General features: G+C 44.7%; 2 protein-coding genes across 2 annotated transcripts; both read right to left on the bottom strand.

Moving 5' to 3' along the window:
- Positions 1 to 117,649: 117,649 nt before the first annotated feature.
- LOC144783925 (vomeronasal type-2 receptor 26-like) lies at positions 117,650 to 121,049 on the bottom strand. Its single transcript, XM_078662660.1, has 2 exons — positions 120,999 to 121,049; positions 117,650 to 118,600 (listed from the first exon to the last, which is right to left on the bottom strand). The coding sequence occupies exons 1-2, from the start codon at positions 121,047 to 121,049 to the stop codon at positions 117,650 to 117,652; spliced, it is 1,002 nt and encodes a 333-aa protein (XP_078518786.1).
- Positions 121,050 to 121,557: 508 nt separating this feature from the next.
- Positions 121,558 to 257,530, bottom strand: LOC144783924 (extracellular calcium-sensing receptor-like). Its single transcript, XM_078662659.1, has 5 exons — positions 257,273 to 257,530; positions 227,846 to 228,673; positions 160,793 to 161,020; positions 128,491 to 128,614; positions 121,558 to 122,480 (listed from the first exon to the last, which is right to left on the bottom strand). Exons 1-5 carry the CDS (start codon positions 257,528 to 257,530, stop codon positions 121,558 to 121,560), a joined length of 2,361 nt encoding a protein of 786 aa, XP_078518785.1.
- Positions 257,531 to 288,358: the final 30,828 nt, after the last annotated feature.

Genomic DNA, 288,358 nt, shown 5'->3' with positions numbered 1-288,358 from the left:
GCTGGAATCATAGTCAATAGGGCAGTAATGTCAGGAACAACTGGAAATTGTGGCACAACGATCTTATTGACCTCTCTAAGATCAATCACAAATCTGTACACAGGTGGCTGAGAAGGGTCAGTTCGCTTCAAAACAGGCAGAACAGGGCTATTGCAAACGTTGCCTCTTGTCTCTTCAATTACATCTTTTTCAATCAAATCGTAAATGATTGCTAACAACGCTTTTTCACCTTCACTAGAAGTTTTGTATTGGGGAATGTGTGGCATTTTAACATTGGCTTTCAATGTCACAACATATGGCGGTATTTCCAAAAGACCCACATCATTAGGACCAGTAGCCCAAAGAATATTAGGTAGAAACGACAATTCTGTCGGAAGTTTATCCCTTGACAAATACATTGGAGAAACCACTTTCTTACCCAGTGTAAGTTGTACTCCTGAAGGAGAACAGTACAAAGTCGCATACAATCTTTTCAACAGATCCAATCCTAGCAAGTTTTCACCACAACCTGTTGTTAAAATAAGGGGTGCTTCGAATTCGCAAGGTCCAACAGAAAGGGACAAAGGGTCAGAAATTGGGTTTCTAACTGGGGCGCCAGAAAAACCTACTGATACATTCGTTTCGCCAGACAAAGGTGCGCCAGGGAGTTTTGAGTGCATAATAGAACTCTTTGTAGCACCAGTATCCAACAGAAAAGGTTCTGACACACCTGATGTAATCACCTCAATGTGAGGTCCGCTCTGATCTACTGGAACTGAAAGAACTCCCTCTCTTTGTCTATGGCTGTCCAAGCAATCATTACCTTCCACATGCTCATCTTCTGCATAGTAATCATCAGCATAGTACTGAGCCGTCCTATGGAATTTGGAATTTAAAACATTTGTGGAGCGCAGCGTTCACCATACGGTTTCTTGGCGCTATAGTAGTGGGACCAGCAGCTGAGGGTAGAGTAACCAGGCGCAAAAGAGAATGGACAGTATACAAGGGAAAAGCCTGTCGAAACAGGAACGTTTTTAAATCTTTGCGGAAAGATGAATATTGTGTGGCCAAGCGCAGGTGATCAGGGAGGGAGTTCCAGAAAGTGGGAGCCAAGGTTGAAAATTTGGTTCCACCCCACTTTTTACGCTTGAAGCGTGGAATTTGCAGGAGGGACTTAGAGGAGGAGCGGAGCTCTCTGATCGGGACATAATCGTGGATCAGAGAGGAAATAAAAGCGGGGGCAGTGCCCTGGCGAGCCTGAAATATCATGCGCTATCAGACGCGTTATTCTGCTGATCAAAACTATTCATAGAATTTTGAGCGGAAAGGAATGTGCGTTCTGGGGGACATTTCCACGTCCTCTACCTCTAGGAGCTTGTTGAACACCTCAACCTCGTGCACCTGAAGCACCATTCATATGCTGTAACAGAATAGGGCAACTATATTTAAAATGACCCTCTTCCTTACAATACGAACACTGATTGGGACCTACAGGGACACGTGGTTGAGTATACTCGACTCTTTGCCTTTGAAACTGTTGAGGTTGCTGATAATTATTCTGATAGTTACTCTGAGCACCACTATTCTGACCACCACGTGGCGGATATGCTTGCTGTAACAAAACCTTCGTTTTCAACTCTTTAGTTTTCTTCTCTGCTCTATCTTTCTCATCCTTATCTCGATTTTCGTAGTACTGCGCAGTAGCCAATATCTGTGCTGAAGAGGAAACTGCCCAAGAACTTTCTGAATCTTTTAACTTTTTACACAACTCGGGAAGCAAATTATGCACAAATTTATCGACGAACAATCGCTGGCCACCTTCTGTGCTCATATCTTGACCACTGTGGTCGACAAACGTTTCTTTAAACCTGGTGAAGAAATCTGACACGTTTCATCTTTCTTCTGCTTACACGCAGACAATTTATCCCAATTCACACGCATTGCAGGCATTAAAGTTTTCATGTAATTAATGATCCTACCAGGGAGATCTGCTACTAAAGGCTCGGGTTTAGCACCACCAACTTGTCGGGCATCTACAGCAGTAATATTAGCCCATGAGTCACCTAACTCCTGATCATGATCTGCATGGCGAATCTTTCCCCATAAAGGCTGTGGAACAACATTCCCAAACAACATGTCTATGTCGGCTAAATTCATGATGCATGAACCAGCAGTCTGTGACAATTCCTTGTAATACTCTGCAGGATTCTTACGGGGATCAGGCAATGTCTGCTTAAGGGCCAATACTTCAGCTCGCTTCCATGGAACATGTACCCACACACGCTGAAAGTGTGCTGGAACAGCGTCAACTTGATTAGCTACATCAGCCGCAACGGCGTCCTTCCATACTGGAGGAACTTCTCTCATGGGATATTGTCTTCCCTTCTTTTTAACAGAGGAATCAGACTCAAACAACGTTTTAGAAACACCTTCAGTCCTAAGCGACAACAATGTTGCAACTGCTTTCTTAACATCTGAACCCACAATTGCGCCTTTTGAAAACTCGAACCATATACGGCACAACTCATACGGATTGGGCTCCATATAATTTTCCTCTAAATCCTCAAAAAGGAAAGTACACATTTTCTCAAAAAGTATCTCTGCTTTGATGCTTCCCACTGATGGAAGACATCCATGATAGATTCTAGGTCATATTTTGTCCGGTCAGTCACCCATCTATGTGCCAAGTAATTTAACGTTTCCTTCTCCCTAGAATCAGGCAGTTGGCTACGCAACTGTTTACGCTCTGTGTCAGGAGTTACACTTGTTGCACCAAAGAAAGGATACAGAATACTAGTAACAGTACTAGCCACTCTCTGACGAACAGAAGGAGAAGTTGATGAAAAGACAAGCGGAAAAGCAGGCAAGGCAGACGCAGAGGCAGTGTCAGGAGGAGTACCAGGAGTGGTAGTCGTTATAGTAGTCAAAGTTGTAGGAAGTAAAGGAAGAGCAGATGTAAAAGCCGGTGGCCCTTGAGGAGGCGGCCCCGGAGGAATAGGAACCAACTGAAGAGCAGCTGGTAGTTGTGGAGGAGCAGGAGGCAATACAACCAAAAGTTGCGCAGCTAAAGGTTGCGGAGGTGCCGTAGCAGTCTGCGCATAAGGGGGTGGCGAACTCCATAAATGCGACATTAGGGGATCTTTTTCAAGGTCTTTTGCTGCATCTTGCTGAAGAGGCGGCAAAACTGGATAGCATTTATCGATTACCATTTTACGTTGCCTGTGCAACTGCTCACTCATCTGTTCTTCTTCGTTATCTTTGAACTGCATAGCAGCTTGCATTATCGAGATACCCCTTTCTCTCTTATTTTTCTTCGCTAATTTAATTTCCTTCTGTTTGGCTTCCTTACGCCATAGGGGGAAAGAGTCAAACATCGCCGGCCGGGCTTTCTTCTTGCAAAGTTTAACTTCGAGGTTATCTAAGATTTCCGTGTCAAAGCTACCATATTGGGGCCATTTTAAAATACCATCTTTTCTGGTGTATTTGATCCACACTTCATTATATGTGATGGGGCCTACTCCATGTTTCACATATAATTTATAAGTTGGAGTTCCAATCGGAGGAACCGGACACAAATCCTCCAATCGGGAATCCCTATTACTACAACCAAGACAAAACAAATTTCCAAGTCTGCTAAGACCAGGCATCTTCGCTCTCTAGTCTAGCTTCAAACTTCAAAGGATTATCGAATACGATATTCTCGTGAATACACGAGTCCTTCGGCTTTGGTACTTGCAAGTTCCAAATCAAAGATCCCGAAGGGATACCCAAACTAAGAACCAACTAAGGACTGGGAGACGCTCCACTTATACTTAACTGAGATATCGATGATGTCACCAGAAGACTCGTCTATCGTTTCGTTCTACCAAACATCAAGGGTCCAAATCAGGGCGATAACCAGGGCAGCAGTCCTTCGTAGCCGTCGGGAAGTGGGGAACCTCGCAGCAAAGACTTTCGGACCACGTCGACATGGAGGGGTCGATGAAGTGGCGGCCTTCCTCCAGAATTTTCACACGAAGCTCCTCATGAACCTCTGGCTTGGACCGGTACCGTTGGTATCCCCCTCGTTGGGCGCCAGCTGAGGTACTGGGTTTTTCAGAACCGGTACCGAACCGGTAACCCAGTGGTGTCAGGGTACACCCTAAGACCTCGAGTACTTTCCTGATTCAGACACAGAAACTCAGAGTCTTCTAGGTGAAGTCAAAGATCGAATTTATTGGCTGCAACCAAGTAACAGGCGTCCTAGCAATACAACAACACGGTGTGTATATTCTCAGGAGACTGCTCAAACTTACAAAGTCAGGCTTCTCTCTTTATACGAAATATTGTGCTTTAGGCAAACATTCTTCACATTTTAGTATACAATTCACATGTTTTCACTACAAAGGAAAAGCAGAGTCATGATGACAAGCCCACATTACAGTTCGTCCAGCCCATAACAAATCACCCGGCAAGGGCCCCCAGAGTGAAGCAGAATAGGGGTATGCACACAGAGGGGGTGCCTGTGGTACCCCCCCACATTTGCATTAACAAAGCCGCAGGCACCGCGCGGTGCCTGCCGCTTTGTTAATGTAAATGCTGTGAATCATTTTTAGTATTGTGGCGGGCGGTGCACATCCTAATACCCCCCACGGGACCCCCACCCTTATGGTGGGTGGTCCCGTTTGCCGCTAGACTGCTTCTGATGTCACTAGCCCGCCCGCTATCCTAATGGACCCCAAAAACTCCCCTTCCCGATATTTTCAACAACCAGCCAAATCTGCGATGCGATCCAAAAACAGGTGATAAGCTACGTTAGCAGTAAAGATTTAACATCTGCCTTTTACTGGTGTAAAGCAGAAAGACTCCCTACAGTAGGAAAGGGAGCCCAGCCCAGAGCGACATCTGAAGACCAACATGTCATAAAGCTACTGATCATGCAGCTCTGACACCCAAGAAGGCCACCCCCAGGACCTCCCCCATGGATCACACCCCCTACTACCACTGAGGCAGAAGTGGAGAAGTGTGGCTCACTGGTTAGAGGAGGCAGATCCGGACGCTGAGATCAGACCCGGGACCAGGGTTCAATTCCCGATGCGGCAGGGTCTTGAGCCCAAAATGTCCACGGACTCGGTAATTCTCGCTTCGGTGCCTACTCGAATCACAGGTTCACACTCTGCAACTCTGGGCAATAGCTTGCTTAATCTTCACTACGGCCCCCTGCGGCGGGATGCCTGGCTTTCACCTTGGGGATACCCAGTAGGGGCTATTTCACAGGGAAAAATCAGGACGGGTTCCCAATGCAAAGCGCTTTGAGACCTGGCGGTGATATTGCGCTATATAAAAATCCATCCCAGGCAGCGCAGAACAGGACAGCGGACCTTCCGAAAACGGCATGGCCCCTCACCCACACAATAGCTGAATGTTGGATGAGGTGGGAACTATGTATATGTGAAGAAGGCAAGTCATCCATGAATAAGAATGCACATAATTCCAAGTGTAGCAGTGATGTGCTGGACAGACCTCACTATGCAGAGCCCAGACCTCTCCATGTGGACATATACTGCTCATGCTTGTAGTGTTGTGGACAGTGGACGCAACCATGTTACCTCAGGCTGTGGGGAAGATATTGGTTATGTAGCTGTGTCGTCCCCCCCTCTAAGCGGAAGTAGAAGCGGGGTAAGCTGGTCCAATGTACTCCACTCCAGCTTAGGAGTGTGAATAAATAGGCCGGGGCTTTGGGCGTGGTTCACTTCTGGGAAGGTCAATGCATCTGCCAGAGCAGCGGCCCTCACCCTGCCATGAGGCCGACGCTGTGACCGCCGACCTCCTAGACACAGGCCCCCTGCGAACCCAGAGGCACAGCACCGCAGAGATATGTCTGTACAGACTACTACCTTTGATGCACACTGCAGACAGCAGGGCTCACAATTCAGATCAAGTCGCAATTGCAGATGACGCAGTCATGTAGGCAGCAGACATTGCTCCCAGTGTGGCCCGGCTGGACCACGCATCATTGCTGGCTGTGCACATACTGAGTGCTTCAGGTGCCACTAGCTCTGTGCAGCTCAAGCCAATGCCACGTAGCTGTGGGCCCTTGCTGACCACTGCCTCCGGCCTACACTGCGGACAGCAGGGCGCACAATTCAGATCGAGTGACGATTGCAGATGACGCAGTCCAGTAGGCAACAGACATTGCCTACCATTGCGGCCCTCCCGGACCATGCATCATCGCAGGCTGCGCACACGCTGAATGCTTCTGGTGCCACTAAATCAGTGCACCACAAGTCACCTTCAAGTGGCCTTATTAAGGCAGAATTTAATAGGCAAAGAAAAGACATTGCTCCCAGTGTGGCCCACCCGAACCATGTATCATCGCTGACTGTACACACGCTGAATGCTTCTGGTGCTACTAACTGTGCAGCTCAACTCAACACCAAGTGGCTGTGGGCTCTTGCTGACTGCTGCCTCCGGCCTACACTACGGACAGCAGGGCTCACAATTCTGATCGAGTCGTGATTGCAGATGACACAGTCCAGTAAGCAACAGACATTGCTCCCAGTGCGACCCTCCTGCACCACGCATCAACTCTGGCTGCCCACACGCTGAATGCTTCTGATGTCACTAACTCAGTGCACCACAAGTCACCTTCACATGCCCTTATTAAGGCAGACTTCATTAGACAAAAGACATTGCTCCCAGTGTGGCCTGCCCGAACCACGTATCATCGCTGGCTGCGCATACGCTGAGCGACACTCTTTCCACTAACTCAGTGCAGCACACATCAACACCACATGGTTTTGGGCCCTTGCTTAACGCTGCCACTGGCCTACACTGTGGACAGCAGGGTTCACAATTCGGATCGCGTCGCAATTGCAGATGACGCAGTCCAGTAGGCAACAGACATTGCTACCAGTGCGGTCCACCCAGACCACGCATCATTGTTGGCTGTACACACGCTGAGGGCTTCAGGTGCCAATAACTCAGTGCACCACAAGGCACATTCATGTGGCCTTATTGAGGCAGAATTCATTAGGCAAAAGACATTGCTCCCAGTGCGCCCCAGCTGAACCACGTATCATCGCTGGCTGCGCACATGCTGAGCGCCACTAACTCAGTGCACCCCAAGTCAACACCACGTGGTTGTGGGCCCTTGCTAACCGCTGCCTCCGGCTTACACTGCAGTCAGCAGGTCTCCCACGTATCCATTCCAATCCTGCTCTTTAAGGACACGCCATCGGGTAGCTACGCGCTTTAGAAATCCGACTCATATCATCATCGCTGGCTGCGCACATGCTGAACTCTTCAGGTGCCACTAACTCTGTGCATAACAATTCATGGGCGCTTTATGATTAGTGTTGTAGACACCGGGCGCAACAATGTCACCTCAGACAGCAGGAATATTCAGAAGGGACATAAACAATTTCTACACATGAGCATGCTCATCTCTGGTGTCGCTACCTCAGTGCACCACAACTCATGGACGCCTTATGATAGAATCTTTAGTGTACGATTTCAGATCTGCTGCCCCTACCTCAGCACACCACAAGTCATGGACCCTTTATGTTAGAATCTTTTGTGTGTTATTTCAGATCTGGTGCCCCTACCTTAGTGCACCACAAGTCATGGAATCTTTATGATTGAATCTCTGTGTGTGTGTGTGTGTGATCCGATGATCACTGTTATAGTTGTTTCCAGCACCAACCATTCCCTGAGGGCTTGCTTACACTCACCACACACGCATCCAGCACAGACGTCACTGCACATGTGAACCTGGCAATAAAAAGGGGCCGAGCGCCCATGCCTGTAGCCAGTTCCACTATCTATCTGTGTCTGTGTGTTCATTTGTATGCATGATGGCCCTGGGCACTACCACATTACATTATATGGTACTTTGTCTGGGTCATTCTATGAGTACATGGGTACAGACTGGATGATTAGAGTACTGCAAGGAGATGGTATGGTAAATTTATAAGTGCTTTTTTGGGATCAAGTAAGAAAATTGCTGCTTATTTATTTTATATTGAAAACATCTAAAGCTTCGATTAGATAGTTTGTATTGATAAGTAGTTGAGGCCACAGGATACATCCATTTTGATCTTCATTTAAAAGTTTTGTAATTACCATATTACACCTAATGGCTAAAACACCATGAGAACTTTACATTTGGTATTGAGGAAGGTAATCGGACAATATCCCCATGTTAAAATAATGGAGGAATTGCACTCTCAGTGAAAATAATGTCGCTAATAGTAAAAGATGTGGACTTAGGGATATATTATTAAGGCGGGCGATAAGAGAATATCGCCGCTTTAGCGGATGTTTTCGGCCATTAAGCGGCGATAATTTTATCGCCTCATTAGCAAGCTGTCGCTATCAGCAGTTAGCGACAGCTTGTAGGTGATAGCGAGTGGTTTGGGGCCCGCTTTGCATGTCAGCGATATTTATCACTAATGATATGCAAAGTGGACATACTCAACCTGTTAGCGACTGAAAGCAGTCACTAACATCGCTATCGCCTATTATCAACGCAGGCGTGGCGATGGAAATATTCACGCTAAGCGCGAATATCTCCAAAACCTAACGTCTGCTCAGACCAGTTCTTACCTTGTATATCCAATGGGAGGTGGATATTCAAGCTAAGTCCCTATTAGCGATAATGCCTGAATATCGCTGGATTTCCAGGGATATTCACGCATTTCGCCGCTATCGCTGGAAATTTTATCACTTCAGAGATAAACGTTGCTAATAGCACGTTATCTCTGCGATAAAATCCGGTGATGCGTGGCGATAAAAAAAAAGTTGCTAAGATCATTTAGCGATAAATATCGCTAGTTGTTGATAATATGCCCCTTAGTTCTTCAATAAAAACTGTAAAACTTTAAAAAAAAACTAGTGAAAGCCAGAGTCTATTGCTCCTGCCTACTATGTGGAATGGGGAACATATCTAAAATTGCATTTAATGTATTCAACTCTATCTTTTGTGCGTGCTTATACATAGATTTAAAGTGTTCTAAAATTATGGTATTAATCCTTTCTGCAAAGGAGTAGAAATCTCCACTAGTGTGGCACTTCCAGAAAGTATTCTTGCTATTTTTTTTGCATGTCTTCTAAGTCATAAACAGCCCTTAGTAATTGATGTTGAAATACTGATTTGCTTGAGCTTTGTTAACATTCTCAAAACTCTATCTGTTCTCATTAATAATATATAGAAGCAAAGTGTCATATGTAGTTCTATTTGATTTTCCAAACTGAGCCTTTCTGTCCTATAACCCTTTTCCCCAAAAATATCCATTAAAATTAAAAATGACCAAAGCGCGGACCTAAAAGTATCCCAGAATATACCAAGCAACGAAGAATTCTGATTTATTTAAAAAAGATCATTTACTGCTCTTCTCTTATTTCCACTATCGAAACTCATGACTTTAAATATGTTTTTATTAAAAATCCCCCTTTTTAGTATACAAGTCCTATGAAAACCGTGTGCTGAGTGAATGAAAACCACATAATTGAAATACCATTTATCATTCTAAATATCATGAAATCAATTTTAATAGATAGTAGTCATAGATTTGGTAGACAAGAAGAAATCTATACGAGTTGCTGATCTGAACCTCAATATGAAACAATATATATATTCATATTCTCTTTTTTCAGGGAAATTGCTCTCTTTACGGATCAATACCCATATCATTGTATTTCTATTAATGCTAAGTTTGTTAAAGTCTGAAATTTAACTTGTTTCTTTTGTGGAGTAGTAATATCTATCACACAGTTTTGAAATACAATAAAATCTCTCCCCCATTATAACTTAGTTCCATAAGATATTAAAAATACAAGATCATGGATGTGGTTTAACTTCTTTTGGAGCATAATAAGTGACCAATGTAGTTCGTATGGCGGCGATAGTACAGTTAACCCAGCACCATTTTCCTCCTCTATCGCTTTCTCATCTGAGATGATAAATGGTTGGTTCTAAGGATGAGAATCACTTGAAACCTGCCCAGGCCATAAATATCTGCAATTTGATTAGCTTGATGGTTTGTCTGTGGGTCTCTTAAAAAAGGATTATAGAGAGATAATATATCATAATCCAATCCTAAATGACCCTGCCATTTTTCTAAATATTTAACCCATTTGTATTGAAGGACAAAATCTTTACTATACATGATTATTATAATATTAAAAAACCAAATGATTTTGGGGAGAAGATGTGGCCTAACGGCTCGGGTGGCCAACCTCGCAGTGAGGAACCAGGTTCCAGTCTCAGCAGGGACGCCAACAACCTGAAATTTCTGGGAAATTAACTTAATCTCCCTGTGACTCACAAAGAATTCTAAACACCTTTCAATGGAAACTCTTGATTTCTAGCCTCCAAAAGTGCATTGAGAAATGTAAACAAGAGGAAGTTCATAAAAGTGCATGCTAATAAAGTGCTAAGTGCAGGTACAGCCAGTCTGAATACCCCTAAGAACAGTGAATGCAGAATATATAGCAGCTTCGTTTTGCTTTTGCTTATTTTTCCCTAATGCGAATTTACAGTGACCTCCTCCATGACCCCAGGTATGGACAGGGCTCTGCCTAAGCACCCACTCATACCCCAACCTGCTCTATCTCTGAACCAATTGGTTACTTGCATCATGACAAGGGCCTGGTTTTCCAGCCCCATGAATGACTTCCCTCCAAAACTCCAAGTAGCATTTTTTCTTCTCTCTGTCTCTTTTGCAACTATCAACTTTCTCATGATTAGGTAACCTCGTAGAGCATTTACTAGAGAAGTTACTAATACTTACAACATCAAGCCCCATGTCTTTCAAATATAACTAACTGATTAGATCAGTTATGAGAAATCAGAAAGATGAAGCATGCTGTTTCTAATCCCAAAGAAAGAAGGAGAAGGGGACTCTAAGTGATGTTCCTCTGAACGCAGGTCACTCACACTTAAGAGATTTAAGAGAACATCCACAAACTACCATTATGTAATACCGTAAGCTTATATGCCTGAATATTAGAGGGTGGTGCTTCCACGGATGCAGCCGCAGAATCACATTCCTAAACTACCTATGTCTGCACCCATGTTCATTCATCATGTCCGAGTATATACAAACTCCCCTTGTTGTATGGCTTTAGCAAGAACCATTCCTTAATGTGCATGGATATTTAACAGGTGCTCGAAGGTGCACTAGAATTCTTTGCGCCTGCAGGATAGTCAAGTCATCAGAGGTATTTGGACAAAATATTGAGTCAAAATATCAAGTTACACATATAACGAGTTTTTAATATCGTGATACACAAATATCGCAATGCAGAAATATAGTTTCCAAAAATATTGATTTTTTAAAAGTAAATAATATGGTTGTCAAAAATATTGATGTTGTTAATATCGTTTACAAAACTTTATAATTGTTATATATTGTATAATTGTTGTTAATGTTCTTAAATATATTCTTTTAGTTATTTTTATATTTAATGTAATGGTCAATTGTAATTTACATTGTTGTAGTGGGTTGTGAGGTTGTAAGGGTATTATGTGGGAAGTTCATTAATTACAATTAATTAAGATTACATTTTTGATTGATAATACTCATTTAATTGATTATTAATTATGTCAATTGTGTAATTATATATTTGAAAGCTATATTTTAGGTGTGTGTTGCTGGGCCTGTAGGGGTAAAGTCTGGAAAGTTAATTGATTATTATTAATTAATGATAACTGTACTTAATTATTTTGAAATATTTAATTGATAATTATTTATGTAAATTGTTTATTTTAAATATTTTGAATGTTATATTGTTATATTTTAGATGCCGGTTGTTGGAGTTGTAGAGGTAAATGGTGGGAAGATAATTAAATCAATTAAACAATTAATAAGTATTAATTAATTAATAATTAATTATTATTATTTTATTATTAATTGTTAATTACATGTCCCCATTTCCTATTTCTATTTTTCAAGGTATATTTTAGGAATGGGATGATGGGTTTGTAGGGGTCAAGGGTGGGAAGTTAATTAAGAAATAATTCATTGATAATAATTATTAATGTATTAATAATTAGTTAATTGATATTCAATTATGTAAATTGTGTTATTATCATATTTTTTAATTTACATTTTAAGTGTGGGTTTAGTTTATAGAGGAATAGGGTGGGACGTTAATTAAGTAATAATTAATTACACATTCATTATCAGTTTTTATTGAAATAATTAATGTATTAATAATTTTGGAAACTATTTAATAATGTATTTTTCTCTGTTATAAATTGGTTGTGTCTTGTTGTCTTTATAGGAGAATAAGGTGGGACGTTATTGAAGTAATCAATAAAAAAAATGTGTACATTTATTATTTTTTAATGTATTACTTAATATGAAACTATGATTTATTTATTTCAATTATCTTTTGAGTATTATTAATTAAATTAATACTATTTGTTTTAATTGATAATCATTTTGTAAAATTGTAATAATTATGTAATTTGATTAATTGTTTTATTAATTTGTTATGTGTTTGAAGTGAACTACCCCTTTCTACTGTTGCACTGAGTGGAGTGGGTGTTCTAAATTTTACCCCTCGAGAGTCCAATGCTTTCCTTACTGTTGCACAAACTGGACTGGTAACAGTACATTTTGCCTCTCTGGTGTCCGATGTTTTCCCTAATATTGCATAGACAGCAGTGGTAATAGTACGTTTTACCCCTCCAGTGCCCAAAGCCTGTTTTACTGTTGCACAGACTGGAATGGGAATAGAAAATGTTACCCCTCCTTTTTCAAACCTTTCCCTTCTTTTGCACAGACTGTAGTGGAAATGATAAATTTTACCCCAATGAAGTCCAATGGTTTCTCTACTGTTAGACCGATTGAAGCAGAAATTGTATATTTCACTCATCTGGTGTCCAACGCTTTCCCTACTGTGGCACATACTGGAGTGGGAATAGCACATTTGACCCCTCAGGTGTTCAATGCTTTCCCTACTGTTGCATAGATTGGAGTGGGAATAGTATATTTTACCTGTTTGAAGTCCAACACTTTCCCTATTGTTGCACTGATTGGAGTGAGAATACATTATAGTTTTTTTATATTTGAAAATATGTAATATTTTCTATTTAACCTATACATTTCAAATATAAATTGGTAGTTTAGTCTTTTTTAATGATATTAGTGTGAGACTATAGCTTATTTCCGATACTTTTGACCTTGCCTTTATACGTATAGGAAAACAATATTTGTGACATGAAATGTATCTATCTTGATATTTATGTTTTCGATATCATGTAAGTGAATAATTGTAGGAATGGTCTGGAAGGGAATGAGTTCAAATTATGGAATCAAATAATGTAATAGATCCAGTCTCTCTCCCTCTTTTCTATCAGAGATTTCAGTAATTTACAGATTTGAGAGCAGGAATTGGTTTTCCAACTGCTCTTGTTTATCCAGCAAGACCATGATCAACGTCTCAAACTTGGTGGATTGCTTGTCCATGCTAATGAGCTTGGTATCACAGTGGGACAGCCTCTCCTCCATCTGTTCAATCCTGTCTGTTTAAATGGACATCTAAGACTTTATTTTAGAGAGACACTCCTTGATCTCAGTTGCCATTTCCATTTGTTGCTGCTTCATTGCTCTTATTTCTGTCCAGATTTCTGGTGTTGAGGAGCTCATGGTTTCTAAGACCAAGACAGAAGAGCGGAGGACTGACAATTGTTTTGCTGAGCTGAGACCTAACACAGAGACTGTGCTTCTTGCTCTATAATAGTCTCAAATTAGGTATTTAACTGTACGTAATCCTAACACCCAGGCTGTGCAGAAGCTGGTTGCCCTTTTGTAATATCTCCATGGAAAAGTGAACATCTTATCAAAGTTCTTAGTTCCTGCAACATTTGAATAAGCAGAGGCTAAGTCTTTGTATTCCCTTATTTCTTTCTGATTTATTGCCTGGTTACAGTCTTTGTTGGTCTAAGTTCTGTGCACACATTGATGTGCTGGAGCGATTTTGTGAGGGCTAGAAAGTCCAAACTGAATTGGAAGGTCCATTGAGGTGCAGGGTGCCACCCTCAGTTAAAACAACTTCCTCCAAAGTGTTACATATTCTGGTCCCAGAAAGTACCACTCTTCCAAAATTGCGAAACTCTCTCCTAGAGGTTAGGCTCTGGCTATGCCATTCCACTTGTGTGGTTAAGTTTCCCTAACACTATGCTAATCTTATTACTGGTGCTCCTGGCTAGGTATGGTGGCAGGATGTGGCGGTGCGCCTGTGTCATGTTTCAACTGTCATTCCCTCTTTGAAGACTAGTTTGGCTACCCAGCCCCCTTCCTGCCTTTTACAGATCTCCTTTTTCACTGCTCGGCCACTTCACACCTCACTACTACAGCTTTGCTCAGCCTGGCAGAGGCTGGTCAGATAATGGTTTCTTGATGGCTGGAATCTAGCTCATCAGAAAAACAAGTTCTATAACTTATTTTCTGTGAAAGGTATATTCAATCTAACAGTGGCAAGTTCCTGGATTTTTTCTAGCCATCATTTTGATACTTTAAAGTATATTTCTTAGCTCCTTTCTTTCAATAGTTTTACTTTAATAAGGTATTCCCATGTTAGCCTATTGAGATAAACAAAATTGGCAGTTTTTTCTCAATTCTGCATATAAGACATCTTTTGTACAGTTCCTGCTTACAATTACAAGGCACCCTAACCCTGGGGCACCTAGGTGAGACCTTAGTGGGACTTATATGCACAGATGAGGTAGTTTGAGGATTTGGAATTACCTTTAACATGAAATTCCCATTTGTATATAATTTTATATTAAACTAGCAGCCCGTCCCGACGTTGTCCGGGTATGAATTGCTGCCGGCCAGTACTATATTGTTTTGTAGGATTTCGTTTTGATAGCATTTCTTATCTGGGACAGGCCTGTGAAACGCTCCGATTTACAGTGCACTGCTGATGCGCGTTCAGTAGTGTGTGAACTCGAGTTTCCCTACTTTATTTTTCCTTGCAATATTATATAGCGCGAACTCGACAACATGGCATGAGCACAATTTACATTACAGAAGAACACATTCATTTGTGGTAGGCACGGGGAGACAAAGCGATTTGCCTGGAATCACAGGATGTTGAGCTGATGCCGAGATTCGAACGTAGCTCCCCAGCTCTAAAGTTCGCAATTCTAGAACTTGTGGCGGGAGGTGTGTCTAAAAGTGTATGTCGGTGCTGGCCATCAATGAGAGAGACCTGTGCATTTTTCAAATCGGTGGTGAAAAAATATAAGTATGTTGCTGGAGAAGTGGGTCACCGTGCCACCAATGTACTTACCGGGGGAGGGTAAACACCCATTATTCCGCAACTTACTTTCCGCATACCATCGAAAGTACCATGACTCCGTAATGCCATTATAACGCATGGCATTACATTTTATATGCTTTACCACGCATACATTTACAACAAAATTCGTTGTAAATGCATGAATGGTAAAAGCATGTTTTTTTTAAATATTTGGATAAGGTAAGTATGGGTATAGGGGTATATATTTTGGGGTACTGAGGTATATGTTTTGGGGTGTTTGGGTATTTTAAGGATTCAGATATAGTTTTGGGTTATGGGGTACAGGGGTAGTTTTAGTGTTTAGCGATAGGTATGGGTTTTGGGGTACAGGGGTATTTTTAGGGTTCATGGCTAGGTTTGGGTTTTGGGGTATAGGGGTATTTTTAGGGTTCAGGGGTAGGTTTGGGTTTTGGGGTACAGGGGTATTTTAAGGGTTCAGGGCTAGGTTTGTGTTTTGGGGTACAAGGGTAATTTTAGGGTTCAGGGCTAGGTTTGGGTTTTGAGGTACAGGGGTATTTTTAGGGTTCAGGGGTAGGTTTGGGTTTTGAGGTACAGGGGTATTTATAGGGTTCAGGGCAAGGTTTGGGTTTTGGGGAACAGGGGTATTTTTAGGGTTTAGGGATAAGTTTGGGTTTTGGGGTACAGGGTATATTTATAGGGTTAAGATGGGTTAGTGTTTAAGGGCGTTGGGGTATTTTAAGGAGTAAGGGTGGGTTATGAATATGGGGTGCGGGGGTATTTAAAGGGAGCAGGGTGGACACCCGGAGCTAGAATGTACAGAACCTGGGAAGAAAAAATAATGAAATATTGGGCACAACGCTCGCTTTTTTTTCCGTAATCCCGTGCCCTGCACACACCCACGCCCCCAGCACACACCCACAGCACACGATATGAGACATGGCGTGAAGGGCGAAACGTACCACACGCCCCCAGCATTTGTCACGCCCACAGCACACGCCCACAGCACAACGCGGACATGCCCACAAGGGACTACTTTGCTGGCACGGTTCTTTTACCTTTTAAATGTATATGGTGGGCGTCTGCATAGCCTATGTCCTTCTGCTGCAACTGCCCTTTCCAACGCTGTATTGGGTGTTGTGATTGGTGCTGTGGTTCCTGAGATTACCCGCCTCAAAGGTTTGTGCTCTCTCTTTATTATATTAGTATAGAAGCAGCCTGCATTTTTTAAGGCTGGCTATTAAAATGGCAGCTGACATCAGAGTAGTGTACAATTAAGTGCATTAAATCTACTTTGACTCTAATCCTACATACCCTACCATATACTAGGGGCCTACAGGTGCGTTGTTATTGCAATTGTAATTACACCTAATTTCCATATACCTTCTAAACTGAGCACTTGGCCTGGGTCTGGTTAGAAGAGCCCAGGACATGATCAGAGTCAGAAATCTCCAGTATCAGTAAAAAAAAGGGGGTTAATCAGGGCAAAAAAGATGACTTTCTCAATGTTATATATTAAAATATTTAAAAATCACTTTTTTAAACTAGATGTGTATATATATAAAAAATATTATAGGGGTCATTCTGATGGCGGTCAGACCGCATCCAATGGCTCATCGGATGCAGTCTGATCAGCATCTGCAGCTGCTGCGGTTCAACCAACGCATTACAATGCAAGTGGTCTAAGGAAGCAGGCAGAAAGACAGTCTGCCACTTTTCAACGGACTGTTGGAAGGTCAGTAATCTCTACAATAGAGGTGCTGCCTTCTCAGGCACTGCCATAGGGATTACAATGTCCCTGTCCGTCTGCTCTTTCATGGCGGTTCGTCCGCCATGAAAAGGCAGTTGGAAAGTAACTTTGTGGGCCTCTAGTGAGACCCCTTTCCCCCTGACCCTCCACTATGTGGCTTGGGCGCCCCCCTACACACCCCTTCAATGTGCAGCAGGCACCACATGCTACCTGCCACACGGTGCAGGAATGTTTTTAAAGAGTACTTTTTCTACTGCCGCTTTTGCTGCAGCCCACAGGACTAGCCACAGTAGATAATATACACTTTGCGACCACAGTGAAGGAGGTTGTATTTTAATAAGGGTAGGGGGACCGCCGACTCCTTGTTAGGTGGTTCCTCTTCCGCTACGGTGCTGGTCGGACGAGAGTTCGACAGCATCGTAATGATGCCCTATATTTTCTGTATGTTTTTTAAACAATATTAGTGTAAAAAACGTATCTTCATTTTATGTTCTTATCTTTATAAGTATAGGTAAACAATATTTTTGTAATATATATATTTGACTCTACATTTCTGTATAAAAATATGTGATCGATATTTTGTCAATAATCCATCTAAATATGGCAGTGGCCATTGGCCTGTCAGGAGTGGTTCTGAACTGAATGAAGCATTGAGGCATCTTGATTTTCGGTCTTATTGAAATTTGTACAGTGAATCCAAGAGGAATTGCTGTCAAAGGAGTAGGGCAGAAGGTGAGAAATTAAAAAGGAGGGTGGGGATTTCTGATCACTGACTAATGCTCAGCATCAATCAATTGCTGCTTTATTTGACAATTAAAGTCATACAAGCATACAACAAATACAACATATTCATAAACTGCAATCAATATAAAACATGAAAAACCTGTATGAGAAATTATAAAAGCAATACATTACAGAATATCATATAATTAAAATTATTTCAAAGAGAGCGTTAAAACAGCTGCATCCTCTATTAACTCAAGAAAAACAAGACAATGGAGTGGATAATAGCAAATACCTTTAAGATCCAGGAGCTCTACATACAGATATAAAGATGATCACCACACATATATTCACCATAAGTACACATGGACAATTGTTGCAATAACTGTTTAAACAGTTCAAAAGATGTCAGTGAGATCAAGCAATGCTTGTTATTTTCTTTAGCACATATGAATGCCTGATTTAGATCCAATCTAAGTATTCTGAGGCTGGTTAGACTGCTGTGAGTCCCCATCAGCCTGCATATGAATCCATATCCAGTTGCAATCCCATTTTAAGTGTAGCTGAAACGTAAATTACGCTAGTGTAAATTAGGTAATTTTGCAATACGCTTATCTGAAATTCCTGAATTTACACCATTATACTGCTTTATGTAATTAATTATTCATTACTCTTGATTAAAGTTTACAATGAAAGTGACACTCACAGTAAAAAATGTACTGCAAATGTACAGCAACAACTGAACATAAATGTCTTCTGGTACATGTTTTCTTTTCTTTTTAATGCAAAAAGTCTCCATGTCAAAAATTGATCAAATGATGTGTTTTGCTTTAAGATATAGAAGAAAATGTTAGGTCTACATTTTCCATGGCTACACATAATGTCATACAATTCTGACAAAAGTTTCCATAATTAAGGGGAGGAAATTATGTGAATTTCACACATACCAAATTAGGAGTCAGTAAATCTTTTCCCATTCCTAAAATGGAATTAGTACATTGGAAAATACATTTTTGACGTTGCAACTCTGATTCAGTGTGTTTAGTACAATAATAAAAACGATACAACATCTTGCTGAAAGTAGCCTTATTTAGAACTTTGCAAGTGGGATAGTCTGTCACAAATGAGGTGAATGCCCTGCCTACTTAATTAAAATGCCATTACAGCCTAGGCTACTTTTAATATATCGGTTCGGCTATCTGTCTGGATATCTGCCACGCATTGACCACATATCCTGTATGAAAAACAGAACAGAACTTGAAAGGTCTACCAGCCAAATAGGTTTGGCCAAACTGACATTAAGTATACTATGTCAGTAAGTGCTATGGTCACCTTCTTAATAGAGTGAGAGAGTGTGAGTCATATGTGCGAGAAGAACAGAATACAATCACGAACTGGTCACCAAAGTCCAGAACATCTTATTATCGATAACCATCAAACGAACCAAGTGATCAGTCATATCATTTGGTCGTCCACACTGTGACCAGGCCGGTCTTTAGATCATCTAGACCCCATGCCGCACAGTAAGTTGTTAGTATTGGATCAGGTCCACAGTGTGTTGTGAACCATGTTCTTCTCGCACATATGACTCACACTCTCTCACTCTCTGACTATAGCACTTACTGACATAGTATACTTCATGTCAGTTTGGCCAAACATATTTGGCTGGTAGACCTTACAAGTTTTGTTCTGTTTTTCATAGTATGTAGCTGGGGAAGTGAACTTGCAATAGGTCTCAAATATTTTCTTCCCTCTGACCCCCCTCTCCCTGTTTTGTGTAAAACACATATTCTGTATGCCAAACCCCAACTAAAGCCCTATATTCTAAATTAAAAACGTTGACCCAGATGGACTGCTTTCTATACATGACCTCTTCTTCATTATGGTCAGCCTGAATTTATGGTTATGTTTCCTTCAACCAATGACTGTAAAGACTCTGCAGTAAAATAAATGAATAGTTTGTAAATATTAAACAAATAGTAATCGTACACCAAAGTATAAGTTCACCTTTGTGAAACAGGCTCAATTGTGTCTTTCTGCTCACTAAATATTGTTCTATGAAATTATGTTAATTTTTTTCATTAAGCTTTTTTATATTGCTCAAATGTAACATACACTGCCCCGGGAAACTATTTGCTGCTTGTGCCGTAACTACGATGTATTTGAGACTGATGCTAAAACCTAACCAAGCGTTGTTTATTAAATTGTTAAGCGTCCTGCCTTCCCAAATTAATAGCCAATTTTCACACATGTACTCACCTGCCATGGTTGGAAGTTTTGAGAATCTGCACATGAGCGGATATTGAAAGGTCCTTCATTTGGCTTGCAGGACATCAGATCATCTAAGGCTTGCGCCATGGCGTATATAGCATTGAAAGCAGAATATGTAAATCTTGAATTAAACACTGAGGCATCAAGGTCTTCTAGATGTTCAGTCCCAGTGCAGGGTCTTTTGCCAACCTCTTGTTTAGTGTTTCTGTTCCATTCATCTCCCTGATCCATGTACAACTGAAGATGTGCTCCCAGAAATGTGTCATGAAAATATCCTCAGTATTATTAAATGGATGTATTTCATAGAAGAATTGTTTAAATCCCTGAATGTCTCTGTTGTACACTGCTATGCCCAGTGTGCCATTCAGAATTTCCCAAAAAGATCTCAAGGAAAACACTGAAGAAGGCACCATGCTTGTAGTACCAATCCATATTTTGCCCGAGATCCCCCTAATAGATATTTCCTTCAGTATTGGAATAGCATGAGCTTCAAAGGTATACCAAACAATCACTTTGGCTGTGGATCTGTGCAGTATGCCTATGATGTGGTCAACAGAAGCTTTGTGGGCATCTGTCGGCAGGATCTCAAAGAACTCAACACAGATCCCATTTTTTTCTGCCTCTTGCTTTAGCCTCTGACTTCCATATAGAGAAAGATCATTATTGGAAATCAGGACTCCTATCCATGACCATCCAAAGTAGAGGAAAAGCTGCACGAGTGCCAGAGGCTGAGCATCAATGCTAGTCACTGTCCGAAGGAAAGATGGAAATTGGATTTTGTCACTCAGGATGGGATGTGCTGCTGCATAGCTAATCTGTTCAAGAGAGAAAAAGTTCTGCAATAATTATAAAATTATTAAAACTGGGACCAAATTCCATAATGTGTGCACAGCTGCAACATATCCAACAAATGCTTTTGTATTGTTTTTGCTGTTTTTCCCAATAGTAAACGGATCACAAATGGTGTATGCCTACCACATACATTATCTTAAGTGCAATCTTTGTGCACAAAACATAGAAAATTGTAAATGAGGATTCACATCTGAAAACAATACCTCTACTGGTTTTGTGCCAATTAACACAGGTAACTACCATTAGGTGATAAATGCCTGCACAAAACCTGGAACCAGGAAGAATGTAATGGAAAAAATGTAAACTCATTTTATTTGCATCTATTTTTTGTTGTACTTGTATATTAAGGGATTGTATAGATTAATGATTTCCTGTATCTAATAGTTAAATAAAGAATATACGTTTGACATAAATACCAGATTGCTCTACGTCATATTATAGAATCAGCATGAAAAATTCCAAAAGAATAAGCTGTATTTTTTAATAATATGTAATGACATATGCCTCTTTATTCTGCTTGCCGTCCCCCGCATGTTGTTACAAAGCGGTTGTTACAACCCCCCTCATTGTAACAACGCATATCATTACTCCACAAGTCTGTAACAATGACTTGCGGATGGGGGTGCTGGATGCTGGAATAGTATAATTTACTACTCCAAATCCAGTCTGTGTGGACAGTAGGGAAGGTATTGGATTTTAAATCCAGAACCTTCTCCCCCCTTCGCAAGTGTTTGTTACGACTTGCGGGATAATGGTATTCATTGTTACAACGCGGTTGTTGTAACAACTGTCCTAAAAAATGTTCTACAGATTTGTAAAATTCCATTTTCATCGGTCAAACAGTGCAAAGGTCGATTTAGGTCTGACCAATCTTGAGCAATTCCATTAAACACAAAATATGCAAACAGAGATGGGATCTGGAGTAACCCCATGCAGCCTTTAGGTTATTCAATCAGTCCCTTTTTTGTTGCACAAGAGGGTGAACATTTATCCTTTCACGCCTCATTCACATTTTGGATCAACACATGAGACAGCATAGAAATAAACATGTACAGGATAGGTTTTGACAGGACTGGGAGTAAGAAACTAGCTCTACTGCCGAGAGGTACAGGAATAGCTTACCGCTCATCACTGAACTGTCCGACCTGATGAATCCCATTGATTAGTAATGTCAGTCAACTTTGTCATCAAGGAGATCAGAAGTCATTACATTTTGTAAGTATATTGGGAGTACCTTAACATACCTATTGTTTACATAAGGAATGCCTTACTTTAAAGTGTGCAATGTAAGCATCTAATGTATGTGTGTGTACATATGTGATATGGGCACATACATCTATAGGGGTACCAGAGATAGGAATACTTTTTGTATTGGATGTTGTAGCAAAACACCTCAACCGCTTATACTGAAATTTCACAGCAATCTACATTAGATTATGAAGATGATCCTTCTTGCTATTGCAAGTTAAGTTATAAAGTGGTTATGAAGTTATAAAATCCAGAACCTTAGTGATATATGCAGCACAATACTACTAAAAGTAGCAAGGACACCCCCAAAATAAACTAAATTGCATATGTAAAATCTCAGATTTACTACATGAACAACTTTAAGACCCATTGACGTAACATGCTAATGAAAACCAATAATGAAGTACATAACATATAGAATATAACTTGATCACCATAAGTTTCCTTTCCATGAGCTCTGACTCACAAACTAAAACGGTGCCCAGCAAAACACACATAAACCATCTTCCTTAACCATTCCTGTGCAACAAAATGGAAAGGACATAGAAGTGAGCTACACAAACTACTATATAGAGGACATGATAATTGATCACTAAGAAAAGTATAACAAGAACAACAATGATTGAGTTTCATTTCCTGGGCTTTCTATGCAGCAAAATACTACTAAAAGTAGAAATTAAGCCAAATAAATGAACTAGACTGCATATGTAAAGTTTCAGAATAACTATATGAATTACAAAAAGACACATTTATGGTCACATGGTTATGTAAACTAATAAACAAATACATAACACAATCAATAGATAAAAAGAAAGAAGTCACAATAAATCTCATTGTCACTCTGTAGTTATAGTTACGATTCCCAGAGATATGAATTCCTCAGATTTCTGATCACTAAAACTTTTCACCTGTTTGATGAATCACCAAGTAACTTAACAGACCTATTGCCCTTTTTACATGTTGTGAAAAATGTACATTTTTGTGGTCAGTTGTTAAGGGAGTACAAAGATAAAACAGGGGGTACCAATACACTTTTTTCTCCCAAAGTATTTTCCATAGACCATTGTATTCAACAAAGAACAAAAATGGCTGAACATATTTGCATTCATTTTTTATGTTATAAGACATTTAAACTTAGGGGTTGATTTCAATACCTTACGGAAAAGCTCCGAATCGGATTCGCAAGCATTGTTTCAGACCGATTTGGAAACCTTTCCGAAGGACCGATTACGATGATTGGACATTTTCAATTGGTTCAGAATACGAACCAGACAGCATTCGAAAAGTCAGAGTCATTCAGAGTGGAATCGTGTGTGTCTATGGGCTGTGTTTCCTAACGACTCGGAAGCTTTCTGACCCAGCTATTATGATGACTGATTTAGACAGCCTTTACGAATCGGTTGTTCTGACTTAAATCGGCTGTCGGAATCTTTGGGGCCCGTAGCAGCCCCCCCTTCACCCGGGGCCTTCTGAATTGGTCCCGTGGGGGTACCCAAGAGATACCCCTTTCCAATCATGCACAGTGTGCACGATTTTACTCACCCACCCCTTTCTTCAATGGCAGCCTGTGTTTTCGGTCGGAACACAGGCTCCCATTGAAGCCCCCATATACGATTTGGTCGGAAACCCGGGCTTGGAGGCCAACTAGGGAAACCTACCAAACCCACACATTTCTGAAAACTAGTGACCATGGGGAGTCCAGTGAGGTATGACTTGCATGGACCCCCCAAAGTTTCCCTCCCCAGAATCCCCTGCAAACCTCAAATTTTAATGAAAAAATCAAACTTTTCCCAAATTTCTGTGTGGGAAAGTAGTAGGATCATTGGGCTGACACACATTTCCTACCACCCAGCGTTCCCCCAGGTCTTCCTATAAAAGCGGTACCTCACTCTTGTGGGTGGGTCAATTACCCGCGACAGGCAAGGGCCCAAAACGTATTGAGGAAATATCAAAATTACCTATAACAAAACAACCTGGTTTTGCAAGGGAGGTCACCTGGGTTTTGGGCCCCGGGCTCGGCAGCCATCTTGGGAAACCTACCATACCCATACATTTCTGAAAACTAGACATGCAGGGAAATCCAGAGAGGTATGACTGGCGTGGGCCCCCAACGCTTTCCTACCCAGAATCCCCTGCAAACCTCAAATTTAGCTGAGAAAAACACATTTTCCTCATACTTCTGTGTGGAATCACTGTGCCTGCACCAATGTCCTAACCCACAGTGTTCCCCTTATTCCCCGAGTAAAATGATACCTCACTTGTGTGGGTGGGGCAAGGGCCTGTGACTGGGAAGAGCCAAAAACATAGGGATTAAAAGGAGAGCACCGAGAATTCTGAGCGCTACATTTTTCTTAAAATACTTTTTTAGCCAATTCTGCATTAGACATCAAGACAAGTGAGGTATCCACAGGTAGGCACATTGCTAAAAATAAGTCTGTGCCCAGTCGGCTTTCTGCCGCCTTCAGGGGAATCAGGAGGGTTTTGCCCTGATATGCCCCCAAGGGGGGCAGAAAGACTGTGGCTATTATTTTGGGGGTGGGGGTATTGGCATGCCCATTCTGGGCAGTCTCCACTCCCAGGCATAAAAAAAGCCTGCGCAATTGCTGCTGCCAAGTGGGTGTTCTGCCCCCGGGGGACAGATCAGGGGCCACTGCCCCCATCCGCCCCCCGGGGGAGAAGAAAGACTGTCACATTTTTTTAAGGGAGGTGTGTGCATTGGCATGCCCAATCTGGGCTGACCTCACCCCTGACTTAAAAAATTATATTTCCTGAGTCCTAGTGGGCGTTTGCCTAGTAAACCCTGGGGGGGGGGGCAGAAAGACTGTGGTAATTGTTTTTTTGGGGGGCATTGACATGCCCATTCTGGGCAGACTCCACCCCTACATCATTAAAAAAATATCCCTGGTGTCTAGTGGGCTTTCTGCGCCCCGCAGGGCAGATGAGGGGCTAATGCAATGCCCATATCTGCCCCTGGGGGGGGCAGAAATATTGTTGCATTTTTGGGGGACAGACGCCACCCCAAAATCAAGTGTAAAAATTATCTCTGGCTTCTAGTGGTCTTTCTGCCAGATTGGGGGCTACCGCTGCCCTCTGCCCCTCTCTGTTGTGTGTGTGTGTGTGGGGGGTATTGGCATGCCCATTTTGGGCAGCCCCCATCCCTACATTACAACAAAAAATCCCTGGTTTCTAGTGGGCGTTCTGCCCCCCCGGGGCAGAAAGACTGTAGTGGCCAAAACGAATTGGGGGAGCAAAGGCCCTTGCCCAAGGGGCTGCTCCCACCTCCCTGGTGTCTAGTGGGTGGATCCCTGCTTGGGGATCGCCCTCCTGGGGATTTCCGGTGCCATATGCGAGGATGGCCGGGAGGCGTCCTTCGCGCATGAACACCGATGCGCACTATGTTACCCAGCCGTCGTGCGCATGGAAGGGGTTAACTTATCTAGAAAATATGTAAACAAATATAAATAGATGCCTCTACCTATTATCACGTAAATAAAGTAGAAATATTTAAGGAACTACAATAAAAACCTACTATTTACTTACATCTATGGCTCTAACTTGGAACACAGCCAAAGTGTAGTAAAAACAATATGGCTGCCTTTTCATTTTATAAAAACAGCCATTACCCAGTTAAATGCATACTTGTCATTGCCATATACCACAAAGTTTATGTGGTATACCATGGACCAAAATATAAATATGGCCAAGCTGTATTATTGTACTGCAGTAACGTGGAGTCACACATGGTTCAGCATGGGCAACAAAATCATTAAGTAGGATTTACAAAGCAATACAAGGCCACTATAGGTGGTCCATGTTGACTGGTAAATCTGGAGAAATGTAAGGTAGCACAATTTGCTGTTTTGCGTTCATCTGCACACCATAAACTACTTTGCTGTTAAATTTTACCCACATTCATGCACCACGCCACTGCACCATATTAATTTATTTTAATTTGCAGTATTTGTAGAGCATGAAGACTCCTACCCAAAGGGAAATCACAGCACTAAGACTGCCATACATTCACTCAGCAAGAATACTGATGAAGGAGCAGTTAGTAGATAAGGTATATTAATCTGGGAAAAACATGTTTCCTGTTTTTTTTCCTGAAGCTAGAATGGTCCCCAGTGAGGTAAATATCCAAGAGAAGTAAATTCCACTGGGCTGCAGCCAGAATGCCAGATAGATATTAGAATGACCTCCAGCTCTAACTTTCCTGATACATTTTGTTTTTGCCACAGCTAGATTTGTAGATCTGAGATTTCTGGTGGATTGATAGAATTTCGGCTTTGATCTGCGAATCAGAGGACAGGGGTAATGAAGAGCTCTCTGAACATGGCAGAGATTCCTGAATTTTGCTCTGTTTCATATGGGCAGCCAATGCAGGGATTTTTGACAGGTGGAGGCAGAGCTGTGTCTGTATTTGGTGCAGATGAGGTTCGCTGCAGCATTTTGAGTCACCTGCAGATGGGTAAACAGATAATCCACCATCCCCACATAAAGAGCATTTCTGTAATCTACTCTACTGTCAATTAAATCCTGGATCACAGTTCTTCTCCAATCGTTTGGAACCCAATGGAAACGTTTCCTGAGAGGTTTAAGCAGGCAAAACCATTTGCCACTTGTGGTATTGACCTGGTTCTGTATGGATAATGACCAATCAATGAGCACTCCTACATTTTTTGCAGCTTTTTTGGGTTCTGGTGCAGTGCCCAGGGTTGTAGGTCACTATGATGCATCCCCAATGTGGTCGGCTCCACCAAATAAAGAAATCTTTGATTTTCTTTGGCATTTAGATTCAAATATTATACATCATCCACCTGGCCACCTCGGAGACACAGCCAGCAAGATTGTTCTTAGTATTTACATGCTTCTCTGCTATCAAGATAACCAGTTGGGCATCATCTGCCTAAGAGCATATGTCAAATCCCCATTTTTGTACCAGCATAGCAAGAGATGCGATGTATACGTTAAATAGTGTCAGCCTCAGCAAGGAGCCTTTTAGTACGCTGCACTTTGAGCTGTGGGGGGACACTCTGACAGTGTTTAGCTGAATATACTGAGTTCTCTTGCCCAACAAAGATCCAAACCATTGAAGAAGAGGGGAATAAATTCCCATCTCATGGCATTTTTATTGAATTGGCTGTTTGAGACTATGTCATATGCCATAGAGAGATCTATTAAAATCAGGTAAAGGCTGCAATCTACTTCTTATCTGATTTGTTCTTGGCTCTGAATCCCACCTGGAAAGGATCCAACAAAATATTGTCCTTCAAGAAGGCTGTCAGTTGGAAATTGACAAGTCTTCCAAGGACTTTGGACATGCATGGAAGCAAGGACAAAGGTTTCTGGGCACACAGAATTCATCAGTGAAAAGTTAAACATTTGAATCTGATGGTGGCTCAGGATGGATTTTAGATTAGAAAAAATAAATTGAGGGCAGAGGTACAGTGGAAAACCTGACTTAACTTACTTCTTGCATTATTTTCTCAAACTGTTCCCTAGATACACTTGCAAAATTGCCTTACACCACTCCGGTGTACACCACTCCACTCTACGCCAGTCTATTCAATGCCACTCTATGCCTCTCCATGATACACCTCCCCACTGTATGAGACTTCACTGTACACCACTTAACTTTAAGTTATTACACTGCACGTATCGCCACTGTATGCCACTACACTATACGCTCTTACACTGCACACACCTCCAATTTATGCCACTCCACAGTACACCACTTCACTGGATGCAGCTCCACTATGGTGAACTCCACTCTGCAATATTCCTCTGTATGCCACACCACTCAACGATACTCCATGTATGTCACTCCACTCTATAATACTCCACTGTATGCTATTCCATTGTATGCCACTACTCAGTGTGCTACTCCACTCTATTCTACTCCATTGCATGGTACTCCACTCTACACCACTTAATTCTACATTATTTAATTGGACGCCACTCCAATGTATGGCACTCACTGTATGCTATAACACTCTACTCCACTACAGTCTTCACCACTCCACTGTACATCACTCCACTGTACGCTACTCCACTATATGCTAACACACTCTGAGGCACTCCACTGTACAACACTCCACTCTATGACACTCCACTCTACTCTATTACACTGTACATAACTTCAATCTACACCAGTCCAATCTACACTATTACACTAAGTGCAACTCCACTCTATGCCACTTCAGTGTACACCACTTCACTGTATGCCACTCCACTATAGGCCACTCCAGTTTATACGATTCCACTGTATGCCACCTCACTTTACAACACTCCACTGTATACTATTTCACTGTATACCACTCCACTGTATGCTATTACACTCTACTCCACTCTAGTCTATACCACTGAAGCCTACACCTCTCCACTGTATGCCCCTTCACTATTCCACTATATGCTATTACACTCTATGCCACTTTAATGTATGCCATTCCACTCTACGCTTTATCACTGTATGTCACTGCACTATATGCTGCTCTAGTCTATGCCACTCCAGTATATGCCACAGTACTCTATGTCACTCCATTGTTCGCCTACTCATTAAAAGCATCTCCATTCAATGCAACCTCATTGTATGCTATTCTACTCTTCAGAACTTCCCTGTGAGCCACTCTACTGTAAGCTATTTCACTCCATGCTAATCCACCATACTCCACTCCATTGTACTCCACTCTAAGCTATTCAATTGTGCACCACTCAACTACATGCCACTCCACGCTACACTATTACACTATTACACTGAATGCAAATTCAATCTTTGGTACTCTACTATATGTTATTCATCTCCACCCCACTCTACTGTATGCCAATCCATTATTTGCTATTCCTTTAAATGCCACTCCACTGTATGCTATTACACTTTACCACAATCTTGTGTACTCAGCTCCAGTCCACACCACTGTCCATTACTACACTATATGCTATTTCACTCTCGGCCACTCCACTAACCAACACTCCACTCTGTTGCACTCCAATGTACGCAACTGCAGTCCATGTTACTCTACTGTATGCCACTCCACTATAAACTATTTCACTCTATGCCAGTCCACCCCACTGTACTCTTACCACTCTATGCCCTGTAATACATTCTTCTCCTTTCTATCCCCATACACTCCACTGTTCAAACTTGAACTCAACTTCATATCCGTACACTCTATTGTACAACACTCTGCTCCACTTTATATCAGTTTCCAACACTGTGCAACACAGCAATCCACTCTATTGTATGAGACACCACTCCAATTTATAACAGTTTCCTCATTTATATGCTAAGCCACTCCATGCTGCGCTAATCCACTATTCCCTATTCCACTCTATGCTTCTCCCTTGAACACCATTCCACTCTATGCTGTTCCATTCTATGCAACTTCACTCTGCTACACTTCATTGTACGGTATTCCATTGTATACTGTTCCATTTTGTGCTACTCCACTGGACGCTAATCCAATCTACGCCACTACAGTGTATATCGGTTCACTCTATGCCACTCCACTGTATGACACTCTCTTCCATTCTATATAATTCCACTCGCTAAACTTCTACTACACTTTATGGCACTCTACAACACTGTATTCCACTCTATCTCCATTGTCCAACTCTATACTCCACTCTGTGCTCTGTACACTCCATTTTACAATACTTTATTTGACTGCAGACCACGTTTCTACATCCTACAACACAGAACTCCCCTCTAGTGTACGAGACGCCACTTTAATTTATAACAGTTTACTAGCTATGCTACAAAACTACACTGCACTCCATGCCCCAATTTCTCCTCCCTTAGGAATGCAGATTGGAACTAAACATTTGTTTCTGCTACATTTTCCATTCTTTTTGTTCTTTCTTATTCATTTAGTGGGTTGGGAGTGATCATTATGTGATATACCAATCAATTACAAAAAACTAAAAGCTTGGCATACAAGGACACTTTAAGAAATTATGGGCCAGATGTAGGTAAGCTCCATTTACCGATTCTAAAATACCGAATTTTACTGATTCGGTATTTCAGAATCGGTAAATGGTATGTATTCAGTGAAGTTTACCGAATCGGTAATATTCAGTAATTACCAATTCGGTAAATACCAAATCGGTAATTGCCATTCATTCCTATGGGCCTGGAGGTCCATAGGAATGAATGGGAATTCCTGAATCGGTATTTACCGATTTGGTATTGGGGGAACACATTCAAGGGCGGCAGGGTGTCACATTGACACCCTGTTAAACCCCTGAATAGTGCATGGGTGCACATGTGGCACAAATACATGCCCTAAGGGCATGTATGTCTGCCACATTGCACTTTTGAAAAAGCAAAAATTTGCTTTTTCAAAGGTTTTCGATATTTACCACCAACTTTTATTTGGTGGTAAATACCGAATCCTTAACCATGCAATGCACTCATTTGAGTGCTCCTACATTTCAGATTCAGTAATTTACCTATTCGGTATTTTAAGGAATCTGTAATTTACCTATTCCTTAAATTACCAATTCGGTAAATTACAGAATCTGAAATGTAACCACCTACATCTCAATAGCCTAATACCGGTCGGTAACGGCCGAAATTCGGTCATTTCGGCCTTTGGTGGTCACATGGGGTATGACATTTGAAAGTACTGCAATCAAATGAGTCCCCAGCTTCCATAATTTACATTGGAAACACATGGCAGACAGTGATACAGTAAGCTTTCAAAGAAATACCAATGTAAAAAAAAAAGATTCTATGATTTAACATTATTTCCTATGGGGCTTTAAGTCCCAGTCACAACTATGTTCTATGGTAGATTGTTACAGTATCACCGTTTGGCCATATGTGATGCTACACTTACTACTGTTTCTCTTTGAGAGCAAGTAACGTACACTTGTACATTTAACTCCACTCCTTTTTTCAGGCAGTGGAGATGTGTAGTCCTACACTTTTTGTAACTTTACACTAGGATTTTATAAACAAGCAAAAATAGTTGTTACTCAAAAAAAGAGTAAATTACACAGTGCAGGTTACCTCTGTGAATAGCTCCACACATGTTAACAGGTGATTTTCACTGTGGCCATTGCTTGGGAGAAACAGAGAACTTTGGATCTTTTTTTCCTCAAAGAAAAGGATTTCAAGGGTGAGAGATCCTCCATTAACTACAAATTCGTATTGAAATTTGATTGTATTTTCAGGCTGATTATTGTCATATTACTGTATCTGTGGATTTCACACGGATTTAGTTTATTTTATTTAGTAGAATATTCCTTTAGTTTTTTTCTGCTGGAGGTACAGTATGTCGACCACTGCCACAACATCAATATGCTACAATTTGTTCCATTAAAAATCCAATTGTAAAGGCAGAAATATAATTTCCACCATGGTAACCTTCTGTAGCCTATTGCATTTCTAGAAATTAATGAAGTAAAGAAGGGTTGCATACCTGAGCAATCCTGTTGACCCCAAGGACTCTGGCCATGGACACAGTTCCAGCTGAAGGAGCATCTCCAATTATTCCAGCCAGCTTGGAGCTTGAACGGCAATTATATTTCGGGGTGGTCCTGTTTTGGCCTGAGAGCAGCCATAGTGTTCCTTCTGTAGCTCCTGCCTCTGAGTAGCAAGAGTCAAAAATCTGAAATCCCAAGGAAGTGTTTGGCAATAATTTTTCATTTTCATTGATTTCTTTAGTGGCAAATACCATTGCCAAAATACTTTGATAGACATCTGTTGAAATTCTGAAAGTGTAGTAGAGAAATACATCCATTATAACACACTGCATTTAAGAATAAAATGTTACTTTAAGCATCCACCAAATATTCAATAGATCCTTTTAAGCGCACCTAGGGAAACCTGTGGTGTGAATCGAACTAAGATTGGGCATCAAGGGCTTTACAATCATGGAATAAGAGCACTGACCAACTGGCTACAGCCCTGTTAGCCTGAAGGGAACAATGCATGCTAGAAATCTGCATCCCACCAGCATAATTGATGAAGCAAAGCTTCGCATATTTTGCGGCTTGCCGAAGTCAAGAACCTCGTTTATGTGTAATAAGGTAACAAAAAGTATGTTTTACTAACATTTATTTTGTTTAAGCAAAGTTCCCGAAGCTTGCCTATGTGTATTTCTAATGAATTTAATCCGTGTCCTCTAATATGGCCGCCGCTTGTATTTTAGTTACTGCGCATGCGTCAGCCACACTCACGTGTCCTGACGCGTCTGCAGAAGTGGAGGGAAAGTTATGCGCATGCGTAATTCATAGCTGTGCTTATCATGTGGTACTGCTCGTGCCACTGCTCTTGTGCCCGTATCAATGTAGCTAACATTTAGATGCAATAAGTTTATTTCTTGATGATGAGTTAAAAGTACAAACCCTGTGATGTGTTTTCATAATGACATTATTATGTATTAATTTGTTTTCGCTTACTTTTCATGTACCGCGGGGAATGGGGGTCCAAACTGATTGGGAGCCATATTGACGGTCTCTTCTGCGCATGACCAGGGAGCATTGAAAGGTGGCCACTTTGGACAGTGGAACTCAGCCAGCTGGCAGCCACAGTCAAGATGCGCCTGGGAAAGCCACCTCTGCGCTACGAGAACGGCGAATGTTGCTCCTCATGTGTTACAATGTTAATTTCCTGCACAGTTCTCATGAGAACCCCAAACCTGCTAGGCGGTACCCAAATATGTTAATGAAGGCTTCAAATCGTGTATTGTGATTGGTGTGTTACCCAAATCCTACCTTAGGACCAATCGAAATTGAGGGATTCTGACACTTTGCAACATTGGGGGGTGGTACACTGTCCCCAAACTGTATATCTACCCTGGGTTCACCTAGTGAACCGTCCGACTTGTCTGGTTTAGCTGACCTGTCACTGACCCAACGCACTCAATAGGTGACTGAAGATACAGAGCGCTGCGAAGCACTCTGTCCGAATTTGACCATAGACTGAGGTTCTACTGAACCTTAAAGTGCTGGCAAAGCACTTAGCTGGGAGTTCGCTGACCCAATCGGGGTCTTGATCGATAGCTGCAGAGCGGGTGGAGCGCAGGCGTTGCTTCCGAACTGTGGGTTCCGGTCCTGTCCTGAAGAGGGTCCTGTCCTGAGGGTTTGCTGTCCTGTCCTGAGGGTCCTGTCCTGATTCCTATTCCGAGGGTATCCTGTCCTGTCCTGGGTGTCCATTCTGCACCTGCTGTCCTTTGAGGGGTATCCTTCCTTGAGGGTTTCCTGTCCTTAACTTACCCGTGGCCAGGGTTTGGTTTCCACACCTTTCTAGGTAAATATTGCTCTGAACCTCTTGAAATTCTTGCACCTTCTGAATTTCTAACTTTTGCTTTAATAAAGTTCATCATTGCATATGTGATATTTTCCATGCCTTTCTGCAACTATTGAAAGTCATTTATAATTTTCATAAGTTTATTCCTATGTCTTCTCATTTGTTAGAAATTATATTTTGCATAGCAGTGTGTCATTTCCTGATATGGTCTAGAACTTCGTTGCCTAGATTGTTCAAAGGCCCCTTCACCTTAAGTGAAGCGTGTTATTCATTATAAGCTCTCCTATAGTCACTCACACTTAGGCTATCCCTGTTTAGATAATACTGACTTGCATAGTATCCTTTCTCGTTACATTTTATTAGTACTTTGATGATTACTCTGTCATTATTTCTTTATGCATATATAATTTACGTTATCTTGGTTATTGAATGCCTTGTTTTATTGTACCTCATGCAAGAAAATAATGAACTTTAGATAAACATTTTAAAACTTCCAGTTGTCCGTGGTCATTTAAATAGTATTTGAATGTTATTGGTTGGGTTTGTATTTTGCTGCCTTTCCTTTACAGCTAGCTCCCTGATTCATTGTGGTCATTAGGCACCCGCATCGGTGGATGGTAAGTCGGGTGCACCGAAAATTGGTAGCAGGGAACACACACACACCAACCTGGTAGAGCTCGTGAAGTCACCTGATCGATGTATATGGTGATTTGAAAAGTATATGGGCCCTGAAGCCGGAAACGGCGAAAACTATTGGTCGGGTGGCCTCGCGCGCTCTATCAGTTTTCTGGTAGCTAGAGGATGGTTAGGGACTAGTTGAGAGTAAGGCAGGGATTAGTTGGACTAGTTAAGTCGGAAGCTGCTATTATATTAATGCTGCTATAAGAGCGGCTGTTCTGAGGGAACTGATCACTCTCTTGTGAATACGCTGCTGAAATTCATGAATTGCTGTATTGTTATTATTCTTGTTCTTATATTGTTATATGTACTAATCCATGCATTTGTAAACCGAATTGTTTCGTGTTGTCCGAACTCCCCGGGGAATTGAAAGGGCAAGTGGTGAATAGAGTCCATTGTCCTGAGGTCACAGGTTCGAGGAAAGTTAGGTGCAGGTTAGGATAACCGGGAAGCACTAACTAGGGTTTTCTGAATACATGTGTGAATAAATGACAGTAACGGGGTTCATTGGCAAAATTCCCATAGTGGCGTAACCTAGTAAGGGTCACATCGGAAGAGTAGCAGGTTCCTCGGAGCTAGCGTGAAAGCAGAGGGGTCCGCTGAGAAACCTTAAACTCGGAATATATCCCGGAAAGAAGTGGATGAGTTTAGGGGAATAACAGGTTCACCGATGCTAGAGTGAAGGGTAGGCGGAAGAGATCTGCCCGCAGCGAGTGAAAAGTAAATGGAAGTAGTTTACTTGCAGTAAAACAATTCTTTCTCTTGTGGTAAATAAATAAATAATACCCTATTTTTGACTAGACTTATAGCATAACAGATAGCTCAATAAAATAAGAGTCAAGATTCGAGGTAGTAGGAGTTTCTGCAGGTTTATTACAGCATAAGGACAGGATCAGGACAACCTGCATAGGAACAGAATGACAGGGCCCAGCAGGACAACTGGGGCCCAACAGGGGAAAAGAGGCCCAGCAGCTGCTGGGGCTAGGTCTGGGATGAGCGCGCTGACATTCAATAACAAAACACAGGCATATATACATAGCGCGAACACATAGTATTACATTGCAGTAGGCGTAGCAGTGGGTGGAGCAGAAAGGCATGACGCGTAGCAGTCGCGAAAGATAACAGTAAAAAGAGGTGTAACTGGGCGTATACATAGACATGTGGTGCAAACGTAACAGAATATGTCATGAATGGGCGGAAACATAGGAGGGGGCTACCTAAGGAGCCGGGACCTCTAACCTAATGGTGCGCGAAAACTAGCAATGACGTGTTACTAGGAGAAGCTGGGGGCTATGAACTCTGTGTTAGGAGCAGAGACTAGAGTCTGGAGGGTCGGAGCGACATGTACCTAAACCCTATCTGGTATCTAATGTTTAGGGAACATGTTGATATAAACTAGAAGTCATGAGGGGAAAAGCTAACTTGATTCTAAGACTGGACCATGCATTATTCTACATGTAGTGCGTGATGAAGAATACTAAATGACCATTAAATACAGTATTTCTCTAACGTGGAGCCGAGTAGGCTAGACAATGACGGAAACTATTGATGCAGTTCAGTAGCTTAGGAATGCAGAGGAGGAGGACTGAACTGATAACTGGAACTATAACATACTTTTGGCAGACTCAGAGGCAGAGCCAAGCTGCACCGGGCACTGCGAGGCAGGAAGTAAGTGAAGGGTCGAGGATACAGGTGGGGGCTGTATCGCTCCTCTGCGAGGCTTTCAGGAGACAGGAGCTGAATCTGATGTCCGGGCCCTTTTGAGGCCTGGAAACGGGGACTTTATAATGGAATAACGTGCACACTGGGAAACGTGGCAACATTACTTTACATAGGCCTGATATTCGTAGTATTCACGAGGACTGGAAAATGACATACCAGAGGTGGACACAACTGGAATTGCGTCTTTAATCGGACATGGGGAATAACATATGCATATTGGTCATGCACACATAACATATGATGGATGAGGCGTAGGGACACAGAACATGGCAAAATTTACTTTTCCACATTCCCTCCTTGTCACTACGTTTCCATCAGGAAACATCAATATTCATGATACCATCTATCATTTCATACAGTACCATTTGCTCGTCTCGAATTGTCTTGGAACGGGATTTAGAACGGGGCTTGGGACTAGGAATACAAGAGGTAGCACACATGCTGCAAATCGCAGGGCCACATTGTATACAGAGGCAGCAGCTAAATATGATCGCTACTGCTATACTTAGAAAGGACAGGACTTTCCATCCCCATGCGGAAATTATATTCCAGAACCAACCGGACCATGTCCAGGTGCCTGGATCTTGGTGTAACAGATGGGCAATTTTATGGAGTCTGGTTATAGCTGAATAAACAGACGGCGCGTTATTTGGAATGAAAATGCAGCAACTAGATCCGATGACTCTACAGGCCCCGCCCCTATCGGCCAGTATGACGTCAAGGACGAGACGATTTTGCAAAACGACAAATCTCATAGCAGATTGTTCTTCGGTTAGGTTACCTAGAGCAGAAGCAGTCTCATTAACTACAGCTTCAAGGGTTCTTGTTAACCTACGGATCAGTTTACTATTCTGGACAGGTCCTACAAAGAAGAAGAAACCTTTATTGAAATATGTATACTGTTCTAGAGTAGTTTCAGTATAATCGACAATTGGGGACTCCCTTCTATGTCTAATGTGTACTAGATGTGTGTTTCTGTGATAATCAGATGGGGCTAGGAAAACAGGTGGCAGTAGGAAGGCAATGTAACAGGTTCCCTCCCAATCGAGGGGCAGACGGACATATGCAGTTTGACCACAAATAAAATAAGAATGACGTGAAGCTTTGAAAATAGATTTCCCACTGTCACTATACTTGATAACAGTAGTACATTCACTATGACCTATGTGTACAGAACCATAACTACGGACACATAATTCGCCTTTGACTGGTAGTACTGAAATAGCAGGTAAGTCTGGAGTAGTATCAGACTGAACATTCAGGACCATGAAATTCGACGAATAATTACCTAAATTATATACTTCGTTTTCTAGATCTAAACCTGTTCTGTGGGGGAAACCTTGCTTGTCTGGAAAACATGTATTGTTAAGAAAAGACATATCTGTTGAGGATGACGTTAACGTGGACCATGCTCCACACGAACCATTATGTGAAAATGGATAAGGAAAAAGTGGCAGAACTCCCTTTGATGTCTGGAAAGGGGGGAGTCGACCACACACCCAACAATTAGTGGCATTGCTGGTCTGGTGTGAATAATGTAACATGCGGATAAATGTGTTGTTGCGCATAGCGAGGCGGTAAGAATATTCGTGAGGAGGCAGATCACTAAACGTGTGCTCTACTGTAGCATTAGTAGACATATTTACATGAGGAACTGGTAAATACAGGAAAAATGCGTAGCTGGTGCAGGAAATCATTATGCTGAGAAACAATATGAAACTTAGAAAAACGATACATTGAAGTGAACTTCGACTGACTCTCTCACTATGGGGGTCTATTTTATACATGTCAGAAACAATCTAACCGTTTCACCTAGGGGAGGACTTATACAATCAAACTGACTGACTTATTTTACTAGACCTTAATTTGAGCTTATACTCCTGCTGCGGAGTTTTCTCTAACAAGGGAGGGGTTGTAATAATGTCTTGTGCGGGACAGTCCTTTAAAACAATGTTCTGGCAATCTTTCGAATCCTGGAAATCCTTGGAAATGTTTTTAGAAATTGGTTTCAATCCTTTGAAAAGTTTTACATGAGAAAGGTGGACCCATCCTTTCCTGCCTTCCAACTTGACGGCAGTACGGGTGGTCAAGAGGACCTGGCGTGGCTCCTTCCAACGTGGTTCCAGCGGACTTGATCTGTCGAAATTCCGGACCATCACAAGGGAGCCTGGAACGATCTCGTGCGGTGCCACCTCGGTATTGTCTGGAAATGCGGCGGCAACCTGTGAACGACATGAGTTGAGGGCAGACATCAAGGAAGCTAGGTAATCTGTCAGCATATTACATGAAACATCGGTAATACTTCGGGGTCTAGGAGTACCCCACATGTTAGGGGGGCGGCCGAATACGACCTCATACGGGGACAGACCTGATCTGGAATGTGCGACCATGCGCATATAAAATAAAGCGACTGGCAGAGCTATTAACCAGTCCACACCTTTGTCTTTACAGACTTTTGCAATGCGGATTTTCAGAGTCTGATTATGTCTCTCTACGAGACCGGCTGCTTCAGGATGGCGTACACAATGGAACTTCCACTGGTACCCTAACAAAAGGGAAACGTGCTTCATTAACTCTGAGGAGAATGGCTGACCGTTATCAGAATATACGACTCTAGGGAGTCCATACCTAGGGAAAAATTCACGAACCAACTGCTTGGCAGTGGTCGCGGCTGTGTAATCTGGGACTGGATATGCTTCTGTCCACCTGGACAAAGCGCATACGACTACAAGGACATACTTGAAACCTCGACATCGCTCCATTTGAATATAATCCATCTGGAGGACCTCAAAAGGGTGGTCAGGGGGCTGGAAACCACCTTGTTCCACCGGGACACTTTTACCTGGATTAAACTGACAACATATCATACAGGTACGGACTTTCTGCTTGGCTGCAGCTCGTAAATGCTTGTTGAACCAAATGTTCTGGATACTGTCTAACATAGCTTTTTCTCCTAAATGTGCTGGACTATGTGCGGTATTGATAATGACTTGAACCATAGAATCGGGGAGAAACCATGTGGCTCTACCCTTCGTTAACCATCCTTGATCTGTCTGGACCCCTCCTTGTTCAGACCATTTCTTGATTTCATCGGGAGTAGCATGTAACTGGATATCTATGACATCTTGTGTAGGGTCCTTAACTGTCATGCATGTAATCGGATCTGGAGTACGTGTCTGATTAACTGGAATGTCTGGAATCTGTGCTGTAAGCTTGGCTGTACGGTCTGCTAGATCATTACCTTGAGAAATAATGTCGGTGACTTTCGTATGTGCTTTGCATTTCATGATAGCAATAGATGTCGGTAAATGTATGGCATCTAACAGGGCTTGAATAAGGAGACCATGCTGAATCTTGGTTCCATGAGAAGTCATGAAACCTCTCTCCTGCCAGAGTACTCCGAAGTCGTGTACAACTCCGAATGCGTAACGTGAATCTGTGTAAACATTAACTTTCAGGTTCTTGGCGTGTATACAGGCTTGTGTCAGAGCGACTAGCTCTGCTGCTTGAGCGGACAAGGTATCAATACGGTGTGTTTCAATAACTTCAGTGTCAGTAGTCACTGCATACGCGGCGACTAGTTCTCCTGTATTAGTTCTCATACATGAACCATCCACATAAAGTGTCAGGTCAGGATCTGGTAACGGAATGTCTGTCAGGTCTTGTCTTGGCTTCGTCGTAATGTTAACTACTTCCACACAGTCATGTGGGTCTGGATTTTCATTAACTGCTGGTAACAGTGTAGCAGGATTCAGGGCGTTGCAGCGTCTAATTTCTATGTGTGGCTGGAACAGTGTCAATTCATAACCTGTTAAACGTGCAATTGTCAAGTGCTGAGTTTGTGTTCGGTTTAAAAGAACTTCTACTGAATGTGGGACTTGTACTGTCAGGGAATGTCCTAAAACTATGGAATCACTTTGTCTGATAGCTAGTGCTGTGGCTGCAACTGACTTGAGGCACGCAGGCAACGCCTGGGCGACTGGATCTAATGTGCTCGAAAAATAAGCACAGGGCTTGTATTGACCTGCTTGATCTTGTGTGAGAACAGATAATGCTGTACCTTCCCGTTCAGTAACGAAAAGTGTAAAAGGCTTACTGTAGTTCGGTGTAGCTAGAACTGGAGCTTGACATAGGGCTTTCTTTAACTCGTTGAAACTAAGTGTATGGTCAGATGTCCAAGGGAGGACAGTCGCTACGGCTGCCTCCTGTGTCGTTAACTGTATCAGTGGCTTGGCTAGAAATGCATACTGGGGAATCCATTGTCTACAATAAGAAGTAAGGCCGATAAAGGCACGTACCTCCTTCTGGGTTCTGGGCTGGGGAAGACTCGCTATTAACTGGATACGGTCTGGTGTCAACTGCCTACCCCTCTTGGACAGCAAGTGTCCTAAGTATACCACTTGCTGGACACAGAATTGAAGCTTCGAAGGTGACACCTTGTGCCCCATCTCGGCGAGAAAATACAGAACTGTAAGGGATGCTCGCTCGCAAGCACGTTCAGAACGGGCTGTGATCAGTAGATCATCGACATACTGGAGCAGGGCAGTGTCAGTTGGCATGTGAATATTGTCTAGTTGTCTCTTGAGTGCTTGACTGTAAATACTAGGACTTTCCGTGAAACCTTGAGGAGCGCGTGTAAACATATAGCTCCTTCCATTTAAACAAAATCCGAAAAGAAACTGGCTGTCTGGATGAATAGGAACACTGAAAAATGCATTCTTGAGGTCGATAACAGTGAAAAACGTGGCTTCGGAATCAATGGCTGTTAACAGGGAAGAAATATCTGGGACAACTGGGTACTGAGGAATAATACATTTATTAAGCTCTCGTAAATCAATCACTAATCGATATACTGGGGGTGCATTTGGATCAGTACGTTTCATGACTGGAATGATCGGAGAATTACATACATTGGAGTCAGTTTCTACAACTACTCCTTGAGCCATGAGCTCGTCAATAATTTTGGATAAGGCTGCTACAGCCTCAGGTGGCAATCTGTACTGTCTGATTCGTGGTAACACTACACCTGGCTTGAGAGTCACACGATGGGGTGTGATTTGCATGTAACCTACATCAGTCGGACCTTGCGCCCATAAGTGCTGCGGAACATTAGACAATCTCGAATCAAAATCTCGTAATACATAGTGACCCTTAAAGTCACGTAGGAACAGACGTATTCCCTCTGGGGAACAGCAAATAACTGCACCTAATTCTTTCAGTGTCTTAATGCCTAATAGATTTTCTGGACATGACTTAGTAAGTAACAGATCAGTAGTACGGGACAATGGACCTACTTCTAGAGTGACTGGCTGTGATATCTCGTTAACTATTGGTTTTCCTGAAAATCCAAGGGAAACATTTCTTGAGCCTGAGAGTGGAGCCCCTGGAACTTCGGCATGACTAATTGTGGTCCTACTTGCCCCTGTATCAATCAAAAACTTTCTGTCTTTCCCTAATACTTGACTGTGAACATAGGGACCTTCTTGATCTACAGGTATCTCGATGAGAGGCAAGCCTACCTCCCTCTCTAGGCTGTTTCATGAATATGACTGGTACTCTGGATACTCGGACTGTGCATACTGGTACATCTGTGACGTAACATGCTGTGTTGCAGCAATAGGCTGCGGTGCGGAAACTGTCTGTTGTGCATTCTGTGGCTGAGGAATCTGTGAAACTTGCTCTTGTCTAGGCGGACGTGGTCTTTCTTTAGTCTTACCAGTGGCTATGTTGTGTTTCAGAACTGCACACTCATTTATAAAATGACCTGGCTGTTTACAATAATTGCAGTTCCCTTTAACGGGAGCTGCAGGATGACTGGCTTGATTCGGACCCCTCTTCTGACTGTCTTGAGGAACAGATTGTGCAACTAGCACTTTCATTTTTGTGTCTTTCATACGTTTTCTCTCGTGTTCTTGCTCCTCTCTGATTCTATTCTGGTGGTACTGAAGCATCTGGAGCATCTGGGACGGGGTATTTGCTTGCCAGGTGCTTTCGACTTTCAAAACTCGATTTTTAATTTGTGGACTTGAATTCTCGACTAATTTGGTAACGAAAAGATGAGGGTATGACTCACTACTTGTCTTGAGACCACTGTTGATACTGAAACATTTCTCAAATCTAGAATAAAAATCACTAATATCTTCATCTTGTTTCTGTTTACAGGCTGAGATTGCATCCCAGTCTTCTTTTCTCGTTGTTAATAATCTGGGTAAAACTTGAATCAATAATTCTGGTAATTCTTTACATTTATCTCCAAGACCGGTACCTGGTACTCGTGCCTTGTCTTCAGCTTCTAGAGCTGCCCAATCGATCTTTTTCTCTCCCACCTCCCATTCTTTTTCCTTTAACTTTTCATACACCCCTGCGGGTAACAGGACCTTTAACATTTTAATGATATCTGGGTAAGTGTATTCTCCCATACGGAGCATGTCTTTTAATTCTCTATGGAACCCTGCTGGATCTTTGTCATGACAGGGGATTAATTTCTTCATTTCAAGAAGTTCCATCTTTGAAATTGGAGTGTATACAAACACTCGTTGCATTACGCCACCCGCCCCTTGGACTGGGTGGACTTCTCGTAGCGGATTCTGTCTGTCTATGTAAAACGATTTACTTTCTGGGGGTGAGACATGAACAAAATGCGGGTTCAGGAACGTTCTATATTTGTGGCGCTGTTCTAGAATGACACTAATTAAATCGGTACCTAGACCTCTCCATCTATACTGGAGTAACTCGTTCAGGATATCGTGCAACGGACCTGGATCAGAATGTTGACCCTCATACAGAGTAATGAGGTGCTGGATCATATACATACCCACCAGTCGTTGCTCGGCTGGGGGCAATTTCAGAAACATTTGTGCCACTATTTCGTCTGGAAAAGTGGTAGAATCAGTAATCCATCGGACTGCTGATCGGGCTAGTTCTTGTTCATGCATGGTACTTAATTCACTGTAACCGATTCGTGATTTCAGAATGTGATCGGTAGCTTGAAATACTTGTTCTAGAGAACCTTGTTCTGGTGCTGGATGATGAGAAATAGGCTTGTGTTCTAGGCGTAAATGGCGGTCTGGAAATCTGGATTTTCCTACATACGCTATTCTGGCGGGATTCTCGTCTTCCTCTTCAGGATCAGAGATACTTTCTTTCTCACTTACTTGTGCTGCTTTACGCTGGTCGTGTAACCTTATTATTTCTTTACGAATTTTCTTGTACATACTCTCCATGGCACTGACGGTCTTGTGCTTACCCTCGGCTATATTATCACTCCACCTTGTCAGGATTCTCATTTCGGCGGGATCTTTAGACGGGTAATCTTGTTCTCTTATTAGACAATTGATCAGGAACTTTAATATCATGAGCTGAATCTCGGCTTTCCTTTGAGACATAATCTCGCCAATACTTTCTGGATCCTCCCCTGTACGGATGAAACGATATATTCTGTCTAGATCTTCTTTCATATTCGGTAAGGTGACTAGATACTCGGTCACTCTCCTTACACGTAAGGAATATAAAACCATAGTATATTCGCCTGGAACTGGATCATAGACACATTCGTTAAGGGCTTGTCTGATTTCTGTAACAGACTTATTACTTTTAGGAGTACGCTGTGATGCTTGAGCATGTAATTCGAGTGCCGATAAACGTTTGTGTGGCGGCGGGGTTTGAGGAGTAGCTCCTCCTGCGGCCCCTAAACTGGAGTCGTCTACTGAGGCTCTATGTCCTGGCAGAGTGGGAAATGGAACTGTAGGCTGGACCGGGGGTACCGTAACAGGTACTCCGGTGTCTGGAGGAGCGGGAAGTGCCTGATTTACAGGGACTAGCGGAGCGCGAACAGGATTTGCATATTCTGGGACTGTGTCGTCCAGATAGGACGAAATAAAAAATATCAGCTGCGGTCGGTTTGTGACGTAGCTTGGTCGGAATTAATGGTGGCGGGAAATTACTGGATGCCTCTGGGGTCGCTTTTGGCAAACCTTCGGCAAGGAGAGGATACATACCCTTAATAAGGGCATGCCTCTGTCTGTCTGACTGTTCGGCTTTGACTTGTTCACCTATCTCGATTAATTCTCTCTCTTGGGCTCGTTCCTGGGATTCTCTACTTAACTCTGATTTTCTGACTTCCTTTTCCGTTCTTCTATGAGCTTCCTTACGCCATAACTCGATGGCATCTTTCTGTGACTGTCTGGCTTTCTTTTTCCATAATGCTTCTTCTACTCGCATGATACATTCGGCATCCCATGTACCCGATACGGGCCATCTATACTTTTCTTCTAACTGTTCGGTATACTCTACCCATAAATCTAGATACATTATGGCGCTTATGCCATGTTTCTGATACATAAAATGACCTGGACTGTCCCTAGGCGGGACAGGAACTGCTTCCTCTAACAGACCCTTTCTAGTTTTTAACTGTCGTAATCTTGAAAAGAGCGGCATTGTAAACTTAAATCGGAACACAATACAATACACGAAGAACAATAACAAGTGGGGAAAACAATTCAGGCATACCACGACATTGGAATTATATTAAACAATATCATAACATAACAGTTCGAACAGAATATTACCTGAAAATACTGAGAACAGAAATAGAACAGATTTTCTCGAGAACGGAACAGACTAGAGTTACTGGATGCACTGCTGTAACAGTACGGAACATACCGGTCCCATAAAGGGACACATCAAGACCCGTATCCACCTAGGTGAACACTTCGTTTGTGAGTCTGGGCACCACCAACCCACGGACCAGGAGTCAATTTAAATTGGTCCTGTCTAGATACTACCCCAGCAATGGTACTCACCGGGCAGCACGGAACGGAAGGCCTCGGACTGGACTGGACGACGGACGACGAACTTCGGACTTCAGTTACAGGTGGGCCTCCGGATACCTCGGACCTTGGACTCTCGGCTTGGGCTCTGGTCGGGACTCGCCGCGTTCCTCCACCGTCTCGTTCGGATGCTGGACCGCCTCCTCCGTCTCCTCCGTGGGCCTGAGGGATACTTGAGCAGAAATATCTGCCACTGCGCAGAAGAGTTCCGTCACGACTGCAGAGGGTCAGGGGGTCGGCGTGGCTTCACCGACGCGTGGGGAAAGGGCAAGTCCCTGTTCGGGCGCCATTATGTGGTAAATAAATAAATAATACCCTATTTTTGACTAGACTTATAGCATAACAGATAGCTCAATAAAATAAGAGTCAAGATTCGAGGTAGTAGGAGTTTCTGCAGGTTTATTACAGCATAAGGACAGGATCAGGACAACCTGCATAGGAACAGAATGACAGGGCCCAGCAGGACAACTGGGGCCCAACAGGGGAAAAGAGGCCCAGCAGCTGCTGGGGCTAGGTCTGGGATGAGCGCGCTGACATTCAATAACAAAACACAGGCATATATACATAGCGCGAACACATAGTATTACATTGCAGTAGGCGTAGCAGTGGGTGGAGCAGAAAGGCATGACGCGTAGCAGTCGCGAAAGATAACAGTAAAAAGAGGTGTAACTGGGCGTATACATAGACATGTGGTGCAAACGTAACAGAATATGTCATGAATGGGCGGAAACATAGGAGGGGGCTACCTAAGGAGCCGGGACCTCTAACCTAATGGTGCGCGAAAACTAGCAATGACGTGTTACTAGGAGAAGCTGGGGGCTATGAACTCTGTGTTAGGAGCAGAGACTAGAGTCTGGAGGGTCGGAGCGACATGTACCTAAACCCTATCTGGTATCTAATGTTTAGGGAACATGTTGATATAAACTAGAAGTCATGAGGGGAAAAGCTAACTTGATTCTAAGACTGGACCATGCATTATTCTACATGTAGTGCGTGATGAAGAATACTAAATGACCATTAAATACAGTATTTCTCTAACGTGGAGCCGAGTAGGCTAGACAATGACGGAAACTATTGATGCAGTTCAGTAGCTTAGGAATGCAGAGGAGGAGGACTGAACTGATAACTGGAACTATAACATACTTTTGGCAGACTCAGAGGCAGAGCCAAGCTGCACCGGGCACTGCGAGGCAGGAAGTAAGTGAAGGGTCGAGGATACAGGTGGGGGCTGTATCGCTCCTCTGCGAGGCTTTCAGGAGACAGGAGCTGAATCTGATGTCCGGGCCCTTTTGAGGCCTGGAAACGGGGACTTTATAATGGAATAACGTGCACACTGGGAAACGTGGCAACATTACTTTACATAGGCCTGATATTCGTAGTATTCACGAGGACTGGAAAATGACATACCAGAGGTGGACACAACTGGAATTGCGTCTTTAATCGGACATGGGGAATAACATATGCATATTGGTCATGCACACATAACATATGATGGATGAGGCGTAGGGACACAGAACATGGCAAAATTTACTTTTCCACACTCTGTCTAGACACTTGAGCACTGTGGCGAATGTGTATTTGTTGTAAAATAACCAAGCACTGAGCACTTTAAAAGAAAGAAAGTTTCCGTTACCTTGTGAAGGGAGGGAGTCAGTCGCGAAGCGCCTCTGACGTCACTCTGTGCCGCGCTAGGATTGGTAGAAGCAGCGGGCGGGTAGCGGAGCTGGAATTGTAAAGGAGGGGTGAGCGCCGGAGCGTGGGAACTGTCTCACGAAGGGGCCGCGCACCCATTTGCGGAGCTTATTTAGTGTCGCGCACCCATTGGTTGCACGAATTTCTGAAGCGCGTTCTGATTGGAGGTAGTTTGTAAACAAAGTTAGCGCAGAAGTCGTATGTGGCACTCGCAGACTACAGGAACTCGACCTGATCCAAGGCACCTAGGGTTTGAAAGGGATCAGTGGAAGACTAATAGATACGATATTATGTACGGAACCAAGAGAAAAATGTCCCTTGTAAGTAAGGTGAAAAATTATTTTAAAACGGACAAACCGATTAAATCTAGGGAAGGTGTTCTTGTCCCAGCACCCAATACTCCCGCCTCATTCATGATGTTTGACCGAGGGTACAATACCTGTGTGTGGCTGGAGAATTGGGTGAAGTACACAAAAGATGACGGAGTATTGGCTTTTCCGTTAGATGGTACTTTCAATGGTAGGATCTTATTTAATTTAAGAACCCGAATGAATGAACTGCATCCCAGACCGAGACTAACGCAGTATGAGGCATTAGAGGAATGGGAGATTGAGGCTTTTGAAAGAGAAAGACCCCGAATGGACAAGGGTTTGACCAAGTGGTACCCCAGGCAGAAACAGGAGTCCAGGGATAAAAGGATGAAACAGTGGAGGCAGAGCATGATTGTTGAGGGTCTGTTTCCCATGATGCCGGCATGTCATAACATTGGAGCGGGTGAGAAAAGTACTGAAAAATGTAAGCATTGGGGGGCCCTGGGGGATTCAGATGATGAACTAATAGATGACATCTGTACCAGAAGTCCGCCACCTTACAATGAGGGAACCCGACCTTCCAGTGTAGGAGATGTTCCCCGACGCCACTTCCTAAAGGAAGAAGACCGGTCCCTGGGACTGGGAGGGGGTGGTCAAGTATTGCCCTATCCTGAAAAACCCGAACCGACGGAAACAAGGGATATATATCCCAAAGTGCCCGCAAGCCAGGAAGAAAAATATTCACGTACGAAAATCTTTTTTCCCAGACCCTTGTATGAAAGCGAAGAGAAACCATCGAATTCAGGACTGCCTTTTGTTCAACCTCCATATGGGGAAGAGCGCAGGTCCTTTAATACTGGAACTTTATTCCCGAAACCAAATTATGGGGGAGGACCAAGTGAAACGCATCCTACTGCCCCGAGTTTTACTCCTCCGTTGACCCCACAGATATTACATGACACAACTTTAAGAAGGGTACTAGTGGAAAAGGAGCAAGAGGCTCTAGCTAGACAAAGAACAGAAATAATTCAGAAAATTTCCCAGTTAAATACCAGTCCTGAGGCATTGACTATTCCAGTAACTATTGGACCGGTGGTCCCGTTATACGGAAATGGTCAGGGAATCCGATTACTCCAGTTATGAACCCAGTCATGGCAACCCCGAGACAGGAACCGATCATCATAGATGATCAGTCCAGTGAGTGCGAGTCTGAAGTTGCGTTTTTGGAATTGCCAAACAAACAGACTGGAAAGGGAATACAGCAGAGGCATAACCCTTTTAATACAAAAGAAATTAAATTAGAGACAGCAACAGGTACTAGGAATGTCTCTCTGGTAACTCCGGATGAAATTGAGAGTTGGAGTCGTGAATTAGAGAAGCAGACTCCGCAAACAAAACCCTTAGACCTCTACAAGCTGAGGGTCGAAATAGAAGAATTAATGGCAGGAAATGTGGGGTTGGATCGATTGAATACCTACTCTGAAGAAGAATTGTCGTTCATATGTAAAAGCTTTACAAGGAACACCAGAGTGCTCCACGAAAAACTGACCGAAACAGCAGTTAGTATGGGGGTAGATATCTCAAAATCCAAGCCCTTACAGAAACCGTACAGAGCAGACTTCTCAGACAAAGATATAGAACACCTGAATGTGGCAGGGAAGAAGTTGCAGATTAAAGAATTAATGGGGGTACTGCAGAAATGGGGAGATGTGGAAAGATGGAGAAGCAGGTGGGCGAAGAAGAGGGAAGAGGTTCGCTCCCGACAAGTGACTCCCGAGTTTGCTTTAAGAGAGGTAGAAAAACCTGAGCAGTTATGCCCCATGCGCGAAGTTCCAGGAGGGAAATATGTGCATGTCCCCTGGTCTAGGCAGGATATTGTGTCCTTCACGAACGATTTTCCAAAATTACGAGAGAAACCAGTTGACTGGTACAGGCAGGTGGAAAGGTTCGTGAAGGTACAGAAATGTCTGTGGAAAGACCTGGATGGGTTTTTCGACATTGTGGTTCCAGTAGATTTATGGACCCAGTGTAAAATAAACATAGACTGGCCGAGTGAAGAGTACCCCAGAAACAAGGAAACTGGAGAGCCATCAAAGGATGTCATGCGAAAATATGAGCAGGTAATTCAGCATTTGAAAGAAAAGGTGCCCGCAAAGGAAACTGATTGGACAAAAATAGATAGAACAACACAGGAAAGGGACGAGACAGTGCACTCCTTCTATGAGAGGTTATTGCAGGTATTTAAAACATACAGCGGTATTGATAACATCGACCTGAAGGATATGACGCACTTTATTTACAGGTTTGTAAATGGTTTAAGACCTGAAATTTGTCAGTGGATAAAAGATAATAAAATCTGTTGGCATACAAAAAAAATGGATGAGGTCCTGCGGTACGCTAAGTACTGCGAGGACGAGATGGCAGAGAAGAAAAAGGCCCTTAAGGAAAAAGTGATGTGGGCTCAGGTGAAGCTCGCAGAACAGCAGGAAAAACAATTGAGTAACATGGTTAAAAATGCTGAGAACAAAGGTCCTGGGGGAGGGGGTGGAGGAAAGCCCCGGCCCAAATTTAGCAGGGAAGAGGCTATGAAGAAATTTCCCTGCCATCAGTGCGGCGAAATTGGACACTGGCGAAACGAGTGTCCTCAATTAGTCGATGTTAATGAAAAAACTCCTGATTTAACTCCACAGACGCAGAAAGAAAGACCAAGAAAGACTCAACCCCAGGTAAAAACAGTTCAGGTGCCTCGAGCACCCAAGCAGGTATACAGGGGAAGACAGGCAGAAGATGAAGAGATAGAGGTTTGGGAAAGCGGGTAGAACAGAAATACAGCAACTTCGCAGTATCTGCTGAATGATACCTTCCTTTGTAATGATCAGGACTGACGGGGCCTGAGAGGGGAGGACGAGGAGTGCGTACTTGGCGCTTCCTTGCCGGTAGACCAGTCTGGACCATATATTGAAGGAAAGGTTGACGGAAATGATGTCACCTTTCTGTTGGACACTGGCGCTACCCGTTCTACTGTAAGAACAGTGGACGTTCCAAACCTACCCCTCTCGGGAGAAAATATCCAAGTAGTGGGTGTATCTAATCAATTGATTAGTACTCCTGTTACCGAACCAATGGAGATTTCAATTGGAAATTTTAAACAGATGCATAGATTTGTCGTCTGTGACACCAGTCCAGTGAATCTACTGGGTCGTGATTTGCTGTGCAAAATGAACTGTACCATCTTTTGCACACCAAAGGGTGTTGAAATACAGACCCCAGATGAAGACGGCATTTATAAATTATTGTTGCTTAGACCTGACTCAGAAATTAAAAGATTGACCATGCAGGACTTGCCCCAAGAACTCCAGGAAGCAGTAAAGCCAGAGGTGTGGGATTTCACTGGAAAAGATGTGGGGTTGATGAAAGATGTGGACCCCATACAGATAGCCATCAAGGACAATGCAGTATATCCTAACACTAGGCCCTACCGAATGAATGCTGAAGTGAAAGCAGGTGTCACTCTGGAAATACAAAAATTATTAGAAGGAGACATCATACAGGAAGTGATGAGCAGCCCATGCAACTCACCGATTATGGGCATCAAAAAGCCTAGTGGCAAGTATAGGGTAGTGCAGGACCTGAGAAAGGTTAACAAAATTGTAGTTCCTTGCTGCCCTATTGTCCCAAACCCTGCAGTGATATTGTACCAGATTCCTTGGGATGCTGAATGGTTCACTGTGATTGATTTATGTCATGCATTCTTTTCGATACCCCTGCACCCCGACAGCAAATTTCTTTTCTCATTTGCCTTCGAGGGTCACGTGTATTGTTGGAACCGGGTCCCTCAAGGGTATACAGAGAGCCCCTCTATCTTTAATCAGATCTTGAAAAAATGTCTAGAGACTTTGATCTTACCTGGGAACTCTGTGTTAGTACAGTACATAGACGACCTTCTACTGGCGTCTAAAAGTCACAGGGACTGTGTAGTTGACACCATTGCCCTCCTAAATCATCTGTGTGAGAAAGGGCATAAAGTGGCCCCTGACAAACTACAGTTCTGTGCGAAATCAGTGAAATATCTAGGACACCAGATAGAAAAGGGTGTCAGAAAAGTCACATCAGAAAGAGTGAGAATAATTCAAAAGATGCAGTTGCCCCGTACTCAAAAAGATGTCAGAATGTTCCTGGGGGTATTAGGGTACTGCAGACAGTGGATTCTGGGATTTGCAGCCTTAGCCAGGCCCTTGATAAAAATGACCACGAGAGGAATGCCAGATGTTGTAGAGTGGGACGATGAAAGTCTAATGGCTTTCACAAGACTGAAAAACTGTCTGTGTACAGCCCCTGCGTTGGGAATGCCAGATTATTCCAAAGAGTTTGCCCTTTTCTGTGACACTCGCGATAATTGCGCATTGTCAGTCCTGACTCAAGAACATGGCACGACCAGAAGGCCTGTGGCTTATTTCTCTGCCACATTGGACCCAGTAGCTGCTGGGTTACCAGGCTGTCTGAAAGCAGTAGCTGCTACCTGTGCAAGTTTGGAACAGAGTGAGTCCATTGTCATGGGACATCCTGTGACCGTGTATGTTTCACATGGAGTGGTAATTCTATTGACCAGAACTAAAACACAGTATCTCACCCCTAGTCGGCTGACTAAATACGAGAGGATTCTTGTGGGTGCAGCAAATGTAAGCATTGTTAGGTGCGGTATTCTGAACCCTGCCACCTTACTCCCCGACCCCTTGGAAATAGAAGGTGGGGATGATGATGAACATGATTGTATTGACCTGACAGAGTTCAGTACTAAGCCACGCCCAGACATAAAAGAAGTACCATTGCCTGAGCATGATAAAGAACTATTTGTGGATGGTTCCTGTCTAAGACATGAACTAGGAGGCTTGAGTGCTGCTTATGCAGTAGTGTCTTTCACAAAAATTGAAGAAGCAGGTTACCTATATAACATCAAGTCTGCACAAGTAGCCGAATTGATAGCCATGATAAAGGCTTGCAAAATTGGGAAGGACTTACGCATAACAGTGTATACTGACAGTCAGTACTGTTATGGAGTTGTGCATGACTTTGGCCAATTATGGCTACAAAGGGAATTCATGACTTCCTCAGGTACTCCCATTCGGAATGCAAAGGTTGTTCATGACCTTTTAGAGGCCATCCAGTTGCCCAAAGAACTGGCAGTGGTAAAATGTGCTGCTCATCAAAGGAGCATGGACAGAGTATCACTGGGAAACGATTATGCTGATCGAGTGGCCCAATGGTGTGCCAAAGATCGGTATATTGTAAATCCAAAACGAGGGGGGCCAGGAACCAGCTGCCAGCTTCAGGTGTTTGAAGAAGTGCCTACGTGGGAGGAAGTGAGAGAGTGGCAGGAATCGGCTCCTTGGCAAGAAAGAGAGAAATGGAAGGAGGATGGGTGTAGACCGAGACGTGTGGATGGTGTGATTTTGGGCCCAACTGGTATGCCTGTGTTACCCCGACACTTGCTTGGCACAATGGCAAGATTAATACATGAAGGATCACACATTGGTAGGGATGCCATGATTCTGGTATTTCAACAGACTTGGTACAGTAAAAAGTTCAGGAAAGTAGCAGAGTCCCTCTGCCAGAGGTGCCTGTCATGTCAACAGATGAACCCAGGCAAGAGGACAATGGTTGAACTGAGCAGGATTGGGAGATCAGGGGGTCCCTTTATAAGGATACAGGTTGATTTCATCACCATGCCCCGTTGTGAAGGGAAACGATATGTCCTTGTCATTGTTTGCGTATTTTCAAAATGGGTAGAAGCTTACCCTACTCCTCAAAGTGACGCACTGACAGTAGCGAAGTGTTTACTAAAAGAACTGATACCTAGATTCGGAATACCATACATTATTGAATCAGATAAGGGTGGACATTTCCAGAATGACATAATGGCTGAACTCTGTAAGGCCTTTGGAATAAGGCAGAAACTGCACTGTGCATACCACCCAGAGGCTTCTGGAATAGTGGAACAAGTAAATGGAACTATCAAAAACAGACTAGCAAAGCTGACAGATGCTACTGGCATGACCTGGGTGAAGGCCCTGCCCCTGGTCCTGATGGGACTGAGAAGTGTTCCTGACCGCAAGACAGGCCTAAGTCCCCATGAAATCATTATGGGAAGAGTGATGAGACAAGCATGGGTGCCAGGAAGCAAACTGTTGAGTATTACTGATGATTTGGTGCTTGAATACTGCAGAAGATTGGGTGACCAAGTGCGTTCTATCTCTCGCCAGATTGGAGACGACGGCATCCTCAATCCAACGACTCCTCTCCACAGCTTGGTTCCAGGAGACTGGGTCAAAATAAAGAAGCACACTCGATCAAGCTGTCTGGCACCAAGGTGGGGAAAGAAACGCCAAGTAATCCTGGTAACAACCACTGCAGTGAAAGTTGCAGGTGTTCCCCAGTGGATCCATGCTGGACACACCCAGAAGGTATTACCAGACAGAGGATTTGAAGAAGAAGGGCAACCAGCAGAGGACCCTGAAGGAGCCAGACCAGAAGCAACTGACAACGAGCAGCCCAGCACTAGTCAGGTTGCAGGAACAGCAGACGTTGGCCCAGGAGTAGTTGACTACGAACTGCCAAGAATCCAGCCTGCTGAAGAGGTCCAGGAAACTGAGCCAGGAGTAGCTGAAGACGAGCTGCCAAGCATATGGCCAGAAGAATGGATACCGATGATTGATCTGACCGAAGATCCTATCAGAACAAGAGAACGACTTAGTGAAGGTAGAGAGTGGACTAGTCAGGAAAAGCAAGGCACAGGCGAAGAACCTCAGCCGCTTGAGATTCACATCAAAACTGAGGAAGGAGAAGGTCAGACAGGGACAGAGCAGGTATTCGATACACCACCGCGAACACCTGATGCAGATAAGGGAGAGACTAGAAATAGAGTGATAGTTCGAGCAGAAGAAAATCAAGAGATCGAAGTGCTTGAACAGGATCAGAGAGGGTTAAAAGAACGGGTTCAGGAAACAGAAACAGAAACAGAGACAATCGAAAGCCAAAAACAAAATATTCCTGAACAAGGTCAGATTAGCAACCAGGCAGAAGAATTTGATGCTAGCCCTGGAACTAGAAAGATAAGGGAAGTAGGAGAAGAAAGTGGAGAAGAATTACCACAAGATAAAGAGAACAAGAGAATAAGAAAAGAAAGTGAAGTCCAAGTACCAACTAAGAGACTAAAGAAAAGAAACAACCTTGAGCCTAGGTTTGTAAAAAGATTGAGACTAAGGATAAAGACAGTGGAAGAAAAACGTGCAGAAGCAAGAAGAAGACTCTTCCAAAAGAAGGAGTGAGCGAATAAAAAGACAAAACAAAAAGTACAAATCTCCTGAATGGACACTGGTTTTGGAGGAACTTGAAGATCTTGATATAACTGACGTGAGCGACGGAGAACCCGTCCCAGAGTACTCAGCTGAAGAGGAAGACGAACCACCGTGAATTTGCACAAAGTAAGCTAATTGTGTGAAGCCAAAAAGAGGGGTTCGAGAGACTCCTTCTGAGCCAAAATGTCTGATTCAACAGTGAATGGTAGACCTAGTTGCAGCCGTTTTAAGACGTGTTGCAAGGTGTGTATATGTAGTGTAGTAGTACTGATAGTTATCTGGATAGGATTAACAATTTTCATTCCCTTTGCTGTAAGTAAAGATACTAACATTGTCCCTACTGAAGTTGTAAATACTGACAGTGAGGAGCTAACAACACAGAGTGTAGCACGACATGAAAGAGCCCTGAGACAAACAAAGCAGAACTTAGAAGCATCAGATGAGGGAGGACTACATTATCATGGAATGAAGAACAGGACACACTTAAACGTTTTCGCAAACTTATTAATACACTATGTAGAGACTATGGAAATTGAAGATTGCTATGTCTGCATGAAGCTACCTACTTCGGTGGCTGAGGGCGTGACATACCATCATCTGCCATTGACATATGGAATCTCCTGTAGCATTTTAGCTAGTTTATTCTATAAAAGAGGACCGTTACAGTATTATTATTCTAACAATGACGTGATCTTTTCTGAACTTCCTATACGTGGGAACTTGAATCCTGTACATACCAAAAGTGACACCATAAGATATATGGGAGACTACTTTCTGACTATAGGTAACATTGACATAGCAGACGCACACAGAGATAACTTGACTTGTTCTTTGCGTGAACAGGAAAAAATGTTCCTGAACATGGCAGAGAAAAGGAGAATTAAAATTCAAAAGAAGGCTAATGACGAAAGTCAGAAAAAGCCAAAGTGGGCAGAGAACATGGAAGGCACCTCATCTGGTGGAGCGGGTCCTGCTCTGTTGCTGGATTTTGAAAAGAAAGGCAAGCTATGTCTTCACCGCGAGAAGACTAGCTATTATAATAATGTTTTCATTGGTTCCAGTGAATGCGAACATAATTACAAGGTAATTGGAGGTTGGGGTTTCAAAAATGGGTCAGAGCCTGTGTTTCCTGGAATTTATTATATTTGTGGGGACAAGGCTTATTTCAAATTGCCGGATCACTGGTATGGAAGCTGCTACTTTGGCATTGTCTTCCCGAAAATATACCATGTGAATGGAAAAGCTGGAAGCAATGAAGATACTAATGGCTTAGTGCGTAGTAAAAGAGAAAGTATAGGTGAAATTATGGGTAGTATTTTCAGTGCACTGATACCTGGAGTGGGAGTGGTTCTGAACACTCACAGAATTTGCAAATTGTCTACTATAGTAGATGTGCTGTCTACTGAAACAGCTCATGGATTTCTGCTGGTCAATACCGAAATGGTTGCGATCAGATCAATGGTTTTACAAAATCGACTTGCTCTTGACACCTTATTAGCGAAAGAGGGCGGAGTCTGCCGGATGTTGAAGGCGCAACATTGTTGCACTTATATTCCGGATAAAAGTGTACAGATCAAAAGATATGTGAAAAACATTACTAATTTGGCAAAGGAACTCAAACCACTCGAGGTTGATAGTGCCTGGAAGAGACTGGTAGATGGTCTCTCAAATGTAGGTCATTGGCTTGCTAGCATAGGTAAAAGCTTATTATTCAAAATTCTGATGCCAATTGGTATTATAGGTCTTATTATACTTTCCATTTTCTTATGCTGTAAATACCGCAAGCGCACCAAAAAGCACGAGGTAAATGCAAGAGGAGTGAAACGAAGTGTGGATGAGATTGAATTAGAGGAGGTGAATGATCAGATATACAAAAAGGTGAAGACTTCTCACCCTGCTAAAACTGAAAGAGAAAAGTTAGAACGGCTGCTGGAAGAAATAGAACTTTATAAAGTATGAAAGAAAGTTGGCATCTGGTTCCATTATAATTTGTGATGATAGTAAATATCATCAAAGAGGGGATTGATGAAGCAAAGCTTCGCATATTTTGCGGCTTGCCGAAGTCAAGAACCTCGTTTATGTGTAATAAGGTAACAAAAAGTATGTTTTACTAACATTTATTTTGTTTAAGCAAAGTTCCCGAAGCTTGCCTATGTGTATTTCTAATGAATTTAATCCGTGTCCTCTAATATGGCCGCCGCTTGTATTTTAGTTACTGCGCATGCGTCAGCCACACTCACGTGTCCTGACGCGTCTGCAGAAGTGGAGGGAAAGTTATGCGCATGCGTAATTCATAGCTGTGCTTATCATGTGGTACTGCTCGTGCCACTGCTCTTGTGTCCGTATCAATGTAGCTAACATTTAGATGCAATAAGTTTATTTCTTGATGATGAGTTAAAAGTACAAACCCTGTGATGTGTTTTCATAATGACATTATTATGTATTAATTTGTTTTCGCTTACTTTTCATGTACCGCGGGGAATGGGGGTCCAAACTGATTGGGAGCCATATTGACGGTCTCTTCTGCGCATGACCAGGGAGCATTGAAAGGTGGCCACTTTGGACAGTGGAACTCAGCCAGCTGGCAGCCACAGTCAAGATGCGCCTGGGAAAGCCACCTCTGCGCTACGAGAACGGCGAATGTTGCTCCTCATGTGTTACAATGTTAATTTCCTGCACAGTTCTCATGAGAACCCCAAACCTGCTAGGCGGTACCCAAATATGTTAATGAAGGCTTCAAATCGTGTATTGTGATTGGTGTGTTACCCAAATCCTACCTTAGGACCAATCGAAATTGAGGGATTCTGACACTTTGCAACATTGGGGGGTGGTACACTGTCCCCAAACTGTATATCTACCCTGGGTTCACCTAGTGAACCGTCCGACTTGTCTGGTTTAGCTGACCTGTCACTGACCCAACGCACTCAATAGGTGACTGAAGATACAGAGCGCTGCGGAGCACTCTGTCCGAATTTGACCATAGACTGAGGTTCTACTGAACCTTAAAGTGCTGGCAAGGCACTTAGCTGGGAGTTCGCTGACCCAATCGGGGTCTTGATCGATAGCTGCAGAGCGGGTGGAGCGCAGGCGTTGCTTCCGAACTGTGGGTTCCGGTCCTGTCCTGAAGAGGGTCCTGTCCTGAGGGTTTGCTGTCCTGTCCTGAGGGTCCTGTCCTGATTCCTATTCCGAGGGTATCCTGTCCTGTCCTGGGTGACCATTCTGCACCTGCTGTCCTTTGAGGGGTATCCTTCCTTGAGGGTTTCCTGTCCTTAACTGACCCGTGGCCAGGGTTTGGTTTCCACACCTTTCTAGGTAAATATTGCTCTGAACCTCTTGAAATTCTTGCACCTTCTGAATTTCTAACTTTGCTTTAATAAAGTTCAACATTGCATATGTGATATTTTCCATGCCTTTCTGCAACTATTGAAAGTCATTTATATTTTCCATAAGTTTATTCCTATGTCTTCTCATTTGTTAGAAATTATATTTTGCATAGCAGTGTGTCATTTCCTGATATGGTCTAGAACTTCGTTGCCTAGATTGTTCAAAGGCCCCTTCACCTTAAGTGAAGCGTGTTATTCATTATAAGCTCTCCTATAGTCATTCACACTTAGGCTATCCCTGTTTAGATAATACTGACTTGCATAGTATCTTTCCTCGTTACATTTTATTAGTACCTTGATGATTACTCTGTCATTATTTCTTTATGCATATGTGATTTACGTTATCTTGGTTATTGATTGCCTTGTTTTATTGTACCTCATGCAAGAAAATAATGAACTTTAGATAAACATTTTAAAACTTCCAGTTGTCCGTGGTCATTTAAACAGTACTTGAATGTTATTGGTTGGGTTTGTATTTTGCTGCCTTTCCTTTACAGCTAGCTCCCTGATTCATTGTGGTCATTAGGCACCCGCATCGGTGGATGGTAAGTCGGGTGCACCGAAAATTGGTAGCAGGGAACACACACACACCAACTTGGTAGAGCTCGTGAAGTCACCCGATCGATGTATATGGTGATTTGAAAAGTATATGGGCCCTGAAGCCGGAAACGGCGAAAACTATTGGTCGGGTGGCCTCGCGCGCTCTATCATAATCACTACCTACTAGGCAGTTAGACACTGCCCTGTTACTCTCCTCCTACCCCTAGATTTACAGTTTGGTTGTGCTAAAACTATATATAGGATATTCAGGGGCTAGGACTAATTTGTTTCTCCAAAGAGTTAAATGTGGTGTTACCTCAGCAGTACTGTAGAAATGTGAGGGCTTGCAGCACTAGTCACATAATGGACACTGTACTCATGTAACTGTTAGAACATATGCTAGCGTGTGTCATGAGTGTAGCACAATCGTAAACTAAATAATTGTAAAATGAATTTATTATTTGTGACCTAATTCTGGGCTGATAGCACAGAAGAACTTATAGGTGAAGAATACCCTTCTGCACCTTTGCCTGCTGAACTGTTCCTGTATCAAGCGCTGGAGGTCTGGTATAGCGCTCTGTGTTCCTGTCGAAGCGCATCTGTAAGCGCTACTTTTCGCCGGACCCGCTCCGCGGGTCCCGCTTCACCGGAGCAGCTCATTGCTGTAACTGACATCTCTGGACTAAGGGCTTGAGGCACTCAGGGCTGCGAGCGAGCAGACTGCTGGACTCCAACTCCCAAGAGTCCCAGCAGCTGCCTCACCGATCACACCTGGTGACGCTCTCCCTCAAGGCCACGCCCCCTTCTTCCCTGCAAAAGGCGCCGGATTTCCACCAACAGCGGATACCCTTCTGCACCTTTGCCTGCTGAACTGTTCCTGTATCAAGCGCTGGAGGTCTGGTATAGCGCTCTGTGTTCCTGTCGAAGCGCATCTGTAAGCGCTACTTTTCGCCGGACCCGCTCCGCGGGTCCCGCTTCACCGGAGCAGCTCATTGCTGTAACTGACATCTCTGGACTAAGGGCTTGAGGCACTCAGGGCTGCGAGCGAGCAGACTGCTGGACTCCAACTCCCAAGAGTCCCAGCAGCTGCCTCACCGATCACACCTGGTGACGCTCTCCCTCAAGGCCACACCCCCTTCTTCCCTGCAAAAGGCGCCGGATTTCCACCAACAGCGGATACCCTTCTGCACCTTTGCCTGCTGAACTGTTCCTGTATCAAGCGCTGGAGGTCTGGTATAGCGCTCTGTGTTCCTGTCGAAGCGCATCTGTAAGCGCTACTTTTCGCCGGACCCGCTCCGCGGGTCCTGCTTCACCGGAGCAGCTCATTGCTGTAACTGACATCTCTGGACTAAGGGCTTGAGGCACTCAGGGCTGTGAGCGAGCAGACTGCTGGACTCCAACTCCCAAGAGTCCCAGCAGCTGCCTCACCGATCACACCTGGTGACGCTCTCCCTCAAGGCCACGCCCCCTCCTAAGGTCAGTCAATAAACAGAGACTCCGTGCACCGCTGCGCGGGAGCGCGCGGGAGAAGCCCGGGACAAGGGCGGGCCCTCTGAGGCCCTCAGAGGCACGAGAAGGCTAGGCTAGGCCCATCCCCTTATGCCCGGTAAATCATACCTTATTGTAAACTACCTGTGAGACTGCACCTAAAGCTAATCTGCAGCTGGGTAGGTATTTAAGCTCCTTTCCATTAGAAACACTTACTTGCAGTGTAATCACAGAATTCCCGATCGACATAAAACTCGCTCCTTTACAGCGCACTCACGATAGTGTTCCCCAGTCAAGATGACAAAGAAACTAAGATCTGGTAAAATAATAGTAGGAAGATCCAGCTCCAAAACAAAATCAAATCCCCTTCGAAACAAACATAGCCAATCTACCAACATGAAAAGTACCTGCCAGCTTTTTAACTTCTGGGAAAAGGGTAAAAACAAAGCCTTAGGGTTGGCTAATAAAGCAATGGACCCAAAAGATCCCGGAGTTATCCATTTAGACTTTACCATAAATGATGTTTCAGAAAATCTTGAAATCAAAAAAGCTAAGGCGGACTCAAGTCCAGCTAGGACGCTACAATCCCCCCCCAAGAGTGAGTTCTCACCCCCCCCTGTTTTCTACTCTGAAAAATAATATTGACCTAGTACCAGAGGTAATCATAAAAACAAAAAAAGATATAGAGCAAGACAATTTAAACATCATGGCAATTCCCCTCGATGAAGCTACTCAGCCTGCAAACAGTTCTTTAACCAAAACTTCATTTCACAATGGTTTGTCTCCAATGATCCTAGATGAAGTCCTATGTCAACGGTATTTAGAATCCGATCCCACAGCAGTTGAGTTACCCCAGAATACTCCGCTAATGTCAAACCATGCCGGCCTACAACTTTACAGCAGTACCCCTTCCAAAACCTCACACTCTCACTTTTCCTCTAGCCCAACTTTAAATTTGTTCGGAATAAATTCCTTCCAATGTAAGGGGCCCGACAAACCGCTTTCTGACTCCCTCTGCATCTTAGAACATTTATTGGCCTCTATATTACACTTATTGGAAAAATTTGTGGGGGGATCTGATTGTGTGCTTGACACAGTGACCCAAATTCTAAAAGTCCTGCTGAGGTCCCAAAAAGAGAATGAAGCGGGCGGGAAGGGGCCCTCCTCCCCTCCCACGGCCCCAGATCAGATTGGCATAAATGAGCAACCCCTAGTAGCTACAACTACTTCAAAAATAGTGCAAGAGAAAACAGGTGCTTCCTATCCATTTTCCAATTTAAATGGCTCAGTAAATCACGATTTTGTAATAAAACCCCATGGGGAAACCCCGCTAAAAACTGGAAATAATTTATTCCCAATTTTTAAGAAACAGAAGGGGGACGGGGAAACAGAGGAGGAAGCTATTCAGGGGGAAACTGATAATAGAGAGAAAATAGGGCCTTTAAAAAAGAACGGAAAGCACAAAAGGAAACTGTTAAGACGGATAGATAAAAATAGGCGGAGGAAAATTTTATTCAGGAAATACTTAAACTTTCCCCCACTGGAAGTGTCACCTCAAGCACAGATGGCAGCGGGAAATAACAAAAACCCCGTCAATATGTCAGCCAAAGAAAACACTTCCTTAACATCCAAGGCAAAATCACCCTTCTTACCTACCCATACATCCCCTTTGTCAGCAATTACTAACATATTTACCTTTGGCCAACAAAGCAATAATACTAGGGTTATAAAAGTGGCACATAAATCGACATCCCCATGTCAGGTTTTAAAGCCACTTACCCAAGCAACCATGGCACTTAATCCCTTCGCATCCGTCTTCCAGGGTGTAACAGCTCAGGGTGCTCCTCCCCAAGGCTCATCGAACCAAGAAGCAGATAAACCAACTCCATTAGGGCAAGAGCATAATTACCCCGCCGAAAAAATGTCTTCTTTCAATCCCTTTGTAATTACACCCACGGAAGCTCCTGCAAAGGTTACCTCGGGCAAGGAATACATAGAAAATAATATAGATACTGTATGGGTAGACTTCTTTCCCCTTTTTGAACCTGACTGTATTCTGAACAGATCCCTCCTGTTGAAATATTTCCAAGAATCCGCCAATCTGAAACTTATTCAATCAGCCGACCTAGATATAGTTCTGCAACAAGAGTCTGAATTGGGGAAGGTTACGAGGGTGAAGTTTTACTCTAAACTGGTAGCTAACCTCATCTTGCAACGGGCTGAAGACCTCCAGAGTAGGGGAATAGATGTAATTCCTGTTTTAATGCCCTCCTGTCGGAATAAGGCTGTTAAAACGCTAAACCAACGGAATCCCCCGTCTTCCCTGCTGATTGCCGCAGCAGGCAATATAAATAACTTGGGTGAAATCAAAGAATTAAAAATAAGCAAGTCTAGTGATTCTCGAGTGGTATCATATGCTCAAACCTCCTTTTCAACTTATCAAACTACCCCCAGAGAGGAAAAGGATCTCTGGAATTGGCTGCCCAAAGTATTAGCCGACAAATCTTCGGGAAAACCATTATCTAATCAGTTCCTTTAGCACGGATTTATCTATAATATCGTGGAATTCAGCAGGTTTAAAAAATAATATGGAGAAAATACAATTTCTCCTATCCCTAGAAGCAAACATCATATGCCTCCAGGAGACATGGTGCAATGAAAATCTCCAAATAGGGAAGGACTATATTGTCCTAGAAGGCAGCGCTACTGCGAATAAAAAAGGCCACGCCAGCGGGGGCATAGCCTGCCTATTATCCAACCGTATAAACTGGGACTACAACCACTTCCTGGACCCGAGTAAACTTTTCCAGGTAGTTACCTTGTTTGGGTCAGGCAACTTTTTAGCTGGAATCCACCTGGCCTTGATAAATGCCTACATCCCTCCTGAAACGGGTTTTAACACAATCTTAAATAAAATCTTCCTCCATATACAGAGCATTAAGGAGAAAGATCCTGGAACGGTTATTATCCTAACCGGGGACTTGAATTGTAAAATCTCCAACTTTAGCTTAAATCTATTTTCTGACAAAATAAGAGAAGATACACTCCATATTCCTCGGGCAACGTTCCCTGAAAATATATTAACAAATAAACGGGGTAAATTATTACTAAACGAGTTGGCAGAAATCGATGGGATAATCGCAAACGGGCGTCTCCCCTCGGACTCTCCAGCAAACTTTACCCATAGATCGTATCAAGGGGAATCGATTCTTGATTATGTTATAACAGGGTCTCATTCATTTGAGTTATTAAAGGATATCGCTGTAATCGATACCATCTTCAGCGATCATAAAATCATTTCAATCTTAATGAACGTACATCCCCCTAAATGTGACCAATGGTCCTTGAACAGTAACCAAATAAATTTTGGTAACAGTTCGGGAAGATGTTATTGGAATGCAAGGGCTCATCGTTACCTGGAGGATATGCTAGATATAGCAATCTCCGAGCTCCCCTCTTGGTATGGCCGTGAAAACGAGCTTTTTTCCTTATTTCTGAATTCAATAATAACAGGGGTTGAAAAGCAGAATAAGAAAAAATCCACCAAAATAACCTACTGTCCTCTGAAATTGCTCAATGTAGACCTGAATAAACTTATAAGGGCCCAATACTTAAATAGAACTGAGGATAAATCCCGACAAATAACAACACTAAAAAGGAGAAGGAGGCGACTCTTATATGCTCTTCAAAAAGAAAAAGAGGATACCATCTGGGTAAAAATAAGGGAAGCTGCAACTAATGGAGAATTGAGACAATTTTGGTCCCTTATAGGCGAAGGGTGCGGAACGAGAACCATTCCACTCCCTATCCCTATCGAGGAACACATATGGAGGGATTTTGTCTCTAATCTCTATGCCAGTAACCATTCAGTTTCCCCTCAAGTACGGGTTTTAGACATTAGCCCACCGACAGAGTCTTTTTCAGAAAAAGACATAGAACTCGCCATTGGGGAAATGAGACGCTCAGGGGCCATGGGCCCCGATGAAGTCCCAATTAATGTGTTAAAGCAGAACAGGGTCAAATGGAGCAAGCTCTTATGCCCTATCTTTAATTCCTGCATATTTAGCGGAAAGGTCCTACCTTCCTGGAAGGGAAGCATCCTGGTCCCATTGTACAAAAAGGGTGATCGTCTTCTCCCCCAGAACTATCGCCAGATTGCATTGTTGGATGCAATCGGCAAAGTTTTTACCAGATGCCTGCTCAAACGGATAAATGCTTGGGTTGAATCTGCAAATATCCTTCCACTTGAACAGACAGGCTTTAGAAAAAACCACGGGACCATGGATAATCTAACTGCCCTCCAGGTAATAGTTGATAAGTACATAAGAGCGAGGAAGGGAAGAGTCTATGTGGCTTTCATAGATTTCTCCACGGCCTTTGATAAGGTCGACCGTCAGGTATTGTGGAGAAAGCTACACATCTTAGGAATGCCACATAGCCTCTTACGCTTGGTCCAGGATCTGCATGACGATACATGGTGCAAGGTTCTGTTGGGAGGAGAAAGAGGTCTCTCCGGGCTCATTCCATCTGCAAATGGCCTCAAACAGGGCTGCCTACTAGCTCCCCTCCTATTTTCCCTTTATGTTAGTGACCTTCCCCTTACTCTATCAACATGTGTAGGAATTGCTCCACGTTTAGGCGAAAGACACATCCCCTGCCTAATGTATGCAGACGATATTTTAATATTAGACCTCTCCCCCAAGGGTCTTAATAACCGTCTGCATGCACTACACATCTTCTCTGAAGAGCACTTTTTGAAAATAAATATTTCTAAAAGTAAGATAATGTGCTTGGAGGGACGAAACAAACTAAAACTGGACCACATTAGTTGGGAATTGGGAGGTCAGAAATTAGAAAGAGTAAAATCGTACGTCTTTCTAGGTATGGTAGTCACTAGTAATTTAAGTAATAAATTACACATTGAAAGCAGTTCTCGAAAAGCAAAGTCACAGGGTAAAGGCCTAAGAACTCTGTATAAATCAACAGGTCAGAGACACTTCGTTCATCTGTTGGAGGCCTTTCGGGCAAAAGTTCCCCCGACTCTGCTCTACGGGGTGGAATTAATTGACCTAGCGGAATGGGGCTTTTTAGACACAGTGGAGGGCTCCCTATTGAGAAATTTAACCTCGGTTAATAATAGTTGTAGCTCTGCAACCCTGCGTCTAGAACTCGGCCTTAGGAGTAGCTGGGCTCAGGGACTTGCAGGAGTGATTCGCTGGGTCATTAGTCTGATTAAAGGAAAGCCATCCACTCTCAGATCTCTTATTACAAAAGAGTTGATGGGCCCCCTAAAAGCATACTCGATCCTAATAAAGAACTATAGGAAAGCTATCACTCTCTTGGAGTTGGAGGAAGCTTCCATCTTAGAGCTTTCCATGAATCAATTGAAATTACAACTAAAACAAGCTACATGGAAGCTAAGCTACGAGAGGGATCGGAATTTAACAACACAAAAAAAGGGGGCCACTCAAGTTGTTGATTCCTATTCAATCAGACAGATACAACCCTATCTGTCATGGAACATCCCGCATGGCTTACGCCGCTTTTGGCTACTTCTCAGGCAGGACTTGCTCCCCCTGAACAAGTTGTTGGCCAAATGGTACGGAATATCCAATGTATGTAATTTCTGTAACCTAGCAATTCAAGACTCCAAACATGCCCTGTTAGCTTGTCCTGCATTATTGACTTACCGGCGCCTCTGGATAAAACCGGCTTGTATTCAGTTTGGTATTTCTTCTGCAACAGCTCTGTTGGATGCTATTATTAGCCCCCCGAATGGAATTTTTTGTAACAAAATTTTTAATTTTTTTAAATGTTTCTTAGAACTTTATTAATAGAATGGTAAATTACTTTTGTATAATTACTGTCTGTATGAGTTGTTTTATACGGTCAAAATTTTTCATTGTCTTTTGTAATTGTATAATATGTGGATCTCCACGGAGTTCCAAAACATATTTAATAAAATTTAATTGAATTGAATTATAGGTGAAGACCTTCCTTCCCTTTTTTTCTAATTTTGTTATTGGGGAAACAATAAAAGTATTGGACTCACCCTTACACAATTTTAGTTTTTGGTTACTTTTAGGTAACATAGGATTTCAATACAAGTATAGGTGGTATTTATTACACCTGATAAAGGATAAAACAGGCTACGTTATTTATTGGGTTTGATAAACAGCACTTCAAATGAATTTTGCTGGAATATCATGCACCCACGTGATGTGGTAAACACCATATGGTTTCCCCCTGTTTAAATTCAGCAGGTTTGATTTGCTGAAATGTAACAAAGGTTGAGGAATTTAACACATTCAATAGTTATCAGCTGCATTAAATAACACTCAACTTCAATTCATATATATCAATATATATATTCTTTATTCAATTTTAAAGATAAAATCGTAAAAGACAAATCAATTTAAAACAGAGCACAAAAATCAACACCAGCCTTATATTAAGCTTTCTTTAAAACCCCAGAAAGATAAAGTAAAAGAAAAAACACACTCCAGGTGTATTTAAAAACTGTAAGTGCAATATTGCAGGTCTAACATGAGTAAAATTCATGGAATTTTAGAGTGGTCATATAAACTTAAATCGAAACTCATCCACCTGACTGATTTGGTGCCCGTCTACTATAAATTTCATAGTTTTTGATTTGGACGGGCAAAATTTCATCACATGTGATTTTGAAATAAATTTGTGGAGAGGTCATGGCTGTTCATAAAATCACTAAAAAGAATAAGAAGTCTTTGTAATCCCTTGGCCATCCGGGCAATTAAATCAGTATCATCTTCATAAAGCAGAGCGAGAATTGAACGTCCACCCACTTTGGGGACATCCAGAAATGAGTCAGTCAGTGCTTGTTCTAGATGATTGATATAAAAAAGAAATGAAAAAAGGTACTAAAATACAACCCTGATGAACCCCAGTCTTGAGTTTAAAGTGCTGTGTGCATTCACCATTAGGCCCATATCTGACACTAGCTTAGAAGAAAATTAATCAACCCACTCTCTACTCCTATTTTAGCCATCATGGTCCACAGTTTAGAATAATTAACCTTGTCGAAGTCATTGCTGAGGTCCATGAAGGACAAATGGATTGCCCCCATCTTGATCTTGGTGTATTTACAAGTTGGTAAATAGAGGTTCACATTTTGTTCAATGGTGCCCCGCCCTGGCCTGAACCCGTACTATAGGTCAGACAGAATATCTTGCTCCTCAGCCTGAAGTGAAAGACAGTCCGGCTGATATTTTTCACCTCTGAGTCAATCAGAGATATGAGCCTGAAGCATGCAGGGTCCGATCTATTGCCCTATAGGAACTATAATTGATTGAGACCAGGTTAGTTGAAGGGGGCCATTGACTGCTGAGTTTAAATGCAAATTTAGTAAAGGGGCCCAAAGCTCAATATAGGATTACGAAAGGTCCCCTGACACCCCATAAGGCCAACTCAACTTGGAATTACAAACCTAAGTAAACAATTGTTAGTTTCGATCCCTGTTTGGCTGAGGTAGGGCACCCAGGCCAGCAAGGAACCACTACTCTAACCAGGGTAACCTAGTCACACACTAAAAGACAACCTGTGCTGACCCTCTGGTAGTCTGCCACAGAGCAATCAGATGTATCTAAAGGGGCAATGTGTAAAGCATTTATAGAACACACACAAAGTAACAAAATTAATACACCACAAACAAACTGCACACAGGTTTATAAAAATAAATATTATAAACAAAAATCCAATGTATAGAAATTGTGATATTGAATTTTAAGGGAATAAATGAGTGCTCAGAATTCATTAGCGCTCACAAAGTTACTTTAGATCATGCTAGACCGGTGCAAAGTCAAAGTTCAGGTTGACCACAATGGAGCATTGGCTGGCTTCAGGACCTACACGGGCCCCAGTGAACAAAGTACCTTTCCTAGGTGAAAACAGCAAGATGTGTCTATGTCGAGTCCCAGGAATGTGTCAATCTTCTCCAAGGAGTGAAGGCAATACGTCAGCTCCAAAAATATGTGCCGGAATCAAGAGATGTCGAGTGTTGTGCCAGATTTTGCCATGCACTTGAGGGGATTCCTCAATCTCACCAAGCTGCAGCAGCGGCGATATATGCTGCATGCAGACAGGCGTGTCCTTGAAGTCTGTGTTGCAAGTGTCTGTGAAACATCCAGTGAGTCCGGCAGATAAGCAGGGGTAGAATCTTCAATATCCATGACCTGAGTCTCTAGCAACAGGAGGCAAGCCAACGGGCCCTTGGAGGTCACTTGGAGGGAAGGCAATGTCCAGCTCTTCTTCAGAAGACTCAGAGAGCAGCAGGACAACAAACAGACAAATAGGCCTACTAGATCAGTAGTCCAGTTGAGTCCTTTAAGCAGCACAGCAGTTCTTCTGGCAGAGCTTCAGGTACAAGTCCAGTAGTGTCTGATTTGATGGGATCAGAGACCCACTACTTATGATTGATGTGGGGGTACTTTGAAGCAGCTCTCTGAAATGCACAAGTATCCCTTTCAACCAGGGCCTGTCTGCTAGGATATCTGGGGGGTTAATCAGTCCTTTGTTTGGTGACAGGACTCAGCCTATACAAGTGAAATGCTACCCCCTTCCTCCCATGCTGCCCAGACAAGGCCATCAGAATGAAGTTGTATGTAGATGGATACTTGGACACACCTATCCTTCCTGTTTTCTGGCTCTTTAGAGGGAATGCACAAAGTGTAGCTGTCATCCTCCACCAACTTGTATTGGAGATGGGCTGCAAAGCATGCAGTGTAATAAGCAGAGCAAAATGCCCACTTTCTAAAAGTAAAAGACACACAGATGATGGACCATGGATTTAGGCCTATATCTGGTGTAATGTATGAAATTGTTCTGCATTCTGTCCATCAGTTGTTCATTTTGCACTTTCTAAAAGTGTCATTTCTAAAATAGTAATGTCAAATCCAACTTTACCAGTAAGGAGGACTTGTCATTACCATTCCAAACAAATGAAACTTGAAAACCCTACTCTTCTCTTGACAGGAAGTACAGCTTAAAAGTGTATCACGGAATTTCCGATGTTAACCTATTAGAGGGGCAGGCCTCACAGTAGTGCAGAACAAATGTGGATGCTTGTCACCACCAGGACATTTTAAAAAAAGAATTTTTTATTAACAAACAACAAAAGAAAATAAACCAAACAAAAACTAAAACATCAGGTGAAATACCATATCAACAAAGACACAGTTCAGTTTGTACCACATAGGAAACATTGTACATAAGTATCAGGTCACGGGGATTCAAGCTTGTCCACTACTACCTGCTGTGCCGGGGGCTCACAAATCTCTCCTCGGTAACTATTCCAGGTCCCCCACACCTTCCCCCATTTCTCTGGACAACCCCTGGCCACATACACCAACCTCTCCCGAAAAATACACCAATCCAGGTCCTCCGCCCACCTAGAGACCCAGGGTGGTTGACTGGCTCCCCTCAGCTGAGCGATATTTTGTTTCGCGGCCATACACAACAGAGTTACCGATTGCTTCCCATATGTATTCAGGTCCATAGATTCCTACACATTCAGCAGACATCTCCGGGCCTCCGGCCTTATCTCCACCCCCAGAGCACCTCTCATCTCATCATGAATCTTTGTCCAGTACTCTTGTATTTCCGTACAATGCCAGAGAATATGCATAAATGTGCCTAGTTCTCCACACCCCCTTCGACACGTACCACTCTCCATGAGGCCCATTCGTACCAGGCGAGGCTCTGTGACATATGACCTATGTAATATGTTTAATTGTATCAGACGAAGTAGCATCTGCATCTGAATCGCAAACACTCTCGGAGATGAGATCCCCTCCATCCAATCTTCATCATCTAGCTCCACCCCATCAGCAATCCCTTGTGCTCTAATATGTCCCAGCGGGTCCTCTGAGTGATTAATGAGCTTTTTATATATTAAAGAAATAGTCTTTTGGGGCGGTACCCATCTAGCACATGGTCCTCCAGAGGAGAGGCCTCAGGAAGTGAGGCATCCCTAGGCATTTGTGTGAGGAGTGCGTGCCCAACCTGGAGGTACTGAAAGAACTCACTTTCGTGTAGGCTGTATTGCTGCCTGAGAGAGGCAAAGATATGTACAGTACCCCCTTCCCTTATATCTTTAATCTGTGTAATCCCGATAAGATCCCATTTGTCAAATCCCTTGGTCTTCCTCAAGCACCCTAGTCTCTCGGAATTCCATAAGGGGGTGGCCAAGGTGAGTCTCCCATCCCAGACAAGATATCTATTTGCCGTGTGCCACACATGGACAGCATGTGCCTTAGGACCCACCAGGAAAAACCGCTTAGGTCTGGCGTATAGCGCTCTGGTGAGGTCACCTCCCGGCGCCAGCCCACGGTCCATGGCATATCCTGGATCTCCCAGAGGTCCGTAAAGAGCATGGTTCACCGCAGCTAGCTGAGAAGCCCAATAGTATTTCCGCAGGTCTGGCCGCCCAATCACACCACCGTACCACCGGAGAGTAAGCTTAGAAAATGCTATGCAGGGTCTACCATCCCAGAGAAGCTTCCTCTGGAGAGCCTCATCCTCTTTGAAATAGGATGCTGGTACCGGGTCCATTGTATTCTGTAGTACATATAGAAATCGGGGAAGGGCCATCATCTTAAACAAGACTGCTCTACCCAACAGGGATAGTGGAAGAGCCTTTCAGCGCTTCACGTCCCTCTTGAGCCGATCCAGGGGAGGTACCAGATTATTAAGATATCGTTTCTTCGGGTCAAGTGTAACGTATACTTCAAGATACTTTAATCCTGCTGGCTCAATCTGTATGGGGCACGACTGAGGGATCACCAGCGGTTCACCCCTGAGGACAAAGAGCATCGACTTCGACCAATTAATAGCGAATCCGGAATATCTTCAGAATATGGCAAGTATGTCTAGAAAATTGATCAAAGAGTCCCTGGGGTTAGTGAGGTAAAGGAGGATATCATTCGCATACAACGCGATTTTATCCACCGCAGACCTCATATTGATCGGTCCCATCTGACCCATGACGCCAGAGGTTCCAGGGCTAGAGCAAAGAGGATCGGGGACAAGGGGCACCCCTGTCTTGGGCTCTTTCTAGGACAAAGTCGGCCGACTTACAGTTATTGGCGATTACCCTGGCCAAAGGGCCAGGATCCAACAGACGTACCCAGCTTATAAATTCCGGTCCAAAGCCCATCCACGCCAATACAGGTAGGACCACTCGACCCTATCGAACACCATAATGGCGTCTAGTGACACTAATACCGCTGGCTCATGAATCGACGGGGCACCACCCAGTATCCCATGCAACCTACACAACTTGAGAGCTGTGTTTCGGCGCGGCATAAAGCCCGACTGGTCTGGATGTATTAAGCTGGTGATTACTTTTACCAGTCTGGTAGCCAGTAGCTTTGCCAGGATTTTGGGCTCAGCATTGAGCAGCAAGATTGGCCTGTATGAGGAGCAGAGAATTTTGGGTTTGCCTGCTTTGTGTATAACGACTATGTTTGCCACCCGCTAGTCATACGGGAGTCAGCCTCTCTCCTTACTTTCCATGATCATGGATCGGACATTTGGGGCAAACTTGTGGGCATTTAATTTATACAGTTCTATTGGCATTCCGTTTGGGCTGGTTTCCTTCCCGGATCTTACCCCTCTATTCGCCTGCGCCTCTTCATCATCTGAAGGGGAACCTAAATATCCTTTATCGTTGGCCGATAGGCATGTGGATGTCCTTTATCATATCAATATTTTCAGCCTCCGTATATCCACTGGCTGAAGTGTACACACCTCTATAATAGTCGGAGAACTCTTCTGCCACTGCCTCGGGGTCTGTAACCATGCTGGAACCCACTCCTTGTAACTCTAACACCAGCCGTGACGCACACTCCCCACGTTCAAGTCAAACAATCAGTTTACCAGCCTAGTCTCCGTGTTCATATATTCGGCTTTGAGTGGCCTTATTTTGAGCTACCACACTATCTTTGGCAAGGCTTCTGTACTCTTCCTGTCTTAATTTTAAAAGGTGCACGTCCACCGGGGCAGCTGTCCTGGCCACTAATTCTTCCTGCCGAGTTACATATGTCTCCGCCCCCTTGACGTCTGCCTGGTGCCGCTTTTTCTTCCCCGCTATCAAAGACAGGACTTCCCCATGGACTACCGTCTTATATGCTTCCCACAATGTCTGTGCGGATTCAACGGTATCCACGTTTTCTTGAAAGAGCGATCTGTAATCTTGAACATTTCCCTCTTAGTCACTGGGTCTCTCAAGTGCCTCATTTGCCCAATCCGCGCTCCACTCAGGCCTGGGGAGCCAGCCAATTGTTGAAACAGGGGTCTATTTCCGGCAGCTCGGGCCAACTCAAATGTTCAACATTTCTCACAAATGGACAGCGGAGGGGGGGAGAACTTCTGTCTCCAGCGGTCCGCCGCCACGGCAATGCGCAGGGTGCAAGAAGTCCAACTGTAGCGCCCCGGATCACCACTATACACCCCGGTACCTCCGCTCTCAATTGCCCCATATATTAGCTGCAGTAAAAGGCCAAATCACTTGCCCCATATAGTGGCTTCAGTGGCAGGTCAGGTCACGTGCCCCATATATTGGCTGCAGCAGTAGGTCAGATCGCTTGCCCCATATAATGGCTTCAGCGGCAGGTCAGGTCGCTTGCCCCAGATAGTGGCACAGTCACTGGTCAGATCTATTCTTTACTCTTCCCGCTCTCACAGGAGCCCCCGCGGTGTCCCACAGCGTCCCAGGGAGTCATTGTTCAGCCACCAGGGGTGGGCGGGGGGAACACTCCTACGCTTGACACTCACCCCCCGTCCCCGCAATGGGCCGCGACCCGGGCACCCGCCACTACTGCCACGCTGGTGGTGTGTCGAATCAGGCTCCAATTTCCCACCCAGAAGCCTCCAAGCTGCAGCGCAAGGAGGCGGAGAGGGGGGCCCTTGCAACGCAGCCCGCACCATGCACTCCCCTGCCACTTACCGCCTTGCGGACTTCGAGCCCTGCAGGCGGACCCGACTGGTAACTTCCGGCCCGGGTCCCCCGCTGTTGTTCAACTTGCGGGCGGCTTCAGAATCGCCTCGCTCCCCAGCCGCAGTCTCGCAACAGGCCGCGAGCCATCATGTCCGCATCTTTGTAACGCGGCATCCCCAGGAGCCCAGAACTGCTTCCCGGTACACCGCTCAGCTTCCCCAAGCTAATGCCAAGCTCAGATTACAGGATATATGACAGGATAGTGAGGCTGGGGGACGGTCACGAAGGAGCCTGGGGCTCACGGGGCCATCTTCCTCGGCGTGTAGCTCCTCCCCCGACATGTAAAGATTAAACACACAAGTTCTACATCACATGGCACACTGCCCTTAGGGTTAGTAAGGGCCTACCTTGTGGATGGTGTATTTGTAATAAAAGGGGAGTTTAAGGCTTGGCAGGTAGTTTTAAATGCCATGTCAAAATAGCAGTAAACGACACAAACAGGCAGTGTAAAGTCAGGCCTGAGACAGATTTGAAAGGCTACCAGTGTTGGTGGCAAAACCAGTGCTGCAGGCAGACTGGTAGGATTTATATTACAGGCCATGGATATATATACCACTTTCCAAGGGACTTTTAGGTATAATAAATATATCTATCAGGTATATACCAATTATACCATGTTTAGAGAAAAGAGGACAAGCACTTCAGCATTGGGTAGTAGTGGTCAGAGTTCTAAATCCATCAAGAAGAATATCAGACCAATAGAAGGAGGAGGAAGGCAAAATGTTTGGTGTGACCCTTGGGAGAGGGCCATTTTCCAATAACAATGGTTTACAAATCAGGTATTCATCAATTATACCATCTTTAGAGAAAAGAGGACATGCACTAAAATTGGTTAGCAGTGCTAAAGTTCTCAGAGTCCTAAATCCAACAAAAACTAGGTCAGACAAATAGAAGAAGGAGGAAGGCAAAATGTTTGGGGTGACCCTTCAGAGGGGGCCATTTTCCAACAACAATAATTTACGGTCAGGCCAGAAAAAAGACTTGAAATAGGGTCCATAGTATTATAAGTTTGTGAATCAGCTACACTCATCTATGAAATAAGAGCAGGCTTGTACAGGAGGAGAGGGGTGATGCACCCAGGTGTTGATACACCCTACTGACAACACACACAGTTTTTAGCCTGCCCTCTTGCATGGGTGAGGGATTGAATTGCTTACAAATGAAATACACTGCATAAAGCCATATATTACACAAGACCACTTTTGGATATTTGTGGGATCCCCAGTAAGTGTCTAGACTTAAGGAGTAGGAATGTTTGGTTATGTCTGGAAGGATATGATACCCTCTCTCTAAACTCCACCCTTTTTGAAGCATGGATGAACACTCCACAGATCATTGTAAACATAGCTGAGATCTTTAAAATCATTTTGCAGACTCAACATACAGGTGCCACAGGATGGTAAAGGCTATGTCATCCATTGGCAACAGATAGACCAACCCCAACAGGATAGGTAATGGGTGACAACTGTTCCTTCAGAAATTAAATACAGAAAAAACTCGTCTAAGTACTTTTGGCAGATTCTGGCAAGGGGTGGCTCCATGAATTGCAAATTAGGGGCAGGGAGAATACTCTCAAGATGAAAGGGTGCGAGGACCCGAAAGATCACATCTCCTTTCATGGAATACGCCTCCATAAAGCTGTTGTGCAGCTGACAGCCTATCAGAGTGGTGTGCCTTTCCACAGCAGGAGATGCATCTATCCAGAGGAGCAACAAGAGTACAATCCCGAAGAGATCCATCATGATTCTGCAGAAAACTGGATCTATAAATGAAAAATAAATAGTAATGTCTGGGGAGCCTTCAAATACACTGGTTAAACAAATACATAAACAAAACTATTGCAAATGTGCATGAGAGTTACTATCAAAATGCATTGCACATTAGGTGCTGTCTTTATCACATTTATAAAAAATTACCTTAAGCAGATATTTACAGATAAAAGCTCTTCTAAAACATCCTAGTTGCAAAGCCTCAACAATTATCTCAAATGAAACAGCAGATGTTGAAAGTTTTAGCATGAGACAGTCTAGCAAGCAAAAACCTGGAATTAGGAACATGAGCTAGAGACATCAAATAGGGCATACAGGATTGGTCCTAGAGTAAGAAGGATTGTGTGAGGTTGGTTTTGTCACAAGAAACCACAAATTATACTTAAAAAAACAGAATTATTATATGTTTGCTTTGCCATCAGAGAGCTGTGTTGCACTGAATCCCTTGCTTCAGGGAACTTGAACTACAGAAGTTAGATCTTTAGAAGCAATCGTTCCTCTTAGCTCAAACATTTGATCTTCAGATAACAGACAATGCACTAGGTGGCATTTCAGTGGTGGCTGGTGACTTTTGAAAGTGGTGTAGCTTAAACATTGGGCATGACTTTTATATAGCGAACAATGTGGACAAGTTCAATTGACAAACCTGGGGCCAGGGTGTGTCCCTCTCCAGAGAAAGCAAAAAATAAAAGATTGGCAAATGGTGCATTTTAAGCCTAATGAATGTAGTGATAAAGCAAGGCTAATAAAGCAGTGAGAATGTATATTCTTGAAATATTAAACACATTAAAAACTGCCCCATATCTTCCTGCATTAATATGTTCAACAGTTACTGTTCTGTGTAAATTATACAGCATGACAATGTTAGCCCTTTAAATGTATGCTTGCCCAGTGTCTTGCACTGCATGGAGCATTTACTTTTTGAAAACTATGTTCTAACCACACTTGAGAAGCACCCACAGCTGCTGGCTGCAACCAGTCATATAGAATTATGTGCAGACACGTCTTTAAGTGGGATGACAAAAGTAAGGGCTCACTATAAAGGAACATGTCAAATACATTTCTGTGATTCCCATAGTGTGCCTCCTGACCAGTATTTTTGGTTTCTCGCTGAGATGTAATTGTATCCAGATAAATTACACAACAACTGACATACACCTAGAGGCCTGTCAGTATGATTGGTTTGTCAATGGTTGTTAGCTGTTTAAGATAAATGAGTAACAACAATGATTTGTTATAAATAATTAACATTGGAAATGTTCCAATACTGAAACTGTGAGTCGGTGAATTAAATAGCATAGAGGCCTGTGAAAGGAGTTTTGTCCTTTAGTTCTGTGTGCTTTATGTTAGATATGTATCCTCTTTTGTTCTGCAATTGTTGTCCATCTGCACATTTTCAGCCACCCCTCTTTCCTCTTCACCATCCTCTTTTAACTCTTCCCTGAATGCACTCCTCGCATCTCTGTCACTTCACTGCCCCCAAACATTCACTGCACTCTCTCAAATGTGAGCACTTTAATTTCTCTTTCTTTTGCTTTGTAAATATTTTGGCATCTGTATGCCCCCTTCACACACACATATCCACAGAATTTTGGTTGCAAATGGAGAACATTCACATTGTTCTGTGTGCTCTGTAGAGAGGCCAACCCACTGACAGGCACTTTGTTTGGCTTCAGCCTTAGTGCCGGCACACTTAATCAAAGCACCTCATAAATAAATACTTGGCACGGCTCAAGCCTCTAACTATGCACTGACTGAAAAAAAATACAGATAAACAACTACATTCTAAAATAGCTAACTCTTGGAGAATGCTAGATTAAGTAAAGCATGTGAAATAAGAGAGGAACTAAATCGCTGAAATGCATTCCCTTAATGTTTTTAACAGTCATTGTTTGCACATCAATCAATGTTTTTGGCATCAGTGTTAACTTAGGGGCATGAAGACATGGCCAGTTTTAATGGCATACATAAGAGAACTGTCCAATGTAAGCACATATTAATCGCCTTTCTTGACTCGGATATTTGGATCAACTTTGCAAGGGAACATGAAACATGATTGTTATTTGGATCCATTACAAGGGGAACAAATACAGCAGTTCCACTTCTAATGGAGCTAGCAATCTGCAGTAAAGGCCTAGGGTGTCACAGTGGGGGAGGTTAGTGTGATGAGGGGTCTCAGCACAATATACATAATGCAGCATTAGCATGCAAACACTTACCATTACCAAGAACAAGGCACCAGATCAGACGTACTTGCATGCACTCTCACGTATGATGAAAGTGTGGGATCCATGCCTTTGAATGAAGGACATCAGGAATCACGCAGGGATGAAGTCTTCGATGCCTGAAACCGTGACGCTGATTGCATCACTGACCTACAGAGTGCATACAACTATTTAATTATTGCAGTCATGGTTATGTGTTCATGGTAACTCTGCTTAAAGGTAGGATACGTCTATAAGTAGCATTGGCTGAAATATTTAAAGATAAAATAAAGCAGAAATGCATTTTTCAGTTCATAGACCTTTAACACAAATAAACATGGAAAGTACCCAATTTGCATGTAGAAACCAAATTTTGCAACGGCAATCTGAATCTTGCTTTAAAATGTGTATTTTATTGCTTTTTACGCAGTTGTCTCAGGTTCCAATGTGTCCCATGAAAACGTATTTTCCCCCTAGACAACAGTCCATGGTATTCCTGCCCACAAGCACTGCCAGCCAAACTGTGGCAAGCTGAAAAGCTTTCCGAACTTTGGGGCAGATTATGAATCTGGCGATGGTAAGACCACTAGATTTGCGGTGATGAAGGTCCGTCCACCGCATTACGACTTCAAAAGTCTCTGTAGGCGAGGACCACCGGCTGCATGAGGGAACAGTCATTCACTGGCAGTGGCAGAGAGTGCGCCACAATGTAAGATGCTCAGCGGGACTTGCTCAGTCCCACTGAGCATATTACAAGTTCTGCCACCGCCAGCCATTTCGTGCTGGTAGCCATGCCAAGAACAGGCTGGTGATGTAGGAACAAGGGCCCTCATGCCACCACACCATGGGGATGCTTTCAGGGGAGCACAACATGTGCCCCCTTGTCTGAAGTCACCTAAAGTTCCAGCACGGCTTAGACGTCACCATCCATGCCGTGCTGAAACTTTTTTGCGTTCCTATAGCGGCGCTTGTTTTTCAGGCACCGCCATGGGAAAGGAGAAGGACCATATGCCATACATGAGTTGAACTCGTAATACATCGGGCGGTCCTTACACAGCTTTTTTGAAACTGTGCCGGCGGAGAGCCGGTGCAATGGTAACAAAGTCAAAATCAGGCCCTAAGACTTCAGCAAATCCATTGTTCTAGCTACATTCCTGGGCTACAAGGTTAACAATAACATGGCCCACATTGTGTGAGAGGAGTGCTGACTATTGAAAAGATTAAAAAGATGAGGTTCTGGAGGCAGTTACTGTGATGGAGACCCCACAAAGAGTCAGCAATGGTATTATTGACATGCCCATTTAAACTGCTATGCCCTACAGACAGTGATTGCTGAGCACACCAGAGGTAAGGGGATGAAACGAATCTACAGGGACTGGCACATGTAGAAGAAGTAGAGGTAGAGGAAAACTACTACAAAATGTGGCTGGACAACAAGTGCAAAAAGCCAGATGGAAAAAGAGTTCACTGGCATGGAAGAAGTGCTGGCAGGTCCACTGGGTTCTCTCACACAGGCTAATGTGCCTGCCTCCCTATTCCATAAGTTATACCACCTCAAGGAAAACCGAGATGAACAGGAGCATGGTGCATGAGATGGTCGCCTGGACCAATGAAAGCCAGAGCAACCTGTTGATGCGAGTGGCATCTTTGGACTGAATGAGACTACTGATATTTTTTTAAGACAGCAAGGCGGGTCTTGGGCTCAATTTCCTCTGACCTGATAATTCTCGCCTCTCTGCCTATTCTAATCATGGGTCCCACTCTGCAACTCTGGGCAATGGCTTGCTTAATCTCCACAAAGGCCCCAACACCTTGTGGGTGCCCAGGAGTGGACATTTCACAGGGAAAAGCCAGGAAGGGTTCCACAGCGGTATCCGTACAGCGCCAGGAAACCCCGGTTGGGGTATAAGTGCGCTTTACAAGTACACATTCATTTAATTTCATTTCATACAATGATCACAAGATACAGAACTCCAGCCCTTTAAATTTCCTAGTTGCTTTTCGCAATTGTAAGAGTGATAGTTGGTGTGGTATAAAAATATCTTCAATTACTTTTTTCCATATTGTTGAGATGTGTGGCTATTGTTTGTTTAGGATCAAATATGGTCGTTTTTTGCATTTATCAATTATTATTGATCAAAAATTATTTAGACACTTCATGTTTGTTCCATTGTTTCTCTGGTGTGTCCAAATTGCCCTTTACACAATGGACATTTTTGATACCGATTCCAGGACTCATTAGGAGACACCAAAGCTACTTCTTGGAAAATTATGGTACTCTGAAATGGAAGAAAGGGATGAAGGTTTGAGCAGGGGGAAGTGGATCAACTATGAAAAGAACCATTGGGAAAGACAATTGATCTGGCCTTTGTGTTAGGGATGGTGTTGCGAAAAAGATTGTGACGTTGAAGCTCTCTTTGTAGCTGGCGAACCTAAAGTGCATACACAGTGAAATAGTGTTTAGTAGATGCTTTTGGCAAAGGGTCTGTATTTTTAAACATTGATGCATCTTTGAGAAGGCTTAAGTCTGCGCACTTTTTTACCATGTAATCAAAAAAGTTGTAAATTCAACAACATAACCACGAAACAAAATAGAAACAAATGGGCATGCAATGGTGCTTAATGATAAGTACTTTCTTTTTTTTATAACAGCCCAAGGCATCCAAACAGGAAGCCCTTTCCAAACTAAAGATCCATAAACCAGCACTTAAAATGGGATTGTGTCAGCAAAGTGAAAACCATCAAAGATTACCCAATGGCTGCAATCTAGCAAAAAAAAAGGGTTACTTGAGTCCCATCACTAAATCTGGATGAGAACACAAATGGGACAAGGTAACCAGAATCTTTGTTGATGTAAACCAATAGTTCTTCCCAAAAGACAGTTTGTCTTGCTACCAAACTGCTGGACAGGGCAGGACTGGCTACCGGGCAGTTGTGTGTGCTGCCGAGCAGGGGGATGATTTCTCCATGGTGTGGGCTTATTTCGTTGATGGGGACCTGCGTGCGCTTTTAAATAAATAAAGCAAAACGAATTTCGTTTTGCACACACAGGTCCCCATCAACGAAATCATCCCCCTGCTCGGCAGCACACACAACTGCCCGGTAGCCAGTCCGGCCCTGCTGCTGGATGTTCCATTCTTTAATTAATTATTTGCATTTCTGTATTTCATGAATTACTTCTAATCTCGCTGTGCATAGGAGCTCCTTGGGCCTCATTTATGAGGCCGCGCGTCACTTCTACGCCGCTGGTGCGTCACTTTTTGTGACGCACCAGCAGCGTAAAAAATGTGCCTTTGTTGCACCATATTTACAAAGTGACGCATCTAGGTAGATGCGTCACTTTGTAAACCCCTGCGCTACATTATACCTACGCAAGGTATAATGTATGCAGGGGGGCGTTCTGATGCAAGACAGGGTCATAGAAGTGACGCAGTGAAAGCTATAAGATTTCACTGCGCCACTTCTAGGACACAGATGCGTCAATTTCTTACGCCTGCCTCACAGCAGGCCTAAGACTTATGCAGGCCCTTTTACATGGGGCTTGCCCCATGTGAAAGGACACATTGCTGGAGTTGCGTCACTTTTGTGACACACTCCAACAATGCGTCACTTTTGCGCCGTACAGATACGTCAGAAATACTGACGTATCTGTAACTCCTTGTGCCATGATGCGTCATACTGGAAATATGACGCATCATTTGTCTCGCAAGGAGGGCGCAGTGAAAAGTGGCGCATCGCTGTTTTCACGCAGCGATGCGTCACTTTTCATAAATGAGGCCCCTTGTTCCTTGACAGCTTGGCTATATAAGGGCATTCATGGATCAACTATTCCTAGGCATGGGCGATGGGATAACAGTGGATGCGGTTTGTTAATTCATTGTTAAGTATAATAATTTTGCAATGCTTGGCCACATGTTCCTATTGTACCAGCACACCATATCTAGCCATTATTTTACAGAATGTTGTATGCCTGAAGAATATCGGAGCATATTGGCAAGGGCTGGCAATATAATTATCGCCGCTTTAGCGTCCGGTTTCAGGCAATAAGCGGCGATAATTATATTGCAATATCATCAAGGACACGCTAGCGTGTGTTTCTTTGATGTAGAGCCTGTTTTTTTACAGCCTCGCCTCGCATCGCTAATGAGATGCAAAGAAGGCGTGTCTGTGAAAACAACCAATGAAAATATCAAGAAGACAGCTTCGCGATATTAACAAGGAGGTGCAGCAATAAAAAAAATTCCGCTACCTTGGCCTTAACCCTGGAATTTAACATCTGTTAAATTCCAGACTAAGGCATATGTTATTGCTGTTTTCCATGGAACATCGCTCGAAAACCAGCGGTGTTCCAAGGTAAACACAGCTGTTGCTGAAATATTATTGCCATAGCGCTATGCATTGTAAATATAGCATTATCATGCCGATAATTTTCAGCGATAATATTTCTATCGCTGTGTGGGGCCAGCGATAATTATGGCCAGCCCTTGCTAATATGCCCCATCATGTGTAAAGCACTCTGATGTTTGATGGCTAGTACGTGCCATATAAAATCATAACTAAATAAATAAATCCACGATATTCTATTATGGGCTTCATGCACACCAAATTCAAGCAAAGACAAACCATGAAAAACAAACCAAAACGAGTGGCCGGAGCGGTGCATGAACGAAAAGCGCTGAATATTCCTGATTGACATGACAGTCACAGAACCAGTGAGTAGAGCTGATTAGGCAGGTGTGTTTGGATTTAAGGGAAAAGGTATGGGCACACAGGAAGTAATGAGGATGCAGATTAACCAAAGCATGGCTTGGCGTGGTCATGGGACTTCACTCTTGGTGTAACCAGACAAGGTTTCCTGGCTATGCCTGGCTATGCCTGACTCACTGAAATAATACAGGGGCATATTATCAAGGGATTTATCTCCGCTTTTTTGGCTTTAAAAGCCAAGAAAGCGGAGATAAAATTATCTCCCTATCAGCAACAGGGTGCTAACATGCAAATTCACATGTTAGCACTCTTTTTCTCTACGCTTCTCCTTGCATCTCTAATGAGATGCAAATGGGGCGTTCCAGAGAAAAATAATAGGAGAAATGTTGTTAAGCGACATTTCTCCTATTATCAAGGATTTCGCTAACCCTGTTAGTGATAAAAAAAGCAGCGCTAACCGCGGTTAGCCCTGTTTTTTTTACACCTGGTATTTTCCTGACTTACCCATGATATCCTATGGAAGGTGGATATCATGGCTAAGTTTGTGAGCCCCTATCATCAAGCTAATGCCAAACTTCGAGAGATTATCGTTGGTTTTCAAGCGATAATCTGTCATTTGGCATGTAGCATGAGAATTTTTATCACTTTTGAGATAAACCTTGCTAATAGAAACAAGAACTCCTTTCATTGTGGCAGAGCCATGGCCCTCAACAAGCATATCGTTAAGCTACATTGACATTTGATTTTATAGACTTTATCTTTTATACAGTAGTGTCAATATCCTGTTTTTAAATACTGTGGTATTTTTTTGTAATGGTTTTAATTAACTAAACAATAAAGAATTACTTACTTACTTACCTTGCTAATAGCAAGTTATCTCTGCGATAATTTCCGGCGATGCTTAGCATTAAAAAAATCGTTGCTAAGCATTGTTATCGATACATATCGCTAATCGTTGGTAATATGCCCCACAATGTTTAAATTTCTGCTGCAGCTCCAATGATGATTATACTGGTCCAGGAAAGCCCACGGGCATAGACAACTGCTAGCAGGAAATCAAGGCTATGTGCTACTCACCGATGGACCATGATTTAAGTGGAGCCAAGGCGGGGAGTGTCATTTTGCAGTACTTTCAATTAATTATGCTACAGGAAATAACACAAGTTTTGCACACTCCTACCCTTAGAAACATTTTAAAGACATCGTATTTATTCATTTAGCTGTCTGTATCATACACTGGGTCTAGCACCACGTCACACAAAAGTATAATACAAATAAAATGAAATGTATCTAGAACAAATTCATTATTCTTTACCTTACACTGCCGTCACGAAAACAATAATGCAAAAATAAAATAAAAGAGCAATATAGTACGTTATTATGTGGGACTACACTACCGTTACAAATACTGTTACATCTTTCAGTTCACACCTTTCTATGATTTTACTCTGACCACAGGATATGTGTTAAAATATTAATGTATGACTACCATTTTCTCCAAATAAGGATGTCATGGAACTTCACAGACAGTAACGAGACAGTGGTGATTGGTGAACTTGCAGGGAGTGATTGGGGTGTAAATCCAGACTACAGAGGGTGAGCAAACATAGTAACCTTTGTTCAACAACTTCAATAAAGGTTAAAGGCAGGGCTGTCCCCAAGATATAAATAGGAATAGGGAAAAATCGTGTGTTTTGGTGCCACGTCATTAGGATATTAAGAAAAAATGCATACTTTTCATGGGAATTACTGTATGATCCATCATGAAATTTAAAAATATACCAGGTTTGCAAAGTATACTGACACTTCCAAGGGTGCAGTCATTAGGCACAAGGACTCGAAGAGTTTCTCTTCTCAGGATTCATTATACCCAAGAAATTATTTGAAATCGCTGGTTTTAACAGTAGTTTTGAATTTAACTTCTGAAACATTCTATATCAGCCATGGTAAAAATCACAAATACTGTAACATAAAAGTAAAATAAAAATAAGTAGGAACTATGCTACACTCCAGAACTTTCTAGCAAGTGCACAAATTAGTAATGCAATTACTGGTTTGCTCGATGAACTGATGGATCCTCCAGTAATGTGCTGACACAACTGACTTTAGCATTTGAGGATAGTTGCTCACACCACTCTGTTTGCAAGACCACCAGTGGTGTAACCCATTGGCATCCTCCCATGGTCAATAAGAACTTAGCATCAGACTTGATGCCTTTCCAAAGCACGAGTTGGAACAAGCACAATGGGGTACAGTACGACATCTATATTGCTATGCTTACCTTTTGGTAGAGCTCATTCCACCACGTAGAGATACCAACCTTCGCTGACGTAGACAATCACACCTTAGGCTGCACTGGCACTGGAGTGGGAGGGTGAGGCACTCACTATTGAAAGAAGGAAAAGTCTACACTCTTTGAGGTAGAGAAGATTCTGTGGGCACCAGAGTACAGAGGGTTTTATACCTAATGTCTCATCCGCCAAGGTTAGCTCGCAAGTGTATGGGCACAGCAAGATCTTGTCAGGTTCCCTTGAGGACTCATTCAAATGTCTCTTGCTGTATTTATAATTAATTACGAGTTACATTGATTTACCAATTTCCAAAGCAACAATCATTAATATAATTTGTAGTCTTGGAAAATAGTATTTACTGATGGCAGGTATGACGTGATTTGAGTGAAACATTTTATTTAGTATTCCTCTGACACGCTTTCCACAGCGCAGGTCAATTGTAATTTAATTAGCTCCAGCAGTACTGCTGACTCCATTTTGTCTAAGCAAAGAAAAAAGTCTCATGTTTCCACTGAAGAAACATGTTCTGCAGTCCCTACAGGGCTTACACCTACATACCAATTCGGTTATGTTAGCCACTGTGTTTTATATTATAGTATGTATTCACACTTGTTCCAAACTGGGGCCCCGAAAATATTTGCCTTTGGCCCCAAAAATCCTTTTAATGACACTGAATCCATTCCAGCCCCCCAGAAAACTGCTGAAGATAACAGAATGCCCGTCCAGCATTGATGGGTCCAAAAGAAACTTAGGCAATAGTATATTCTTAATGGCTGTTCTGTTCCCTGCCCTGAGGCCTACTCCTCAAGTAACCCGAAACATTGTCTGGCCACGTATTACAATTGTCACATTAATTCAATATCACTTTTTCCATATGCAAGCCTCTTTTAGGCTCTCCATTATAATCATAATTTGGAGAGCCTCCGGTTGAGTCCACTTCCGGTTCAGCTAATTTACACCTTCTGTAAGGGACGTAGGCAGCTGAACCTCTGAGCACCACCAGCTCCAAATGAGATCCCTAGACTTGTTCCCCATGTCAAGTGAATAGAGCATCAAGAGCCTATTCCACACAGTTCCATTATGCAATTTTGCACCCGTGCAAACTCTACAGCATGGAACTTGTCCTATCATGTGAAATGCAGTGCCGTCCATCCCTGTCACTTGGAATAACATTGTTAGGCCATCGGAGAGGGTGTCCTGTGTTTTTCATTTGCATGAAGGAGCAGCGTCACAGAATACTCTCAGGCATCTGCCAGATAAGTCAGAGCTACTGAGGCACAGTCACCCAATGTACCCTTGCTCATGAGGTATACATGTTTCTGCTTGAAAAGTGGGATCGGGCGGAGACTCACACCTTTACTCACTTCTACAGGCAATAACCTGCACTTCCTGGGATGTACTAACTGTGTAAAGCATCTTTACATCTTTCAGTTCACTCCTTGCTATGATTTTACTCTCATCACTGGATATGTTATAAAATATTAATGTATGACTGCCACTTTCTCCAAATAAGGCTGTCATAGAACTTTAAGATAGTAAAGAGACAGTGGTTATTGGTGAACTTGAAGTGAGTGGTCATGGTGTAAATCCAGACTCGAAACTACAGACGGTGAGCAAACACAGTAACTTTTGTTCAACACCTTGAATAAAGGTCAAGGGCAGGCCTGCCCTAAGATATAAAATATTAGGGCAAAATATTGGTGCCACTTCATAAGGATATTAACGAGAAATGCATATTTTTCATGGGAATTACTGTGTGATCCCTCATGAAATTTAAAAATATACCAGGTTGAAAAGAATCCTGACACTTTCAAGGGTGCAGTCATCAAGCTCCGACCACTTCTACGGCAGACCTAAAAGAACTATTGCTGGTGATGCAGTCGAACCTGATATCCATTGAATCAAAAATTAACTCTATGAACGCCAGGCTGGATGGCCTAACTCACAGAGTGGAGAAACATGTCAATCGATTAACTGAGGCGGAACGACGAATATCTGACCTGGAGGACGCTGCTAAAAACGAAGATTTAGAATCTCGCTCGAGAGGAAACAACATACGTATTCTTGGAGTGCCGGAATCGACATCCACTACAGAGCCACCCACCTCGCCGGATCTAGGCTCTTCACTATTCTCTCCCCTAGATGCCAATGTAGGAAAAAAATAAAATGAAATAAAATTAGTGGTACTGTTAATAATAATCTCCAAAATATTATTTTGAAAGGGAAAGGGAAACAAAGTAGCATTGAATTTTCTAAATCAGATTTCATATCGTACTACTAGTATTGAGGACCTATTTCTATGTCCTAAACTTAACCCTGTTCCAAATTTCCTAAACTATATTTTGGAACTACCAATAAATTGCAATGAAGGATCTTTGCTTTTCATCTCACTCTCAATCACTCACTCTCAACCCCCTTTGATGGGCCTACTCAGGGGGATATTTACAACATAATATTGGAGCGCAGTGTTGAACCAAAAATGTTAACACAGCACTCTGACATTATTTAAACGCAAGGATGCGCCTACAAAAATAGGTTCACCCCTCCGTTTCCCCTAGTGCTGGTGCTAAAAAAAGCTGCCTAGCACCACCGTGGACATCCTTGTGCCATGTTGCATGGGTGCCTGCACTGCAGGAACAAGTGTATATGTGCAGAAAGGGACTCATTCTAAATAATTTTGAAAGGTGATTTGCTCTGTCTATGTGGAAAAGAGCAAAACACTAGGAGAAATTAATAATTTCACCTCGTATTGCCAGTTTTTGGTGCTGCCCCAACATTGTAAATATGGGACAGCGTCAATGAGACCCATTGCACACCCCTTTTACGCTAAGTGAAGGTTGAAAGTGGCCTGAAAGTGGCCAGGCGGCGTTAAGTGTAAATAAGGAGAAAGGAATATTAACACCAGCATGTAGCTAAAATTGAGGTTCAGGTGGCGATATCCCCTTTATAAATATGTCCCTCAGACTGCATTTTTTTCAATGCATAAATGCATGCATACTACACGTAACTGAGAAATTTCTTGGGTTTGGAACTGTACGAGCTACAAAAAATAAAGGCACAGAAAAGTGGAAGAACGCGCAAACTCACTAATATTAACAACTACCACTATCTTAGTGACAGAACAAAGGAGTCTCTGCATGACTTTTTAAATAAATAGCCCAAGCGAGCACCAACAAATAGGATTAGGTAGCGCCACCAAGCATCAGTCTACTCTAGATGATGATCACTTAATATTTGGAACATAAACGTAACTTTCTTGAGTGTGAGCAGCTTGCTTGCTATTAAGGAAAAAATTTATTAGCATAGATAGAACACAGCAAATAGATGATTATTACTCACTGAGCTCAGCACCCTCCACACCCAGCAGGCCAAGCAGGTCCTAGACCTTATCCCGGATGTCGTCCCACTAGTTCGTATCCTATTGGTGGGTGTGCCGGACCCCAGAGCAGCAGCTCACAGCATGGCGCAATCTTCCCCACCAGTGCCTACGCTCCCGGAGGCCGTACCCCTGCCAATCCTGCCACCTGCTACCAGGGTGGAGGGGAGGTGGTGTTGCACATAAAAAAACGAGCGTTGCCACCTCCTCTTCTGAGAAAATGGCACGGTGGTGCCAGATTTGGAGGGTTTGGCACTGCGGCTTCTATGCTCTGCCATGGTGCTGGGTGGGAGGAAGAGAAGAGTATCAAAAGAAAGGAAGGAAGGAAGGAAATAAAATGAGAAATTGAAGCAAAAAATGAAAAAAGTACAAAAGTAATGATAAACACACAAAAATAAAAAAAACTAAATACACAAACACATAGACACACACTAAGATTATAAATAAAAATGAGGAGTAGATAAATTAGAGAGGGGTAGTAATACATAGATTGGTGGGGGACTCAAAAGTAGGCACTAACACCATAACAGGGCAAAAAACAAGATGACCACGGCCATGTGAACCGCATGGTGCTGTTTGCACGTGATTCCCTGCATGAGAACGCACTTCGCATTGCATATGTGGTAAAATATTGCACAAATGGGCACGCAATCAACCCTGCATGCTCCCGGAACTCCGCGTAACGCTGCAGGTTTTTTTTACACTTTGCAGTGTTCCACATAGCACGACAATGCAAACCCCGGGCCTAATCCACTATTGGGGGCGCTACATAGACGATATCATCATCATCTGAATAGGGACAGAGAACCAAATGAACCCTTATATCAATTTTATGAACAACAATCCTTTCAATGTAACATTCACACTGAATATGTCTAAAACCAGGATCCAATTCTTGGATGTTGAGTTATATGTAGTGGGCAACAGCATACAGAATAGATTGTTCAGAAACTAGATGGATGTGAATCTTATTTTTCATTACAACAGTGTCCATCCCCCTTGCACCAAACATACTATTTCATTTGGTGAAATGATTAGGATGCAGAGGAATTGTAGGAAGGATGTCCTTTTTGAACAACACATTGGGCAAACAATCTCCAGGCTACAAAATAGAGAGTATAAGGAACCAGAGTTTCTGAGGGTGGCGACTAAAGACAGAAGGGTTAAACGAATTGACACACTAAAAGTCAAACAAAGAGGGTATGCTATGGAATGGTTATTGTTCATCACTACACATTCTATATTAAATCATAATGTATTTAAAATTTTACACAAACATTGGTCACTTTTGAATGTGCTGCTGGAGTTGGGATGTTACTTTTGGACAGATCCTTAGTGACTTATAGGAAAAGTAAACCAATTAGAGAATTTCTGTGTCCTAGCTAGAGTCTACCAAAAACTAGAATGCAGACCACTTGGTTAAAGCGTCCCAATGGTTTTTATGAATGTAAGGGAATGCAATAACTGCCACCTGGGATTGAAAAAAAACAGAATTTCATATACAACACAAAGAAAAGGTACCATGTCCATTGTTACATTAATTGTCAATCATGTTTTGTTGTCTATGTAATCATCTGTGTTTGCAATAAGATTTATATTGGCAGCGTCACATACCAACTTAGATCCTGCAATCAGAAACGTCTCAGCCTGTACCACACTTGATGCTTCTTGCTCTTTGGTCTCACACCATTGTGTTAGTGATGCCAATAGGCCCAATTTTAAGTTTCATGGTGTAGATGTAGTCTTGTCAGACCTGAGGGGAGATGACTATCTGTTCCTGTTTACTTTATTTTTACATGCTATATAGATCTTTCTGCCTGAAATACTTGCTTTAAAAACATTGTTTAGCTATCTTTAGCTAGGGTTCTAAGCAATGGTTGCCAACTTTGTGTGTTTTTGTTCTTAAATGCAGATATCAGATTCTGAGGGATATTTCATGGCATTGGTTACTCATTGGATTTACGGTATGTTCGCAATTGGAATATAGGAAGCGATTCCTCTTTTAGACTGTGTCCGTTTAAATAATCACTATGGTTCAAAGTTTTTGTCTTAGGCATGTCCCACTAAGTAATGTATGACCTGATGTTCTTATGAGATCCTGCCTGATGCATTTTTCATATGTTTAGCTCGTTAAAAACAGTAGGACAATCATTTTGCTCAGTTTGTGGAGTGTCAAAGAAATTAACATAATTCTGTTTTCTTATCGATCCCATTATTTCAAGGCTGCGATGTTTGGTAAAATGTGACACCAGAGTGATGGCCTATCTGTTAGAAGGAAGTGTGTTAATGCACTAACAACAATGAAGTTGCAATGACAGCAGCGTTCCTTGTCTGACAAACTTGTCACATGTTTAGCGTGTTAAAAACAACTATTTGCTTTCTTCTCTGGTGGTGTGGAGTGTCAAAGACATCAGCGTAATGCTTTTTCTTGTCTATCCCTTTATTTTAATACTAGCAGCCCGTCCCAACGTTGTTCGGGGGAGAAAAGTAATGTGTGAAAAAATATTATAAAGCTTTTAATATTTCTCGGTACGTAACATTTTTGGTTTCATTTGATTGTGGACGTAGAATAAATTGGTTTTTCAAATTTCCAGACCTTGAAAGAGCAACATATAACTGCCCATGAGTGAAGCAGTCTTCTCGTAAGTCAATGCCTATAACTATGTTTGTCCTTGAGATTTGTTAATAGTAGAAGCAAAAGCAATGTTAATAGGGAACTGCAAGCGTTTAAATTGAAATGCTAGATCATTTGGGATCATGGGTATGCGTGGAATGTGTGCGAAGTGTCCTGCGGCAGGGCCAGAGAGAATAGTAGCTTTAATGACATAGGGTAAAAGACTTATAACCTGTAGTTGTGTCCCATTGCATAGATCAGGCGGATGTAGGTTGCGTAATAACATGATGGGAATCCCAACTTTAATTTTTAGTACATGAGGTGGAAGTCCAGATGGGTTAAGTGAGTTTAGGAATTCTTGAGGATAATGTAGGGCGTCTTCAGTTTCTAATACTGTATCAATGGATTTATAGACTTTTGTATCTCCTGGTATTTGTAGTAGTATGTGTTCATTGATATGGTTGACACTTGAGTTTCTGGGTGCAACTATAGCTCTTTCGCAAATCCACCTGAAGTCTTTTGTAACAATCTGCTCTATGTCCGGGTATACATGTTGTATGAGTTCCTGTAAGTAGACACTGGCGTACCAAAGTTGTGAATATTAATATTGTCGTTATTGGTAGGTACTTCACCATTACAAAGTTGGAGTAGAAGATCAGCAAAGTGACTATCTCCACCACCTAAATGTGTCCTCATGTTAGTGCGTAATGTGAGAGTTTGAACACAGTCCCAGAGTTGTGATGCTTTTAAGCATGCTTTTAGTATGTCCGCACGTGTTCCTCTTGGAACAACAGGAAGAGTTTGTCTGAAGTCTCCAACAAACACAAAAGTAACACCACCCATTATGGTATTGACATTTCGAATGTCTTGTAGAGTTCTGTTGACGGCTTCTATATGTGCACGGTGTGTCATAGTACATTCGTCCCACAGGTGAACAACCTTTACAACGAAACTTTTACAACGCACTACCATTACAACGCGGTCATTACAACGCAAACTATTACAACGCATTGCGCTGGGGGCCGCTCTAGGATAGGGAATAAGTTTAATTTTCTATCCAACACCTTCCCTAGTGTCCACGGGGACTGGAGTTGGAATAGAAAATTAAACTCATCACTATCCAGCACCTCTAAGCGCTATACGTTGTAAAGGTTTGCGATGTAAAAACAGCGTTGTAAAGGCAGGCTTTGTAATAGCCTGCGTTGTAACGTCATACATCCCGTCCCACATGATAAGAGAGACTCTTTGAAGCAGTGTTCCTAAGGGGCCATTTTTGCGTACAGAGCACGTTGACTCTTTTTCAACTGAAACATTTAAAGGTAGTTTAAACGTTGAATGTGCAGTTTTCCCACCAGTTAGCAAAGTAGCAGCTATTCCCGAAGATGCGACAGCAAGAGCCAATAGTCTTAAAGAGCGAATTTTAGCTAGTATGAGGTTTATCAAGTAAGTTTTCCTTTTTCCTCCCGGTGCGTCTAAGAAGAATATTTTACCTTCTTTACTTTCCACACTTTGAACAATGGTGTTGTATGCAACTGTTTGATCCGGAACTAAGTTTGGTAAATGTTGTTCAACGTATTGATGGATGTTATAATTTGAATGTAGTATTTGAGTGTCTTTGTTAGTGTTACATATCGTTCTATGAGTTTCTGGCAGTTTGAAATCTTTTAAAGATTTTTTATTTAGTTCAAATTGCTATGAGTCCTTGGTTAAAGATGTCATTAGTGAATGGTATTGAGTCATCATGTGTTTCTTGTTGTTTTCTGTGTAGTATATCTTCACATAAATGTTCTTTGTTTTCCTCCCATAAAGACATAGGATCCGAAGGGTTACAGAATAACTGAATAATAACAAATATTTGGCGTAGTTGATTTGGGCAATCTGAAAGGGCAGCATCACTTAAAGTATGTTTCCAATGTTGGTCGTCTTCAATCAGTCCAAGTGATTTACATGCAGCTTGATAGGTGGGCATTAATTGTCCATGAACGGTTAAAAGACTTTCAAAGCATGTAGGTCCCCGAACATGTTGTAAAAGAATGCATAAATGGGAGCACTCAGATTGGTTTGGGTGAATAGTGTACATTCTCCCAAGAGCCGAGTCCTTTTTGATTCCAGGGTGGCCTAATACGTCAATACCACGTTTCCTCCGTGTAAAAGTATTTTTTCCCCAGGTATAGTATCGTGGAACCTCTTGGTATAGCAATGTTTTTGCAAAAGTGTCCGTGGCACACAATTCAAAGAAGGCAGTAAGTGTTGTAGGTGTTGGATTTTCTGCTACGCGGCTCATTGTTTTTTCATTAAAATATACTCTTTGTCCATTTGGCAGATGTACAGCTAGATGTGTGACCGTCGGATGTCTTTCATGAATGTTAAACTGAAGGATGCGCCAAACAGCCTCTGAAGTACTAATATACCTGCCATTGAGATATGTTTCAATTTCATTATGTTTGTTTGCAATAGTAGCAGTTGCTTGATCTGAGCCTTTGTTGATATATTTGCAAATATATTTAATAGCTTTCACTGATTGGCAGTATTCAATATTAATGTGAGCATTAAAAGTGCGGCATAGTACAGGTGAATATGGAACCACCCACTGATTATCGACAGTAATTTCTTGGCCTCTAACAGTCATTGTGATTGTCTGTCCGCCATGTTGTGGGCTCCTTCTACGGTAAATGTGATAACCATTAACACCAGTATCTGTTTCATTAGTGAGAGGGCGTGGGTATTTTTTTGTACAAATACCATATTTCATACATGGTGATAGAACGTTGTGTTCACCACATGGGCCATGCAACATGTTCTTTTTAACAATCAAAAATAGTTGTTCAGTGTTGACAGGATCTAGCAGCTCAGCGGATATAATGAAATCCACTTCGTCAGCTTGTATTTTAGGTTCAAGCCTCAATAGGATGTGCACGTGTGGCAGTCCCCTCTTTTGCCATTCAATGGTAAATACGTAAGCTTTGGCATATCCAAAGATATGTTTTTGCGTTAATATTTTCATGAGTGCTTTCACTTTTAAATTGAATACACGTGCAACGATGTCATGTCTATCGCATGATCTTTGTTTAGGAAATAATTCTTTTTTAATTTCTGGCCACTCTGGATTGCATGTGAAGGTGATGAACAAATCAGGTCTCCCATAGTGCCTAACGTATGTCATTGCATCTTGTGTCTTTTCGTGCATGTACCTGGGCGAGCCAGTGAAGGTAGCAGGTAAAATGACGTGTTGTCCAATATCCGAAGCTTGAAGGTGCTGATCTTGATTGAGTGCATCTTTTAAGTTTATGTCGTTTTCTGCACGTAGTTGTGTTTGATTGCGGCGTATGAAGTTGAGCCTTTCAGTGATCATTTTTGCCATCATATCCACAATATATTGATTAAAAAGATTTCTAAACCAATGTAAGGTATTGAAAGTTGTTGATCTAACCATTAGAGTATAGGCATAGTATTGCATGCATGTAACAGTTTTGTTCTTACCGCAGTTTGCTTGTGGTATGTTTAGACAATAACCATCTTCCCCTCTTGGGAATAGAATGGGGTATTGTAAGGGATCATATGATCTATGCAATCCGGAGACTTGACGTAATATTCCTTCTCGGGTATGTAAGACAATGTCGCGTGGGTCTTTGTTTTCATTTACTAAAAGAACAGCAACTTCATCAGTTGTTGGTGTATTATATCTCCCTGGATGTGTATTTGGAGGGCGTTGATCAGCGTGGATGATAATTTTGAGATCTTCATCATGTGAATGCATCTCATAGTTGTATTTAAGTGACCGAATGTAGGTGTTATGAGTGTGCAATGTGCTTTGTAGTTCTTCAATAAGCTGTCTGTTTAAGCTTGGGATCATGTGTGATCGTGCATCAACTTGTTGCATTGCGGAAAGGAAATATATTTGTAGAAACTGTGGGGACTTTCCTTCTTGTGGAAGCATGCTGCCAATTAAGTGGTATAACTGTCCATGGGCCTGATTCAGAGAATGAACTTAAGACTCAATCCTAAATTTACTACTATTTCGGTATTCACGGAATGCACTTACTACTTTTGGCATTCACAGAATGCACTTACTGCTTTTGGTATTCACAGAATGAACTTACTACTTTTGGTATTCACAGAAGTTAGGATTTTGTCTTAAGTTTGTCTTAAGACAAACTTAAGACAGACTTAAGACAGACTTAAGACAAACTTAAGACAGACTTAAGACAGACTTAAGACAAAATCCTAACTTCTGAGAATACCAAAAGTAGTAAGTTCATTCTGTGAATACCAAAATTAGTAAGTGCATTCTGGGAATGCCAAAAGAAGTAAGTGCATTCTGTGAATACCAAAATAGTAGTAAGTTTAGGATTGAGTCTTAAGTTAGTTCTGTGAATCAGGCCCCATGTATTTTAAAAGTAGGCATGAAATTGCCTTCTTTGACTTCATTAGCACCGAAGGATGTCATGTGGAATAGAGTATTATAGCGGCGTGTGTTTGTTAAGAAACTATTTGAAAGTGAGTGAGTGCCATCAAGTAGTTGATTAATGATTGGAGGTGGCTCTTGTATGTTATTGATATTGACCTTTCCTGATGAGCAACAAAGGCCTTTCGGTTCTGCCTTCCATTTCTGTGCGTAGCACTTGTTACAGGCACTGTCCATGTTTCCAATTATAACATCTGCATTGTTCATGTAGTCAATAAGTGGTTTGTAGTTGAATGCTGATTTGAGGCTATGTACCGTTTGTGGAAGCATAAGTAAAGGTTGTTCTGTAAGTTGTGTTGGAGCTGTTATTGTTGTAATTTGTAAAGTGGAAGTATGAGGTATGCCTTCATTTTTTTTCCCGGTGTATGATGGTAAATGTGAGGTATGTCTGTTTCAAAACTGTTATTGTTTATAGTAGTGGACGTTGATGGGTGGTCACTGTTGTAATGAATAGGCTGTGAAACCCCCGAAGTATAGGTATCTGTGATGTTTGTTAAGTCTTTGTGATCATGTAGCTGTGTTTGTCGTATGCGCTTATTCCTTTGTGCCCTTGTTTTATATGTTGTCCTTGAAAGGTGACTCTTCCTCTTCACCATGTTAATAAAGTGAGTGTAATATTTTTCAAAAGTGTAATGATACTGCCGTTAAATTGTATGTTAACGGTGTGTTTTTGACCAAAGCAATATCTATACTACTATTATAAAGAGAGAACTGTAAAATTTTGTTGCAGTAACAACGTTGGTAGGTGGTATTAGCGTTGTAATGAACTAATGTCCTATTAAATATTCCTAGGACTGTTTGTGAGCATGTGTAAGTGTGTTTATATTTTCCACAGAGCAAAGTACCAACAAGTAGGGTAAAGCGCCGTCAATTAGTATACATCATGGCTCTTTTTTCAATTTAAATGAGGCTTATTGTATTACTCCTGTTTTTGTTTTCCTGTCCGGCCCCTGTGGTAACGTGTAATGTAGTGTGTGTGTTTTTGTAAGTATAAGGAGTGTTATTTAAATGTGCATGTTTTCCTTTGAGTGCCAGGCCTCAAGCATGAATATGTGGAATTTTGCGTCATGTAGTATACAGCATGCCTCTTTTGTCAATGTAAATGAGGCTTATTGAATTCCTTCTATTTTAGTTGTCCTGCGTGGCCCCTGTGCTCACGTGTAATGTAGTGCGTCCTTGTTTTCCTCTCCGCCCCCTGTGTTAATGAGTAAAGTAGTGAATCTCTTTTTTGAAGTATAAGGAGTGTTATTTAAATGTGCATGTTTTCCTTTGAGTGTCAGCCCCCAAGCATGAAGTTGCGTAATTTTGCGTCAATTAGTATACAGCATGCCTCTTTTGTCAATGTAAATGAGACTTAAATGAATTCCTTCTGTTTTAGTTGTCCTGTGTGGCCCCTGTGCTAATGTGTAATGTGGTGCGTCTCTTTCTTCAAGTGTAAGGAGTGTTATTTAAATGTGATTGTTTTTCTTTGAGTGCCAGCCACTTGTTCAACCTGTGATGTTGCGTGGATATTTGTAATCTGTCTGTTGTTGTTTGTTTAGCAATTAGAGCGAGGGCTCTGAGCACGGCTTTTTCTTGGCCCCTGCAACAACGTTTGTTTAGCAATTAGAGCTAGGGCTATGAGCAAGGCTTTTTCCTGGCCCCTGCAACAACGTTATACATGTGGAAAGTGCCATAAATTAGCGTACTTTATGCCTCATTGTGCAATGTAAGTGAGGCTTGTGGAATTGGCCCCTGCAATGTAAATGAGGCTTGTTGATTTGTCCTTGTATTTATTTCCCTGCCTGGCCCCTGTGCAGGCCCCTGCATCAACGTTAGACATGTGTTTAAATTTTTGGAAAGTGGGCCCGAGGCTTGTTTAAATCGCCCTGTTATTTTTCCCTGCCACGAGGACTGAAAGCGGCGTCGAGGCTTCTTTCCGTGCCCTCTGACAATGTCTTTCTAAAGTGTGTTTATTGTAGCGCATTAAATGTAGTTCTGTTTGTTCCCCGCGTTAGTGCCTCCGAGTGCGTGAATCATTCCTTTTTTTTATTTTTTATTAATCACGTGCGTGTTGGAGCAGTGGTTGAAGGTTTAGCATATTTCTCTTTTCAATTGCTGTGGTATTTTAATGTTAAGTCGCGTGATTGGTTGTTTGGGTGCAAGGCTTGCCCAACAGTGACTGCCTTGTGAAGTGGGCTGAGACTCGCGTTACCGCGTCTGTTGTCCTTCCGAAGCCGCACCCCTTTGTTTATGCTCTGAACCCTGATGAATGTATGGCGTAGTCAGTGAGTATGGAGCCCATTGCACAGACATGTTTAGTTCCACACATGTCAAAAATGCTGTTTATGTCACCACTGTAATGCTACAGAAGTCGATGTTTTCAAAAGGTGTAATGCTACAGAAGTCAATGTTTTCAAAAGGTGTTTATGTGTCCACTTACACCTTTCTTTTTTTTTTTTTTTTTTTAAATCTTTTTATTTTTTTCCCTTTTTCTTGTTACATTGCACATTGACTTACAGATCATACTTTTATACATTTTGCAGATTACATCCATTATGTATCTCTGGTTTGAAGTTTCCAAAACAAAATAACCAGTATAATTAGTATAATTATATAAATCATAATTCAAACCTTTGCTATTCATTTACAATTACATTAACTTACAATGCCATCCTCTCCTTCCATTTGATTATTGGTTCCCAAATTTTCAGTCCAAGTCTCCTTCCCTTTTTCCCTTTCCGTGCATATATAGCTTTCTCGAGATTATAACTAACTAGTAAATTTGCCAGCCAAACTTGCATATCCGGGGGTACCTTGTCCAACCATACCCTTGCTATTGACAGTCTCAATACTGCAGTTGCTATAAACATAAATTCTTTCTGGTCCAATCCATCTTGATTATCTATTCCAAGCAGTATCATCCTGGGTGTTAACTTGATTCTTATATCAAGAGCATTATTAATAAAATCTTCTATGTTTGTAATCAAGGTATATAGCTGAGGACAAGTGGCAAACATATGAATAATATCTGCATCTCCTACAGTACAGCGAGGACAGGTAATGCCAGTAATCCCTCCCCACTTGGCTATTCTAGCTGGGGTGTAGTATAATGAAAATAACGTCTTATAATGCTGTGATTGCAGGGGTCCAGAACATAGGATATTACATCCCAACTTCAAAGACTCTTGCAGACTTCCGGGGTCCGCTCCCAGTTTTGCAACCCATTTGTTGCTAACTTACTCCACATCATCCACCTTCCCTTCCATTAAAATTGCATAAAAAGATCTAATTGTGCAGTCCCCTCCTTTTTTTATCTTTTCCATTATTACATTCCTGTTAAACCCCTCCCTACCACCTTGCTTGTGCGATAGGAAGCTCCTTACCTGCAAATATTTGAAGAAGTCCTTCCTCTCAATCCCATATTTTGCGCTAAGGTCTGAAAACTGGATTACCCCGTCCCCATTCATTATATCCCCGATCTGTTCTATCCCATTCTGTGTCCAACCCAACATCGTTGAATCTGCAAATATTTCTGCCGGGAAAGATCTATTTTTGTATAGCCTGACATATCTATTATATCTCCCCATTCCCATTTTTTTGAGAAATGCATTCCATATCCTATAAGCTGCCGTCAGGGTTTTAAACCTAGTTCTTTTATAATAACCAAACTCCACTCTATTTAAAAAATTATTTTCCGCCTCTGCCCCAAGTATAATAGCATAGATTTCTGTAGACATAGTCGTAACCCCTATATCACTTCCTCCACCCCAGATTAGGCCCTGCATATACTGTAGTGCCGCAGCCATCTGATACAGCCTAAAGTCGGGGGCCCCCCAACCCCCTCTCTCTCTTGGTAGGGTCATGTACCTGTAAGCTCTTCGGGTTTTTCCATGTGCCCAGATGAATCTATTGAGCACCCTTTCTAACAAATTAAACCATCTAGCCTCAAAGACTAGAGGGATAGTACGAAAAAAATATAAAAACTTTGGTAGGATTAACATTTTGACAACATTTGTACATCCCATAAGGGAGAGGTGTAGATTGTTCATCCTTTCTAGATCTTTTTTGACTTTACCGATTAGAGGGTCCAGATTCATCTCTACTATCCTCTCCACACTCGCCGTTAATACTACCCCTAAATATACCGCTGAGTTAACCACCCTATCATCCGCACAAGGAGTATATCTATTCTTAATAATCTGAGTCTTTGATCTATTTAAACTATACCCTGATATTTTCCCAAATTTCTGAGCCTCTATTTCCACCTCCTTTATAGCTACAGTGGGGTTAGGAGTTAAAATTGCTACATCGTCTGCGTAGGCTAGGGACTTCACTGTACATTCGTTTATCCTCATTGGTGGTATCCTTTCGTTCTCTTCGAACCTGCGTAGTAATGGTTCCAAATATAGTGCAAACAACAGCGGAGAGGAGGGACATCCCTGTCTAGTTCCCCTGGCAATTTGCACTCTATCTGAAAGCCCCCCATTCACTCTTATTCTTGCTGCTGGATTCCTGTACAAAACCTGTATAGCTTTTATAAAGGGTTCCCCCAGCCCAGACCACCTCATTACATACCAAAGATATTCCCAGGCGACCCTATCAAATGCCTTCTCAGCATCAAGGAGAAGTGCTGCGACAGGGTCCCCTAGAATATCTGCAGAGTCAAACACCGTGATCGCAGTCCTTACATGCTGCGTAGTCCCTTTCCCAGGTATGAAACCATGTTGGATAGGGGTTACTAACTGCTCAATGATTCCAGCCAACCTTTTTGCTAAAATTTTAGAATATATTTTAATATCCGAATTCATTAATGTAATTGGTCTATACGACCCTGGCATTTCTGGTGGCTTTCCTTTTTTTAGTATAACTATTATGTCAGCCCCCCCCCCATGACTCCGGGCAAGGTTCCCCTGCTTGTGCTTGTTGCATAGTAAAAAACATATCTGCCAGGAGTACATTTTTAAATATTTGATAAAATTCGAGCGGGATTTGGTCTGGCCCTGTCGCTTTACCTGCCGGCAGACTGCCGAGAGCTTCCTCCAATTCTTCTAACCATATAGGACTATCTAATATTTCTTTATCCTCTTCTGATATCGTCGGTGGGGATATATCGCCCAGGTACTCATCAATCTCCCCTGGGTTCGGTGAATCTTCTGGAGTATATAGATCTGCGTAAAATCTCCTAAAGACATGTCTTATTAAACTAGTCTCCGTGACCAAGTTTCCCTGTACATCCCGTATTTCTTTTACTCCCGCTTCAGCTGCTCTCTGCCTGGTTCTAATTGCCAACACCCGTCCCACCTTCTCGCTAAGCTCATATGTTTTTTCCTTTTTAATCAAGAAATTATCTGCCGCCTGTCTGGCCAAATCTTCCACTGCCTCCGCTTTTAGGGCTATTATTCTAAGCAAGCAGTCCTCTAGCGGTAGATGAGCTCTTATTGCCCTGCTTAGATTCTCCTCCTCCCTTAATAGTTTATGTTCTACCATCGCTCTCCTGTCCCTTTCCCTTTTTTGTCTTCCCAGGACGAAGCTAATTGTTTCTCCCCTTATTCCCGCCTTAAATGTATCCCAAACTATTCCTATATCTGCTGTCCCCCTGTTGATATCCCAGAACCATTTAATCCACTCCGTCATGTGCTCCTTATATATAGGATCCTTCAAGAGACCTCTCTCAAAAGTCCACTGTGTGGGTACTCTTGGTATATGATTATTTTTAATAGTAAGTATTACTGGACTGTGGTCTGAAATCACCCTAGGAAGTTTCTCAACCTGTGTCTCAGATAATATACAACTAGATATTAGAAAGTAGTCAAGCCTTACCAATACTTTGTGTGGGGCAGAGAAAAAAGTGCTACCATCAAGATGAGGATGTAATTTTACCCAGGGATCAACCAGTAAATTATGCAGAACCATGTCTGCCAAAGCCCTGAACACTTTTCTTTTCCTCCCTCTATAAACTGCATCAATCTGTGTAAACGAGCTCTCCAAGTCATGAATATTGAAATCACCACAGCAAACTATGGGTTCAGGCCATTGGGCCAGCTCCGCATCAAGAAACTGAAATACCTCTGGGTCATCTTCAGTAGATCCATAGATTGTAGCTAATGTTATTTTCTGTCCCCTAAAGCATATTCCTGCTATAGCCCATCTTCCCCATTTATCTTCCTTCTTCTTCCCTACTACCACATCCCTGTGTCTGCCCAGAATTGCTACACCTCTGGTCCTAGTTTCTTGTTTAGAGCTAGCCAATAACCTGTACCCCAGTTGCTCCATAATACTTATATTACTTAACTCTATGTGGGTTTCTTGCAAACATATCAGATCCAATCGTAAGGTTTTTAAATATGCAGCCACCCTCATCCTCTTGTTCGGGTCATTTAAACCACACACATTAATTGACGCTATCCTACATGCCATTGTGTAATCATGTGTAAATACCAACCACGATAAGCATTGTCTATTACCAACAAACCAGTCTGTGTACTTTCACTGTAAGTCAAAAACATATCAATGTGCAAAAACATAACCAAACCTTTGTCATTCCACCCCCCCACACCCTCTCCCTCCCTCTCCACCCCTGCTCTCCTCTCCCCTCCCCCTCTCCCCCCCCTTACAGGCAAATAGGTCGGCCGACCTATGTGTGCCCGCCTTGTATTGTGCAAGTCGCTTCCCTCTCCCAATCATATACTTTACCGTGTCCCCCATGAATCCCACTATATCTTATCCGGCCTCTCACCCTCTATTCTGTTTCTTCATCTCTTCTAGAAAGAGCTCAGCTTTAATTTCAGAGTTAAACATCCAGGTTCTCCCTTTAACAATTACCTTCAGTCTGGCAGGGTAAAGTAGATATGCCTCCATACCAAGAGCCTGAAATGGTGCAATCAATTGCCTCAGCTTCCACCTCCTCTCTACAGTAAAATGGCAGAAGTCAGGCCTGGCGAAAAAAGTGATATCCTCAAAGGACCTCCTATTCTCTGGCCTTGCCTTACCCAGAATCTCCTCCCTGAGCAAGAAGTTTCCAATATATACTAGTATTGCCCTTGGATGGTTTTTCTGCCCATCTTTCCCTGCTCCTCCTGCATCGCCCCTCTTTCTTACAGTGAATGGGAACCTATGCGCCCTCTGTATTTCTGTTTCCCACTGCCACTGGGATTCTGGAAATGCACCCCTCAAGAGTTTTATCACGAATTGCCTGACATCTTGCCCTTCTGCCCCTTCCGCCATACCCAGGAGGCGGACATTGTTCCTCCTCTGTCTATTTTCGAAGTCTTCCATCTTCCAGCGCATGTCCTCTGCCATTTTCTCGTGTTCTGACTTAAATGACTGCCACCTCCCCACGTCGTCTTCGAGCTTGCCTGTCCGTTCCTCAACCTCTGTAACTCTGTCCACCAGCTCGTCATATAGTTTATTGACCTTCCTTAGGCTGTTCTGTATTTTCTTTGACGCCTGCCTTGCTCTACGGCTCTCTGCTCTTGCTTCATTCTGCATCTGTTTCAGGGTCGAGAACAGAGTCTGGAAAGGATCTTGTTGGGAAGGGATATTACCACTCGATGCTCTCTCCCCCATGTTTGCATGCGTATCCTCCTCCTAGTATACTTGAGAAGTAGCTGAGTAATCCCATAGGAGACGCTTCTCCACTTTGGTATGCTTCCTCTTTTTCATTGTTGATTCTTTGCCAGATGTACTTATGCCTGACTCGGTACCCTCGTCCTCCTCTGTGTTAGACTCCACTGACGATAATGACTCAGAATCTTCATTCACAGAGTAAAACTCGCCCTCCCCTTCTAGAGAAGTGCCATCTCCCTCCTCCCCGTGAAGTTGTTTGATTATGTTAGCTTCCTCTGCAGGGGTTTGTTTTCCTAAGCTTACTAAGCTTTCTCGGCTGCCCCATGAACCAGCGTTTTTCCTGGAGTCATTGATCTCCTTTTCAACTTGCATTCATGCTCCAAGCATGTCCGCTGTGGTGCCTCCCATGGTGCCTCCCATGGCGCCTGTGCTCCCCATTCCCATGCCTCCAGGAGCGAGCTCCCCTTTACCTCCATCCCCAGCTGGGTCTTTCTCTTCAGCGCGAGCTCCGGCATGTGCTCCGTCTGCCAGCGGCGCTGCAGCGTTCTGATTCTCTCTCCACGCTGACTCGGCCCGTTGCCTAGCAACCACAGCGTCCTCCTTGCCGAGTGCGTCCACGAGGACGTTACCAGCCGACACAGTGACAGCATCTAACTCGCGGAAGGAATCTGCCGTCTCCGCAGCTACTGCTTCGGTAGGCTTCCCAGCTAGAATCTCCGTCATGGTAGGCTGGCGCATGTTTGTTTCTCGAGCCTTCTGCTCGTCCCCCTTCAGTAGTATGGTTTTGCTTGCTGTGTTAATCAGCTTAGGATTAACATTTTGCTTCCGTGCTTCCAACCTCTTGTTTTTTTCCACGGGGGGGGGATTATCTTCCTAATCGCGCCGGTGTTCTTCCCTATCAAGGAATCTCCCTTCGAGCTGCCGGCTACCCCCGTCTTCGCTTTCACCGGGGTATCAGGGGGTTTCTTGGCTCCCTCTTTTGCTTTCTCCTGGTTAGCCATACGGGTGAGCGGTTTGGGAGCCATGTACTGATGCTTGGTTATCAAGTTTAGGATCCCTTTCTTCAAACGGATCCAGGCCTGCCCAATCCGCAGTATTTGATTCTTAGGGGATGCTCTTATGATCCAGTAAAGACCAGCCTCCATCAATAACTCTCCTTCGTGGGTGACACGTTATTCCTTTCAATGTGTCAAATCATTCAGGGAGAGGGGAAAAAGTGCGACCTCTCAGCACATCAGTCCGGCGGCCATCTTGCCTCCCTCGTGTACACCTTTCTTGCCGAAGTCGCTGTGTTTTGTGTGTGCTTGTGTGTGCTTGCTGAAGCTGTGTTTTGTGTGTGTTTGAGTGCTTGAATGGACTGTGTTTTGTGTGTGCTTGAGTGCTAGAAGGGGCTGTGTTTCCTGTAACCGAGTGAAGTGTGATGTATTTTGGGACATGCCCCTCTGGCAATGTTACCGGCCACTGGACAACGCCCACAAGGAACTACTTTATCCAGAATGTTGTTTGCCCTTTGTAATGTATATGTTGTAGAAATGTATAGCCTATGTCCATCTCCTGGACCTCCCCTTTCCAACGTTGTATTGGGTGTTGTGATTGATGGTGTACTTCTGGAGTTTACCCGCCTCAAAGGTTCCCAGTTCTCGCTTTATAATAGTAGTATAGATTACAGTGTTTGGTGAAATGTGACACCTGAATGATGGCCTATTTGTTGGGAGGAAGTGCATCAATATATGGGCTTGGTGATATATAGGGTTATGCTTTTATCTTTTTTGGTTGACCCGTGGGAAGGGGTGATGTTGGCGCATGTGCATGGTGGTATGCGTGGCAGATCACGCTTTGGTTTTCTTTTGGAGTGTGTGGTCGAGGAGTGGTCCACAAATGTGTATGATGCCGCTTACCGATAACATGGTAGAAAACATTCTAGTTTTCCTTTTATAAAGGTATGGTTGATGAGAGGTTTACGAGTACTTATCACGCGTCAACATGGCAATTGAGTTCTTTCAGGAACTACAGCCCCCTGACAAATATCTCTGGTATTTTGGGTAATCCCTAAAACATGACATGCTTTTTCTTTTCTTTTTAGCTAAAAAATGGTTAGGCTGGATTCCTCCTTGGAATGTTTGAGAATAAATTGGCTGTACGAATTACATATTTCTAAAGTCAGGTACTCTATACGTATTTCAGTTGGATATCCTGATAGATCACCTGTGGGAGCACTTGTGAATTATGGTGTAATGCTTTGCTTGTTGTTTTTTACAGTGAGAATGCTCTACATCACCCCTTTTTTACAGTTTGTGTCCCCTTCTTTGGATGTTGACATGGAGTATGGGATTATATTTGAATCATGCATATGCATGTGGTGATTTCACCCTATATCGTTGATAATAATGGTTTTGCCTTTGCCAAGATACTCTTTTAGGTAAGACTACAATAATATTTACAATTGGATACTCTAGACAAAAGCCTTCTGCATATTCATTGACAGTGCATAAAGATTGCAGGAACTAAGTTCATAAGTTTGATTAAAGATACAACTATAAGCCCTGAAGAAGGGAATCAAGTGCCAGATGTATGAAAGACCACAACAGCGATTCCTAAATAGCGATTTTTACCACATCGCTATTTAGAAATCGCAAACCGCAATCTAGGTAAAAAAAATCTCAAATAATTAGCGATTCCCTAAAAGTCACTATCCTGAATACCAGATTGCAAATATAGATTCTGTATTTGCGAAATCGCTATTTTAAAAAACGCAAATTAGCGAATCTGCTATTCCGGTGCACTCTGATGACATCACATTCATGAAAAGACCACACCCATGCTGTTCCTGAGTGCCTGAGTCTATGGGAGAGGCAGAGAACAGGAGCACACACCCAGGAGCTGCACAGGAGTGCTCAGGTAGACACCAACTGACAAGATTGACACACAGGAGAAGGGAAAGGAGCCTGCAGAAAGGAAAAGAAAGCACAAATTTAGTGAAAAGGAGTTGGAGGTCCTTATTGAGGAAGTGGTGAAGACCCATGAGCTCCTATTTGGCAAGAAATCACTGCATGTACCTGAATCGCAGAAGAGGAAGATCTGGCTGGAGATACAAGCCAAGATCAATGCCATTGGGGTCATACAGCACTCCATCGACGACCTGAAGAAGCGCTTGTATGGCTTGCGAAGGAGAGGGTAGCAGACAGGCTGAAGCAAGCCAAAAAGACAGGTGGAGGACCATCCACAGAGCCTGCAACAACACCCCTGGAGGACTTGGTGGAGTCCACTCTCCAGCCCGAGAGCATAAGTGGCATAGGAGAAGTCGACAGCTCAGCCCGAGACAACACCAGTCAAGGTAAGATGCATGCATAGTCTGTCCTGAACCCTCACCCTCCCAAATCCACAATCCCCAATTACACATGATCAAGTTAGAATTCCACTTCATTCCATATTTGGATAACAACCAGCAATGCATCATGGAGATGGAGGGGGGAGTGGAGGAGACAGTGAAAGATTCACAGACCATGCCCGAAAAGCCAGCACAGTCTCAAAATCTTCAGTCACCCATGCAGCGTAGCCACACCAGCAGTCTCTGACGCAGACCAACGCCACAATGTCTTTCTGAGCAGGGTAAGGAATCCAGTGTCTTTGTGGGTTTTGAGGGCACCATGGTCAAGGTGCAGTGCCTGCAAATGAAAACAATGAAGATAATGCAATGGCAGGTTGTCCCTGAATAAAAACATGAGGGACATCATGGAGAGCATTAATGAACTGAACGCCACTGTTGCTGAGGGTCATAGGGCCAATGCAGAGTGCATGACGGAAATTACTGTGGCAGTCCAGCAGTCATGCACCAACATGCAGAGTGAACGTGGCGCAAGGCGCCGTGAAAAACAGCACACAGATGGATACATGAAGGTGGTCAACCGCCTATACAATGCTACAGCTGTCTTGAGCAGATGCACAGTTGCCATGCAGGTGGAAATGGCCCACTGCAGCCAGGATGTTGCTAGGGGGTTGGTGCAGGTCACCAGTGCTGTTGAACTGCTCCAGACAGCCAACATAGCTGCCACAGGGGCTGGGGATGGTAGAGACTGTGAGGAGGGCACCAGCCGCAGCAGCATTACTCCAACTGTCGCTGAGCCCAGACGGCGGAGAGCAAGGCAAAGGCCAGCAGCAAAACAGTCGTCAAGGGAGGGAAGTGTGACCATATCAGTGCTGGACGTGGGGCAGGAAATAAGTCCATGCTGTGGCAGACATTTGCTAATGGGTGAGGTAACCCATGTGAGGTAGTGAAAGGGGTTGTCAATGTGCATGCAGTGTTCACATGCCATGATGTGCAACTCAAGACACACAGAGGCTAGTATTGTGAAATGGTGTGCATACATATTGCCTGATGTAAGGACAATAAAACACCATTATTCGAAAATCAGTAACAGCTTTGTGTCATTATTCACTTAGAAATAGTTGCGTGTGATCTCATCACATTTGTGTCTCCCATCTGCGGCTCCAACACCACCTGCTGCTCTCTGATGTGGCCGTGGGCATTCCTTATCCTCTGAGTCCGAATCTGTGATTTCCACTGGGGTTCCCTTCGTTGTGGCCAGGTTGTGTAGCATTGCACAGATAGCAAAGATTTTTCAGCATATCTCGGGCGGCACTGCTGTGCACCTCTACTTTTGTAGAGGCAGCGGAACATGCTCTTCAGCAGTCCAAATGTCTGCTCCACCACATTCCGCGTAAACTTATGGGCAGCATCGTATCTCCTCTCACATGGGGTAGATGGTTTGATAAATGGGGTGAGTATGAAAGAACGCACTGCATATGCGCTGTCACCTAAATGGGAAAGGATGAAATATCAATCAGAGGCAACTACAGATACATCCAAGGTATACATCAGAGTGTGTCACATGCATTTACCTAGCAGATATCCTTCACCAAATTCTCCCCCAGTCAGACGTGTATAGATTCCACTATGCCTGAAGATGTAGGAATCATGCGTACTTCCTGGAAATCTTGCTACTGTATCAGTTATGATGTGTGACACATCACAAATTACCTGGATGTCGATGGAATGATAGGATTTTCTGTTCCGATATAGATACTCAGTAGCAGAGGTGGGACAGATTGCAATATGTGTCCCAACAACATGTGGGAATTTAGCCATATGATAGAAATCCATTTTGGTCTTATGCAGTTCCTGTTGTCTGCTGGGAAACTAGATGTAATGGTGCATTCTTTGAAGAATGGCTTCCAGGAAGGTGTTGAGGAAGCATGACAGGCAACTTTGTGAGACCCCTCCGGCTACAGCTATAACTCCCTGGTAACTACCTGATGCAAGTAGGTGCAGCGAACACTGGACCTGCACATGTGGTAGAATTGTGTGTGCCCTGCATGTCTGCTGCTCCAGGATTGGATGCATGTCACTTATCAGGTCCAGGATGGTAGTGGAGTCAAGCCTGCACCTCTCATGTATTTCTTCATCTGTCAGTTGGAACGGGGTAATGCACACTCTGTATATGCGTTCCTGTCGCCTCCTCATCCTCTATGCTGCTGCTTGCATCCTCTTTGCTATGACATACAAGGCTTCCACTGTGTGAAAAATGATGCATTCTGGGGCTGTTTATATGCAGTGCACCTGGTTTCCACCTGCTTTGATTTGGTGGTAATTTGCGACTCGCTATTTGCGATTTTTCATACATTTCTTGGCGATTTCTTATTTCCGAGTCACAATTTGGGACTCAGTAGGTCAGATTCGCAAAATAAGGATTCGCAAATTTGCTAATCCTTATTTTGCGATTGGATTTTTCCTTCTCTACATTGCACAGGGCTATTTTGCCGTCTGAAAGGCTGATATTCTGCCAATTTCAGTGTTTGCAATCGCTATTTAGTTTGCTACATCTGGCCCCAAATCCCAAAATGCATTGGGCAGGGCATATTGCCATGCAAATGGAATATAACACAAAAACCCATTGTTGTTATATATAACAAAAATATGGTAATAAATTGATGTTATAAATAAGCAACATGTTCGGTCTCTGTTTCAGAGTAGAAACAAAGCATTATTATTCTTTTAAAAAAATTATAGAAGAGGCTATAATCATGAAAAATTAAATTAGAGAAATTAATCTAATAAACGTTTTGATAGTGAATCTAATTGAATGATAAATTCCTTCAGCAGTACTGACTGAGTCCGGGAAATCAGCAGTTCTTGGCCAATCTAGTAATCATATTTGCAGTGCCATAATATTGATGATGCTATATTATGAGAAACACACTTGCCTCCAAGTAGTGGGCTGCATATGCAGAGACACATGAGGGGCGCTTGCTATGGGCTTTACTGAGCATTCATGTGGAGTTTATATTTGTTTCTGGTGTAAATCTGGGATCAAGATACAAGATGATTTTGTGGAACCAGGGTGTAATTTCATGGTGGTGCGTTGCCATTAGGATCACTCTACCGCATTAATAGTTTGGGCTATGTGGCCCCAACTATGACACCAGCCAGTTTTACTAAACACTGCATGCCAAGCTAGTCCAAAATAGCTCTGGTTTGGGGTGGTGATTCTAATTGAGTTCTATCCCCAGACCAGGACCATTCCCAGAGTCCACCCGCATAGCCCTCTGAGGCTTCCCATGGTATAGCAGCACTGGCCAAACACTGTGGGTTGGTGGATGTATGGTACTATAGCTCCCCAGAGGGCAAAGTGTATAACCATTACTCCACGGTCCACAACATACACATGCATTGATTACTGGCTTGTAGCATGCAGGTTGTTGTCTAGAACCCAACAGAGCAACCATTTACCGCAAACATACCCTGACCACTCCCCAGTACTGCTGGTTCTGGAACTGGACAGTCTGCGACCCACTGTATTCGCTGGGAGTTTCCCGCAGTATTCTTTGATGGATGCAGTGTTTTGTGAAGAGTTAACCAAGGTGATTGGCAAGTGTGTCAGTACCAATTTAGAGTCATTTGAGGAATTTGTCACTATCTTAGTGGCCTTTAAGGTATTTTTCTGTGGAGTCACCATCTCAAAACATGCAGGCATGCTGTGCTTTATTCAGTAGGATCACTGACATAATATCGATTACACTAATATAGAATTACACAAATATCGAGGATAAAATATCGAATACAAAAATATCGAAATCCTATCTACAAACAGGTAAGTACAAAAATATCGAATCAAAAATATCGTTAAAAAAATAAAGTCAAAATATCGAATTTTTTAAATAATTTAAAATTAATGAAATATTAAAAATAATTAACTAAAATATACTTAAAAATACTTAAATAACCTTAAAATTATTAACAATTAATTGAAGTTATGAAAAAAATACCATTTTGTTTTTTGAAACATATATATATATATATATTAACAAAATATTAATAAAAAAATATACAATATTTTCACCGTAGGATAGCGGGAGGGTAAAATTTACCATTACCACCCCAGTGAGTGCAACAGTAGGGAAAGCTTTGGATAGCATAGGGGTAAAAATTACTATTCCCACTCCAGTGAGTGCAACAGTAGGGGAAGTGTTGGGTAGCGTAGGGGTAAAAATGACTATTCCCACTCCAGTGAGTGCAACAGTAGGGATAGCGTTGGATAGCGTAGGGGTAAAAATTACTATTCCGACTCCAGAGAGTCTAACAGTAGGGAAAGCGTTGGATAGCGTAGGGGTAAAAATTACTATTCCCACTCCAGAGAGTGCAACAGTAGGAAAAGCGTTGGATAGCGTAGGGGTAAAAATGACTATTCCCACTCCAGTGAGTGCAACAGTAGGGAAAGCGTTGGATAGCGTCGGGGTAAAAGTTACTATTCCCACTCCAGAGAGTGCAACAGTAGGGAAAGCGTTGGATAGCGTAGGGGTACAAATTACTATTCCCACTCCAGAGAGTCCAACAGTAGGGAAAGCATTGGATAGCGTAGGGGTACAAATTACTATTCCCACTCCAGAGAGTGCAACAGTAGGGAAAGCGTTGGATAGCGTTGGGGTAAAAGTTACTATTCCCACTCCAGAGAGTGCAACAGTAGGGAAAGCGTTGGATAGCGTAGGGGTACAAATTACTATTCCCACTCCAGAGAGTCCAACAGTAGGGAAAGCATTGGATAGCGTAGGGGTACAAATTACTATTCCCACTCCAGAGAGTGCAACAGTAGGGAAAGCGTTGGATAGCGTAGGGGTAAAAGTTTCTATTCCTACTCCAGAGAGTGCAACAGTAGGTAAAGCGTTGGATAGCTTAGGGGTAAAAATTACTATTCCCACTCCAGTAAGTGCAACAGTAGGGAAAGTAAATACTTCATGTATTAATAAAAATAAATTAAATATTAATACCAATAAAACATTTATTCAAAGTAATTACCAATTTAATATAATATAATAATTAATCAATTAAAAATACAGCTAAAAATGTATTATTAAAATGCATTACCTATTAATACAAATTATTACCAATTAACAATTAATTAATTAGCAATTAAAAATTAATTACCAATTAATTCAAAATAAATACCAATAAATAAATTAAAATATTTAATTAATTACAATTACATTACTTCCCACCCTATTCCCCTATAAACCCACAACCCGCAACGGGAAATAAATGTATAAAATTAACATAATTATCAATTAATCAATGAATAAAAAATAATTACCAGTTAAAATGTAATTAATTACCAATTAAAAATTAATTAACAATTTATTCACGATAAATACCAATAAATAAATTAAAATAATTAATTAATTATAATTAAATTACTTCCCACCCTATTCCCCTATAAACCCACAACCCGCTACAGAATTAAATTAAGCAAAAATTAAATAACCTAAAATGTGTTACTTAAAATAAATTACACACATATACTAACATACAAAACACTTAAAAAAATTCTATATTATTAAAAATTCTATATATTTAATACCTATATTATATACTTCGATATTTTGACTTTCTATATTTATGAAAATCGATATTAAATTACTTACCTTAAATTCGATATTTCTGTTGACTGTATTCTGTCCATTCGATATTTTGTCCATTTTTACTTCGATATTAGTGCTATTCTATATTTTTGATTCGATATTTTGTCTGTATACCATTCAGTGCCGCCGGGCATGGCTGGAGGCAGACCTAGATGACCTGGAGCATACTCATAGTGAGATGGCAGAGCAGAGTCTGCTGGGTGATATCAGGACTAAATGAGATGAATAGCTGGCTCAGAGTGAGGTCACACACTTAGGAAGGTATGCAACATCATGGATTTATGGTGAAGTTGAATGGCTGGGCGCCACTCTGGCAGCCCTCATTTGACCAAGCCATGAAGACAGCTCAGCGCAAACTATTAAGGTCAAACAGGGCATGCCTCTTTATGGGGATGATCAGATGGAGGATCAATTCTATTCTGACCTCTAGACCCAACGGATTGCTTAGAATGAGCAGGCCACAACTGATTACCTATCCCGTATGTAAGAAAGTAAGATCTGATTTTATTGTTACCCCCACGTTTTGCTTGATGTAATACTGTTTATGACTAGTCTGACTGGGCTCCTACAAATCTGGACCCCAGTCTTTCTGCTTTCTCTCCTAAATTGTTATGGTAAGTACTTAGGTACATCCCAGATTGGATACTGAGGCCCTTATCAGTCCATAGTATATGGTACTAAAGTATCCAGGGCATAGGTACCCCAGAGGTCCCCCATAGTCTGAAGCGTGTATTATGCCACCTATGTGAGATCATTCATATATAGGTTTCCCTGTATCTAAGGTACCTGCTCTTAAAACCTATAAGTCACCCCTAAAGCAGGCCTTTTCAATCCTGAAGGCAAGGTGCTTGGTTCTAAGTGTGAGGTTGCCCCTTCATGAGCAGGACACCCATACAGCCTTTGGAGTCCATTCTCCCGGGTTGCAAGTGAGACAACCCTATAACATATAGAGGGGCACCACGTTATTACGCGATGACCATCTCGAAACTGCATGTAATGAACCTTGTCATGTTTTCTATCAAACATGTTGGAATCATACCCCCACACCATAGACAGTGTGGGAGGTATGATGCCAAGCACTGTAAAGGCCCTCCATTAGGGCCTCAGTGCTCCCGGTATCAGCCTTTTAGACCCGGACAGCACAACATGGCTGCTGCTGATCAGAAACACAATTCTGCCCTCCTGTTGCTGAGCCAAGCTCGAGCAGGGCAAGGCAGAACAATAGGCATCCTGTCACAGGGAGGTGTGACCACCTCCCAGACATGGTTTAGTGTATTGGGGCAGGGTGGGAGTGCTTGCCTGCACCACATTGTCTGCATGCATGGGACAACCGGTGCCCTCCATGCATAGTTAAGCTCAAACCAGTTCAGGGAGCCATTGGCTCCTGCTCTAGTGTGAAATTGGACAAAGGACAGGGGAGTATTCTCCCCCTTGTCCAACCCCTCCTTAGGGAGGGATCCCCTGTATTGTCCCAAACCCTGTGGTGGGCCACTAGATTCATCATGGGACATGATATAATTCAGACACCACTTCAACTTTGACCTTCTGGGCACTCTGAACTTCACCGTACTTCGCTCTGGGCATCAAGGAGACAACTGGGAAGACCCCTGCTGCTCCTGATCTCTTGGCCCCACCCGTCTGCTGCAACGTTCGTGCCTGTACTCCGTACAGGAACCCATCCGGGGCCTGTGGAAATTCAAGTCACCTGACGGAATCTCCATTGAAGTGAAGGATTCACTTCCCTGCATCTGCAGGCCCCACAACTAAGCTGACCGGTATGCTGATCCTGGGCTCCTATGGACTCTGAAAGGCTCAGCAACACAGGTGGTGGTTCTTCACATCCCTCAAGTCCTGCCCTGTCCTCTAGCCAAGTTTGAGACCATATCCCTCATCGTAGCCACAGGAACGGAACCCCTGTGCACCCGGTCGACTTGCAGTTGCAAAGTCTTGTTGGCCTCCATCCACCAAGATCTTCAGGCTCCAAGTAGCCCTAACCTCAAGCATCTCCAGTGACCAAAATCTTTATCCTCAACGCATCACTTGCAACGTGAGCCTGCTTCTTTTGTGAGCTGCTAGAGGTCTTCATGCGACTCCAGTCCTATTGAGGGTCACCTTTGAATTCTTTGGGCTCCCCTTATTGCTCGGGCCAGCCCTGACCTCCCTGTTTGTGGTAAATCACCTGGAACTTACTGGTCCTGACATTGCACCTTCTTCATTTTCCATGTTGGTTGCAGTTGCCAAGGCTTGTTGGTTCTCCCGTCTGAGACGACCCCTCAACTCTCGTCATCAGACATGAGACAGCTCGTGTATGGTTCCTGGTCTTCCACAGCATCAATGGTCCGACCTCAGTGGGCATTCGTCTTCCGTGCCTCCTGGTCACTCCTGAGTGGCATCGACTCTGTCCCCTTTGCTTGCAGGTTCTTCACATATTGAATCCATCTTTGGGTTCCTCCGGTTTCTTTCACCTTCCTCAGCAGCGGCATCTTTTTGAAGTCCTCCACTGGGTTCAACGGCGGTTTCCAACGCCACTTCATACCTCTGCACCTGGCTTCTCTGGTGCAGGTAACCTGGTTCCTAGGGTATCCATGGGTGGGGTGGCTCTCCAACCTCTTGGCCTCCACAGGGTTTCTTCAGGTCCACTGGAAAGGGTCCTATTTCTTTAAAATTGCAACTGCGACTTACACGCTGATTTGTACTGAGAACGCGGTAGTGTTCCTACACTGCATACGATCTCTGTCTGGCTCCTAGATACTCACCATGGGGGCTCCTTGAGTTCCCTGCACTTCTTCATCCTCTAAATATTGTTTTGACTGAAGTCGTAGTTCACATACCACTATTTTAGTATATGGTTTGGTCTCCCCTGGGTACCACTGTGTTTTCTTTGCTACTTACCTGTTTCTATTGCAAAGTGTTTTGTGTATTCTGTATATCTGCAGCTTGGAGATATCTAAATGTGTTAGTGAGTGTATTATAATAAATACTATTTATATAAATACATCGTGTGGTTCTTTTTCACTTAATCTATACATATAAGATTGTGTTATGGTAATACAAGCTGCTTTACACTTCTTCTGGACTAAGTCTGAAGGCTGCTCTCCACAGTCGCCCCTTAGAGAGCTTTCTAAGGTTGTGTAAGACCACCAAATCACCATAAGGGTTGTCTGGATCAGTGCAAGGTGTCCACTTACATAAGTGTACATCCTTCACTGAGGCAGACTCTCACACCATATTACCACGAAGTTGTTCATGGCTGCGCTTAGGGAGCAGCTCATGGTGCCGTTCTCTCCCTCAGAAATCGTAGCTGTACTGAAAGATATGCCAGGCGGTAAGGTGCCAGGCACCGACAAACTGATGGTGGCCTACTACAAGGCCAGCAAGACAAACTCATGTCTCATCTGGTCAACCTTTTCAAGGAGATGGTGCAGGCTGGACATATGCCCCAATGATACGCAATGTAGTGTTATTCACCTTACTCAAGCTGGGTAAGCCAGCTGATCACTGGCCATATATCAGCCATTGTTGCTCTTAAATACAGACACCGTGGGCCTCATTTATGAAGAGTGACGCATCGCTGGGTGAAAACAGTGATGCGTCACTTTTCATTGCGCCCTCTTTCCAACATGCTGGATGTGTCATATTTACAGTATGACGCATCAAGTCGCAGGGAGTTACAGATGTGTCAGTATTTGTAGTGCAAAAATGACGCATTGCTGGAGTGTGTCACGAAAGTGACGCAACTCTATCAATGCGTCAGTTCACATTGGCAAGTCCCATTTCAAATGTGCCTGCATCAACTTACACCTGCTGTGAGGCAGGCATAAGATATTGACACATTTGTGTCCTAGAAGTGACGCAGTAAAATCTCATAGATTTCACTGCGTCACTTCTATGAGGCTTACTTACGTCAGAACGCCCACCCTACATACATTATACCTGGCCCAGATACATGTCAAAGGGATTTACAACGTGACACATCCCCCCTCGGGTGACTGCAATAAAATAATATACACCAGTGATGTAAATGTCAGTTTTTGCTATTGAATGTATACCACTGTACTGTCTATTGTATCAGGTTTATAATCACACTCACTGTGAGTCTGAAGCGTCTTCATACATGTTCTCTGTAACTCACCTGTACTTGAAATATCATTATATGCTGACTGGTTGTTAAGTAAAATGAAAATAAAGATTTTTTTTTAAAACTATAACTTTGTATTATGTTATTTTACTCTTGGATACTAGTAGTGTAAATAATGCATATTTTGTTTAGGAGACCATTATCCACCATATGAGAGAATTCCTTGCTCTTTTGCACGATGTATTTCTGTACATATTTACTACTTTCTTCCTTACTCACTGTGGCGGTTTACGTTTTGGACTTTATTTGCCAATAAAAAAAGAGGACATTTATAAAGAAGACAAAATGACTATTTGAATGGGAAAATCGTGCTTTACTGAGCAGATTAGGAGAGCATCAAATGCAACAAAGGTGCGATTTCATAAAACTGAAATGTTTGATGTGCCACAGTGCAGGATTGTTTGTGGAGAAAATGCCAGAGCCCTGATCCCTACTGCTGGGGCTGCATAGCTGGCAAATCTCAGCACTTTACTAGGCAGGGCCACAATTTCTTCGCATTTAGGGAAAGCTATCTTGTCAAAAAAATGATGCTCTTGAAATCCACAAAGACTACCTTTTAGCATTGAAACCATTTTCTCTAGAGAAGTTTAAGAAGGATAAATGGTGCTTGACCCATGTCTGAGAAACTGTTACAAGATCTTTAAGAAAGGGAGTTTCCCCCGCATAATTTGAAAGAATCCACAAATACTCCACCCCGGAGAAAATAACTGGCCTTGATGCACCGGATCTTAGAACCTATACATGATTTACAATAACCCTAGGCTACAAAATGTGTTGGAGGAGACATATATAATTCAGTTTAAAGTGTATGTGCAGTTTAACTGTATCCTGAATTGGCTTCTCACCATCACAGAAGAACATACATTTCAAATGTAGGAGATCTTGTGTTTTATATACTGCCAGGTCTCTCGTTGGCCTTTTACACTATTGACCAATAGACCAATTGGGTTTGGGGAACATCATTGTATTGCCTGGAGGTTTTATTAGGCTGCCAAATATTACCATTATTGATGAAAACTGTTGATTATATTCTATTTTATGTTATAGATGCCCCAATGTTCTCTTTGTACTCAACTTCTTGACTGTGATTGCACAATACTGTGATAGATTGGCATATGCCCTCTGACTTTCTCATGAGCAGCATTTTGATAACAGCATTCAAGTCAAGTCAATGAAAGCTTTATTTGATTTTTATTGTACAAATCATAAAAGCACAAATACATAAGAAAAATTCATATAAAATTTCATTAGAAATTACAAAAGATAAAATCTACAAAATATACACAATATATTTAAGATGTCATAAAACCATACAAGTGCCAATGTTATATTTTAAAAACCTGCTATATGCTGCGGAGAAGTTGCCCTGAGTTTACAGGGCATCCAGAATCATGTGTTTTCACTGCAGGAAAGTCTTCTTTAAAAATGTTGATACTCTCCACGCAATGTGTACATCTTCCAAGAACTGCAGCTAAATAAGAGCTGGATGGGATTGTCTTACCTCTTGATGTTTTAAAAGTGGAAGTATCCACACTTTCCTAAACTCTTCATAAAATTTACAAAAGAACATTAAATGAATCCTGGACTGCTCTGAATGTCTGTCAAAAGTGTCAAAGCGGCCGGTTACGTGAACATTTGTTCATAGATGGTGTTGTTGTTTTTCTGTGGACATTACCCAATCAAAATCTTGTCAGAAGCATCCTATCGTATGCTCCTAGTACAAATAATAGGTAAGGCTCCATTTGGATACAAGAAAGCGTTAATTGGTGTTGCATAATGCTAGGCGTCACCATTTCCCCTGTTATTCTCAAGGAGTCCAATAATTGTAGACCCTCCCTTCTAAGAGCCTTTCTCGACATGGCTAACATATTGGTGGGGTCTAAGGGGCCCATTAGGATGGTGGTTGGAAAATCACTCCGACCGCCATAGTAGTGGGAAAACACCTCCCGCAAGGACCGCGGGAAAACCACTGGTCCAATTAGTATGTTCCGCAGTCAAGATCCGACCGCGGCAGCCGGATCGCCGCAATTAACATTGCGGCGGTTGCTGATGACAGCAGCACCGCCGCGATGTCCAAAGAAGCATGTCTTGGATGTCCCTGCACTATGTGGCAGGCACTGCACAGTGCCTGCCACCTGGTACAGGGACATGTAGGGGGTACCCATTGGGGGTACCATGGGTGACCCCTCAGTTTACCCACACACTCCCCCCAACACATTGGGGGCCTGCAATGGGCCCCCGGGAAACATTCTCCGAATGCCTTTCCTTGGCGGTCCCACCGACACGGAAAGGCTGGCTTTCGCCGGCATCATATTCATGCCGGCGGAGCCTGGCCCTGCACCGGCACCATTGTGGCGATCCAGTTCTGCCCGCTAGGCAGGCGTGTGGACTGCAACTGGCGGAAAAGTGGCAGGCGGACAATCTCACTGCGGCTGTCCTCACCGCCATGCTAATGGGACATGGCAGTTTTCTGGGTTGCAATCGCGGGAAGATGTCCGCCGCCGGCCCGGCGGTTGCTACTGCGACCTTGCGGCGGCCATCCGTCCGCCATCCTAATAGACCCCTAAGATTGAAAACAAATATAGTAAGCATTTTTTGTTTACAGTCTCAAAGTGCATAAGAAACAGAAGTGTCCATTCACAGCTAACCTTTAAATATGGCTCTGCTGAAAAGCCACAGCAGCTGGTGCGTTCATTCATTGAGTATGGACACTCTTGTTAAATGATGTAATACATCTCACATGGCTTGATGAGGCATCCAGCCTAAACAGTACATCGATGGTCAGAAAAGTTCACGAAATGGTTATAATTTTGATGAATATTTTATCTTATCGTTAATTCACAGATGACCAATGTTATATAAACATATCACTTATAATATATATTACTAGCTATTGCGAATGAAAAAAGTTACAGCCACTTCAATGCATGCAGTGAGCTATATGTGTTCTCACATACTCACTCACTTGTGTATGTAAATGCAACCCCTTCATACAATCAACATGCCCATTAGCAATACAGAATTATAATGGTTCAAATGGTTTATGGCCAAAATATAATTTCAAGAATAGTTGCTTTATAGACCAGAATAATTACAAAAAAGTCTGTAAAGTTTGAACATGCATTCACACAAAGGTAAGAAAAACTTACCTGTTAAAAGATATGACTGCACAATGTCTAGATACATCAAAACAAATAATCAAACATGATTAGCAGATATTTTTAATGGATAATGTTGATTTGGAAACCAGATACTGCCTTGTGTTCATCTCTGGTCTTAGGAATATGATGTATATTTTGGGAGCAAATATGCAGAACAGAACGCCAGCACTAGAGGACAAGATGGCAAAAATCTCAACAGCTACCATGAATTTTCCTTTTGCGCTGAGATAGGCTGGGATAAAAGAGAGCCAAACGCTGACAAACACCAGCATGCTGAAGGTGATAAACTTAGCTTCATTGAAGCTGTCAGGCAAATTCCGGGCTAAGAAAGCAACCACAAAACATATACAAGCCAATAGTCCCATGAAGGCCAACATGCAGTATAACATCAAAATAGAGCCTTCATTACATTCTGCTATCATCTTCCCATTTGTAGCATTGGTGTTAAATTGGGGGAAGGAGGGCGATGTCCATAACCAGATGGTTCCAATTGAAGACTGGACTGAACACGACACCAAGACAATAGAATAAGAAGCCTTGGAGCCAACCCATCTCCTTAAGGTACTGTTGGGTTTAGTGGCCTTGAAAGCAATGACCACTGTGATTGTTTTGGCCAATACACAGGAAACACAGAGGGAGAATGAAATTCCAAAGATCACCTGACGGAGCATGCAGGTCACCCGCATGGGTTGTCCAATAAAAACAAGTGCACAGAGGAAACACAGCATGAGGAAGACAAGTAGAAGGTAGCTGAGCTGAAGATTGTTGACTTTCACCACTGGAGTATTGCGATACTTTATGACAACACACAAGACCCAAAGGGCAATGAGGAAAAAGAAGACAGAGATCAACACTAAAATGTATCCCAGTGGTTCCTCAAAGGAAAGGAATTCAATCTCCTTTGGGATGCAGCGATCTCGTTTCCCACTCAACCAGTAGTCTTCTGGGCACTTCATACATTCTACAGAATCTGAAGAAGATAAATAATGTTTTATTTCCTTGATTCATTCAATGCCATCTATGACTTTGAAGTAGGTAGGGCTAAAAACATAAATAGCAGACAGTTTTAAACATTTTAATTTGTAAAGGACTTTGGAGGTTGTTTAGAATGTAGCAGAGCAGGGAAACATATTTCACTTTGCCTTCATTACCATAGTTTTTACTCACTTGGCAGGTGGGCACTCCTCCACTTTAAATTAAATGCCTCTGGTTAGAAATGGGATTTCTGTTTGGCTAGTGTATACTAATAAGCCAGGCCGAACCCATCACAATAGTCAGGGCAAGGAAGTTACACACCTAAGATAACCCCTGCTCACCCTCTTTGTAGCTCAGCAGAGCAGTCAGGCTTATCCCTGAGGCAATGTGTAGAGCATTTGCGCAACACACTCACACAACAGTGACACATTAGGCACACCACAAAAGAGACTCCACACAAGGTAATATAAAGATATACTTTGTATTGTTCATAAAACAAAGACCTTAGAACCTATACATGATTTACAATAACCCTAGGCTACAAAATGTGTTGGAGGAGACATATATAATTCAGTTTAAAGCGTATGTGCAGTTTAACTGTATCCTGAATTGGCTTCTCACCATCACAGAAGAACATACATTTCAAATGTAGGAGAGCTTGTGTTTTATATGCTGCCAGATCTCTCGTTGGCCTTTTACACTATTGACCAATAGACCAATTGGGTTTGGGGAACATTATTGTATTGCATGGAGGTTTTATTAGGCTGCCAAATATTACCATTATTGATGGAAACTGTTGATTTTATTCTATTTGATGTTATAGATGCCCCAATGTTCTCTTTGTACTCAACTTCTTGACTGTGATTGCACAATACTGTGATAGATTGGCATATGCCCTCTGACTTTCTCATGAGCAGCATTTTGATAACAGCATTCAAGTCAAGTCAAGGAAAGCTTTATTTGATTTTTATTGTACACATCATAAAAGCACAAATACATAAGAAAAATTCATATAAAATTTCATTAGAAATTACAAAAGATAAAATCTACAAAATATACACAATATATTTAAGATGTCATAAAACCATAGAAGTGCCAATGTTATATTTTAAGAACCTGCTATATGCTGCGGAGAAGGTGCCCTGAGTTTACAGGGCATCCAGTATCATGTGTTTTCACTGCAGGATAGTCTTCTTTAAAAATGTTGATACTCTCCACGCAATGTGTTCATCTTCCAAGAACTGCAGCCAAATAAGAGCTGGATGGGATTTTCTTACCTCTTGATGTTTTAAAATGGAAGTATCCACACTTTCCTAAACTCTTCGTAAAATTTACAAAAGAACATTAAATGAATCGTGGACTGCTCTGAATGTCTGTCACAGTGGCAAAGCGGCCGGTTACGTGAACATTCGTTCATAGATGGTGTTGTTGTTTTTCTGTGGACATTACCCAATCAAAATCTTGTCAGAAGCATCCTATTGTATGCTCCTAGTACAAATAATAGGTAAGGCTCCATTTGGATACAAGAAAGCGTTAATTGGTGTTGCATAATACTAGGCTTCACCATTTCCCCTGTAATTCTCAAGGAGCCCAATAATTGTAGACCCTCCCTTCTAAGAGCCTTTCTCGACATGGCTAACATAGTGGTGGGGTCTAAGGGGCCCATTAGGATGGTGGTTGGAAAATCACTCCGACCGCCATGGTAGTGGGAAAACACCTCCCGCAAGGACCGAGGGAAAACCGCTGGTCCAATTAGTATGCTCCGCAGTCAAGATCCGACCGTGGCAGCCGGATCGCCGCAATTACCATTGCGGCGGTTGCTGATGACAGCAGCACCACCGCGATGTCCAAAGAAGCATGTCTTGGATGTCCCTGCACTATGTGGCAGGCACTGCACAGTGCCTACCACCTGGTACAGGGACATGTAGGGGGTACCCATAGGGGGTACCATGGGTGACCCCTCAGTTTAACCACACACTCCCCCCAACACATTGGGGGCCTGCAATGGGCCCCCGGAAACATTCTCCGAATGCCTTTCCTTGGCAGTCCCACCGCCACGGAAAGGCTGGCTTTCGCCGGCATCATAATCATGCTGGCAGAGCCTGGCTCTGCACCGGCACCATTGTGGCGATCCAGTTCTGCCCGCTAGGCAGGCGTGTGGACTGCTACCGGCGGAAAAGTGGCAGGGGGACAATCTCACCGCGGCTGTCCTCACTGCCATGCTAATGGGACATGGCGGTTTTCGGGGTTGCAATCGCGGGTGGATGTCCGCCGCCGGGCCGGCGGTTGCTACCGCGACCTGGCGGCGGCCATCCTTCCGCCATCCTAATAGACCCCTAAGATTGAAAACAAATATAGTAAGCATTTTTTGTTTACAGTCTCAAAGTGCATAAGAAACAGAAGTGTCCATTCACAGCTAACCTTTAAATATGGCTCTGCTGAAAAGCCACAGCAGCTGGTGCGTTCATTCATTGAGTATGAACACTCTAGTTAAATGATGTAATACATCTCACATGGCTTGATGAGGCATCCAGCCAAAACAGTACATTGAGGGTCAGAAAAGTTCAGAAAATGGTTATAATTTTGATGAATATTTTATCTTATCGTTAATTCACAGATGACCAATGTTATATAAACATATCACTTATAATATATATTACTAGCTATTGCGAATGAAAAAAGTTACAGCCACTTCAATGCATGCAGTGAGCTAAATGTGTTCTCACATACTCACTCACTTGTGTATGTAAATGCAACCCCTTCATACAATCAACATGCACATTAGCAATACAGAATTATAATGGTTCAAATGGTTTATGGCCAAAATATAATTTCAAGAAAAGTTGCTTTATAGACCAGATTAATTACAAAAATTCTGTAAAGTTTGAACATGCATTCACACAAAGGTAAGAAAAACTTACCTGTTAAAAGATATGACTGCACAATGTCTAGATACATCAAAACAAATAATCAAACATGATTAGCAGGTATTTTTAATGGATAATGTTGATTTGGAAACCAGATACCGTCTTGTGTTCATCTCTGGTCTTAGGTATATGATGTATATTTTGGGAGCAAATATGCAGAACAGAACGCCAGCACTAGAGGACAAGATGGCAAAAATCTCAACAGCTACCATGAATTTTCCTTTTGCGCTGAGATAGGCTGGGATAAAAGAGAGCCAGACGCTGACAAACACCAGCATGCTGAAGGTGATAAACTTAGCTTCATTGAAGCTGTCAGGCAAATTCCGGGCTAAGAAAGCAACCACAAAACATATACAAGCCAATAGTCCCATGAAGGCCAACATGCAGTAGAACATCAAAATAGAGCCTTCATTACATTCTGCTATCATCTTCCCATTTGTAGCCTTGGTGTTAAATTGAGGGAAGGAGGGCGATGTCCATAACCAGATGGCTCCAATTGAAGACTGGACTAAACACGACACCAAGACAATAGAATAAGAAGCCTTGGAGCCAACCCACTTCCTTAAGGTACTGTTGGGTTTGGTGGCCTTGAAAGCAATGACCACTGTGATTGTTTTGGCCAATACACAGGAAACACAGAGGGAGAATGAAATTCCAAAGATCACCTGACGGAGCATACAGGTCACCCGCATGGGTTGTCCAATAAAAACAAGGGCACAGAGGAAACACAGCATGAGGAAGACAAGTAGAAGGTAGCTGAGCTGAAGGTTGTTGGCTTTCACCACTGGAGTATTGCGATACTTTATGACAACACACAAGACCCAAAGGGCAATGAGGAAAAAGAAGACAGAGATCAACACTAAAATGTATCCCAGTGGTTCCTCAAAGGAAAGGAATTCAATCTCCTTTGGGATGCAGCGATCTCTGTTCCCACTCGACCAGTAGTCTTCTGGGCACTTCATACATTCTACAGAATCTGAAGAAGATAAATAATGTTTTATTTCCTTGATTCATTCAATGCCATCTATGACTTTGAAGAAGGTAGGGCTAAAAACATAAATAGCAGACACAGTTTAAAACATTTTAATTTGTAAAGGACTTTGGAGGTTGTTTAGAATGTAGCAGAGCAGGGAAACATATTTCACTTTGCCTTCATTACCATAGTTTTTACTCACTTGGCAGGTGGGCACTCCTCCACTTTAAATTAAATGCCCTCTGGTTAGAAATGGGATTTCTGTTTGGCTAGTGTATACAAATAAGCCAGGCCGAACCCATCACAATAGTCAGGGCAAGGAAGTTACACACCTAAGATAACCCCTGCTCACTCTCTTTGTAGCTCAGCAGAGAAGTCAGGCTTATCCCTGAGGCAATGTGTAGAGCATTTGCGCAACACACTCACACAACAGTGACACACTAGGCACACCACAAAAGAGACTCCACACAAGGTAATATAAAGATATACTTTGTATTGTTCATAAAACACATTAGGCCATAATCACATAAATCACTGTGCCACTATGCACATGTCATGATATTGCATACATTTATATATCACTTGGCCACAATTGAGTGCAAGCAAGTAAGCATTTGTAAGTTGAACACATCACCAACATGTGATGAGAACATCACCTTACACCATCACTGTACATTTCCTGCAGGTCCTGGAAAAGTACTCCTTATTATGACCACTAAAAGGCATCAACAACTGTCAAACATCCAAATCAAGGCCCAAAAATGTATATGTAAATCCTCATTTGTAAAGCAAGAACTACTCACCCTTAGGGGTCTCAAGGCGCTGGGGCTGTCATGGAAAATAAGTGAGCTATTGGTGCTGAGCAGATCTACCGCCAGAGGCGGGGATTGAACCGTAAACCCTGTGATCCGGAAGCAGCTGCCCTGGCCACTGCACCACACCTCTCCACATATGTGCAGTATTAGAGGTAGAAAGACTTAAGGCTCACCAGCATAACACTAAACAACACTAAGAGCAGCACCTGAACTCCTACTACCGGTTATGTGGTCGTCAAATTCCTTTCCCGGTAGGCTTCTGGGCCACCAGTCTGCTTATACCAGGAAAGTTGGTAATTTTCGAGGATTCCTTCCCCTCAGGGATCGGTGGCCTCCATTAAGGTTCCCCCTTAATGGCCAGCCAAGACTATCCCCCCAACAGCAGGTAAGAGTGTAGCTGCCCATGACCATGTGGTGCAGCTGCCAGCAATGTCCAGAATGCATCAGAGACCTCACCAGGTCTTGTGCGGTGGCTTGAGTGGCGCCAGGACCTCCATTCTGCCAAATAGTAAAGCAGCCCTGCCCAGAGTGAGGTCCTCCGGCAGAACACCACCACTTTGCTGAGAGTACTCTTTTAGCTCTCAGGAGCGAGAGACAAGGGCGTTGGCTCCTTGCCACGGAGCACGGTCTGGTTGTCTTTTGCAGCACGGGGTAGGCGAGGTTCCTGCTCCAGGAAACTGGGCTGGGGCCACGCTCCTCTACAGTCAGTTGCCAGGCACACTCCCACTCACCTCGTGGCCATTACGAGCAGGGAGCGAGAGAGAGTGCTACTTCTCCTCAACTCCAGGACCCTTGGGAGAAGGCAGTGCTGCACACCCTGCGGGGATACTTTAGAGCCTCCCTCTGCATGCTTTTCCTGTAATGAAGAGGAAATCACTGCGCTCATGCTGTGTTCTACACATGCTTCCTGTGTCCAATGATAGCGCTCACCTCGCGCAATTGGTTTGCAGGGGCCAGAGGCATAGAGCCCTCCACAGAGGCTGCGAGGTAAACCGAGTGATGAACGCAGTGCTCATCCTGCGCTGTTCTCAAGTCCCACAGACCAGGTCACAAAAGCCCTGGAGGATCACTAGGGGCCCTGAGCAGGAAGCAGGCTCAGGCCAGCACAAATTCAAAGTTCAGATGGCCTTCCCTGGCAGCACTGCTGTTCCATTGATTCCTAGCCAGTCTGCCAGCCTAGCTGCACTCCCATTCTTTCCTTTACAGAGAAGGTGCGGATGGAAGAAGCTGCCCACCTCCCACTGGTATGTTGGGGCACTCGCTTCTGCCTTAGTTGGAAGGATAGCATTTGTAAGCCATTGTGGTCCTCTCCGACTTACCTTTTTTTCCACTTCTGCTTTCAGAAATCTTTATTGATCCTACAAACACGTTCCTGAAGCCTGAGGCTTCAAGTTCACCAATTTTGTTTTCCCTCACCCGGTTGAAAGGTGCTGTCTGCGCTGCAGCCCTTTCTTGCTCCTGGCAGGTATTTAGAAATGCATGTTTGGTTTTATCTGTGCAGCACCTTGTGGTGTGCATATTGGCTTATTCTTAGTTTCCTTTTCTTCAACATATTTTCTCTTGGAAAACATAGACGTATATCCCGCATAGGTGCAACTGCTCTTTCCACAGAGGAGATATTTTGATCCCTCAAGTCCATTGGTGACTACTCATAATATTGTTTGATTTGGATCCGCCCTGCGGCATAAGTTAGAGCATCCTTCCTTCTCTTTGGGTATCGGATACACAGGCTTCCTTCCTCTAATTTCTTGTGTTGCTGTAGATATTATCCATTGACGTACCTTCTTTTCAGAACATTGCATGGTTTGGCGTCTCTCTCTTTCCTTGGTAGGTAAAGGGGTCTTGAGTACCTTTTTTTATCCAGGGTACATTTCACAACTTAGTGTGTTTTTGCTTACACATAAGGTAGTTCTGTGCATGTCTCTTAACTGACTTTACGAACTTACTCGGCATTATTCAGAACAAAATGTACATGAATGAATTTGAGATGAATCTCACAATATATATTACTATGTAGGTGGTTTGCTCCTGTTACCCATATCATCATGAGGGCCAAATTAGTGGGCCTCATCAACCAAGGGCTGCCTTTTTGCCAAATTTGGTGTAATTCCGTTCGGCAGTTCGGGCTGTAGCCTGTTCCAATTTTTCCTATGGAAATTACCATGGGGAAAACTCCTTTTGGGACCCCCCTTTTTTCTTGGCCCCCGCTTGATGAATCACCCAAAAACCTTTAAGAAAGGAGCTGACCGGAGGGGCCCACTAGTTTTAAATATTTTGCAACGATTTGGCTAACAGCGCCAAAGATATTGGCAAAAGAAAAAATGCTATTTGAATAGAAACGAGGTCCTAACTATAACTACCTACTGGCGACCATCAGTAGGTAATATATATATATATATATATATATATATATATATATATATATATATATATATATATATATATATATATATATATATAGATATATATATACACACTCATGGGTTTACTGAAAAAAACCAAAGGTTACTGTGACTGGTTGGGTCCGGACCACGAGAGAACTGAACTATGTACAAACTGGTGGTCTCCAGAGCCTCTCTCTACCCCTCTTGTCTCCCCGCAGCAGGACGATTGGAAATCACCAATGTATTCACCTTGGATTTTGACAAACGAAGAAGAAGACGGCGGTTCCTTTAACTGGAGCTTCAAAGAAGATGAACCCACGCCCCCAGCTGACATCAGTGCTTTTCCGCCAATAAGGATGGACGTAACACAGAAGTTAGTGTGCATCGACACCGGCGTAGAGAAGACGGACACGAGCATTGCTGTGGCTGGAGGAAACGAGGAACGAAACTCAGGATCTGGTACGAGAACCGAGGCAACCAGAGCTGTGCCAGTAGGCCAACGTCCCTGTGATTCGACGAGCCACACCCCAGGAGGAGCGTGGCTTTTGCAGGTACGGAACCGGCTCTCGGGGTGGGTGGGGAGGAAGGAAGCTCCCAATTCCTTGGTTAAATGCCCGCAGACCATGCTTGTAACCTGCCGCTATTTTTTTAATTTTGTTTTCTTCACGTTTTATTGTGCACCTGACACGACGCTCTGGTAGATCCAGTGTTCATTTTTTCTTTAAGTTCAAAAGGTATGTGTGATGTCCCTTCACTCCCCGGCCCCATACTTACTGCCAAGAAAAGAGGACATAGTCCTGACAGTATTGTTCTTTCCTTCTCCCTACACGCCTTGGAAGAGGAAGTCCGCCCACCCAGCGAGAACTGACCCTGGAGAACAGGAACAGAAGAGCCAAAGAAGCCCCAGCAAGACGGACCACTCTTCTTTTGCCTTGCATAAAACTATCCACACGGCATAAGCGTACTTTTTTGAAAATAAAACCGTATATCCACAGACCTGGCCTCAGACCTATTCTTGCAATCCCGCCACAGTTACACGGACGTTATCATTAGCAATTAGCATTTTAAAAACCTAAGAAATTCTCTGGAAAAAGGTTAAATGGACATTATAGTTTGGAAATGTAATTAAAAAACCTTAAAAATTCATTGAAAGGAGGAGGAGGTGACAGTCCCCGGGGCTGCGGGGGTAACCATGTGGACCACCCGCATTATTCAAACATTTGCTCTAGGGAGGAGGCTGTCCCCAGGCAAAACGCATCAATTATGAAAAAGAAGCAGGGAGCTGGTGGTCCCTGGGGCTTTAGGGGTCATAAGAGAGGGCCCTGTGTGACCTCTCCTAATATTTGGACTTGCCCCTGGGACCTGGCATACCCAGGGACTGATTAGAAACGAGGGAGACCGCTCTTTCTTTTTAAATAACATTTTGGGAGATTTGTGGATCCAGCACGAATCCCACAGATTTTGTTTTTTATGTTTTTTGGTCCTGCAGGTCCCTGTGGAACTACCGCCAAGGTGGTCAATGTGTTTCTACCCTACTCCTTTTTCTTTCTTTAACATTTTTTGATGTGACTCGGTTCAACCAAATCACAATATGACTCTCAACAGTTCCTGGTTCAAAGTGTTGGCAGCCAATCAGATCTCAGCACGAGATTGGGATGGGTCTCTGATCCACCACATTCCTATATATGCAACTGGAAATTTCTTTAAATAGGCCAGCAAGTACTGAATGGATATACAGCATTTAAAAAAAGGCTACCCTTCTGCCAAATCTGGTGAAATTCCGACCAGTAGTTTCGGCTGTATACCATGTTTAAAATTTCCACTGGGAATGAACATGGGGAAAATGCTTTTTAGTACCCCCTTTTTCTCAGCGCCTACTTGACGGATCACCCAAAAACATTCAAGGCAGCAGCTGAAGTGAGCAGCGATCTAGTTTTGAAAAGTTCGCAAAGATTCAAACTATGCAAAAGTTGCTGGCAAAACAAAAACTGTTCTTCCTATGGAAACTACATTCTAACTATAACTACCTACTGGCAAGTAAGTATTTGATAGGAAAGTAGATGGTGCCATTCATGATAAGGATACTGTAAGTCACCTTCCAGTTTCATAATCTTATGAAAGAAACTCAGTCTTAGATCTCATTCCTCTATTCAGTAAAATGTGAAGATGCCGGTCCTCTGTATTTATCATATACATGTTATTTTGGGACTATTACATTCTGAAGGGAAATCACATGATCACTCTGTCCTCATATTTGGCTACTGCTTCATGTCTCACTTGGATTTTAGGTGAAAGCAAGGTTGCGCTATAGTGGTAGATATATTTTTTGTTACATTCTAGTGGTGTTTGCACGTTTCTCACCACCTTATGCCTCATTTGCAGAGTTCAACAGGGGGTTAGCGTTATGCTCTGCAAAGTCATTGTGAGGTCATCTACCATCAACTTTAAAGCATAAAAAAACTTGAAAATTGTAATTGCCGTTTGTGCTGGTTGAGTGAGCACCATCACATAAGAATAGTAAATCTAGGTTTCTTTGTGAATTTTCTTCAGGCTTTTCTGAGACTGGAGAACTCCAATCGCCAGGAATCAAGCTAAGTAGCTTATGTCATGTACCACAATGTTTGTGAATTTTTCTGCCTTGCTGATTGCTTAGTACATATTCATTAATTTTTGTAATTTCTCTGACCTGAGCTCTATATTCTATCTAATGGGATATCTACTCTTTGCCATAGTGAAATGTATGACTCATACATACATTTTGGAACTGCTTTCCAACTGCCTGAATTGTTTTGGAAATATAGGGATTGAACTCACTTGTCTGATTAGTGATGCTCCCATCAGCGCAGGGTAAACAGTGGAAACAGCAGCTAGGACGTCCAGGGGCAGCGGATATTCTGTGTCCAGGTGGGCAACTTTCACTGCAGACTGACCTTGGGGCCTGTGAGAGAGCAAGCAATAGAGTCTATGTGAGGGAGAGAAATTGAGACAGAGAAGTGGAGGGTAAAATAGAGGAAGAGAGAGCAAAAGATGAAATGGTCGAGAAGAAGCACAAAGACAGAGAGATATTAAGAATACATTCACATTGGGACATAAATAAATGGTTGGATATTTCAACTAAGGAGAGGAAATGACTCCCAGGATCAAAAAATAATGTGGTATTTTAAACAGGCTGTCCACTGCACTGGATTGCCTAAATATCATTTATTTTCATATAGTGCTCATACTGCCTTTTGGCCACCTCACAGTACTTGCAGAGAGTTGTTGAGGAGGAGGGGACAAATTCATGTTTGCTTAAGGGAAGCCAGAAATATAGTTGGTAAATGCAGCCATCTGTGGCATTAATTATTATCAGGTTATATATAGATAAATGCAACCAGTGCATTACTATCCTATCTTGCGAATGACATTACTAGGTCGAGATATACGTATGATAGAAAGACCTATATTTTAAATAGACAGCAACTCTATCCAGTGGTGTAGCTAGGTTGCAATGAGCCCTGGTGTATGCAAAGTAATGTGTACCCTTCAATAGGGTGACATTTTAGTCGGTCAGCTTCCCCGACACTCCTCAAACTCATTCGACAGAGTATGCATCTGGCATATCAAACTCACTACAATTCTTATATACTCCCTATTGTATTTCTACTTCCTGCATTGCATTTCTACAATTCAAAGTCATAACTCTAAAAGCATTGCCAAAGCTAATAGGTTTGGCCCTTGTAAAGTGCATGCACACATGCAGGGACCCCACGCTCACACTGCTTACGCTCATCCGCACATCCCTCACACTTCACTCGGATCGGTATATGTCTCACTCCGCACTCACACAGGCACAACTTTCAATCCGTAGACCACATATGACTCACTCTGCACTCTTGCACGCACAACTTTCAAACTGTTGACCTCTTACCCTGCACTCACAAAAGACAATGTTAAATACATTCACACAGACACATCCCCCACAATGCACTCACAAAACATAATGGCTATAGTACTCTCATTCAAGCCAACTACGTACACATACACCGCTCGCTCACTAGGAAGGAGCAGAGTTTGGACAGATGTTGGCATAGGAAACACAGGCTGAGTATCTGGTTCACCTGCCCACTAGTGTAATTCAAAGCTTTTGAAGTAAGCTACACTAAAAACTGAGAGGCATATTATCAAGGGGGTTTATCTCCACTTTTTTGTCTTTAAAAGCCAAGAAAGCGGAGATAAAATTATCTCCCTATTACCTAGCTGTCGCTAACACCAGTTAGCAACAGCTAGTAGGAGATAGCGACCATCTTGGGCCCCGCTTTGCATGTCAGTGATATTTATCACTAATGACATGCAAAGTGGGTGTGCCAAGATGTTAGCAACTGGAAACAGTCGCTAACATCGCTATCTCCTATTACTAACTTTTCGAGATATTCGCGCTAAGCGCGAATATCTCCAAAAGCTAACACCTGCCCTGAGCAGTTCTTAGCTATGTTATCCAATGGGAGGTGGATAACATGGCTAAGAGCATTAGCTCGGTAATGCATGAATATCGCTGACTTTTCAGCGATATTCATGCATTGCGGCCGTTTTTTATCGTATTTGCGATAAACCTTGGTAATGGTTTATCTGCGGTAAAAATCGCCGCAGCTTAGCGGTAAAATTTTGTCTCTAACCAAGCAATAGCGATAATTATCGCTATTGCTTGGTAATATGCCCCTGAATTTCCATGTATCTAATCTCCCATAAGCCGCACTTGGACCAGCACTGCAGGCTATGTCAGTCTGATCTCTTTGCACTTTTATGGGGAAGAGTCCTGGTGTCAAAATAAAGTCCCACTTGCCTTTTAAAAAACAAGGTGGTGTTTTGTTTGTAGTGCAAGTACATATATAAATAGGAAGAGAAAAAAATAAAGAAAAGCAAAATAAACAAATATGCTTACTCTGGTGGGCATATGTGTAAGTAAACAATACAATAAAAAGTAAAGCTACACACTGGTCTGCCATCTTGGAACACTCAAGAATGATTGAGTATGCAGAATATCATTTCAAGAAGGTTGAATGGTTTTGAAGCTTTCAGCAGTGATTTCTGGTGCTCTGCATAAGAAAGGTGTGGCCCTGTATCAATGGAAACAGAACTGCTGGTACTCTGAACCTTAATTAGCACTAGTCTGAATTTGCAAGAAGTTGCTGGGGGATGAACTATAAGAAATATCTTATGAGGTTGGACATCTCTGAATGCAGAGTAACCAGAGATGTAACTACCTGTGGTGTAGTTGGTGCAATATGCTGAAGCCTAGAGGTGAGCGGGGATGCACCAACAACAGACCCTCAAGCCCTCTGAGGCCTTACTGCAAAGTATGAGGATTTTCTAAATTGAACTTAGTGTAAAACTTCCTAATGTGAAAAGATAGGCTGTAGGATGTTGTTTTCATCTACAAAAAACAACATTTAAATACCAATAAATGAACTGTGCAAATATTTGCATGGCAGCCTTTCTGCAACACAGAACCGATGCATCTCTCCGACTGTGCAACGCACCTTGAACACAGATCCTCGCAACGCTCCACAAACCAGGATTTAAGGTATTGTGTTAATCAGGTCTAACAAGGTTCCTGTAGCTGGCCCATGCACTACTGCAGTCGGCCTGAACTTGTGACTTTGTCTCGGTCTGACATAACCACAATAACTACAGCATAGCAGCAGTGCCCTCTGGAGACAAGAGGGTCCATATCCCTAAAGGTATGGTGCCTGAATTTGCTGTAGGGGGTGGTATTGACAAGTTGTTTGAAGCTCATGAGATTGCTTTAGAAATGCATAGGATCCCTAAGGAGGATTGGGGCACTAGTCTATGGAAGCACATCCTTGTTGGCCCGGGTGGAATAATAATTCTGCTTGTGGAGTTGGCAGAATTCAGGCAACTCTGCTCTATGCATGTAACGCGGAGTTCTTGATAAATTCCACCTTCCTGTGTGTGGTGGAAATATATTCCCGCTGGTGCAAGCAAGGCTCGATACATGTGTGCCCACGAGCATGAGATATGCAGCCCGATAGCGAGCAAGATTTGTCATCTGTTACCACAAATTCTGGTCACCACAGAGCCTTCCGTATCCCTTTTTGTGACACTGGCAAACACGAGTGTCCACGGATGCATCTCAAGCAGATTATTTGTACTCGAGAACGCAAATCAATTAGAAAATACCTTTTTGAGTGAATAATCTATTCAAACTGACAGTTGTAGTTGTTTTTAGTGCAAAAAGCATTTTTTTATATTATTTTTCTGTCTTCAGCGGGAAGGAAGTGCGCCAGCGATTCCAACTTCCTCCTCCTGTCCAGAAGGATACTCCAAGTGTTTTGTCCATTAGCCTGGTTACTTTTCATTTGGATTTCAAGGTGAAAGGATAACTCCCTTTGTCTGCATATACCCGTTGCATATATAATATTGGATTTCAAGCACTTTGTTTTGGTGAAATCACAAGTAAGTTCAAACATTTTTGTATAATGGTGTTGTTTGATGAAGGGAACGCACCAGTATATATTTGTACATTTAATGATGTGATTATGGTTGTGGTGGGTGACCTGGAATTGCAGTAGGGGCTTAGAGTAATTTTTTGCATTTGCATTTTGATCTTTTGTAAGGACCAAAGGTTGCACAGCTAAGTACATTTTCTTTGAGTTTGTTAAATGTGCACTATTTATTTATTTTACCATGTGGCCTAGTCTGACCACAAGCAATTCCACCAGTAGTAGTCATTGGGTACTTAAAGCAACTGTTTCTGTGGTATATGTTGTTTAACAATTCATTTGGACCAGGGAAACCATTGGTTTACATACCTAATGAGTTTTTAGTTTTTTTATTTCACATTTTTCCCTGCAAAAAGTGTATTTTGGTGCGGTAATATTTGATGCCTTGGGGGTATGTATGTGAGTTAAGTTTCATTTTTACATTGCTGAATTAATGGTAGTGCTTTCTTCATTGTTTACCATGCCACCTTTGTCTGGCAAGTGTTTGTGTGTGTGTGTGTGTTTGCCATAGGCCACCATTTTGTCTGTGTTCTCCATGCCATGTGGCCGGTGGCCATATTGTGAAGTCAGTGTCCATAGGCCTGCATGTGTTCTTTGTTGTTCATGCCTCCTAGCTTGTTGTTGCTTGACCATGTGGACATGTTGTGTAGCCAGCCAGTGTGCTTTTGCTATAGGCCTGCATGGGTTGTTTGTTGTCCGTGCCTCCTTACTTGTTGTTTTTGTTTGACTATGTGGCCAGTGGCCACCTTGTGTAGCGAGTCAGTGTGCTTTAGCCATAGGCCAGCATGTGTTCTGTGTTGACCATGCCTCCTTGCTTATTGGTTGACCATGTAGCTGGCAGCCATTTTGTGTAGTCAGCCAATGTGCCTTTGCCATAAGCCTGAATGTGCTCTTTGCTGCCCATTCATCCTTGTTGTTGTTTGACCATGTGGCCATTTTTATAGTCAGTCAGTGTGCTTTTAATATAGGCCTGCATGGTTTTTTGTTGTCCCTGCCCCCTTGCTTGTTGTTTGTTGTTTTTGTTTGACTATGTGGCCAGTGACCACCTTGTGCAGCCAGTCAGTGTGCTTTTGTGCTTTTGCCATAGGCCTGCATGTGTTCTGTGTTGACCATCCCTCCTTGCTTGTTGGTTGACCATGTAGCTGACGGCCATTTTGTGTAGTCAGCCATTCTGCTTTTGCCATAGGCCTGCATGTCTTTTTTGTTGTCCATGCTTCCTTGATTGTTGGTGAACATGTGGCCAGTGTATTAAATAAATCCTTTTTTTCAGTTGTCAAACCCGTTTTCTTGGGACATTCAAGAGAGCTATGACTTTTTGTTTATTGTTAATTGTTTTGACTTTTTCCCTGATATGCTATGCTATTATAGACATATTTAAAGCGCATGGCTACCCGACGTGTTTCTCAGCACTGAAGTCATGTCCTTCCTAGATAACGCAGCATGAGCTCTTCAGAAGAGGTACGTTTTCGGAAGCTTCCTCAGCTAATTCCTTCCTTGGTCAATCTGAGTGAAAGAGGCAGGGTGTTCCAGAGTTTAACTGCTAAATAGGCAAAAGAATGTCCCCCACTTCTGGTTCTCTTAACTATAGGAACTATGAAAAGCTTATAATCAATCAAACACAGAGTTCTCTTGGGGATGTAGGGAGCTTTCTGGATTAGGGGAGGACTTTTGATATTTATCATTATATGAGCCAGACAGAGAGACTTGAATTCAATTAATTTGCATACTGTTAACCAGTGAAGGGTTACAAGAGCAGAGGAAACCAAGTGGTCTTATGGAATCTTCAGCAATGTGCGTACTGCAGCGTTATGGACGAGCTGCAGAAGATTTCAGTTTAATGAGCTTGAGGATTATTGTAGTATGTATGTATAGTGTTTATATAATATTATATGCATTTTTCAATTTTCCCATGCACCTCCTTGCTTCCCACAGGATTTCTCATAATCCCAAGTGAAACGCCAGCAATGACTTTTTTTTATTGTTCCATTTTTTCCTGGCCTGAATCCCTTGATTGCCATGAGTGTCTTAGGCCATAGGCACACACCAGCATTCAATGTTTAAAAGATTATTCCTTTCTTTTACATGGTCTTCCCATGGGGAGCAGGGCCAAGACTGATTTGCATATGGCTGAGTCAAAACTAGGGTGAAGTGACATGCAAAATAATGATAGATTAAACACAGATCTGTAACTGGGGGTGAGTGCTTGAAAAGTTTTAACACTCAGTCCATCATTTTATTTTGTGATGTTATTATGTGCACCCTAGTGGCTAAGGGTATGCCCAGATGTGGACCACGTGCTCGCTGAAACACTGGATAAAAGGTAGGATGGCTGATGAGGGGTGATACCCAAAGCCAGTCCTAGGATGCTTGTCTCTGGTCCGGGGAGGACCTGGCCTGACAGCTCATTTTGGACTGTTGCCATGGAGAGCTGGGTCAAGACTGATTTGCATATGGCTGAGTCCAAACTGGGGTGACGTGGCAAGGAACATAGCAATGGATTAAACTCATATCTGTGACTGGGGTGAGTGTTTGAAAAGTTTCAACACCCTGGCCATCATATTATTTTGTGATGTTGCTATGTGCACCCTAAGTGGCTAATGGTATACCCAGACGTTGGACCCTTGCTTGCTATGCCACTAGATTCAAGCCACCCTGGCTGATGAGGAGTGATACCCCAAAACCAGTCCTAGGATGCTTGTTTCTGGGCCGGGTAGACCGGGCCTAGCAGTTTTGGTGGACTATTCCCATGGGGAGCAGGTTCAAGATTGATTTGCATACGACAGGGTCCAAACTGGGGTGACGCAGCTTGCAAAATTACAATGGATTAAACCCAGATCTGCAACTGGTGGTAAGTGTTTGAAAAGTTTCAACACTCCAGCCTTAATTTTATTTTGTGATGTTGCTATGTACGCCCTAAGTGGCTAAGGGTATACCCAGATGTGGGTACCTTGCTTGCTGTGCCACTAGATTCAAGCTAGCTTAGCTGATGTGGGGTGAAATCCCAAAACCGGTCCTAGGATGCTTGTTTCCGGTCCAGGGAGGACCTGGGCTGGCAATACCGGCTGGACTGTTCCAATGGGGATCAGGGTGAAGACTGATTACATATGGCAGGGTGCAAACTGGGATGACGTAGCAAGTAAAATAATGATGGATTGAACCTGGATCTGTGACTGGGGTTGAGTGTTTGAACGTTTTCAGCACTCATTTTATTTTGCGATATTGCATATGCGCCCACCAGAACTTAGCTTTTCAAGGATTATTCAATTTCTTACCAGGCCTTCACCCCCTGCCTGCCACAAGTATATTAGGCCAAAGGCGTACACCAACATTAACCTTTTCAAGGATTATTCCATTTATTGCCCTGGCCTACTCACCCTGCCTGCCATAGGTTTCTCCTTAGGCCGCAGTTGCATACCAGCATTCACCTTTTTAGGGATTAAAGCTAACTTTTAAATCTGTATGTTGGTATCCGCCTTGAAATATATGTTATGGTTTGGATTGGAAAGGTCAATGGGTACACTATTGTTGTTAAATATGAGGGATTGGGATAACCTCACTAAATTACATTGTCTGTATGAATAATTGAAACTGCAAAAATGTCACATTTCACTGAATTGTTTGTTGTTTGTTTGCTTTTAAGTGCACAACAGTCATCATCCACACTACGGTCAGACTGTCACAAAGTAACATCACAACACACCACCTCAGTTCTCCTCTGGCAGCTTGTGCTTTTGCAGCTAAGTGCCAACTGAAAGAGCTTGAAGTTGGCTCCAAAGAAATGTGTTCCTGCCAAGAAAGTTGCCAATGAAGAGCAGAAGAAGAAGCACATTGCCATCACTGGCAAGGCTCCCTCCATCTTTTTCAAGAAACGTGAAACGTGGTGTGCCCGCTGCACCATCCCCTGGAGAGCTAGCTGGGGGCAGCCCTCCCGCATCAATGGCACCACCCCAACATAAACCCAATGCCATTTCTCTTAGTGAGGCAGTCAATGCACTCATGGCAATGAGCATTGAGTCTTGGTTGGACTTGTCTCAGTTGCAAAGTACCCAGTCGTTGCAGGAAACTGAGAAAAATGGACAACAGGAGCCACAGCCAGTGACAGCTCTTCCTGAAGTAGGAGCAGAACTGGAGGATGAGCTTCCTGGTGAGTAAGATGTAAGTGAACCATTTGGCTTCACGATCTCCAGCAAGAAAAAGAACGGGTACACCACCATAATCTCCAAGCCCACCTTCTTATGATCTGGACATGGATTGGGCCCCAACTGAGTCCGAGACCTTCCACGAGGGACAAGAGAAAAGAAAAGTTGCTGAAAGCCTTACAATTCTGGAAATGGAATGTAATTGGGACCAGCCAGTGATTATCAGTATGAAAGCTGGCTCAAAGAACACTGATATGACACCCCCTGTTAGACCTGCTCGGAGGGATGTGGCAATGGTTCCCCCACCACCAGCTTCCAAATTTGTAAGGACCCCCCTGAGACATGTATACACTACTACCTCTGTTAAAGTATGCACAGCAGAGAGGTAATCAACACACCCACCTACCTCCAGTTCTTCTTCAGGCATTGGCACACTAAAAAGGTTCTCCTCCCCATTGTAAGACATCATCGCATCCAGTGATGATTGTCTCAAGATGCACATTGAGTCTACTGGCTCCTGGTTCTCTCTAAAAATTGCCTGCATCAGTGGCACCACAAAAGACAACAATCAAAGCGACTATTACGGGCATATTTAGGCAGACGGGGACCTATGAACGCAACCACCCAATGCCACGTTTGTACAACTGGAAGGTTGCTAAAATGCAGCGCTGGACCTCCTCCCTTTTTAGGTCAAGCCTAGCCATGCTTGCGCTTTCTCTTTGAGACATGTTAAAATGTTAAATATTCTTTGTGGGCTTACAGCCTAACCATTGTTTTTCATTTGGTTCTTTTAGTGTTCTCAAACATCCTAGATTCCAAGTGATTAATCTTTCCTATTTGTCAATCCTTGTTGTTGCTTGATGCTCCCATGGAACAATGAACCAGTCCTTGTAGCCTTACACTTGTTCCATTTTAGCATTTGTTTAGGGACTTCTTTTCCCTTTCTCTAAGAGCATTTCACATGAGCACTCAATGTTTCAAGTGTGGAGTTCTGTAAAACAAGGCTGTAATTCTTGCTCTTATCTCCTCACATGGAGTGTCAGAAGCTGTTTTTGACAGGCAGCATAAATGTATTTTCTCTGACATCAAAGTGAGAGGATTTCCCCCTTCCCACAATCTCCTCCCGCTTCGATGCTTCAGACATCCCCCCATGCCCTCCCTTTCCGTGTGCAGTAAATTAATGCTTGGAAAATGGTGTTTGGTGCCTGACAAAGCAACACGGATAGCCATCTTAAACTTTCAATCCCAAATTCTGTGATATTTTACACCTTTAGAATGGACAAATGTTATGGAGAGAAAAACAGATTCTCTCAGCAAAGTCATCACATAAAATCAATAATTCACTTTTTATTACTCAATAATTTACTTTATATGAATGTACTTTGCACCAAACTGCAGGAAAATATAAAACTAAGAAGTCGGAGTAGATTGCAACAAGTGTGCACGTCAAAGTTTTCTTCCTATTACAGAACTAGCATTGACTGCTTTGGTACACATGGGCAATTTACAAATGTTTCATCTTATAACCCACTCTTCCCCAAATGTGTTAATTTGAAATATAATGAAATCAAGATTACCACTACATTTGTAAACTATAGTCTTCAGTCTTTGAGTCCTTTCTTTGTATTCTTTTCTCTTTTGCAGCCCTGAGGTTAACCAGCAGCTTTTTATTTAATGTAAGCCCAGGCTTGAAAAACACATCATCTTTTATTTCAATGTTGGTAAAGCAGAAATTCTTACAATCTAAGTCAAGGGAGATGGCGGGCACAAGTTTGGTGGCTGGTGAAGTAGTTGTGGATGCGCTGCCCTATTTTTGGCTACAGCATCTCGCACTACATCATCAACATCCTGCTGCCTTTGAGGCACTTCAAGATGGGTGACCAAGAGTTTGACAATCTGCCGGTGCTGCTTGAGTTCTATACGATTCACTACCTGAACACCTCCACATTGACTGAGCCAGGCACCAGGTAATGCCAGGGCTGAGATGGGGTGTGGGCAGGGAGCGTTTGGGTGCTGGAGAGTGAGAGGGCTGACAGGGTGGTGGGGTAATTAAATAGTGCTTACCACACCTGATGAGGCATTGTTGTTATCAGATGACCCCCATGTCACCAACAACGCTGTGCTCAAACCCTGGATTTTCAAATACACAGGAACCCGAAAGGTAGATAAGGACCTTTGGTAACAGTTTAGTATTAGAACAATGGTCCTTAAAAAGAACAGTATTTCCAATAATCTTGAGGAAACAGTAAATGCACTTTTTTTATCAGATTCGATTAATGTTTACATTATCGTCGACGTTTCGATCCTATTTAAAAAATAGTAGGATCATCATCAGGACAGTAAGGGTACAAGCCTGAATAATTAGAGATTGCCTCAATTAGGCTTGTGGAAGATTAATCTGCAAAAGTATTTGTTGGCGGTAGCCGAATTATTAGCATTTTAAAATGCTCGGAAGACATTGGCATAACCTGAACCATTGCAATAGTCTTAGGAGGCAAGTGGCACCATCACTTATGGAGTTACGCCATATTTTCCTCATCCCTAGCAGATGTGAAAGGCATGTAGGCAGTCTCCGGAGTGCAGGAACTTGTCCTTAGTTCAATCTGGCATCAGGCTAGGGACGGTGTCTGCTGTCAAGAGATCAGAGCCAGACAGAGAGACAGTTTTGCCGTACAGTCTTTTTATAGTTTAAGCATGGTACACAAAGGAACACGCAAACCAGACAAAACTGTTCTTACATAAACCAGTGTCTGGAAGAGACTAATAAAGGTGATCCACCAGTGTAGTGGGCAAGGGTCTTCTATCTGAACCTGGTGGCTGTCTGCATATGAATGGTTCTAGCAGGCATCATGCAATATTTCAAGATTTTTTAAATGCTAAAACACCTCAAATGGGTAGTGCCAATTAGTTGGAATTCATTTACGAACCATTGACGCATGCAAACTTTAAGATGAAAACCATTATTAACTGTCCCTGTAATTTTAACCTTAGCTTTCACCATGTTTATATGGCTTTGTGTGGGCTATACTAGTCCAAGAGCCATTGTAACAGTTATAACCTTCATACAGGAGGTGCCATCATGTTGCAACTCAGCCTACTACAAGTTGCAACGTCTGTTTGAGCAGTACAGACCGATCACTGACTATGTCCTTCAAAGAGGATGGGATGCAACTGGGATAATCATGACCATTGAGGCAGAAAAATAGGGGCTAATCAAATGCCTGACATGAGTGCTGCTTCGTTTTGAGGATTTCACTCGGGAAGCCAGCAAGGAGGACAGTACAATGGGCCAAGTTATCCCATTGTTTCATCTGCTACAGGACCAATTAAAAGAGGTTTTGCAAACGTTTTCCGGTGTGAACGAAGAAGCGTATGAGTTGGTTGAGAGTTTAATCCTCCTTTGATTGGCTGTTAATTCAAGCCTGCAAAGAGACATTGTGTCCTCCAAAGAGTACATCTGTGCCACAAGGGGATGGTTGACTCTAGAAGAAGTGGATTGTTGAGCAAGCGAGAGATAGGGGACAAGAATGGCTTGAAGTTAGATTCCCCGGAAGACGTTCTGATGTGCAACCTTCAACCTCCACAGAGGGTAATGCTTGTGTCTCACAGCAGCAAAAACCAGCAATAACACCAGCAAAAGAAGTACTGGGCCCAACCTCTGTAAATGCTTGGTTTCAAGTGGCAGGGCTTAAGTCAAGTGCAGAGGTGAAGGCAACAGAGGTCGAGCAAGTGGCAGCACCAATGGCCATTCAGAGTATGGTCCAAGACTATCTGGATGACCCAAACGAGGGCTACGTGGATCAACACCCATTGGTCTATTGGTATGGAAAGATGCGTCATTGGCTAGAGTTCAACAGACTGGCAATAAAGTATGTGGCTTGTCCAGTAGCCAGTGTGTATGCTGCATGTAGTGTGTCAGCTGACACAGTTTTCACAGTCAGAGGGACCAGCCTCTTGCATCAAAATGTGGAGAGACTGACCATGATTAAAATGAACCAACATTTCATAACACAAGATTACACCGTTCCTGAGACATCAAAAGAGGAGGATGACGGCAATCAGACTCAAGTGTGTTAGCTGACCAACTTCTGGGCGAACGACCTGAGTTTGAGTATAAACTCAATTTCCCTGACTGAGAAGGCCACAAGGAACTTTAATATTATTGTTGAATTGCTTTGACAAAACAAAACAAACTGGATATAGCTAAAGGAACATGATATATTTGGTCTCACAATTGTGCAGCCCCCACCATTTATTCACATGGCTGGCTAGGTTGGTGTTGGACCAGTGTACACCGAAGAAGCCTCCCCATTTGATTAAAGGAAATGAAGACAATGCCTACCTCCCCACATGCCTATCCTTCTTTTTTTCATTCTGCAGCTGGGCTATCCAACTAAATACATTAATTTACTAGACTGCCATTGTGTTCCTTCCATGGGAAAAAGAGGAAATACAACAGTAGGCAATTTTGTAACACCATGCTTGGATTGGAACAGGTAATTATTGCACCAATGAGTATTACTATTGAGTGAGTGTGAGTGGTGATGATTGATTGTGGTGGCAGACAGTAATGATGTTGTTTAAATAATATGTGTAAACTTGATTTCAATTATCTGCAATGTTTGGGGGCTGAGAGGTGATTCTGCTTCAAGGTGGTTGCAGGCCCTTTCTTTCAAACTTAGCTAGTTTTACTTGCATGGTCTTTCCTGTACTTTTTTCAAGTTGTTCGCAGACCAGTCAGTTTAGTTAACAATACAACCGATGCAATATGTTCACATTCTTTTGCTCTTCTTGTTCATCTACAGCAGTGCACTATAGGTCTAGCTCTCTAAATCTCATTCGGGTGAGGCGAACTTGGGAGTTGACTGGACTCAGAACTCAGAGTCGGACAGACACAGTGCAGGACTACCTCAACAGCCAGATGAAGGAAGGTATCTATTTCAAGTTCAAAGGGAAATCAACATGACTCAGAGAGACCTACTCAGCCCTGTGGACTTCACTGGAGAGAGGTATGTTGATTTGGGAAATGCTGAGTAATCTGCTGGCTCAATTGTCACCCTCTTCTAATGAAGTGGTTGTGATGGTTGGGGGCGGTAACTGGATGCAGATATGTCATGTCACATGATAGACACACTCAGCTAAATGTTATGACAGTTGTGAGATTGATCAGCCAGGTACTTGCAACTACTTGACTGGTTGTAAAAGTGTTCTCACTTCTGGGTAAATCACAAGTGACATGATGAGATGATGACTTGAGTTATCATGTGCTAGATTGCGCTGCAGCCGCCCATGCTCTTTCTCTGCCTCACGGTCCACCCCTTATGAAGCTTACTTTCTCCTTGCCTCTACAAAATTCATATTTACTATATTCCAATCCACAGACCTTTTCTTCTTTTCTACACTAAAGCCCCAACACTTCTGCTTACATTACTGGACTGGTTCAGCCATGCAACCAAGACACAAATTCCGAGAAGAATGCAGATGCACCTCTCAATTTAAGATTTAAATACAGTATACTTTTTCTTTAAACAATTATGTTTTTTAGAAATGTGTTTCACTTATCTATAATTTGACATTTTCAAACCTAGATGACAGAACAATTAGATAATATACCTTGGGCTTCTGGGGTTGAACGCCTGTTTGCAATGCATCAACTGAACTTTGTCATTCCTTCATTTCCTTCCACAACAGATTTGATGATGGTGTGCTGCTCATTGACCTGATGAATATTGTTGCTGTGCAGTGTTTGTCTTTGTGACAGCTATTCCCAACTTCCTGTTCCCATCCATACATCAAACCCCTATCCCTCTACCCCCAGGCTGTGTGATATATATTGAGCTGTGACTTACAAATGTACACCATAAATGGATCACACATTTGGTAAGGTGGATGTGGGGAAAACACCACCAATTCACTGCGGATATTAGTACTTGCAAACGTACTATTCATAAAGTTACTGATGAAAACGTTACTGGTCGTAAACTTACACAACAAGAGTCAGTAAAGATACAAGTCTAACTTTATCTTTGTGTTTCAGGCCCTCCAATGTTTACAGAATCTATGCAACAAGGAGTAACTAACCCTTCTCCTGAGTCCTGGGTCCTGACTACACAATCGAGAATTTTGTAAGATTAGTTGAAATATCTTTTCAAAATTAGACCCTGCATTGCTTAGGAGTTACTACTGCTAGTTTTTTGTCGTAAGAGTATTTTGTCATTGTGGTCTGGTCCCAGACTTTGATAACCCACTAACTCTGTGATTTCTTTTAGTCTAGCTGCCTGTAATGAATAATCTTTCTGAATAATCCAACAGTTGGAGTTTCCCTCATTTGGAATACCTGTATGCGAGCTTTGCGGTGTTTTTATTATTAGCAAAAGAACACTAATACCACCACCATTATTAAGAAGGCCTTGTGGGAAAGGATGCAATAAAGCTTTGGAGGATTGTGACTAGTACCATGGCTTAAATAATGCAGGCAATAACTTGAAGCAAACTTGAAGAAATAGTTTATGACTTAGGTGATGACTTAGTAGTGAAGTTGTCTTTGGAATGAGAGAATAAATACTAACTTTTGTGTTATGTTGGAGAGCCCTTACTGGGTGATAAAGTTACAGAGGGTAGGACAAGGGCAGTTACTACTACATAAACTACTATACAGTATAATAGATTGGGAGCTAAGTGCTGCAAAACATTGTCAAGTGAAACATAATTCAATTAAATCACTAATCTGTTGCTGGATTGTGCCACTAGGATGGTGGAGTATAACAAATTACTGGACAGCTGGAAGAGATAAGTACCCTACTGAGGAATACATACATGGCAATTGACTCTAAGTAGAAAAAGTCTAAGATGAGAAGTCGATGTATAAGGTGTGACAAATTAATTTCAATGGGCAGCTCTGAGTCCCAGTCTTGTGTCAACAGCAACACTCAAAAATACTATACTATGCTAACTAGCAAAGAAAAGACAGATAATGATGATGACAAAGGAAAAATAGTCAGGCCCATTTACTGTAAGAGTAAACACCCACTCTCCCTACTCACAGCAGGCCCACCCCCCTCCCCAAGCCATAAAATGTCTGAAAAAGTTCAAAGTCCAGTGTCTACCTTTTCCTCAACGTCTTGTCCTTCCCACCTTCTCCACCCTCAATATGCCCTCCCACCAAAACCAAAAAAACAATCAAAAAAGGCTTTGAGGGCATCAATTTCATAGGCCATTTAATTTGGAAATAGATGTGACGATTGAAGATATACTAGTCTTACAGCCTGGGCCAAGTTTTTCCTGCCCATGCATCACATCTCATAGCTAGGTAATCAATGCCAGCCCAGAGCACCAACTCAATCATTTCAAACATGATTTTGGTTTAAAGTAGTTTATAGTGAAACTAAACAGATACTTCATAGGGGTTATAAATTGAATTACCTGCCATTGATGAGCAAGTCATATATATAGAGATATGTATATATCATATGCTGCACAATGGATACCTGACTATGCAACATTAATGGAGCCATGCTGAAGAATCTGCTTACTCTCTAGAATGTTTTTGGGGCAGCCCAGCTGTAGCATGTTATTAACTTATAATTCCAATGGCCATGCTCTTCTTCTCTGACTCCCTCCCCCATTAGGTATAGGCTTAGGCTGATAGTGTCAGGCAGGTAGGACACCCTTGGTGGAAACCAAATTCACAGCCAGCATATTACAGTAGAAAGTTGTAGAAAAGTGGAATATTATGTGATGTGACTGGGTGGCCTTACCATGTAATACTATCACAAAACCCCAAAGATGGTCCTTGGATTCACACTAATAAATTGTTAGCTCAGTTCTGGTAGAGTGGCAAAGAGCAGTAAACCTTTACCAGAGAAACATGTTAAGCATTTCAGAGTACCAACATGGATAATAAGTAATTGACATTACTCAAGATAAATTTGACACCTATTTATAAAATAATAGAGTGTATTTTTATTTGCATTTTTACATAAAAAACAAAAGGGATATCACACATATAAGTTATGAGTGAGTTATAGATCTTTGAAGCTATATTAAATCAGTGAGGTAAAATTCATAGACAAAATAACATTGAGGTCAATGGCAAATCCACTAGGGACAATCGGTCACTTGCAGGTCAAGGTACTTGGAACCCTTATAAGATCATGCATCCCACAGGATCAGATCAAAACAGTAAGATCAATTTTACCTAGCTCGTACAAAATGGGTGCAGAGTTGTTTTGTCCTTGGTGTTGAATGGGAGCCGGGTGCTACCATTTTTACCACTTACACAGTGCTGCAAGAAATAAAATGCAAAAACACAACAGATACACAGCTGCTGATATTGAATGATGTTTGCACGATGTTCTCTGTTGCATCAGCACTGAGTGTGGAGGTGAGTTACCTGACTGGTGACCAACAAGCCTTAAAAGTGGTAAGCACAACGAAAAGATTTGGGAACTTCAATGGGTCTGACGTAGTAACGTAGCAGTCTGAGAATTTGGGGCAGGCAGGACTACAACTCCCACAATGCACTGGACCACCTGGATTTGGGAAATCCTTGGAGGGATCTTGTGAGCATTTTTATCTCCGGTTTGCAGGGGACTATCACCAATAGTCCAGTGAAGACTGAGGGTGCTTCTGGATTCTTCAAAGCTCCCTCTCTTTCGGAGTGTTGAGTTTTGGCCAAGGATGAGGGTCGTTCACTCAGGTTCTAGTGTAAGGGTGTCCCTTAAATCAAAGTTTTAGGGTAATTAGGTGTGTGGGAGCTAGAAGCCAATGGGTAGCTAGTCCCTGCAGCTAGTCCGCCCCTGAGGTGGCCATATCCAGTGGTGCAGGTCCCCTTTTCTCCCCGGAGCACACTATATCTGTCCTCCAAAGATTGCAGAATTACATTTTAGGTGTACAGATCAGGCTGCTCCCTCTACAGGTTCAGCTGGCCTCCCTGGCAGTGCACATCTCCTGCATAGCTAATTGCACACCTTGCCCGGGTACAAGCATGCCTGGGGAGAGGGCAGTGCTGTTTCCTTCTCAGCAAGACAGTTCAGACGCATATCAGAGACGGCGTAGCCTTTGAAGGTCACCTCTCTGATGTGCAAATTCACTAGCCATCTGGGTAGGAGGGATATGTGGCCTCCTTTCAGCCCAGCCTTTGTCTCTGACCCCTGGGAGTGATCACAGTGCCTGTCAGGAGGTCAGAATCTTGTCTTGGCGGCAGGAGGTGTAGGAAAGCGTGGGCTGATCTACCAGAACATTGTAAGCTCGGGGCAACCAGGGCGTAACATCTAAGGTGCCCTCTGAGTGCATGCCACGTCACCCAGGGTGTGAGAATCATTTCAGGGGTGAGAAGACAGGCTGTTTTATACCAAACATTACCTATTTTAATGGGATCTTCACAGAGCTGTGAATCGTGAGGGTACTCCACTGAATCGGGAGGTTGATTTTCCACGCTCGCGCTCGCCAACTTGATATTGACAATCGGGAATGAGAAAAAATCTCCCAGAGAGGTGGATTTTCCTCACTCGCCAACTTGAAGTTGATGAATGCAAGTGTGGGAAAAGTTTTTCGGAAGTCTGCGAGCTCTGCATAAGGTGCATCCACATGGAGTCAAGCTAGACTTGCTGATGAGGGATGATGCCCCAAAACTGGTCCCAGGATGCTTGTTTCTGGACCAGTGAAGACCTAGCCTCGCAGTTCGGGCTGGAGTGATCCCATGGGGAATAGAGTCCAGACTGATTTGCATATAGCTGAGGTTAAACTGGAATGGCATGGGGAGCAAAAAAACAATGGGCCTCATTTATGAGGCTGTGCATCACTTTTACGCCGCCAGTGCGTCACTTTTTGTGATGCACCAGTGGTGTAAAAAATGCACCTTGTTGCGCCATATTTACAAAGTGACGCATCTAGGTAGATGCGTCACTTTGTGAACCCCTGCACCACATTATACCTGCGCCAGGTATAATGTATGCAAGGGTGGCGTATTGACGCAAGGAAGGGTCGTAGAAGTGATGGAGTGAAATCTATGAGATTTCCCTGCGTCACTTTTAGGTCGCCGTTGCGTCAAAATCTTGCGCCTGCCTCACAGCACGCGTAAGACTGACACAGGCCCTTTCACATGGGGCTTGCCCCATGTGAAAGGACGCATTGCTGGAGATGAATCAATTTTGTGACACACTCCAGCAATGCGTCACTTTTGCGCTTGCAGATACGTCAGAAATACTGACGTATCTGTAACTCCTTGCGACATGATGCGTCATACATTAAATATGACGCATCAGGAATGTCGCAAGGAGTCCGCACTGAGAAGTGACGCATCGCTGCTTTCACGCAGTGATGCGTCATTTCTCATAAATGAGGCCCAATGGATTTAGGCCCAGATCTCTGTACTGGGGGGAATGTTTGACATTGATCAGCGATCTGTCCATCAGTTGTTCTTTTCGCATGTTTCCTTATCGGCAGCCCCTCGTTGGACCAATGCTGCGATGCCCGAGGGGTCCTTCTGGTGAGGGTCTTTGCTGGAGGTCTTTTGTGCAAGAGATGTCGATGTGAGGTGTAGGGTGGAGGTGCTCTAGGTGTATATTGGTGCAATGTGAATTTGTGGTTTTAAAAAAAGGAGATACTCAGTTAAATGTAATTGGTGGTTTCTCTTGTTATGATTGAAAGGCAATGGGTGGCTGAATTTGGAAGTAATGATCTCAATAGCTCATTAAATAGTGTGTGTGTAGGTCAACATACTTCTTGCCTCAAGTATCGCTATCAATCTGGGCAATTCTTTTGGGTGGGGCGGCGAACTCCACTCTGCCTGCAGAGTTTGTGGAGTTTGCCAACTCTGCACTCTGATTGGAACACAGACGTCAACAAAAACTCTGCAACCGCTGGTTGAGTAGAGTGTACCGATGTGGTCTGCTCACCCCTGTGCTACTCGTTTGCAAGAATGCTGAGTTAGAGTTCCAGTTCATTATTGGACCTGTGCTGTGTTCATTTAAGTGGACGGATTGGAAGCTGATGAATGGATTGCCAAATACACTTTCTGGTCAGACTCAGGGAGATGATGACATGCTTTGAAAAAGACAAAATCAGTGATTAACTGGGCTTCCTCTGTGTTACTGTGTCCACCCAGCATTCACCGCACTGTTCACCATGCCTCTGTGCATAGGATCTGAGCCCAAAAATCTTTGATTAGCCCTCTTAAACCCTCCTATTGCTCTGTACCCCCAAATGCTCTGTTGCAAGTGCAGCCCTGCTGCGATAGCAATGGGCAGCATGGTACCATCACCGCACCCTTGCAGCCCCCGGCAGCTTGCAAGATCAGTGGAGTGCCCAAAAGAAGGAAGCAGTGAACAAAAGGAAACTCGGCTGTGAGTGTGATTAAAGGAGGAAGGAGGTAGGAGTGTGCGCCCTGTTGGGTGATGCACTGTTATGTCCGAAAAGGGGACAGGGCTAGAATGTGCCTGAAAAACTGCACTGAAACCTGTACCGCTTCTAACTTAGGCACCACAGCATAGCACCACTGACCCGGAGAAGGTAACTTTGCTGTGATAATAATTAATTTAATGTTTTGCCATAGTGTATGTTTCAACACCACTGTGTCTCTCCATTGTAGTTTTTGTACCACTGTTTTATCACATTGATGTTCTCCTATTTTTCATTTTCCTTTTACATTTGTCACTCACTTTCTCATCTCCTTTAACACAAGGTACCACATCTCCAAAAGCCGCTACTCAGAAACAGCTCGTTGTGGCATGCGATGTAATGGATGTTGCGTTGTAAAAGTTTTGTTGTAAAGGTTGTTTCCCACCATGAACACATCCCAGTCTACCTGAAAGTTTTAAAGTGGCTGAGGGCATGGATCTTCTTCTACCTGATGCTGCGGTCCACAGCGCTGATTTACCTGAATTTATCATATTGCATATTTGGTGCAGACTGAAGGATGAAGAAGTGCCAGTTCCTCCCTGGGCTGGAATTCATGCTGTGACCACTAAAGAAGGTTGAAATAACATCATCTCCTTTCACAAGCACCACAACAGTATACACAGCTCTAAAAAGTTTCCAAAATGTACTTACTCAACTTGAAGATCAGCTTATACTGGCAGTTTTCTGTGATGAAGGTCTTTTCCATATTGTAGCTGACATTTTAATGAGCAATCTAGTAGAATCCGATGATCTTTATACAAAGATGGGTGTTTTTCACATGACCAATGTTGCCTTGCTGTGTGCAGGAAGTAATCTCAGTGGATGTGGCATAAACAACATACTTATTGAGGCTGAAATCTTTGGAAGCAAAACTGCCCAGTCAGGGAGGATGATTGGGAGCTGCATGTGAAGACTACGGAGTCACTGATTAATATATATCCTTAATTTGATTGCATATACTACCTGAGGTATGGGTCTTGGTATTTGGAAGGAGTGAATAAGCTAGAGATGGAAAAATCATAGCTCTACAGAAAATTCATCCAAAGATATTTTGTGGTAAAAGACAAAGAGGGACAGAGAGGGAAGGTTCAATATTGTGCCTCCAGAGATAAAACTGGGACAGACGATCCACACATCACAGAAAAGCTCCAATGGTTAGACATATAAAAATGAATATGTTGCTCAATGGCAGCTAGTTTTTCTATGCAGTTCTTTCTATTTACAATGTTTTCAGAGATGACAAATTCAAAATGAATGGACAAACTTGTGGGAAAGAGAGGGTAAAGTTATAATAAACATGTTGACAGCCTTCTTCATTTATTTGCAAATACCCGTAGGTGCCTCGGCGCAACGAATGGTTGATAAAGAGGCGGAGTAGGCGCTGGCGTGTTATCGGTTAAACAACTATGTTTTGAGTTGTTTGCGGAATGCAAGGAGAGAAGGGGCCATCTTAATGTGGAGGGGGAGTGTGTTCCAGAGTCGAGCTGTGGCGAATGTGAATCTTCTGTCGCCCCTAGATGATTTTTTTGTTCTGGGTACGTTTATCAGGTTAGCTGCTGAACAGCGTAGGGGTCTGGTAGGCTTGTAAAGGCATAGGGCCTTATTTATGAAGGCCCTGCGCCGCCGGTACGTCACTTTTAAAATGGGAAAAAGTGACGTACCAGTGGCGCAAGGCCTTCATAAATGAGGCCCATAGTGGGTTTTTTTTAATTCGGGTCCTGCGTTATTTACTGCTTTAGAGGCGATACACAGGGCTTTGAACTCAGTACGGCTTCTGATTGGCAGCCAGTTGAGTTTACGTATTATATTCGATGTGGGTTTAAATTTGGGGGTGTTGGTCAGGATCCTTGCTGCTGAATTTTGCATCATTTGCAGTTTGTTTAGAACTTTTTCTTGGGTGTTAAGAAATAGGCCATTACAGTGGTCCACCTTGGACATGAGAGTTCTACCGGCACTTGATGGGAGATAGGGTAGGAGTTTCTTTATTATTTTGACGGTGTAGAAGGCAAAGGAGACAACGTTGTTGGCATGTTGTTGAAATGTTAGTTTGTCATAAAAAATGATGCCCAAGTTTCTGACTTTTGTGACGGGGGATGGGGTGGGCCCAGGTTTGCTGGCCACCATAGTGGGGACCAGCTAGGGGAGAAGTTGCCAAAGATCATTACCTCCGTTTTCTCGGAGTTAAGCTTTAGGCAGTTGTTAGCCATCCATGTGCTTATTGCGAGCATTGTAGTTTGAAAGTTTGCTGCAACTTTTTCTCCATCATTGTGTGTTTCCAGTACTAGCTGGGTGTCATCGGCGTATGTGGTGAGTAACATACCATGAGACTTAATGACCCTCGCCAAGTCGGACACATATATATTGCATAAGGTCGGACTTAGCAAGGATCCTTGAGGGACAAAGCAGGGGAGGGTGAAGGGTAGGGATTGGAAGTTGCCTATGGCTACTGATTGGGAGCGATTAGAGAGGAAAGAATGGAGAAGGGTTTTGTCTTTATTTTTGATACCTATTGCAGAGACACGGTCGATAAGAGTGTTGTGATCGACCGTGTCAAATGCAGCTGAGAGGTCCTGCAGGACTAGAGCTGCGGCTCCTCCCCGATCGAGTATCATTCTGATCTCGTCTGAGGCCTTGAGGAGGGCTGTCTCGGTAATGTGGCCCTTCCTGAAGCCAAATTGCGTGTCGTCTAAGAGGTTGTTTTCATAGATAAAGTGTGACAACTGAGAGTTTATTACTTTTTCAAAGACTTTGGCGGAAAAAGGGAGACAGACGATTGGTCTGTAATTTTTCGGTTCTGTGGGGTCAAGGTTATGTTTCTTTAAAAGAGGTTTGATGACAGTTTTTTTCCAGATGGAAGGGTATATTCCCGTGGTGAACATTAAATTACAGATGTTGGCTAGTGATGGGGCGATAATCTCGGCTATCAGTTTTAAGACAGCGGGGGGCATGGTTCGTTGGGTGATCCCGATTTGATGGAGGAAATGTGGCCTAAGATTTGATTTGGTGTAATTTGGGTGAATTCCAAAAGAGTGGGAAGGGTGGTGTCCTTTGTGGTGCCAGGTAGGATGGACTTAGATGTGTTGGTGAAATCGATGGGAGCAGCGGTAAGGATGATGGTAGATTGATTAGCTGCGAAGTTGGTATATATGTGGCTGACTTTTTCTTGGAAGAATGTGGCTAAGGAATTGCAGAGTGTTTTAGTGGGGGTTAAGGGGGGGTTGGATTGGATCCTGACAGTCTGGTTACTACCTGAAAAAGCTGTTTGCTGGAGTTATGTGATATTTCAATTTGATTAAGATAGTATTTGCTTTTTTCTGAAATTATAATTTCTTTATATTTGGTTAGTGCTAGTTTATATTTAGTTTTTTGTGTTAGGTCAAAATTTTGGCGCCATTGTCTTTTTATGTATCTGCAAGATTGTTTCTCGAGCCTGAGTGCTTCTGAGAACCATCTATGTTAGGGCAATAGTAGCCCACCACTGTATTTAAGGTATTAAAAATCCTTACTTTAACCATCACCCATCTCCTTTTTGCGTCCACCGCTGCTGAGTCAATTCTTGCCTTAAGAGATTTTTTTTAAAGGATGGCCACTCCTTTCATGCAACATTCTTGGTTTGTGCATACATATATATCCACCCACTTCTGATGTTTAATTATGTCTGCCCATTCATTTTGTAAGCGGTGGGTTTCTTGTAATATAATAATCTCACTGTCTATTGCCTTCAGGTACTCCATCATTTTCTGTCTGCATCTTTTTATTCTAAGACCGTTTACATATCATGATAATATATTAATTGTCTTCATAATTGGTTATTTATTTATTTATTTTCTCCCTAACAACTCCCCCAGCACTTTTCACCTTTTTCTCCTTTTCCTGGATCCCATCTCCCCTGTCATCGCACGTTTTGGACTTTTTTTCTTATTTTTCCCCTAACTTGCTCCCCACCCCGTGTTATTTTTATTTTATTTTTCAAAGAGTTACTTAGTGATTCTTTCCCTTTACCCTTGCCCTTACCCCACTAGGAGAAGCCTCCCATTTCTTTTCTGGACAGGATCCTATCATTTTGAGCCCTTCATCCTGCGAGTGAGAAATATACTTTGTTTTGTTTTACTTGTGGCCTTTTTGTTGCTTTCTAATCTCATCAATTAGGCATTCCGCTTCTTTAGGATCACAGATGTTGTGCATTTTATTCTCCCGCATCATCCGTAGTGAGACGGGAAAACGCATCTCTTTTGAGAACGTATGTTTCAAAAATAATTAGTATCTTACTCGGGTTCTTCCGCAACTTCCTTCAACCAAACGGGTCACGGTGAACTCTTTGAATATCATATGCCAAGGTTACTCACCTTTGCCCATGGGAATGTCTCGTCCAGCAACATGATTGTAAATTTCCTAACATCCTCCCCCTCTAGGCCCTCCGGTATGTTGAGTAACCTCAAGTTATTTCTACTGGCTTGTTTAACCAATGATTCCATCTTGTCTCTGATTTCCGATTCTGCATTTTTTTAGGATTTTAATCGCTTTCTGGTTTATTTGCACTTTTTTGCTTATGTTGTCCACTGTCGTCTCCACAATTGTCACTCTTTCTGTTAGAGCATTGATCTTCTGGTCCAGTGCCTCACACGATTCCTGAATTTTTATTTGGTTTCATTCTGATGTTGCGAAATTGGTCCTCATTTCCACAAGCAAGGCTGCCATTAATTTCTCCGTGTTGATCTGCAATGGAGGGTTTTGTTGTTCTGCTTGCTGTGCGCCTGCAGCAGCTGCTGGGGTTTGGGTTTCAGTGACTGAGTCCCAGGGATCCGGTGATTCCTACGCTCTATACCTACTACCGTCCATTTTTCCTGATGTCTCTGTTGATCCTACTGCCCTTCTCTCTGTTTCCACAATCCTTGGCCCTACCTGTTTTTTCCTGTATTTTGAAATATGACCTCAGAGAAGGAGTGATTTTTTAAACTTTTGTCAGGGCGGGTGGCCCCTAATTTCCTCCTGCTTGCCCGGGACAGGGGGGCTCGAGGTTGTCCAGAGGCATGTGCTCTCTCTATCTTTTTGACAGAATTGGAACCTAAATTGACTCGTTCCTTAGCAGGATCTTGGGTGTTGAAACTGCTTTCCTTCCTACTTCTGAGGCAATAGCTTTTGTTTGTAAGGACCTCCTTGTAGGAGAGTAGGGTCTGCTATCCTATGGTCACCCCAAATTTTTGCCTTTTGCTTAACTGGTTTCTGAATTAATGTGGCTGTGGGCCTGCTAATCAGACCCACAGCCTGCTGTTCTCGCTCTAAATTAATGCCAATGCACTCTAGGTGCATTACCAATTGGAACTGGTTCACCTTATAGGCCCCTGTAAAAGTGTACCCTAGGTACCCAGGGCATAGGTGTATCCAAGGCCTACCAGGGGCTGCAGCATGTATTGTGCCACCCCTGACCTGGCCTAGCTATTTGACACAACTGGCTGATCACTCAGCTGGGGTAAGTTGGTGTAATCACCTCTTACTTAGGTATAGTATATCTATATCTAACCTATATGGACACATGTTAACCTATGAGTCACTCCTATGGAAGGACTCAACAATCCTGGAGGCAGAGTGCTTGGTTTCATGTGAGATGGTGCTCTGGCATGAGCTGAGCCTGTCTGCAGCTTTCGGAACAACGTCCTTCAGCTGTTTCATGATACTGCCATACCATATACTCTTAAGTCCATTATAACCTCGCGGTTAAAAGCTATCTTTGGTTTGGCTTCATCAAAACATGTCGAGTAAGGTGTCATACGAATTGGAATACTACCCCCTCGCCAGTTCTGGGGATGGGGGTAGCATTCCACCCTTCTAGAGGGACACAACATGTACCTAACCTGAAACCCGGGTAAAGTTAAACATGAGCCTCAGCATCACAAAATGGATGCTGCCACCACAGACACAAGTCTGACCTCCTTTCCAGCTTGGGAGGCTTGGACAAAGGGTTTTCAGTCATGGGAGGTGCTTGCACCACTCCAGACAGGATTTTGTGTAGTGGGTTGGGGAGGGCTGAAAAGAATGAGACATGCCTGGGGCACACAAGGTGTCACTCTGCATATGCTAGTTCAAACCGGTCTTGGGGCTCTCCAGCCCCAGTCCTGGCGCGAAACTGGACAAAGGAAAGGGGGTGTAACCACCCCCCTTCCTGGTCCCACCCAGAGGAGGGACCTAGCAGGTAATCCGGCCCCTAGATTTGGTTTAAGAGTAGGAGCTGTGTCCTAAGACTTCAGATCATCCTGAACTCGACTTGCAACTAAGAAGAAAACTGGACTTCGACATTCTGCTGCACAGAAGACTGAAGAGAATCTCCCTTGTGGCCAAGGAGTGACCACCCTGTTAACACAGGCACCATCCAGCAACTCGACGTCTGCTTTGCCGCCGCCTCCTGCCGGAGCCCGAGCCCAGAGCCAAACAAGACCTGGATTCCCAGACATCTCACAGCCCGATCCACAGTCCCTGAAAAGAAGATACCTGTGGAGGCATCGAGAGACGTGGGACCGGCCATCTTGAAAGACCCCTGAGATGCTGACTGTGCAGCACCCGAGGTACCCTCAATGCTGTGCTTTGGGGTTTGAGAAGCCTCACCACCGAGCAGCATCTGCACCGAAGATCAGTCCCCCAGCATCTCCACAATCTGCGTGGGGCCCTTTTGCATTTTGCCACTCGACGCGTCATCCCGGTTACTGGCCCGTTGGCTAGTGGCCATCTTGGCGACAAAATCTACAATCAACACCGCTGGTCTGGTTGCTTTAGACTGGCCCTCGCTCCTGTAAAAAGGAGCAGCCCCTCTGACCTTGCTGTTCAGAGTAACAAGCTTTCTTCACTTTCTGCGTGGCTTGCTTTTGCCAAGGCCTCTTTGCTTCAATCAAGTTGCCGACACCGCCATCAGCGAGAGCCTATGTGGGACAGCTCGTGATCAACTCTTGGACATCGCTGACCTCTTTGTGTCCACTTGGCTGCAGAGACAAGCTTCCCTTCTTCACCTGTTGGCACCCAACATCACCTGGTTCCCTCCTGGTTCCATGGTAGTCACTGGCTAGTGACTTTGAACATTGTCCCCTCTGCTTTCAGGTCTTCACATCTTCAGATTCACCCTTGGATCCACCGGAACTCTTCTCGACTTGCCGCCTGCAGCACCTTCATCTTCAGGCTCCATTGAACCGCACGACGAAACCCGACGCACTTTGAACCCTATGCACCCGCTTCCTGTGGGTGAAGTAACGCTTGCACTCCAGTGCTCCTGTTGAGAGAAACATCTCTAGTGTCTAGGTTTTAAGTTGTTAGGTTCTGGTCCATCCGGAAGGTTCCCTTTGCAGTAACTTTGTACTTTTTAGGCACCCATTGAAAGTCTATGGGCGCCCGCGTGTAACTTCAAGCACTGCACACGCATCCCGTGGGCCTCCTGGTCACGAACTATTGCTGGTTCCTCGAAGTCCCAGTGATTTCCAAGGCCCTAGGCCTTCTTCCTTTTAGATATGTGGTTCTTATACCACTATTTTAGTATATGGTTTTAGGGGCCACCGGGGCCTATCCATATTGTGCAACCTTTGTGCATTTAAACCCTGTTTTGTTTTAACACATTTGCTTCTGTGCTCATAAAGAGTATAGGGGATACTTGTAGTAAATAAATATATATATATATTTTCAATATATATCTGTGTGGTGTTCTTTCATTTGATATTCAAGGAGAGTGTATATGGTAAAACAGCTTGCTTCACATGCCTTTACAGAGTTTAGCCTAAGACTGCTTTGTCCATGCTACCATTAGGATAGCTGGTCTATAAGGTTAACTTACAACCAATCATCATAAGGGTTGCTTGGCATGGTACAAGGTGATCACTAGAACTAGTGAGCATCATATACCAGGCCAACTTCTCACACCCCTGTGTCAGGGAGGGCTGTGATTTCCTCTCTCCCCCTTACATTCATCAACGTTCCACTGCCTGATGTTTTCCCCCATAACAGGTCTTTCCGTATTTCTCCCTGCCCCTCCCGGGAACCAGTTTCATTTACCCTGAGACATCAATGAGAGCCTTTGCTTCTTTCTGCCCCTTTTATTCGTGTTGAAGGTTCCTTTGCGATCTCAATGTCTTTAGTGCTACCACTGCCGCTGTGCCTGCCTAATTCAGCTTGGATCGAAGTTTTTCCTCGCAGAGGCACTCTGTCGGCGGCCCTCCTGCTGCTGCGGCACACAGTAACCGCTTCCGCCCATACACCTCCGGGCCAGGGTGTGCCGCAGCTTGTTAGCGCCTCCCTCCTTCCAGGTTCCAGCGCGTCCTCCACCGCCTAAACCACGGCCGATCGCTGCCCTTGGCTCCCCTGCCTCCATTATATCCCCACTTGTCAGCAGTAAGTTTTCTGATTTCAGATTCCCGCTGAGTTTTTCCCACTAGTGTTGCAATTTCGCAAATAGATTAAGTTCTCAATTTCGCCACACTGTATTCATTATGTCGCTATTCTCAGACCCGGATTTTCCAAGCTCCCGACTGGACTCGTCAGCTTAGATTTGTTGCAATGTTCATAAGTCAATGATTGTCAGAGCTAATGATAAATTATTGAAGAGGCGAGAAAAGACACTTAATCCCTCTTCATACTCTGTACAATAAACTTGACACAGAGATGCAGAGTGTTCTTATCAAGGACCATATTCTTACGATTGATGACACTATGAGCAAAATTGGTACACAGCTTGGAGCTTTAACTGCTGAACCTGTGAAGTTTCTAAAAGAATTGCCTGCAACAGAAGAAGAATGTGACTTTAAAGACGTAAAAAAGACCATGTGCATGTGTGGAAAATGAGATCTCACTGTCCTACATTTCATGATCTTTGGTACAGTGAGTTCAAGAGATTAGTCCCGCTATGTGACCATCCACTGATGTCATATTCTGTGCGTGGGCACATCAAAAGAGCATTCTACTTGATCAGACAATGTGTAAATGGCTTGGATCATGCATATGCAGAAAAAGATAGTTGTGAACTTGGTTGGGAAGATATTGATGAGGTGATAAAACCTACAAAATATCTAAAGCCTCTATCCACAGAGCTTACATGTACATGTACTTGCAAAACCTGTGCTACAAAAAGATGTCCCTGTCATTATGCTCTTCTCAAATGTTCAACATTCTGAAAATGTACCACGAGTGATTGCCGAAACAAATAAATAAAGTAAACTATGAAAATATAACAGGAGTGATAAACATTATTTTATTTTCATTTTCAGATCATAAACATTGTTTGGTGCATACATAATAGGATCTAAGGGCCACATGCATCAAAGTTTGCATTTGCGATTCCTAAATTGCGATTTTTATGCAATCGCAATTTAGGAATCGCAATTGTTTATGCATGTAGGAATCGCAAAAAATGTTGCGATTCCTACGCATTCCTTAATTGCGACTTGCAATCAAGGAATTGCTTCCCATTCATACACATCGGCCTTGAGGCCTTCAAAATCAATGAGAATTGCATGCACAATTTGCAAGTATCAAGTAGGTACTCGCAAATTGCGCAGGCAATTTCAAGGGTGCCAAAAGGACACCCTGGTGCACCCCTGAAATTGCAGTGTTATCGCATGTTGCATACACACATACCCCAAGGGCATGTATGTGTGCAACATGGAACTTTTAAAAATGCACTTTTGCGCATTTTTCAAAGTTCTCCCAAATTACCATCAACTTGGAATTGATGGTAATTTGCGTTTCTTAATTGTGATATCACAATATTTTTTTTGTTAATGCATTCCATTTAGGGAATCGCAATTTGTGATTCCCTAAATGCAATCGCAATTTAACTAATCGCAAATTTTGTGATTACTTAAATTGCGATTTTTGCATTTGGGATGATGCATCCCAAATGCAACAATTGCGGTCACAGAGGGGCAGATTCAATCAATCTGCCCCTTTGCGACCGCAGTTTGCAATGATGCATATGCCCCTAAAGCCATTATTATTTATTTCATTTTTCCGCTTCCTCTATTTGCTCTGAGGAGTCATTTGCTGTCTCTATAAGACTATGTGACCCCAAAACCTATGTTTTGAAACCAAAATAAAGTATATAGGTCTCATGGTTCCTAAACTGCAACACATTTACCATTTTTTAAAATGTCGTCCAGAAAGATTTGGCCTGGATAAGCAAGGTAAATTATTTCTCTACTGATCCAAAAACAGAAATCAAGAATGAAAACCTCTGGACAAAGTTTTTATGGCGGTATATCAGGGGGCCAGGATTACATGTGTAATGATTGTTGGAACTGGCCCTTCTTGCAGGGTCATCCCCAGACTCTTCGCTTCTTCCTCCCTTACTTTTCCTGACCCGTGGCTGTTGGCAATATGACTCTGCGTACTTTACCACTGCTGATCAGTGCTAAAGTTCATATGCTCTCTGTGTAAATTGTTATGATGATTGGATATACATGATTGGCATATTTGATTCACCAAGAAGTCCCTAGTAAAGTGCACTGGGTGTGCCAGGGCTGGTGATGATAAATGCTACTAGTGGGCCTGCAGCACTGATTGTGCCACCCACATGAGTAGCCCTAAAATGGTGTCTCAGGCCTGCCACCGCAGTGCCTGTGTGCAGTCTGTGAACTGCCATGTCCTCCTGGTCAGTGTCCCCACTGACCAGGCCTAACCTTCTCTTTTTGTGCACATTGGTCACCCCTATGGAAGGCCCAAGGTACCCCCCTGGGCAGGGTGCAGTGTATGTGAAAGATAGAGCATGTACTGGTGCATGTGACATGCTCTGGTAGTGAATTGCAGCCATTTTTGTTTTTCACTATTGTAAGGCTATCTTGCTCCATAGGCTAACATGGGGAATGCTGGCTACAGTGGCTACCAGCATATCTTCCCATAGGAACAAGATAGGACATAAAAGTCTGGTATCCCTGAACTCAGAATTTAATAACACATCGTTTAGGAAAGGTTGTTTTTAAATCCTGTGTTTGAGAACAGCACTTTTAGAAAGTTGCTGTTCTCTTGTCTGACCCTTCTGTGTGCTTTGGCCTGTTTGTGTATTGACTGTCTGGTTTGAGGAAGACAGGGGCTGGGGAGCCCCCAGGAGGTTGGCTGGGTCAGCACTAGGCTGAATGACTGCATTTGCAACTAGAGAGGTGGGAGTAGATAGCACCAGGGCCTGAATAGGGCTGTGCCTGCCTTCCACAAACTGGCTCCACCTCCTGCTGGACGGCTGACGACCCTGCCCCTCACTCTGAAAGGAAAGGAGAAGCCAGGAAAACTAAGTGCTCAAGGGACACCCAGAACTGGTTCAGACCGGGCTCAGGGTCCACTTGCACAAAGAGAACAAAGACTTTTAGGGGTGTAAGTACAGGACCCCTGACAACAGAAATTAGATCATCCTGGAATCAAGAAGGAACCTCTGCCAAGGAGACAGCTGAAACTGAAGAAGGAAGATTGTCCAGCTGTTGCTCTGCTGGATTGCCCTGCTGTTGCTTTTCTGCCAAGGAGAGGGGAAGGACTTTGCTTTGTGCTGTGTCCCCTTGCTTGAAGGAATCTCCAAGGGCCTGAGAAAAGCTGTCTCCCTGTTTTGAAGTCCCAGGAACAAAAGGACTTCACCCCCAGCTTCCCCTGAGCTCTACTTAGAGAGTTATGTCCTTCCTGGAGTGCGTGGCCCATGTGTGGTGCCTCTGGAAGTTGTACCTGTGCTGGGAAGCTGGAAACTAAGCTTGAGAGACTTTTCTACAGAAAAGTTATTGCATCCCTCGCTGCGGAGCGCATCCCCGACAGTGCGAGGAAATTCCCGCCGCTACGAAGGTCGAGATCATCGTAGCGCCTGTTGCTGCTGTCAGAGCCGTTGCATCCTTCGTTTGTGGGACGCACCCGATCGGTGCGGGAAGTCTAACAGTGTTGCAAGTGTCGTCGCAGAGCCTGTCGTCGCTGGATGAGAACGCTGCACCGCTTGCTTGCGGACCGCATCACGTCGCTGCGAACATCGTCGCAGAGCCATCGCATCGAGGATCTGTGGGAGAGAGATCACCGCTGGATCGCACATCGTCGCCCCGGAGATCGTCGCAGCCCCTACGAGATCGTCGCATCGTTTATTTGCGAGAACAAACTTCCTACAGAACCTACGCACTGGAATCCATACAAGTGGCCTTCCTCCCCATACAGACCTGATTCGTCGCAACACGCCCGCTGCCGCAGCGGGGTTGTCGCATCGCCTCCCCAAGGTCTCAGGAGCAACGCATCGCTTGTTTTCCACAGCACCAGCTTCTGCTTTTGGAACTTTGTCGCAACTAAAGGTACTGTGAGCTAAACGGGAAGCAACTGTGAACTTTTCACGCAACTGTGGATTATTGTATCGCAACCTAAAGAACTTTATCGCAACCATATTCTTGAACTGTGTATGTTGGATTTTTGTTGTTTTGGTCTTGTGTAGTTTAGATTAAATACCTTTATTTTTCTAAACTGTTGTGGAGTCAGTTTGTGGTGTTTTCACTGTGTTACTGTGAGTGTTGGTACAAATACTTTACACATTGCCTTCTGATTAGCCTTGACTGCTCGTGCCAAGCTACCTAGAGGGTGACCAGGGGTTATCTCAGAGGGTTTCCTCCTTACCCTGACTAGAAGCAAGGGTCCCTATTTGGACGGTGGTACCTACCTCTGCCAACTAGAGACCCCCAGTTCTAACAATGATCATCTGGGCCTGCTGTAAGGAATTGATCGGTGAATAACATGTTACAGTCCCTGGAATTCCAGCCACATTATGTGGAGTCCACTGGAAAATAGGAGGACATGACTCCTTGAGTGCCTTCTGACATGAGGCCAGAGAAGAGGAAATAGTGTACAGATATGTACTGTGTGCACTTGCAGGTTTGCGCCATATGGAGTCCTTAACCTAAATGAGGGGATCCCAAGCTTTCTTCAGGACTATATTTAATCCCACTAGCATGTTTATGGTAAATATGTTGTTAACGGCCCTATACATAGGACATTACACATTTAACATATGCCCAGGCACTGTGTAAGTGGCCCATGAAGACATACTTTAAGAAACAATCTCATTATTTTGGTTGCTAGGAAGAAGGTTGCCCAAATTCTCACCTCGGCGGACTTTCCACCCCAGTGAATGGCGCTGATGTTGATAGTGAGTTGGTTGCCAGCTGGAGCCCTTCCATCATAGGTGCCCACTCTGACAAAGCTGCTAGTTTTGCTGGATGTCATGTGCCAGTACAACAGATCGAGGAAAGGTGGGGAGTCTCCGTTGGCATCGAAGAAGGCCTCATTTGCCGCTGAGCTCTTCCTGCGTGTATTCTTCAGATAGTGCAACATCTGTATACAAATGACAACATGCAGTTAGGAAGAGCAATGCATTGGTTTTAGCTTTCATACATACTGCTCCCTTTGTTTATGTTCAGAAACTTAGAAAATGTGGAAAGTCTCTGGTTGTTTTTCTCCGACTTTTCCTTTTAATTTTCTTTTTTTTAAATTTAAATAATAAGGCAAGTATTTGAAGGTAATAATATACAGAAAACCTCATGGAAAATGGTACTACTTCTCAGCGGTTCTAGATGGGGACCAGCATTCTCTGCTGCAAGAGCACTAAAGAAAGCTGTGGATTTCTATGCATGCTCTTGCCCAGTGATGGACAAGGGATTTTTTCTACAGTTAATGACAGCCATTGCAGAAAAAGTATAAGGAATATCACTGAGGGTACTAGGTAAAACCAGCTCCTGCAGACTGAAGCTTTGCGGGTGAGGCCAAAGGCCCACATTTACTAAAAGTGGACGGCAGCAAGCAAAGTTGTTGTGTTGAGTTGTGTCAACTGGAAAGAACAAAACTACACCGTATCTATAAGGAAATGGTGCAGTTCAGCTCTAGGTACAGATTTACATATTTATTCAAAACAACATGCAAAAAGAGGTGTTTACGCATCCTTTCTTAACATGATTTTCCCATTCTTCCTTTGTGTTTGACATGGAAGTGGTTTCCACTAGGGCTGGTATCTTTTGTCACTTGTCCAGATGAATAATTATGAGTCAATCAGTATGTGGGTGTAAGAAATTGAGGGGCATATTACCAAGCCAGGCGATATTAGATTATCGCCACTTTAGCGGCTGTTTTCGGCCACTAAGCGGCGATAATTATATCGCCCTATTAGCAAGCTGTCGCTAACTGATGACAGCGTCAGCTTTGAGGCGATAGCGAGCGGTTTAGGGCCCGCTTTGCATGTCAGCGATATTTATCGCTAATGACATGCAAAATGGGCGTACCCAACCTGTTAGCGACTGCAAGCAGTCGCTAACATCGCTATCACCTATTAGCAAGGCAGGGGTAGCGATAAAAAAAAAAAAGCTAACACCTCCTCAGACCACTTCTTAGCCTGTATATCCAATGGAAGTTGGATATTCAGGTTAAGAACCTATTGGCGTTAATGCCTGAATATCGCTGGATTCCCAGAGATATTCACGCATTTCAATGCTATCGCCGGATATTTTATCGCTTTAGAGATAAACGTCGCTAATAGCATGTTATCTCTGCGATAAAATCCGGCGATGCTTGGTGATAAAATAAAACTCGCTATGCCCATTTAGCGATAAATATCGCTAGTTGTTGGTAATAGGCCCCTAAGTTATTAGATTAGAGTGGTGGAAGCCCCACTCAAGCAACAACTCCAATCCTTATTTGAGTGAACCATAAAAGTCACTAAATTGGTACCGGGAATGCAGTGAAATCTGTCTGCTGGCCATTACACAGCATGTGGGGACTTCTGCTTTCAGCATTCAGCGTTACATTATCCTGCTAGGAGGTAGGCAGGCAACTCTGCTTGGTCCAGGTGGCCCTTTTAAGGGCAGTGACACTCCCACAGCGGTGGATGCAGTGAAATCTCTTTGTTTGCTGGCCATTACACAGAATGTGGGGACATCTGCTTTCAGCATTCAGCAGTGACACTCCCGCAGCACGGGATGTGTGCGGGCGGGCCCATCTATGCCTGTCCATAACCACGCACCTCTTGATGCTTAATATTTCAATGGGGTGTTGACTCTTCATCTGCAAAATTACTCACCAGGGACAGGCTCCATTTCCTCCTTAAGGTAAGCCAAAATGTGGAAGAGAAAACAAATCTGTAATGCTCACTACTAAAAAGTCCCCATTGGCCACCACAATTACCAGCTTTCTTACAACAGCAATGAGGGCAATTCATAGCGAGTTTGAGTGTGTTGAGGAGAGGCTGGGTGCTGCGAAGAAAACTTTACAAACACGCCTCCCTGGTGGTGTCACTACTGAACTTGAGCTACCATGTCCTCAAAGCACTGATAAGGGTACCTGAGAGCCTGGTGTCTCGAACATAGGGATTGACTCTAATGCCACCCAAAGTGCACATAATGATAATGCAAGCTCTCCATTCCAAAAAAGAGCTAAAACCAGCAATAGACCCACCTCTACATGGCAGAAAATGACAGGCACCAGCAGAATATCTGCAATCCCTTTAGTGAACTCCATAGCTCCTCCTATGGGTGATTATGGGAAGGTGGCCTTGGGGAAGGAGTCTGCCTATGCTATGATTGCCAACACCTTCAAGAAGATCTTGAGGAAAGTTTTTAAACCCCTGATGGCCACCCTGACCCTTAGCAGTATTAACTCTTCGCTAAAGATTCTAACTGTCTCGAGAACATCCAGCAGGACAGATAAGACTCACAGTCAGACTTACCTTGGGTGCACAAATACAAAACAATGGCCCACTCACAATGAACTACCTGCAACATGGAGGAGAGGCCACCAGGGCAAGAAACTGGTTGATCGCCCCTCTAACTTGGCTCATCAAAGCTAAGCTGCCAAAAGCTTGAATTCTGCAGCAGGAAGTTGTAGTATTCACCTCTTCGTCTTCGACCTGAGTAGAATGTGAGATGGAATCCAGTACTTGGGTTCCATACTCGACAAGGGGTTCAGCGAAGTGACAGTTAGTGGTAGCTCAAGTAGAAGAGAGTTGCTTGTGGCTCGCCAGTGCAACTACATATGAAGTACAGAAGTTCACCTTGTACTCTTGTGATACCTCATCTTTTGATAACAACATGAATTTTGGAGACGAGCTGGCGAGTTACTCACACAAACCCACAGAGCCCATCCACGTCGTGAGGTGGTACCTTATTGAAAATGAACTGTATAGGGGGTTTTGCCGCACAGAGACAGATTGTGGTGCTACGGAAGAGCGAAGTTGGAGTCGGTGCCTCTTCGAAGTCTGGTAACTCACGGTGGTTTGTCTTGCGTTTCAGCTGCGTGGCTCACAGAGAAACAGTTTGTTGATGTTGTGATGTCGCAGCAGGGCCCGAAAGCGCTGTGTGAGAGGAGGCATGGAGCAAGTGACCACACACTGAATTGCTGCAGTCGAGTTATTCTTCTCGGAGGTGAGAAACAGCGAATCAAGTGCAGCAGTGAATGTCAGTCTGCAAGAACAGACAGCGTTAAGCGTTATTTGGACATGTGTGCTGACACATTGAGAAGGCGAAGCCAGCGCAGACAGGTAAATCAGTAAGTACTTTGTCACGCTGATCTGCACAGTGAAATTGCAGGTCATCCATTCGCAGTGCATTTTCTACTTGGGTGTGTGGCCCCTGTATCATGTTTAGGAGGGAAAGCTGACGCTAACCTCCTCACCATTAAGCACTTCACAGCGCTGATCTGCACATCAATATTGGAGGTCATTTGCATTTAGTTGGTGTTATTTGTAAAAGATTGTTGTGAGCAGTTCAGCTGTGGTACCTGTATGCTCCATGCTGATCTATATAACCACTGCAACTACACTAATCTGCACAGCGTTTTGGAGTGCATACTGTTTTCCTTGTGAGTTGAAATGATATCACAGCCCTTTTGTTATCTGTGGAGGTTTTATTTTTTAACAAGCAATAAGGTATCTTCAATTGCCGATAAGTCAATTTTAAACCCCAATGCCAGGTGAGCCTCCCATACATTGGAAACAGTGGTTAGATGCGTTCAAAACTTTTTGGAGGGCCATTGGTGCACTTCATTTCAGGGCAGACAAAGGAGGTACCTTCTTCTACAAGCACTAGGGTTGAAGGGAAGAGCTATATTGAAACATTTGCCTGAACCTGTAGTTCCGGGGGAGGAGAAGTTAGATGAATATCAACAAACTGTCAAGAAACGTAGTGCTAGATTTGATACTCAGCCGAGTTTGGTCGTGTTGCTGCACAAATTCTTCCTCCGTACTCAAAATGTTGAAGAAGATGTGGGCCCATGTATTACAGCGTTACGAAGTCTAGTTGCTGAGTGTCAATTCGAAAACTTTCCAGATCAGCCAGTAAGGGATCAGTTAATTGGTCATTGCATTGATAAATCTATTAAACAAAAACTGCTCTCCATTGGCAATCCTTCGTTGGATGAAACAATAAAAGTTGCCAAAAGTGTTGAAACTTTGCAGTCAGCTATTAAAGAACTGGAAGAACAGAGTAGTGATCCAGTAGGAATGGTTAAAACGAAAGGTGGGCGATTTGAAAGATAACAAACAAGATAACAGGGTACTGCCAGTACAACCTAACAGACCAACATCGTTTGTCTCTCCACCAAACATTTGCTTTCGGTGTGGACACTGCACACATTGCAGAGGCGGGAGACAATGCCCAGCAAGGTTAATTACTTGCAGATTGTGCAATAGGCAGGGTCACTTTGCCAAAGTCTGTCAAGCGTCCAAGACTAAACAACAGTCATCTGTCACATGTGTGTCGGACAATGGCATTTGTAGAGGGGATGAAATGTACATAACTAAGGATCAGAGAGACATGGTCATGGTGGTACAAAGTTATGAAGTTGTAACTGGTAATCCTAATTTGTGCATATATCTGTATGTCGAGAAAAAGTTGGAATAGACATTGTGGGACCTTTTCACGAATTGGCACCTTCATCAAAATTTGCATTAGTCATGATGGATTATTACACACAATGGCCAGAAGTCAAGTTTGTGAGGGTGGTCACAGCTGGAGCAGTTGTTGAACTTTTGAAAGATGTTTTTCTCAAAGAAGGCTTTCCAGCTAAGATGGTCTATGCCAATGGAACCCAGTGTGTTTCTAGTGAAGTGGAGGGATTTTTGAAATCCAGTGGGGTAAAACTTCTAAAAACCTTGCTCTATCATCCCCAAACAAATGGTCTAGTGGAGAGGATGAATTGAGTGTTGGGGAGTGCATACAGGGGGCAGTCCCCACCAAAAATGGTGTGACTAAATCGGTGAGAACAATGTTCTGGTTCTATCGCACAACATCTCGTGCTTCTACTGCTGTGTCACCGTTCGAGTTGTTATATGGTCGTAGAGCGACCACAAGTTTTTGTCCGGCTTTGATGAATAAGTGGTTCAACCTAGGAAATTGTCGGATGGCAGTGTGCGTGAGCATGTAGAGCTGGCCCAATTCAAGAAAAAACAATATTTTGAAGTAGTAAAAAGAGCCAGACGTTTTGAAATTGAGGTTGGGGATTTTGGGGCAGATTTATGAAGGCCTTGCGCCGCCGGTGCGTCAATTTTAACATGGGAAAAAGTGACGCACCGGCGGCGCAGGGCCTTCATAAATCTGCCCCTTTGTGCTTATGAAGAAACCTGTGAATGTGAGGAAAGTCAAACTAAAGTTTGGACCACCTGTTAGGGTTATGGAAGTGAATGCGAATGGTGTACAAATTGAGGGAAGCCATTGGTGGAATGCCAGCAGATTGACCAGAGTGTAAGTGGAAAATAACGACGGGTGTGTTGATAGTGATCGAGGTACCGAGAGAGTGATGGAAGGGAGGAGAGATGGATGTGCCAGACGTAGCACTAGGACAAGGATGGTACCTTTGCAGTTCCGGAGATAATGCTTTTACAATATTCTGAGGGTACTGTTATTCATGTTCATTTTTCCCTTAGTTTTCTTCTATTATATTACTTATGGTGTGTTTTGTTAGGGAATTGTTTTCTTCTCCATTAGTGTTTAGTTTTATTTAATGTGCATGTGTTTGTCATTCATATATCTAGATGCTCGTATCATTTTCCTTTATATATATTTATGTGATGCTGCGATTTCTTTCCTGATGAATTGTTGTTGTTTTGCATATAGTAAGTATGTTTTCCCTAAGGGGAAAACCAATGTAGTATTCACCTCTTTGACCTGGGTACAATGTTGAGCATGGAATCCAGTACTTGGGTTCCATGCTCGAGGAGGGGTTCAGCAAAGTGACAGTTAGTGACAGCTCGAGTGGAAGAGAGTTGCTGGTGGCTCACCAGCACAACTACATATTGTATAAAGAAGTTTACCTTGTACTTTTGTGACACCTCATCTTTGGTTTACAACAGAAGTGCTCATATCCAAGATGACCGCAACAATACCAGAGCTGATGAAGCTATGGCAGATAGCACTGAGCCCCACAACCCAAACATAAACTTTAGAAGCATGTAACAGCTACTGCCAGAAGCCACCCCGTGTGAAATTGTTCTGAAAAATGATACACCATGGTCCACTGGGTGGGCTCACAACCGAAGGATGGGCTCACAACCGAAGGATGGGAGCAGAGACTGTATTGTTGTCAACTCTAGAAATATAGTTGTGGTCGGGTCTCTTCTGGAAAGGCTCTCTTTGATCCGCCCCTCTAATAAAAGCATCATGGCAGTACCTCTGGTTTATCATCTGTATTCTCTTTCACAGAGAGAACTGTGAACCAATCATTTGCTCTTCTGACCTATAACTGTTTCTCCTCTCTTGAACAAATTGACTGAATGCCCCGCCCTAGGAAAATTCCAACCTAAGGGCGGCAAGTTGAGGAAATGTTGCTAGAGTTCGTCAAACATATAAACATATTAACTGCTAAGGTCAATGCTGATACAATAAAAGAGCCTGGGCTGAAAAGCAGTAATAGGTGTGCCTCACTGCGAAAGAACCAGGGGTGGCCCCTCCATTTGAAGAGGAATGTTGCTCCACAAACAAAAGCCTCAGGTCAGAACTGAAAAATAAATTGGTAATTAAACGTATTTATTGCCATTTTATTTTTCAGGAAATGACCCATCCTGAACTGAGTGTCAGGACGGGGCATGGCTATTGCTGATCTCTGACAGCAGGGAGCTGTGTGCTTAAGTTAAAAATGTGCATGTCTCTTTGGCCGCCGTGTTAAGACGGCCACCCTGAGGTGCATTTTAAACCTCACTAACTCAGCTGTCTAAGACAACTTGGTCAGAGAAAGCGCAGGCCTCCAGTGCTCTTAAGAGGGCTGAGAGAGCCCACTCCCTCAAATCCTGGCGTTTCTCTCATGCTGGTGAGATAAGCACTAGGATTGGTTAGGGAAGGTGGCTGGGTCCTGCATTGGGGTCTGTCTTGCAGGGAGAAGACCGATCAAGGAAAACATTGCATTTCCCTGTGCCATTCACCCCACCAAACTCGATATATGCCAGCCGCAACTGAGAAGCACCCCACCAAATGTTCACTCATGACTCTTGTTTTAAGTCACTGCTGAACACGGGCTCCCCAGAGACAGTTCCTTATCTCACAAGACCAACAGATTCACACCTTCTGGACTTTAATTATGTATTTAAAGGCCTATTCTGGAACATAGCGATACCAAAGGGGATGATGGACGGAGCGTTGGAGCAAATCAAACACTCACTCCCAGTCAACTGATCTGGGTTTAATCCATCATCATTTCTTAGCTCACTCCACCACCCCTGTTCAGACATGGCCATATGCAAATCAGTCTGACCCTGTACCTCATGGTAACAGTCCAGCCCAAACTGCCATGCCATGTCTTCCCTAGACCGGAAACAAGCATCCTGGGACTGGTTTCGGGTTCACAACCCTCATAAGCCAGGCTATCTTGAATCCAGTGGCAAAGTGAGCAAGGGACCCACGTTTGGGCATACCCTGCCAACTTAAGGTGAACAAAGCAATACCAAAGGGGATGATGGACGAAGCGTTGGAGCAAATCAAACACTCACCCCCAGTCAACTGATCTGGGTTTAATCCATCCTGATTCTTTAGCTAACTCCACCACCCCAGTTCAGACATGGCCATATGCAAATCAGTCTGACCCTGTTCCTCATGGAAACAGTCCAGCCTGAACTGCCATGCCATGTCTTCCCTGGATCGGAAACAAGCATCCTGGGACCGGTTTTTGGCTAATCAGCCGTCATCAGCCAGGCTAACTTGCAGCGGCAGCTGGTGACATTTGAAAGTGTTGAGGTGTAAAATTATTGTCATACTGCACCGCAGCGAGCGAGCGAAGCGAGTGAGCCAGAACAACCTATGGGGAGTTCACCATCTGAGTAAATTTTGAAAAAAGAATGGGCAAATGGTGCATTTTCAAGCAAATTTTAATAAAGCAATTGTGAAAATCCAGTTATTACATTAATAAAAAGATGTCACTAATTCCCCATATGGTAAAAAATACTAGTTCTACTATATGAGGGGGCCTAAAGAAACCTTTATCAGCAGCAAACAGTCCACCAGAGACTCAAGCAAGCAGCAGTCAGGGACACAATGAATTCTGGTGATCTTTCACAACTTTTTTAGGGGAGACAGACCTACAACTATTTTGTACTTTATCACTAGACAACACAATATTCACTTTTCATGCAGTTGTATACAAAAACCGTGCCAGAATTATTGGAACAGCAAGCCAAAATGCATTTTGTCATTGGCACTGCCCTACCAGCAAAATAGTCACATTTGCAGCTCCCAGATGCAACGCAGTACCCTTTTGCTATCTATTAGCACTGTAAGGCACCTGTCTTATCTCATCTTAATAACCCCCGCACTCTGCCCTACTCCCACATGTATGCCATATCTCCCCATACTGTACTCATCATCACGCCAAGAAAAAAACAATTTACACATTTTGTCTTGTGGTGGTCATTAGTTAGCCGCAGTTTATTAGGAATACAAGGAAATATGTATATACTTTGCATCTTGAGTGTTATGTCATAACAAACTTCCTTGGTATTGTCTCTTGGCCCTTCTGGTGCGTTTTCTTTAGTAGGTTGGGTTTTTTGCACCCAGTTTGCGCGGGAAGGGAGTAGCTTCTATCCCGGAGTTAGGCCACCTCGCTACCTTGTCCGACATTGTTGTGCCCTGCCGTCCAGCGGGGGCTGGGCTGCGAGCACCGTCTCCATTTGCTACTCCCTCCTTTGGTAGGCCAAGCTACCCAGCCATGAGGCATTCCAGAGTGGGTGGTCCTAAACACCTGTCCTTAGGTAGGCCAACTCACCCAGCCATGAGGAATCTGAAGGTGGATGGTCCTATTCTGGCACACCGCCCTCCGGTGTGCCTTCGTACCAACCGATATCAGCGTAGTTCTTCGCCACGCCATCTGGGAGGTTTCTGTCTCCCCGCGGCTCCCCCCAACTACGTCTTGCTCCTAGAACATGCTTATACCTCTGTACCATCTTGGTTATCCTATTGCTCTTTAAATATCCCTGCAAATTGTTGTTGGCCATTTCTTTTCCATTGCTGCATGGACCGGAACTCCTGAAGAAACAGGGGGTGGGAGGAGGCACCGTCCTGGGCCTCCGTGACCGGATCAGGCTTCAACTAGCTACCGTTTGGATTCGGGACCAGCCCGGGCTGCCAGTTCCGTCCCGCTTGCCTTGCCCGTACATGGGCCCTCCCTGCTCCATGTGGGCTTCATGTGGCCTCCCAATACTTGGCTTGCACATCTACTCTCTCTATCTTTAGTGAGACTGAATCCTTCCATTTTTGCTCTCTCGGTACCCCCACCATCCGTGAGGCCCCCCGAGGGGCTTGCGGGAGCATCGCCTGCACTCCTTCCAAGGTGGTAGGCCGCCCTAGTATCCCTCCGTGCCCCTGCCATGTGCCATCCCAATGACCTGTGTGGTAGGAGACTTCCCTCTACCTTTAGCGCTGTGAGACCGAATGGTGATATGTGCACTTTACAAAAATAAATACATACATACATACACTACATTAGTAATTCCTTCCTCTCCTACGGTTCTTGCGTTCCTTCTGCTTCTAACCAACGATGAAGGGGTGGTATGTGCCCATCTGGGCCTGTTGCCCTTTATGTATCCCCCCTTCGCCTCGACCGCTCCCCCCCCGGATAGGGGAGGGAGAAAAGGGGGGAGGGGTCTGCTCCCACCCTGGGGGGACCACTCCCCCCCCCATTCTGGTGGAAAAGCCTTTTGTAACTGAACATTAGTATTACTTTAAACCTTTCGCCAGGCTAATTACGTTTAGTCGTTTACGCCCTTTGTAGTAATCTTTCGCTGTGTTATAAACTGTCAGTTGACAGTTATGCATTTCACAGGCCTAACTTCCCTGACCCAATTAGCCACGGTCCATAACTGCTGTGTTATTTTTAACATGCAGTCTAGTCCTTGCATCCGAGTCGCGTTGTCCACTGCACCTTCCTTTGTATTATGGATCGGGCCCTGCGTGCTATGGAAGTTCTGGCTTTGTGAGCGGGGGGAGGAGGCCTGCTAACCTTTCCAGCCGGCAGTACACAGGCTGACCAGTCTCTAGTGTCTGCCAGTGTCTTCTCCTTTTTTTTTTGGAGTCTAGTTACTTTAGTGTACTCCAGTCCCTGATTCCATTTTCTCAAACCTCGCTGTCCCTAAGAGCATGCATTCTTTTATTCCGCTGTCTCCCATTTTATTTATAGGGCAATATATGCATAGGACAAACACTTATTTTTCTCCGCCCTTTGATTCCATTAAGTCAGAGATTGTAAACAATTCATCAAGAGATAGATGACATGATTGTTGTAACCTACTTTTCACGCCAGAAGAGTATGGTTCTCATTTCTCAAAGCGATGGTGCTTCAAATACCTTGGGTTATTCCGCACCTTCTTTCTTTTAACATCCCTCTGCTTCCTCAGAAACTCTCTGTCGGTTTGCAGGTTGAAAGGTTAAATATGTTGAAAACAAAGGTTGTCCCCACTGTATAACTAAAGCGGCGCTTACAATTTTCGAGAGAATGTCAGGCCCCTCGGGGATCATGTCGTGAGGAAAGCAGTGAGCATTCCCCCACTTGTGCTGCTGCTCGGTGTTAGGGCCCCCAGGTCTCGGTGCCGCCCTTGTATGCTGTGTCCAGCGGATTGTGTCGGTTTGACCACAGGGTCCCCCATGCAGCGAAGGATGGGAGAGGCCACGTACGCGGGGCTAAGGTGAGCACGAGCATGCGCGGACAGTGGTGGGGGAGCATGATATGCTATTTCGATTTCGCTCTGTAGTGAGTTGGTCTTCCAACATGGGTGAATGGTCTATAGTGCATAGACACTGGCGTGAGCAGAACAGGGACAACGGGAGAGTGACCCATGGAATAGACAACGGGGAGACCTGCGATGCATGTTGGCTCTGTGGGTTGCATATTCGGCCGGATGTGGTGGTGTTGTAGGGCAAAGCTGGAGCCCCCTGCTTACGAGCGGAGAGGTCAGGTGCAAGCCTCACGCAGGCTCGACATCCTGTGATAGCTGTGTATTTTTCGGGGGCATGTCTCAGATAATTCCAAGGGGAAGAGAGGGGGCGGTCATGGAGGCAGGGGCTTGTAGTGATCCAGAATCACGGTCAGCAGTCTAGTGTTTTGTAAGCCAGCACACTGAACACCCACCCACCACTGATGTCACTGGTCAGGTGACACAACTTTAATAAAAGGGGCCGAGCCGATGTGCTCTGGGCCAGTTGTACCAAGTATCTGACTGTTTGGTCGCAATTGGTGGTATTAGTTCTAGGTATTGGCGCCACAAAGGAAAGTCCACCTATGTTATTCTCAACGAATAATTGTTAGGACGGTGCTAAAAGGAGAAGAGAACCACACTCCCTCTTCTAAAATAGGCTAGCGCCACACAAAGCTGTAAACTCCTTAGCACACGTTTGATCATTCAAATGATACACATGTGTTTCACCATACAACAAAATGCATTCTTAAATAATTAGATCCTTTTTAGTCAAGGTATTCTTTGGTGTTGTTTTATTTCAGGAGACGTCACAGCCAACACGTGTTTCGTCGTTAGGGGAATGTAACCCACGACTTTCTCAAGGCTGTTAGGTAAAGAAAAACGAGCATTGTAACTTTGTTGTTCTGTTAATCATCTGATATTATGTACATTTATATACATTTAGATACTTCTGACGTATTAGCATTGTTGAAGTGATACGGTGGTGTTCAACATTGTGCCGTTTAATACACAGTACATTGATTGATGTTATTACCGATGCATTTTTAGAAAATATTCAATTTGTGATTAACATGGTGTTCTTCTGTCAAAACAGAAGATCTATGGCCCATTTAAAAAATATGGAGAAACCAGTGTTTTTATCTGTCACCGTGCTGTGCGGATATCAACATGCAGACAAAGTCAATTCCAAAAGGATAGTGCTTCTAAGTTTTAGTTCAACTTGTGATGTCATGCATAGTATAGGAAATATTAAGGATACCTAGTTTTCTTAATATTGTTGTTTCTGTATTAAGAGAAAGGGCACAGAAATTAGGCGACGACCTAAGTTAAGATTAGGCATTTTTACAGTTTAAGTTCTTTTGTATAATTCGTATCCCATATACTTACAGTAGTTGAGGTGATAATTCCAACCCTCAAGGGGTTCTGTTTGGGGACCTTATTCGTATCTCGCGGTTCTTATTGAAGTACTCAGTGTTTTGGTTTTCAATAGTGCAGCTGTAATTTAATTAATACATCCAATTATAACTCTATCTGACTGTGCCTGCGTCAGTCCTTTCCAGCAATGAGGGCCCAGGGCCCCCAACATTAGATTGGCGACGAGGAGGGCGGACGCTAGCCACGCGTGCCGCAGCTGAACAACCCCAGAAAGAAGAAGGGGAGTGCCCATGTGCAGGGCACCCTCCCGGGGAAGCGGCGCCGGCAGCCGAGAGGCCCGAGGGGCGTGTGCAGTGCCCCGGGCCGAGAACACGAAGCAGAGGTGACCGGGAGCTCACCCCGCACCTCCATGCCCAGCGCGAGCCTCCCGGCGTGAGGGGAAAGTGAAGCGGACCGACCAGAGCCCACCTGTGCCGGCCGCAACTGAGCGCCACGTGGAGGCACGGCCCGAAGTGCCGAGGAAAAGGAGCGGACCGACCGGAGCCCACCCGCGTCGGCCGCGACTGAGACCCCTGCCTAGGGTGAAGAGAGAGCCGCACAGAGCCCACCTGCATCAGCCGCAACCGCTCGGTGAAACCTCCGCGGAGCCCACCCGCGTGGAGGAGGAAGGCCCGTCGGCCAGAGGTGAGGCCGACCGCTGAAGATTGCCTAGGGGGCCGCACAAGCGAGAAGCGACCCCCTCATGACTGTGCACCGAAAGCGGAGCCCACCCTCAACGGTCACCACAGTGCAAATGGCGGCCGCTTGCCAGCGCCGCCCGTGAACACATCACAAAGCGGAGCCCACCCGCTACTAACATTGACCGTGCCCCAACAGTGGTAAGCGGCGCCAGCATCGCCCGTAATTACGCAGGACTCGCGGAGCCCACCCGCGGCCTGCCTAGAGCGACGCAGCGTCGGACCCCCCCCCAATGACTGTGAAATAAGCGGAGCCTACCCACATTGACCAGCGCGCCTTGCACAATGAACTTGAATCAAAGCAGGACCAGCGGAGCCCACCCACGGCCTGCCTGAGGCGTTCCCGGCCCCCGCCGCATGTGTGAGGGGAGGCGGCGGGGTGAATGACCAGGGGAGAGAAGCACCTGCAGCGTGTGTTGAGCTGCCGGGCGAGAGAACAAGGCCAGCGGAGCCCACCCGCGGCCTGACTGCGACGCCCCCTGTCCCGGAGAGCTACCGAGCCTTGAATGAAGGACACCGAGCCCACCCGCGGCCTGCCGGGTGAAGAAACGGCGTGCCTGCGCCGAGTAAAGAGCCGCCGGGAACTCGAAGGTGAAAACGGAGCCTACCCGCCGAACCTGCACATCGGACCATGCCCCAGCACTCCCCTGCCTGCGCAGCCCGAGAGACACTCACCGGCCTGGGAGCAGCCGCGAACAGCCTAGGAGCAGCCGTGAACAGCCTGGGCCCTGCCCCCGCCCCCTCTCAATAATTAAAGCTCAGCAGACTCACCGCATGGAGCGGAGCGGAGCCCTCTAGTCTTGCACCAGACGTCCGTAATCAGCAGAAGCTCCAGCCCTGGGCAAGTCAACGGAGGCAGGACCTGCAAAAGAAAACGAACACGGACAGAAAGTCTACCGGTCCAGAAGGCTGCTGCTGGATCGGAGTCTCTGCAACACCGCCACCCAGTGGCTGTGTCCAGGAACTGCGCCAAAAGAATCCCGGGGGAAAACAAGTCTGCAACAATGCAGACTGAAGGCTGCAGCCCACACCACTTGCCACAGCAAAAGACACTAGCAGACAACAACACGAGGACACAGCAGGGACTGCAGATTCAGCACGGACACAGTGTTCACAAACCCACCGTCACTGCCCAGTGACACAGGACAGCATAGAACTGCGCAGGAACGCGCCAGAAGAATAAGAACACTGCCTCACCAGCGGCGCAGGAATGCGCCAGAAGCAAAGCATTGCGCAGGACTGCGCAAGGAGTGAAGGAACTCCACATCTCAGGACCGAACAGCACTGCGCAGGACCGCGCAAGGAGTGAAGGAACTCCACACATCAGGACAGCACAGCATTGCGCAGGACCACGCAAGGAGTGAAGGAACTCCATGCCACCACGACTGAGTGACGCAGGGATCGCGTCCTCGGAGACCTGTCAGTAGGTCACAGCGAAGATGACTTGCCAAAAAGTCACCGCCAGATGCGGACCAGTCAGTTGGTCACCCGGAAAGAAATGGAGAAGATGACCAGGCAGTTGGTCACCCCGGAAGGAAAAGGAGAAGATGACCAGGCAGTTGGTCACCCGGAAAGAAAAGGAGAAGATGACCAGGCAGTTGGTCACCCGGAAAGAAAAGGAGAAGATGACCAGGCAGTTGGTCACCCAGAAAGGAAAGGAGAAGATGACCAGGCAGTTGGTCACCCCGGAAAGAAAAGGAGAAGATGACCAGTCAGATGGTCGCCTGGGAAAAGAAAGGAGAAGCTGACAGTCAGAAGATCACGACTGCGAAGACATGCCAGAAGATCAAAGGCATGGTAACTGAATAGATCAAGAAGAGGTCCATGGACGGGACCCAGACGAGGTCTGATGACACCGACCTGAAATGAAGAAGGAGCAACAGGAAGAAAGGTGCGATGCCTGGTTTGGCCACCGGAAGAAGAGAAGGCGTGTCCTGAGGGTAGGACGCAACCAGGGAGATTCGTGTGGAGTGCACGCCACAAGGAGATGGCCTGGGTGGTTGAAGAAAAGAAAGGGGACCAACCACGTTGTGAAAGGAATGGAGGAGAAGAAGGGTGGTGAGTGCCACGGTGCCACTAGAAGACCACAAGAAGTGAAGAGGTGTGACCAGTCAACTCACACACCTATCAGAAGAAGATGGTGACATGCACCGGAACACCGGAGTGCAGCGGAGAACAAGGCCTGGCATGAACACCGGCGGCACAAGTCAAAGATATCCACCTACAAGCCATCCATCCATGTGGCAATCGCAGAAGAGGGCAAGTTTGGACTGTTGATAACAATCTACCTTTGGGGTTGAGCGGAAGATTGGATGGCGAGAGTGCTCACACATCCGGCTGAGGAACTGACCACTCCACACCAACCCGTGGCAGCCCGAGAAGCAAAGGCCTCAAGGGACTCTGGTGGCAGCAAGTCCCGCAAGAGAGACGGATCCACGACGATGCGTCTGCAAGACCCACTGAGAGGGAAGCTTTGTGTGCAAGAAAAGAGTCAACAGCGTAACCTTCAGGTGGAACTAGGACACAACGGTGAAGATCGTGGAGCGCCCCGCTCACGGCCCGATGGCTATGGTGGAGCAACATGACCGACAACACCAGTCCAGTGGAAGCCTGGCAAAGAGGTCCTCCCGAACATCTTGTGAGAGAGGAATACCGGCGAAGAGGGGCATCCTAGTGAGAGGGATGTATGCACCTACTCCTTTCATCTGCCCAGAAATACTTTGAAGCCTGCCCAGAGACATCACCAAGGACCAGGACTGAAGAGGAGAACTGAGAAGACAAACAATACTCAGATCACGTCATCTTTCTATCTAACTACCACTGTCACCAGTGGTGCCAAGCGAAGGCAAGACCAAGAACAACGTTCAAGTGGCGCAGATAGAAGATAGGACCCGCTGAACAACGGCAAACCATGACACAATGACTCATTGTCCTGGATGCAGCAACTACACCATCTGCGACCTGCAATCCACCAAAGAGACTCACTTCAAATCATAGAGTCCAGTGTTACATTTGCATGTACATTTTCTATCCCACAGGTTGAACTTTGTCATGGGGTTTGCGAATTGTACTTTTTCTCCCACAGGTTGGACTTTCTTTTTTTTTCATTTTCCCCCAAGTTTGGGAGGGATGTAGTGATCCAGAATCACGGTCAGCAGTCTAGTGTTTTGTAAGCCAGCACACTGAACACCCACCCACCACTGATGTCACTGGTCAGGTGACACAGCTTTAATAAAAGAGGCCGAGCCCATGTGCTCTGGGCCAGTTGTACCAAGTATCTGACTGTGTCTGCGTCAGTCCTTTCCAGCAATGAGGGCCCAGGGCCCCCAACATTACAGGGCTCATCTGTACCTGTACCATTTTTTGCACAGCCCGGCAGTGCCGCAATGGACTAATGCATCCGCTCCAGAGGGCTTTGTTCAACCGCAAGGTCACAGGTGTGAATCCTGTAGGGCCGCTCAGCCTATCATCCATCTAAGGTTGATAACCTGACGCTCATTGAGATGGGTAACAAGAAACTCCATTGTACAGCGCCAAGCTACTCTTCGGGGTCAACGTGTGCTTTACACATTGCCAACAGGAAATGCTGGTTAGGTCCCCGCAAGGGCTGGAGATTCCGTGCAGTCTTGCGCACAGAGCGGAATGCGGATGCCAGAGTGAAGAGTGATTTGTATTCGTAGAGCTTGTGGAATCACGTTTTCCGATGACACTGTTTTGTGTGTACTTGCTGGTTGGCACCTCAAAGTGGACTGGGGTTTTGCACACATGAGTTGTGCAATCCAGGCTGCATGCCTACAGAAAAGTTCTGCCAAGAAGAATCTGCTAGAGTATTTTATGAAAGCATTGCAAATTATTGTTTGGTGTACTCCGAACATGCATGTACAGTTTCCATGTGGCTCCACATTGAGAGTTTGTTCTATTAAAAAAGGAATCATGTCTCTCATAGCGAAAGTTTGGGTGCACTGAAGGCTGCCCTCAGTCTGAGGTGGGCACTTTAGTTGTTGGTATAGCGCAGGCGTTCATTACGTTACCTGTACTCACACGGACACAACCATAGCGTGAAGTGCAGAGACACATCGTCTTAGTGCCCACACCGCCAGCGCTCGCCCCGCAATGCCAATTCCACTTACATACCAAAGAAACTCGTGAGACATATTTGTGGGAAAGAAGTGCTGCAGGTTTATTTCGTACAACACAGGTATAGCGTTAGGTGGGTCATCTTACAGGCGATCCAAAGCGGCAGCCCCTCGCTGACCCGCATGCCTAAGGAGCCATCTTGCATGGCGAGACGATGCTCTGACGGTGCTGCATATTACCATTTCGTTATCCTCCCACCCCCCGTGTCAGGGCGGAATGATGAGGCACACCCCCGGTCGGTTCAGGCCCCCCGACCGCCCGAAGGACTAACGGGGCGCCGACGCTGTTTCCCGGAACCTCCTTCGGCTCCAGGTGCTTGGCTCAGGCACCCTTACTGTGCCAGGCAGAGGTATCTTGACTGTATCCTTCTGCCGCAGAGGTACCCTTACTGTCCATCTGCTTCCAGATCGCCCTGTGACTCCGCCTGCAACACAAAACATGACCATTACAAAATTCACAACTTATCCACCGCCGCTCTGCAGCTGGGTAAGGGTTCAGGGTGGGAACAGCGCAGAGCCGAAGGGGACACCTGGTGGGAAAGAGAGGCCGAGCACAGTTGCTGCGGCGCTAAATACCTGAAGGAACGCCCCCCTCTCCCAGGTGAGCCCTCCCTATTGGCTGCTTGCATGGGGAGGTCGCTCAGGGGGAGGGGTGCCGCGCTAAGGGCTCTGCTCGCCCGTCGTGTGAGACTAGGGCGCTGTCCCGCCCATGCTCCCCTGCGTGTCGCGCGGTCAGTGGCATAGTGCCCACACGGCCAGCGCTCGCCCCGCAATGCCAATTCCACTTACATACCAAAGAAACTCGTGAGACATATTTGTGGGAAAGAAGTGCTGCAGGTTTATTTCGTACAACACAGGTATAGCGTTAGGTGGGTCATCTTACAGGCGATCCAAAGCGGCAGCCCCTCGCTGACCCGCATGCCTAAGGAGCCATCTTGCACGGTGAGACGATGCTCTGACGGTGCTGCATATTACCATTTCGTTATCCTCCCGCCCCCCCTGTCAGGGCGGAACGATGAGGCACACCCCCGGTCGGTTCAGGCCCCCCGACCGCCCGAAGGACTAACGGGGCGCCAACGCTGTTTCCCGGAACCTCCTTCGGCTCCAGGTGCTTGGCTCAGGCACCCTTACTGTGCCAGGCAGAGGTATCTTGACTGTATCCTTCTGCCGCAGAGGTACCCTTACTGTCCATCTGCTTCCAGATCGCCCTGTACTCCGCCACAGCTCTGGAGGAGGCCCTCGTCGATGACAGAGCCCCCACCCACCTAGTTACTTGCAACCTGCCGCTGACAGATCCTCCTGTTCGTCTAGGAGAAAGACATCAATACCCAAACCCGACAAGTGCACCCCGACGCTCTCGTAATATCCTTCAGTTCTTTCTTGTATCAGCGCATGCCTAATGAACCCCAGGCCCCTCCTCTCCATAAACATCTGCATGGACCTGTTGACCCTCTTGCGGGACTGTTCTATTGCAACTAATGATCGTGCCCCCCTCCAAGCTTTGCGAGGGACAATTTCTGACCACATTAACTCAGTGGCTCCTAATCGGTTAGTTATAGCCGTCACATCCTTCTGCATGGTTTCGATTAGGGCCCTCCTCCCCACTGTGACCAGATCATTCCCTCCCAGATGAATAATGAGGATGTTGGGAGGACCACCCCGTGCTGCCAGACATTGTTCAAGCTTGCGCCGTAGTTGACCCCATCTCATTCCAGGAAAACCCAACCACAATATTTGTGTCTTTGCTAGGGCCCGATCCCAACTCCTGGATATCGCCCACCGCTCCAGCCTGGGAATGTAAGAATGGCCCATCACCCACACGCAACAATCAGCTGCAAGAAACAAGACAGCGTTGAAGTTAACTGAGAAAGGGAGAAGACCAAAAGCTGTACATTCATGCTTTGTTTATTAGTGAACACTGCACTCCACTCGAAAACGTGATCCTATATAACATTAACTCTAAAATTAAAACATGTACGTTGCCACATCTTCATACAACTGATGCCCATAAATACAAGGCCATATTGCCCCATCTTATGGCTTTTCTTTCACATATGTTACATGTACCAAACGCATGGCCCTCATTGCGGCCAGAAGTCTTCACGGGCGGATGTATCGCTGATAGCAAGAGGATGACCACCTCCCTACCCTCTTGACACCTTCCTCACCTAGCCCTGCCCTGAACGCTGCGGTAGCTGCACCTATCCTGAATGAATGACTGGAGAATTTCTGACCTGCAGCTGACAAACCCGCCTTGGCCAAGACTGTGGCCATCACTCGCTCCAACTGGAATTTAGTAAGTGGTGAGCTGTCAGCATGTATTAGGAAGTGACCTGCCAGCAGCGGCCTGATCTTCAGGTAATCCCTAACCGTGGCGACCGGGCAATATCTGGAGTCCTCCAGCGCCTGTAACGTGATGGATACTCCCTTCCCCGCCTGGTCCATCTTGGATTTACGTATCCAAAGTACTAGGGAGTCCCTGGCACAAACGTCCATCATATCCAAGGCTCTCCCTGATCTATCTGATTTTGATTTGGCCACCAGCTCACTAGCCCTAAAGGCGCCAAAGAACGCCAAGCAGAAGGCTGTCGAAAAAAGTTGAGCTTCAAACGCTGAATTTGTAACAGATGGCACAACGTCCATCATGCGCTGTAGCGAGGGGAACTCAATTCCTGCCCTTCTGTCGGGGAGCCTGACTTCATCCCTAGCCCATCCCTTCAATGCTGCCCTAATCTTAAATGCACACGTGGGGTCCTCCTCTCCACTCAATTTGATCTCGTGTTTGAGCACCGCCAAGTGGCCACACACCCATGAATGAGCTTTGCCCGTCTCTTTTGCCCATACTACGAAAGGGCAACCTGTTCTAAGGGACTTAGGGCCGATGCTCCCAAGGACTGGGTTACTGCACGGAAAGTGGTCAGCTGGGCCGCGTATCTTCTTCTGGTGGCCTGCGCCAAAGAACGTTGTCCCATCATCTTCAACCGCTCCCCCACTGAAGGAGTCGCCATAATGTTTCCGGGAATGGTGTCATCGCCTCCCTCGCCTGCGGCCAGGCCTCTCGGAATCATGGCCACTGAAAGCGAGAGAGAGCGTCAGCAGCCACATTCTTAACACCTTCAATATGCCTAGCCCTGAACTCGATGTTATTCCGTAAACCAGCCCTGACTAATTCCCAGAGCAAGCTTAAGACCAATGAGCAGTTGGCAGTCAGACCGTTGATGGCTTGGACCACGGCCAAGTTGTCTGACCAAAACACCACTTTCTTGTTGCCCAATCCCTCTGGCCATAAATGCAGGGCAACCACAATGGGGAACAGCTCCAGGACTGTTATGTTTGCAGTCACTCCTTTCTTGCGCCAAGCACGAGGCCACTTCATGGCACACCACTCTTCACCAAAGATCACCCCAAAACCTTCTCTACCTGATGCGTCTGAAAACAGACAAAGGCCTTGGCTGCTTACCCAGGGGGCCCTCCAAATCACGGTACCATTAAAATTCCTCAGGAATTCATCCCAGATCTGTAGGTCTGCTTTCAACCCCGGACCCAGGCGCACGAGGTGATGTTTCTTTTCCATGTTGGCCGTAGCCTTCGCCAGCCTGCGGGAGAACACCTTACCTGCCGGTATGACACGCGCTGCAAAGTTTAATTTGCCCAACAGACTCTGGAGCGCCTCGAGTGATGACTTACTCCTCCCCACCATTGAACTAATATCTTGCCTCAGGTCGCGAACCTTGTCAGCTGGGAGTCTGGATTCCCCTTTAATAGTATCTAGTTCTATGCCCAGAAAAGTCAGTGTCTGTGAAGGCCCTTCAGTTTTTCCCGGTGCTAATGGAACACCTAAATGCTCCGTCAGCTCTTCAAAGGCTTGCAAAGCTTCTGCGCATTCCTGGGAACCATCCTTGCCAAGGAACAGGAAATCGTCTAGGTAGTGTGTGACTTGGGACATGCCATGCTTGGTCGTGAGAGCCCACTGGAGGAATGAACTGAATGCCTCGAAGTAGGCGCACGAGACTGCGCAGCCCATGGGCATGCAGCGATCAAAAAAGAATGCCCCTTCCCACTTGAAACCTAACAAGTCCTGACTGTCTGGGTGAACAGGTAGGAGGTGGAATGCTGCTTCGACGTCAGCCTTGGCTAACCACGCCCCCTTCCCCGTCCTCCTAATCATGTCTATGGCCATGTCCAGTGAGCAATAGGAAACCGAACAAGCCCCTTCTTCCAGCCAATGATTGACCGAATTGCCCTCCGGGTAAGATAGGTGATGGATCAAACGGTATGCCCCGAGCTGCTTCTTTGGGACCACTCCTAGTGGAGAAACTAGAAAATTCTCTAAAGGGGGTGAAGGAAATGGCCCCGCCACCCTCCCCAGATCAACTTCCTTCCTGATTTTGTCACTGACAACCTGTGGTAAGTCCCTAGCCGATTTGAGATTCAAAGCGTCCCTTGAGCCCAAGGGGCCTCTGTAAGGTATCCTAAAGCCGTCCACAAAACCATCAACCAGTAGCGTTCGCTCCCTTACAAATGGATACAATCTGAGTAATGGTAAAATATTCTGCAACACTATGGGAGATGGGCCTTTGCTTTCCCCTGACTTCTTGGTGTGCTCCGTCCGTTTCTGATGCTGTGAAGGTAACCTATTGTCGTGCTCCATCCGCTCCCTGGGTTGTGGGGGGTGGGGGGGGTTTGTCCGTTGGTACAAGCAATTGCTGCGTGTTGGGCGCCGCATTTGCTACAACCATGGGCAAACTTACACGCTCTACCCCAGGTACATGTCCCGCTATTGAACATTCTGCTGGTTCCTGAGTTGAAGCGTCTTGGTCTGGATCCCTGGCCCCTCCCCCGCCCCCCCGAAAGGGCTTTTGGAAAGAACGCCTCGGGAAAGGTTCCCACTTCTGGGACTGCTCCCACTTCATGGTGTCAGGTTCGCCTTGTGCCTTATACAACGTCTCCCTCCTATTATTACCTGTCTTGCACATATGTTTGATCCAGAGCTGGATATCCGTATGTTCCCACCCTATGTCAGGGCAGCTAGCCATGGTTTTCCTAAATTCCTGGTCATACCAGAACCAACCCATCCCTCCTGACTCCCTTGCCCCTTGCTGAATGGAGTTGGCGTATTCCATCAGTGCCTCGCTCTGCGCTGGGTCCTTCTGCACTATGATTGCTGCCAGTATGTTAAACGCCTCGGTCCAGTTCTCAATTGTCTTCTCAGGCCAACGCTGATATCTAACCTTTTTATCATCATCTTTCTTCCCCACCCTCCTTCTGTCTGCACCTGCATTGTCATGCATTAACAGTGTCAAAATATCGATATATTCCCTCCTCCATATCCCTTCCTTGGCAGCTTGCGGTATGTCTGGCCAGGGAGCAGCGACCTGCTGACTTCGTGCCAGGTCTGCCCGGGCCAGCCGTTTGTAACGCCTCCGCTTGTGCCAAGGCGACCCCACCCAGCACAGGATGAACCAGCCCCGCTGAGCCCACCCCGTCAATAGTCGTACTATTTGCAGCGCCCTTTGCCGCACTGTCCGCGGCGGGCACTTGACCGGCAATCTGCGGGATGATGGGGGTGACACTTTGAGGGATGATGGGGACGACACTCTGAGGGATGACGGGTGTAACACTCTGAGGAATGGTGGGGGCGACACTGGGGATGACACTCTGAGGGATGACTGTTGTAACACTCTGAGGGATGACGGGGGCGACACTCTGAGGGATGACGAGGGTGGCAGGCGGCAGCACTGGCGGTGATGGTCCAGCTGGCAGTGTTGGCCCAGCTGGCAGCAGCGGCGCAGCTGGCAGTGACCCCGCAACCGTGGACATTCGCAAGGCAGCCGTTGTACTCCCTGGGCCGTGCGCCCCTAAATTAGATCCCTGCTGAGCCCATACTTGCGTTACTGGATCAGATGTTGTCAGCTCGGGAAGGGGGGCCAGCCTTTCCTGTGCCGCTGCCATATCGTCTAAACGCTTTTGAAACAACGCCATTAAACCCATCATATCGTTCATTGTCTTACCCATTTGGGCCAAGTCTGTTATTCCAGCCGCTGACTCATGCACCACGGCAGGTATTGCAGGTACTTCCACGGGCCCCACAGCAGGGAGGGGTGGCGACACCTGATGGATGCTTCGTGCTAGCCTCACCGCAGGGGGAGGTGGCGACACCTGACGGTTGCTTTGTGCTGGCACGGCCGGGAATTCCTTGCGGGTGTGTTTCCGCTTCCGCGAGGACCTTCGCATCCTCGGGTGCGCCTGGTTGGCCGGCCTCCTCTAGTCTACGCGCCTCGATGAAACCCTGTGCCCATGCGGGCCCTTTAGTCTGCGCGACTGCCAGAAATTCTGCCCACAGCCCATCTTGTGGCAACGCGGCGCCGCGGGTGCTCATTGCAGTGGCTTCTGCCCCTCCGGGTTCCTAAGGATGAGAAAATACATGAGGTTGTGCTACGCCTTTCTGCGTCTCTTGCCCCACCCGTGGAATCCTGCCACTCATATCAGAATCTGCCGGCAACCGCGTACGTTCTGCTGGCAAATGCCTACCCTCGTTAATGACCACCAACCGTCGCACGCGCCCCATGCATTACCTGTTGATATAGTTCCAATCCTATCCACTGCCAGTCCTCGTAACGCGTTCCCGATCGCAATCTGTAAAACAACACCGCGTTACTCAATGTGCAAATTGCATTTCATGACACCGCATTGCTCCATGTTGCAAACTTTATCTCATGATCAAAACTGCTGTCGCAGACCCCTGAATGATCCCACTCCTCTGGATCCACTGGTACCCGGGTCGGTTTGTGTTACCTAATATTAACCACAGCCCTGAATTACCTGCTGATCTACTCCCTAATCCTTTGTAGCTGCTAGTCCTTGCGATGTGTTCCAAGCGCGATCTGAAAGAACAACATAAAATTTACTCGTTGCGTACACTTTAGTTTGTGTTCCAACTGCCTCGCACGTTCACTCAAACCGCCAATGCTGTTTCCTTCCTAAAATTCGATTTCCTTAAAAGTTAACTAATTCGATTTCCTTAAGAGTTAACCTACGTGTTTGTAGTACAAACCAATACAGATTAACAATACATCTGCCTTGTATTTACATTTACTATGGATGTTCACGGGCTACCTGTCCCTTAATGCGTGAAAAGAAGGCGCGCTGGCCTGGGCCGCCAAATTGCTAAAGGTTGATGCGGCATTATCCGCCTGGCTTGATTTCGTGCATATTAGCCAGGCGCCCAAAGAGCGACGCACTAGTATTTCTATCGCTTCCTCATGCAGGTATCCGAGATGCCAAGACTTGGGATCTCCTAACAAAAGAAGCGAGGAGGGAGCCTTAGTTAACCCCCTTTGAAAGCGCTGCAGAGTACAGTAGGTTACTTGAGATCTCTTAACAAAAAAGCGGGGAGGGAGCATTAGTTAACCCCATTGAAAGCGTTGAGATTACCGTAGGTTACTTTTGGAATAAATTGCGCAGAGACGTGCGCATTCACGACAGTATTGCCCTATGAACACGCCTAATTCTCATAATCCTGTAGCCCTAGTATCCTAGTGAGATACGAACCGAACAGATTCGGCGAGTGACGACATGAGACGTCAAATTATGGCGCGTTTAGTGCCCTATGAGCACGCAGAATTCTCCCAATCCTGTAGCCACTAGTCCTACCCTTGCGGAGGAAGAATCAATATAAGTGAGGAAGAAAACTAAGTTCATTGCACTGCCTTGATCCTGGGGGTAAGGGGCGCGAATTCAAGGTGGATGAGCGCTGGTGGTGTGGGCACTAATGTAATCCTAAAACCTTATGTATTACAACTGGTTCTTTTGTACAGCGCTCTGACACCTTCGGGTAATGTTCGCGCTATATAAAATCGCATTAAATAAATTAATATAAAAACCCGTATCGAATCATAATCTGCTAGAACATCCTCATCTGTCTCCTCATTTGAAAATCGCATTAAATAAGTTAATATAAAACTCGTATTGTATCATAATCTGCTAGAACATCCTCATCTGTCTCCTCATTTGAGTGAAAGAGTGCTTTATGAACGTATATATTAAGGCCCACACGCGTAACAAAGACCCAGCAATGCCGCGTGGCCGGCAATGGTGGCTGGCTATTGCAAACGCGTGGCCGGCAATGGCGGCGGGATCCGGCCCCAACCCAGAGCAGCCTCGCGGACTTCGCTGTCGAGCGCTCTGCAGAAGTGTGGGCCCCACCTGTTCCCCGCTTTTTGGTCTAGGCCCACGCAAATTTGAATACTGATCGTGACCAAGAAACCGCTCCTAATGCGCCTGAGAGTGCACGTTTTTTGCCGCGAAAACGGGAAGGGAACCTTGGTTACATTTCGCTTACATGGTAGTCAGGTGTTTCCAGCTGTGTGACCCCATCGGCAGGAGAGATTTCACCGGGATAAGTTTACATGGTGGTCAGGAGTTTACAGCTGTGTGACCCGGATATGTTAATATCGTGTTTATTTTAAACATTATGCACTCTTCGCACATTTTAAAACATTGGAGACTGGTATGGGACAATACACGAGGGGACACGAGACACCTCGGCGTGCAGTTGGCTGTACAAACCCCACATCATTTGTGCCTCATTTAAAGTAACGTTTGCCTTTGTATTTTGCTCACTTGTAATGTACTCATGTATCAGTTCTGTTCCTATTGTGAAGCGCTCTGACCCTTTCGGGCAGAGTCCGTGCTATATAAAATGCATAAATAATTATAAATAAATGCTTACTTCCTGCACTGACTCTTCTACAGTGTATCTGCTGTAACGCATTGCCATCAGAAATTAAAGTCTGCACATTATCTCCGTGTGATGAGATAACAGGCATTTCTTTCTTTATACGCAAAGAGCTACGGTTAAGTCTGCACATTATCCCCGTGTGATGAGATAACAGGCATTTCTGTCTTTATACGCAAAGAGCTACAGTTAAAGACTGTAGTGAGCTGTAGCATGACTCGTGTGCTGCGCCACCTCTCTCAGTACCGCGGCTGCAACCCAAACGTGTCACATCCTGTCCGCGCCATACCCCGGAGCTCCGCCATTGTCACGGAGCTCCCCCTCATAACTGAAGCCACGCATATAACCTCAGTGCTCGCTCGCCCTGGCCTCTGATCCATAAGGTTTCGCTGGAGGCCGTTTAGAATTGGTTTACCTGGGAACATTTTTGGTTGTACATTTCTTACCTACGGTCATAAACGTCCGTGGTGAAATAAAGGCGAAGCCACAGCGCGTAGTTCTGCAGCACCTAGGCGATTCGAAGCCGATCAGTTGCTCGCTCTGCGTCCCTAAGCTGGATACTCCCTCCTAACTGTGGTACTCCTAACCCGATCTACCCACGCCTGACGATCCCAACGCCCGCTCCGCCGAGCCCACGACCAGCAACCACCAGCCCCCCCCCCGTGGTCGATACCACAGGGCCCCATCAACCTGGTCATATCCAGGGACCGGGCCGGGGGGAGGCTAGTTGGAAGCCACATACCTTAGAATCCGACGACGTAACACGACGAACAGCGCAGAGCCGAAGGAGACGCCTGGTGGGAAAGAGAGGCCGAGCACAGTTGCTGCGGCGCTAAATACCTGAAGGAACGCCCCCCTCTCCCAGGTGAGCCCTCCCTATTGGCTGCTTACGTCGGGAGGTCGCTCAGGGGGAGGGGTGCCGCGCTAAGGGCTCTGCTCGCCCGTCGTGTGGGACTAGGGCGCTGTCCCGCCCATGCTCCCCTGCGTGTCGCGCGGTCAGCGGCATTACCGCTGCACTGCTGAGCCCCGACAAGGCCATTTTGACAGAGTACTAACTTCGCCACAAGGGGAAGCATAAACTGACAAAAAAAAAGTACTTCACTAGGAACTCATCCTGAGGGGCGATGTTCTGTCTGTCTGTGCCCATTTTTATTTTGTGTAGTGTTTGTTGCCTATCTCTTCCGGTGGGTGATTTGTTTCTCTAGCCACTAGCGGGACTTGTCGGGCAGGGAAGGCAACCAGCAACTCTGAGTAATGCATTTTAGCCTGCCAATCATCATAAACAAGCTTGACGTCTAGTCGAGTTTGTCAAAGGTGAATCAGCTCACACATTTGTGACATAAGTAGCCTGTGGAACTCGTATCCCGCCATCGCAGACCACCCCCTAATCACAGGCTGGGAGAATTATTTACCATCCATCCGTCGCACGAACTTGCTGCTCGTCATTTCTCCCGGCAGCCTCCCTGGCATTTTGGGAGATCTATGGTGTCCCCCTCGCTCGGTCCTCTCAACTGCCATCCACAAAGTGGGGGGGCTCTCTACGCTGCCCGCCATGCTATTATGCCTGTAACAGGAGCCCCCAGGCCAATCATTCAAACAAAAGGCGAATTATCTAACAGGAGCTAAACTTTTATTGTGGAGTTCGTGTATACATGCGTTTAACCGCGCCTACCGCCGAATTAGTGCTGAATCACGTCAAAAGATGATGCCCAGGACACCCATACGTGAGAGGGACAACCAAATTAAAAACCCATCCTTATGCTTCAATGAAAGATTCTTTGACAGTGAGATTTCACCTGACTTAATTTAACCGGGCGACAAAACCATTGCAGTTGTACACTCGGGCCGATTTGCTAAGCATTTTACGCCATGTCCCTCCTTTCACACTAGACAGAGCCCTTACTCCGTCATGTTATCACTTGCAGCACCTGTGGCCTAATCCCAAAGAAATACTTCTACCCCCGTTCAAATTGGCACCAAAAACTCGGACAATATGCCGGTGCGTCACTTTTTCCCATGTTAAAAATGACGCACCGGCGGCGCAAGGCCTTCATAAATCTGCCCCTGGGTCCTTACATTTGCTTACGAATGCAGGTAGTGGCAGCTTTACGTCGAGGCTATGCTGTGTCCGCTCTGCTGCGCTTATCTACGCTTCGGGGGCACCGAAGTCCTCATCCTCCTCAGACCCGAAAGCGACTTTTTGGTCCCGACATCTGCCTCGATCAGCCGCACTCGATCTGCCTCCTTTCTCTATTGTCTGCAGCGCACAACCCACAAACAAGGTTTCACCGCTGGTTACTTGCCTGGTGGGCGTGCAACGACGCTTCCATGAGGTCCCGATGCCCCCCGGGAAGGGGAGCGGGAATGTGGGTGGCAGGCGGAAAAATGCTCCTCTTTTTCCAGGATGCCGGGGTAGGCACCTGGTCATCCTTTTGCAAGCCGCCGCCTCGAAAGATGGGAGCGGGAATGCAAAATGCTGTTCCTGGTCGACGGACGGTGAGTCCCCTACTAAGGGGACCGGGGTGGACACCTTGTCGTCCTCTGCAGCACGGCGGTCACCCGGACGGGCTTGGCTCCGGACCTGGCTTCACAAGATTGTGCTCCAATGCCGTTGCTGCTCCCCCGCTCCGTGAAATAGGAGCTTGCCTGGGGAAGCAGTGCTTTAATGCCCCCCTCCACTCACCTTCCCCCATGTAGGCCCCCTTTCCATTGGTGGGGTTTGTATCCCGCCCTAGCCCCCATTGGCCGGGGGGGTTGGTGCCACTTGTGCGGCTGCTGGCAGGGGTGTTGCCCGGGCCTTCTGCCGCCCTTTGTCCCACTTTGCGCGCCAAAAGGCTGGCCCGCACTAGTTTGTCCGGGGGCGCGGCACTGGTTATGGCGCCGGCTCTCAAGCCCCCTTCGGGAGCAGCCTCTGCAAGAACGGTCTTTAGGTAAGGTAAGGCCTGCCCTTGAACGGCAATGGTGGCACTCCGCTCTAACGCAATCTATCATATTGGTTTGCCTGCTCATTATTAACCTGGGCATAATACTACGCTAACGGAGCATGCAGAGTTTCTCAAATTGCACGTAGTACAGTACAAAAATGGTGCTTATTCACGTAGCGCAGCGTAGCTACTAAATCAACAGCATCCTCAGATGCTTTGAAAAAGCAATTTTACATGCTTAAAAGCATATAACCAATTCACACAAGTGAACTTTTACAATGAAAACTTTAGGCAATGAGAGAGCTGATGATTTTGCCCCCCCCCCCAACCTAGGGGGAGGACCAAGCAGATGCCTTGAACACAAAGAGCATAAACAAAAAGCACATTTTGTTGAACTTCAGTGGTGGTCCCATCCTCTTAGGACCGCCCCAAGCACAGTTATTGGCAAAAAAACAATACCAACCAAAGGCCTTGCAAAGCATTATGGGACGATATTAGCAGTGGGCAGTGAATATTATAGTATCCAATATCAAAATAATTCTACAAAGAGCTGCAGTTCACCTAGTCGTTGCTAGATGTCCCTCACAAGTCAAATGCAAAGCATTGAAATTATTCTTACATCAAGCTGCAGTTCCACTAGTCGTTACCAGATGTCCCTCACGAGGCAAATGCAAAACCATTGAAACCCTTTCATCCAGCATTTGCATTTGACTCGTGAGGGACATATAGTAATCACCATTTGAACTGCAGCTCTCTGTAGAATTATTTTGATATTGGATACTATATAATATTCACTGTCCACTGCTCATTTCATCCCATAATGCTTTGCAGGGCCTGTGGTTGGGAATGTTTTTTGCCAATACTGTACTTGGGGTGGTCCTAAGAGGATGGGACCACCACCAAATCGTTCAATAAGATGTACTTTTTTGTTTTCAAGGCATCTGTTTGGTGCTCCCCCTAGGTTAGGGAGGATCCCAAAATCATCACCTCTCTCACTGCTTGCTAATTTTTCAGTATCACTTTTATGAAAGTACTATATGCACTTTAGCATACAAAGCTAGAGATACTTGTTTTATCATAACTGGCACTGTGCAGGATGCCATTTGCAATAATTTTGCAATTTTTTCACAGTGCAGACAAGTACACAGTGTCATCTGCTACACTACGCAGACTACGTATTACGTGAAGTTCAAACGTGTAGTGCTGCTACGCAAACTATACCCAGGCCTACTCATTATATGGCTTGAATTAATTTCAATGACTGTAAACAAATGGCAACTTCCAGATTACAACATATAAAACATATAAAAGGGCATTCATTGCTAAGAATATTTTTTTGCCTGCGCTAAACGTGGCTGAAAATGATGCTTACTTGACAACTGCTTTTTATTCACTGCACAGAAAAAAAAATTCCAGGCCTTATAGCATAAGTAGTTTCGCCTTTCTAAAAACATTCTTATCCATCAATGATATTTATGGCTATCGACTGATTCCAAATACTTTCTCCTCTCTGGTAAGTATGGGAAGCCCAGTTCTGACAGCAGGGTCAGCTCTTTGCAGAGGTGACTAAAGATTGTACATTTGTAAATACAGTACCTCGAACAGCCTTTTCCATCTCAGGGTCAGGAGGGCGAGGGCTGAATCTTGTCACGCGCACCTTGCTGGAACTTGGTGATACTCTTTCAAAATGTGGCTTCAGAGTTTAAAATGTCTAAAGTGCAGCAGACTCCAAGTTTTAAGCAGAGGCCAGGCCTGCGAGAACCCAGGAGAGTTCTCACTACTAGGTACACTATTCAGCAGAGGAGCACCGAAAGCCAAGCACCTTGAGGCGACCCAGTTCTAACTAAGCAGGCACTCTACAAGAGTAATTCTGCCCAAAATAAAAATCCAAAAACCGCAAAATCCTGGGAACAGCTAAAACCCTAATAGAGTGAAACATTCAGTAAAAGATGTTAAATAAAGACGGGAACTAACAGCCTGATTCATCATTCTCCTGTTTTGCGAGCTCCTAATAGCGATTCATAAGGAATCGCTATTAAGGACTTGCAAAACGGGATTCATGTAGGAATTGCAAAAAATATTGCGATTCCTACATGTTCCTTATTTGCGATTAGCAAATTGCTAATCGCAAATAAGGAATAACTCCCCATGCATTCCTATGGGCCTTTAGGCCCATAGGAATGCATGGGGAGTTATTCCTTATTTGCGATTAGCAATTTGCTAATCGCAAATAAGGATGCGATTTCAAGGGTGCAGGGGTGTCCAAAGGACACCCTGTAGCACCCCTGAAATGTAATCTACATTGGTGTTGCGCACACACATGTCCAAAGGACATGTGTGTGTGTAACATGCAACTTAGAAAAATGCATTTAAATGCATTTTTCTAAGTTTTTGCTATTTACCGAGAGGTCTGACCTCTCGGTAAATAGCGGCCCAAAATTGCAATTTCGCAATTTTAAAATGATTCATGAATTGCATTTAAGGAATCTCAAATAGAGATTCCTTAAATGCAATTCTTCGCAAATGTGCGAATTCTTTAATAGCGAATTTTGCATTTGGGATGATGAATCCCAAATGCAAAAATTGCACTCGCAAAAGGCAAGATTCTGAGAATCTTGCCCTTTGCAAGTGCAATTTAGCTTGATGAATCAGGCTGAAAATCAGGTGACTGCAATGGAGCGCGAGTCGGTTAAATTAGTAACCTTTAAGTCAGGTGCAAAGTGTTCCATTTGCAGTGGAGGATGCCACAAGGAGCAGTCTCCTGTGGCATCTGTGAGCCCGACCATCGAGGAGGACTCACCCGTGGGCTCACGGCTGGTCTAAGCCTGACTCCGCCCGCTCCAAGGTAATCATGTCCCCGCACCCGTTCACTCAACGTTTCACGCGGCATCGGTCCGCTTGTAATTCACACTGCGCTTCCTTTTTCAGGCACCCTAACCCCGGGCACCTTGATCATTTACAACAGCGCCTGACCCAGACCACCAATGGGACCTGGCAGGTCAGTGCTTTCCTCGGACTACTTATCGGCCTTCACAATATATGCATGACACTTAGTGCTCGCTTTAATGCAATCTCACTCATAGGAACGATCAGGTGGCTAGCAGCCGGGGCAAACCACCTCCGGAATTTTAGTATCCCAGCACCGATCCACTCACTGCGCCGCTCTTTACTCAGTTACTTTTTACTTAGTAATTTGTACTCCTCTATTTGCTCTTAATCACTTTTTTGCCAGTATCACGTTTTTTAATATTGCGTCGGCCATCTATGCATCCCGTTTAAACCACCAAGGGGAACTGTAGTATCTTGGCACCTTTCCACTCACTGCGCCGTTTTTTAGCCAGTAGTTTGTACTCCTATTGGCTTTCACTCGTTTTACTCACCTTATTGTTCGCCACGCCGGTTATATGTCCATCTCGGTTAAACCAGCTCGGTTAATTTAGCATCTTGGCACCTGCCCACTCATTGCGCCGCTCTGTACCCAGTAATTTGTACTAAATCGGTTTTTAATCCACCATCACTGTACTGATTACCGTACCGGCCAATTGTTCAGTATTCCAACGGCACAAGGTATGGTTAGACCACCTTGGCCTTCATAATTCAGCACCTGCCCACTCACTGTGACGGTAATGAATTGGCCTTCAATTCATGGATTGGCCTTCATTCGTACCGGGCTGCGGCTCACCAGGCGGCCCCCACTTGCATGACTGTGCCTTGAACACGCCACATAGCCATAAACTAGGGTCACCTGTTTAATCACCACTTGCCATTTAGCTGTGTATATGGACCTCGCAACTGAAAAAAAAATGTCTACAATCTTAGGCGGATGCCTTATGTTGTTCTCTTATTTTTCTCCCCTCTTTACCCCAACAGGCATTCGCAATTAAAACAGGCAATGATTAATATAGTCCTGATGATGATCCCGGTTTATTAGGAGCCAGGGGATCGAAACGTCGACGCTTAAATAGTTCTGCAGTAAATCCATTTGTATATTGTTCTGTAGATACTGTATGTCGAAGCTTGCTGAAACTGTGTAACATTTTGCAAGCGACAGTTGGCTCCAACGTTTTTTGCCTGCTAAACTCTTTTCTTGACTTGTTTACTTTTCTAATGAATGAAATGAATGAAATGAAAGTGGGTTTTATAGAGCGCAATACTACCCGAAGGCCTCGTAGCGCTATGGTTGCTTACTTCTGGGAGATTGCAGATTTATGTGGAGAAAAGAAAAGTTTTAAGGGTTTTTTGAAATTTTAAAAGGTTGGGCTCATTCCGGAGCGAGAAGGGTAAAGAGTTCCAAGTCGCGGCCGCATTCAGGGAGAAGGAGCGTCCGCCCCACCTGGCCCGTTTAATTTTACGTGTTGTTGCCAAAAAAGCTGTGCTTGAACGCAATGATCTTTGGGGATGGTAAGGAGTGGCTAAGGAGCAGATCATTGCTGGAGCATTTTTCCACATGGCCTTATGCATTATGCACATCGCTTTAAATTTTACTCTGGCTTGGATGGGCAACCAGTGTAAATTTCTCAGGGCAGTAGTGCCTGAGTGACTACGGGGGAGGCCTAGCAGTAGACGTGCTGCTGCGTTCTGGGTGACTTGCAGTGTTTTAAGTGTGCTAATCGGTGCACCCAGATATAGGGCATTCCCGTAGTCGAGGCGGGACAGGATAATGGCCTGGACCAATATCCTGCGAGCTACATGTTTTCTGACTTTGGGATAGGTACATGATTGTGCCCTATCTAAATGTTTGTATGTGACCTCCCCTAGGTCAATTGATTTCTCTTTGATCTTAAATAAAATATTTCCTCACCCGGCTGGGTGTAGGAAATTTGAATATAGCACTGATTCTGGTCTATAATTTTATTGTTTATTCAATTGAATTATCCTTAGGACCTTTGTTTTCTATAATAGTTGACTACCCATGGTCCAATGGATACATTGGGTTCCCTTGTTTACATGAAAAAGACTTGAGCGCAAACACTGGTTTGCAAGGACTCACACTTTGTCCAAACTACCTAGTTTGGGTTCCCTAGTACTTACCTTCTTACCCCACCTTCCTTATACTCCTCTTACACGGAGAGAACTCTCTCCTTTCTTCTTTCCCCAAGCGAGGCCACTATGTCAACTTTGGCTCCTTTATACACAGACGACTATATCAAAGATCTATGCTCTGGCCCCTCCTTGCTTTCAGACAACTCTGATATCCCCAACCAGGCCAACACCTTAATACCAGAACAATTAGAAAAATTAAGGAAGAAGCAGGTCTGATTGCAGTTAATGGTACTGAAGCTGACGGACTACCTGAAGGCAGAGGTGATTCCCTTAGGCTTGCAGGTTCGAAACATACCGGGCATCTTCACAGACAACCCTAAGCACACCTCAAACTTCAGCTACATAGGGACCACTTGCTCCCGCCATTGGTTGGTACTAGGCATTGACATCGCTACTGAAACATTAAAATCATTAGAAGTAGAAATTGACGATATTCTAAAACAAATTGAGGATTCCAACACAACAACAGAAAGCAAAAAACTCATAGAAAAGGTGGATTAGACCATCGCAGACTTTTACAGGATCGAGCAGAACAAAAAGTCAACTAAGATTAAAAAAGACATAAAATCCTATAACATCGAGGCAACATACCCATATTTGCACAAAGATTTTTACACTAATAGATCATACACTAATCCCCAACACAATAGACCTTGCGGGAGATTTAACAGACGGCAGAACTTGGTGGGGTTCTCTGATACCTCCGCCGAGTCATCTGACAATTCGGACGCAGGCGAGGACACTAGCTCATCAAGACGAGGGGGCGCACACCAGAATTCCAACTCTTTTTTACAGAGAGGCCAGCAAGAACTGCCACAACGGGGGCGGGTCAAGAAAACCCAGAGATGGTTCAATCCTCCGGGGGAGCGGAGGACCAGGAACAACTACTATCAATGGTAGGACCCCGCCCTACACAAATAGAAACAATCTCTATCTTTAACCTCACTAGTCATTTACTAGCAGAGGATGAGCTCTCCCTTCTTAAAAAGGGCCTGACTTTTGTCCCGACAATACCACCTAACTTCATGGAGGTTCAGACAGACCTTCTGAGATTCTTCAGGCGTATCCGCCTAAAGGCATTTTTTCAAATTCACCCCTCACCTGAAATCAAGGCACACACTCCTTTCCGTCCACCTTCAACTTTTCTACCCTCTGCAGGAATGATACCTCCAGAAGTTATTACGTTTGAGAAATTGGTCTTAAAAGATCTCTCAACCTTTGAACAAAAAAGGAGATTCATACCCTACAACATTACGCTCAAGGAAAAGCAAGCCATCAGTTCCCTGAAAACCAATGAGTCTATAGTCATCAAAAGTGCAGACAAGGGGGGAGGGATTGTCATACAAGAACTTGACTCCTATACTGCAGAAATTCAAAGGCAGTTGGACAATAAGGATCACTACCTTAGGCTAGCATCTAACCCCACCAAAGAGATTCAAGAGTTAATACTTAAGGTCACATCAGATGCAGTATCAGAGGAATTCCTGACAAAGAAAGAATTCAACTATTTAAATGTGACAAGCCCCAGGCCCCCTTTAACATATACGCTGCCTAAAATTCATAAAAACATCACCACCCCACCAGGACGATCGATTGTGTCAGCATGTGGCTCAATTTTGGAACCATTAGGGGCATTTGTTGATTTCTTTATTAAAGATATTGTCCCCCCACCAGTGTGCTATGTGCGAGGCTCCATGTCCATGATCAACTTGATTGAACACCATCCCTTCAATCCCACAACCGACACCTTGTGCACCATGGACGTGGAGTCTCTATATACTAATATCCCGCAAACTGCAGCCCTCCGTATTATACAAAAGACTCTTGATACACGTCCTCGCCCACATGCTATACCCACAACATTCATTTGTCAGCTACTCGAACTTTGCCTCACCCGAAACTTTTTTTCATTTAAAGGCCTCTTTTACTAACAAATAAAGGGCACATCCATGGGCGCGATTTTCGCCCCAAATCTGGCCATGCTATTCATGGACAAAATAAAAAGGCGACCACTGCACCCTCCACGGCCTGGTCGCCCCCACGCTCCCCGCCTGCTCTGCCTGCCTCATTACCTGCTGCCTGCCAGACGCCGATCCGGAGCCCCAGCCGCCGCAGGGCCGACCGACCTCGGATCCCCGGCGCCCCAGCCGCCGCAGGGCCGCCCACCAAGCCCGCATAGGTTTTTCCCTCCATTACCTGCCGCGACCCCGCCCCCCCGCCTGCCGATTGGCCCACGCGCTCCCCGCCTCCCAGCGGACCCTCCCTCCCGGCTCCCCTCTTAAGGGGAACCAGACCTCGGTTCAGGAGCGACCACTGCGCCCTCCACGGCCTGGTCGCCCCCACGCTCCCCGCCTGCTCTGCCTGCCTCATTACCTGCTGCCTGCCAGACGCCGATCCGGAGCCCCAGCCGCCGCAGGGCCGACCGACCTCGGATCCCCGGCGCCCCAGCCGCCGCAGGGCCGCCCACCAAGCCCACATAGGTTTTTCCCGCCGTGACCCCGCCCCCCCGCCTGCCGATTGGCCCACACGCTCCCCGCCTCCCAGCAGACCCTCCCTCCCGGCTCCCCTCTTATGACGCCCCCAGAGCGACCGCGCAGCGGACGCACGCAGCGGGAGCACCGAATGAGCGCCGAAGGCGCACCAAAGGTAAGCCCGTCTGCGCCTGTCCGCGCCTGGACCGCGCCCAGTGCCAGGACCCCTGGCCCCCACCGACGGAAGCCGACCCGCCGGACCTATGACGCCACCGAACTCAACGCACTCAACACCGGCCGAACCTCGGGCTGCTACCGAGCCACACCGAGACGCACCCACGGACCCTTCAGCTGCCACTCCTGCAAGTTCACCTGCAACCGGACCCACGCCACACCAGCACCCACCAAGCCGAACACCAGCATCACCCACCTGAAGTGCATCCTGCTCAACACCCGCTCCGTCCACGGACACGCCGTCGAGCTCTGGAACCTGCTCAACACCACAGCCCCAGACGTCGCCTTCCTCACGGAAACCTGGATGAACGCCTCCTCAGCGCCCGACATCGCCATCGCCATCCCGGAAGGCTACAAGATCATCCGGAGGGACCGCGTCAACCAGACCGGAGGAGGCATCACCATAATCCACAGAAACACCATCCGCATCACGACCGACGCCGACAATACCCTCGCACCCGGCGAACACCTGCACTTCCAGATCCACGTCAACCCTAAGACCACCCTCAGAGGCACCCTCATCTACAGACCCCCGGGACCACGCACACAATTCAGCGATGACATCGCCGACTTCATCAGCCCACACGCCCTCCCCTCCGCCGACTACATCCTCCTCGGGGACCTCAACTTCCACCTGGAGAACAACAACGACCGCAACACCACCACCCTGCTGGACAACCTCGACAACCTCGGCCTCAAGCAACTGGTGACCACCCCCACCCACCACGCCGGACACACACTCGACCCGGTCTTTTCTTCCAGCAAGGACATCGCCTTCAGCCACGCCACGGGACTCCACTGGACGGACCACAGCTGCGTCCACTTCAGCTTCAGAAGGACCACGCTCCACCATCACCAGCAACAGGCTCCCCGCAGAAGCTGGAATAAGATCACGGCAGACCAGCTCGCCACTTCCCTGAGCAAGAACCCGCCCACCATCACAACGAACCCCAGCCAAGCGGCCACCAACCTCACGAAATGGATCAGCGACTGTGCAGACGACCTCGCCCCTCTGAAGACCCCGCCGAGCAGACCCGGCAGCAAGAAAGCCCCATGGTTTAACGACGAACTCAAGAGCTCCAAGAAGAACTGCAGAGCACTCGAGAAAACCTGGAGAAGAGGCCCAACACCAGACAACATGACTGCCCTCAAGCTCGCCACCCGAAAACACCACCAACTGATCCACGCCACCGAGAAAACCGCATTCAAGGAACGACTGGACAACAACGCACACAACAGCAAGGAACTCTTCAACATCGTGAAAGAGCTCTCCAACCCCAACGCTGGAAACAACAACATCACCCCTTCGCAAGACCTCTGCAACTCCCTCGCCTCCTACTTCCACAACAAGATCGCGGACATACACAACAGCTTCAGCACTCAACTGACGCACGCCACGACCGAACCACCGCCCCCCACCACCACCCTCCGCGCCTGGACCCCGATAAGCACCGAAGACACCATCCGCACGATGAACTCCATCCACTCCGGATCTCCAACAGACCCCTGCCCTCACCACGTCTTCAACAAGGCCGACGCTGTCATCGCACCCCACCTACTGGACATCATCAACACCTCCTTCGACAACGCCACCTTCCCGGAGAGCTGGAAGCACGCCAAACTCAGCGCTCTACTCAAGAAACCATCAGCCGACCCCACCGACCTCAAGAACTACCGCCCCATCTCGCTGCTCCCGTTTCCTGCAAAAGTCATCGAGAAGACAGTCAACAAGCAACTGGCCGCCTTCCTCGAGACGAACGGATCCCTCGACCTCTCGCAGTCTGGCTTCCGGGCCAACCACAGCACCGAGACCGCCCTGATCGCAGCCACCGATGACATCAGAGCCCTGCTCGACAATGGAGAAACAGCGGCCCTCATCCTCCTGGACCTCTCCGCGGCCTTCGACACTGTCTGCCATCGTACCCTAGTCCAGTGCCTCAGCAACGTCGGAATCCAGGAGAAGTCACTGGAGTGGATCATCTCCTTCCTCGCCGGAAGGACACAGAGAGTCCGCCTCCCCTCGTTCAGATCGGAGGCCACCGAAGTCATCTGCGGCGTTCCTCAAGGCTCCTCGCTCAGCCCAACACTCTTCAACATCTACATGAGCCCCCTCGCAGCCATCGCACGCCAGCACAACCTCAACATCATCTCCTACGCCGACGACACCCAGCTGATCCTCTCCCTCACCAACGACCCCGCCACCGCCAGAGCCAACCTACACGAAGGGATGACAGACGTTGCCAAGTGGATGATGAACAGTCGCCTGAAACTGAACTCGGACAAGACGGAAGTCCTCATCCTGGGATCTTCACCCTCCGCCTGGGACGACTCCTGGTGGCCCCCCGCCCTAGGCAGCGCACCCAAACCAACAGACCACGCACGCAACCTGGGCTTCATCCTGGACTCCTCCCTCTGCATGACCAGACAAGTCAACGCCGTCTCCTCGTCGTGCTTCAACATCCTGCGCATGCTACGTAAGATCTTCCGATGGATCCCCACCGAGACCAGGAAGATGGTCACCCAGGCCCTCGTCACCAGCCATCTGGAATACGGCAACTCCCTCTACGCCGGAACCACCGCCAAACTCCAGTAGAGACTCCAGCGGATCCAGAACACCACAGCACGACTCATCCTGGACATCCCCCACCGCAGCCACATCTCCGGACACCTGAGAGACCTGCACTGGCTCCCGGTCAACAAGAGAATCACCTTCCGGCTCCTCACCCACGCACACAAAGCCCTACACAACCAAGGCCCAGGATACCTCAACAGCCGCCTCAACTTCTACGCACCCAAACGCCAGCTTCGATCGACCAGCCACGCCCTCGCCGCCGTCCCCCGCATCCGAAGAGCCACCACAGGAGGAAGGTCCTTCTCCTACCTAGCCGCCAAGACTTGGAACTCCCTTCCGACCCACCTCCGCCTGACCCAAGACCACCTCGCCTTCAGGAAGCAGCTCAAGACCTGGCTGTTCGAGCAGTAGCGGACCCCCTACCCCCAGCGCCTTGAGACCCTCCGGGTGAGTAGTGCGCTATATAAATGCTGTGATTGATTGATTGATTGATTCTAGTACCATCTAACCCTTTCTTCACCGGCATCATCATGTGGCGTAGATATATTGATGACATCTTCATGTAAGGAGGTTTGACATCAATGATCTACCCCACTTCTTGCATTTGATGAACAACAACTGTTTGGGTCTTAACTTCACTTCCGTGTCTGATAAGTCATCCATAGACTTTTTGGACTTAACCATTTTCCACCATGAAGGTGAACTCCTGACACGTTTATTCAGAAAATCCACTGAGAGGAATACGTTACTAGAATACACAAGCAATCACCCCAGGGCCTTGAGGGATTCGCTACCCTTCTCTCAGTTCCTCAGGATGAGGAGAAACTGCTCCTGCAGGGAGGACTATTTTAAAGAAAATGCCATCCTTGCCAATAAACTCAAAAATAGGGGCTACCCTAGGAGAATTGTAAAAAACGCCTTGAAAAGGGCATGGTATCGTCCCCGAGAAACACTATTAGTCCCCAACCCGAAAAAAGATATGGACAGAATAGCGTGTGTAACAACTTTCTCTCCCCTATCTAACAAACTGAGGAAAATGATACTGCATCATTGGCCTGTGATCAATGCAGGAATTCTAGAGATTGATTGTCCTCTTGTCGCTTTCAAAAAGAGCAAGAATCGCCAACGTAGAAGCCGCATCAGGTGCCGAACGCCGAACGCTCCACTGGTGGAACATTTCACGGATGCAAATCATTACGAAGATGACATCCGTTGGACAGTACTAAAGGTACTGAAACTACCCCAAAGTGGAGGTAGCATGGCGAGTCTCCTAAACAAAGAGGAACTAAAATGCATAATAATGTTGGACTCGATCCGTAATGGATTAAACCGCACAGAGGATTGGACTTCCCTCCTTTGAGATCGGCACTGCTCCTTTCATGTCTGACTGTCACATAGTCAGTATGTATACCACCCATAATGGCAAGATGGCCCCATAATGGACAATTATGAGAAGGGGTATTGCCTGCCAGATGATCTTTAACGCCGATTTAATATGTGACATTGTTCCACTTAATATGTGTCATCGGTTCACTATAGCCAACTCTGGGAAATGGTTTATGGTATAATTGTATTAATACTAGAACTGTCAAATGTATACTCTTGTGCAAATACTTGTCATGTGTATAAATGTCTGGCACAACAGGATAGTCCCTCACTCCTATGGGCATGCACATTCTCCTGGAATCACCATAATAGCGGTGAGCACCCTCACACCAGTCACTGGTTCACCTTTCAGAATCACAATCACATCACTACAATATGGCCGCCACTGTAGCTGACGATACCCATGTGTTAGTCAACTATCAGGCCACTCTAAAATGGCCGCCGTAGCTGTGCTGGAAACGGATAGTCTATCCTCTATTTCGGCTTTCCACTAGCTATAGCCACCCGGAAGCTTGCCTTCCATCACAACACCCGCGGATTCCCACTGCCTGAGATGAGGAGAGAGACCATCGAGTCTCCACCATCAGTTCACTGCCGCGCATTCTGCGACGAAAGGTAAGCGCTGGCCTGAGCCCCTGAATGCCGTAGGAGTATTGTTCTAAGCGTGACCTCCAGGACTACTCACGGGGCGGACCACTCATTTTTGCCTTTATTTACAGGAAAAATACCGCCTAACCAAAGCGGTTTCACAATCCCAGGAGCAACGCACTCCTAATACTGAGCCCGACCATCGAGGAGGACTCACCCGTGGGCTCACGGCAGGTCTAAGCCTGACTCAGCCCGCTCCAAGGTAATCATGTCCCCGCACCCGTTCACTCAAGGTTTCACGCGGCATCGGTCCGCTTGTAATTCACACTGCGCTTCCTTTTTCAGGCACCCTAAACCCGGGCACCTTGATCATTTGCAACAGCGCCTGACCCAGACCACCAATGGGATCTGGCAGGTCAGTGCTTTCCTCGGACTACTTATCGGCCTTCACAATATATGCATGACACTTAGTGCTCGCTTTAATGCAATCTCACTCATAGCAACGATCAGGTGGCTAGCAGCCGGGGCAAACCACCTCCGGAATTTTAGTATCCCAGCACCGATCCACTCACTGCGCCGCTCTTTACTCAGTTACTTTTTACTTAGTAATTTGTACTCCTCTGTTTGCTCTTAATCACTTTTTTGCCAGTATCACGTTTTTTAATATTGCGTCGGCCATCTATGCATCCCGTTTAAACCACCAAGGGGAACTGTAGTATCTTGACACCTGTCCACTCACTGCGCCGTTTTTTAGCCAGTAATTTGTACTCCTATTGGCTTTCACTCGTTTTACTCACCTTATTGTTCGTTGCGCCGGTTATATGTCCATCTCGGTTAAACCAGCTCGGTTAATTTAGCATCTTGGCACCTGCCCACTCACTGCGCCGCTCTGTACCCAGTAATTTGTACTAAATCGGTTTTTAATCCACCATCACTGTACTGATCACCGTACCGGCCAATTGTTCAGTATTCCAACGGCACAAGGTATGGTTAGACCACCTTGGCCTTCATAATTCAGCACCTGCCCACTCACTGTGACGGTTATGAATTGGCCTTCAATTCATGGATTGGCCTTCATTCGCACCAGGCTGCGGCTCACCAGGCGGCCCCCACTTGCATGACTGTGCCTTGAACACGCCACATAGCCATAAACTAGGGTCACCTGTATAATCACCAGTTGCCATTTAGCTGTGTATATGGACCTCGCAACTGAAAAAAAATTCTACAATCTTAGGCGGATGCCTTATGTTGTTCTCTTATTTTTCTCCCCTCTTTACCCCAACAGGCGTTCGCAATTAAAACAGGCAATGATTAATATAGTCCTGATGATGATCCCGGTTTATTAGGAGCCAGGGCATCGAAACGTCGACGCTTATACAGTTCTGCAATAAATCCATTTGTATATTGTTCTGTAGATACTGTACGTCGAAGCTTGCTGAAACTGTGTAACATTTTGCAAGCGACAGTTGGCTCCAACGTTTTTTGCCTGCTAAACTCTTTTCTTGACTTGTTTACTTTTCTCACTACATGTTTTCTGACTTTGGGATAGGTACAGGATTGTGCCCTATCTAAATGTTTGTATGTGACCTCCCTCTCTTTGATCTTAAATAAAATATTTCCTCACCCAGCTGGGTGTAGGAAATTTGATTATAGCACTGATTCTGGTCTATAATTTTTTTGTTTATTCAATTGAATTATCCTTAGGACCTTTGTTTTCTATAATAGTTGACTACCCATGGTCCAAGGTATCCATTGGGTTCCCTTGTTTACATGAAAAAGACAAGGAACAGTCTTAGCACCAGAGATGGTCATTAGTATAGCATGAAGAACAGATAGGGCATAGAGGAAAGTTGCCGCTGTAGCACAAAAAGCCGGCTGGGCATCGTGGATGGTTGTTGCTGTAGCTTTGAGTTGATGGTCATCATAGGATGCCGTTGCTTTAGCATTATCGCCACGTGCTGGTGTTTTCAATGCAAAGAGCACGCTTCACAGAAGCTTCTTATTGGCAGTCATTGTTGGCAGCAGGGTCTTTGTGCGAATGAGCCCATTTGCGAATATGAGTAGCCAAAACCTCAGAATTTCACCTTTTATTTCAAGAAAGGCGCCCTTCAAAGCAAGGCAAGGGTTCAGAACCTGGGGAGGCAACTGGGCAGTTGCAGGAAGGCCTCAGTAACTTACTTTGTTTCTGTAGCTTACACAGGAGGAATACTCTGATAAGCCTGGGATGAAGGCAAGCAGGTCCAGTCTTCCTTCTCAGACAGCAAGACAGTCTGTTAAGCATCAAGGCAGTACTCTGGCAGGAGGGCAGTGCTTCTTCTGTACCATCCCCAGGTCCAGGAGTGCTCTGATGAGTGGCTCTGGAGGTCCAACAGTTATACCTTGTGCAAATCTTTGTGTACGGGGACTCCCTGTTCTTCTTCCACATCTAGTTCTGGACAGGTCTTCCACTTTCCTTGTCAAGGCTCCAAACTGCCTCAGGGTGGCAAAAGGCAAGGCAGGCCTGGTGTCAGGTTCCTTTATGAGTGCATGAGGCAAAGCCCTATGAAGTGTACATGGGGCTGAGTACAGCTCCTCCCAAGTCATGATGCCAGGATGGCCCATCCTGTCCACACTGTAAGCCCTTCTGGGTTACTGGATGGAATCAATACACAAACCCCAGCTGCAAAGTTATGCACAGTCATGTGGCCCAGAACACTGGCTGAAGGCACAAATGGTTGGGACAAGAAAATTTCAACTTTAAAAAAGTGGTATTTTCAGAATTGTGACCTAAAATCTGACTTAACCATTAAAGAAGATTTTAAATTACAATTCATTTGAGTGCAAATGGTATATCTCTATCTCCTACCCATTCAAAGTTAACACTTTTTAAATGTAATAAGGTAACCCAGTATTAGTCAGGGGAAAGATGAACTTAAAATAGTGAAAAAACACTTTAGGAGCTTTTACACTGCCAGAACATGTACACCTATGAACACGTCTCTGTCCTAATTTATAAATATTATGAGCCTGTAAGACCTACCTTAGGTGTGTCTTATATGTTTTAAAAAGGAAGGTTTAGGCCTTGCAAAAGGTGTATGTGTCTTAAACTGCCATTTTGATCTGGCACAGTAAACTTTTTGCCAGACTTAAACCTTTATTTTAAAAACAAACAATTCATCCCTAGGGTAGGCCCTAAGTAGCTTATAGGGCAGGGTACAATGTATTTAAAAATTGGACATGTGCTTTTAGCTTTTACATGTCCTGGTTGTGTAAAATTAAAATTTCTTTTTCACTATTGCAAGGCCTACCTCTGTGAGACATGGCTGTTATAAGAAGGTGCTAGACAGGACAAGGTAGTGAGTGTTTGTCCAGGGATAGCTACAATAAGGATCAAGGCCCCTCACACACCGATGGGTGTCGTGCTTCATCATCGGGCAGCTCCTTGTAGTACTGGCACTGCAGTACCCAATGGGCCACGTAGGGAGGCTCTTTGCCGGAGGCCTTCTAGGTTTTGCCGTTGTGAAGCTTGATGTTTTTATGTGAGTGTGCCTATGTGTAGTGAGTAGACATGGGGATATGTGAATGTGATTTAAAAATGGCTTAAAAGTGTCACGTCCCCTCGAGTCAGGATTCCATAGTAGTACACATAAACCGGTTTTTGGGAATGCAGGAGCCATTTTTATATCACATTCACATATCCCATGGGCCGTCTCTGACTTATTGGTGGAGGGAGGTGTCACCTACCACACTTGCACATCACACAGGTTCTGCTGGAGTACTTTCACAAAGAGTTTGACACTGGCCTTTTGTGAACCCATAATTAACAAATGGGGGAGAGAGAGCAAGGGGGTGGATTCCTTCTCCCAGGTAATGTAAATAAACAACAAGAATCCACCAAATTGGGCACTGTGTTCCCTACAATGGAGGGGAGCACAAAATGTGGGGAGCACAAAGTGTTTGTAAAATACCCCTCACACATCAAAAGGACCCTTGGTGTCATGCTTCATCATTGGGGTCTTCGCACCCCTCTATGGGATGCGGCGTGCTACGACCTACGACTAAGCGGGAGCACTATCTCGTGTAGACTATGCTTAGTGTGTGTGAGGGTTCGGTGTGAGTATGTGGTGAGGTAAAATAGTGTTAGTGAGTGATTTATTAAAAAGGTACCTGGCTCGTGGGGTGAATCAGAACTACTTTAATGAGCCCCAGGGCTGGTACTGTTAAAAAAGGGTGCAGGTTGAGGTGATTATGTGATATTAAGCACATCACCTCTTGGGTGCGTCAACATGTTTCGGGGTAGGACCCCTTCTTCAGGACAGGGTGCACCACACCCCACCTTACTCACGTGTGTCTAAGTAAAAAATGATTTTTACGTCAAAGTGAAAGTGTAGTGCTATAATATGCCTACACAGTTCATATAGTTCTTTGCTAATATGCAATAAACCTGTAATGGAAAAAGGAAAAGAAAACGAAAAAAACATATTGTAGTATACCACTTCTTGTTTTGTACATGGTGCAGTGACCTGTAACAAATATAGGTGGTGAAAGGTCACTAGACATGAATTCATGTCATGCTACAAAGAGCAAACAACTAACCTTCAGAAATGGCACCACGTGGGAACAAAGAAGTCTTACGACCTGCAACAGCAAAAATGTAGTCTATATGATTCCATGCCCCTGTACATTGGAATATGTAGGGATGACAACTAGAGCAGTGAAAATACGTATGAATGAGCATAAGAGCAACGTCAGATGTAAAAAAGCACCACCAAAATGGCCAGACATTTTTTGGAATCTGAACACTGTGTCAACGATATCAAATGGACAATAATTGAACAGTTACCAACAGAAAACGGCTTGTTCCAGAAGGAACAACGTTGGGTTTTGCGCCGCGGGACACATATCGACGGCCTTAACAATGAGATACCGTGGGGGCAAATTACTTGAATGAGTATTGAGATTTAAAACCACAGTTTCCCACTAGGAAGATGGGGTTCTTCTCATGTCCTCACAACTGTGAGCCTCTAGGTACCAGAGTGACTGATATTGACTCACCTATTACACATGATGCCGCAGACATTTATGAGCATCTTGATCTAACTAAGAATGCGAGGGAATACGCAGACACCCCTTTATTATGAATGTTAATGTGGACTTACCACACCATCTATATGAAAAGGAAGGAATACAAAGACACGCTTACAAATAAGACCTTTTAATGTTTTATATCATCATAATTATGAAAAACCTCTATTTTCATGCTTCATTTGGTCGCATGACCATTGCTTAATATTGCGCGAGGTAAATGCTGAATTCTACACTAAGAAGTGGTGTGTCCCACTCGCGCATGCGGAGTGGCCATGCCCACCCGCTCATGCGTGAACGACTAGTAACTGCGCAACGGTGCACCGCGCACATTGATCCTAAAACCAGTGAGCTCACAATATGAACGGGTCCTTTTTCTTCAAGGCGAAAACCCATATAAGGTGTTTCCGTTAACTCACAAAAACGCTGAATTCTACACAAGGGAGTGATGTCTCCCACTCGCGCATGCGGGGTAGCCCAGCTCACCTGAGCATGCGCGAATGACTAGTAACAGCGCAACGGTGCCCGTCGCACATAGATCTAACATCAGTGAGCGCACAAGGTGAACGGGCCAAGGCGGAAAACCCATATTAGGTGTTTCCGTTGAACTAATTACCAATTAACTAAAGCTAATGAAACCAGAGATGACTATAAATACTACCCCGAAGAGGCACTACCACATTCACTGCCGAGACGCGTTCGGGGGCAGTAGGACGTTACCAGTGCAGTAACCCGTGAGTAAAAACAGAGTTTCTGAAACAATACAAGCTCTTAAAACCAATACGAAGTAAGTACCTATAAATGCAGTTCCATTATTACTACCTACTTCTAAGGGCCATTGGACCCAATTTCTCCCCCAGCGTTCGGAGGCTCATGATGCATTGTACTATTGAACTCCAAGTATGTCTATTTATTCTCATTTATTTCACCTCCCGCAACGAATTCTGACCTGGAATTTTGACAACCACTGGGCAGAAGGAATGTACAATTCTAGAGTGTTTGCTTTATGTTATGTGTGTGTTTGTAATGTATTTAACCCTTTTTTTACAGGGTCACCCGCACCAGTAGCATGACATGAATTCATGTCTAGTGACCTTTCACCACCTATATTTGGTACAGGTCACTGCACCATGTACAAAACAAGAAGTGGTATACTATAATGTGGTTTTTTCGTTTTCTTTTCGTTTTTCCATTACAGGTTTATTGCATATTAGCAAAGAACTATATGAACTGTGTAAGCATATTACAGCACTACACTTTCACTTTGACGTAAAAATCATTTATTACTTAGAAAAACGTGAGTAAGGTGGGGTGTGGTGCACCCTGTCCTGAAGAAGGGGTCCTACCCCGAAACATGTTGATGCACCCAAGAGGTGATGTGCTTAATATCACATAATCACCTCAACCTGCACCCTTTTTTAACAGTACCAGCTCGGGGGCTCATTAAAGTAGTTCTGATTCACCCTACGAGCCAGGTACCTTTTTAATAAATCACTCACTAACACTATTTTACCTCACCACATACTCACACCGAACCCTCACACACACTACGCATAGTCTACACGAGATTGTGCTCCCGCGTAGTCGTAGGTCGTAGCACGCCACATCCCGTAGAGGGGTGCGAAGACCCCAATGCTGAAGCATGACACCAAGGGTCCTTTTGGTGTGTGAGGGGTATTTTACAAAGACTTTGTACTCCCCACATTTTGTGCTCCCCTCCATTGTAGGGAACACAGTGCCCAATTTGGTGGATTCTTGTTGTTTATTTACTTTTGTGAACCCAGACATGCTGGAGCCTAGGCAGGGATGGGAAAAATTCCAATCACCTCTGGGGGTGGAAGCCTCCACTTCTATTTCCTACTTCAAAGCTTGCAACAGGTATGCATTTTGGGCCCTTAGACCCAACCCTTCAGTACACCTCTGGACCTGTGGAAAACCCAAGATTTCTGTGACACTCTGAATGAAGGACTGCTATTCTGCTGCTCTGCTACCTGAGTGAGAGAGACTAGACTTGCATCTTGAGCCAAGGATCACCAGAGTGACTCCAAGGGCTAGTCGACTGGCCTTCTGATCAGAGCCTCAGGGACAGAAAAGGCTCCAACCACCTTGAACCCAGCAGCTGCACTTTACCTGCTTTGAGAACTACCCCCAGTCCCAGATCCTTGGAAGTGGGCCTGAAGGTGCTCTGTCTGCCCAGCTGGTGTACTCCAAGCAAAACCACCTCAGTGCAATGCATCTTATCGCAGATGCCTTGGGAGCACCGCAGCACAAGGCATCGCCACAGCCGTACCTCAGCCCGCAAAGTCCCCATACCCGCCACTGCCCATCCGCATCCCAATGCAGGCCTTCACATTCCAAGCCCCTTGTCAACGGCATACTCAACTATGACACAGGACTTTGCATCACACCCCTGTAGCTTCTTCAGAACTGCCGGTGCACAATGCAACCTTGATGCAAGACTTAACATCACAAGCCTGTCATTGACGGCATCCTCAATGACAATGCATTAATCTGCATTTCAGCCCCACACTTCCTCAGAACTGCCGCTGCTCTACACATCCTTGTTACAGGATATCGCAACACTCCGAGACTTACAGTACTTTGTTCAGCTGGCCTAGCTTGTCGCTATAGCCATCCATCACTCTATTGTGATTTGCCTGAACTTGTAACTTTGTCCCAGTCAAATGTAAACAGATAACCACTGTTGGCTCTTTTTTTACTTAAAAATGTAATTTTGTATATCTCTGGTTCTACTGATGGGAGTTTTGTTGATTTGGTCTCCGATAACTTACATTTTACTCTTTTCATTTAAATTGCGTGGGGGTTTTCTTGTGTGCTGTTTTCACTTTATTACTGTTTGAAGTGCTGCATAAATTCTTTGCACAATGCCTCAAAGTTAAGCCTGACAAGCTACCGGAGGATTTAGCACAGGTTAATTTGGGGTTTGATTCTGTTTCACCCTGACAGAAATTGTGGTTTCTGTTTGCGTAAGGTTATACAACTTCAACTAGTAACCCAATGTCCTACAGGTACATTACATGAAGGACCCTAAGCTCTATTTTGGAAGCCCAGGGCAGCCTGGTGAAGACATAAAGAGGTAGAGGATTTCCCCCAGACTGATTTCAGTATTGTTACATTTCTGTGAGCATGGTGGGACAAACTGGAGAAGGGGTAAAGAGACTCCCTTCACGTGTGTGTTCTTGCATTCACATCACAGGCAGGAGATGAGGCTGACAAGAAAATCATAAAGAGTAGGGCTGGTAGTCCGGGATTAACCTTTTGATGCATTTATCTTAGACAGCTAGGAGTAACCTTTATTCACTCCCATGGAGTGTGTTGTGGGACTATAATAATAGTACAGAGTTTTATAAAGCGCGTACAGTTACCTCAGTAGAGGTGTCCCAGCGCTAAGTGAGCAAGTGCAAGCAAACGCCTGATGAGGCAGAAGGAAGGACGCTCATTACTCAAAGAGCCACGTTTTCAGTAGCTTCCTGAAAGTGGCTTCAGATGGTGCCAACTGTATAACCAGCGGTAGAGTGTTCCAGAGCTTCGTCACGCTGGCTGAGAAGGTCCTGCCCCCCATCCGGGCACGCCTAACTCGAGGGACACAGAGTTGGAGCAAGGAGTTGGAGCGGAGATGTCTCTTACAGGTCACCCAGCTGCTGCCAGCTTGCACAAATCACCTCTCACTTTCAGCGCCTAGCTCGCGCTCAGCTTCAGAGTCTCTCCTCCTGTGACAGATAGCCTTTCAAGAGAAAGAGGGAGAGGAGAGGTATATACTTAAACAGAAGCAGAACCTCAACATAAAACATCAACAACCCAGACCCTAAATCTCATTCAGTGCCTGAAAATGAACTATAAGAGGGGGAGGTTGAGACCTAAAAAATGGCCATCTACCAAGCAGCCAAATGGGCTGGGTGAGGAGAGGAAGCTCTACAAGACTTCTGACTATGACCAGGACTGAGGGGCCAAGGTCCACTAGTCCCCCTGCTGGGGAAGGGGACATAATCGAGGGTCTCCAAGACCACCTGCTCTGGAGCCTGGACCACCAGCGCCTGCTTGCTTACCAAGACCAGTGTGCCCTTTGAAGAAGAGGAGAGAATTTGAGGGAGCAATGTCCAGTGGGGCACACTGTCTAATGGACTCCCAGTGCAAGGTGTGAGGACATAGGTGCTGCACCAAATTGGGTCATTGCCTGTTTTCAGATTCACATGCACATATGCCAGGAGAGGGCCACAGTGAAGATAGCCATGGAAAGTGTACCTTGAGGTGAGAGCAAGGCTGGTGCACCACCTTTGGGGTGGCCCCATGTGCCATAAAGGGCTGCTGGGGTACAGACTGCCATGCGGTGAAGGCAAATCCTAGGGATGCAGTGGTGCAGCAACCCTGTTTGTCAGGAGAGGATTCTGGAAATATTGGTGCTGAGAGGATCAGGACCAATCCTGAGAACTGTGAAGCCTTGATGACCTGTACGTCATAAGGAGCATCCAGGACTGCAATTGACCTGACCCAGTGGACTGAGTGAGGATGCTGTGGACATCTCACCTCCTCATTGGGACCCAGATGGGGAGCATCAGAATCCTTCTGTTGGGGAGCACAGAACTTACTGTGGAGGAGCCCAGGAAAACCTCAGTTCCTGCGGACAGGGCACCCACATAACCCCAACCACTTTCTGATTAAAAGGTGGGACAGGTTTAACAGAAAAACACTAGGGCCCCAACCTCAATGGGGAAATATATATTGCTATTAAGCATGGGCGGATCTAGCGGATCTCGCGTACGCGAATTTGCGTATTTACGGATTCGCAATCCGCAAAATCCGCGAACTCTCGCGGATTTGCGGATTTTTGTGTTTTTTGTGTTCGCGAGCGTTCGCGAGGATTTGTGGACCAGTCCGCAATTGCGAACTTACTTGTCGGCTCGCAACGGCCGCGACTATGTTGTTTCTACGTCTGGTTTATCATCACAGGTTCACAGCACCCTCTGTTTCACCACTGTCACCCTCTGGTACACCCATGCCACCCTCTGGTACATCCTCACTGCCACCCATTAGGTTTGTTTATCACTGTAGATTATGGGGGTGAAAAAAAGCAAGGACACCTGCCCTGCTTCAACTGCCATGAATTAATTTGTGGTTGATTAATGTGTCAGTGATTTTGAAACTTCCAGTCTGGCTGGCACCTGCTTCCTTCCTTATCTGTAATTTGCTTTCTGTTGCAGTGAAAGCAAGCACACCTGCCCTTCTTCAACTGCCATGAATTAATTTGGGGTTGATTAATGTGTCAGTAATTTTGAAACTTCCAGTCTGGCTGGCACCTGCTTCCTTCCTTATCTGTAATTTGCTTTCTGTTGCAGTGAAATTTTTTTTCACATGACCTTTATGTTCTACTTGTAGCTATTCTATGAGCCTGCTGTTTGGGTCATAGCAGGGTCATAGAATAGTTGCAAATAGGCAACTGAACTCTGGAGGGGCCCCTCAGGAAGCACTAGAGTGAATGGTTACTAATGTTAAGTTTGAACTTTTGCACCTGCTGATTGCTTTCAGTTTTGCAAAAATCGTTTTTCTGCAATTTCGCGCGATTTGCGGGGCTGGAATCCGTGCGAGATCGATTTCGGAAGCCGCGAATTCGTGCCAATACACTATTTTTTTTTTTTGCGGCGTGTATGTTCGCGTGATTTTGTGCGTGTTCGCAAGGCGCTTGTAGCAATACTTTTGCCAAGTTACCCTAGCGGTCGTACACGGGCGCGGCCATCTTGTTTGCGTGACGTAATTCCGTTTCCGCCCGCTATGTGTAATCTCGCAAAGTGTGCGGCTCGCTAGTACATCTTCGCGCGTGATCGCGAGGAAAATCTCGCGCGAACTTACCCATGCGGTCGTGAACGGGCGCGGCCATCTTGTTTCTCATTCATTGCTATGGTTCTGGGCATGCTTTTTGTATCCTCTCTGAATCTCTGCCATCCTTTGCTTGTTTGAAGTTTTTTTGAGCTATTTTACTTATTATCTATCCCTCTATTTTTCTAGCTCTATATTTTTGTGTTTTCTGCTACTTTTTGTTAATTTAAACTACTTTTTTAAACTCTTTTCTTTTCTTCTTCCCTATTCTATTTCTTCTTTATTATTTAACTTCATTTCTGCCCAGACCATGGTAAAGGGAGCCGGGAAGCATCCGGAGAAGGGGAAGGGTCCCGCGCCCCGTGCTAGGCTCCCGTGCGGGCGTTTGAGGGGGGAGACAGTGACAGCCCGGGAGATTTTTAGTGCGGAGGAGGTGGCCGCACTAATATTCCACGTCCAGCACCGCCTCCCCAAGACCATCCTGGGAGGCGGCAAGATCGCAACCGGCTACGGCATCCGGGAGCGCCGGAAGCGGTGGGAGAAGGTGTGCTGGGCCATGTTTAAACTCTCTGGGGTCCGGCGCACTTATAACCAGGCCACCCACCGCTGGACGGATGTCATGGACCGGGAACGCGACTTGCTGGACGTGCTCGGCGTAGAGGTCCCCGGGCTTGGTGAGTAGTAGTAGCTATTTCTAGCTATTTCATCACTACTCTGCTTTATCTGGCTCTGTTATTTGCAAATCTTTGTTCTTTACCAAGAGCAATAATGCTGCCGATTACATTGTAGGTAAATTATATTTCAAAATCTTCTATGCATTTCAGGTGCACTGCTCTCCTTCTCAGTAGCCTTGCTACTATGCCTATTTCTTTTGTATTTTGTCTTCATTTCATTGGCCTGATAAATTATGTATGAGTGTAGTGTAAAGAACTGCGTAATGCTAGACACTAAGGGTCATATTTTCAATTACCGGCGCATCCCTGCAAAGCAGCAGGGATGCGGCAGTAATTGTGCGCCATGCCACCACCACCACCCATGGGCCCAAAACGTCACAGAAGCCTTACGCATCTGTGCCGTAAAGGCGGCGCATTGCTGGAGTTGCGTGCCAACGATGGCGCAGCTCCAGCAATGCTCTGGGGTGCCCTATCTCCCCAATGCTGCATCAAGCCGTACGTCGGCTTCAAGCAGGCGCAGGGTTTCAGTCACGCATCATTGTCCTAAAAGTGACTGATTGACATCTTGTAGATTTCCCTCAGCCACTTTTAGGATTTGTTCCTGCGCAGGAACGCCCTCCCTTGCGCCGGAACGCCCCCTGATGGCCTCCTGACGGACTGCTGCCTGCCAGGCCTAGGCAAACCTTTTTAGTAGTCTGTTTAGTGAGTTACATAGGAACTTTCAAAGTCAACGGTCCGCAAATCAGGCAATACGAATAACGTAGTAGTATACCACATGAGATTGGTCAATATATCCCGTGGAATAGTTGTCTATCTATTTGCTATTTCGCCAAAATATTTTGTTATTGTTCTTTTGAAATGTTTGATTTGGTTGACAAATATCATCCATGTTTTCTGGTCTTTCTTTCTTTCATGTTGTACATCAGCTTCCCCCAGGGGCAAGAGGACACAGGAGGAGGAGGAGGGTGCTATTCAGGTAGATGCAGGCCAGGATCGGGCAGGCGAGGGCTCCTTTGCTGGCCCCAGTAAGTTTTAATTTTAATATAGAGTACCTATTTTTTCCTAGCGTTCCTCATTCGATTTTTTCTAAATCGTCTTTGATCTTCTTGTAGACTGGATCTAAAATCTTATCCTGCCTCGACTATGACTCCCTGTGGTATTACTAGATTATTCTTATTAGTCTGTCTGTGTAGCTAACTAAGATTGCCCATTTGGCAATTCCATTGGACTCCCATTCTAGTCAGCAATAGCTCTATGCACTGAGTGCAGTCCTCTGGGATTGTCCATAATGTCTTTTCAAGTCTTCTAAATGTTTATGCTTTGACAATTGCCAACAATAAAAAGGTGAATGACCACCAAGAAAGAATAACATACTACTTTACTTTTGGTTTGGATAGGAGGACAATCCATTCTACTACTGTTGCAGGGACAAATCTGCACAAACCGAACTATGAACACTAAATAGTGCATTGTTTATCAATTAAAATAGGCGCAGGTAGACTTTCTTTCCACATACCTCAGTGATATCAGACTTTGAAGAACCCCCAATCTCCTTACTGACTAGATAGTGTGGCAGAGTCATTTAGCTCCCAAAGTCACCGATGATTGATCCCCAATGATGATTAGATTATCCAACGCAGGACAAGAGTACGGAGTCAGAGTCAAGAAGTGTCAGAGGCACTCATGCTTGCAAAAATTCCAAAACCTTTAGCTCATCCACTGTAGTCTGGAGGACCAAAAACCACAGAGTCTATTTAAGTTTAAAAGCTTTATTAAAAGTAAACACATTTATGAAAATCAACTTTGTCATAAAAGTAAACGTTTAACTGAAAATGGAAAAGTGCTTAGTGCTAACGATTAATTGGACACATTTCTTGTGGTCGAGCTGAGCTCTCACCTGGTTTGAACTTGAGCTTGACCCTGATCGTGTTCTTAGAAGTCAAGCTTCTGTTAGGAGAAAAAGTGGTGTGTGTTAAAAATAAAAAGCAACTAAAGCAAGCATTCATCAGTTGTGCTAAAAAGTGCAGCAAGACAACAGCTTTCCCTGGAAAAAGGGACATTTTTACTTTAGAGTAGACAGTTACAAATTATTACATTGTCTTTCGTTTTTTTAACATTTCTTTATTCCTCCTAGACCAAATATTATATACTAGTGAGTGGTGTATTCTAACATTCTTAAATGTACTTTGTAGGTGTAACATCTGGTGGCGGGGCCAGCGCGGAGGTGGTGGTGTTGGACGAGGACTCTGGGGAGGATGCGGTGCAAGTGCCGGACGTTCCTGTGAGGGTTCACACGGTGGTGGCGGGAAGAGGTAAGCTATATATTCCTTACTTATTGAGATTGAAGACTGCATAGTGTGCTTTCTGCACGGGTGTATTATAAATCAACCAGGTAGTAGCCTCCTCTAAATGTACTTCGACTTAGCTGTGAAGTTTTTGGTGAGAAGAATCCCAATAAGATCTTAGATGAACTGGATGGAAGTGATGAACGAAAAGCGAAAGAAGGGTGTAAGTAAGTGTGAAAGGACGAGAAATTTTATGATGGCTGGCAAAGAAGAATGATATGTGTTTGCTTGGTCCCCGAGGTGGCTGGGAAGGAAAGAATATGGTATGGTGCATGGCTGGGTCAATGATGAAGCAAGGATGGGTGGAAGGAGAACAGCCTGGGTGGGTGAAACAGAAACTGTATGTGTGCATATACTTTGAACGGATGGATGCCTGGAGCATGGTATTATCTGACTCTTAGATAGCATATGTGTATCTAGAGAGAGTAGATGGTCACTGGATGAACTAAGTGTTACCTTGAAGAGCATGTAACAACGCACCCGCACGTCCGTTCCAGTGTAGGGAAGGCAAGGAAAAGAAGTTGTAAATTTTTCCAAAAACTACCATGAATAGTAGCAGTAGTTTGTATTGCAACTGCAAGCACAGCATATATCCGGTTATTACGGTGGACACTCCGTACCTCTCTTAATAACTTTAGTTTAGTAGTAGTACGTCATTCATGTGTGGGTGTATCACTGTTCACTCAATAATAAGCAAAGCACCTAAAGTCATCCCATATGTCATCAAATACATCCCATGTGAAGTGATAGATAATCAAATTATTTAGCTTCTTCATTTTCCTTTTCTAGTACTCATTTGCACTGTAGGGTGAAAGCTAAATTAATTAAGCAGTAGCCCTTGTAACAGAGTATTCTCAGTGCCACCCGTAATAGAAAAGTAAGAGCTTCACCACCTGCATGTACTGGACCGGTACAGTAACGCAAGTCTGTCCCACTCATCATAGTGTGCGTCTGTTTTTCTCGGGTGCGAGTTCACTGCGCTGGCATTATGCCGGCTTGCATAAGATAACGTATCAATTTTCCTAAACAAGAGAGAAGAAGAAGAATAAGACTGGTGTACTGTCATAGTCGACTGTAATGGAAGTCCATAGTGGTCGTAGAATTTGTTCCTTAAACTCCCACTAATGTTAGAGCAAGGATGAAGAAGTGGGAGGTTAGATAGATACTGTCCTCAATAGTTATGTACTGTGCTTTCAATTTGCTACTTGTACTGTGACACAACTTTCTGCTCAATCACTTTGTGTTATTAATGTTAAGGAGCATTGGTTACAGACTATGTCTTTCTTTCTTCATATAGTTGCTCCTTCCAAATCAAATCGACCATCACGGAGGGAGCAGGCTCGAATGGCCCGGCAACGGAGGCTGGATGCCACTGTCGCCGAATATCGGCGGCTGGTGGCCCTGGAGGAGGAGGACACGCAGTTAACCGGTGGAACCACAACATCCTTCACTGGGACAGCTGCATCCTCCTCCGTGCCCCCACGGGCTGCCAGCCAGCGCAGTGCTCCAGCGGTACGGAGCCGGGCTACCAAAGCCAACCGCCACCGCCAAACAGCAAAGACACCAGCTGCCCCCCACAGGAGTTGCAAGGCACGCCAGCGCCGCTTTGGACTCAGAGTGTCCTACCTGGAGCAGGAGGTCCTCCGCTTCGACCATGCCACCCTCCGCAAGGAGTATGATGCCCTGGCCGCTAAATTCAACAGCACCCTCCCGTAGTGTAGTGTCCCTTGCCCTTTTTTTAGAGACTTTTGGGGGGTGGGATTTGGGAGTTGGGTTCTTTTTGGGACTTTTGAAAGACAATCGTTGGGGTTAGGGAGGGTCTTGAGGGAGATTATTTTGTTAGGGCTACATAAATATAATTTTTTAAACTTTATCTGACCATACCTGTTTTTTACTGCTTTTGAGTCTGGTGGGTGGGGGTTTAACAGTAAGTTTGTTTTCCTGAAGAGTCCTAGGACTTTAGTAGTACTACAGTCAATCTCTCGTCTAGTCCTAATACTCCATTATACTACCTCCCACCAAACGCTTATCTTACCTGGAATTTGTGTTTGAAAGTAGGGCTAGGCCCAGGGCTGGCTCCACGGGAAATGGGGATTAAGGTTGGCAATCCTGGGCAGATGAAATGTCCTCATTGCGGTGGTACTAGTGGTGTGACACAGTGGCAGTTGCATGCCTGTGAAAAAAAAGAAAATGAAACCTGGTTTGTCCTTACTGTAGCATTACAACGGTTACGGTACGATAGAGAATATAGCAGGTGACAGTACACTAGAACAGTGCCACAATGTAGCCTAACAAATGGTAAAGTATTGCAAGTATAACTAGTACTTGCGTTGAATTTATTTGACATTGGCTCCTACTACTACAAGAAATAGTACTGAAGCTGAGTAAGTCTAGAATATATCCTCGGATTCCTTCACCAGCCTGTTGCTATGACCTTATCCTCCCCAGCAAGTGTGTGGAATTATTGATGTCATTTAGTCACACATCAAGCAAAACCACACAGCCCGGGGGAAGAGGGTTAGGGTTTGGAAAATGGATGGGAATGGGGGGTTCTTTTTGGGTAGGTTTTGTTGAGAGAAGAAAAAAAAGCACAGCATGGACAAACAATAATTGAAGATAAAGAAATCTTTGGGTACAAAGCTAACCACAAATCTTTCAAGTGACATAAAGGAAGTGCATGCCCTACTGCATGCATTGTTACTGAAAAGTAAGTAGTACTAGAATGTGACAGTACAGGGCTGCAGCGTTTTCACTAGCCTATCTCTGCACTCAGAGAAACACTTCTTACATTACATTAGGTTTAAAAATTAGCCGAAGTAAAACCTATAGAATGGCTGTAGGGATCAATTTAGAAGCAGAGAGAGATCCAAGAAATGCAGTCACACTCATAGAAGAAAACAATGGATACTGTATCTGTATGTTGTTGTTGGAGTTGCCCTGTTGAATTTGGTAAGTAAGTTGCATGCAGCAAACAATTCCTCTTATTAGCGGCACTCCTCCATTCTAGCTGACGCTTCGTCCATCAATGTTGGTGACCACTGACAGAAGACACCCTGTCCACTGCCTGCCTGGTGGATGTTGAATTGCGGCTCGTTAATGTGAAGCCTGACTCCATCTTTTTTCCCCATTGCACAGACTGAAACCCGGCCTGTAATTATTGAACGGAAAACAGTAAGTGCTATTACAATACCACTGATAAATAAATATAAGGTATGTACGCTGTGTTGTCCAATTAGTCACACTTTGATTTTCGTAATAGACAGTACAATATTTTGGAAAGTGCGTAGTCTGTCTGAGTCACCTTTTGAAGGATAAATAAGTATAGCCAAATTAATTTAGCGGATCTTTCCCCTCAAGCTAGGTGTACTGTAAACTGTGTTTTAGAACAAAATTAGACCTTCCCAGGAATGCCCCAAGACCCGCCAACCCACCCGCAAAAAAGCACGACAACACCCCCAAACAGCCAAAAAGCAAAATCTCATACTTACAATATCTCTCGGCCTTCGGTCCAAACGCGCTGTGCAGCTAGGTCATCATAATCATAACTCCTGTTTTCCACCACGGATTTCCTGAAAAGAAAATGCAATCAAGATTAGACTGTCGCAGCAGTGCTCCGACAGGGACCCCGAAACCCACCCACAAACACAAGGAAGCACCCCAAACAGGCCCCCGAAAACGCTACATTGAGCAAGATGTCAGAAATAGCAAAAAAAAATTCTGCATGGATTTTGTCCAAACCACTTCTATCCGGTATTAGACCTTCCCAGGAATGCCCCAAGACCCGCCAACCCACCCGCAAAAAAGCACGACAACGTCAACACCCCCAAACAGCCAAAAAGCAAAATCTCATACTTACAATATCGCTCGGCCTTCGGTCCAAACGCGCTGTGCAGCTAGGTCATCATCATAACTCCTGTTTTCCACCACGGATTTCCTGAAAAGCAAATGCAATCAAGATTAGACTGTCGCAGCAGTGCTCCCAGAACCCAAAACTCACCCACAAACACCCGGAACCCCGCCAAAGAGCACCTCAAAGGCAAGCAAGTCAGCAAAAACGGCAAGAAATTTCCGCCTCATATTTGGTCCAAACCACTTTGATCCGTTATTAGAGCTTCACAGCAATGGGCCCAGAGCCCTCAACTCACCCGCAAAGAAGTAGAACACCCCCACAAGTGCTGAGTCTTTCTTCATTGGGCGTAATCCAGCCCTCTGCTTTGAGGGAAATAGGAGTCTGGAGGAGGAGGATAGAGGAGCATGTTCTTCTGAACTTGTGAACCTGAGGAATGTAGACTGCGGCACCTTCAAATCAATAAGCAAACAAGTGAAGACAGTTCTGCTGATGGGCTTGTTTTTGTGATTAGGTGATTAAAGTTTGAATTAAATTAACTGTGCAAAACAAAGAAAGACAGACACACAGGAATAAAAATGAATAAGGACGAAAAAGAAAGTTATTGATTCATTGTCTCATTTTCAGGGCTCGGTGTCAGGGAATAAGAATAAGAGTTCGTCATCATACTCTGCGAATTCAGGCAGGATGCGGTCAGTGTCACCGAACAGAGAACAAATTCCCTCATCTACGTTGCTGTCCTCCTCGTCTTCATGCGGCGTGGTTTCTCGTACTTTGTAATCTGGTGGTATGAGGTGCTGATTCATCTTTATCATTGTTAACCTCTCCACATTTTTGGGCGAGAGGCGGCTCCGTTTGGGAGTTACAATGCCACCAGCAGCACTGAAAACACGTTCAGAAGACACACTTGCGAGTGGGCAAGACAAGTAGTTTATAGCCAGGTTGGAGAGCTGTGGCCACAATTGTTTTTTCCCATGCCAATACTCCAATGGCTCATCATTAAGAAAGACCTCTGTTGAGTCATTCAGATAGTCCTGCACCATCGACTCAAGGTCCTCAATGGTTCCTCCACTTTGCTTACTTTTTGCTGTGCCTGTGACCTTTTTTCGAGAACCATACCCAAGCCAAGATAGCCAATCCTCTTCAGCAGCCAATGTTACTCTTGTGTGTGGTGCAGATGATCCGGTTGCCGGTGTTTTTAACGGCTGAGAGGTCACTTGTGCCACAGCCACAGGTGCAGAAGTGGATTCTTTTGACTGGGGATGGCCTGCTGATGCTGATGCTGATGTACTGCCTTCTCCTTCAATATCCTGCCGTTCTTTTTCAAACCTCTTGGCTGACCTGGCTAGCCAAAGTTTGTACTTTTTAACATCTTCATCAGCAAAAGGAAAGAATGCTTGGCCTGCCAGCGCCTTTTTGTAGCGTGGATCCAGAATAGTAGCACAAATGTAATGCTGTTCTGAGTTGATCATTTTAAGACGTTCATTACCACGTAGGCGCTCTAATAATTTCTCCGACAAAACAAAAGGGTCTTTGTTTTTTTCATATTTTTCTAACTCAGAAGACACCGCCTTCAGTTGGTGCTCCAGCATGCACAACAATGGGATAGCTTTTCCCAAATTACAGTCCTCCTTGCTGACTGCACGCGTGAAGACCTCAAAAGGACGAAGCATTTCTGTCATGCTTTTAACTATGTCCCATTGCGCCGCATCCATCCTCAGGTCCTTCTGAGCTGTACCCTGTTTTAAGAAATAGTGATCGAGTACCGTATACTGCTCATACAGACGCTCAAGCATGTAGAAGGTTGAGTTCCAACGTGTTGACACCTCCTGGATGAGTGCTTTCACTGGCATTCGACGTTGATGTAGCAGGCTCCTCAGATGCTTCCAGGCCTTAAAAGAATGGCTGAAATGGTTGCACATTTTTGGGCAGGTGGCCATTACCTCGCACGCTGGACTGTCTTTATCACTCAAGAATTTTTTAACTACCAGGTTGATACAGTGCGCCAAACACGGCACTCTGAAATAGTCACCCAGCGCCATGGCCTTAACTACATTGGCGCCATTATCCGTGGAAACATAACCAATCTGGCGTTTTTTTGGGGACAGCCAGTGAAAGACCTTTTTGTTAAACTCGTCCAAAATGTTTCGTGCTGTGTGACGTTTCTCCAAGCCAAACATGGCTAGTGTTGCATGTTTCCGAGCAGCTTTAAAAACTTGGTCCGGGTCAACACCTGCCTTTAGCTTTGCTTTAACCCCTGAAAAAGAGACCCAGTGTGCAGTGATGCACATGTAATCAGCGCCTGCGCCACTGGTCCACATGTCTGTTGTCAGATGTATAGTGTGAACAGCACTCTTCTGCAAAGCTGCCCCAATCACCTCCAGCACATGTTCATGTAGTGCTGGAACAGCAACTCGGGCAAAATAGAACCGGCTAGGAACCTTCCATTTAGGGCAGAGCGCTGCCACTAATTCTAGAAAACCTACCGCTTCTACAAAAGAAAAAGGGGGGAAGGTCCAGAGCTAGCATTTTAGCCAGCTTAGTGTTATACAGACGCGTCAGTGGGTGGTTGCGTTCATATGGCGCGTCTGAACAAAACACGGTTCTAATGTTGCCCTGGACCAAGCATTTACGGGATGATAATGACTTCGTTGACCCAATTATGCTCGCTGGTGAACTTTTTCGCATTGGTGTCTCACTCGCTCCAACACTCTTAGTGTGCCTCACATGGGGTGTGCTGCTGACAGGGGTACTGGGTGTAAGTGAAGTGTTTGACACGTCTTCTTCCTCCTCGTCATCATCAGATGAAACATCAACGTTTTCTTGACTTCCAATTCGGGCTTCCTTGATCTCCTTCAGGTGCGCAAACCATTGACAGCGTGCTGTCTCCTAAGATGACCTCTCTGGCCTCCGGTACCATAGTTGGTACCAAACTTACCATGACTAACTGCAAGCTTACAAATGGCGAACTTTTCCCTTTTTGGGCAAACAGTAAAGAAGTCCCAAACAGGGGACTTGAATTGTCTGTGGGGGCCGGAGGAGCCGTCGATACTGGTGGTGGTGGTCATGCTGCTAATGCCAGATGAAGTGGAGGATGTGGATTGCCGAACTTTAGTACGTTGTGCACTTTTACCGCCACTAATTAAGGTCGAGGTGGATGGAGGTCCCTTCTTGCGAGAAAGAAATATGGAAGCGGTACTAGTTGGTGTACTACTTAACTCAAATGATTGTGGTGTTTCCACTGCCTCCTCGTCGACAACATCATCATCATCACGCTCAGCAGCTCTTCGGGCTAGGGTCAAAATGTCTGTTTGCTGCATGCCCGCTGGGGCTGCAGTGACCTTTATGATGACTGGGTCGTCGTTGTTAGAGTCTTCATCAGCAGCAGTATCCGCCACTTCTTGTTGAGCCTCATCACACTCCATAACTCTGAGACTTTGGACGAGCTTCCTTTTACGCTTAACTACCTTTGTCAGATCATGGTGTGCCTCACTCTCAGACGGCAGTGGTGCTGGTTCCCAATTTTGATCCGTATCATCAGAAGGAGGTGTGCTTCAAGAAGATGTAGACACCACCCTTGATCTCTTCCTTGCTAGGGGTGTGGAAGACAATGAATGATCATCAGGAGGAGTGGCTTCCTCAAATGATACCTCACCTTGATTGTCGATTTCCTGATGTGCCCCTACTTCGGGAGGAACAACTATTGTGGGCACTTGTGACCCTCCATGCACCTCTGCTTGCGCATCTCCTTGCGCTGCCTCTCCTTCCACATGTACTTGGGCTTGTACTTGCACATGTGGTTTTTGTTGCGGCTGTGGTTGTTCAACACTCGTCAGATGAGTTACAACAACCTGTGTTGATTGATGGACATTGCTGCTACTTTCTTGCGATGAGCCAACATCACTGGTCGAGGGTGATTCAACAACTAGACTAAGTGCCTCTGCAGCAGTGAAGGGCTTGGACTTAAGTTGGCGTGGTGGTGGCACTGAGCCCAATGGAGCGGGGGTGCTGCTCCCAGCTTGGTCCCCAGCAGATCCCGCTGCTGCTGCAGGCATACTTTTTTTTTTACTCCCAAAAAAAGGGGCGGCCGGCACACCAGTCTCCTTGGTAACTTGCTTCTTCTGCTCCTTACTGGCAACTTTCTTGCTAGAGGAGCTACGGGTAACTTTTTTTGGGGCCATCTTCTTCAGAGCAGGTCAGAACAGCAGGCAGCAGTTGCACGAGTTGCAGAGTTGTCTGTGTCCAGACGTGACGTCGCGTGACGTTATGCTGCACACACACACCGCTGCAGGACTTCTTCCTGGCACTGGTGGTTCTCTTGAGTCTTGTGCACCTAAAAGCAATGGAAGACAGAGGAACATCAGTTCAGTTATACACCCCAAAAAATCAAAAAACACAGAAAAATCAGCACAATCCCATGCCATCCATGATGTTTACATTCAAGACACCCCACAGAAAGACTAGGCCCATGCAACACTCACTACCCCTGGGCATAAAGGTTGAAAGCTAAGCAAAATGGTTGCAGACCTAAGAACACTGCCTGCATTCAAAATGTCCGCCTGCCTCCCAGCACATGGCCAGGGCCTGCCTGTTGCAGCACTCAAAATGGCCCCCACCCACATGGCCAGTCACCATGAACACCCCAAAAAATGGAAAATCACACAAAAATCAGCACAATCCCAGCCCACCCATGGCCTCAATGATGTTTAAATTCAAGAAGACACCCCACAGAAAGACTAGGCCCATGCAACACTCACCACCCCTGAGCAAAGGGCCCCACCAGCAGCCCCAAAAAACGACAAAAAACCACAAAATTCAGCACAATCCCAGCCCATCCATGGCCTCAATGGTGTTTAAATTCAAGAAGACACCCCACCGAAAGACTAGGCCCATGCACCACTCACTACCCCTGGGCATAATGGATGAAAAGTAGGCAAAATAAGTGCAGGCCTCAGACACTGCCTCTCTTCAAAATGGCCCCTTGCACCCCAAGCACATGTTGCCTGTACCAGCACTCAAGATGGCCACCACCACCACCCACATGGCCAGTCCACATCAACAGTACACCCCAAAAAAACGAAAAACACCCAAAAATCACCACAATCCAATGCCATCCAGGATGTTTACATTAAAGAGAGTGAGACCCCACAGGCACACTCAGTCCATGCACCACTACCCCTGGGCAAAAGGCCACACCAGCAGCCCCAAAAAAACGACAAAAAACACAAAAATCAGCACAATCCCAGCCCATCCATGGCCTCAATGGTGTTTAAATTCAAGAAGACACCCCACCGAAAGACTAGGCCCATGCACCACTCACTACCCCTGGGCATAATGGATGAAAAGTAGGCAAAATAAGTGCAAGCCTCAGACACTGCCTCTCTTCAAAATGGCCCCTTGCACCCCAAGCACATGTTGCCTGTACCAGCACTCAAGATGGCCACCACCACCACCCACATGGCCAGTCCACATCAACAGTACACCCCAAAAAACCCGAAAAACACCCAAAAATCACCACAATCCAAGGCCATCCGGGATGTTTACATTAAAGAGAGTGAGACCCCACAGGCACACTCAGTCCATGCACCACTACCCCTGGGCAAAAGGCCACACCAGCAGCCCCAAAAAAACGACAAAAAACACAAAAATCAGCACAATCCCAGCCCATCCATGGCCTCAATGGTGTTTAAATTCAAGAAGACACCCCACCGAAAGACTAGGCCCATGCACCACTCACTACCCCTGGGCATAATGGATGAAAAGTAGGCAAAATAAGTGCAGGCCTCAGACACTGCCTCTCTTCAAAATGGCCCCTTGCACCCCAAGCACATGTTGCCTGTACCAGCACTCAAGATGGCCACCACCCACATGGCCAGTCCACATCAATAGTACACCCCAAAAAAAACGAAAAACACCCAAAAATCACCACAATCCAATGCCATCCAGGATGTTTACATTAATGAGAGTGAGACCCCACAGGCACACTCAGTCCATGCACCACCACTACCCCTGGGCAAAAGACCACACCAGCAGCCCCAAAAAAATGACAAAAACCACAAAAATCAGCACAATACCAGCCCATCCATGGCCTCAATGATGTTTAAATTCAAGAAGACACCCCACAGACAGACTAGGCCCATGCAACACTCACCACCCCTGGGCAAAGGGCCCCACCAGCAGCCCCCAAAAAACGACAAAAACCACAAAAATCAGCACAATCCCAGCCCATCCATGGCCTCAATGGTTTTTAAATTCAACAAAACATTTGCATCATGCACCCATAACCAACCCTGGTCCTACAGGATACTGTGGCTGCCCACAATATATTTTATTTAATGTTCTGAAAAAGTTCCAAAATTGAAGTTGCAGCAACTGTAATGCCCCAAACAAACTTACTTGTGAAAGTTGATTTCTAATCCAAAAGTGATCCAAAGAAAGTCAAAAAGGCCTCAAATCCAAATATCCAGCAGCACCCACAAAAAGTAATCCTTCCAGGTCAAGGTCCAAATGAAAGTGACCAGCACATGAAGAAAGCACTGGGAGGAGCCTGCTGGACAGGAACAGGAAGTTGGAGACTGTGGGGCACTTCCTTCCTCCCCCCCCAAAAATGGACTCCTTGCAAAAACAAAGTGCATGCAAATGTCAACCTGAGGAGTGATTCTGATACAAATCATCATTTTCTGAAGGTTTATGCTGTTTGCTGGTGGATTTCTTGTGCAGAATTGCAAAATATCTATTTCGCGAGTGCGAGATTGTTCCTGTCCGCCGCACCTACATGTTCGCAATTGCGAACTCTCGCGAGGCGTGCTGTGCAAGGTGGCAAGCCGCGATTACGTATTCGCGGGCGCCAAACTCCTGCGGGATCCCGCAGCAAGATCCAAAATGGCGCAGCACTCGCAAAATATGATCGAGAAAAACAACTCGGCAAACGCTTAATGACGGAAAGTGAACGCCATGCACCACGCCGCGCGCCGCAATATTGTATCACCAAGCAAAAAATCCGCCGCGAGCAAATTCACGGATTTTCGACAAATTCGCGATTGCGAATTTGCCGAAAATCCGCAAAATCCGCGAGCGGAACGGATTTTACGCCCATGCTTAATTGCTATCTATAAATGTCACAACCTGCCTTTAAATGTGTTTGAAAATGATTCTCCTTTTTTAATAAAAAATAAGTATTTTACTGCACATTGAATTATAAATACCACTGTGCGCTCTTTGAGTTATGAGTCATGTTCACTAATGTGTATCCACACTTCCCCCTGAGGGAGCGTTTGACTGTTCGTCCATATCTACCACCAAGAGTCAAGTAAATGTAAATGTAAATGTAAATGCAGTTGAGCTTATATAGCGCACAGCTACCCGCAGTGGGTTTCCCGGCGCTTGCTTAGGGAACCCTTCCTGGTATTCCCCTGTGAGAAAGCAGGGTATCCACAAGGTGAAAGTCAGGCATCCCGCCGCGAGGGGCCGTTGTGGAGATTAAGCAAGCTATTGCCCAGAGTCGCAGAGTGTGACCCCGTGAGTCGAGGAGGCACCGGGGCGAGAATTATCGAGTCTGTGGAATTTTTAGCCCAAGACCCGCCGAGGCGGGAATTGAACCTTGGTCCAGGACCGATCTCAGCTTCCGGGTCTGCTGCCTCTAACCCCTGAGCCACACTTCTCCGCAGAAGGGGTCCCAGTTGCTCAGGATCCACAGTAGGCCGGGTCTCAGGACATCAGGAGTGAAAGGCCTCAACCACCACAGCTGAATCTAGTAACACCTGCATGCCCTATGGTCTTCTGAAAAGGTTTCTGACAACATCCATTTGGGAGCTTGTGTAAAACATGAGTAAAAGCAAATATGGGGCAGATATTTCATATTTTATGGATCCAAATGATCTTCTTTTAAAGTTAAGATACTATGGACATTTTAAGTCACTGGTGCTAAACTAAACAGTGCTAACAAATAAATAAATAACCAGTATAAATATACTTTAAATAGGCAAATTTAACAGTGCTCTAAAGCAAAATCCCATCCATACAGTACAAAATGCCCTCACCTGCCAAGGTTGTAGGTTTTGAAGATCTGCACATGAACTGTTGGCAAAGGGACCTTCCAGAGGTTTGCATGAAATCAGATCATCCAGGGCATGTGCCAAAGCATAGATGGCGTTGTATGCAGTAAGAGTAAATCTAGCATTGTAAACTGATGCATCAAGACTTTGTAGGCTTTCAGTTCCTGAGCAGAGTTTCTGTCCATTTGATACATTTTCTGCATCTGTTCTGTTCAGCTCTCCAGCCCAGGAGCAGTTGAAGACCTGTTCCCAAAACCTTGTTAGGAATATGTCTCCAGAAGTCCTAGAGGGATGGAGTCCATATATGAATTCTTTAAACCCAGGGATATCCTTGTTCGAAACCGCAATTCCCAATGTGCCGTTCAACATTTCCCATAATTCCCTTGTTGTAAACATTGAGGAAGGTGTCAAGCTTGTAATGCTAATCCACATTTTGTCCATATAGCCCAGCAGTGATATTTCTTTCAGCACTGGGACAATGTGTACTTCAAAGGCATAGCAGACAACCACAAAAGCTGTGGATCGATGCAGGATCCCTATTACACGGTCCAGGGATGCACGGCTGGAATCTGTTGGCAGAGTCTCAAAAAACTCAACACAGATCTGCCTTTTCTCTGCCTCTTGCTTCAGCATTTGACTGCCTTGGAGACAAAGTTCATTGTTGGAGATCAGAATCCCTATCCATGTCCATCTAAATAGAATCATAAGCTGAACTAGAGCCAGAGGCTGGATGTCAATGCTGGTTACTGTCCGGAGGAAAGAGGGAAATTGAGTTTTGTCACTCAAAGCAGGAAGTGCTGCTCCATGGCTGATCTGTTTTAAAGAAGGACACAATTAAATAAATATTTTAAACTGTTCAAGGTGAGTGGTCTGGTAATACGATTTAACCATGAATGCAAGTCTACTTTAAAATAAATCTAAGCATAAGCCTGGCAGTGTATGTTTTAGTTTATGTTGTTTGTCTTATCTTTGAAGCACAGAGAAAAACCATAAAATAATTTTCTAGGTTTACTTGTGAGCATTTAAAAGCCAAAGTATAGTAATTTAATTTGGCTTGTGGCACATCGGGTGCAATTGCTTGCCTGTAGATTGTTTGAGGGAGAGAGTCTATGGTTCAGGAATAAAGATTATTCTCCACAACACATTTTTCACATAGCATCTACAATTTTTCTTTGTGTTCCACTGCAACAAAACAAGTACTGCCTTGCAAATCAGAATGCATATCAATACACTGATTCATCCCTCAACATTACATTGCTTTGGTGTGCTTATAAGTCAAACAGCCATCTTTTAAATCATAGCTCCCTGCAAATGAACATATTTTAATTAGTCATTTCTATAAATGCATTAAGAAAAATATGTTAGAGGCAAAAGTAGGACAAATACATGAAAAATTCTGGAACAGCAGTCTTGGTTAAACCACAAGTAACTAAATGGATTATTTATGATAGGGTTGTATTACGTCGGCACCACGCAATGTGGTACATGCATGACATAAACCTCTAAGTCAGATTTTTCAAGCCACACCTTCTATGTGTGCTGCATTATGTCACTTCTTCATACATGAGCCCATAATTCTTCCAGTGTTTTCTGCTAATTTCGCGTCTCTCCATGTGTGGCTGCTTGGGTGCTGTCTGCATATGTGTATGTTGTTTGAATTATATATGTGTTGTGTGAGACTCTGTGTGGAAGGGAGTGAGAGAGAGAAACACACTGGATGTGGGTTGCTTGCATGGGTAACTTTGTGTCTGTAAGTGTTTTTGGAAACCTATGTATCCCCCAAATGCTTAGGTTGTCCGGTAGGGGCCAGTCAGTGGTTGCATAGTAATGATAGGGTATACAAACTCCGCATCCATAAACCCAGGTGACATATGCTCATAACTCAACACTACCAATTAATTGCAAGGTAACTAACACTGAATTGTGATTTACCTAATGGACCTAGTTTTTCCAATTCAAATTATGCATAGAATTCCTTATTCTCTGTTGATTACTGCTCTCATTTATCACCTGAACTTAGCAGGTGTCAGTCTGAGATGCCCGCTGGGAAGTGGGCACATATGGTAGGAAGTTACAGAAGGTAAGAGGTCCAATACACTGAATGGGACATGTGCTTGACCTTGTATTCACATATAACTTTGAAATCTCTAAGTTAGCACAGAAACAGTAGCCTGTGCTTGATCACTTTTTCATCCCCAATGACCTAACCAATAAAACAAGCAATTGAATCAGAAACCTCATTACAATTGCACATTTCAGAAATATAAGTACAGAACTGTAAGAGCCATGTTATCAACTCAAAACTTCTGAACCAGAAGCATTACTCAACAACCTCTAACTCAAATAAGTCTTCCAATCAAGACATTCTAACTCCAGCCTTCAATTCCCCGACAAAAGGTTCACTAGGAAACTTCCCAAGCTGAATTAAGTCAGTTGAAAACTGAAATGGAAATGGCACAAGTTTCAGACCAAAGAAAACCAAAGCCATTTTACCAGGAAGAGAAGAAACCACTACACAGCCACCAGGATTTTACGATTTGCAAATAAAATTGCAAAATCTGGACTTTTGTAAAAAAGCTGTAATTTTTACAAAAGTCCCTAAAAAATCGTAATTAAACCCTTTATTTAAACTTCCTTTTATTGACCATCCACTGCCACCCTAAAAGGAGGGTAAGCAGGAGAGAGGTGTTTTTATACTCTCTCCATGCTGCATGTAGAATATGCAGTGCCTTCCTCCGCAACCAGTAGAATAGCATAAACAAAGACTGCAGGAGACTGGAAATAAACAGATATGTTAATATCCCGGCCTCCTTTGGCAGTCTTTGAACCAAACACTCCCCACTGTCGTACCTACATTTTGCTCACCACCACCCCTAGAGAACAACTCCCTCCCCAGCATCCTGCTCTTCCCCTTGCCCCTCTTCTAGAAGTCCTCCTCCTTTTTGTTCCCACTCCCCTTTGGCACCCATCACACATAATCAGTAGTATAACACATATGGTGCTGGAGTTAAACTGTTACTTTAGACTCCTTTACCTTACGGTAAGTTGGGAAGAGGGCCAAGTTGGCTAATGTTACAGCTCTCTCTAGCACCTTGGATTTGGCACTGTTAAGCATGATGGCGTGGTGGTGACAGTGATAGTGCAGCTTTAAATTTTAAACCTGCACTCTTTCTGGCATAAAAAAATCCTCCTTGCAGCTTTGCAATGCTGTGCAATGCAGGGCCTGTCACAAACATATGGCAAATTTAGCTTTTTTGGGATGCAATTTCTTTATTTTGAGATTGCAAAATCTGGCAAACAGACCATAGAATCCTAGGGGTATGACTGCAAAGCCATCAAAAGATCAAATAGGTTTCTTTTGCCGAACACATTCAGGAGGCTCCTTAACAAACCACTACATATCAATCCTTGTCTGTCTCAGTAAGACTACCAGGACTTCTTGAGTTTTCGGAATCCCAATTTGCCTATATCGAGAAGTCTTGGATATATGTAAGTCTGCACTTAGGTGTAAATCTTAAGTAATCTTTTTAAACATTTCTAAGGTCTGCCATTACATCCTATATGCAATTTTAAAATGCCAATTCAACTTGACAAAATAACCCCTTTGCCAAGCCTCAAACTCTCATTTTAATACATGTACGTCACCCTCCAGGTAGGCCCTAGACAGCTTGCTTTGTAATTAAAAAGTTGGGCATGTAGTTTTATATATCCCTGTAGTCATAAAGAGACAAATTAGTTTTTCACTACTATGAGGCCTACCTCTCCCTTAGGATAATATTGTGTTACCTTGTTGCATTTAATAAGTGATAATATTTGATTGGGCAGAGGTAGGTATGTCAGGTTTGGTGTCTAAGCAATTATAATTTAAAATTCTCTTTAATGGTTAAGACAGATTTAAATCATAATCCTGAAAATCCCGCTTTTAGAAAGTTGGCATCTTGTCTTAGCCATTTGATCCCTGCAGCCCATTTCCTGGGTCACATGTCTAGGTGTATTTGTCAGTTGGCCTTTGTCTATTTCTCCCAGACCGCCACGCAGTAGAGAGAGGGAGCCCAGCTTGCATTTCAAAAGCACTGCCTCCTCTGACACACAAAGAAATTCCACTAGCCATTTGTCAATGCAGAAACTGGGACCGGGAGGCAGGGAATACTAGATACCTCTGTGGGTGGAAAACTCTAGAAGTTTCTTATACTTCAAAGTGGGCACCAGGTTTAAAAATAGGGCTTGCAGACCCACTCTTCAGTTCACTTCTGGACCTGCAGAAGGACACTCAAAGGACTGTCCTTTGGCCTGCTGGCATTGCACCGCCAGCTTGACGAGGAGCAAAAACCCATATGATGAAGCATGACACCTAGCTTGCTGGGTGTGTGAGGGTTTTAGGTCCCAAAAGGGAGGATCCCCCCCCCCTTTTTCCCTTGGTCACTCTTAGTTTGCTCTCTGGGTCCCTTCTAACTAGATTAGGTTGGTCTCTCAGAACATACCTCTCCTTTTCCCTCCCAGGGAACTGCGTACCCTTCTTTGTTCTTACTTCCCCGGGCACAAACGCTGGACCCTCCTAAAAAGCCCGTCTTGTCCCTTCTCTTTGAATAAACATGTTAAGACTGGACCCAATTCGGTTCATGTACTCAATCGGGGTTGGCCCTAACTTTTATTTTTGCCCCAGTCTAGCATTTTTTTATCATTTTGGTGTAAAATATTTTATTAAAATGTACTCTATTCTTTTTAATTGGTGTGGGGATTTTTACTTTTGTTGTGTTTCCACTTTATTGCTGTTTGTGTGCTGCATAAATGCCTTACACATTGTCTCAAAGTTAAGTCTGAATGCTTGCGCTAAGCTACCAGAGGTTTACACAGGTGGTTAATTTCTGACTGTTTGTGGTTCACCCTGACAAGGATTGTGGCTATTGCTGGAGTAGGCTTTCAATCCACTCAACCAACAACCCAATTTCTCACAGGGACCATAGGTTGTACAAGAAAATATAATTTGTGCGAGCAAAACGATTGTAAACACAATGTTGTAATATAGAGGATTGCACTTATGCTGTCAAAACCTGGTTATCCTCTGTCAAGGTTTGCAAAATCATTACCATTTGTAATCTTACTGACATGAGCAACCAAAACTAGGTTCATAAAAATAAAACAAAATACAGTTGCTATGTGTAAATTAACCTGTTTACAGCGGCGGCGGTAGTTTTAAAGCGTGGGCGGGGCTGCTTCAGCCAACGGTCGTTCACAGCACCAGGGAGGGAGTGCTCCAGTCGGCCGTTGGCCGACGGGAGAACGGAAAGGGTTAATGGAAGGGTAGCATAGGAAAATAAAAACAGATTTTCATGGAGTACTGAAAATTTCGAAATAAAGAGGTTAGTTTCCCAGTATACATTTAGTGTGCATGAGTCTCTAGATCTGTGGATTCAAAAAACTGTTTGAATCTCCAGGAGTTCATAGTTATGTCTATAATTGTCTACTTCCTATGAGAGGACCTCAATGATGGAGAGGCAGACTGATGCCTGACCAAGGAAACACATGGGGGCAGATTTATGAGTTCTGGTGCATCTCTGCAAATCAGCAGGGATGCGCCAGAACTGATGCGTCATGCAATTCCCTCCTTGCGGCACCACAGATGCGCCGCATTTAAAATGCGGCGCACCATGGTACAAGGAAGGGCAGATGCGTGACGCATCTTGTGGTGTACGGGCGGCGCATTGCTGGAGTAGCGTCGCAAGTGCGAGGCAACTCCTGCAATGTACAGAGGCCACCCATACATAACGTGGTGCATCACTCCTTACGCCTGCTTAAAGCAGGCGTAAGGATTTGACCCAGCAGCGTCGTAAAACTGACTCAGTGAAATCTTGTAGATTTCACTGCGTCAGTTTTACGGGGCTTTCCTAGGAGGGAACGCCCACCCTGCGACAGAACGCTCACATGAAACCTGACGCAGGTTTCATGTGGCGCAGGCCTTTATAACGTGACGCATCTGCCTAGATGCGTCACGTTGTAAATAGGTCGCAGGGATGCGCCACGTTTCCGCGCCGTTGCGTGACGCAACAGCGGCATAAACGTGGCGCAAGTCCGACATAAATCTGCCCCATGGAGTCAGAGAACACAAGCAACAGAGCACATACTGAAACCAGTGAGGTTTCACAGCCTTGTCCATCTAGCTAGAGCGCAGGTAAGCAAGGTGTGTAGCTGTGCAGGGTCAGAGGAGACAAAAACAATAAAAGTGTGCTCATGGTCAAGATAAAAGAAGAGCATCAAGCAATAAGACCTACACGTGTAAGTGATGGTTCTTGATGCAGCCACCTCGAGTCGTGACCTGACGTTATTGGAACCGTTTTGGTATCCATATCTCTGAGCGTATTTAGCCCAGTGTGGCATCCGTGCATGCATACATGTTCAGCAGAATCATCTGTTTGTCAGACCAGCAGAGCTTAAGCATGCCCTTCACTGTTGTTCCCAGTCACAGTGAAATTGGCAGCACTTAGCTACACTTTCTGGAAGCACCGCAGCAGGACCGACGTAGATAAGTGTGGTGTAAGCATTCAGGAAGTTGATAGGAAACCCCAGCATAAATATGTTGTGAATGGAGATTATGTAGAAGCCAACCCGCTGTCCAGAGCCAATGCACCTCAAAAGTTTATAATTCTAACCAACCAGATTGGGATAGCGTTTTCTACCTCAAACAGGATAGTCAGCTTTAACCGGGAAAAACATGTGCTCAGGTTTTTGGGGCCTGGACACATAAGGAGCAGGAGAAAAGGCAGAAAATGAGAGGGTGGTTTCTCTATGAATTATGTATGGGCAACAGCCCTATTTCATCTTGCCCTGACCATTCCCTGTCAAGGCATGTTTGTCATCATCCAAGGAGAGGGAGTATCTTAATGAAAAATGCTACAAAAGTGATTGCAAACAGTTTATCTGCCAATGTTCTAGTGAACACTACTGTAAAACCAGTACACCTGGGCCCTCATTAAATATGACAATGATAGTTCAAGTATGTGTCGCAACCGAATTTACATTAGACACTTTAATTATGAATTTGGTGGCTAACACCTCACTACCCTGGTTCAGTGGGATACAATTTAACAGGTCAAACCTGCCAAAATGTATTGAGAGAAAAATGTCCCATAATTACAAGGACTTGCAGATTTTCTTGTGGTAAGCACCAACATCCTCATGTTATCCTCCTAATATGTTTTATTTATCACAAATTAACTCTGACCTCAGCAGAGTCAGATTTAATCAGGTGCAATAAATATCAGCCCAAACACTGAACCTGATAAAATATTAATCAATCAATCAATCAGAGTATTTGTAAAGCGCGCTACTTACCCGTGAGGGTCTCAAGGTGCTGAGGGGAGGGAGCTTGATGCTACTGCTCGAAGAGCCAGGTATTGAGGAGTCTTCTGAAGGCGAGTAGGTCCTGGGTCTGCCGTATTTGGGTAGGGAGGGTGTTCCAGATCTTTGTGGCGAGGTAGGAGAAGGATCGGCCGGCGGGGGTCGTACGTGGATGGGGGTCAGTGGCGCGGGCGAGGCTGTCGGAGCGGAGCTTGCGTGTGGGGGTGTGGAAGCCGAGTCTGTTGTTCAGGTAGGCTGGTCCGGCGTTGTGGAGTGCCTTGTGTGCGTGGGTGAGGAACTTGAAGGTGATCCTCTTGTTGACGGGGAGCCAGTGTAGTTTTCTCAGGTGGGGGGTGATGTGGCTGCGGCAGGGGACGTTGACGATCAGCCGGGCGGAGGGGTTTTGGATGCGTTGTAGTCGACATAGGTGTTTGGCTGGGATTCCTGCGCAGAGTGCGTTGCCTTAGTCCAATTTGCTGCTGACGAGGGCATGTGTCACCGTTCTTCTTGTTTCGGTCAGGATTCACTTGTAGATCCTGCGGAGCATGCGGAGGGTGTTGTAGCAGGCGGAGGAGACGGCGTTGACCTGTTTAGACATAGAGAGGGGGGAGTCGAGGATGAATCCTAGGTTGCGTTCATGGTCGGTGGGTGTTGGTGCTGTGCCTATCGTGGTCGGCCACCAGGAGTTGTCTCAGGCTGAGGGGGTGGGTCCGTGGATGAGGACCTCCGTCTTGTCCGAGTTCAGCTTCAGACGGCTGCTCCTCATCCAGTTGGCGACGGCCTTCATTCCCTCGTGGAGGTTGGTTTTGGCGTTGTGTGGGTCCTTGGTGAGGGAGAGGATGTCCCTTGGTGAGGGAGAGGGAGAGGATGTGAGGGAGAGGGAGAGGAGCTGGGTGTCGTCGGCTTAGGAGATGATGTTGAGGTCGTGATGGGGGGCTACTTGTGCGAGGGGTCCATGCAGACGTTGAACAGCGTCGGGCTGAGGGATGAGCCCAGGGGGACGCCTCAGATGATGTCGGTGGCTTTGGATCGGAAGGGTGGGAGACGGACTCTCTGGGTTCTGCCTGAGAGGAAGGACGTGGTCCAGTCAAGGGCCTTCTCTTGGATTCCAGATTTTAGGAGGCATGTCTTTAGAGTGCGATGGCATACCGTGTCGAAGGCGGCCGACAGGTCCAGGACGATGAGGGCTGATGTTTCGCCGTTGTCTAGTTGGTGTCTGATGTCGTCTATGGCAGCGATGAGGGCTGTCTTGGTGCTGTGGTTGCGTCTGAATCCGGACTGGGACGGTTCTTGGATGTTGTTGTCTTCCAGGTGGCGGGCCATTTGTATGTTGACGATTTTCTCGATGACCTTTGCCGGGAATGGGAGCCGGAAGATGGGCCAGAAGTTCTTGAGGTCTTTGGGGTTTGCCTTGGGCTTCTTGAGGAGGGCGTTGATTTCAGCGTGCTTCCAGCTATCCGGGAATCTCGCTGTTTTTAGGGAGATGTTGATGACCTTACGTAGTTGGGTGCGATGGCTGCATCTGCTTTGTTGAATACGTGGTGTAGGCACGTGTCTGACGGAGATCCTGAGTGGATGGAGTTCATGACCTTGCGTGTCTCGTCATCGTTGATGTTGGACCAGGAGGTCAGGCGGTTGGCGCTGGTGGTGAACCCCGGGGAGGTGGCATCTGGTGTAGTCGGGATGGTCATGGTCTTGAAGCTGTCGTGGATGTCCGCGATCTAGCTGTGGAAGAAGATGGCTACTGAGTCGTTGGTGTTGGCGCTGGGGTTGGAGAATTCCTTTACAATGCTGAAGAGCTCTTTGCTGTTGTGTGCATTGTTGTCCAGGCAGTTTTTGGAGGAGGATCTCTTGGCTAGTCTGATGAGGTGGTGATGTCTGCGTGTGGCGTCCTTGTGGGCTGCGTGGTTGTCCCGTGTGCGTTCGTGGAGCCATATTTTCTCCAGTTTCCGTCATCCGCATTTGGAGGTCTGGAGCTCGTCGGTGAACCAGGTGGCTCTCTTGCTGGCATGGTTGTTGGAGGGTTTCTTGAGTGGGGCGAGGGTGCTGGCGCAGTCGTCGATCCACTGTCTGAGGTTGCGGGCTGCCTCGTCTGGGTTTGTGGGGTCGGTGGGTGGGTTCTGGGCGAGGGTGGTGACCAGCTGGTCGTCTGTGACTTTTCTCCAGCAGCGGCGAGGTAGCTGTTGGGTGCGGTGGTGTGTGGTTGGTTTCTTGAAGGTGAAATGAATGCAGCGGTGGTCGGTCCAGTGGAGTTCGGTGGTGTGGTTGAAGGTGATGTGGGAGCCTGTGGAGAAGACGGGGTCCAGCTTGTGGCCGGCAGCGTGGATGGGTGCGGTGACGCGTTGTCTGAGGCTGAGGTTGTCGTTCAGGGTGTTGGAGTTGGCGTTGTTGTTGTTCTCAAGGTGGAAGTTCAGGTCCCCGAGGAGGATTTAGTCCGTGGAGGCGAGTGCGTGGGTGCTGGCGAGGTCGGCGATGGAGTCGCTGAAGTGATCCCGGGGTCCGGGGGGGTCTGTAGGCGAGTGTTCCTCTGAGGGTGGTGTTGGGGTCGGTGTGGATCTGGAAGTGCAGGTGTTCGGCGGTGTTGAGGGTGTCATCTGCGTGGTTAGTGACCTTGAGGGTGGACTTGTGGACGGTGGCTATTCCTCCTCCGACTCCGTTGGCGCGATCCCTGCAGGTGATCTTATAACTGTCCGGGATGGCTATGGTGATGGCGGGCGCCGAGGAGTCGTTCCACCAGGTCTTGGTCAGGAAGGCCACGTCTGGGGCAGAGGTGTCGATCAGATCCCAGAGCTCGAAGGCATGTTTGCGTGCGGAGCGGGTGTTGAGGAGTATGCAGCGGAGGTGGTTGGGTCCAGTCCTTGGAGGTTTGGTGGTTCTGTCGCAGGTGAAGCTGCAGGTGCGGCAGGAGAAGGGTCCGTGGGTCCGTTTCGGGGCTTTCTGGAACACAGGTGTGTTTTCGGCCGATGTTGAGTGCATGGAGGGTGCTGGTGTCATAGTGGAGACTGTTGGCGTGGCCGTTGCCAGGTCTAGGGGTTCTGGCGCTGGGCGCGGTCCGGGCGCGGACGGGCGCAGACGGGCTTGACTTTGGCGCGTCCGCTGCGCACAGCCGCACAGCGGCCACCATTTAAGGCAGGGAGGGAGGGTGGAGCAGCTGGGATGCGGGAGCAGGGCGGCGAGTGGACAGCGAGGGGGCGGGGGCGCAGGGGAGCAGCGGCGGGAAGGAGCGAGGGGTGCAGAAGGAAGAGAAGGGGGAAGGGGAAATGCGGCGAGAACCGGGGGAAGGAAAAAGGAGAGCAGAGAGAAGAGTACAATACTTACAATAACACAATCACAAAATACAGGCAAAAGTGGCACAAATGTGGAGACACTTATCCCACTGGGGCAGCAGCAGGATTGAACTGACGGCAGAGCGGCAGCACAGGGGGGAGAGGCACAGGCACACAGGTGGAGCAGTGTGGCAGGAGGGGAGCGACCTGGCCTGGAAGCAGGGTCAGGGGTCGCTCTCACTGCCGCGCAGCGGCCGCCATTTAAGGCGGGGAGGGAGGGAGGAGCAGCTGGGAGGCAGGGGCGGTGCGGCGAGTGGACAGTGAGGGGGCGGGCCGCAGGGGAGCAGCGGCGGGAAGGAGCGAGGGATGCAGAAGGAAGATAAGGGGGAGCGGGGAAATGCGGCGAGAACGGGGGAAGGGAAAAGGAGAGCAGAGAGTGAAGAGTACACTACTTACAATAACACAATCACAAAATACAGGCAAAAAGCGGCACAAAAGCGGAGACAGCAGGATGGAACTGACGGCGGAGAGGCAGCACAGGGGGTAGAGGCACAGGCACACAGGTGGAGCTGTGCGGCAGGAGGGGAGTGACCTGGCCTGCAGGCAGGGTACCATGTTTGTCTCTGGGAAGTGGGCATCACCCTGGGTGCAACACCTGCTTCAAAACACTGTAAATGGTGCCACAAGATAGTACCTGGAAAAGGGGGATAAGAGAAGTCTACACCTTAGAGACTACTAAGGGGTGAGTTGGGGAAATGGTAGGTCTTCCCAATACATGGGAACCCAAAATATATTCCTAGGAAGCACCATATCTGGAGATTGAGGCATCATTAGTGAATTTTGCACTCCTGAAGCATGCACACTTTTATGCTACACTGCAAATCTTTGAGCCTCCATCTTACGGTTTACTCTAGTCGTTCTGGTATATCCTCCTTAAATGAAGGCTGCATCATGGACATGCACAGTGCATGTGCGCAGCTGGCACGCCGCTGGTGCATTGAAGGTGCACCAAAGGCACACCTGTAACTGGTTGAGGGCCATACTCATGAGAAAGGTCACACAATTGATCTAGTATTTTGTAACGTTGCCAATACACAGGTGCAAAGTCCCCTTCCTCTAGCCTTGTCAGAACACTTTCAACTCACCATCACTCTATCTGTCCCTTCCCCCATCACCCCTCTACCGGCCAGGTGGATGTAACAATGCTGGCCTAGGTTAAACCTCAAGGATTGGTCAACTGCCCTGGATGCAATCATACCTGACCTCTCTGACCAAATCACCCTGTCCACCCGCAGGTTCAACAAGTCGATCAACAACTCTCTAGATACGGTCTTACTGGCAAAAAGCCACAAGAGTAGCTAGCAAGGTAGCAAATCCCCCTGGTTTAATCCCCACCTAATGGCCTTAAAAAAAAGAGTGCAGTCATTTATTGAGGAGGTGGAGAAAATTCTATGATGAGGCTAGCAAATCCAAATATAGTAAAGGTATTAGAAACTTCTACAAAGAAGTACAATTTTCTACTGCTTGGCAAAGATTGAAAACTATTCCAACTTCCCTAAAGAGATCTTTCAGACCCTTGGGGCTATCACAGAGCCCAAAAGAGGCAGTTCCACTCCAGAAGCCTCTATGGAGCACAGTAACAACCTGGCACACTTCTGCTGAAAGAAGATAATGGTCACATGCTCCTTCTCTGATTTGCGAAACCTGGATGATCCTCAATTTAGAAAGTCCCGCCTAGAGCGACTGGAAGGCAGCCTTTCAGCCTTCTCCATCCTCACAATGAGCCTTCTCACAGGTTTTCTAAGAATAGTAATGTCATGCTTCTTCTTAGACCCAGCCACTCTCAATATCCTTGGCCAGGGTTCGAAAGCATTTTCCCCATTTTGCTAGACTTGTAAACCTGCCTCTTTTCAGTGGGCAGGTCCCGCCCAATGGAAGCACACTGTAGTTAAACCACTACTATAGAAGCCCAGCCACAAGGCCCTACACGACCTGGGACCCAAGTACCTCAATAACCGAATGACCTTCTACACGCCCACGCGCCAGCTACGATCTACCAGCCACGCACTCGCCACCGTACCTTGCATCCGCAGAACCACCGCCGGAGGAAGATCCTTCTCCTACCTGGCAGCCAAGACTTGGAACTCCCTCCCCACTCACCTTCGACGCACCCAAGACCATCTCTCCTTCAGGAAGCAACTCAAGACCTGGCTGTTCGAGCAGTAACACACCCCTTCCCCCAGCGCCTTGAGACCCTCCCGGGTGAGTAGCGCGCTATATAAATGCAGTGATTGATTGATTGATTGATACAGGCCTATCTCCCTGTTACCAGGAGTATCTAAGCTCCCTGAAAAACATGTTAGTAAACGCCTTGAAGTAGGTTCAATCAAGAGACCGAAGACATGTTGGTAGCTTCTTCTACGTTTAATGCATAAGGAATCTCATCCATCAACCATCAGGTCAGGTCTGGAATAACTGACTTAGTTTACTTCCAAACCTTCACATAGAATACGATGACTTCATTCACTAAACATTCTAACATGACATATTACAGTTCTATACTAAGCATAACAAATGAAGGAGAAGTCATTAACAGATTACCACACACCTCTTGGCTTTCCTTGAATCCAACAAAGCCCTCAACCTCACCCAAAAGGGGTTAAGACCACAACATAGAAACAGTGTTGCTGCCTGTGGTAGAAGAACTGAGATGGCTACTGGACAAAGGAGGCTCTGTAAACATTATTCTCTTAGCTGGCAGTGTACACCGCGACACGGTTGATCATGCCATACTCATTCAGAGAATAGAAATGCAAGCATCGAAGGCAGGGCACTGAAATGGCTATACCGCTTTCCTGGAGAATGGAACCTTCCAGGTACCAGATCATTCCTACTACTCTGACAGCCTTCCTTTCAGCTGTGGGATGCCCCAGGGCTCTGCCCTGAGCTCCACTCTTTTTAAATTATATTTACATCCCCCTGGCTCAAATTGCACGCTCCTATTGGCTGTTATTGGTCTCCTATGCTGACGACATCCAGTTAGTCATGGCAATTTCCCCAGACACTAGCTCAAACCACCTCTACTTGGCCACCTGTCTTCGGGAAGTGGCCAGCTGGAGGGCAAACTGTAGACTAAAGCTAAACGAAGATAATACAGAGGAAATGGGCTCTGGAAAGATGAGAGACACATGAGAGACGTAAGGGAAGCAGGAGCAGGGCAGTGAGACTTGCTGAGGGGGTAAGGCCTTCGGTAACAGTAACAATCCCCAGCCACCACCCTGTTAGTTCTCGTCGCTCAGCCCCCCTCTCGCTCCGGTTCTTGCTCCAGCACACAGAACCACCCAGCAAAGAGCATGGTGAACAGTGCCTCGCGGCAAAACGGTCACGCTACAGCTCTGCAGCCCAATGGCCTCGAACCCGAGGCCTCTGGGTCCCACCTTACACTCTGCCTGAACAGTAATCACACAGGCTCGCCAGACACAGCAGCATAAGAACTCTGTGAAGGCACACTGAGCACAGTGCCATTGCTTCTTCAAGGCTCCTCCAAGCCCCTCAAGTTCCCAGCATTTCAAGTTTGGCAGAAGGAGTGGTCAGCATGCAAGTAACAGTTTGAGGTCCTAATACATCTGAATTGAGCCCCCAATTTGCAGAAGAGGCCCGACCAGTACCGGGTGCGGCTTGCGGCAAGTGTGTGCTTGCCCCCCATGTTTATCATTCATCAACCATCAGCAGGTAACTCCTCACCCAAGTACCCTCCTCCTCGGGCTCTCCTTACCCCCATCACTGCCCTCTAATAGCTCTGCAGTGTCCCAGCACTACCCTGTGAATTCAACCACAGCACAAAGGGCACATGACTGCAATGCCTACAAGGCCCCAAGAAAAAATCTCCGCAAGGGAAATCCCATCCCCTCCGAACGCTTGTATCCTTTCATCCAAAAGTAAGAAAGTGAGCACCTGAGCGGATGTATGACATTCCAACGCATGCTTTTACCACGCATGCCTTTACAACGCGTTTTTTTCAACGCATGCCTTTACAACGCATAGCGCTTTGGGGTGCTGGATAGTGAATAGTTTAATTTACTATTCCAACTCCAGTCCCCGTGGACACTAGGGAAGGTGTTGGATAGTAAATTAAATCTATTCCCTATCCTAGAGCGCCCCCCAGCGCAATGCGTTGTAATGGTTTGCGTTGTAAAAGTTGCGTCGTAAAGGCACTGCGTGGTAAAAGTTGCGTTGTAAAGGATGTTTCCCACCTGAGCAAGTGACTTTAAACGGTGTCACTCTTCTGATCAAAGGTATGTAGCCTTGAAGTCATTATACCCCCAACACACTCCAGGGCTCTTCAGCACAGTATGCTTGTGTCCCTGCTCATGCCCAGACGAAGGGTACTAGTAGCAAAAGTAAGGTGGATGTGAGACAGCACTGGAATAGGCTTCCTGTCCTTGTGCCCACTGCCCAGGAGGGAATCCAAAGAGGTCGGGCAAGATGCGATAGGAAACAGCACTAGTTTCAAGGTGAAGGAAGAACAAGGCGGTCAGGGCAAGCTCCATCCCGATGAGAGAGGGGGCCTTCATCTCCAGTCTTGGAGCTTAACCAACAACCCACCCCCTCAAAATGGAGCTTTTGCTTTCCTTCTTCCCTCCGTTTGGCAGACATTCTGGCTAGCACAGTTTTAATGCCACCTAGGTATCTAATGTATTTTAAAGACCGCAACCTTCCTTCGAATAAACAGCTTAGGAGGGTTTTATGGTATTTCCATAATTAAACACCTACTTCTACGCTGACCTTTCTGTCATTTACTCGAGCAGTCTGCATGAGGATGCCACGAAGAGGGTAGGTCAGAGACTTTTGGAATACAGTTTATAAACATTCAATAGGATCTTTTCGGTGGCCATTGCTAAACATTGTTTTGGAGCTTACAAAAAGCAGCTTAAAATAATATACGAGATCTGAGCACTCCTTTTAAATAAGAGCCAAGCACCCGACCCATCTTTGTAAACATTTGTGAATTTCCAAAGGATGATATCTGCTTACTAAAGCAAGTTTCAGAAGAGAGAACCTGATTGTGAGATTCAAAGTTGCTCTTTGCAGTTGCATCAGATCTTTAAAATCTATACTGATACACAAAGCCGCTCCATCTACTGCCGCTTGGTTTGATCTTTTCACTCTTAACTGGCAGTCCGTTTCGACGAGCACATGCTCTATTTATCTAATTGGGTGAACAGGTGAGAGTAACTGTGGCACGGTGGGAGAGTGCATTTTGCAACATACATTGTGCCTAGGTACTGCAGGCCTTTTACCAGCAAACCCATAACGGGTCAAATAGGGCTGAGTAGAAATTGACACCAGTGACAGAAACTTAACTTGGAGGCTCATGTGCACAAGTCTATGGCATCACCAGGATCATTGAAATCATCCTGAGCTATTGTGTATGGTTGTTTGGATGCATGTGAGGATGGTTGGTTGCGTCAGGTTGAATGGGGCGGTTGTGTTTATAATATGTTAACGTGCATTGTATATATTTCAAGAGAATAATTTTTCAATGTCTGAAAAATAAATAAGAAATATGTTTTTCAAATAAATTGTTGTGGGACAATGATGTTATATACAAGTTAATGGATATACTACCCATGTATTAAATGTGTTTTCTAGGAGAGGTTTTGTGCTCGTTCTATTTCGCTCCCTGCCTCCCTCTCCTAGTAATTCTGTACTCAGGGACCCTCGTCTGTTATTGAAGAATGCTCTGTAGAAAATTACATTCAACATGGTGTGACATTGAAATGGCTTTTGCTTCGTATCATAACTATTCGACAGCTATCAGCACTTTCAGACTCTCTCATAGGATCGGGAATCAGCACAATAAACACAAGTGGCATTGTTAGACTTAGCCCTTTTTGCAGGGTCATTCCTGAACTTTTTGCCTTTCTCCTAGCCTATTTTCTGACATGGTGTTGGTGGTTTTAGGACTCTGGGCACTTTACCACTGCTGTCCAGTGTAAAGTGTTTGTGCTCTCTGTGGTAAACATGATAGAATTGGTCTACACCTGTTTGGCGTATTTAATTTACCTGTCAGTCCCTTGTTCAGTAGTATCTCAGATACCAAGGGCCAGGAAATTAAATGCTACTGGTGGGCCTGCAGCACTGATTGTGCCACCCACCAAGACCTTTCAAACCTGTCTCAGGCCTCTGCCATTGCAGGGACTGTGCGCGCAGTGTTACTGCCGCTCTGACGTGACACCTAAAGTGTGCGCCACATCTGTGACCCCCCCCTTTTACTACATGTCAGTCACCCCTAAGGTAGGCCCTAGCTAGCCCTATGGGCAGGGTGCATTGTAGGTAAAAGGTAGGACATGTACATTAAGTGTCTGACATGTCCTGGTAGTGACACACAGCCATTTTGATTTTTCACTGCTGTGAGGCTGCCCTCCATTAGGAATGCATTGGGGATTCCCCGTTATGTGATTCAGTGGTAATTCCTGATATGAGAGGAGCAGCGTGGTCAAGTTTGTTATGTTTGGGATAGTAATAATAAATGCTGAGCAATGGTGTGCGCAGATTTATTATCACTATTTTAGAAATGCCACTTTTAGAAGTTGGCAATTCTGTGTGTTATGTGTCTGCCTGCCTGATATGTATTGCATGTCTGGCTCAAGAGTGACAGGGGCTGGTGAGGTGTGTGGCTCCAGGAAGGGCAGGGTGAGTCGGCGCTAGACTGAATAGGAGATCTGCATCTGGAGTAGTGGTAGGAGTAATCCCCTGATCCTGAATCAGTCTACGCCTGCCTAGATGAATGCTGGCTCAGCCCCCCTGTGGTATGTCTGAGGACCGAGCCCCCACCTGACAAAGGAGGGTGTGAGCACTATACACAATTTGCTCCACTACCACCAGAACCAGTTAAGACTTGTTCCCAAAGCTTTGTGCCAAGGGCAGAACAAGGGAAAATGTCCTATAAATATTGGGGCTGTGACCCCTTAAAAAGTGTACTGCTTTGGGGGTGCTTGCTGGTACCTGTGCTGGGGCGAAGGACTGCTGGGCAACAGGAGGAACCACCCTAGGACCCAGCTGCTGCTTCCTGGGGTTCCCTACATGCTGGCCTGCCTGTGTCCAGCTCTGCTCCTGAAGATTTTGGCTTAAGATTCCTGAGAAGCGCACTCAGCGCAAGGAGAACTCCAAAAGGCGTAAGAAGAGCCCCAGGGATCGTGAGGCTGGCAGCGCTGTGCTGGATCAGCATTTGCAGGGAAACCCAGCATAAGGGATTCCCCTCTGTGCTGCGAATATCGGAGCAGAAGCCCACCCTGCATTGTCTGCCTTTTGCATGAGATGAGGGTCGGCAACCGGGTCTCTCTGTTACGTAGCCCCAGGCTGCGAGGCTTGTGCTGTGGGCGTTGGGCAGCCTTCCCCAAACCGAGAAGTTGCGGAGACCTCGCTCCGAGCAGCCGAAGAATCGGAAGTCAGGCGGACCTCCTAACCAAGGACGGAGCCCAGCCCCAAGGAAGCCTTGTGGGGATGTTGCCATGGAAGCCAGGCAGAGTAGCAGCCTGGTGGTAGGCAGGGCTCCCGTGATGACAAGGAGAGCCTCGCATGTCCGCCCACACTAACAGAAGAGAGAGGAGCTCAAGTCAGGCGACGGATGCCTGGAGGTAGGCAGGGCCAAAGGAGGCTTCACTCCATGCCCGACTGCTGTTGTTCACCACGAGAAGGTGGACAGCCCCTGGGAGAGCCACCAGGGCAGGACCTCGACAGAGGCCACTGGAAGAAGTTGCTCCACGTGTCTGGCCTGACCACAGCTGCACCGCACGATCGCGGGCAGCTGCCTTTTCCCCACAACGCAACAGGAAGAGAGAAGGGTGAATGGCACCTCGCCCCTGGAGTACATAGAGGGCCAATTTGGCGTCCTCGTGCCAGAAGGGGCATTTTGGGGGCAGAAGCCTCATTGTGAGCTGGAAAGCTCGGGGTGAACCTCCACACATCCCCCCCGCATGAGCCAGGGTGGAGGAGGAAACCTTACCCAGATTACTACACAGTCCGAGTAGAGAGCGCAGAGGTGCTGGGCCTGCCATTTGGGGGCTAGTGGACTCCTGGGGACATGGGGGCATTATAGGAAATGTATTTATGGCTGAGAGGGGCAGGAGGTGCAGTCGTGAGGCACTGTACTACTGCTGATACTTTTCTTATGCCCCATAAGATGGATGCATAACGTGATTTTGCCTAATGTGTGTGCATAATGCCTTATGATATGTTGGTAATGTGTGCCCACTGAGATGACCTGCTGATGCTAATACCTAATAGGGTTTATGGTAATACCAGTAGTTGCTGGTTGTGGTTTACCTGTATATTCTAATGGTCCTGACAGTGGCCCGATTGGCCCTGTAATGTATATAATCCCCTGTAAATTACTACCTGGTGCCAGTTGGCACAGAGTATATGTGTGGTTATAATCCAATGTGTTTTGGATAATACAAAGGCTATTGTTTGGAGTTTCTTTTGTGGTGTGCTTAGTGTGTTGCTGCTGTGTGTGTATGTTGCGCAAACACATTGTCTCTAGGATAAGCCTGGCTGCTTGTGCCAAACTACCAAGTGGGTGAGCAGGGGTTATCTTCGGTGTGTGACTCCCTTGCCCTGACTAGAGTGGTGGTTTCTGCCTGGCTTAGGCAAAAATCCTAGCCAACCAGAAATCCCAATTCTAACAGGCATCACCTTCAGCCCTAGACTAGTCGCCACCACCACAATGAAGAGGTGGTGGAGTGGGAGGAGGGAGCGTGCAGAGGATTATAATAAAAATAATTCTGAAATAAAAACGTACTGCCTCCCATGTCGTGCTTGGTCTCGTCCTTCCTGGTCCCAGCAAGCACTAGGGCCACTGACTCCCATCCAATCCCGTGCTGCAGAGCAGCCCAGGATTGGTTTGAGCAGGCAGGAAAGATGCTCTGCTCAGACCAGGGAGTCTGTGGGGTTTCTCCAGCAAGGCTACTCAATCCAGTCGGGCTGAAGAAAACCTAAGGGGCAGCTTTACAAGCCCCTTGCGTATGTCACCTTTTGTGATGTACAGGTGGCGCATGTTACTTCTCCAAATTTACAAGGACAGGAAAAGCTACCTTGTAAATACAGCCCCTTTACATGCAGCACTTTGCGTAAAAGGGGCGTTCCATGGGTGTTGCTGTGGGTGTTCCCACGCAACACCCATGGAACCAAACACATTTCCAGATTTACGAGGAATCGTAAATATGGAAATGAATCTGTATGCTACACCACCCTAGGGGTGGGGTAACGAGGCGCAACGAGGAGAAATGTTTTCATTTCTCCTTGTTTTTTCCTCTTTCAATACGTGCTACATTCTACATCTCGCACTCAAAGAGGAAAATGCCTGTCGTTTTTGTGCAGGAAGGTCCCCCTTCCTGCACAAAAACACTCTCCCCATGACGCAGGCATCCTTGCACCATGGTGCAAGGGTGCTTGGACTGGCGAATGGCTGCAATTTGGGCACCAGCGCAGGGGGGTCATATGAATACCCCATAATATTGTAAATATTTCGCATTTCTGTCCTTCGGAAGTGCTGCAGCATGGTGCAGCCAAAGGGCATGCATTGCTGTGCTGCTGCACTTCCTCGTATATCTGCCCCTAAGTGTGCATGTGTGTTTTGGTCGGCCAAAACACATATGCACACTTAGGGAGTGGAGTGCATGTCCCACTTCTCCTCCCAATGCCCCACCCCTCCCTTCGCAAGCTGGCTCAAAGGCGGAAAATTAAAATTAAAATGGTATTTTATTTTTCATTTATTGGCAGTGAGCCAGTGAGTGGGGTGACGCTCCTCCGCCAATATGGAGGAGCCGCCACTGTGGAGGAGCCGGCACCGCCCTAGACGCCAGAATCTTCCTCAAGTGGTCTGAATGTTTTACCTCCTGGAATTGATCACTAGTTCTGGGTCTTTGTTTTGTGACCTTGTGCGCAGGCAACCGGGTCGGATTGGAGGCTTGCCTGTGTTAAATAGCAGGATAGAGGAATTGTTTTATTAGGCTTAAATTCCATATTTCCAAAATGTGCAACATACATTTTTGAATGATTATTGTGAAAATCAGCATAAAAGGATTCGGAAAAATGCAGTATCATTTTTCCAAACTTGGTGTGGTGTACATTTTTGCCTGATTTTCCTTTCTCATTAATGCTTAATTTATGCAAGTGCTGGTCACTGGCAATCCTTTTTGGAGACCAGAACCTATTTAAGAAAGAAGGAAAGAAAGAAAGAAAGAAAGAAAGAAAGAAAGAAAGAAAGAAAGAAAGAAAGAAAGAAAGAAAGAAAGAAAGAAAGAAAGAAAGAAAGAAAGAAAGAAAGGAAAGGGAAAAGGGAAACAGGTAGAAGAGAACGACAGGAAAAGGCTTACCAAATAGGAAGTCTGAAAAAGTTAGATAAAATGAAAGCAAGAGTGTGGTGGTACAAGAAAAAGGCATGAGGTGGAATCAAGACTAATTAGTATAGGTATGCATTATGCTCAGCATTTGGTAGCAAAGGCGTTGGGTTCCTCAGAAAAACTTTAGCACCTTTCCCTAATTTAATTTTTTTAGTTAAGCATGGTGTCCTATTGCTCTCCCATGAGCCTTTGGGCTTGCATTTTAGTTTTTCTATTGCATTGACTATTATTGGATGCAAACTCTGAACTATCATCTCTCTAGCTAGCATTGACCACTTCCAGAGATGAGCAATATTGGCTATATATATGTAGCTTGTTCCACATGATCTAAAGTAAATAATATAAACAAGGCCATTTTTAAGCAACAGAAATTCTTAGTGCACACTAAATAATGGATGCCACCATGTGAGTGCACTTACACATTCTCTGTGGTTGTTACTTATTATTGAGCATGGACAAGTTTACCTGCGTATGCAGTCTGCCGTTGTACTAAAAATCTATTACAGGAGCATCTTCAAGTACTTCTAGCGGGGGGGCCGGCTGGCGGCATCCTTTTAGCTCTCCCGGATGGCGGGGACAACAGCGGACCCGACGGAGCTCCTTTCCATTTAGTTTGATGAAGGAACGTGGGAAATGCTGAGGGAAGCCCTGATGACTTGACGGGCTCCTTTTCAGAACATTCTTGCAGCGTCCTCAATGGAATTCTTCTAAAAGTGAGTGGCGCGTACGGCTCCTGAGGAGCGCAGCCGCCATTTCTTCGATACCGCTGACGGAGTCATTCTCCAACGCGGTTCCTGCTCTTCGCGTATGTGTGTTTCAAGCCTCATTTTTACTGTTTTAATGCACCTGAAGTGCTCCACTCTGCTTTTCCCCCTCATATTTAGTCCAAACGGCGCTGTGACTGAAACTATATTTTACAGCCATTTTGCTTCACAATGACAGCTGACTTTGCTGCAGCTTTGACGCAACCTCCTTTCGTCATTATATAACGCTGCTGAATCTCTCACACGGCAAAAATGTATAACATCTGCTACTCACTAATGTTAACTACTCTCCTACAATGTTGAAATTATGCACTCTTGTCACAAGCATTCTAATGCCTTCTCTTCTGGTTTTCATGTCTACAAACACTTCATAAAGTGGCTTACTTCACTTTTATGAGACGCTGTATTCTACTATTTTGCATAATTGTCTCTCAACATACTGGTGTTTTCTATCCAACTGTTATCAGTTATTTAATGTATTGCTGTCTTGACCTCTATTTCATATATTTCTCATTATAATTACTGCAGTAACGTCTTATTCACTCATGATATTCGTGTCTACAATGTTTGGTTATATATCTACAATTCTGTTCTTTTTTTCCTGTCAGAATTATATGATTCATATATATTTGAATTCACTAACTCTATACCTATGGTACTTTTGTCATAGTTTGAGTATATGACCTTTGTTGCTTCAATCCTTACATGTTTACAGTATCTTCTATACTAGCTGTATTTTCTTGATTTGCTAATTGACTGCCTTGTTACTCAAGTGGGAGTGTACTGTACCCCGAAGAATTTTGCTTTATACTCTTTGGTTTGCGCACCTGCTCTATGGGAAGAACGTCTAGGGATTTACATAAATTGTCTTCCTCCCCGCGTAAATTCCTAATTCACACGACCTCTCGTTATGAGTGTCTCACAATGGATGATTCCCCTGAAATCTCACCTAAGAGTTCATCTACATCTTCGACTACGTCAGCGTCATGTACGGGCAGGGGCTCCATCAAAAGGTTAAAAAAGACCCCTCACTCTCCTCCCAAACAGTCTACCTCGGCTACAATGGATATTTTATTAGATTAAATCAGGGCTCTCCGCCTTTTTATGGAAGAAACTAAAGCCACACTCCAAATGCTCTCTGAGAAGTGGTCAAATGTCGATGAACGTGTTACCCTACTGGAACAAAATGTTGTTTCTCTCAACTCTTCTGTTGGCAAGGTTGACCCATTATGTGCACAAGTCTCAGCTCTCCATAAGCAAATTGAAAACTTGGAAAATAGAAGCAGAAGGAAAATCCTACGCATTTATGGTCTTCCCGAAGGCTCAGAAGGTTCCGACCCCATTGCATTTTTCAAATCTTTCCTACCAAAACTTCTTCAACTACCAGAGAGTTTTACTCTCAATATACAAAGAGCGCATCGACTTGGCCCTCCTCCCACTGCACTGTCGGCTTCTCCTGTCAAAAAAACGAGGGGTATCATCATATAATTTCTGGAATACACTGATCTGCTTAAAGTTCTCTCAGCTACCAGAGCCATGAATAAAATTACCTGGTTAGGAAATTCTCTTTTCTTCTCACAGGATTATGCTAAACCAACTGCAGACCGTCGCAAGGAGTTTCTATCCCTTCGACCGCAATTACGCTCCATGGGAGCTCGCTTTGGTTTGTTTCATCCTTGCCTATTCAAAGTGACTTTCAATAACAAAACCACGACCTATGATAACCCATTAAAACTAAAGAGTTCTCTATATTCTCACAATGTTGACACAATGGATACTGCTTCTACATCAAGTTCTAAGTGATCTCTATTTGCGGTTATCTTTATGACTTTGTTTGTTTCAAAGTTTGATGTTTATAACTGACAGTCATAAGAATTGCTTCATGATGTATTCTCAATGTGTTTCTTAGCATACTAATGTTGTTAAGCATTGTTTATTTTCTTCCCATCTTACAGGTTCCCTTCCTACATGTCATCTCCCTTCCTTATGTTTCTGGAATTCGTTGGGACCGTCTTCTTTCCCCCGCCCTCCCTCCTGAGCCTTGGACCCGTCATTGGTCTATGTGGCCTCCATCCTCCCACCCTTTGTATGTTTGGATGTCATGTAAGTTCTCTATTCTTCTCATTATTTTATCTTATCCTGTCTTCCTTTTTCTTCCTTGCTTCTCTTTCTTCTCAAATTTCTTACAAGTTATTTCTGATCTTAACCATTCTCCCTTGTTGGTTTCCTACTTTTCTTCTCTCTTTTTTCTCATGTTCTTTTTCTCTCATTTTCAATTATTTTCAATTTCATACAGTTGGCTGGTTGTAGATGTAAATTCTTGTTATCTATGGATATACTTTATTTGGCTCTTGTTGATTTTTTATGACTTTTTCATATGCCCTTAAAAATTGTATCTTGGAATGTTAGAGGTTTACATTCACCTATTAAGAGACAAAGAGTTTTAACTCACTTTGCTAAACTTAATGCAGATATTGCTTGTCTACAAGAATCCCATTTATCATCTGAAGAATCTGCCAAGTTGATAAGGGGCTGGGTAGGTGAGGTTTTCTTCTCCCCAGGCGATGGTAAACGCAATGGTGTCATGATTTTATTCCGGAAATCCCTTTCTGTTAAAATACTAAGAATTGCACTGATCAACTAGGAAGATGGGTTCTGGTTAAATTTGTAGTAGACACTGTCTCTTTTCCCTCTTGAACATGTATGCCTCTGCTATTGGGGATGCCTCTTTCTGGACCACTTTAGCCGCACACATCACTCAGCATTTTGAAGATAACTTCATCCTATCAGGCGATTGTAATGAAGTTTTTGACCCTTTTTTGGATAGACATTCTTCCACTGCATATATTCCCCACAAATCTCACAAATCATTTACACAACTCATTGCTCAATACAAACTTATTGATGCATGGAGACTTTGCAATCCCACTTTACGGGAATATTCATTCTACTCACCCCCTCATCAAACCCAATCACGATTAGATTACTTTTTCATCTCACATCACCTTTCCCAAGCCCTTACTGCTGCTGATATTGGGTCTATTTTAATATCAGATCATGTTCCGATTACCATACATGTGGACATATTACAGAAATCCCCTCTCAACCGAAAATGGCTTTTTAATAATTCCCTCCTTCTGGACTCAGATTTTGTCTCTTCTTTTACCTCTTCTTTTAACGAATACTTCCTGTTAAATAAATCTGACAATATTTCTTTTCCTGTAGTTTGGGATGCTTTCAAAGCATCTGCTAGAGACTTTATCCTTAGATTCGTTTCTCGAAAACGGAAAAAAGCGCAACAAATGACTAATGACCTTTTATCTAAAATTAAACAATTGAAACACTCATATTACACCTCTAAATCAAAGGAATTCTTAACTGAACTAATCAATGGTAAATTTCAATGTAATAAAAATTTCACAAACAACGCATCTAATTTCTTGTTAAGATCTAGTGCTGAATTTTATGGTGGTCAGAATAAAGCTGGAAAACTATTGGCTAATTATCTAAAGGTGAAACAAAACAAACTTAACATAAATTCTATTTATGGTCATGACCGCTCACTGAAACATAAAGATGATGAGATTCTAGCTGAATTTCTTAAATTTTATAAATCATTGTACTCTTCTGAAACTGTCTCTTCGGATCAATCTATCTCCCATTTTTTTTCTACTATCTGGGATCCTTCTGATAGCCTTCCGGATCTTTCCTCGCTGGAGTCAGACCTTTCACAAAAAGAACTTCTTCTAGCACTAAAGACTCTCAAAAAGGAGAAGGCTCTGGGTCCAGATGGATTCACAGTAGAATTTTTTCCCACTTCTCAAATTTAATTATTCCCAAATTACATACTCTATTATCCACATTTCTGAAATCTGGTACTTCATCTGGTTCCTTTTTGGACGCTCTTATTTGCACTATCCTTAAACCAGGTAAGGATCCGCAATTTAGCAAAAATTATCGGCCCATCTCATTGGTTAATATTGATTATAAAAAAAATTCAAAAGCTCTTGCCCTTCGTTTGGATGCTCACTTACCTGAACAATTAGGAAAATAACAATCTGGTTTCGTTAAAGGCAGATTGCTTACAGATAACACTAGATTGGTTTTTTTACATTCTTTCTAAGACTTCGCATTCCTCCCACTCTCTTGCAGCCATAGCTTTGGATGCAGAAAAAGCATTTGATAGGGTTGAATAGCCGTATCTCTTTCATACATTAAAATGGTTTGGTTTTGGACCAAAAATTTCTACCTTAATCTCTCTCCTATACTCCCATCCAAGAGCAGCAATATCAGCAAATGGAGGTGTCTCTTCATATTTCTCCCTTGGTAGAGGGGGTAAGGCAGGGTTGCCCACTAGCTCCTTTTTTATTTAATTTGGCCCTAGAACCTTTCTTATTGTGGATCCATCAGAATGATGCAATTCATGGTTTCAATTTCCACCAGACTACTGTCAAAATGGCGGCATATGCTGACGATGTTTTACTATTTTTATCCCAACCTCAATCATCCCTTCCGGCTTTTCTACATGAAGTGAATTCTTTTGCGCAAGTCTCCGGGTTTAAATTAAATGTAGATAGGTGGGAAATCCTACCCCTTACTAAATATACCTATAAAGCTGACTTTACCAACTCGGGTTTTACATGGAATTCTAATTCTAATAAATATTTAGGTCTTCATTTCACAGCCTCCATCCCAGGCACAGGTACCCGATGTATGGAAGACTGCATACAAAAAATTACCACCTTAACCTCAAAATGGCACCGCTTATATTTATCGTGGTGGGGTAGATTGGACACGATTAAAATGATGCTTTCACCCATAATTGTGTACACAATCTCTAATATCCCACTTTCTATCCCTTCAAAATACTTCAAGAAAATTAACTCCATTCTATCTGCCTTCCTATGGGGTAACAAAAAGTCACGCATGTCTATCTTTAAATTAATTCGCCCAAAAACAGAAGGAGGGGTAAATTTTCCAAATTTTCCCCTATATCATAAATCCTTTTTATTAAATCATGCATCAAAATGGTTATCAGACTCCTCTATGCCTGTTCCCATTTGGACTACCTTAGAACAATCGTTTATATCTCCTTTTTCTTTCAAAGAATATCTCTCTTTTTCTCGCAAACCACAATCCATATCTAGTCCTATTCTCAAATACACTTCCAAGATCCTCCCTTCTCCTCTTATATCTTCTTTTCTCGAACAACCGATTTGGCATAATACCTCCATTTTAATAAATAATAAACCGATTTTCTGGAAATCTTGGAGACAACGGGGTCTTATTTGGGTACACCAATTGTTTCACCAGGATCAAATTATTTCTTACTCTCTTGCTGCTGCTTTGTTTCAATTCCCTCCTATCTTTCATATTCAATTTTCTTTGTTAACACATGCAATTCAACTTGCTTACAACACTCACACTACTTCTCCCCCTCTTTCATGTCCTGAACCTTCTAACACTTCAGCACTGCGACCCTTATTACTCCATGGTGCTAAAGCTTTCAAGATTTACAATCTTCTTCACGCCTCGCCAAAACCCCGTGCTAAAACTAACACAGAAACTACATGGGAAGACGAATTGGGTGATTCCTGGTCTACAGAATTATGGGATACCTTATGGTTAAAACTACGCAAATCATCACGGGCTGCAAATACCACACAGACACTTTTTTTTTATTAATTATTAATAACAGACTTTTATTATCACCTCTTGTTCTAAGCGAAAGACATTCAGACATTTCAGAAACTTGTTGGACTTGCTCCTCACCAGGTGCAGACTTATTCCACATGCTTTTTACATGTACACCAGTACATACATTTTGGGTTCAAATATGGTCTCAAATTAACACTATTTTTTCCTCCAATCACCCTTTTTCTATTTCTCATATTTTCTTAGGTAGCGTTTCCCCATTTGGGATCATTGCACTTTTAACATAAGAATAATAGATTTGCTAATAGCATTAGCATTAGCCTTTCAGCAAATAACTAAACATTGGAAGGATTTTACCAAATTATCATACCAAGCATGGTGGTATGCAGGCTGCTATAATCACATGTTAGATACAACATTTGTTTACCCTATTAATCGCCCCAAAACGAAAAGTATTATGGGATCCGGTCACAACATTCATTGATATGCATGCCAGTCGATCTTTGTCTCAAACCCCCTTACAACAAGAAGTTGCCAAACCTCCATGACTTCCTCTAGATTGTCATCTTTTTTCTCTGTGATTATAATTAAACTTTATTTTACTAAATTATTTTTTATGTATTCACTTAATATGTATTTACCAATTATTGATTATCTTTGCGTATTATTTTATTACCCATTATTGACTCCTTTAATGCCAATTTGAACAGCTAAACTGTATGTTCCTTGTATACCTATTATTTTTATACTCTGTATATTTTTTATCTTAATTGCTTGAATAAACTTTTCTTGAACTTAAAAAAAAAGTACTTCCAGCAGTCTGATCTCGAGCGTAATCCCTGTGGGCCTCATCTGCTAGGCCTTCACCCCAACACAATGGTCAGCGGGGATCCAACCCTTCATGATGCTGTTTGTTGTGGGCCTCTCCCAATTCTATTCCAACACCAGGGCGGACGTTGGTGGGGTGAAAGACCAGCTATTACCTGGTAGAAAGCATCCAGCTCCTACTGCAAAATGCAAGTGCACCAACTGGAAAGCATCACAGGCCGCCATAGCAATTTTTTTAAAAATGAAAGAGGACGCCGTGCTTAAAGTATGCGCCACAGCTGTCCACATACATGTTCTGAGCCCAAACAAAGTGCATCGACCGTGCACATAAAGTGAACAAAAAAATACATGAAAGCAAGCACCATGCTTAAAGTAAGCCTGGTGCTATTACTTAACGAATAACAGAGATAAAACATAAAATGAAAGACGGTGCCATGCTTAAAGTAAGGACAGCATCCGTGTGCATGAAAGTGAATTAGAAAAACATTAAAGCACAACTCATGTAAGCGGGCGATGTGCTTAAATTACGAGCAGCACCCATATGCATAAAAGTGAATTAAGTAAGCATTAAAGCACAAACTTAAAACATTAAAGTATAAAATTAAAGAAATAGTCCCTGACTCAAACACATAAAGACCTACAGAGTAAGTGAACTGTAGTTGGCTAGTGCCCCTTCCCAGAAAATGGAGCTGATATATCAGCCAATAGGAAGCTAATAAAGAAGAGCAACACAGATGTGAACCAATGGCAAGCAGCAGGCGGGATTGCCCTTCGTGTACTGATTACATCAAGTCTTCCAGATAGCGCATGCGTGCTGCCTAGGCTCAACCTAAAAAGGCGAAGAAAAGCCATTGAAATAGGAAATGCAAATGTGATAGACAAGAACACCAACTAATCATGAGCAATGGGCACACCCACAGCCTGCTAAGGGTATTGTACACAGTAGTTCTTTCAACTGCAGTAAGCTAAAACTGTCTTTAGGCTAGACCTAAAAATTGTCCCTTAGGATAGCTGGACACAATTATATAAATACCTGACTACGGGTTGCATGTCAACACATATGTTCTAATATTCAGCTCCTTCGAGGACTATTGCCAAACTTATGTTTCATGTGGTGTTGTGGTAAATGTACTAGTAAATTCGAGACTTGACTCATACCTGAGGGATCCTGTTGACCCCAAGGACTCTGGCCATAGACACAGCTCCTGATGAAGGACTATCTCCGATGAAGGCAGCCACCTTGGGTGACGAGCTACAGCTGTAGTTTGGGGTACTCTTGTTCCTTCCTGAGAGCAGCCACTGCGCCACTTCGATGGTCCCAGCTTCTGAATGACAAGAGTCAAATATCTGAAAACCAAGGGTTGTTTTGGGTAAAAGTTGTTTATTTTCATTGACTTCTTTGGTGGCAAAGACCATGGCCAGGACGGCTTGATAGAAGTCAACAGAAATTCTGAAGGTGCAAAGGAAAAGTAAACAAACATGAATTGAGATTGTTGTCAAAATCTGACTGCTAAAAATGAATAGAGGTTAAATGTTGATTTCACATGAAGTATTATGTCTGGCGAAATGGAAAAGAATTATAGGCAGTTTCCAAAGAAATTGAAGGTTTGCATTTTTATTTAACAAAACGTTCTGATAAGCATTTGCAAGGCAATAAACGTAAATCATCTATATATATATATGAAATTAAAATGAAAAAAGCTCTCATGTAGATGGTGTCCGGACTATTGCATACACTTTATTTTATGCAGTGTGGACCAATATAATTGTAAACCACATGTTTCAGAGGCTGTCTAAACATGTTGTTGAGCTTTTCCAAGAGACAGTCTAAGAGACTTTGGGCCCGATTCACAGAACTTACTTAAGACAAAATCCTAAACTTACCACTTTTGGGGCCCGATGTAGGTAAATCTTTTTTACCACTTCTTAAATACCGATTCATACCGAATCGGTATTTAAGAAGTGGTAAAAAAGAGCAGGGCAGATGTAGGTAATTGTATTTTTTCAATTACCGAATCGGAAGGATTTGGTATTTACCGATTCGGTAAATACCGAATCGGTAATGCCCATTGATTCCTATGGGCATTGAAGCCCATAGGAATCAACGGGCATTACCGATTCGGTATTTACTGAATCGGTAAATACCGAATTTTGCAAGGGTGCAGGGGGTGTCACTTTGACACCCTCTAGCACCCCAAAGACTGGCATGTGTGCCATGTGGCACACAGACATGCCCTAAGGGCATGTCTGTGTGCCACATGGCACAGGTGTGCATGCACAGATGTGCATGCACACCTGGATTCGGTATTTCACCACCCAATTGGATTGGGTGGTAAAACACCGAATCTAAAAGGCCTGTAGCACTGAAAACAGTGCTACCTACATCAGGAATTTTCCGATTCGGTAAAATTACCGATTTGGTAAAATTACCGATTCGGTATTTTACTGAATCGGTAAATTTACCAATTCGGTAAATTTACCGATTCTGTAAAATATAGCCCCCTACATCTCAAGATGCCAAATACCGGTCGGAAACAGCCGAATTCGGACGTTTCCGACCGGTATTTGCTACCTACATCGGGCCCTTGGTATTCACAGAAGTTAGGATTTTGTCTTAAGACACACTTAAGACACACTTAAGACAAGCTTTAGACAAAAATCCTAACTTAAGTCTGTCTTAAGTTTGTCTTAAGACAAAATCCTAACTTCTGTGAATACCAAAAGTAGTAAGTTTAGGATTTTGTCTTAAATTAGTTCTGTGAATCGGGCCCTTTGAGATTACCGTCAGATAGAGATGGTGTTGCCTGTAGAATGTGCCTGATGTGTGTTGTACCAGGAAGCCTTTGGTTGTAGTCTTAGAAATCAGAAGTCTAAGCTTAAATCATTTACTATCTGTCAATTACCGAGGTTTCAAAATGTGGATTGTTTGCACAGTCTAGTTCCCAGGAACTCTCTAATTGTGCATAGATTATGAGGTGAATTTACAGCAGCCATGAGAAGTGTTCTTCCTTGCATACTGGTATAGAGGGCCTGGCATCTCTTCTTTTCTAATTAAGGAGGTCATATTTCAGACCTTTGTCTATTTCTGATCAGCCAACCAACAAGATCTTGTTTGGTGTAGGAGCAAAAATAGAATCTCACAACTTTGCACATTTTTAATTTTAAATTGAGGAAAAATTAATGAACTGTGAAGTTGATCCGTATTAAAAACCTAAGGACTAATAAAGGGGGATTAAAGGGGAGATTTCTATGTACCTGGGTTGTTCTTTCTCCATGCAGGCCCAGCAGTGTCAGCTCTGGAGGTGGTAACCTTTGTTTACCGGGCTCTGAGGCTTTCTCCTTTTCCACCCCTGGAAATGTCACTGAGGGGCTTCTAGCTGTAAGGAAAAGAGATGCAGTCGCCAAACCGTGGCCCCGGAGGTTTCCTGCTGCCACTCAGGCAACGACGGGAAACACACCTGTCTGGTTACCAGAGAAATTCGTCTACAGAGAATGCTGGGTGGGCAAAATTAATCTTTTCTGGCCTCAGTCAGATTAAGAGCTCTTTGTAAAGAATCATTCTACAGTAACTTGATTTACAGATAAGTTATTGATTTACATATGGTGTACAAGTGGCATATTTAATGTATTGCTTCTAATTAGGGTCATTAGAAATGGCAGTGCTCAGGTTTCAGGAAGGGACATCAAACGAAAGTATTCAAATAAAGGGGGTCATTACTTTTGGCAGCGTCTTCGAGCTGGGGGGTCCTTGAACCGCAAGTTGGGAGCAGGGAAAAAGCTCTCCAGATGAAAGGGAACTAACCCCCCGAAGATGACGTCTCCCTCCATTGAGTAGGCCTCCATGTTAGGGCTGGTAAGCGCGCAGTGTGGCACAGGGGCGGCCATTGTAGCTAATTCCTCTACACAGAAGAGAAGTAGAAGAAAGACTTCAAACACCACCATCTCAGGCTTTTCTTTTAAGCAGTTGGTAACTCTGGATCTAGGAAAGCAAAAACAAAAGTAATCTTACGATTTACACATTCAAAAGAGGGCTGTAGCGTTTCTAATTTGCTGCTGCGCATGCTGCTAGCGCAATCGCGCTTATGATCACAGGAGCCAGTAATTTTGGTGCACACGCGGCTCCGACTGCCTCGCCGAGGCCACGGCTCTTTATTTATATTAGCCAGCGTCTGACGTCACGCGTCAGCGCTAGCACACTCCGGCAGTGCGGGTAGGCTAGAACGCCTCCTCGCGCGCCGGACATTACAAGGGCAGAAGACACAACCCTGCATAGTGCAGCCAGTACTCACAAACTGTGCTAGTACCAGTGAATCAAGTGAATATTGCTGTGCCCAGACAGCACTTTTTGCCTGGCACAGGTCAGAAGCACTTTCAGCAAAAAGTGACAAGGGGGCTGCCATGACATGCAAAAGGAACAAATGATGGATGGAATGCTGAACAATGCAAACATTCATCCCGAATCACAAAGGTCTGGGTTTAACCCATCGTTCTTTTGCTCACCACACCACTCCAGTTTGGACCCAGCCATATGTAAATCAGTCTTTACCCTGTTCTTCATGGGAACAGTCCAGCCGAACTGCGAAGCCAGGTCCTCCCTGGACCAGAAACAAGAACTGGAAAGTGCTAATATATTACTTGCAGAGGGGCATATTTACAAGGACGGAGATAAATAAACGCAAAGCGAGCTTAGTGCTTTTCTATTTATCGCCGTCTATCGCTGGATTATATGGCCCTGTTAGTGCGTTATTTACAACGCGTTTCCCCAGGGCGATATAATTACCAGCGATAGTGGGGAAATCGCTGTTTTGCAGGGAACATCGCTGGTTTTCCAGCGATGTTCCCTGCAAAACGGCAATAACCTTGCTGATACGACTGACAGGGTCGTATCAGCACAATCCACCCCGATAATAGGTATGCCTAATTAGAGAATCAAAGGGAGGCGTCGGGTAAAAGGGTGCTAACATGTGCTAATGCTTGTTAGCACCCTCTTGTTAACAGGGCAATAGTTTGATCTCTGATTTTTTGGCTTTAAAAGCCAAAAAAGCAGAGATAAACCCTTGTAAATATGCCCCATTGTTTTCAAACCAGAAACAGCTTGAGTATTTAGCAAGCAAAGTGAGCACAATACGTATTGTTTAGCTGTCTGCAGGCAACTGCATGGTATTGTAAGGTAGAAAGCAATGAACTAAATTCCAACATACTGTGTAAAACTTTGATCGCTACTGCGAGTCTATACCTTTAAAAATTGATACATCCCATACCGATTCGTAATTTGGAAGGAATACCTACATCATTCTCCTTGCAAATTGACAAATGGTATCTATTTGTAAAGCTATTCTAGGAGTCGGTAAAAGTCTACCAGTTCCTAAAACGCCTTTAGTATATTCAAAACAGCATTTTAACAGTCGTAAATACAAAATCTTAGGGACTCATTATGATGTTGGTTGGAAAGGCTCCGAAAGGCATTTGGATTTTCCTAATCTGTGTCCAAACCCATGTTTCCGACCAACTCAGAAACATTTCTGACCAAACGATTCGATTTAAGGTAACCATTTGGTCATTCCGAATCGGTTCCGAACGGCATTCTGAGAATCTGAGTCGGCCGGATCCGAATCGTTCAGCTGTAAGGACGGCGTTTCCGACCGACGTATTACGATGTCTGATTCGGACCATCTTTCGGAATCAGTCTGTCAGACAGTGAACAGCTGTCAGAATCTGACTTTGGGGGCCAGTAGCAGGTCCCCTACACCCAGAGGCCTCCGGTTGGGGCCCATGGGGGTACCCTTGGGTCCCCCTCTTTACAATGATGCACTGTGTGGCAGGCACTATGGGGTGCCTGTGACAGGGTGAAAGGTATTCCACAACCACCCCTTTTTTAAATGGGAGCCTGTGCTGTTGGTTGGAACACAGGCTCACATTGAAGTCAACGGGGGTCTGACCGAACGGTGTTCGAAAACATCAGAATCGGTTGGTCGGTCAGATGGCTTTCCGGCCGACATCATAACAAGGCCCATAATGTTTGTAACCATTAAACTGCTCAGTACCCCCTTCATGTCAAAACAGTAACTCCTTGGTAGGTTCTGATTTACTGTTTGAACACACAACTATTAATTTTATATGTGGGTTATACTATAGGTGAGTAAAAGGCCATATATCCTTATATGTTTTTAGGATGTGGCAGCTCATTTCATACATAGATTAGCTAAAAGCAGTAAAATGAATGCAACAAGTCATTCATTTACTGCAACCTCTTCCATAAAAAAAACTATTTAAATTCAACAGCTCCCAGTTGAGTAATATGGTGTCCAGGTGAGTATCCATTTTGCCATGAGCATAACATGTTAACATGTTAGATGCTCATTGGAACTCTGAAGTCAAGACCGAGGGCCAACACTAGGCAGGCAACTGACAAGTTGTTGTAAGAGCAGGATTCACCCAAGCATTGGAAATGTTTTATCAACAGGTCATGAATGTACAGGAAGAATATTCACTTTTTAACTTTTTATGGTACACTAATCATAATTCCAATAAAAACAGATTTCCCCCAAGGAGAGTTCACAAAATCTCAGATGGGGATCAACATATTTCTCAGATTGGAATGACTTTAAAATTCATAACAGGTCATCACATGGGGCCGCCAATAAATGATTTAAATTTTGACTCTTAATATTCTCTTTTATGTGTTTAAAAAAAATAGACATTCACCCCAAAGCATTCAATCTGAACCAAATGGGGAACCTTTGGACACTGGGAGTTGGCATCCATAGCTATAGAAATCCGGGCACCAGCATTCCATATTTTAGGGTGATAAATCATATCTTGTTGGGGCCCACCTCAAGGCATGCATTTCCTGTATCCTGCAGCTAACACATATTGAGATGCCAAGGATAACTTAAGCAGGTGTAGGGTATGCATGGTGGCAAAAGCAAGCAAGATGTGGTAGGGACAGTGCTTAATTTGTGTAGAAATAGGTGACAGAGCTGTTGCCAGGAAGCCACTCCAGATTGCACCACCCATTTCCACTGGTAGCACTGCCAATTACAGTACCATCGCAACTACTAACTGTCACACTTCTAGAAGTGTGACAATTCAGACTGTTCGAGGCCTCCACAGCTCTAAGAATGGTCTGGGAGCAGGTGTTAGTTGCTTTTAATGTCCATTGAATTAATGGACAACTGTTGTTCTGCTTCTCTTTGAATTACACAAACAGCACCACCATATGACAGCTGCCAAGAGCGCCGGTTTTGATAATTAAGTGCTGGTGCCGAGCTCTGGAAACCACTGGCAAAAAATTAAGCACTCGGTACGGAGAGGGTAACGTGGGATAATCTTTGATCTGAATAGCGAGTACAGAGTTAATTTTCCTTTTTAAGGTCTGGGAATGATGTGCAGTGTGTGAGAGACAAAAAAGGTGCAGGAAATGGCATCTTTACTACAAATAGTATCCGGATCAAAACTCACATTACTGGTATGGCTTAAAATATGGATGCACAGAGTCTTCGAATAGATGCAGTTGTAAGGGAATGAATGCAGGGAACAGTGGAAGGATCCAGTGAGCATGGGAATGCACTGGGTAAACCAGCGAATCAAAGTCGTGAAACTCTGGATTGAGCAACAAATGGATACAACGTCAGCCGCCCCATTAGGGCAGAGAAGCACCGCCCCCCCTGCCACCACCTGTACATAAAAGGATAATAAAACGGGCTTTAAACCTGTTTTATTATCATTTTATTTCAATCTCCTGGACCCGCCCCCAGGACTCTGATGAGACCTTGGGGGCGGGTCCAGGGGATGCCACTTCTGGTGGGGGAGTGGTGGGCGCTCCCTTCAGTGCCCATGAGGTGCTTGGCTGGTCGTCTCAGGCCAGCAAAAACCCTCATGCGCAGTGAAGCTCTCTCTAGCCTCAGCTGTGTTGCTTGTGCTGGAGAGAGCAGGTACACGCTCCCAGTCTGCCTGGGAGTGCAAGTTGCCTACCCTCAGGCCAATCCTGAAGCTGCTCTTATGTGAGAGCAGCTTCAGGATTGGACACGGGCAGGCTCAGAGCCTGTGCCCAGAGCAAGAAGCAGGAAGGTCCGATGGGCGGGAGACTGCGGTGGCAGTAGCATTAAGGTAAATGTATTTATACTTTTTCAGTGCCCAACCCCTACCCACCTCACTCTTCCGGGACGGCCCACCTCCCCACTTTGGCAGGGGACAGGCCGCTACTGAATGGATATTCTGTGCACTGATTGACTAAAAGCAAACAGTAAATGGATATAGTGGACCACTTTATGTACCTATGGAGTGAGCACCAAAGTAATGCAGTGAGAAACAAATGGACTAATATTACAGTAAATTCATGCCTCAATCAGAGGATGGTATGTGATGAACCGGGGAGAAAATCAAGTCCACTAGAGCATGGGCTAAGTGAACGAATGAATAGACACAATTAAGCAGTTCAAGTGAACAAACAAAAATACACAATGAGCCACTGAAAAGTAGCAATAGATATGGAAATGAGTCCGGCTCCACTAAGAACTGATGTAACGGTGTAAAAACATGCCACAAGCCAACAAACATGTTCTACGTCCTTTATTACATTTTGTTTTGTCTGAAGCAACATTGGCACACCCTAAGACTGCTAAAATGCTTGTAAAGTAAATACAACAATAAACTATTCCCCTGAGCAAGGAGGATCTTAAGCGCCATTATTGGGATTGGGTTGACCAACAGGAGCATAGTCACCCATATAGGGGAGATTAACAGACAAATTCCTCATGGCCAAGCATACCAGAGGACTAAAGCCTTACCTGGACGTGATTCAGGTCCCACGGGATAGGGCTCTATATATCCAGTTTAGGTGTGGCTCGCTCCCTATTAATGCTGTTACATCAAAGTGGCACACAGCTAACAATAGAACAGAAAGCTGCCTTTGTTGTGGAGCCCTGCTGGAGAGTGTTGCCCATGTCATGTTCGCCTGCCCAGTCTATAAGATTGCTAGATCCAATTAGCTGAGACCCATTTGCAGTGGCATGGGCTCACGTGATCATCGGGTTGCCCTCCGCATTTTAAAATCTGAAACTAGTGTCCTCTTTTGTTGTGGGGTGGCCAAGATTGTGAGTCATGCTTGGCTACTTAGGCACAACGCTCTGCAAGGGGTGACCCTACCCTAGGCCTTGCTCCGTCTATGTGGCAATAAAAATGTGATGTCCTATTTAATAATTCTGGAGATTAGTTGTATGCCGTTTTCAAGTTAGAACATCTCTCACGATGGACATAACACCTGCACCTTATACAAAATGGCCATGAGGAACTGTGTTACATATTGTTTTTATCTCCGCCATTTTATATATATCTATCTTGGGTACTGGTTAGGGTACGAATTCGTTTTAATCTGTAAACACATTTCATGACATGATGTTTTTAGCGCTATTTGCCTTAACTCTAGTCTTTTAAAAAAAATTAGAATGCTGCATAATCACATCTCCAGCGTACTTGTTGTACTTAACCCCTTCCATGCTGCCGTCGGCCATTGGCCGACAGCAGCACTACCTCGCTGGTGCTGGCGTCGGCCAATGGCCGACGCGGCCCCTCCCAAAATCGGCGGCGCAGCCAACGGGTTAAAGGTTTGTTAATGGGAATCTATGTTTTTATCGTTTGTATAAACGTTAAACAATGCTTTAATGACACAAGCTGTCGAAATAAAGCTATTGATGATGATAAACTATTCTAGGTTTTACAGCAATCTGCTACACCATCTGGGTGCAGAGTACTGTACTTGTGAAACGTAAACAAAACAGTGATACAATTTTATATTTTGAATAAAAATGATTTTAAAGACGCTTGTTAAAAATAATGTGTACACTGTGGGCCAGGTTTACAAGAATAAATGTCCACTTTTATGAAAGTTTAATATTTTTTTTTATATTCACAAACTACAAGTTCAATTATGGACTTCATGAAAGAGGTGTGGCGCAGCAGCCAGGGTGCCTGACTCCGGACCACGGGGTTCACAGTTCGATCGCCGGCGGCAGGTTAGTCCAGCACCATGTGACTCTGGGCAATAGCGCATTTAATTTTCCTGATGGCCCCCAGCGGTGGGACACCTCTCCGGAGGTAGCTGTGTGCTTTACAAATGTTGGTATTATTATTATATATATATTTGGGGGTGGGCAGGAAAAACTTTACTTAACCCCTTCCATGCTCGCTAGTGTGCTTATGACGAGCTGAGCTCGTCATGACCACACCCGTTTTTATTGCTGTCCAGCACAGCAGAGGAATATCTCAAGCAGCGATGTGGTGAAATGCCTCCAGATTGTACAGAATGCTGCCATATGGCTTCTGCCCCACTCTCCTAAATAGACTTCTATAGCCACCTCGCTTTGGATGCTTCATTTGCTACCCGTTGAGCGCAGGGTATATTTCAAAGCCTTGTGCTACATACACAAATGCAAACCCACGACCTTCATATCTTAGAGCATTGGTGTCACCATACATCCCTGCTCAATCACGGTGCTCAAGTGATTCTAGGTTGGCAGTAATTCCTAGAGCTAGGAAATCACCCCAAGGGGGTTGTGCCTTCAGTTTCCTTGATCTGAGACTGTGGAATGATCTTCATCCGAAATTGAGAGTGTGGCAATCACTCTCTGTGTTTCGTAAATCCTTAAAAATGTGGCAGTTCCAATGCTTGGAATTCCCATAAGAAGGGTCCCCTTGAACAGACTTGCAGGTCCTAATCCATTCTATAGATGAGCGTAGCACTAGGAAGCCTTACTTAGGTTGCCACGTGCTGTATGGGTTACCTATAATAATAATAATAATAATAATTTTACTAATAGTCATTTTACAACTGCGGAGACTCTGCATATAAAAAGATAGGCCTGTCCCATTTTTAAGGTGCGGGTTCTCCACAGTAGTGCAGTCACTATTAGTAAAATTAAACTCTTAGTTTGTGAATACCCCAAATATATTACAACTGAACAAAAGTGTATGTTTACCTTTGTGAATAAAGCCCAGTGTTTGCTATCCATGAGTGTCAGGCACCTCCTTGGACAGGATTTTAAACAATGCTTTAGTTTCAGCACATGTGCTTCATGCCCTGCTTCAGGTCTTTGTGCATTAATAGCTTGCACATTGGGCCAATATTTGTGGCTCCCTCGTAACTGATCCAAAACATTTTCTTAAGGGGTCCCCCTCAGCTAAGTACCCTGGCCTGAGAGCTCCTGAGAGAGTCCAGAGGGGGTCCCTCTATGTACTTTGCATGGGTGCGCCATCAAGGATTGCTACTCCACGGAATAGAAGTTACTGTGAAGCAAGTCCCAACTTATTTTTTTAAAATACAGTTAAATAAATCTATGTGCATAATTACCTGGGAAGCCACTAAGCAAATGGACTCATTGACAAGGAATGCACACATCCAAATTCAGATGGACTACTAACAGACAGACACATCCAGGTGCTACACAAACCACTCTCAGTACAAATCGGTATATACATCTTGCTAGTCTATCTGAAAGGCAGTACATTCTCTCTTTATCTCTTCACATATCTCATATGATGTTGGCAGTGATCTTATATGAAACGGTAATAATGGAACACATTTGAATGAACGGCACTGAACACCTTTAAATTGACACATGTCATCCTTTATATTATATATTACCAAAATAACTTTACCAATTATTGAGATTCTGCAATGGGCAAAGAGCGGTCAATGTCAGGATCCAGATCTTCCTGAAAAGTTTTTTCAATGGGTGGAGAAATCATGGAATCCACTCTGTAATCTGTCATGGAAGCACGTTGGATCCCTTACTGCTTGCAACAAGTCAGCCCTAATGCTTTTAATACTTGGTTGGTGGTCGTTCAGTGCAGGACTCAGTGCTTCATTAGAAGGTGTGGATCTTCAGCAGAGACAGATTCTGTCAATAATTGAGGAATAATCTTAGCACCACTCTGAAGACAGCTTTTATGCTAAGTTCCTCACCTCCCCAATCAGCTCACAGGCACATGAATAGAGTGATATCTTGTCATGTTCCCTAGACAGATCCTCCCCCTTACAGACCCTAAAGAATTGTTCTCTCCTTTTAATTGTCAGTTACCATTAACAACAATTTAACAATTTCCAAAGTAGTAATTATACTTAAATAGCTGGTCTTGAGGATATGATTTGCAGATGGCAGGTGTGTGGTGATTTGTGAAAAACACCATTTAGGTTGATTACTTTATTTGGACCTCATTATCCACAGTCCAGTCTAACATGGGTTTTATTAATTTCGATGCACCTTTTATTCCTATATCATGTTAGTTGGCTGGGAATATTCAACAATCATAAGAGAGATGCTTGTGAATCTTTCTCCAGAAAGATCAACCATCTGCCTGATGCCCCCCCTCTTGGAAATCAGTCAATACTTGTTGGAAAGCGGTTTATTAGTTGTGACACGTGGGGACCTACCCCTAATATCAAGATCACAAACACAATAAAAGGTTCAGTCAAGGTCTCAATACATTATTCCCTTGCTCAACCCTTGGTAGCTGGCAATGAGCAGGCAGGCTTAATTTAGTAGACCGATGTGTAAAGCATTTGAAAACACCAATACAATACAAAATTAAAATCCAACACCCAATTTTAAAAATAGGTTATATTTCTATGAACAAATAGACACCAAAATGCCAAAAATCTAATGTAGGAAACCAGAGATATGAATTGTTAAAAAATAAACACTTTCTGATGCCTAAAAGCCGAAAGAACCATTTTTGGACAAACCTGATGTCCCAGAGGGAAACGCTGCCATTTTACATGTGCACAGGGTTTTCCTAAAGGTGCTCTCACTCTTCCACGATTACTTTTGACACACATTTTCATCCATAACAGTGCTGATTAGTTTCTTGGAAACACCATCTACAAGGTCTATAAATACATTTTGCAAATGTGCTTGATTGTTTTGTTCTACGTGGCACTTTAGCTGGCTATAATACATAAACAATGGTGCCCTGACTGGATTTGCTGCCAAAAGCAAGGATGCTTTCTGATATAAATAAAAAACAGATTCCTTGTTTTGGCAGAGAAGCACTTTGCTGTCATTTGTGAGGTCTCCAAACTCACAATAAGGAAACCGGATGGTCTAAAACGCTATTCTACAAACTACGTGTGGGATTAGGGGAACGGGCAATTATTATTGGAAAGACGAGAACCCTCACTCACCCAGGAGGGTGACATGCGTCATCATTGGGTTCCCTCTTGCACACAGTGCCCACAAGGTGCACAGTGTGGGCAACAACTCTCCCACAGGAGAGCAGCGTGAGGTGTTTTATTCAATCAATGTTGTGGGGAGTGACGGGCAGAGTGCAAAATAACTAATATGTGAATTAACACTAACTCCTGGTGGGCAAAATACAATTTTAATAAGGTCCCCTGTGGTTAGGATTAAAATGGCAAAATGAAAAGGGGGTATAGATATTCCCCTTTTATGTTTTGGTCAACATGTTTCTGCTTGGTGACCATCAGGTTCATAGCATCCTGCAGGACCAACTCAAATGTCACTCTGCTAAAATGTGCAAATTATAAATAACCAAATGAAAAGCCATACTTCAGTAAATGGCATCCAACGGTGGTACCGACCACGGTCTGGTGCACCATCTGTTTAAGAAAAAAACCAATCATGTTGATACTCAATATATGTTTTTAGCCATTGCTCTATATGGTCATCGCCCACAAGTGTGTCTCACACATAAAAACCCCACCAGTGTAAGTACCATATCACCACACATGTGCTTGAACTACATTGGATATCAAAATTCAACCTTACATTTCTCACCAAATGGGTACCTCCTCCTTCACGCGGTCTCATGACATCAGGTTTGTGAGGTCTCTACATGCTGAAGCTTTGGCCCAGCTTTCTGCTGATCGCTCTAGTAGGGATGTCTAACTCTTGACCATGACGGGGATCTACTTTCTTTTCCTTTAGGTAACAGGGGTTGGCTCATCCAGTACGTGGTTCTTGGCAGAACATACACACACACCCTAGACACTTAGGTTAGGGAATGCATAGTAGGAGTATGCCTCATTTCTATATTGTGGACATTGTTTTATATGCTTGAATATATATACACTGTTTTAGCACTATGGTGGAACTTTTCATTCTGTTCATTGTCCTTATGCTCTTAATCGCTTTCATTTGCTTCTGTCTATTGATCATTGCAGCACATATATTTTACACAAGAATAACTTTGGTTCAATAAATATTGAAAACACCCTGATATATTTCTATATTTCTCTGAGTGAAAGAGAGCACGAGTGACTGAGCAAAAGGGTTCTAGATCCATTACAACGAATCTTGACGGATCAGGGTCTTTATGTTTAGTGATTGCCGGACCAATTTACTTCCCATCTAGGTTTAGGGGTACTTAGGGTGACACTGTGAGCTAACTGGCCTGTAGGACACCATATACTGAGGGGGTGCATGGTATCAGTCTGGCACCGTGCCAACGGTTATGCTGTCCACAAATGCACAATTCCTACTGTACAGTGGAAACTACACGATATTGCGCCACCAGCATTGGTTGGGTTCTTATATTTATGGATCTTCTGGGTAGTTCAATCGTGCCTTTTCAGAAACCCCTACTTACCTCCTAACCGGAGATGCAGGGTGGTAGGGAATATCCTCCTCAGCTGAGTAGATAATTCTTAAGTATCGGCTGTAGGTTGTTCAAGCTTGAACTCTACAAATGATCCAGTTCCCATTGAGTTACCTTCTCTGAAATTAATTTTACAATTATGGCTGGTGAGGACGGGGCTCCAGTGCTCAACATTGCTGAGAACGGCAGACATGCAGTCACTCAGACGTTACTACAACACGGTATCACACGTAGGGATGGCGATCTTACTTTCGTGGTTGAGGCTCATGAAGCATATAGGACAGAGGTGTTCTATTTTTGGGTTACATCCCTGGCTGCAGACAACATAACACAACTACTTCACAACTACACAGAGGATTAAATACAATTAGACACCATATGATAAAACAGAGATACCAATAACCTACCAAGAATGTATAAAGTGGTTTAATGGCAACCTCCCATACACAACAGAAAATGTTAGATTTGGTCCTCTTAGCAATGAGGGAGCAACTTGACCAGTCTTAGTTGGATACACACCGCATTCTTATGTTGATTATTTTATCTGCAACCCAGGCGCGGACACTACACACAGATTTAGTAACAATATACAGCTGCTTGATACATACAGTTCGTTATGCGGAGGCTAACACTGAACCCTGCATGGACTGCTCAAGCTACACCGCTACAATTGGCCACAACGGGCATCAACCCACAAACACTAAATGCAGTAATGGGTAAGGTTCCCACCAGACTGGAAGAGATTCCGTTCTGGAAGGCAAAAAATCAAGCCAGTTTGAAGCTGTGTTTCACCATAGAAGCCTGCAGGAAAAACACAGAATACTAACAATTTGCTTGCCAATGGGGATGGCTCTCCCCATGGAAGACTGCACAACTTGGGGTACAGTCTTTGTTACAGTATATACCAGAACGCATGGTACCCTTTCTCTGGCTTTTTTGACTGAAATGCTGAAACAGATCCAGAATTAGGATGGGGCAGCACCTGCCCTGGACTTGGGGATGAAACTGATGGCTAATTGATTTGGCACTTGCACAGCAGGAGCACAAATTATCAAACATTATCAAAGAAACCTATGCCAAGCTAGATAGAGATAATTCGGGAGCCAGACCGGGTAAACCACAATTAAAGAGTAATTCTGAAAAGGATATCTCTAAGCAAATACCCAATTCTTTTGTGAAGAAGATGTGGGGTAAAAAGAAAAATAAGAACAAAATTAAATCACGGGGTGGGTTCCTCAGCAGGAATCTACTGAATAACATTATAACCTTCGAAACCATGCTAACATTAGACCGCGTGACAGGTATCAGGATACGGATACATGTTCATCTCGATCCTTTCAGAAGTCAACCAATAAACATTTGGAGAGAGGTAGATGGTCAGAGCGCAAGTCCGACGAACATGTGAAACCAAAAAAGGTCTCGAAATGCTCAGCTGACTACATCATTAAACAGGAAGACATAAAACATCAAAATCTTAATTCAAAACAAAGATAGTAGCTGGACTTAATGTCAGGCAATCCCCGGATATTGAGGACTCTGCTTCTGAGCGGGGAATGGGCAGTGACAATGCTGGAGAGATTGTCGGAAGACCCAATAGTATGCCGGAACCTAATGGATTGTCTGGAGAGAGTAGCACTGAGGGAGCATATCGTGGTGGAAATACCGGATACTAGAATTCTAAATACATCTCCAATTGGAGTGGGATGTATCCATGTTCATTGATGTTTTCTCTTGGGAGAACTTAACTCATAGCTACAACATTCTTTTGGCTGAGAGACAGATGGCAATGCATCATATCCAGGAAGTGACAATGTGCCCCTGATGTCCTCCATTGTGTGCCAAGGCATTCACTTTGTTGATTGTTATCGAACAGTTCCACATCTTAGGAAAAGCATCTGGACAACCATAGATATACATTGTCCATCAGCAATATATCTACAAACAATTGGGGATAGTCACCACCTCTCATTTCATACTTACACTCATGTGAAGAAGTTGTGGATGAGTTGTTGTCTCAAATCCCCACCATCATCATCATCACCACTGTCATCATGGCCCAGTCCTAGATCTTCCCTCGGTGACACATCCTGGTCTCCGTTATCCGGCATGGGAGGTATTCCCTTATGCATTGCCACATTGTGTACCATGCAGCAAGCAGTGATGATGTGGTACACCATCAATGCAGCACATTGGAGGGCTCCTCCCATCCTGTCCAGACAGTGAAACCTTGTCTTCAGTAGGCCAAAAGTCCACTCCACAACTCGTCTGGTCCTACCATGGTCCTCATTAAAGCGCACTCTGCTGGAGTGACTGGGTTGCACAGTGGTGCCAGTAACCAGGGCTACCAGGGGTATCCAGAGTCTCCTGCAGTGACCAAAGAAAATACTTGTGTTGTCTGACAGCAGATCACTATCTGACACACAACCAACACACACTGCAACATACACATACAACATCACCTACCAACAAGCCAGACCAGGTCAGGTAGCAGTTGAGACATCAAATGGGGAATGACACTGCTTTGCATGATGTACGGGTCATGTGCTGAATGAGGGAAATGAGCGCAGACATGCCCGCCAAACACACAACCTGGAAATAGATAGAGTGGTAATGTTTACGGTTCCGATAGATCTGTTCATTGGCCTGTGGTAGGATCAACACAGCGATGGTTCCATCAATGGAGCCAATGGAATTGGGTATCCGTTCCAAGGCAAAGAAATCACCCTTGATGTCAGGCAACTCTCCAGGTTTTGGAAACTGTATGTAGTGTTCCAGGTAACAGAGCAATGCCTGCAACACATCCCGAAGGACATTGCTGAACATGGGCTGGGACATTCCACCCGATGTTGCCACTGTGTACTGGAATGTCCACTGGCAGAAAAATGCATTGCTGCCATCACATTCATCTTAGGGCTCAGTGCCGTTGGATAAGTGTGATCAGGCTGCAAATGAGGTGACAACTGCTGGCAAACTCTTCGATTTTTCACCTCAAGAAACAATACTTCTTGATGATGTTCCGGTCTTCCATTGTTTGTAGGTCAGAGAATGGTCTATCATTGGAGGCTGTCTGCGATAACTATGCGTAGAGTGTAAACACAGTTGGTGTTAGTTCACAATGTCTCAATAAACATGCACTTCGACAAACAGCAAAACCAAAATGACCACACATGAGACTAGATGTCAATGGAAAAACACATTTCAAAGAATGAGGTTGTCACACATACATATCACTGCATACTGAGCCTTGGTGGACATGTTTTAAAGGTAAGGTGACACAGCAATTAAAGTGCAGCAGTATAAACTTCATTAATGTCTGTTACTGTTCATAAAAAGCTAGCATGGCATACTCCACAACTCACAGCCAAATAAGCCTAGATATAGTTTTTTCAGAATAATCACATGTTTGAAATGTACACAAAATAGGATCATGTAATGCCTGATATGTGGGACATCACATACACACAGTGTCTAGCTATGGAAATCCTGAACAGAACTGTCACAGGGTGGACACTGTCAGGTTGTCATGTCTGCATTACACATCTGCATTACACATACAATCACATACATAAACCATTACCTATGTGGGAGTCCCATACAATTCGGTTGTCCAGTAAAGTATGGGACACTGAGATATAATCGAAAAACACACATCAACCATAAGCGTATGTGGCTGGTCCATGTCACGGGCGAGCTATTCATTAGTTTCTGGATTTGTTAAACACACCACCTGTCAAGTTTTCACATCACAAAGATTGCACATTGTGTCACACTGTGTGGTGATGCAGTGACTAGGTAAAGCCTGCACAAACCCAAGGGGATAAATAGAGTTGTGTGTTCCTCAGTTGGTACTAGCCTACCAAACAGTGTAAAAGCTACATCCAGCCATGTCTTTAAAGTGTCTGCCCTGCCAACCGATCACTCACAGGACGCGGTATTGCGCATCATGTCCGATTCGGACACAGCCATTAGCTTTAATTTGTCATGGTGACAGATGCAGGATAATATTCTAAGTATGGGCGAAATTTGCGAATTCGCGGTCCGCGAATTCGTCCAAAATTGCAAAAAAAGTCCACGACAAATATGTGACCACGTGTGCCTGTAACTTTGCCAGCGCGCCAAAAGGCGCAGAGGTCCCTTGAGTGAGCTGCCCATTATAGTGGGGACGGGCGGGAAGACGTTTCATACCGCTTGTGTGTGGTGGATGGGGCCAAACGGTGGGGCTTCTATGCGAGTTCACATGCATCTTGTTTATGAAGGGCCAGAGACCGAGCAGAGCAGCAGATGAGGAGAAAGCAGCCTACTGGTCACAGGAGCAACACGGGGATGGCGCTTGAGGAACTCATGGATGCAAAAATACGTTTGGCACAGGACCCCAGAATCCTTCAGATGTCCAAGATAGCTCTGCTGCGCGTGTTGTTAGAAAGCCATTCTGATCCTGCTCAGTGGGTTCAGGCGCATGCAGCTGCTGCTGCTGGACAATGTCCCATCTCATACTAAACTGCCCCGTACAGGCATATGCCGGCGCTGGGCAGTAGGATGCAGTGGCATGCGGGTGTTCCACGCCTGGTACATGCGCATACAGGTGCCAGGGGAGACACGTGTTTATTGGTGCTGTGTAGCAAGGTATGACTTTACATTTTGACTGCACCAGACGGTGGTACAACCTACACGGATCAGGAGCATCCAGGCACCGGACTTCATGGTGCAAGAGCCAAATGGTGCTGTGCGGTATGGGTATATATGTACTGGGGGCCCGGGGACACTTAGCACAATGTGTGCTCACACCCAGAGGGCTCCCAGACATTTGAGCACAAATGATTTTCACACTGAGAGGGTTCCGGGGCAGTTCAGCAGCATGGGGGCTCACACCCACTGGGCCCCAGGGCAGTTCAGTAGCGCGTGGGCTCACAACCCCTGGGCAGCTCAGCAGCGCAGGGGCTCACACCCACAGGGCTCCCGGGCAGTTTAGCAGCGCCACCCTCTGGTTCATCACTGCCACCCTCTGGTTCATCACTGCCACCCTCTGGTTCACCACTGCCACCCTCTGGTTCGTCACTGCCACCCTCTGGTTCACCACTGCCACCCTCTGGTTCACCACTGCCACCCTCTGGTTTACCACTGCCACCCTCTGGTTCATCACTGCCACCCTCTGGATCACCACTGCCACCCTCTGGTTCATCACTGTCACCCTCTGTTTCATCACTGCCACCCTCTGGTTCATCACAGCACCCTCTGGTTCACTACTGCCACCCTCTGGTTCACCACTGCCACCCTCTGGTGCATCACAGCACCCTCTGGTTCACAACTGCACCTTCTGGTTCATCACAGCACCCTCTGGTTCACCACTTTAGATTATGGGGAGAAAGCACACCTGCCCAGCCTCATCCGGGGGCTGGTTATTGTGTTACTGAATTTGAGCTTCAAGTCCGGCACCTGCTTCCTTATCTATAAGTGCTTCCTGTTGTGGTTTAATTTTTTTGACAGCTTGGAGCATTGTGCCATACTTGTAACTATTCTCTGACCCTGCTTCGAGGGTCAGAGAATAGTTGCAAGTAGGCAACAACTCTGGAGGCGCTGCTCAGGAAGCACTTACAGGGTTACAGCAGTTGCCCAAGTTGAAGTTAATTTCTTTGTAACCATTTTGTAAATGGTTACAAAGAAATTAGCTTCAACTTGGGCACCTGCTGTAACCCTGTAAGTGCTTCATATACTTCAGTTTTTGAAAATCCGTCCCGAGATTCGCAGACCGCGAAATTGCAGAAAATCCGCAAATTCCGCGAACGGAACAGATTTTACGCCCATGCTTATAATATTCAAAGGACACAGTAGGCGCATCACGACCGATTAGGACACAGCCATTACCTTTAATTTGTCATAGTGACAGACACGTGTCAATATTCAAAGGACACAGCAGGCGCATCACGACCGATTCGGACACAGCCATTAGCTTTAATTTTTCATGGGGACAGACCCGGGTTAATATTTAAAGGATGCGATAGGCGTATCACGACCGATTCGGACACAGCCATTGGCTGTTAGTTGTTATGGCGACAGACGCAGGTTTCAATTCAAAGGACGCGCTCGGCCCAACATGACTGATTCAGACACAGCCATTAGCTTTTAGTTGTTATGGTGACAGACGCAGGTTTCTATTCAAAGGACGAGCTCGGCCAAACATGACTGATTCGGACACAGCCATTTGCTGTTAATTGTTATGGTGACAGACGCGGGTTTCTTTACAAGTGATACGCTCGGCCCAACATGACCGATTGGGACACAGCCATTGGCTTTAATTTGTCATGGTGACAGATGCGGGATAATATTTAAAGTATGCGTTTGGCACACCATGTCCGATTCGGACACAGCCATTGGCTTTAATTTGTCATGGGGACAGATGTGGGTTAATATTCAAATGACGCGTAAGGCACATCACGCCCGATTCGGACACAGCCATTGGCTGTTAGTTGTTATGGTGACCGACGCGGGTTTATTTACAAATGATAAGCTCGGCTAAACATGACCAATCCGGACACAGCCATTGGCTGTTGGTTGTTCTTGTGACAGACGCGGGTTTCTATTCAAAGGACGCATTCGGCCCAACATGACTGATTCACACACTGCCATTGGCTGATGGTTATTAGGCCGGGCGGTAATATCCATTCCGTTCGTGGAATTTGGGTAATTTCGCTTTCCGCGGAGAACGTGAAATTGGCCAAAATGCTGCGTTCCGCGACTTCACAAAATGTTTTGCGTGTTTGCGTTCTCAAATGCGTGTTCACAAGATATTTCCCCCCCGAGCAGGCAAACAGTGATTGCGAACAGGAAAAAAGCATCGCGAACAGGCAATTCCGCGTGTTCGTGGAATTTCCACGTGTTTGCGGAGATTTTTACTGTTTTGCGAGATTTGCGTAACGCGATTATGCAAATTCCGCCCACCCATGATGGTTATTAAGGTGACAGACACAGGATTCAGATTCCCATTGCAAATGTATCAAAGTCACTCGCGGTCCGATTATATAAATTCTAAGCGTGCGGTAGGCGTGTCATCTGCAAGCGATGTAATGCATTGGACCGATTCGGAAAATACGAAAACTCGAACCAATTGCATTGGCCGCATGGAATGAAGACCGCTTCTCTGGTTGAGATATAAGTCTCTCTTTTCCCTACAGACTTCACGTGCCCGCACTACCTGCACCTCCCCATCTCTCTGCTGCTGTCTCCACATCCTCTGGGAGCTACTATGGCCTGTACAGATAGCAGGGACCCAGCTTTCACCCAGGATGAGAACCAGGTCATGCTGGGCACCCTACTGCCTCAATACAGCCGGCTCTATGGCTAACCAGAGGAGCAGGTAAGTGATGATTACACTGCATTTTCATTGGACATGTGCAATTACCATGCAGGACTAGCATTAGGAATCTCATAGGCAAGCATGTAAACTGTTTTTTTGTAAGTTGAAAAGTGTTTAGATAACTGTTCTGAGTAAGTACACTGCTCCAGAAGTGTGTGTACTTGGGTAAACATCTTTTCACTCTTCTCATGGAATAGAGTCATCATTGAACACAGGACAACTGCACATGATGCCACTTGCCTACCTCTTAGACAGTGATTACAATCTGACCATGACCTATGTGTACGAGTGACAAGTGTTTGACTCAGAAACATGTGTCATGTGAACCAAGGGTCTGTCAATATGTCATCCTTACAGGTCAACTCCAGTGGGCAAGCTGTGGACGACCATCGGTGTGCCCCCTGGGAGTCATTAATCGGTGCATCCATCATTGCCACAAATGGTGGCAGGATCTTCGTGACTAGATGAAGAATATTGCGGAAGTCCAGCTGGGCCTGTCACTTCCAGTCAAGGGGGTCGGCGCCAAAAACTGACCTCCAACATGCTCCAGATCCTAGCGGTGGTTCTCCCTCACTTGGATGGGAAGTTGAACGCCACGCAGCAGCAAGGAGGGGGTGAGTATGTGCCTTGTGGCACATCGTTTGTAGCCATTCATGTTGTATTATCTTAGCCTGCTAGCCCTTTTACATGTTGCAAGAGACCCAAAACCACTGTTTAGTGTTAAAAGATGCATTTACAAAACAAAAATTAAAAGCCTGGTTATGTCCCTTTCATCAAAAACATGTGAGGAAGATATGTTAAGGGTAGTGACAGTAGTGCCATGCTCATGTGATCTGAACAAATTACAACAACGTGTGCATGGACATAACCTTCAGGAATGATGTGACTCCTTAACATTGAGTAATGTCTGAAGTGTTTTCAGAGTGCGATAAAAAAACCCTGTGAAGTATGTTGTTATTGGAGCACTCAAGTTTGAAAATCCCCTGCTATACATCCCGGCAGCAGGTGACATCTATGTTGAGGTCTTGGGAGTTTTCCCTGATCAGTGTGCTAATGTGCTAATGTAAGGTCCCAGCTGTGGAGCTCTGTGTATTCAATTGTATCCCAGGTTTGCTAACTCATGTCACCTACCACACTGCCCTTTCACATATTTGGGTGTAAGATTCCATTCCATTCAAAAGAATGAATCAGTGTGTCTGACTCTGTACCAGTGATGACACATGCCATTCAGTGGCAAACAAAGGTGGTCATTGGTGGAAACATGGCAGCAATTGTAAGGTATGATGTTAGATATACATTCACAATGGCTCACATGAGTGCAAATGCTCTTGTCTGTTCATATTAGATTGCTCTGAAAACCATGTCTGGGGGACATTCAAACTTGGCCTCTACAAATGGGGACTACTACAGTCTAGACAAAATTGGTACATAGTGTTAACGCGGGATTTCTGGTCTACAGTTATTATTCCAGATCCCAATTCAGGTCGACTAAATCGTTGGTACCTGTCATTGAGTAAAAGGCAATCCACTACTAGGTCAATCAAATAAGGACTTACTCCACTTTAAATAACCACTTACTACAAATAAGTTTTAAAAGTTTATTATAAAGCCAAAGTTATCTGGAGATACAAACATCTCAGAATAAGGTTCAAAAGATATACGGGAATCAATATAAACAAGAATTCTCTAAATGCTCTTAGTCGGCAGAATGATATCACTAAAACAAATTCAAAAAGGATTAAAGTTGCCAAAATAGATACAAGCTGTAGCTTGGAAGTCATTTACAGAAAGGAAAAGTTCAGGTTAAACTGTCCCTACACTAGACTAAGTGACATCCCTACTTAACAAGATCTTTACCTAAAAAGGTGTCAGCCGTGGTGACTTCCAAAGAAGATCACACACTTCCCTTAGTCTTCTGAGTCGAATCGATCTCTTGCAGTTAACCTATCTGCCTACCCATCCGCTCTCTTAGGCTCCTCAGACCATCTGCTCTAACTCCACCCCAGGGTGCTGTCCCTAATACAAAATCACATTTCCAATAGAAACGCCCTTAGAGACGCCCCTCACGTGGTGTTGGTTCTGGCGGCAATTTCCATGCTGGTACTCCTCTGGGTCCATCGTTAGCGTTGACCTTGCTTCCCAGGCTCTTCTCCTGCTGGACGGTACCCCCCAGGAAATTCCTGAAGCCTCCTACAGGTCTGTGCCAGGCTTCTCTGAACAAAGCCCATTCATCACTTTCCTGATTAAACCCCCTCGCACCTGCAAACAGACACTTTCTCTGTGGGCCCCAAATTCCGGCCTCCACCATATCTCCTAAGTCGTAAACCATGTAACAGGCTCTGTGTCTTGTGCTTTGCTTGACCTCTCTCTAACGAACCCATGCAGATCAAACGAAATGACTTTATCTATTCAGGCTCACTAGAATTACTTGAAACAGGCCTCTGCACTCTGCAAACATTTCACTTTCTTCCGTTTAAACAGTATTCTAACTATAACACATTGATTAAATGAAACACTTCTATAAACATATATTTCAGTTCTATGATCAATAATACCTTGCATTACAACAACATTAGATCCATATTGTGTGGAAATGCATCAGCTTCTTGTATTCTCTGTGAACTGCCATGTGGCCTACACATTTCTACGTTTAGCAGAATTACATTTTCCCTTACAACAGCCACATAACATGGGATTTCAACATCATTCTAACATCACTACACAATTCTATATTAACTTTTCACTCTAGTATATGTATTCGTATCCTAACAAAACACTCTTATATATTGTCACTCTACATATTTCACACTCTTATATAATTTCTACTGGCTGATGCAACGTGCTTGTAAATATGGTGCACTTCTACATTTTTTCTTAAATTGCGCTCTCTCAGTCCCCCCTTTGATGACTTTTAGTAGTCATCACAATCACAACACCATCCCTAAGATGTGAATTTTCAAACTGAAGTTGTTGCAATATTCCCTCGTTTCATCATCTCTAGAGCCCTCAGACTCCTGTACTGATTCTCCTGCATCGCAGCTAATCTCCTTCCCTGCTCTCGCATGGATCTCTGCAACCTGTTTGATCTATACCATTTGTACAGCCGCACCAATCCCCACAAAGTGATTATACAAATCACTATTATGATGATAGGCTTCACTATGTACCAAATGATTCCCTTTCCTAGGTTGGCAAACCAACCTCCAACTTTACCCATTCCTTGACCTACTTTCTCCCACACATTTACCTTTGCCAAATCCTCAATCTCATGATGTATTTCAGTAATGTTCCGTATGTATTTTTCTAGAGGTTTTGAATTGTCCGGAATGTAAGTGCAACATTCCTGGACCTTCAAAGCCTTACAGACTCCTCCCTCTTTGGCTAACAGAACATCTAGAGCAAGTCGGTTCTGAAGAACCATTGCCCTTATCGATTGCATCTCTCCCTCCACCAGCATTAACGATCTAGCAGTACTGGCGGATAACCTATCTACGACTGTTGCCAATCTTCTAATCTTGATGTCATTCAGTATGATTCCCAAAAGAGGAAATGCAGCACCAACTACATCTCCAACTACCTCCTCAGTGCTGACATCTCTTCTTCCTCTAGCTTGAATTCCTCCCTCTATGATCTCTAAATCCTTAGCATGGTATATTTTAGGGAAGACAATCGCTAAATAGCATGATCCATACCAATTATCTGGAATTTTCACATATGCATTCCTCCCACAAACAAAGTATACATTTGGGATCACCTGCATTCCCTTCAAGAAATCCTTGGAGTAATACTCTAACTGAAAAGCATGTTCACAACTTACTTCTCCCACAAACACATTCTCGTAATAGGTTTCACCCCTATGTATACACAGTTTCCCCCTTTTCTCTCGATCTAAAGCTATTGGACCATTACTACCCTTTCTTTGGTGTGACCTTTCTTCCTCGGTCCAATCTGTTTTCCATTGACCTGAAGATTTTAAAATCTTCTGTCTCCTATATCGAGCATCCACCTGTCCTACAAACTTTTTCTCAATTTCTGACACTGTACAAGTCAAATTGTTTCTTCGAGCATGTGAAGTATCTAAAGTTTTCCATGGAAGGAAACATTTCTGTAACCTGTCTTCACTCTTGTAATAATCCCATTTATTGAGGTGCTTGTAATTTGGCACCTCTGGCAACACGGAGTCAAAGTTCGAGAAGTAGTACTCGAAACCATCACGTTCATAAAATATGCTCAGCAATAAACTACATGTGATTCCATAAGTTAATGGAAGATGGTGGTACCTAATGCCCTCGTCTACAGATGCTGGCAATTTCATGCATACATAGCAATCTTTAGCCTCCATAGCATCCACATATTCATAAAGCAATTTAGCATATGCATTTGATTTGAAATTCCCCTTGGATTCATCAACATGTAACCTACGAGTCTCAGCTGCTAGCAAAGCTTTCTCTTTCTCTGTATTGTCCCCCTGTTTACCAGCAGTTGTAGGTTTCTGTGTTAATACACTTTTTGCTTCCCTTGCTGCTTTCACATCATTTTCATGTCCCACTACCTATGATATAGTAACCACTAACACTATAAGAGATATCACTACCACTAAAAGTGTGCCTATTATGCATTTTGTCCTGCGGTTCGGGTTGCCAGCCTCCATGATCTCAAGACAGTGTAGTTCTGCTCTTTTCTTTATTTCTTCAGCCCTTTCGGACCACACCTAGAAGCTGAAAAATCCCCTCCGCAATATCAGTCTATGAATTCTGTAGCGATAGACAACCCTAGCCCTTCTCCATCCGCTAAAATGGAAGTCCCTAATTTCTTCTTCTTCTTCCACTTGGCGCTAGGTTATCTCTTGATCAGTTTATTTACAAAGTCTTTCAAAGCCTTTAGCAATCCGGAATTATACGTGTTCCAACAACTCTCATCACGCATTTTAAGATTTCCAAACGAAGAAGGAGTTCCTCAAGTATTGGACACCTTGAACAACAAGCCGGAAATTCTACTTTGTTTAGAACCAAGTCTCTTATTCCGCTCAGGTAAGGAGGATAAACGATATTGAGTGTCAGCAACCCTTCGACCTCCACTCCTGGTATCAACAACTTTATTTCCACTATTATGATAGGGTCAGTACTGGTCAGGGTCACTTCCCTCACCCTCCCCGTTCTGCATGCTTCGGACATCTGCAGCGAGGTAGGTCCACTCAGGAGTAGCGTATCTTCTGCAAGGCACTCGCACCCTCCTTGATCTTCTCGGACCTTCCTGTTCCTGACCTTGTGCACCTTCGTCTGGATCTGAGTCTTCGGATATAGGAGCAAGGGTTCTCTCTGGAGTTGGCTTTAAGTTCGGCCTCTGTTTTCTTTCGGGCCAACTAACTTCTCCACGCCTTGTTCTCCTACTTCTCGTCCTCACACTCTGTTCTTGATCACTCTGGACTCTGCCGTCCTGCCTTTCTTCTTCTGGATCTGTAACACTCCCAACTTCTTCTGACACCCCCACAGCTTGACTGATCCCCTCTAGTGGTTCTTCGTCCACAGCTGGATTTTCATCTGCGAGAGGAGCTGTTTCTTCCAGGGGTGCTGGAACTCTTCGAGTATGGGAAGCGTGGATCCAATTTGGCAGACCTCCGCACTTCACTGCAGTGTTCGTTGTCAATATAATCTGATAGGGCCCCTTCCAACGCACGTCTAGACAATTCTTCCGGACGTGCTTTTTGATGAGGATCCAGTCACCTGGACACAAGTCGTGACATAGATCTCTGGAAGATGGGACTTCAGCAGCCTGCACCTGAAGAGACACAGAATGAATGGCGTCAGACAAACCTTTGCAGTAATCCAGGATCAGATCATCTGTAATATTCAACAAAGCAGTGGTTGGGACGGTTGGAAGTCTCATTGCCCTCCCCATTAGCACCTCGTGTGGAGAGAGACCTGTCCTCCTGTCGGGTGTGCTACGCATACTCATAAGTACCAAGGGCAAAGCATCAGGCCAACTTAAGGAAGTCGATGAACATACTTTGGCAATTCTGCATTTCAAAGTCCCGTTTATCTGCTCCACGATACCTGAAGCCTCTGGTCGATAGCTACAGTGCATCCTCCCAAGTATCCACTGTTTCTAACATCATGTTTAATTCGGTCTTTTCCTGAATCCCACCTACTTCCACCTCCGTGAAAGAGTACCCGTGCTCCGCGCAATAGCGGGCAACTTCGTCTGCGTATCTATTTCCTTGTGACACAAAATCTGTATTTTTGGTGTGGGCTATACATTTGACTATTGCTATTGCGTCCGGACCTTGTAATGCTTCTAACAGTAGTCGCACAAATTCTCCATTTCTGATGGGCGAACCAGAGGAGGTCATGTAACCCCTCTGAGACCACAATTGCCCGAAATCATGAACTACACCGAAACCATATTGGCTATCGGTATAAATGGTGACTCTAATTTTTCTACCTGCTATGCAGGCACGTGTCAATGCAATGATTTCTGCTACCTGTGCGGAGTGTACTCCTTCCAGGCAAGCGGCTTCCACAACTCCAGTAATGGTGCAAACAGCATAAGCTGCTCTCAACCGACCAGTATCGTCTCTTAAACATGAGCCATCAACAAAGAAAATGTCATCGGGGTCAATCAATGGCTCATCCACAATATCTGGTCTGGGCTTCGTGCATAGTTCAGTCACATCAAGGCAATCGTGATCTTCACAGTCTTCGCCTTCTATATCATTAGGAGGTGGCATCAGTGTAGCAGGATTCAAAACAGAGCACCTCTTAAGGGTCACGTTTTCCGCAGCAAGAATAACTTGCTCGTAACGCGTGAGCCTACTGTTGGTCATGTGCTGTGTCTTGGTCCTGGTCATTAACAATTCCACAGAGTGCGGTACATACACCACTAACTGGTGTCCCATCACTATATTCTCACAACGTTCAATGCTGACACCTGTTGCAGCAACGGATTTGAGACATCCGGGCAACGCTGCGGCTACCGGATCTAAAGTAGCCGAAAAGTATGCAACTGGTCTACGGGCATTTCCATGAGTTTGTACTAAAACTGACAAAGCACAACCTTCTCTTTCGCAGCAGTACAGTGAAAATGATTTCTCATAGTCTGGCATTCCCAAAGCCGGAGCACGACACAGGTCCTCTCTCAGCTGTAGGAACGACATCAAACACTCTCTGTCCCATGGTACCGGATCACTCACCTCCTTGTGCGTCAGTTTCTGTAAGGGTTTTGCTTTCAGTGAAAAGTTAGCTATCCACTGTCGGCAATAACCAACCATTCCTAGGAACATCCTAACTTCTCTCTGTGTTGTAGGCGCGTTCATTTTCATTATCGCCTCTATCCTATCTGGTGACACTTTGCGCTTTCCTTTTTCTATCCGATGACCCAAGTACTGTACTTCGGTCAGACAGTACTGTAATTTGCTCGGAGATACCTTGTGTCCATTTTCAGCTAGATGGTTCAACAAGGCAATGGTGTCTACCTTACAAGCTTCTTCTGTTCCTGACGCAACAAGTAGGTCGTCTATATACTGGACCAGAACCGAGTTCTGTGGCAGTACTAGACTTTCAAGATTCTTCTTCAACAGCTGGTTGAAGATTGATGGGCTATCTGTGAACCCTTGTGGGATTCGACACCATGTTAAGACGCGATTTTCCATTTTAACTGCGAAAAGATACTGGCTCTCTTCATCCAATGGAATGGGAAAGAAGGCCTGACAAAGATCTATCACTGTAAACCACTCAGCTTGGAATGGTATCTGAAATAATATCACTGATGGATTCGGTACCACTGGACAACATGAAACAACTATGCTGTTAATCTTTCGAAGATCCTGTACTATTCTAAATTTCCCACTAGGTTTCTGCAAACCCATAATCGGGGAGTTACATGGACTACCCACGATTTCCTTCAGTATTCCCTGCTGATACATAGAGTCAATCACAGGTTTTATTCCTGCTATCGTCTCCTGGGACAATTTGTATTGAGGCGTTCTTGGATAATCGACATTTGGTTTCACCATGATCTTTACTGGTTCTACCCCTTTAATCAATCCTATCTCTTCTCCTGTAAAATCCCATACCTCTGATGCTACTGCATCTCGTAAGTCCCAAGGAAGGTCCTCCACAGTCAAAGTGGGATAAAGTTCTATGCATGTTCTCGAATTAGCAACTTTAAAAGTAGCATCATCGTCTGTTGTCTGTACCTCCACTCCCTTCGGTGTGCAGTATATGGTGCAGTTCAGTTTGCACAATAAGTCCCTTCCTAACAGACACACAGGACTTGAATCACATACTACAAACTGATGTTCATTCATGTAGTTTCCTATTTTCACTGACACTGGTTCTGTCAAAGGGCTAGTCATTCTCCTGTTTGCGACTCCTACCACTTGAATTGTTTCCCCCGACATTGGCAGGTCTGGAACCACTGCCGATCTCAGAGTGGATCGAGTAGCTCCAGTATCCACTAAGAATGTTGTAGGACACCCTGCCACTTCAGCCTCAACAAACGGTCCTCTTTGATCCACCTCTAGAACTGCCCCGAGGGTACAGTCCTCTTCTCTGCTTACACGTTGTCCTGTCAATGGATCTATGTAATAACATTTTTCTTCATCTATAAAAAGAGGCATTTGTCTATAGACCTTTCCCCTTGTCGCAATCTTTGGTGGCTGCGGTAACTGAGCTCGTGGAGCCGAAGTCCCCCCTTTGGCCACATTACTTCTGGTCACCGTCAACCTTTGGACTGGGACTTCCTGGACTTCCTCCTCTACCTCTAACTCTCCGTTTTCAGGGTTATAGGGACACTCGCGTCTCCAATGTCCCACCTGGTGACACTGGTGGCACTTTGTCGTTTTCTTCAACGTAGCAATGTCTATTCTAGGTCTCGAGTTTTCCTCGCTGTCTTTATTCTGATTACTCGATTTCCGTCCCATTGTCCCTGTTCCCTGCTGCTGTCCACCCTTTCCAGCTGACTGCATCTGCACCATCATCATCTTTTCCTTTAATTTCTTTGCTTTAGAATCTATTTCATCACTGCAATACCTTGCGTACCTCAAAATCTCATCCAATGGTTTGTTCTGCCAACAAATTAAATGTTGCTGAATCATCAAACAGATATCAGGTCTCAACCCCAAAACAAACTTTGATACAAACTGTCCTATATCCTTGGGATCCATTACATCGAGTCCACTGTATTGTTTGAACGTTTTCAGCAATCTCTCATAAAATTCATGAACTGTCTCCTTGGGTTCCTGCCTTGTTCGGTCTATTTTTACCCAATCTATATCTTGTGGTGGCACCTTCTCTTTCAGCCATGTCATCACCCTTTCATATTTCAACATTACACTTTCTGACGGTCCATTAGTAATAGCATCCCTTTCTGGTTCTACAGTGGGCCATTCGATACTGGTCTTGCATGTTGTCCACAAGTCCCCTGGAACCACAATGTCAAACAAAGTGTTCAAATCAATCCACAATACCTTTGAGATCTTGACAAACCTCTCTACCTGCTTGTACCACTCGACTGGATTTTCCCTTAACTTTGGAAATGAGTTGGTAAATGCAGCTAGATCTCCGTTACTCCAGGGCACGTGTACATAATTCCCATTCGCTATTTCTCGCAAAGGGAATGCTTCCATCTGCATTAGCCTTCCCTCCGGAGACATCACATTCGTGCTCCGCCTAACAGTTCCCTTCTTGGACCACCTCTCTTCCCATTTGTCCAGATCTCTCCAGGCCCTTATTCCTGTGATCAGTTCCCTTATGTGTGTCTTTAATCCTGTAGTTCTCTTCTCATCTAAGTCCTGGTCTGAATACTGCAACCTATGGTTACCCTGCAGTGTCTTTGTTCTGGACAAATCTACCATATATTTTTCTGCTAGTTCAGACAGTTTCTCATGAGCTGCTCTTGCCTTTCGAGTGATGTCCTTTGCCATAAACAGTAGCTCATCTTGCTCGTACGCCTCAATCCTTTCTATTTGCAACGTACCATCTATTATATCTTCCAGATCAGATCTTAAGCTGGACACATCGAGTCTTTTAGCTTTCACCACAGCTTTCAGTACGCCATCTCTAGAGGGTCCATTTACATCTCTCCCATCACAGCTCTGAGTCCTACGTCTGGGCTCAGGCGTGTTATGGGGAGTCCTCCCATGTTCCCATCTCTCTAGGTCCCATGCAGTTCCATCCTCTCTGGGTGGGTAGTGAAACACTTTCCTATCTCCCATCGTCCCAGAATGTCCATCCTGCCTGGTTCCCCATGGTGCATGGTAAGACATTTCATTATTCCCCATT

The sequence above is a fragment of the Lissotriton helveticus genome, chromosome 10 (genome assembly GCF_964261635.1).
Source record: "Lissotriton helveticus chromosome 10, aLisHel1.1, whole genome shotgun sequence".
NCBI lineage: Eukaryota > Metazoa > Chordata > Amphibia > Caudata > Salamandridae > Lissotriton > Lissotriton helveticus.
The sequence above is the reverse complement of the archived record's forward strand: the minus strand, read 5'-3'. Positions and strand labels throughout refer to the sequence as shown.

Bases quoted from the DNA above. Each gene is read 5' to 3' on its own strand.
- LOC144783924 (XM_078662659.1), bottom strand. From the start codon at position 257,530: ATGGTCTTTGCCACCAAAGAAGTCAATGAAAATAAACAACTTTTACCC. The intron at 161,021-227,845 runs GTGAGGGCATTT...ATTTGTATACAG, and splicing joins AAAACCTACAACCTTGGCAG to ATGTTGCACTATCTGAAGAA. The intron at 128,615-160,792 runs GTGAGAATTTGG...GCTCTCTCACAG, and splicing joins GGGGTGGAAAGTCCGCCGAG to GCCCCAAGGTCAGTCTGCAG.
- LOC144783925 (XM_078662660.1), bottom strand. From the start codon at position 121,049: ATGAATGAACGCACCAGCTGCTGTGGCTTTTCAGCAGAGCCATATTTA. The intron at 118,601-120,998 runs GTTAGCTGTGAA...GAATGAATCAAG, and splicing joins CAGCAGAGCCATATTTAAAG to GAAATAAAACATTATTTATC.